Source organism: Onychostoma macrolepis, chromosome 18 (assembly GCF_012432095.1).
Source record: "Onychostoma macrolepis isolate SWU-2019 chromosome 18, ASM1243209v1, whole genome shotgun sequence".
In the NCBI taxonomy this organism is placed as follows: domain Eukaryota; kingdom Metazoa; phylum Chordata; class Actinopteri; order Cypriniformes; family Cyprinidae; genus Onychostoma; species Onychostoma macrolepis.
The window spans coordinates 32,144,231-32,432,588 of NC_081172.1; the positions used below are offsets into that span (position 1 = coordinate 32,144,231).

Consider the following 288,358-nt stretch of genomic DNA (forward strand, 5'->3'; position numbering starts at 1 on the left):
GTCAATTTATGTATTTTTATAGTGTGCACTTAGGATTTTGCATTACAGTGATTTTATCATGGAATAAACACAATGCAAGTCCTACAACTCCCTTAACCGTACATTCACTGTCATGCATGATTTTGAGTTGGATTTTGGTTTTATAACATGGTGACAAATTCAGTATGATAAACTAAACCTATGTTCAATATAAAAGCACTTATTAATAATAAGAATAAGCAGTTCTGGCAAGTAACGAAGTTCAAGTTCAAGGAATCGTACCTTAGCGCTTCACATCATAAATGTAATGTTGTACCGGGTGCGCTATCAAGCGAGTTTACTATTTCAGAAAAGCCAAACATATGGAGCTGCTGATGTGACGCAAACATCAAAACATATTCGTTTACATCTCATGCACTATAAGTGTTTTGAGCTCATAATACAGTATTCTGCAAAGAACCACACAAAAATAAGTTTTTATTAATTCATTAATTAATTTATTATTAATTTAATTATTTATTCATTTATGTGAAAAAGTCGTTGTTTTTTTACTGCCACTAGTGTCCATTTCATCTGGAAACTACAGTGAATTATTTGTATAGGTACATTTTTTGGCGTTTTAAAAATTTAGTTAGATGCATGGTTTACTAGTGTAAACAAAAGTGCCATTTTACAATAGCCTTAAACATGGAACTATCCATTTTATAAATATTTTGTAATTCAAACATGATTAAATGTCAAATTCATGTTATACTAACATAACAAGGACAGGTATAAGTATCATAAAAGAGTCCAAAATTAGTTTGATATTATCACTAGCTGGATTTAGCTAAGCCAAAGATCTGCTGTCACAGCGATTATTATAGTTTAATAATTCATTTGGCAAACTATTCCTTCATAAAATATGAATAATGTTTGTAATGAGAGCCAGTGTTGCTAATGCTATCATCACTATATTGACACACTAATGCAGACCAAACATTTAATATCACATTCCCACACTCTCAGGTGTACAGACGGCGTTAGGTCTGCTAGCGTTCCTCATCTCCATAAGCTTCACTGCATACACAGACTCTACACATTTTTTTATAATGTTCTGCCCTGCTATTCGCATACTGATGTTAATGTGGATTCTGTCCGAGCTTGTGCTTTTCTGAGCAATGCTGGATCTAGTTTGTGGTACTTCTCATATTACACCTTGTGAAAAACAAGTACACTTTAGCTTACTTTTAAAAAGACAAAAATTATATATTTTTAAAGAATATTGGTTACACTTTATTTCACGGTGTCCTTGTTACAGTATAATTTAAATATTGTGTAATACTAATTAACAACATGTACTTACAATAGGGTTAGGGTTTGGTTTAGTTGCATGTAATGTATGCATAATTCATTGTTATTGCTACAGTACAACTGTAACTGTAACAAGGAAACTGTAAAATAAGTGTAAACTGAATGTAATGTTTTCAGACACTTAATTGCATGCTATTACAATTTAATGCAAGTGTATTATATCTTAAATTTAAATTAAATGCAGTTTCAGTCTTAATCCACTTAAGTAGCTTCAATACGTCTTTATATTTAATTTCATTACTTCTATTGTCCTTGAAATATGATTAAAGTTACTGCTGAATGAAGTAAAATAAAGTAAAGTAAAATATACTTTAATGCCATTTCTGTTGAAACTTATGTATTTAAATATATTTGCAATTACACATTAGTTGCAATTTAGTTATTTCAGTAATAACTAAACTAATATATCACTTTTCAAAGTAACATCAGATAATACACTACAGTTAAAATTATAATCAAGTACTTTACATGTGCTTAAGTATAATAGTCAACAAATCAAAATAAGTGTACTTTACAAGATATTAAAACATGATTAAAATGGGCTTTTAATTTGACATTATTACAAAGTGCACTTTTAAAAGCCTACTTAAGCATGTTTAGAAAAGTGTCATGAAAGTGTCCCGCTTTAAGTCACATAAGTGGCCTTATTTCAACAATATTGTATTACTTGCTGTCACGCTGCACACAGCAGGGAGGAACGAGGAACACGGAGACGAGGATAAACTTCAAAATAATAGTCTTTAATCACGACATCAGGGCAAGACAAGGCAAGGTTGACACAGACAGGAACACCGGAAATAACGAGTAGACCAGACGAAAACTAACTAAACAGGCAAGAACTAAATACACATGACAATCACTGATAAATACACACCTGAACTGAATAAACCAATAATCACACTAAACAAGGACAGGAACATGACCAAATAAGGAAACAAGAGGCAGGATCACATGACACACACAACAGAGGACTGCAAGTGTTTCCCTTTTTTTAATATATTTTTTAAAACACAACTAAGCACACTTCTGCCTCAAAACTGCATGTAATCATTTTGATTTGATGTTTTCAGAATATTTCTCATCTATGTCATCTCTACTTTCCATGTTTTGCTGGATAGTTGTCTCTCCGTCCCTCATTCCGGATATGTGACCCTGGAGCACAAAACCAGTCTTAAGTCGCTGGGGTATATTTGTAGCAATAGCCAAAAATACACTGTATGGGTCAAAATTATCCATTTTTCTTTTATGCCAAAAATCATTAGGATATTAAACAAAGATCATGTTCCATGAAGATATTTTGTAAATTTCTTACCGTAAATATATCAAAAGTTAATTTTTGATTAGTAATATGCATTGCTAAGAACTTCATTTGAACAACTTTAAAGGTGATTTTCTCAATATTTAGATTTTTTGCACCCTCAGATTCCAGATTTTCAAATAGTTGTATCTCAGCCAAATATTGTCCGATCCTAACAAACCATACATCAATGGAAATTTTATTTATTCAGCTTTCAGATAATGTATAAATAATTTTGAAAAATTGACACTTAAGACTGGTTTTGTGGTCCAGGGTCACATATATGAGTGTGAGCTCAAGCCTGGCACACGGTCTCTCTGACCCGCTTCGAATGTGGAGCGGAGCATCAGGTTTTGGCCGGCATGTATCCCAGCATGTTCCTAGATGGCTGCACAATTCATTAAAATACTATTTCAGGACACAAAGCATGTGGCTGCGACTCAAAGAGCTTTCCTCACACAAAGCTGGAGAGACACACACACAAAAAAAAAAGCGATCAGTGTTTCATGAGCAGAGTCCTTCATTACTGCCGGTGCGTGTCACTCACAAGCGCTTTGGCACAAAGGAAAACGTTTAACTCGCTCACCTCTCAGTGCGTACGGGAACCAAAACAAAAATTCTCTTATGCTTCCCGCAGTGAGAGTTCATCTACATAATTACTAGGATTTTTCTATTTCTCAATCCTGAATGAAAAGGAAATTATTTATTTTCCCTGTGTCACTGTGTCAGCTTTATTCTAGATTATGTTTTAGATTGCAGGTAAGTTTTAATAAGGAGTCAATTGACGCTCAGTGGGGTTTGACAGATCGCAAACACCCGTAAATTCACCCAGATGGGCTTTTGCATACACACAAACACTTTCTTTGATTTCACACAGGCCGTTTGATCAGTATGGACAGTCTAGAGCCACTCGGGCTGTAGAGGCGGCTGAATGCGTTCGCTTGACGAACTGAAGGCTAGACAGCGCCTTTGACTCATTAAAGGGCCTCAGGATCTGCTCTTGTTAGCGGTCATTAGCCTGAGGAGTCCCTGGCAGCACATGCCCCCTAAAAATACTGCTGGTGTCAGAGCTGCTGCTCTATGGGGGAATAATGAACCACAGGAATTGTGAAGGAATAGATGACAGGACTGATTATGTTACTATACAGCCTGGCTACAAACAGACAATGTTCACATGCATATCAGTATTCTAATTCAAATTTGGCAGTATTCCAATTAGTATTGAGTCAGTGGCCAACAATATCCCCATAATCTGATTCCCACTCTTGGATTATGCCTGTTTTAACTGGAAATGTGTAAACACTTTATTCAGAAAATCCTCAGATTTTTTTTTTTCTTTTTGCACATAGTCCACAAAGAACTTGGCATTAAGATGTGCACAGCATCTCAATCAGTAAAACCATGGTGACAGAAACACACAAGTCTTGAGTTTGATTCCCAAGCAAAGCAAGCATTGATCAAATATGTACCTCAAATGCAATAGGAGTCACTTTTGATAAAGGTGTTTGCCAAATGCATCAAATGAAGCACTGAATTTAATTTAAAGGAGTATTCCAGCAAATACTGTTTCAAATCTATATGACATGTCTTCTGTGGAACATTAAAATGCATGATTGTCCTAAATAATATAAAACATATTATAATAGTGTATTTTTAAAAAGTGCACTTTGAAATAATGTCAAACTAAAAGTTGTACTTTTAAAAGTAAATTCTAATAATATATTTAATCATTCTAATAATAATTTTAACAATTCAGTCATTAAGTCATGCTTTATAGATGTACAATTATTTTGATGTTATCTAACATACTAAAACACATGTAAAATACTTGATTAGAATTTTAACTGTAGTGTTTTTTGATCATTTGTTAAAAGTTTTAATAGAAGTTAGGTTAAAGTATAGTTAATGCTTACCATTCAGCAGTAACTTTAACCATATTTCAAAGACAATAGAAGTAATTATGAAATGACATATAAAGATGTACTGAAGTCCTATTAACGCGGGTCAAAAGCACTCTTAAGCTCAACTAATTGCTTTAAATAAATATAATTTTAAACTATAATCATTTTTCATTTAATTGTAAACAACATGCATTTAAATGTCCGAAACATTACTTTTAATTCACACTGAAGTACATTCTTTAAAGTTTTGGTAAATTTTTTGGTTATGTAAAAGTATGGTTAGGTGTAATTATTTCTCACAAGGAGTAACGCACACACTGAGAACACCTCATGACACAATTACACACAATGCTTACAGTTTAGCATCTCAACATGCAGCAATTAGTATCTGCCTCAGGACCTCTTTTGCTGTCGCTTTAGTTTTTCCCACACAAACACACACAGTCGGCATGACAGTGTTTACAAAGAGCTATGTGTGTTTGTGCGAGTATCTTTCTCTTTCACATTCAACAGATGAAAAGAAAACACTACAAATGACAGCGCTTTTGATAAATACATCTGTATTTGGCTTCAAAGATATGTTCGGAGGCAATATAGAGCTCTCCCAGTTCATTACTAAACCTTTCTGACTTCTCGAGTACCTGTGCTGGATGTATGGATGATAATGATTTCAGTCAGGTTTCTTTACTGATTAATGTTGTGTTTGTGACACAGCATGAATTAGGGCTGGTATTAATCTATGCATGCAAGGTTCTGAAATGTGCACACTTTTGCAATTTGCACTCCCAAGATCCGGAAATACATGTTCAGCAACTTCCTCTGATACTGGTGGGTAAACTCTCACAAAATGCCATCCATAAAGATGTATTTTTGTTTGAAATGCATTTTAGGCTCTTTCACAAGGAAAATGTCCATCGTGTTTTAAACAAGTGTCTGAAATCTATTGGCAAAATAAAATACAATAAGGTAAAGTAAAATAATAATAATCTGTCAAGAAACATTGTGATTTTGTGGTTCATATTATCCCAGATAAAATGTTAAATTGTTCACTAAAGTAAAAGTTAGATGCTTGAGTTAAAAAAAAAAAAAATTGTAAATCATCGCAAATAACATAGCACATGTAAAGTTGATTATTTTATATTACCGTTTTGTCTTTTAATATTACACTATTAACAGTATATTTGTGAGCCTGGACCACAAAACCAGTCTTAAGTGTCAATTTTTCAAAATTGAGATTTATACATCATCTGAAACGGCAATAGGACAATATTTGGCTGAAATACAACTATTTGAAAATCTGGAATCTGAGGGTGCAAAAAAATCTAAATATTGAGAAAATCACCTTTAAAGTTGTCCAAATGAATTCTTAGCAATGCATATTACTAATCAACAATTAAGTTTTGATATTTTTACGGTAGGAAATTTACTAACTATCTTCATGGAACATGATCTTTACTTAATATTCTAATGATTTTGGCATAAAATAAAAATGGATAATTTTGACCCATACAATGTATTTTTGGCTATTGCTGCAAATATACCCCAGCGACTTAAGACGTGGTCCAGGGTCACATATCGTAAATGTTCTAACTTGCAACAACATCATTACAAATGTTTAATTGGAAAAGTTTTTAAATGCAGTGCATGTAAGTTTGAATAGAAATAGATTCAAATGACTATAAATGCTTTGGCAGTACAATTTAATCATATTTTGAAGACAATAGAAGTAATTATGAAATTATTTAAGTACATAAAGAAGTGGGTAAACAAACAAACAAACAAACAAAAAATATTAAATTGTGCACTAAAGCAAAACTTAGATTTTTGAGTTAATATTTGACATCTTATCATAATGTTGACATTTTTACTCACCAAAGCCAATTTTTAGCTGCATTTAGTGCTTGGTGATCCCCGTTACACTTTTTCATATAAAAGCTCATTCCCACAACAGTCATAATTGCAATTTTACCTCACAATTGCGGTTTTAATCTCATTGTGACCTTATACACCTCGCAGTGTGCCTTCATGTCTTACTTTGAACTTTAATACACACACATCTCTTTTTTTAGGAAGGCAGAGGCTTATAGTCTGACCTCAAGGACTATATGGGCGTTTTGTTGATTGTAATGAAGTGTGAGTCATTTCTCTTATTACTGAAGATCTGTTTGCGTGCAGCAGTCAGTCAGTCACCACACAGCATGAGAGACCCTTAAGCCTTCGGAGCGACAGAGGGGATTTAGACAGAGCCCAGATCAGAGAAGTCACCCGAACACACAGCAAAACACAATAGTGCTTCAAAGACAGCTCTAGATGTCTTGTTCACGCTCATACCAAATTAACACCATGCACCACGAATGAACTAAAAAACTAGGCCTTTTCTGCTTACTGACAGTGACTGAAGAGAAAAAGGTTCAGTTCACTGTGCGAGTCAGGTGCGTTCGGCAAGAAAAGATGAAAGCATAAATATTGGTTAAAATGATCAGGCTATACTGTAAAAAAAAAAAAAAAAAAATCCACCTACTTCAACTTAAGTTTAGTTGCTGCCTGAAACATTTAAGTATAATCAAGTCATTTCAACTTAAAATATATTAAAATGACTTTTTTAACTGAGACTGAGATTAATCTTGAGTTGAATCTTGTGTAACTTCAAAAAATGATAGTGAAATGATTTAAAGTAATACAAAACATGTATAACTGCAATTTCTTTCTTTCTTTTTTTTAATTTAATTTATTTATTTGTATTATTGTCATTTTATTTTATATTTATTTATTTATATATTATTATTAATTTTTAATTTATTTAATATATATATATATATATATATTTTTTTTTTACCTTGCCAAGCACAGTAGTTGTCAAAATGTTAGAAAATGTAAGAAAAGCAATGCTTTTATTTTTTCAGACTTATAGTTCTTGTTTCTGTTGAACAACTGTGTTGTCTGAATAATTCAATGACTCACTCGTGAAAGTCAAAAAGAGCCTCACTTGTCACCACCTATTGGTGTTACTTACGGAATCATTCTGTGAATGAATCGGTTCACTGGGAAAGATTCATTTCTCTGGGAGCACTGAATAAGAATCACTAATGCCATTTCAACATTTAACCTACATTACAGCTCTCCATAATACTCTTGTTCACTTCCACAGCGTAACATAAGAGACTATTGCCATTTCTGAGTGCAGAACATTAGTTTCAAGGACAGAACAATTGAACGGCTTAAAATACGCCAGCAGAAATGAATAAATAAAGCCGCCAGGTGGGATTGCTCCAGGCTCTGCTCAATTAGACAGCTCACCACCGGACCTGCACTCAGCCTGTAATGGCTTTGGCATTTTCTGATTGTAAAAGGCCTTCAGATTGGCACCTCTAAAAGAGCGCTGACTTTCACAATAACAGCCGCGCTGAACAGAACAGCAGCAGATGATGATGAGATGCAAACTTAAGTACTCGAAAATTATTGATGGGTTGCTGTTATTCCTTTTATTATTAGAGAAAAGATTCTGTTTTAGCGTGATTTCCTTTTAAAGCTCCTTGCGTAATTAATGTTTAATGATAGTGTTTTTGCTGTAGTTGCTAAATGTTGTTTTTGCCATATATTATCTGTAATCTGTAAGACTTTGGGAACTTCAGACGGCAAAATCAATTTAAGCTAAAGGCAAAATTAAACTAATTAACAATCAAATGAATATCTAATGCATCCCTTGCAGTGGCATTTATCTTCCTCCGGTTCTTGTATAAAGCATGCTCCTCAAGGTTTTAGAAGGTATTTGTTTTCATAAGAGGGTTTTAACATTTTAGACACCAGATTTATGAAATGTAAGGGTTCAGTGGTCAAAATATCATTGATGTCTCACTTTTTATTTTATATGCATGAAAAATGGGGACAATACATTATTTTAATGACAGGTTTTTTTTTGTTTTGTTTTTGTTTTTTTTAATGGTTTTGGATTCTATACTGTTATTATTATTATTATTATTATTATTTATTTATTTTGATGTTTGCGGGTCAAACTGAACCTAACTGCTTTTAATGCAACTCATCAAAAAGCTCACAATGAAAAATAGTAAACACTAATTTATTAGATCAAAACTGTATTTTCAACAAAATCATGACTTAAAATAAAATTACAATCAATCAATCGATCAATATGAATTGTGTAATTGTTAAAAATGTAATTACTGCAAATCCATTTGTACTGAGATGTGATGGCTGATCTTCTGGGGACATTTAACAGCTTTTTCATGGAAAGGTTAGACCTACATCAGCATGTGTGTGACTCTGAGTGCAGTGCATGATGGGTATCGGTCTAGATTTCTGTGCTGACAGTGAAGGGAAAGTCCCGGGCAGAAAGGGGAAACTCCACTCAATAGCCATCAGGCACGAGACAATCATGATAATGTTTTCCCTGAGGACTTTATCTGAGCCTGTGGTGACTCTGAGAGGCCTCGCAATGATCATCACTGCGTGGAAAACCAGTCAGAGAGAATGGCACGTCTGCAAAAAACAAACCAAAAACCAGACAAGAAATAAACATTGTGAATGCAAGTCGACTGAAAAAGACCACTTTACTGCACTTGTACCTGAGACTCCCTACATAGGCAGTATTTTAAGACGTTCTTGGTATTCTACTGATGTTAAGGCTGTTCCGCACAGTTAGGCAGTGAAATGCACTTGTAGTATATAAAAATTATATTTTTTAAAAAGTGTACTTGCAGATAATATAATATTAATGAAATAAAAGGACACTTATTTACTTAAAGACACTTTAACGACTGTTTCTTAAACTCAAGTGCACTTCTAAGAAAACATATAGCGTTTCATAGAAATTCAACTATAATACATTTTCATCTAATTGTAATTAACATGCAATCAAGTGTCCAAAAACATTACATTCAGTTCATGCTTCAGTATATTTTTTTTAAAGAATATAAAGAATATTAAATATGAAGAATATTTGTATTTTAGTATTTTTTGTTTGTGATGTTAGCTTAACAGCATGCTAGCACCTAACTTTGCTGAAATGAATTGAGAACTGAGTCTCTTGCGTGATTTGCGTGAGCATTGAATATTGTCAGTATGCATCTCTTTTGAGAGTTCACCAATTCTGCCTTAGTTAATGTTATATAAATGTTAGGACAAAAGGTTCTTAAAGTAATGATTATGGAACGTCATATTTGATATACGTTCTCATAATGTTGAGAGAAAACACTCATAGATCAGCATTCTTGGAATGTCCTTATGATGTTATTTGTACTTGATGAACGTTTAAGAAACATTTTTTTTGTAACATTTGAATAACGTTCTAATCATCACAGAAAAACTGAAACATTTTAACGTTCTTGGAATGTTCAAAATAAACACTCAATAATTGTTATATTTTGGGTAAAGGTCAAATTTATAGAATAGATAACATTCTAATCAGGACAAGAAACCTGGACTTTTTAATGTTCTTAGAATATTAAAAACAAAGTTATATTTTGGGAGAAAATAACGTTAATAAACGTTTTAGTCGCCTTTAAATAACATTCTAATCACAACAAGAGAACTGGACATTTCAGCGTTTTAGAAACATTTCAAAACTTGCGATGTTTTTATAAACTAAATAAATTTGTTACCTGGGAAGTTTCTAACGTCCGTTGACATAGACATGTTTCTGTATCAAAAAACAGCTAGACGGAGTGCACCTGAATAAAGAAGATCATAAGAGATGCGTTTAAAATGCTACAGGAAAAAATAAACAAATCAAATAAAATAACAAATCAAAACCAGCCCCTTTGCAGCTAAAAGTGAAGCCACTGCTTCAAAATCCATCCCTAGCTTCCCATCAATCATTGTGTTAAACTGAGAAGACACAACATGAAACGTGTTTCACTGAATATCTTTAGGCTCCTCAGAATTACAGTCTGGAGTTTAATTAACAGCAAGAGCAAACACTGCGCCAGCTGCTCAACAAAGCTTCACTAATCACGGCTTTATTAGAGACGTGACATGTACATGTGTGTGAAACATCACGCTGTCGTCATGTGACCTGAAGACATGTCTCTATGAAACGGCATCAGACACATTGATTTGTTCATGACGGTCAGAGAGGCTCATCCTCAGCTGTGCTGGAAAAACTCCTTCCTTCATCATCAGACTCGTTAGCCGCGGCTGTGTGTGGCAGTCATCGCAATTATGCAGAGATAATACAGAGAATTTAAACACAGTATACAGCCTTACAGCATTTAGCTCACGGAGGCTTATTAGAAGCGACTTTGGGGCTTGCCAACATATAAAATATGGCCAGTGACAGGTTTTCCAGATTACAGCCACATATTTGGGCTGCTTGTGCTTGGTGTGCCAAAATGAAATATGACCGACCACTAATAGTGTTGTTTGTTTCGATGTTCATCCAGTGTTTCTGCTTCTTCCAGTCCCTCCCGTACCAAAATTATCTGTAAAGGAATGTTTTTTTTTTGTTTGTTTTCTTTTCCATAGGTGACAGAATGAGAGAGAGGGAATAAAATAATACAATAAAACATTAATTTGTTCCTACATGTATTCCATAATTTAAATTATATTTCTAAAATAATATAATAAGAATAACAATACAAAAAGTAAAAGCATGAGAGGGGAAATTTTGCATTCAGGCATTTAAAATACATTTGTAAAACAATGTAATTATTAAAATGACTTTTGCCTTGCCTTGCCTTGCATTGCATATAATAAAATAATTTAAAAAAAAAAAAAAAAAAAATAAAATAAAATAAAATTAAATTAAATTAAAATAAAATAAAATAAAATTAAATTAAATTAAATTAAATTAAATTAAATTAAATTAAATTAAATTAAATTAAAATAAAATAAAATAAAATAAAACAAAATAATATTAAGTAGAATTAAATTAAATTAAATTAAGTGACAGCATAAGAGGAGGAATATTGCAGTCAGGCATTTAAAATACATCTGTGTACAGGGTGTAATTATTAAAAAAGATTTTTGCATAAAATAAAATAAAATAAAATATGAATTTGTTCATATGTGTATTCATGAATTTTAATTATATTTCTAAAAGAATATAATTTTGACAAGACATTTGTCTGAAATAATAAAATAAAATAAATAAATAACACAAAATAAAATATACTTTTCTAGAGAGATCAGGCAACACTGATTTTACTGTACATTAGAATTATGTGCTTCTGTGAACTTACCAACAGAGGACACAAAGTTTACGCACAAAGTCTCAGAGAAGTGACCGCGGTCTCTCAGAGCATCTGTCTCTGTGTTTGAAAGATTATTTGAGAAGCTGCTCTGCCCTGTAGCTGTACAGCATTTGTGTAATTTCAGCATTAGGAATCATTTGCATGTTTATCAGAAGGCATCATTCTCCTGTTTATGGCCTCTGGCATCTGCATTGCACATTTGCTCTGATAAACTGCCCTTTAACGACAAACTGAGGCATTGTGGGTAATAAGCAGCCATGCTATGCTGATTTCTAACCTCTCTGTTGTGTGTGTTAGTCTAAAGGAATCACAAACACTCTGTTTATTGATACTATTTTAGCGTCAGCGGGGGTTTCGCATGATTGTTGGCATCATCACAGAAACCAGAGCAGAATTTAAATATGAACGTGTGGCTTTCGTTCTGGGATTTTATCCACAGTAAAACAAATAACACCAAGAAACCCAGACAAGTCTAGTATTCTACTAATTCATCTATTAGTAAATAAATTAACATATTAATATTATTAAACTAATAATAATAAAAAATCCTATATATATATATATATATATATATATATATATATATATTTTTTTTTTTTTTTTTTTTTGTAAATATATACACATACAGTATATATTAATCAAACAAACATTATCGTATGTATGTTTTACAAAAAAAAAAAAACAATTTCACTCTTTTTTTACTTAAATTTCACATTTAACTTAATGTGTTACTTTGTAATTATTTGCAAAATTTATGAATTAGTATGAATTAACATATTATAATACATAAACATTTTACCCGCTACACTGTAAATTTTTATATTTTTTCCCCCAAAGTTTTAAACAAAGATTGGACAATGTTTTACAAGAAAATACAATTTCAGTCTGTCTAACTCAAAATGTCATGTTTAATTTAGTGTTATGTGCAGTTTCTTAGTAATTCGTTGTGAAATTTACAAGTTCTGAGTGAAAAAAATATATATATTCCAGTTTTTTTTTTTTTTTTTTTTAGTTATATAACCAATATCAATACAAGGAAGAGCCCTAATGTGTGTGTGTGTGTGTGTGTGTGTTTAGTCCAAAAGCACTGAAGAAAGTTTAAAACTACAATACATAAATAAATAAACAAATAAATAAATACAATACATAAATAATAAAATAAAATTATAAAATAATAATATATGATGGAACATCTAAATATTTTATGGAATTAAATTCCATAAACTTAAAATAAAATTAAAATGATTAGAAATATATTATGGAATTGATAAATATTTTGGAAGGCCTTTTTTATTTTATTTTTTTATTTTTTTTTTAAGTTAGTGCTGATAATAAGAGTGCTCGGCTGTATATAATGTCTGTGAAAATCCCATGATCATAGTTTAAAACTGCATGCCATCAGTAAAGACCTGCGTGAGCACTGACATCATGTGGCGACACGAGTCATTACGACTTCATTCGATTAGCATAAACGCCTCAGACTACAAATAATCAATGCATTTGTAAACATTTGACACAAGATAAACCTTCTCTCTGGAAAATTGAGATTATGAGTAATGCACAGGACTAAAAATCACTAGCATATGATTCAGAGTATGCTTGAGTTAACTTCCATTACATTACAGGCCCAAAGACCTCCTGGAGAAACCTTTCAATATATTTCATTATGAAAATAATCATAGCAGAAACAAATAAAATAAATAAATAATTAACAGTTCTGGGTTTATAAAAAGTCATTTCCACAAGCCTTGAAGAAAAATACTTTATTTCTTTATAAATCCACATAGAGTACCTATGAAAGCATAAAATTCCATCCCATATGTTTTTTTATTTTTTAAATTTTTTTATTATTATTTTCTCCTTGAAATCAAATGATTAAAATCAGAGATGGCTGAAGGTGTACTTCACATACAAATACGTCCACAGTCAATCGAGGGGAAAAAAGAACAGTATTTATTTCAGCGGGCCGACTGTCAAAGAGTATTTAGCGTGGCCTACGCTGCTTTCACACAGTCTGCTGTCAGATACAGAGTTCTCAAGAGTGTCTTACCCTCAATCCTTGTTGATACAGGCGATGGGGAAAGTTTTAGCGCGTTGTGATAATCAATGTTCTCTCCTGTTTGACCTAATCTCCAGATCCCAAGAACACACTCGCCATGTTTGTTAATCAGCTGAAGATCGATCCGTGCGTTCCTTTCCCAATGAAGTGAGAGAGAGCGAGCGAGTCATTAGCCGAGGCCATGCAGAGGAATCCATAATGAAGTGCTCCAGAAGGTCCACAAATGTTAACTTGATACCGACTCGTCAATGTTTGATCGAACTTTGATAAGTCTGTATCCACACAGGCCTTCGGGAGAGCGTTAAATCCACAGGGTTCAGTCCTTTGGCACTGCTTCATCTGTTTAACACTGATATTTTGTCATAGTATTTCCCACAAAAAAAACAACAACAAAAAAAAAACATCCAGAGAGCGTTTCCCTCTCTCTTCCCATTGAATGATTTGATGGTTCTCCTCTCTCGGGGAAATGACCTCTAGTTTAACATAGAAAACATTGCTCATATGCACTGAAGAGGCACATGATTTCCAGGGTCCGGGAGAGTTTTGCATAAAGAATTGAACACGGAGAGCCTGTTGTGTTTGCCTTCCGACCGCGGCTTGTCCTACTAATAGATTGGATCCACTCCCTTTTAATCTGGCGTTCTGCGTTTGGCTTCCAGATTGTGAGTTTGCCTTGAAAAACAACAGAGGCATGAGATCAGATTCAGCAGCGAACACATTTAAACATCAAATGCAAAGGACAAAAATCAAAAGGAAAGACGGTGAGCTACTGCAGAAGATGTTCCACCTCTGATAAAGTGACCTTTACACGTTTTTACGCTCATCCGTCTCGGTAATCTGCTCTAATGCACCGGCAGCACAGGCAGCAAATGACTTGTCAATCATCCATTCTGCTAAATTCAAGAGCTTTAAGCTTATACAAATATCAAAAAATGGAATGAAATGTAATTCAAAAGATTGAAATAATAAAAATAATAAATAATAAAAATCAATTAAATTTTATTTTATTAAAAAGGTTAAATAAATAAATACAGATTTTAAGTTTTCATTTTTTGGATTTATTGTGTTCACAAAACACTTCTGCTGCTGTTGTGGTGGAATATGGGTGAGGTTAGGGACTGGTTTGGTGGTATGGGTAGGTTTAAGGGTGGGTTAAGGTGTAAGGGATGGGTCAACAGAGTAATTATAAATGTAATTACATGAATTAATTACAGACGTAATTACATGCAAGTATTTTTTTAAATATAAGAACAATGTAAAAACATGTATGTACACAATAAGTGCATTGTACCAAATGATAAATTTAAATGTAAGTACATTGTAGTTAAGGCCACTTATATTCAACAATTTCGTTAACAATGATCAAAATTATAGACAAATTAAAATGTAAAATTCATGCATTTTTCATGTAAAAACAAAACAAAACTTTCATGAAACATTCATGAAGCTAAAAAGCATAACATGATGCAAGCAACACTAAGGTCATGGGATCGATTCCCAGGGAACACTGACACTGTAAGTGGCTCCTATTGAAATCTGATCACAAGTGGTCACAGAAGATGCACTTGAGATGAATAAACCGCGATCTGTCTCTCCTGACCACTTGAGATGTGATACCAGGCATTAACTGGGTCTAGGAGAATCATTGAGTGTGTTTATACACACTGTAAAAGTCAAACTAAAAAATTATTTAAAAAAAAGTAAAACACTAAAATAAATAAATAAATTAACTAACTAGATAGCTAGCTAAATAAATACATTCATGTATCACTAACACTAGATTATGGTGCTGGCAATGACAGGGTCACGAGTTTGATTCCCAGAGAATGCATGAACTGATCAAATGCATATCTTGGTCAAATGCAATGCAAGTCAGTTTAAGTAAGAATAAAATAAATAAAATAAACATCTGTCGAATGCATACATGTAAAGGTAAACTAATGTAAACAAATGCGTCATGTAAAATAAATGATGCAGCTTCATAATGCAGGTGTAGCTTGGCTTTGTCCAGCATGCATACAGGTAACCAGTGCCATCTCAGCACACATTATCACATCCGTATCAGAGCAAACAGCAGCCGAGGATACACAAACAACATCAGCTGAGTTTGCATAAACAGACAGCGTGGGTGACTATACATAGCGCATGCTAATTGGACATTTAACGACTTCATTAACTCCAACCATCATCAGTTTACTGAGACTTTCCTCCCAGATTTAATGCCGAAAAACAAAGCCTTCAGCAGCAGCAGCAAGGACAAGGCCTGAAATGTTATAGTGGCTAGTTATCTGCAGAGAGCCGCTAATGCTAGGCCTTCTTCAGATGGCTATTTTTAGCGCAGCGTGTCCTGCTGCAGTCTGGAGGGATTCTGGTTCCAAACGGCTGTCGAAGAGAGGTTGCGGCCCATTTCTATGGCGCACAACAAACAGTAATTACCTTCTACTGTGGCTGTGCTGGTATTCCACAACATCCCACCCCTCAGATTAGCCCATTTGTCTCAATATGTGAGATTCTAGGCCTTTACCCTTTTATCTCAATCTCTAAACCCCATCACAATACTCATATCTGCCCTCTTTTCTTCCATCAAAGCGCCTTTCCCTATCTCTGCAGCTCTTTGCCAGGCCTTGTATCTCTATTCCGCCGTCCTAATCTCTCCCATTTCACGCTGAGCTAAAGGAAATGTAAATCCATCTGGAGCTAATAGAAGAAATAATTGTGCACTAATTTTATATAGCTGAATCCATTGTGGTCCATTAAAACATTAGATCATGAATCAGCACTCGGTTGAGCTACAGGCAGGGTTTGAAATCAGCATCTGCAAACCTGGGGATCATTTCGGGTGGAAATTGACCATGGCAGGTAATGCATATAAACTCACTAATAGCAGTTTGGTGGGTTATGATTCATAAATGATATTCTCCAACCAAGAGCCACCAACATTAGCAAAACAAAGCAGAAATAAGTTTTGCATACTGGACGAAACATGCCACATTGTTTTTAAAAAAAGGAAATAAGTGAATGACTGAAATAAATGTCTTTTTTTTTCTTTCTTTCTTTTTTTTTTTTTTACTACATATGTCAGGACATATTAAGAGAAGATATAGACACACAATACCATTAAAAAAACAATACAATTAATTAATAACAATATAAATGTTGTTTTAAAAGTCAATGAGAATATATTTTATTATTATTATTGTATTCACAAACAATTATTGACATAAACGGAAAGCTTTGAATTCCATTATTTAAAAATTGTATATTAATAATAAATATATTAACATCTTAGCAGTGATTTCTGGTTTATAATCTGATTTATTTCTTATATATATATATTGTTTTGTTTTTGGCTAGTAGTTCTGAATGGCCGGCACAGAAATAATTCAGTGGCTTTGCAAATATCACAATAACAAAATAAATATGCTATCTTAATAACCTATGATTTCTTTGAACTGGGAATACTTAAATTAAACTACAACAGCTAACATTTTCTCCCCTTCACAAAAAAAGAGATTAGTATTAGACTAAAAAGTAGATCTTTTTTATATATATATATTAAAAAATAAATAAACAAATAAATAAATATGTATTTTTAATAAAATATTTTTATATATTTAATGTTGTTCTTAAATTTAAATGTAAATATTTGGCAATGGAGAAAATATACCGATCAGTTTCAAAAATCACAATTATTATTTAATTCAAATACATTTTATTCATCTTTAACAAAAACATTGGTAGGTAAGTTGGACACAACTAAAACAATTCCTGACAGTTCAACCAAATGCAAGTACATCTAATTGATTTCACAGTTTTAAAATTTACTCATTATTTTTAAGTGTAAAAATGTTTCATCAATCAATCAATCAATCAATCGGTAATAGCCAAATCATAAATAAATTGCAAAATAAATGATAAGTCATAGCCAAAAAAAAAAAAAAAAAAAAATCAAACTCTAGCCACAGGCAAATAAAGTGAAACATCAAACACCTCCACATTGTATGATCCAGAGGTGCTGACAGGAGCTTTGGGGCATTTCAAAATCAAATCGAGCTCTGGAATAAAAGATGGGTGTTTTTCCAGGTCAGAGAAGGTGATTTAACTCAAAAGTCTTCATCTTGGTCAGACGCTAACTCTTTGTTCACCTAATTGTACAGGCAGAACATGGTGTCTACAGAAGCCTTTTGAAGTGGTTCCTGACAGTGACCCTGACAGACACCTCTGCCCTTCATTCAGTCGTTCAGCTCCAGATTTCTGTCCGCTGGAGGTGCTGTTTCCCACCGAACAGAGAACAGCTTCAATCTGTGCTTTCATCCCGGCCCATTCAGGGCTCCTCTGAGGCTCCTCAATAGAAGGCAACCGTGACCAATTGACTGAGATGGCTCTCCCCTGGTTATGTTAAATGGCCTCCTCTCTCAGAGCTGAGAGCCAAGGTGGTCCACCGTTGGATATTATCCACACTGCTCTAAACGCCAGGAACCTGGCCAACGTTCGGGCTTTGACTGGAATATAAACCGACACCTCTAGCGCTGCCGGTGTGCTGCTGGATGGTTTAGCATGAAGGAAAATACACTCTTAAAAATAAAGGTGCTTCACGATGCCATAGAAGAAACTTTTTGTCTAAATGGTCCCATAAAGAACCTTTAACATCTGAAGAACCTCTCTGTTTCACAAAAGGTTCTTTGTGGTAAAAGAAGGTTCTTCAGATTATAAAAAGGTAAGAAAGAGATGGTTCTTTAAAGAACCTTTGACTGAATGGTTCTTTGTGGAACCAAAAATGGTTCTTCTATGGCATCGCTTGAAGAACCTTTTTTGAAGCACCTTTATTTTTAAGAGTGCAGCTGGAAGTTTGACTGAAAATGTTTTTTTTTCAGTCAATCAACATAGGGACGCATGATATATCAGCACAGTATCGGTTATCGGCCAGTACTAGAGATGTTTAATTTATCGGTATCAATTGATAATAGTTTTTTTTTAAATATTCATGCACATTTTCCAAATTGTTACATTTGGGTTTCCATCATGCACAGTTAAATGTAATCTTTAGCAAGTCTTCAAATGCAAATCCATTTTCTGTAGCTCATCATTTTTTTTTTCATCCAGCAATTTATAAAGTTGTGATGCATAAATTCACTTATAGCATAAATTATTTTTAATTTTTTTTTTGTATGTATACATTCCCACAAAATTGTAGAATTTAATATCCAACATTTATTGGTTATCAGCGGTAACTTTAAAATAATTAATGGCTTTTGTGCTTGCTGACAGTTAATGGAGATCACAAACAAAAGCCCAAGATCTGAGGCAAATTGGTGCTTGTTTACATGAGTAATGATCGCTACGTTTGAATGATCAAAGACTCGATCTGAGAGACGCAGCTTCACAGTGTTATTGATCTGAACTTAATCAACACTGAACTGACTTGAACTGAACTGAATATGACAGTGTTGTCTTTTAGAGCCGCTTTACAGCACTCTTCATAGTTGAGTTTCCATAACTGATAAATCTGTTATTTTCCTGTTTATCTCTGTGAAGCTGCTGTGACACAATCTGTATTGTTTAAAGCACTAGGGGTACGTGATATTGGCAAAAAATTATGTCTCGATATTGGGGTGTTGTCGATAACATCTCATGGATAAATAAACATGACACTAAAACCACCAGTCCTTGGTAATGCAAGTGACTAACTTTATGAATGGATCATTGAATCACTGGCTCAAATGATTCGTTTAAATTCAGATTTATTCAGAAATGAAACACTGCAGTGATGAAATGCACAAATGTTTGCCTCTGGCTTTGTTCACTTGTGTGATATTACTTAACTAGGCTGTATCATATCTTATAAATACAAAAAAAAAACACAAACCCATACAGTGATCATTTTTGCTTTCATGATGAATTATAGAGATGTTCTAATTGTTTTTGGTCTCTCCAGATGTGTTTTTTTTTTTTTTTTTTTTTTGCAAAGTGTGTGACATACTCAATAATGTCAGCTCGCTCATTGTTAAAACAACGATTATGATATTATCGTGGATGATAAATATCTCACACCACTAGTATATATATATATATAAATGTGACTCGACTATTTAGCAGGTTAAATATCTAGATGGTGTAGTGTGACACGCTATTTGACTGGAACTGACATTGACGATGACAGACAGTTGTTTAGCATGAAAAGAACAGCAAACCGGTGACAACTCTGGAAGTTTATGTGTACTTTGTGTAGTTTATGGGTGACATAACCAGCACTAACCAACATGAAAATTCATATAGGATCATTCTGATTCTTTTACTTGTCGACAAGCTGACAAAGAACACTAAAGTATGGAATAAACTACTTTGTACAGTCAAAGTCCGGATGGATCAGTGGTAGTTGCCAAAAGTCAGAGTCAGTCTGCAGATTTTGGGCAATCAGTGGTAACAGATTTCACAGAGAATCTCTTAGTTTTTGACGGGTACAGACTGAAACTTTGATTCCATCCTGTAGGAGGAGATCAAACATGTTTCATTTTAGAACACATTGTTTTATTTTTCAAACATCTCTTAGAAACAAGGTGCATGTTTCTGTGTGAATTAGTTGTTTTTGGAACAATTTGAAAGTTTGGAAGTGTCACATGATCCTTCAGAAATCATTCTAATATGCTGATTTGCTGCTCAAGAAACATTTATTTGAAACATTGTATCCGTGATACAATACTATTTACTTTGTATAAGTTTGAGGTAGATTTTTTTTTCCAAGAAATGAATATTCTCATTCAGCAATGACGCATTAAATGGATCAAAAGTAACAGTAAAGACGTTTATAATGTTACAAAAGATTCTATTTCAAATAAATGCTGTTCATTGAACTTTCTATTCATCAAAAAGTCCTGGGAAAAAAAATTATCATGTTTACTACAAAATATTAAGTAGCAAAAACTGTTTTCAACGGTTCTTCCTTGAGCAATAAATCAGCATATTAAATTGATTTCTGCGTGATCCTCAGTCATTTAGTGTGCGATGCCCAGTTTCTCCAAGTCGGCAAATGTATGATACCTAGAGTAAGTTGTGTATATAGTATTCCAGCATTAAAGTGATAGTTCACCTCAAAAATGAAACTTATGTCATCATCTCCTTACTGTCCACTTGTTCCAAACCTCTATGAATTGCTTTTTCTGTCGAACACACAAAAATATATATATTTTAAAGTATGGGGGTAAATGTACAGTTGACGGTAGCCATTGACTTCCATAGTATGGAGGGGGGGGGGGGATACTATGGTAGTCAATGGCTACCGTCAACTGTTCGGTTACCAACATTCTTCAAAATATCTTATTTTGTGTCCATCCGAGGAAAGAAACTCATACAGGTTTGGAATGACATGAGGGTGAGTAAATGACTAGAACTGAGTAGAATTTTCATTTTTGGGTGAACTATCCCTTTAAATCTCTCCTGGACTCATAATGCTGTGTTGAAGTGGTAATTTAAACACAACCCTGCAAAATACAAATATATAGAGGCATGACCTGCACCTCGCAAAGGACAACAGTAATATGTGCTATTCCATACTCAGCAGGGATATTCATAACATACACACGAGCCTAATGTACTAAAATGTGCAAACCGTAGGATTCATCTAATTTTCGTTGCAAAAACATCCAAACCAGGCATCATAGCGTTTCAATTTTACGCTTTTGTAATTCAAATGCATCCTATTGAACGAAACAACTGTCAGGCTATCAATTTAAATAGCGATCTCAAGTGCGCCATACCGTTGGGGAAATCTTTTTAGGCCTGTTACCCCGACACAGACAGACAGGAGAGCTGCTATGCCTGTAATTTATCCATTAAAGGAGGTCTAATTAACAGAACTGGAACATCTCTGCATCAACAGCACTGTAGCGTGGGGAGATTCTATCACGCTGGCAACCCGCTGCCTAGCAACAAACCTTAAAGGGATAGTTCACCCAAAAAATTCAAATTCTGTCATTAATTACTCGCCCTCATGTTGTTCCAAACCCGCAAGACCTTCGTTTGTCTTCGGAACACAAATTAAGATATTTTTGATGGAATCCGAGAGCTCTCAAACCCTGCATAGACAACAACACAACTGAAATGTTCCTAGGTCCAGAAACATAGCAAGGACATCGATGAAATAGTCCATGTGACATCAGTGGCTCAACTTCAGTTTTGTGAAGCTATGAGAATATATTTTGTACGCAAAGGAAACAAAAATTACGACTTTATTCAACAATTCTTCTGCATGTCGCTACAGACGGGATGAGGAGGAGAATAATTGTTGAATAAAGTCATTATTTTTGTTTCCTTTGCGCACGAAATATATTTCACAAAATATATATAAATACCTAGGAACATTTCAGTTTTGTTGCTGTCTATGCAGGGTTTGAGAGCTCTCGGATTCCATCAAAAGTATCTTTATTTGTGTTCCGAAGACAAACAAAGGTCTTGCGGGTTTGGAACGACATGAGGGCGAGTAATTAATGACAGAATTTTCATTTTTGGGTGAACTATCCCTTTAACAGATTAAAAGCATGCTCACCTCAGACAGGAGAAAACCCTTGGTAAGGCCGCAGGACGCTGGCAACAGAAAAGAAACAGAATGGGTTGAGGTGTGGAGAGAATGGGAAGGGAGGCGGGATCGAACCCTGTGTTATTGCGATATGGAGTCGTCCTCTTTGAACGATTTCCCGTATTCCGGGTTCAAGTCCACCACAGTGGTCCCTTTAAGCGCTCCGTAACCCCCCTCCAGGCCGTGGGACCCTTCTTGTCTGTCCAACCCGAGCGGTACGGAAGGCTTGCTGGAGGATCCCGAGGATGAGGACGAGCGCGGCGGAGGGCCCGATGCCGCCCCCTGCTGGCCACCGTTGGTCTGAGAACAAACGTTACTGACGCGAGCCGCCTTCTGCTTGTAGTGCTGGCTGTGAAGCTTGTACTTCATCAGCAGGATGAAGATGAAGACGAGGACCGACGCCACGATGATCCCGCCAATGACGATGATCATGGTGCCGCCGAGGAACTGGTCATGGATGGAGCGGCAGTGACGAAACTCACGCTCCGTGGAGAAGGAGACGCAGCCCACCAGCCGTGTCGCGGTCAGAGCCGTGATGCCGTCGTCGTAGACGGCCAGGACGCAGAGCTCGTAGTCTCGAGACGAGGCCAGATCGCTCAGTAAGAACAGCTTATGGGAGGCGGGAATCATTCTGAGAGAGAGAGAGAGAGAGAATCAGGCCTTGAGCATTTTTGAAAGAAGACTCTTGTGCTCACCAATGCTGCATTTATTTGATAAAAAATATGGTAAAACCAGCAATATTGTGAAAAAATTTTTCGATTTAAAAGAACTGTTTTCTATGTTACATTCTTAAAAATAAAGGTGCTTAAAAGGTTCTTCAGAGCGATGCCATAGAAGAAACATTCAGTCAAAGTTTCTATAAAGAACCATCTCTTTCTTACCCTTTTATAATCTGAAGAACCTTTTTTCACCACAAAGAACCTTTTGTTAAACAGAGAGGTTCTTCAGATGTTAAAGGTTCTTTATGGAACCATTTAGACAAAAAAGGTTCTTCTATGGCATCGAGAAGCAGCTTAATTTTTAAGAGTGTACCTTATGCTCACCAAGACTGCATTTATTTGATTAAAAATATGATAAAACCAGCAATATTGTGAAAAATGTATAATATTGTAAAATAACTGTTTTCTATGTGGATATATTGTACAATGTAGGCTATTTATAAATGTAATTTAGCATCTTCAGTGTCACGTGATCTTCAGAAATAATTTTAATATGCTGATTTGCCGCTCAACAAACGTTTCTGATTATTATCAACAGCTGTGCTGCTCTATTTTTATTTATTTATTTTTCTGGAAACCGTGATACACTACAATGTAAAACGTTTGGGGTAATATTTTTTGAAGGAAATTAACACATTCATTCATCAAGGACACAATAAATGGATCAAAGGTGAGAGTAAAGTTATTTATAATGTTACACAATATTTCTGTTTCAAATAAATGCTGGTCAGTGAACTCTATTCATCAAATAATCCTGAAAAAGAAGTATCATGGTTTCCACAAAGTATAATGTAGCAAAAAAATATTTTATAAGACTTCCATTATACAGCATTATTCTATTATACAGCTGAAAATGCAGCTTTGATCACAGCAAACAATTACATATTAACAGATATTCACATAGAAAACAGCTATTTTAAATTGTAATAATATTTATTAAATTATTAAATTGTCACAATATTTATGTTTTTATTGTATTTTTATCAAATAACTTAAGCATTGGTGAGCATCAAATATAAATTACATTTTAAAATATATTATTAAAGTAGAAAAAAGTTATTTAGATTGTAATAATATTTCACAATATTATTTACAATGACCTATCATACTGTATTTTTAATTAAATAAATGCAAAAAAAAAAACAATTTGTTTTTAAGGTAAGTGGTTGCAAACAATTTATTTTAGCTACATTTAATAAAAAAAAAAAAAAATATATATATATATATATATATATATGTTGAAAGTTACTCAACTAAATTTGTTTATTTAAATGTAACTGATTGAATAAAAAAGTAATCATTTTTGTTCAGTGTTGTTGAGCATAATAGACTTAAGGCATCATAGTTATTTAAACAGTTATTTGAATTGAAATAATATTTCACATTATTATTGTTTTTACTCTATAATTAAAGCATCAGAAACCAAGTCTATAAACAAAAGTAAAGTGAACACATGTTCTGCAAGCTTTAGTTTAAACTCCACAAAATTAAATTCAGGGCAGATGGTTGTCATGAACACACAGAGTTTACAATATTGCCCATGCTGTCCAAAGGGAGACGCGTGTCAGAGCAGATTTAAGCATAACATGTGCCCTGTGCCATCTGCAGCAGAGAGATTGTGTGCCCCGGGACGCCGCTCTCTTCTGGATTTACTCGTGACCTTTCTCTCTACAGGACACAGTAAAAAAGTGCTAGACTTTTGGGAGACTTCATCTGTCTTCATCAGGGGTCAGCGAGTTCGCAGAAGGTTGAACATTGGTACAAAAGAGGAATTTGTATATGATTGTAATTTTATTTTAGCTGTCAGAGTCCAAAGTTAACCCTCACCAAGCAGCATATGCAATGTAAATATAAAAATAGGCTGTAGTGAGTAAAAATGTTAAACTGCATGATTATTACCTTTGCTGATGTTTCATAATTCACGTCTAACTCCATACTAAAGAAAACTTTTTTCGTCAGTATAAAACTCATTCATGCATGCATGGCTTTTTGTTTGAACTTACTTTAAGTTTTGTGTACTATAAATATAGGCCTACTGTATTATACTGCATATAAATAAAAAATGACACTTCATGTTAAAAACATACCTGCATAGCCTATGGGAAAGTGACTGTACGGGTCACTGAGCGACTGTATGAAAACACAACCCAAGTGACCAGACTACAGATAGATTTTTTATTTTTTTTATTTTTAAATAATGCAGGTGTTTTAAATATTTTAAGATGGTCTGATGTTATTGAAATGCAGCAGTTTTTCTTTCTTTCTCAAAGCAAGCACCAGACGAAACTCTGTAACTTGTTCAAAGATTAAAATATTTGGAAAATATTTTATTTGAACACTGTATATTCAGTATAATGCATTATAAAGTATACTTAATGGATAAAAGGGTATGTTTGCAGATTTTCAACTAAATGATCTCTTTGTATTGTTACAGTGTTGGTGGTTTAAGTGCATTCTCTGGAAAAAAAAGGTACAAAAGCTTTCACTTGGACGGCACCCTTTCAAAAGGTACTAAATTGCACTAAATTACTGTTTTACGGATAGTCTGATCGAGCCCAGTGCATTATGGGTGTAAGTTTTCCTACAGTTTTTTTATTTTTGCCACAGCCCTGTTTCTTTGTTTTCTCTAGTCATGTACCACCAATTAAAAATAAATAAATAAATAATAATAATTGCATTTCTACTGCATACACAGCTAACTTTTATTAAAACCCAATCTTTGCAATGATGAATTACTCATTTAGTTATGTCTTATAATGCATTAAAAACACATGATGATGTAACAAGGAATCTGCAAATATTATGATGCCTTTAACTTTGTTTACAATTATTTATGAGATGCAATGCCTTTATGAATACGTTTGTAATGCATTATATGTGAAGGCATTAAGCAAAGTGTTCTGAAATATTATTCTTGCCGAATCCCTCTCTAAAGCCGTGAGCAGGAGTATCATGTTTTCTGCAGGTCTGCTGATGCGATGCATTATTGAGTGCTGCACTGAGGTGAGCAGATGAAGACCTGAGTCATGCCGCGCGGCTTGCCCTGGGTGACGCGGCGTGTTTGCGTGTTTGTGACTGTGAGCATGACCGCATATTTTTGCATTTGACCCCGTGGGTAATTGGCCGAGCTCCTCTGTCGAGCACGGGTTGACTGTGAGGGTAATGGTGTGTGAGTGTGTGAGTGTAAGTGTGCATACTTCTAACTGCTCAGACACTGTGGGAAGCACGCTGCTCTTTTTGATTGTTATTGACAAACAGCCACATATGAAATTACTTTACATTGTCAGCAGTGAATTGCTCCAGTGTTTTCTTTTTGATGGGCAGCACATTTATTCATTCATTTATTTATTTATTGATCATAATACATGCCAGTGCTAGCAAATACTGTGTATGACCATTTTTGAGTGTTATAATCCAGAACCAGAGCATGTCAAATCTTCAGTTCAATCAAAGGACATTTTAAATGAATGTAAAATAGTACATTAAAAAATTAAATTAATAATAGCTAATAATAATAATAATATAATAAATGATTTAAAATACATTTATTTTACGCAATTATTTAATATAAAACATATTAAATATATTTGAAAAAATAATCAAAACAAAAACAATCAGCATGTCAGTTCTTAAATTCAATATAAATATTAAAAGTAACAGCTTACTAAGGACATTTAAGCTATTGTAAAATGCAAAAATAATAATACAAATTATTTTTGTAAATAAAATATTTAAAATCCATTTATTTTATTACATTATTTAATTAAAATATATATATATATATATTGAAAACATTATAATTATAACAACTTACAAAGGACATTTTAATGTAATATTCTGAAAGTTTTTAAATATTAAAAAATGCATTTATTGTGTTCCATTATTTAATAAATAAATGAATGAATGAACGAAAGAACAAACAGATGATTAAATTAATACATACATAACCAGAGCATTATATCAAATTATGATAAGAAAAAAAAATAATAATAAAAAAATAAAAAATAAATATATATTAGTGGTGGGCATAGATTAATTTTTTAAATCTAGATTAATCTCACTGTAATCTTGGAATTAATCTAGATTAAAATGGCTCATTTGAATTCTGCCAAGTAGATCATAATAAGTTCACTACTAGTAGTAAACAACTAGCAGTCATCAAGAAGCAAACATAATATGGTGGTAATTCGTGGTGTCGTGGTAATTAATAGGTTAATTAATTAAATTAAATTATGTAATTTAAAATTACATAAGGTAGCCTACCTAAAGGCTTTTGCGTTTTTTCCCGACATAAAAATAAAGGGGATTTCATATTGATAATAACATTGAAGACATTGTATGATTATTCCTTAAAGATAAGGTTTTAATAGTTTTAGTAGTAGTAGTCTATTACGTTCTGCCCAATGTCTTCAAGTGAAACCGAACTTTTATTTTGACGGGTTGCCTTGAATACCTTTACATTTCTGTGTATATGATATGAGGATAGTTTTTCTCAAATGAAACGCTCGAGTGCTCATGAAGTGACTCTCAGAGCAGTTCTGGAGATGTTGTTCATGTATTTATGTCCTCATTTAGTGAGAAGACAGACTTTAATATCGCTGCAAGCGTCGCGCGCTTCTGTATGAGTAAACAAACCCGCGCGTCTGCGCCATACATTAACACAGAGACACACAGAAGTCATATTTAAATAGACGTTTTGCGGCTTAATATTTACAAATAGGAGTGGGAGTGTGTTCACTTGTGTGTGCGCTTACGTTTGTTTGTGTGTGTGTATATGTGTGCGCGCGAACCAGGGCGGAACTCCGCTGTGCGCGCGATACAGAGAGCGCTACCATGTAAAGTAGAGACATAAATGACACGCCGTCGTGTAAATAAGATAAATAACATAAGGCTATTTAGTTTGTTTAATAAAAGAACAAGGTATACACCTGTTCTATAGGGAAGGTAACATTGAATTACTTCTTTTGTGGTCTGGCGCTATAGAGAAAATAAAATTAAATAAAATCAACTTGACCTTCAAGGGGCGGGGTGCCGTTGGGGGCGGGCCGCCCCTAAAATAATGGTAGGGGAAACACTGAGATTTCCATTGGGAAGCTTCTTAAAAATAAATTTTCCCTGAAGCAAACCTGGCGGCTTCATAGCTACATCCATGTTAGCACGCATACACACAGGTTCGAAGACTCGTTCTCGCCCCCTACAGTGCAATTCGGCTAGGTATACATCCGCGCTAAAATATCAAAGTGAAAGTCATCATAGCTTGCGTAGTATAGACCCAGCTCCCAACCCAACTTTGAGAATAGATTAACGGCGATATTTTTTTTATCGCCCGATAAGAGTCTCACGTTAACGCCGATAACGGCCCACCACTAATATATATATATATATATATATATATATATATATTACTGTAACAGCATTACTGTAAATGTGTCTGTTTTTATGATTTTTATGTTTTTGTGATCACTGATCAGCTTCTTCTTATTTTAATTATATTTGCATGTTCTTCCACACACATTGTTTTATGTCTCATAAGCGTTAAACGCTGTTAACAGCGCTGTCAGTGAGTTTTAATAAGCGCTGGGTTTGCTAGCTGGTGCAGTGTCATGTGCTAATGAGCAGATACAGGAATCTCCCTTCAGTCTGCTCCTCCGGATCCTCTCACAGAGCATTTGATGGATATATATTGAGAAAATTCCTCTCACTTCTGGCTGCCATTTGTCCTTTTAAGCTGCCGAGGGTCAGGCTGGCTGAACCCGTGTCTCTGAGCTGTCACTGTAAATAGAGAAGGGGCTTCGAGCTCTTCTGAAGATGTGTCACTTGGCACAGAAACCCTGTCATCTCACTGTCTTCTGAAGGAGCTAGTACTGCTTAATTACCCACTTAAAAGCGGCTTAAATGAAAGATGAAAACATGCAAATAACGAGGGAGGGAGAGAGAGAGAGAGAGATGATAATGTGAAAAAGATGAGGTAAGATAATGACTGTGACATTCTTAAACAGAAACCCTCGGCACCTTGAGCTCTCTTAAAGAAACAGGTCACCAAAAACGATGGTGATTTAAACCCATTTGAACTAACTTCTGTAAAAGCTATATATATATATATATATATTCTCTTTCTCTCAAAAATGAATATACTGTAATCATTTTCTCACCCTCATGGTATTCTAATCATGAGTTTCGTTCCTCTGATGTTTGGAAGAATATGGCAAACCAAGTTGTTGTTGGTCCCCATTAACTTACAAACAAAAATGCTATAAAATCAATGGAGACGATAAACTGTTTGTTCTTCAAAACATCTTCTTTTCGTCTACAGCAGAAGAAAAACATTCTTACAGGTTTGGAACAAAATGAAGGTAAATAATCACTGAATTTTCAATTTTGGCTGAACGATTCCTGCAATTATAATTGCAGATAATAAGTGCACTTTGTAATAATATCAAATTAACTTACTCTTTAATTAATTTGTAATTAAAAAGCCTAATTCTAATTCAAATAATAATACAAATAATTATTTATTTCTCTTTTGTATTTGATATTACATTTGATTTTAATATATTTTGTAATATACTGCAGTTACAAATTTATTTAAATACATGACATACGTTTCAATAGAAACATTTTAGTTTACCATAAATGCCTTTCACTTTATTCAGCAGTAACTTTAACCATATTTCAAATACAATAGAATTATGAAATTACAAATAAATATGTACTGAAATCCCCAATTTAGTGGGTCAAAAAGCACTCAAAAATGAAAATTCTGCCATCATTTACTCACCCCTCATTTGTTATAAACCTGCTTGAGTTTTTTTTCATCTTTTGAACATAAAAGAAGACATTTCGAAGAATGTTGAGAAACAAAGAGTTGCCGGTAGCCATTGACTTCCATAGTATGGGGGGGGGGAGCAACTGTTACCTATACATTCTTCAAAATATCTTCTTTCATGCTTAGCAGAAGAAACAAACTCATACAGGTTTGAAACAACTTGAGGGTGAGTAAATGATGACAGAATTTTCATTTTTGAGTGAACTATTCCTTTAAGTTCAGCTAATTAAAAAACGGTGTAACTATACTATGGATGGCTGTCCATTTTTGAGAATATAAAATCTGGTAATAACGTTGTACTGTCGTTTCACTTCACAAGACCTCAATATATCATCAGGAGCCGCAGGGATTAATTCTGTGTTGCCTGTATGTGCTCTTTTGAGACTGAAAGTGACGGTAGCCATTGACTTGCATTTTATGAATCACCAAGGAGCACGGTTTCAGCTAAAAATCGTCTTTACTGTCCTACTGAAGAAAGAAAGTCGCCTACATTTTGCATGGCCTGAGGGTGAGCCAATTAACAGCCAATTTTCATTTTTGGGTGAACTATCCCTTTAAGAGAGTGTCTGCCAAGAGAATGCATGCTGATATAAATGTACTCCATCTGACACCACACCTTGCACTTCATTCAGGTCTTCATTTGGCACCACGCACACTGTGCCTCCAGCGCTCTTTCACCCAGACATCACTTCAAATTTAACCTGTCTTTTCGACTCAAAGTTTACACACTATATTCTCACACCGGTCTCAGTTGCTCAGCCACCATCTCCGAGTCATCCATACTCCAACCCGGGCCGCTGTCAAGCGGGAGTCTGGCGCATGCATTCTTAATTGATTCTGAAAGACTTTTAGATTACTCTGCAACTCTATAAACCAGAGAACTCCCCTTGCCTTTTCCATAATTAATAGCAAATTGCTTTCTGTATGTATCTTTTCTTCTCTCTTAATCTATCCAGAGGGATTATTGCAGAGTTAATTACATCCTTACAGATCCCTTCAATGAGAAATCATGGGTGGTGGGGCCACGTCTGAATGCTAAAAAGGAACATTAATGTAGTCGTTTCTGCGTAAGGGGCGTCGACAACAGTACGCATCCCAAAAATATAGGGCATCCGCACAAAAATTTGCTTGTCCTCTCAATATTTTACAAAGCAAAAGATTGGGTCTTGAATTCAAGACGTGTTTCAACATCAATGCAAATACGCCTTCATTGTAATCTGTCAGGAGCATCTGAAACGAGGGCAAGCACTCGACACGCAGCTTCTATTGTTATTCTGTTATTATTGTCTTCCTCATTGCACCTCGAGCTCTCTGATTTATTGAAGGGTGTCAATGTGTCGGCTCGTGATTCCTGCTTTGTGAAATTCAGTTCAAATTGCATCAGGCTGAAACTATTACCGTGGAAGCCAATCTGTCTGTGTGCTAATGAAAATCCTTCAAGAGCTTTTCAGTCATATATCCTAAAACAGCTGGTCCTTTTGGGAAGGATCCTTTCATTAGAACAGAAAACAAAAATACATGCTTGTATTTCATATAGTGCATTCATCATATTATTGTGTCTTTGTTGGCTGGCAATCATCGAGGTCCATTTGTATTCATCAGAGGAATTGCAATGTTTCATCCCCTATCTGAATAGGATTCCGCCATAAGCCATTAACACCCCCAGTCTCAGATGCCAGCCTTTGCCTTTGAACAAAGACAGAATCAATTTGTTTATCTAATGCAGAATTATCCAGATTCAAAACCCATTCGGGGGGATAGACCATCCGCAGTGCTCTCTCAAATAATGCATCAGGAAAGAAGACATTGCAGAGATTTTTACTACAAAGCGTTAAAAAATGTGAACGCATGTATGGTTTTGCATAGACAAACTTCATGATCATTTTGACACTCAAGCAGCCTGTACTTTGCTACTAAGTATGATTATAAGCAACCACTAGATGACATAATTAAACTAGTGTAATCTTCATGTCACATTGCAATGTTTCCATATGTTTTTGCTCATCAACCAGACATTTACAAACACAGAATCAGCTGTGAGCTCGATGCTTGACTTCAGAAACAGTACAATGGACGAATAACTATTTTTAGCTTTTAAATTATATGGATCTGATTAAAGAAAAAAATAAAATAAAGAAAAAAACACATTAATATTGGTAAAATAATTTTATTTTCAAAGGAAGGGGATAATAAAATGAATGGATAAGCTCATTAAAAAAAAAAAAAAAAACAGTGGGGCATCTGTCAACCTCCAGTGTAGACAGCTTCATTGATTAAAATAAAAGCAATTTAGCATTGATGCACTCTGACATGCCACTCATGTCTTTATAGATTTCTAGTATCAATAACAAATGTGATTACTGTCTACAGTCTAATCAAGAATAAAATCAGTGCAAACCAGGGTTCTTATAATTAACTAAAGCTAAAACAATTAAATAAATAAACAAACACATTTTTGCTAGTTGCCAATAAAACATTTTCTAAAATAAATAAATAATAAAAACCGCTAAAACTAACATGGAAAATGTAAAAACAAAACAAATTAAAACTATTAATAACAACTATAATAGTATCTTAGTTATACTAAAATAACACTGGTGCAAACCATAGATGACAGATAAACAGAAAGCAATTTCAGACAATGCCAACAATTGCAAAGACTTCAGACGATGCCAACTTTGGATTGACATACAAAACTGTCACATATTATCCTTATATTGTTATCATTACGAGCCTAATGCGTTCGTTGTGTCTGCTTAACTGAATGCATGATGATTACTAACCACATAACATGTAGCTGTATATTACTTCCGTATTGATATTACTTTACTACACTCACCACCTTTGACTGATAACAAAGTACAGAAACCTCGAAACATGCATTATCTGTAAAGATGCTTTGTAACAGTATGTACTGTGAAAGCAATATGTAACCCTGGAGCACAAAACCAGTCTTAAGTCACACATTTATATTTGTAGCAATAGACAACAATACATTGTATGGGTCAAAATGATAGATTTTTCCTTTAAGCCAAAAATCATTAGGACATTAAGTAAAGATCATGTTCCATGAAGATATTTTGTAAATTTCCTACTGTAAATATATCAAAATGAATTTTTGATTAGTAATATGCTAAGAACTTCATTTGGACAACTTTAAAGGCGATATTTTTAATATTTCGATTTTTTTGCACCCTCAGATTCCAGATTTTCAAATAGTTGTATCTCAATCTCTGTATTTATTCTCAATCTCAATTAAAAAAAAAATAACCCTTATGACTGATTTTGTGGTCCAGGGTAACATATGCAAACAAACCTGGATTTATCTCAAGATTCTGTGATGAAACTCACCTGTATATGAGGATGTCGTCGGTGGAGCTGTTGTACTGGATCTGGTACATGCGAACTCCGGGGATTTGGCTTTGCGGAGGCCAGCGGATCATCGCAGAGCTTGAGGTTATTTCTGATACGCTGACCCGCTGATCAGCTCGAGCCTGGCCGCCGCTACCGCTGCTGTTGGACTTTATAGAAGTCGGCATGTCTGAGGGTCCCGGCTCCGGCTCCAGTTTGGGGTCGTAATGCGGCGAAGGGTTAACGACTAATTCCACAGGAGCTGTGGCCTCGCCGGCCGCATTCGAGGCTATGCAGGTGAACACGCCTGAGTCCTTCACCGTGGCTGTTAAGATATCCAAAGAGCCGTTCTCGTAGCATATGGTGCGCGAGGTGTTTCCGATTAGCTTCCCGTCCGGACTGACCCAGTGGACGGTCGGCTCGGGGTCTCCGACAGAGCGGCATCGCAAACTAACCTCTTGACCCTCCATTACGAACATCTTTGAAGTGTGTCGGGTGATCATAGGCGGCTCGCAGACGAACTCTTCCTCGCGAATCGTCCAGAAGTACTTGCCGGCCAAGTCTCGCGGGGACGCGCACGTCTCCAGATCATCCTCCCGCGTCAGGCGGCGCAACCAAACCAGCTCGCAATTGCAATGCAACGGGTTCCCACCGAAACTAAGCACCAATGCGGTCAGCGGCGAGCCTTTCATTTTGGCGTAGACGGGGATTCGTAGGAATAGAGGATCTGGGGGGATCTTCTTTAACTTGTTCGACGTCATATCAAGTCTGGCCAGTTTATGAAGATTGGAAAATATCCCTTCGGGAACAAACTCGATGAGATTGTGGTCCAAACTGATGGTGTTGACGCTGGCTAGCATGGCTACAGTGTCCCATGGCAAGTCCACCAGGTTGTTGTAAGAAAGGTCGAGGTCCTCGAGAGTTTCTAGGAAGTCTTGGAAGGCTCCGTCGGAGATGCTGTGAAGCTGGTTGTTGGCGAGGATGAGGTGGCGCAGATTGACCAGCCCCTGCAGGTGTGTGTCATCCAGCACCGTGAGCCGGTTGCCGTCCAGATGCAGCGCGTGCAGATCCTGCAGGTCGGCGAAGGCGTACGGTCGGATCTGGCTGATGGTGTTGCGGGAGAGCGTGAGGTGTATGAGGCTGCTCATGTTAGCGAAGTCTTGGTGGCGCAGGGTGGTGATGAAGTTGTCCATCAGTCGCAGCTCGGCGGTCTGCCGATCGATATTCGGTGGCACGAAGAGCAGGCCGGTTTTGGCACACAGCACGGTGTACGAGGGCAGCAGGTTCTGGCAGGTGCAGCGTTTGGGGCACAGCATGGCGTAGGACGGCATGGAGAACAGAGCCAGGCACAGCAGCAGCAGCTCCATGGGTACGCTCCTACAGGAATCAGAGCACAGAGGAAAACGGGTTAGCTCTCATGCTGAGTCTCTTCACACTGTCTGCGAATCTCTCTTGACACACTATAACCTCCCCAAACACACACACACACACACACACACTAAGTATCTCACGCTCTCACATGCACGTTCGAGAGGGTGTATTTATTAAACATGCAAAGATTGTCAGACACATTAAGACAAATCAGTGAAAGGTAAAGCTGAGCAGACATCACAGCCAGTGGTGAGGTTATACCTACTAGCATGTATCAAAAAATTTGCAAATGCCCAGCTGGACTTGCATTTATCCTATGTACATTTCCCTAATCAAATTAGTACATTAACATTTTCTAACAACATGGTGTTTGCATTTCCCACATCTATGGTTGCAAACTGGCATATTATGCATGAAACTGTTCTTCTAGCTGGATTTTTTTAAAGGGACTCTGCCCCCAAAATCACATTTGTCCTCATGTATGGATGCATGAAAAAAATATTGACATGTCAAAAAACAAAACAAACCAATGCAAAACAATGCACTTTTGCATTCATTACATATATATATATATACACACACACACATACACACACACACACACACACACACACACACACACACACATTCATTCATTGTAAAAATGTGGCATCAATGCACTCAAACTGACAAACATAAAATAATTTTATGACCATTGATTGTCCCTGTATCTGGAAAGGTAGGAGAAGTAATATTTTATAATATATATATATATATATATATATATTTATAATACTAAATATTTTTAAGTGACTATTTCATATTTTAAACTTGATCTTATAATTACCCATTTATTATTATTATTATTTATTTATTTATTTATATGATAGATAGATAGATAGATAGATAGATAGATAGATAGATAGATAGATAGATAGAAAGAAAGAAGTTTCTTTTTCCCACATAATATAAGTGAATGGTGACCATGGCTGTCAGGCAAGATTCTCAATGAAGACTATTATCCAGTTTCGATTAAATTCCTCACACAAAGCTATGGCTTCAGTAGACTTGGAATACAGTGCACAAATCCTGTGAACAACTTTTATGGAGCTTTTTTTCCTCCGTTATTGAGCTTGACAGCCCCTGTTCTCCATCCATTCCCATTGAATGGAAGAAAAAAAAAATCATCTCAGACCTTCTGCTACACAACACCTTTTGTGAAATAATAAAGTCATATGGGTTTGTAATATCATTATGGTAAGTAAATGACGATACGATTTTCATTTTTGGATGAACTCTATCTTTAAAGCATGCAGGTACTTTTAACGCTTGGATGAAGATGATGTTTCTAGTGCATCGCCGCTGAGAAACTGCTTATTTAATTTCACCAAAGCTGATGTTGAACACAAGATTACTAGATATTATCGCACAGTGTGGATGTGTTAATGCAGGCGTCTATTCTGGGTTATATAAAACTGCTGCCTCTGCCTTCCATAACATATGCAGGATCTGCAACGGGAGTAAAAGAGAGGAGGGGCGGCTATAGTTTCACACCAAAACCAATGAGCAAGAACGTGAAAACGAGAGAAAGAGTTGGAGGACGTCTCCTTCGGATCCGGCTGGTGTTAATAGCCCTCCGCTGTGCAAAAGTCAGGATATTTGACACCCGCCTCTGCCCCCCGGAAATTCATATGTGGTGCGGCGAGGTGATAAAAAAGGCCGCGGGAATATGAATTATTATTCTATGCTGTTGCTTTCGCACGAATGCTAATATCTGATTTGTGGCTCTTTGTTTATTGCTTGTGCATACCATTCCATTTTAATAACTTTTATGTAAAAGCACCTAAATGCAATTATTTTTTTCACCGCTTGCAAAGCCACCCTGAATATCAAGAGGTTCAGGCCCAGTGCTTATCTGCGAGGGATCTTTGGCTGTCACAAGGATTGTTCTACTTCTTTCAGACGGTAGGGGGAAACATTGAGCTTCATTTTGGGCACAAAAGGGCCAACTGGCAGGAGTAAAACACAGAAGTGCTTGAGTGCGAGATGGTGTAGCGGCAGTGCGATGCATTCAAGCGAGCTTAAGCCCCCTCTCTCCATTACACACAGAAAACAGAGTCACGGAAACCCTCAAGAGAGAGCCATTATCCAGACAACTAACTAAGAAGAGCACTAAAGCAGTCTCTCACTTTAGTTTGCACTGGCTTTTTAGAGGCACGTATATGCACTCGCATATGCATTTGCTCCGATATAGAAATGTGAAACAGCCACGTATAAATGGAAAGGCTTGATAGACTTCCAGATATTGCACCAGGATAGTTTCTCCCAGTCAAACGCAGCGTGAGCAGGATTGCAGGAGAATCAGAGAATGATTACACGCAGACGCCTCCTTAGGATGCCCCATGGCCACGTTTAATTCCAGAAACACGCTGTCAACGTGATACTGTGCCGTGTTGTGTCATTATGACAATGTGAGAATAAATTAATTTATTCTGCATGGTTATCAATTGATTTCGTTGCAAAGCATAAATGAATTTCAGTGCAGAAATGTGGTTAAAATACAGTGGAAACACCTCAAGCGCTTCTAATTAGACCAAGATGAAATGTCAACGTGGTCAACATTTTACCCTGGCATCCATCTCCCTCTCTCTCTCTCTCTGCATATCGGTAGAATTCATTAATATTTCAGAGAGGACACAGGCTGCTGTGTGGGTATTTGACACAGTGTGTAAAAATTAACCCCTACTGCGCTGGAGCTCTTCTCTGGCAAAGGAAGAGCAAACACACATAATGCATTACCATCCGTATGAATACATTATAAAGACTTTAGAGTAGAATTATACAAGATAAGATATATAAAAGCCCACAAAGAGTAAAAAGGATGCAATAAATAGTCAGAATTAATCATTAATGTGAGCAACCAATACTGATGAACAGTGCTGGGTAGATTACTTACAAACTGTAGTCCATTGATTACAAATTACAGGACGAAAAATGTAGTCGGTAACGTAATCTAATTGGACTACTTTTGGATTACTTTTGACCTAACTCGTTTATCACATATATTTGATGAGTAGGATTATTTTGTACCACACTCACTATAAAAATACAAAGAGATAGTAAATATATCCATTCTTAGTTATCAACATCTTGAAATGCATTGAACGTTATATTAAACCACTGGGGTCTGTGAAAGACCTTCAGGGGTTTGTGAACTGAAAGAAGCTGATTCTTAATTAAATCACAATTTACAATGTAAAATATAATAATAATAATAAATAAAAACTGTAAAAAATACCTACTAAAAATATATCACTTTATTTAATGCCTTTATACATAATGCATTACAAGTTTAAATGCATTCATTATGCCTTGTAATGCAACTTATAATGCATTGTATGAGCTCATGAATAATAGTACCCACAGTTATAATACATTATAATACTTAGCTATTCACTGTTACAGCTGTAATGCATTATAAAGGCTTTAAACAAAGTGTTACCAAGATATTTTATGATTACATAATCCAGATTGCATGTAATAAGTAGCAGTACTGATAGATATGGCCTGTATCAATAGGAAATCATGAATGTAACTCCAGATATTCAGCAGTGGCATTTTTGTGACTATCAAGGCCAAATGACAATAGAGTCGAGGTGGGTTATACATAAGCAGAATAGTTGGTTTGCAAGATGCAAGACATCGTTGAATATTTATGGTGGCATAACGCATTACAAGCAACGTGAGTTATGTAATCAGATTACTTTTTTCAAGTAACTAGAGAAATAACGCATTACTTTTTAATCTGCAAGAAAATATCTGAGTTACTTTTTTAAATAAGTGATGCCAGTTACTTTGTTTTCCCATTTACTGACTGTCCAGCTCCATTTTATATTAAAAACAAGCAAGCAAGCCCAGCGCAGATTTGAAAAGTAATTAATAAAATAAAAATATGAATATAATATAAATATAATTTAAAAAAAGATATATATACTTTCCATAAAAAGTAACCAAGTAAAGTAATTAGTTACTTTTTAGGGAGTAATGCAATATTGTAATGCGTTACTTTTAAAAGGACACTGGTCATCAAATGGTGATTGATCAAGGTGGGTGGTTTAAAGGTCATAAGGTCAAATATAATGCACTGTGTATTAAGTGTAAGCCAGAACTGGTCAGCATTGCACCTTTAAGAAATCCATGAAAATGGAGACAGGACGATGTGACAGGACATTGCTATTACCGTAGTTTAATCTACTGTAAAATGCTACTGTAATGAGAAGCCATTCAAATGTAGCTGTGCAAGAAATTTCAAAATGTGTCCTTTTTTGGTTTCCTATGACAGTGGTTCAGCATATTTTGTTCGTTCCATCAGGGACTTATTATCATTGAGAAATAGCTGCAAGGTAGGATAGACACAGTTCCACTCTCTCTGTCCTTATTCAAAGAATTCAGGACAAAAATCGACTGAGAGATTAAAATACTGCTTGCTCTCAGTTGCAGGACTCTGAAGTAAGTAATTTACTGAAATAACAGGCCAATCCAATTCTGAGGGCCTCTAATAATCAGCTTAGCTGTAAACATATACTAATTACTCATCTGAACCACACAGATCTTCAATCAACCTGTAAGAAATAAATATCTATAATATCTCACTCTTTTCTCAGAAACAACAGAGAGATTTCAGACGTTTTGCTGGGTTTATATGATATTTATATTCCTTTATGTGGTGTGTATATACTACTACTACTACTACTAATAATAATAATTATTATTATCATTATTATTATTATTATTATTATTAATTATTGTTATTGTTATGTTATTATAGTCAACTAAAACCATTAAAAAAATACTTTCATTACTTGAAATAAAATAATCATGATCTCAAGTAAACTAAAATATAAAAAACAGTTTCCAGAGCAACATTTCTCATTTTTGTCTAAAATAACTAAAGCTAAATAAACCAAAAGTAATAAGTAAAAATGTATTAAAACTATATAGACATTTAAACAAAACACAAACAAAAATCATAAAAAATGAGAAAACACAACACAATTACTAAAACTTGGAGTAAAACAGAATGCATATAATATATTTATGTATAATAAAATAAAATAAAAGTATATACATATATAGTTTTTTTTTTGTAAATTTTATTTTATTTAATTTTTTGTAAATTGTTTGTGACATTATGCTATAGTATAAGTAGATTCTTTACCAAACGCTTTACTCCTTGCTGTCTGTCTCTTTTGTGATTCACAAGAGATTTGAGCAATGTCACAAACTGCGCTCAGATTTTACAGCACACCAAAAGTCAAGAGATTTCAATATCAAGTCAAATATGTCTCATCAAAATCCTCCAACACCAAATGATCTGCGCTGTGCTCCCCACATCATCTGTGAACCACACGTCTCTTTTATTTCTCCTGAGGATATGATGCAACACCACAGAGAAGTGAGCTATGAAAGAGTAATGAAATGTTCATCTGAAGTGTCTGTGGTATCCTTCAATGTTATGCAGATTACACAGAGGTCTCTAACCTGCCTAAAAAAGATGCATGATGATTGTGTCCGTGTGCTGCTGTTCCTCCCTCGATCCCTCTCGCAATCTCTCCCTCCTGCTCTGCCTTTCTTTGCTCATTTACAGCCGAGCAAACAGCAGAAGTAGGCTGTGATATTTAAACAAAGAGAGACCTCTTCACTTCTTCACCCTCGCTGACTCCGTGTCCCGCAGAGGACCGGCTCCTTTCACTCTGCTATCAAAAAATCACAGTCAGACTGTGCTAGCATGCTTGTTACCCAACCAACCTCAACACGACAATAACACACTGAAGATTAGATGCAATTACTGTATGAATGACGATTCACTCCTGATTGACTTTGTCAGCATAGTTCTCTAGCAGCCTATAATGCCCAACCATGTCTGATTTTAATGCACACAGAGGGGAGGTTTGGATCCAGTCGAGATGCGCTGTACTTTGACCGTTAGAGTGTTTAATAATTGCAGGCTGTTGTGGTTTTAAAGGAGAATGGGTCAAGTATTCGCAGGCCAGGTAATTAGCCTCTGCTGTGCATTAAACACAGGCCGTCCAGACCTGCACACATTAACACACATTAAAGCTCAGAGGTGAATGTTTCACAGATGAGGGTGTTACGACAAATGTTTTGACAGAGGTTTCACCGTAACAGACTGATAATCGATAAAACGCCTGCTACTGTTAGTAAACAGACATAAACTTCAGTGTCATGGATTGCAACATGTTTTATGAACTGAGCACATGTTGGTACTGAGTACACTGTGCTGTAATGTACAATATATATATATATATATATATATGTGTATATACATATGTGTGTGTGTGTGTGTCTGTGTGTGTGTGTGTGAATTACCATATAATATCATATATACCATATTCTAATTAGATAGAATAAGCCAGTCTTATTTTACTATCATTGAGACACTGTAATGTTTTATTAATATTTTGAATTTTTAAATATATTTTCTGTTTTCAGTTTCATTTTAGTTAAAGTTTTAGTAATTTCACTGTGTTTTTGTGATTTGTATTAGTTATTTCGGTAAAACTTTACTTAAAGCCTTTATGTATAATGCATAATACAAGTAGTTATAAAGCATTAATTAAGCCTTGTAATGTACCTCGTGAATAATTGTAAACACAGTTAATACATTATAACACTTGCCAGTTCATTGATACACTATGCATTTTAAATTTGGTTATAATTATTTACAACAAGATCTAATGTATTACAACATACATTATGAAAAATTATAGTGCATTATACCCTTTCATAACCCTTTATAATGCATTATTCATAAAAAGCTTCAAGTAAAGTGTTACCGTTGTTTTTATGTCTAAATAGTGTGTATTAATTTCTATTTCAGTTTAGTTTTTGTTGTCATGTTGAACTAAATGAAAATGAGAAATGTTAACAAGCTTTATACTTTTTTTTTTTTTTTTTTTTTTTAATCTCAGTTAATGTTTATTTTCTTTCAAGTAACAAAAAGGTGTTTTTATGGTTTTACTTTTAGTTATCTATAATAACCCTGGTATATACTGTATATATTACAGTCTTCATCATTTAAATAGTGAGCCTAGATTATGGTACTGTGAGTTTTTGTGATTATATGCTATGCTATAAAATATACAATGATTTATTCGTCCTGTAGCTGAATTTACATGACAGATTTCACATTTCACAGCGTGTTTATGCCTTTGCTGGATATTTCACTTGCAATGGAGATCCATAATGTTTATGAGATATCTAATAGCCTATAAAGTCACCCTCTCTCTGCGAAAGACACACACCATCACACCTCAAAAACACCCGTAACTCAACGCATCCATTTATACAGCCGCGAGAATGTCTTTCAGTTGACTTTTCATTCAGGAAGCAAGAAGATGTACTGAACTTCACATAAATATAAACTGAATTTATCTGATCTGACCTCAAGGAATGCATATAACTGCTATGAATTTAATATAAAATTAACATGAATTAATTTCCTACATTTGAATGATATATATATATATATACACTGTATAATTGTATAAATGTAAATATTTTCCAAATATATACTGTATGTGTGTGTATTTATATATATATATACATAATAAATATACACAGTACACATACATATATAATGTAAACAAAAACTTTTCTTTGTGATGTGTGTGTGCATGTGTGTGTGTGTGTGTGTGAATGATTCAATAAATCATAATTTATTTCAGTATTACATTTTTATCTACATTACACAAAAAGTATTTACTGACTTTTACGGACTAAAACGGAGTACATTTTACAAAAGTAAATTATGTTTTAATTTTTTTCTACTTGTTACTTGCTATTTCTTAATTATTACAAATTATTTGTGAAATTTACTAACAACTAAGTGAAAATTGTTTCTACACCATTTATTTTATTTTGTTTTGTTAAGTTTTGCCTGAAAATAATGTGGTGGACATTTTGTCATGTACGACAAAATTTAAATCTCTTTGTATGCTTGTTTTAAATATATAAAATTATAATATTTATTCTAACTCTCGCATGCTCTTTAAAACATTTTCCTTGCTTCTGTGTCCTCCTCCTCCTCCTCCTTCATCAACTCTAACAGCTGATGACTTTGCCACATTCTTCATTAATAAAATTAAAACCATCAGTGCACAATTTTCCTCACCACAATCTGTCAAGCACATCTTACCAGCAAACATGCACTCGTTCACATCTTTCTCTTCATTCTCTGAGGCAGAAATCTCCAAACTCATCCTTTCTAATCATCCTACTACTTGATCCTATTCCATCTCATCTCCTTCAAGCCATTTCTCCTGCAGTTATACCTCAGTGCCGATCCTAGACTTCTGGAGGCCTTATGCAAAACTGTGTCGCGGCGGGGTGGGGGGTTTGGGATGAAAGAATGGATGAACCGCATTTGTCCGTGTTTCACTCCGTCTTGAAGCGCGCTCACGGAAAGCGCTCGAGCAACAGTATCTCTTCCGCGGCTCGGTATGCTTTCAACTAGTTTTTTTTTTTTTTTAGCAAGAGACTGCACGACATTCACGTTACATGATTTGGCTGATTTTTACATAGAGAGCGTGACAAATTCAAAAAAATTCAAAAAAATTCAAATTCAAATGGACAAATTCAAAAAACAAAACTTATGACTGATGATCAGCTGACTTTCTCAGACCACATTGCTAAAACTACCCGGTCCTACAGATTTGCTTTATTCGACATCAAGAAGATCAGGCCCTTACTTTCGGAACATGCTTCACAACTCCTTGTTCAAGCTCTTGTTCTGTCCAGGCTGGACTATTGCAATGCTCTCTTGGCAGGTCTTCCAGCCAGTTCTATCAAACCTTTACAATTAATCCAGAACGTGGCAGCGAGATTAATTTTTAATGAGCCAAAAAGAATGCACGTCACACCTCTGTTTATCAATTTGCACTGGCTACCAATAGCTGCTTGCATACAATTCAAGGCATTAATGTTTGACTACAAAAACACCACTGGCTCTGCACCCCTTTACCTAAATTCATTACTTCAGACTTATGTGCCTCTAGAATCTTACATACATATTTTGACAATTAGTTCAGCAAAATATATCTAATCATTTGAGGAAAAAAAAAATATACTCATCAAGAAATAAATTCATTAGTCATGTTGGACTAATGAAATGCCTCTGTCGCATTCAATACTGTGAATGTGTTGAATTTGCTTGAATTGCACTTCAGTATCTTCCTGTTGCTCCAATCCAAATTCCATTTCAGTGTCCGATGCTGAGTGGCCATTCTCAAGGAAATGAAAGGAAGCCAAATCTTCACCAATGCCAGCTATACAGACGGCATTGACATTCACAGTCGTTCACTCTGTTTCTAGTGCACCTTATCACCCACAAAACTATTCCTCTTTCTCTAGCCAAACAAGCAGGCAGTGTGATGGGCAGAGGAGGGGCAGTGACAGATCCATCAGCGCTGCCTTCCCTCGCAGTCACCGCTACCATGGCTGCCAGGGCCTGTATGTCACTCCGATTACACAAACAGCAAACATCCTCTCTCCGTCCTTCGCTGTCTCCGGCCCGTGCCACCGACGACACGCGGCTCAGGCTGTCAAACACAGCACACGTCAGGAACGGGACTGAGGCGCAGTCATGCTAATCCTCTCACACTGCCCAACATTACATGCTATTAGCGCTGGTAATTACTCTATCATCATCTTCATCATCAGGCCCTCCAGGCACAACCTCTATCCAGCCAAGCAACTGCCATTAAGACCGGTGGAGATGCTAATGGATGCTTTCTCCAGCTATTATAGACCTCCTTGATTCAGACACAATAAGAAGGACTGACATGAAAACCAGTGGCATATAAGAATGATAAAGAAAAATAAAAGTCTTAAAAATGTAATGTACCAAATTCTTAGAAATGTCATCTTTCTATTTGTTGGTCTCACAATTTAATTTCAAATTGTTATCAATCAATCAATCAATCAGAATTAATTAATTAATTTATACAAAAAAGTAATAAAATATTTTCATTACACCCTGAATAAATAAAACAAATATTGCTGGAGTAGGTTTTACAAGAAAACACTATTTCAGTCATTATACTTCAAAATCTCTTGTTTAATTGCTGTTTCTTTGTAATAATTTGTGATAATATGCAAACTACTTATTAAGGTTTTCTTTAAATATATTTGAATGTTTTGATGAGTCTGTATTATTCATTTTGACATTAGGACAGTTTCTGTCTTTGTGCCCCCAGAAATACCAAAATTAATTTTAAATGTGTATTTAATTCACTGTATGCATGAAGTGCATCTTTGAATAAATTGTCATTGACCAAAACAACAACAAAACAACAACCTCCTGGTGTAAACTCAGTGTAATACCAAAAAAAAAAAAAAAAAAGGTAAAATAAGTACTTTCTTGTGGAGATATAACTCCATATATTTGTAAAACTAAAGTCAACATCAGATGCAGTCATATGAGCTCAGCTGAAGGAACGGAGGACTGATGTGTTTGTGACTTTTACGTCAATGCTGTTGTCGCAGTTGTTTAGCAGTGCTGGTTCGCCTGAGGATTTGAACCGTTCTGTAGGACGTGTGCTATTTCGCCAGAGGACGGAGGCAAGGAGGACACGGTGCAAATCATCAAGGCATAAAGCACACAACAGTTGCAGACGCTCTCATGTCTCCTATTTAAAAAATGCTGCAGAATGGAACAGTTCTGCCTCCGGACGAAAACACTCACCTCAACCGAACTCGCAGACCTCACGGCAAGTAAACACTTATTTTGATTGGTGATTTTAGCTACACTCAGCCACACTCAGGTGTGCATTAAAGAAAGATATACAGAGAGAAAATAAGGACACCTACACACCAGAGGAAACTTTGTGTGAAAACACCCTAGATATCTGCAATCTATACATGTTAAATTCATATATACCCCTCCATGAGACCTTGCATGTCTACAGTCACACTGAGGAAACGAATGCTATTGTACAACGTCTCAGTCTGACCTTGCCGATGTGAATAGCCTGGTTATATGAGCATCTCTTTCTCTTCTTTCTGAAGGCTTGTTCAGCCAAAGGCCCGATCTTTCCTCAAGAAGCGAGGAGGAAGAGAGAGAGTCATATCAAATTATCATCGCTCAGGAGGTCTTTGTTATTAAATTTCAGAAGTGCTAACTAGCATGGATGCATGCTGTTCTTGGGCAGAGAAAGAAAATGAGTAAAAACGAGCATCTCTTGGTTCCCTTGGCTGCCGGAGCCGGAGCTTAGTATGGACTGGAATTCTAATGCTCGGGTAAAGTTCGCCTCCGGTTATTCCGGCGTTCAGCTGAGGCGGAAGCATGTTAGCGGCCATGTTGGACACTGGCTCTTCTCTTCTTGGCAAACATCAAACAAACGCTTTTCTTCTCTTGTTTTTTGACGCTCTCTTTCTTAGCCCATGGCTAGAGGAAGGGTTTCCAGGGATAATGATTGGTGTCTGCTCCAGCAAGATTTGGACAAGATATAAAGGGGAAAAAAGGACAGCTAGTGGCCTAAAGAAATGTTAAAGGATTATTTTCAGAAAATGAAAATTCTGGCCTGTTTTTCTCACCCTTGTGTCTTTCGAAACACAAATAACCTTCTTTCTTCAATGGAACACAAAAGGAGATGTTTTGTAGAATGTCCAAGCTGCTGTTTTACATCTTGATGATTTTTGAGGGGCATAAAGCAATGCAACTGTCTTGACATGACAATAAAGAAAGAAACACCTTTAAAAATATAAATTTCTTCCTATTAAGCAGATATGTTTTTTTTTTTTTTTTTTATTATTATAATTTCATAGGATAAAAAAATAATAATAAATTGCAGAGTGATTTGACTTTGCTTCTTGCACGTTTTGTGATACTTTTAAAGTAAAACGTCCAGAGAGAGGCATTGAAAGCATGTTCAGTTTTATCCAAAACAGAGAAACGTGAATCTGACTATGTTTTATTAGGTAACATTATACATACGACAGTAGTTCGGGAATTAAATCGCATTTGAAAAATATGTACCACCTACACTAAAAAGCTGGAAACAGCAGTGAATTTTAAGTACAGGTATGTTTTGGAATGTTTTACAATTTTACAATTTATGACAAGCCATTGTTGGTTTTCTTTATTTTTTTCTTTATTTTTTTTGTTTGAATGACTAAATTGACTAACTTTTCCTGAAAACAGTATACAAACCACATCAAATCAACGTGAAAGTCATATAGACTGCTTTTAATATGGTTTTATATGTTGTTTTCCACACAGTATGGAAACAACATTTTGAACATTGTGCTAAATGTCTTTTGCATTTCACAGAAGAAAATCAGTCATTTGTCTTGAAACAGGAAGAAGGTCAGTTAATGATGACAAAATAATTTCAGGTGACCTTTTCTTTTAAGTAGTGGCACTGTAAGTACTTTAAGCAGCTAGATGATGATAATGGAAGATGACAAGTGAACGGAGAAGTAAAATAAATAATCATAACCCTAAGACTAATACTGGTACTTCACTAGCTGCTGAAGTCATGCAACAGTCAATGGTTTTCTTGAACAACAATGGCATTGTAGCGACTGACAGGTTAACTGCGTTGACTCAGAATTCACACCAAATCCACACACATCCATTCTACAACGACTCTAAAAGTGCATTATCTCTACCCACACAATCGCAACAAAACAGCACACCAGCCACCCACACGCTCACCTCGTCTCAAAGACATGCTCCCTCACCTCACACACCCACACACACACACACACACACATACTTGAGAAAGCAGACAGAGAGCACTTGGAGTAGACATGAACCTCAGGTGGTTAAGCTTGTGAAATCCCACGTATTGTGTATGAGAACAGGCCGGAACCGACTGCACACAGAGAGCCGCTGTGTTATAGACACAGTAGATTCACTGATCGTTCCTGCTCTCGTTGTCACTAGGGAAACATTTACGATTCTTCCTTCAAGGCAATATCATCTATTACACTATTTTTTTCTGTATGATCTATATTCAAGAAAATATTTCGTAATTACACTGCACTAGAACATTCCTATTAAGAAACCGATAACATTTTAAAAGCAATTAATTTCAATAGCTATGAGGGTTTGTTATACTACAGCCACACACTGATTTAGGCAATAAAGCTCAATGTGAGTGTGTTCAGCACAGTGGGTTCATTTTAGACACTGATAAAATAAAAGAAGAAATACACAAAATATCACATGCTAACCACACTAAAGCATGTATTTGTATGCATTTTAAATTGCAAAATCTACTTATTTACATTCACTTACTTTATAGTGCACGTTAAGCCATTTCAGCATGTTCTGCTGTTCTTTTAATAAAGATGAATAATACTTAATAAAGATAATGCAACTTATTATTATTATCTTATTATTATCAATGTTAAAACCTTTTTTTTTTCTTTTGGATAAATTACTATTCAAAACGTATGGGTAGGTAAGGAAAATCAGGAAATTAATACTCTTATTAAGCAATGATGCATTAGATTTATCAAATATAATATTACAAAATATTACTATTTCACATAAATATGAATGCTATTATGATAATTATGAGAACACTTATTAAATAATAGAGAACCAATAATAACTGATTGAGCACCAAATATGAGAATTAATGTAGAAACGGCAAAAAAGATGGTTTACTTTGTGTTTAATGGCATATATATTATTAATGAAGTATCATTGATGCCAATACTACTGATTCTCAGTTAAAATCTCCTCTCAGTTTTAGCAATGAACAGTATTACAGTATAATTGAAAGGCATTATTATAAACATTTGATAGGCTTTTAATTTAAGTGAAATGAAAACAATCTTAAACTTATTTAACATGTTAATATGTATATGTATAATAACTGTAATCGTACAATTCTTAATTTAAATAACTATTTCATACACTTAAAATTACTGCTATTACTTGTATTTATGTTGATATTAAATGCAATATCTGACTGAAGCAATTGATTTATATGTTACCACATGAAGCCCATTTTTATTTTACCTGACAAAACATGTTATTGCTGTAATTTATCATATTTATACTGATAAATATCATCACAGTGCACTTATAAATACTTTTTAACCAACAAACACAATTAGAGGAATTATAAGTACATGATCGTTTTTCTTCTTGAATTATCTCATGCTATTTCCATCAGAAGTGGATAAAGCGAATGTCGCGGTGTTATAACATGTACTTCAGACTATTTGACTTGCTAATCATATGGCTCAGAATAGCATGACAGTAATGATATACTGCACGTGTTAAGCGAGTAGCAGCTCACGCAGACTGTGTTCGAGAGACAGAGAGATAAATCACTCGTTCTACACGAGAGAGGCCACACAACGCCAGGTCAAGGAGAGCGGCTTTCCTCTAACGCTACCTCTCTTTCACTTTCCCCCTCATTCTGTCATCCAGCACAACAACAAGCTCATGATGCTACATTATAATAAACAATATAGAGTGCATTAGTGCTGCCCACTTTTTAGCATTTGTGTTTCCTATAGGGGAAAAAAAACAGCTTCAAGGAGAGTCATAACATTACAGAAGCAAAAAAACTGAATGAAAATCAGGTACAAGATACAATGAATTTAACAGCTTTAATGAGGGAAAGAACTACAAACCCACAAGGCTGCAATGTAATTAATTTAATTAAAAATAATGGAGGAATCTAAAATTAATTTGAAGTTTTGTATCTATAGAAACAATATATTATGAGTTCATTGCAAAATATGCATATTTTGCTCTCTGCAACTCTCTGATGCTCTGATCAGCATCATGGGTAATGTAGTTTTTTGACTATTAAACATTATTATTAAAAATAAGCTGAATTAATGCAAATAGGTTCAACAAAACCATATACAATCAATTAACAGCCTTGGAACTCACAACACATCTGTCTTTAAAGGTTAATCAGTTATTGATAAAAATGTTGAATATTTCCCAATTGAGAATATGAATAGAGTTTTTAATATCAACTAATTATTTTAATAGAGTTGAATGAATGACTGAATGAATGAATGGATTCATTCATTCAGAAATTAACACTTTTATTTAGCAAAGATGCATTACATTGATCAAAAGTGAAAGTAAAAACATTTGTAATGTAAGATTGCCATTTCATATCAAAGCTGTTCTTTTGAACTTTCTATTCATGAAAGAATCCTGAAAAATAAAATGTATTACGGTTTTCACAAAACAAATTTTCAATGTTCATTTCAATAGAGATAGAAATGTTTCTTGAGCAGCAAATCAGCATATCAGAATGATTTCTGAAGGATAAGTAATGAAGGTAAATTCAGATTTGTTCACAGCAATCGATTACATTTTAACATATATTCACATAGAAAATGGTTCTCTTAAATTGTAATATTATTTCACAATATTACATTTTTTAAGTATTAATTTTCCCCAATGGACACCATTATATATCAAAAAATTCAAGACATTCAGAGCCCATAAGCCCGTGTCAGTGCTTCTCAACTGAGAGAAACATGATTTCATCTATTATTTGTTCACAGAGCTCCATTGAGTTACTGTTACATCAGGTGCTTGTCCTCGCCTTCAGAACAAAATAGCAGTGGACAGCCAATCAGCCGTGGTCCCCGCCCTCGCAGACCTCCAGCAGCCCCGGGTGCAGTTTCCACGCTGGACTGTTTTAATAGATCACACCTCTGAGAAACAGGGACCATATTGCATTGGGTTGAGCAGCAGCAGGGACGGAGATGGCTGACCTTGGAGAAACAGGTTGGCTCTGCTGCAGGAGGTTGTCAGCGCTGACACTAAGCACACAGGTAGCAATGTGTTGTTGTTTTGTTGTTGCCCTGTTGTGCGTTATTGTCAGAAGCGGACGTCTTGTGAGATCTCAGAAGGGCTTTTATCCAGAGAGGCTTTGCCCGGCGTATCAACACTGTATCAAATCCATCAGATTTCTCAGAAGGATGTAATCCGCACTTCGCCGTAACGTCTTTAGGAACGTGGTTAAAAAGGACCGGAACTCTGCAAATTCACATTTCATTGCTAGATTAACTTCTGTGATTGTCTGTTCTCAGAAGAATAGTCTCTTCATTTTGTTTCACATTTCTGACTCAGCGTGATGCAGCCCAGTTCACCAGAAATCAAGTAAATGCATCAGTGCTGAAGTGAGTAAGTTCCAAGTAGATGGCAAAGTCGTTCCATAGGGATGCTGCCATTACCCAGTTCTGCTGAGAAATGAACCCTTGTCACAGATACATTATTTACATCTCCTGCTCCTTTTTTTTTCTTTCACCAGAGGGACTGCTTTATTTTATAACACATAAATAAGAGAGAACTGAATGGCATATTGATATCTCAGTCACTGGGATGGCTGCTTGAACTACATTATAGCCCACGGGGAAAAAAAGACTAAAAACTGAGACTACAGGCTTTTGTATTATTTTGCAGAGATCAAATGTTGATGTATTAGATTTACTTCCTGTGACTCTGTTTATTTGTTTTCTGACCGTAATTCTTGTTGCTCCATATTTCTGATCTTATATTGGGCTTTTTTGTTTGTTTGTTTTAGTTTGTTTAATACATTTATTTGTTTCTTTGTGTGTGTGTGTTCGTTCGTTCGTTCATTCATTAGAACATTTATTTAAATGATTATTTATGATGATTTTTTCTAATTTTAATAATATTTGATTATTATTATTAATAATAATATTATTATTGATACATTTTCTAATAAATGTGTAATAAATGTAGTTATTTATAATAAATACTACTACTACTACTACTATAATTATTATTTTTATTTATTTGAAAATTTATTGAAAATATTATAATTATTTTTTATTATTTTCATTATTCTATAATTAGATTGTTATTGATGTATTTTATAATGAATAAAAACAACTATAATAAACTTATTTATTTATAATGTATTATTATTATAATTACCATGAACATTAATTTAAATTAACAAAAATTATAACTACAATTCCTCAAGAGACACACAGAAGTTCATATTTCCATCAAGTTTGCATTGTAGCTAATATTTCACATAATATTTGAAGGATTCACCAATACAAATATTCTGCCTGGTATTGATAATTGACATCTATTTTAATGTTATGGCTGACAACCAAAAAATGGCCAGTATTTATGCTGCACTATGACATTTTGCCTAAAAACATAAAAAAATTAAATAAAACACTCAAATTTTAAATCAATCATTTTAAATGCTATATGAAAAAATGGGTATTCATTTGGAGACTTGCTAAAGATTACATGAGTGTTTTTTGTTATTAGTGTTTTTAAAGGAATCAAATGTAATCTAAATGTAAAAAAGTAAATAAGTAAATAAGCATGCATGAATAAATATATAATATCAACCTATATTCATAATACAAAACAACATCCAACATAACTGATATATAATGCATCCTTAGCACTAAGCATAACCTACAACTACATATATTTTGAACAAATATGCTATAAATCATATTCAGCTCACAGAAATCCCCCATGTCCCCATGACCTGAAGCTCTCTTAGATCGAATTCTTATTTTATTCAGTTTTCTGATTCTTCGTCAAGTGCTTTGTTAGTTTAAACAGATAAGTTCCTGCAGATGTAATTGCTTAAAACTGCTGAATATGCATAACACAACAGCAATAATGTTCCTATGCTCACTTAACTAGAATCGATACAGAACGTCTGGCATGACTTCCTTTACTCCCATGTTACACAGCAGCAGTCAATAAGGCAGAGAGTGGAAAAGGCTGCAATAAAAGGGGACGAGAAAGCCAAAGAGCAATGAGCAGCACAGAAAATGGAGGTGAGAGATAGGAAAGTGGGCTGGGAGAGAATGGAAGAGCTCAGCCGAGCATCACACTCGCGATAAGAGCGCCTCTTGTCTTGTCATCGGGTTCACAGCTTCGCCAAGGTATTGTCCTCGGGCTTATTCTTTTCCCATACACCCATTATTTAAATTAATCGCCAAGCTTCATTAATCTTAATGACTCCTTTTGGAAGGATCCGTGGAGGGAGGCGGCTCACGACAGGATGGTTTGAAATGGATTTTGTGTTGAAATGGAGCGTTTCTGCTTTTGTGCAGCGACAACTGACCGGTCCGAGATTTCCTCAGGTTTTGTGCATGAGGCATGCGCTCGAGCAGAGTTAAAGCAAATGAAAACCCTTTTAAACAACAGCTGCTGAGCCATTTAATCACTTAACATGCTATTGTTCTATGAGGTTATAATTAAAATATTTATAGGCACTGCCATTATTGTGTAATTGTAAGATACGGTTCATGCAGTTTGTACTGTGTTGCAATAACCATTTCATATTTAAAGGCGAAGTGTGTCATTTTTTAGATGGTAAATACTTTCTACAATCCCAGTATTATTTTATTAATATTTAGCCGTTTTTACTTTCATCTTGGTTAAAGTTTCAGTAATTGTGCCGTGTGTTTTTTGTCATTTTTTAAATATGCCTACATAGTTTTGATTATATTTGATTTCAGTTTTAGTTATTTTAGTACATCAAGATAAACTAAATGAAAATGAGAAATGCTGCAACTAGATGAAATTAAATAAAATTAAGTTTTATTATAGGCATGTTTATTTTATTTCAAAGGAATGAAATTCTACTTTTAGTTATTTTAATACTTTAAACTAAAATGAGAAATGTAAATATATACAGTATGACATTTTATTTCAGTTAAAGCTTATTTTATTTAAAGTAACAAAACTTGTTTTATGGTTTTAAATTTAGGAACTATAATAATCTTGCTCAGTAGCACTACCAGTTCAGATTTCACTCAAGCAATGGTATGTGCTAGGGGCGGGGCAATCTGTTTGATCGACCAATGGCAGATGAGGGGCGTGGTCAGGAAACCCGTGTTTACTTTTGCAACTCTGTTCGATGCTTGTGCTTCATAAATTACACACTTCACTTTAAATCTAGTCATACTAATGAAAACATTTTACCACATTATCAAGCTTCAAATGTGATCAGCATGATAACCTGCATGTAATTGCCATTTATTTTTCATTAAATGCCAAAGGAAGTGGGATGAAATCCTCATAAAGTCAACATAGCAGAAAATAAATCAATCAATATGGCTATAAAGACATGTCATTTCTAGAGTATAATCATGGAAATTGCTATAAACTGCAACACAAAGTCTACAGAAAACGCATGGGCTTCTATGTGTCTTCCCACTTTTGGCAATATGCGTGATTCTTCATTTCAGTCTGCCAGTGACAACTTCACGAGCACCTCGTTTCTGCCTCAGTTCAATATTTATCGAATAAAAGTGGAAAACTTGCCTAATTTCCCTTTGCTGAGGAATTATTGGCATTCTTGCTTGTGGTCGATTACTCTCTGTCGCTGTGGTCGGTTTATTTTTTCCCCATGCTTGTTGGCGTGTGTTGTGTGGGAGCGTCTGTAACGTCTGTGCAGGCCTTTAATTGAATGTTTGAGATAATACATGAGGAGGATACCATGCAAACACAGTGTGGAAAAACAGACACTGTGATACAACCACTAAACTGCTGGGCTGAAAAAACATAGAAAACAAAGACTAAATAATAGTGAGGAGAGCATTAAATCAGATGGATGCAAGCAGGTGGGACATCTAATAGAGTTATGTGTGCTGATACGCTTGGAAAAACACCATCAGCCGTTTTTCTGCAGTGGGAGAGTCTCATCACCATTCCACAGTTTGTTTATGCAGATATCACTTATTTCTGCCATGATGAAAATACATTTTCTCCAAATTATGCGATGAAATATTGAAATGTTCTTATAAACTGATCTTAAAGGGACAGTTTGCCTAAAATTTTTTTCATCATTTACTGTCCCTCTCCATACGCAAATGTAATGTACATTGAACAAAATTATGAACGCAACACTTTTGTTTTTGCCCCCATTTCTCAAATATTGTTCACAAATCTGTTTTTGCCCCCATTTCTCAAATATTGTTCACAAATCTGTCTAAATCTGTGTTAGTGAGCACTTCTCCTTTGCCGAGATACTCCATCCACCTCACAGGTGTGGCATATCAAGATGCTGATTAGACAGCATGATTATTTCACAGGTGTGCCTTAGGCTGGCCACAATAAAAGGCGACTCTAAAATGTGTAGTTTATGACACAGCACAATGCCACAGATGTCGTAAGTTTTGAGGGAGCGTGCAATTGGCATGCTGACTGCAGGAATGTCCACCAGAGCTGTTGCCTGTGAATTGAATGTTCATTTCTCTACATAAGCCGTCTCCAAAGGCGTTTCAGAGAATTTGGCAGTATATCCAACCGGCCTCACAACCGCAGACCATGTGTAACCACATCAGCCCAGGACCTCCACATCCAGCATTTTCACCTCCAAGATCGTCTGAGACCAGCCACCCGGACAGCTCGAACCACGAGTGGTTTGCTGATGTCAACGTTGTGCATCGAGTGGCCCATGGTGGCGGTGGGGTTATGGTATGGGCAGGCGCATGTTATGGACAATGAACACAGGTGCATTTTATTGATGGCATTTTGAATGCACAGAGATACCGTGACGAGATCCTGAGGCTCATTGTTATGCCATTCATCCACGACCATCACCTCATGTTGCAGCATGATAATCCATTAGATCATGTCTAAATATACATTCAAATGCAAAACCTACGAAACACATGTATGACCAGTAAAACTCTTTTGAGCAACTAGAGTAGAGCTAAATGGATAAACTATATTTATTAAACAGCCATACGGACCTCTAGTGGTTAAACCATAGCATTGCATATGAATATTATTATTGGCCAGCAAACTCCTCTAATTGACTTTTTTGCACATTGATTTAAAAATGGTTTCTTTATTTTAAACCCAAATAGTACACCAATTGTAATATAAATAATAAGCATATTAGAAAATTTTAAATGACCATTCATGGATCATAATTATTGCACATATTATTTAGTACCAAATATCTATAACTAAATAAAATGGAACTAAAATATAGTACAATTATTTTAATGATTAAAAGTTACACGTAAGGTATTTGGTCAAATCTGAAGGAATACGAGAACATATTAATGCTGTCTCTTTATCACTCCCCAGAATAAAATACTATTGTAAAGTGTAGTCTGTGCACAATATGTGTTAATAATTACTAGAAATTGCTGCAAATCAAGTGAAACTGCTATCTACTTAAACCCGTTCAAACATATTGACAGTGCAGAGTTGTTTGGAACTATTGAACCATGTGACCGCGTGGCGGCGAGATCAAAGCATGTTGCAAATCTGTTTCTCAATGGCTGTGGTTTACAGTAGCAAGTTGGCATGGCAACTGTTTTTTTGTTTTTTTTTGACGGCAACACTGTGGAGGAAGCATTCTGTGCTGCACTTTTTTAAAAACCATCCCTGAGTGCTGCACCTCGCATTTTTAGATACAAAGACGCGTTTTATGTGAACAGCCCCTTGTGGAACACAAAACCAGATATTCTGATTGTATTATATTGAATGTTTTGGCTATATAATGAAAGTTCAAAGGATATAAAATAACACTAAAATATATATATAAATATATATACATTTTTTTTTTTCTCAAAATTCTGTCTAAAGAAGAAACAAAGTCATATAGGAGAAAAAGTTAATTTCTGGATGTATCGCTTTAAAGACTTAAAACTTGCAGTCTGATACTGTATTTATCTGGAGGTTGTTTGTGATACTTTTGCTGCAGCGTCTAAACCATCAAAATAATCCATTTGAATCCACATGGATTATCCATTATAAATTCACACATTGTATTCTACACCATTAAAACTTTTTCAGATGAAAAGGTTGTGTATCCTAACGGCCAGTTTTGTTCTCAATCCTCCTCGGGTACATTTTTACAAATGGCGCGGTCCTGCCCTCAGATCAATAGCTTCTGGGAAGCGATCTCAAAAGCCCTGTCTGGGAACATTCCCTCTAAACCTAATATTATGTAACTGAATCATAGTTCAGTTTTGAATTTTATGTTTGGCCCGCTGGACTGACTGCAGCAAAACAATAATCAGATGTTTTCTCTCAGTGAGCCCGTATTTCCCTCACCACTAAACCACGCCACTCATGTACTCTGTTCCAGCACATTTATTTATTTCATTCATTTATTTGTTTGTTCATTCGGTTGGACAGTCAGTCAGTCAGTCTTTTGGCAAAATCCTTTTTGTCTGCTGACTAAAATATTACCATATATCATCTTTAATTATTTTAATCAATTTACTGAGTAAAAAGTCACTTTAGAGTGAAAAATAAACCAAAATATTCAAACATTATTTTTTACATTTATTTTTTGCTCTCGCTCTCCTTTTTTTTTAAATTATTTTTTGCATTTCAATCGTTTTAACATGTAAAAGCTGTCCTTGGTGTAAATCTCATTAAAACCTGTCTCCTGTCACGTGTGTTCCCGTTGTGTTCCTGTCTGCCCTTATTTGGTTTAGTTTCGGTTCTTATTATTAGTTTCCATGGTTTTTGATTAATTACTCTACCTGCTTCTGTTCTTCCTGATTATGTTCCCTGTCTTTATAAGTCCTGTGTTCTCCCTTGGTTTTTGTCTGGTGTTGAATGTCTTCCTTGCCCGTGCTCTGTGTTTCCCTGTTGGATATTAAAGACTCTTGTTTTGTGAATTCCTCTTCTCCTCATTTCCTCGCTCCTTCGTCCCCAGCGTGATCGTGACAGAACAGCAGACCAAAAAAAATAGTGAGCAGCGCTCCTTCTCCCAGTTTATTTTTTACGTTTTTGAAAAGTCTTTTGTATTTTTTTTTCTGTTTCTCCCTGCGTCTATGGAAACCACCGCATGGTTTTCCGCCCTGGCCCGCCGAAACCTCCCGCTTACCGCGTGGATGGGGCAGGACGACGCCACACTTAATTCTCTCTTCTGGATCGGGGCCAATTACCATCATCCCATGGACCTCCCAGACACCACAGGACTAAGCTGGAGGGAAGGGATCCTCCGGTGTCTGGAGAGTGTTCAGTCCCGATCCAGAACCAGCCCGCCGCTGAGCCCGCCACCCGATCCTCAGCCAAGCCTGCCGTCCGCAGGGAACTCAACGCCTCCGTCCGCAGCTCCCTCAAACCCGCCATCCGCGGGGAAGTCAAGAAGCCCGCCAGCCGCTGCTGACTCAAGCCTGCCGTCCGCGGCTCACTCAAGCCCGCCGTCCACCTCACATGTGCCCCTAGGAATGCTGGTGGAGTATGAGGGGATGTCGTGGGCTCCAGCCCCAGAGCTCGCTCCAGGATGCTCTCCTTCGTCCCCTGAGTCTCCTTTGCCTCCACTGGTCCCGTCCAGCTCCCCATCGTCTCCAGAGTCTCCTTCATCTCCTTCATCTCCGCTGGTCCCAGCCAGCTACGCTCCTCGCAAGCGCCCTCCAGAGCCCGCTCCTCCAGAGCGCCCTCCAGTGCCCGCTCCTCCAGAGAGCCCCCCTGAACTCCTTATTCTACCCAAGAAAATTGGGGGGGGGGGATATAGCCATGGCGATAGTGGCCGGGCCAAGGGCCAAGGCCACGGAGACGGATCCACCATGGCCGCCTGAAACTCCTTATCCGCCATGGCTCCCCGAGTCCCCTGATCCACCATGGCCGCCTGAGTCTCCTGATGTTCCATGGCTCCCGGGTCTGCCTGATCTGCCTCTATATCCCCGTCCTGCACCAGGGCGCCCACCCCCCCTCCCCGGTGGTACTGGTCCGGGAGGGGGGCGACCTGTCACATGTGTGTTCCCATTGTGTTCCTGTCTGCCCTTATTTGGTTTAGTTCCGGTTCTTATTATTAGTTTCCATGGTTTTTGATTAATTACTCCACCTGCTTCTGTTCTTCCTGATTACGTTTCCTGTCTTCATAAGTCCTGTGTTCTCCCTTGGTTTTTGTCTGGTGTTGAATGTCTTCCTTGCCCGTGCTCGGTGTTTCCCTGTTGGATATTAAAGACTCTCGTTTTGTGAATTCCTCGTGATCGTGACAACTCCACTATTTTAATGCAATATTGTGAATTTTGTTTTAGTTATTCATTCATGTAAAACATTTAAAATGGTTTTGAGTCAGTGTTATTTTAGTATCACTGATATACTATTATAGTTCCTCTTCAGAAACTCGAGCTGCGTCCGAAAACGCTAGGGGAACGCCTCCAGCGTGAGCGGCTCTGAATATCATGTGCAATCTGTCTAGTGGATGGGCGAGACGTCACGTACGGGGTGATGTAATGACCAGCTGGTATAAAAGCACGTGCGGTGAAACCGGCGTCAGCTTTTTGTCATTTAGCAAGCGCTCTGTGTGTGTATTGTCTGTTCAATCTGTTTTGAGTCTTATTTGGTGTTGTCTGTCCCATAAGCTCCATAAAATGTCTAAGAGACATTGTAAGGGCGAGAGCAGCCCGCAGTACAAGCTGTTCTGCTTGCGGAGCACGCACAGGCGGCACTCAAGGGCGCCGGCTGTCCGCATTGCGATCTCCTTCCAATGCACGTGCTTCGCTCCCGGAAGGCTCTCTTTAATGAGAGGGGAGCCTTCACCAGCATTCCCCGCGGTGCTGGTCCTGCTGCCGCCGAGGCGGAGCGGCGAAGGCAATTGTGGGGTTCGCAAGTGGATCTGTTGGAGGGAACAGAGACGGGCGAGTCCCTATCTCCTTCCCCACCCATCAGATTCAGTGGCCGTTCTCTGGGATTGGAAGCCCGCTCTGCGGTTACTTCTCCCAGGGGAATGAACCCGGTGCTTCTCTTATCTTCCTCTGTGGAGGATTAATGTGAGACTGCCGAAGCTGCCGAAGCCCCCTCAGTCGCCCCAGTATGAGGAGCTGTTGGAGGTGATGACTCGTGCTGTGACCATCGATTGGCCGGCCGAGGAGCAAGCTAAGCCACAGACAAGCAGACTGGATGAATGCTTTCTGCGAGTGAAGCGATCACCTCCAACACGGAGCCTGCCGTCCTTCCCTGATCTCCACACCGGATGCTGGACGGGAGCAGCCCCAGCCACGTACTAACTCCTCGTACAGGGAAGTGCAAAAGCCACTCTGGGCTGCGGACCTGCGGGTCGTACTTCAGGCTAAGTCGTCCTCGGCCAAAAAGCCCTGACGCCCATGGCCCAGGGCTTATGAGGGTAGCCCTCTCTGGGGAAGAGTGGCGTTCACCGCAGTGCACGGTGCCCATTCCTCCTCAATGCCCTCAGGAGATTGGGCTGCTAACCCTGCCACGTACGGTGTTCCAGGGCGCAGTGATCTCCAGCGAGCACTCATTTCTCTTCCACCCAGAAACGTAGTGGAGCTGAGATGCTCGCCTCCCCTTTGGGGGTCTCTAGAGCAGCTATGCTCTGATTACACCAGAGGCCATCTCGAGAGACTGGTTCCCTTAGTAGACTATTTGGCAGCGTGGAAACTACTGCCAAACGTGTCTCGGTGGGTCCTGCATACTGTAGAGAGAGGCTACAGAATCCAGTTCGGTTCTCCTCCGCCTCGATTCAACAGGGTGAGTCCCACTCTGGTGGGCCCCGAGCAGGCTCTGGTAATGGAACAAGAAGTAGATACTCTCTTGAGGAAGGAGGCCATTGAGGTGGTCCCTCCTTACGAAAGAAAGTCCAGGTTCTACAGCCGGTACTTCATAGCTCCAAAGAAGGATGGAGGGTTGCGTCCCAACCGCTCAGTCATGAGACTGAAGTTCAGAATGCTTACACTCAAACAGGTCGTGTCTCAGATCAGATCCGAGGACTGGTTTGTCACGATCGATCTAAAAGACGCATATTTCCATGTCTCCATCCTTCCCACTCACAGGAAGTTCCTGAGGTTTGCTTTCGGGGGCGAAGCTTACCAATATCGAGTTCTTCCCTTTGGCCTAGCACTCTCACCCCGCACCTTCACAAAGTGTGTGGATGCTGCGTTAGCTCCGTTGCGGCTGCAAGACATCCGCATAGTCAATTACATCGTCGATTGGTTGATTTTAGCTCAATCGGAGCAGATGGCGGTTCGACATCGAGATGTCGTTCTCGCTCATATGGAAGTGCTGGGGTTAAGACTGAACGCCAAGAAAAGTGTGCTTTCTCCGGCTCAGAGAACCACTTATATGGGCATGGTGTGGGATTCAACCACGATGCAGGCATGTATGTCACCTGCTTGGATCGAGTCGATCTTCACTGCAGTCGCGAGAGTGAGAGAAGGCCAGTCACTCACTGTAAAGCAGTTTCTGAGACTGCTGGGTCTGATGGCAGCTGCGGCGGTGCCTACATGCCTTAGACATGTGGAGACAACCCTGGTTCTTGTCTCAAGGCCCGGTGCTGGGAGCTCCTTGTCGCCGCGTAACCCTAGCGACGGACACGTCCCTCACGGGGTGGCGTGCAGTCATGAGTGGCCACGCTGCCCGCGGTCTGTGGAGTGGTCGCCATCTCACTTAGCATATCAATTGTCTGGAGATGCTGCCCGTGTTTCAAGCTCTGAAACACTTTCTCCCAGACCTGAGAGATCACCATGTGTTTGGTGCACACCGACAACACAGCGGTGGTCTCTTATATCAACCACCAAGCTGGTGCACCAGACCCTTGTGTGGGCCCAAGGGAAGTTCCGCTCGCTGAGGGCAGTTTTTATTCCTGGGCACCTCAATATGGGAGCAGACATCCTGTCGAGACGGGGGCTGAGGGAATGGATGCTTCTCTGGATGCAGATCTGGAGAGTGTTTGGCCAGGCTCAGGTGGACCGCTTTGCGACTCAAGAAACAGCGCAATGTCCCCTCTGGTACTGTCTGCCATGGTTCAGACGTGGCCAAGGCTTCGTCTGTACGCCTTTCCCCCGATCGCTCTGCTCCCGGGAGTTCTGGTGAGAGTGCCCCGAGACGAAGTCAGTCTACTACTGGTAGCGCCGTTCTGGCCGGACAGAGCTTGGTTCTCAAATCTGATTTCTCTCCTCGACGGCTCCCCATGGGAGATTCCCATCAGGAGGGATCTCCTCTCACAGGCAGGGTGCACCATCTTTCACCCCCGCCCGGAGCTATTGAAGTTGTGGGTGTGGCCCCTGAGGGGGCACAGCTCATAGCTTCTGGTCTCTCAACCGAGGTTGTTGAGACCATCCTGCAATCCAGAGCTCCCTCAACAAGGAAACTATATGCCTTGAAGTGGAAACTTTTTACTTCATGGTGCGGAGACTGCCAGCTTGACCCATTTAACTGCCCGATTGGTACAGTTCTGGAGTTCCTGCAGGTCCATCTCTCCGCAGAATTGACCAACTCCACCTTGAAGGTTTACGTGGCAGCAATTTCGGTCTACCACACCTCTCTTGGTGGGTAGTCTGTAGGCAGAAACCCCCTAGTTACACGTTTCTCCGTGGTGCGCTGAGGCTAAGGCCCCCAGTATGGTCTCGTATTCCTCCTTGGGACCTGGCTGTGGTGTTCCAAGCTCTCTGTACGCATCCCTTTGAGCCTATTGAAAAGATTTCTGATCGCCATCTCAATCTGAAGAGTAACTCAAGAGAGTTGGGGATCTTCAGGCCCTCTCAGTGGCCCCTACTCACTTGGACTTTGCGCCCGACATGGCCAAAGCCTTTCTATACCCTAGAACAGGGTATGTTCCAAAGGTCCCCTCCTCGGCACCACGGCCAGTCGTACTGCAGGCCTTCTGTCTTCCTCCCTTTCGGGAGCCTTACCAGCAAAAGCATAACTGTATGTGTCCAGTGCGAGCACTGGACGCAAAGGTCCACGGATCTGCCATGTACAGAAGGGCGAACTAATTGCCAGTATGCTATGGTCCCCCGAAGAGGGGTCTGCCTGCTACAAAGCAGACCCTCAGTCGGTGGATTGTGGATGCCATTAACATTGCCTATGAGTCCTCTCAGCTCCCCTCGCCGATGGGAGTCAGAGGTCATTCGACACAAAGTGTGGCGGCCTACAAGGCCTTTCTCGCTGGTGTCCCAATACAGGACATCTGCAACGCTGCGGGATGGTCTACGCCCCTGACCTTTGTCAGATTTTATGGCCTTGACATGCGGGCCACTCCAGGCTCTTCCGTACTCTCGCCCTAGATGTGCTCTGCAGATATACACACTGGGCAGGGACTTGAAAGTCTGGCAGCATGGGTATCTCGTTCCCCTAGCGTTTTCGGATGCAACTCGAGTTCCTGAAGAGGAATGCCTCAGGTTACGTATGTAACCCTGGTTCCTCGAGGGAACAAGACGCTGCATCTTGAGGCCATACTTCTGGCATCCCTGCCAGCACTTGCTTCATTCCTAGAAGCTGACGCCGGTTTCACTGCACGTGCTTTTATACCAGCTGGTCATTACGTCACCCCGTCCGTGATTTCTAGCCCATCCATTGGATAGATTGCACACGATATTCAGAGCCGCTCATGCTGGAGGCGTTCCCCTAGCATTTTTGGACGCAACGTCTCGTTCCCTCGAGGAACCAGGGTTGCATACGTAACCTGAGGCGTTTTTGATTTCTGAAGGAAAATTATTATAATTTTATTTTAAGTTTTAGCAATTTTGTTGTGTTTTTTGTCATTTTTTATTTGTTTAAAAATACAGATTTAAGAAGTAACATTTGTATTGTAAAACATTCAAAATACATTTGGATTTTTTTTAAAAGACAATGGAAATGAAAAAAAAAAAAGAACACATTGAGAGGCTAAGAAATTACATTATAAAATAACATTTCTTATTTCTTATCTATATTCATAGATTTCAACAGGGTTTCAGTTACATAAACAGATGGCAGGCATATGAGGCAAATATTTAATTTAAAAAATATATAAATTAGGCTTTTTTTTTGTTTTATTTCAGTTATTTAGTACTTCAATTTAAACTAAATGAAAATAAAACTTCTTATATTTTATTTCCGTTAATGTTTAATTCAAGTAATAACATTTTCTATGGTTTTAGTTTTAGTTAATCATAATAACCCAGTTCTGAATCAATTTGCATTGTGTATTGTTGATAATGTATTCTTAGGGCAAATTATATTCTTTTACTTGGAAGTCTGAAAAACTAAAAGTCAATCACAAAAAGAAGATTAATAACAATGCAATGATGTCATCATTAAGTTACTTGTTCGAACCTGGCGGGGTGTCCTTTAAAACGGCTAGGACTTTGTGAAACTCAGCGGAAGTCGTACTGCGGCTGATTGCTATTTGATTTGCCACACAGCTTGATTTGTTTTGTGCCACATCATGCTGCAGAAGTGAGAAGATGCCCCGAGGAGATGCTTTTGAGTGTCGGGATTTCATCCGTTAGAAGCTGAGAGTCGACTACACTGACAAAGAGATGAAAGTGTTTAAAATTCGGGCTGTGTCTTTGGGAGGTACTAAGAGGAGGAAGAATATTCCAGTGGGGCGAGCGAGGAGTTGTGTGCTCAACCTGTGAAATGAATTATTACCGAGAGCTAATTAAAACTCACGCTGACACGTGCAAAGGTATATATATATATATATACACATGCACACACAAAGCTCTTTGCCATTAGAGGGTTAGGTATGCGCCTTGGAGCCACCGGGAGACTTTAACACATTAATCTTGCGGTTTAAATTCCTCAAGGTGTCAGAACGTTACACACCACGATGCAGGAGGGAACACAGAAGGACAAATTAATTGAATTCTGGGACTACAATGCAATTTTTTTCCTGATGACCTCTGTGTGTATTAGTCTCAGGTTACTGAGCATATTTCTACCAATGGAGTGTGAAATGAATGCAGGCATTGATGTGACTGTCTAGAAATACAAAGGAGTCATAGATCTGATTGAATAAAATAAGAAAGCGAGTTTGGCCGCGTTTGCTAGAACATTCAGTAGTTTCACTTTTATGACCAATGGCAGATGAGTGGAACTGGGAAATCTGTTTGGAAACTACTAATTAGAGTACACCGTATGTATACAGTGCAAAGTATGAACATTTACTGTATGAATGAGTATTTGGATGACCTTCTACATTTGCAAACATGCAATATGCAACAAAGCACACTATATTTAATACTGTATCCCATAATGCAATTTGAACATTCATTACTATTACAATTTTTTTTATCTAAAGTACAGCAAAACAATACAATTTTTAATTATTTTTACTATTTAAAATAACTTTTCTATTTGAATATATTTTAAATAAAAACGTAATTTATTCCTGTGATTTCAAATCTAATTATTTAGCATCATTACTCCAGTCACATGATCCTTCAGAAATCATTCTAATATTTGGATTTGCTGCTCAAAAACATTTATTATTATTATTATTATTATTATTATTATTATTATTATTATTATTAAGTTGAAAACAGCTAAGTATAATTTTTTTAGGTTTCTTTGATGAATAGAAAATTCAGAAGAACAGGATTTATCTGAAATAGAAATATTTAGCAACATTACAAATGCCTTTATCATCACATCTGATCAATTTAAAGCATCCTTGCCAAATAAAACTATTAATTTCTATAATTTCTTTCCTAAATAAAAAATAATATACTATATATATATATATATATATATATATATATATATATATATATATATATATATATATATATATACACACACACTGGCTTCAAGCTTTTGAATAGTGTATAATGTTGTATAATATATATATATTTTTTTTTTTTTTGCTGTATTTTGGATCAAATAAATGCAGGCTTGGTGAGCAGAAGGGAATTCTTAAAAACAAACAAACAAACAAACAAAAAAACATTAAACATCTTATACTGTTCAAAAACTTTTGACTGGTTGTGTAATTGCCAAAAGTTAAAGTTTAATTCCAATATGATACCTAAATGACAATGTTATAGCATGCAATTTTTTAAAATGGTAAAAACAGTATTAAATCAAAACTGTAATATTAAACATTTCACTTTAAATTTACAGTTAAATTAACGTGTAGGACACTTTGCTTAATAATAAAATGCATTTTAGAGTAAAATTTCTTGCATATTTTTACATATAATGTCCTAGTACAGAAATAGCACCCATTTGGTGGAATGGCCCTAGTAAGTATATACTGTGTAGTATTCAGTAAGTAGTATGTTAGTATTCTGAACACGGTCAGTCAATATATTTGCAGTTTCCTGTAATGACACTATGGAACAGCTATGACACACTTCACCTCTGAAAACAGCAGATGCGCAGGGGACGTCATTGCCATGATACAAATATATGAGTGCGTGTGTGCATGCATGCATGCAAGGTGGGTTGGTTTACATAATAATTAACGCATGTATGTGTCCTGTGGGGATGGTGATGATGAGCTTTCCCCAGGCAGGCTGAAAGCATTGAAGTGTAATGGCACCCCACGACCGCTGTCCCCTACAAAGTGATGTTCATTAACACAACCCACAAAACCATGTGCTGCTGTTTAGATCATAATTTGCTGTTCATTAGTGCCAGAATGAACCTTTCCCTATTTGAATATATATGCTCAAAGTTTGAGGTCGACTTTTTACATCTTTGAAAGTATCGTGCAGTAAATGCAGTAATATTGTAAATAATATTACAATTTAAAATTAATGTTTTCTAACTCAATATTATATATGTATATATACAGGTGCATCACAATAAATTAAAAGTTCATTTATTTCAGTAATTCAACTAAAATTGTGAAACTTGTGTATTAAATAAATTCAGTGCACAAAGATTGAAGTAGTTTAAGTCTTTGGTTCTTTTAATTGTGATGATGTTGGCTCACATTTAACAAAAACCCACCAATTCTCAACAAATTAGAATACTTCATAAGGCCAATAAAAAAATAAATAAATAAATAAAAAACATTTTTAGTGAATTGTTGGCCTTCTGGAAAGTATGTTCATTTACTGTATATGTACTCATTACTTGGTAGGGGCTCCTTTTGCTTTAATTATTGCCTCAATTCGGCGTGGCATGGAGGTGATCAGTTTGTGGCACTGCTGAGGTGGTATGGAAGCCCAGGTTTCTTTGACAGTGGCCTTCAGCTCATCTGCATTTTTTGGTCTCATTTCTCATTTTCCTCTTGACAAATTCAGGTCTGGTGAGTTTCCTGGTCAGTCAAGCACAACGACACCATGGCCATTTAACCAACTTTTGGTGCTTTTGGCAGTGTGGGCAGGTGCCAAATCCTGATGGAAAATGAAATCATCATCTTTAAAAAGATGGTCAGCAGAAGGAAGCATGAAGTGCTCCAAAATTTCTTGGTAAACGGGTGCAGTGACTTTGGTTTTCAAAAAACACAATGGACCAACACCAGCAGATGACATTGCACCCCAAATCATCACAGACTTTGGAAACTTAACACTGGACTTCAAGCAACTTGGGCTATGTGCTTCTCCACCCTTCCTCCAGACTCTAGGACCTTGGTTTCCAAATGAAATACAAAACTTGCTCTCATCTGAAAAGAGGACTTTGGACCACTGGGCAACAGTCCAGTTCTTCTTCTCCTTAGCCCAGGTAAGACGCCTCTGACATTGTCTGTGGTTCAGGAGTGGCTTAACAAGAGGAATACGACAACTGTAGCCAAATTCCTCGACACGTCTGTGTGTGGTGGCTCTTGATGCCTCGACCCCAGCCTCAGTCCATTCCTTGTGAAGTTCACCCAAATTCTTGAATCGATTTTGCTTGACAATCCTCATAAGGCTGCGGTTCTCTCGGTTGGTTGTGCATCTTTTTCTTCCACACATTTTCCTTCCACTCAACTTTCTGTTAACATGCTTGGATACAGCACTCTGTGAACAGCCAGCTTCTTTGGCAATGAATGTTTGTGGCTTACCCTCCTTGTGAAGGGTGTCAATGATTGTCTTCTGGACAACTGTCAGATCAGCAGTCTTCCCCATGATTGTGTAGCCTAGTGAACCAAACTGAGAGACCGTTTTGAAGGCTCAGGAAACCTTTGCAGGTGTTTTGAGTTGATTAGCTGATTGGCATGTCACCATATTCTAATTTGTTGAGATCATGAATTTGTGGGGTTTTGTTAAATGTGTGCCAAAATCATCGCAATTAAAAGAACCAAAGACTTAAACTACTTCAGTCTGTGTGCATTGAATTTATTTAATACACAAGTTTCACAATTTTAGTTGAATTACTGAAATAAATTAACTTTTCCACGACATTCTAATTTATTGAGATGCACCTGTATATGCACCTGCATATACACATACACATACATTCTCTGCTGGCCCTATAAAAAAATAAAATTGTGTGAAAAATGTTTTTATTGATTATTTAGGTATCATTTTAATTTGTGTAATGTCCACAAAATTGCCTATGATCAGTTTAGTTGAGGTTGAACTGGAATATCCTACATCCAGCACTACAGATAGTACTACCCTTTTGTTGAAAGACGTCACATCTGATTTGTTACGAGCATTAGTGACAGAATCATCAGCCAATCAAATTATTACGTTCAGTGACAGCCCGCCCTCTGGGTCCAGCGACGTGCCCAGTGCTACCCCCAGCGTTAGACCGCTCCTTTAGTCAGGGATTTCCAAGGAACGAAAGTGAAATCCAACGAAAAGAAAATGACAGCTGCAGTCATCGGTGTCTACACCAGATCTTGTTGCCAATCTACTAAAAACACCTTTTGCAGACAAAAGAGAATAACTGAGAAAGGAAGACCTACACTGAATTCGCTAACAAAGGCCAGCAAAGGTTTTAAGCGCCATTTCAAAGACTGCAACTGTGAGTGCTATGAGCGGCTAACAGCTAGCACCGAGCACAAGTTATTTTGTTGACCGTGTTTACTTTTTAATCCGAGTAAAGGGACGGAATGACAGACCCATGGACTTTATTTACAAGTGACAGGTGAGTGCTTTATTATTTGATGAGTATTGTATCATGCATATTGTTATGGAGGTGTATGCAGTGCGTTGATAATACTGTGGTGCGGTGTGTGGATGTCCAGCATTTGTAGAGTTTTGCTGCTTTGGGCGCATCATCATTTTAGAGTGACGTGAATGTGCATAGTGACCCCTACTGTTGAAATTGTTGATCAGCCGTTATTGTTGTTGAGAGCCTGTGTGCGGCATAATATATGTGTAATATATGCATATGGCTGCATTAGCTGTAACAGAGATGTGTAAGATGTGTGCATGTAGTTTACAGTTGCTTACTGAAGGCCCTGACTAAAAAATATATTAGATATGTATTATTATTTTTATTTTTTTTTATAAAATCTGATAATTATATGGGGCATAGTTTGAAACATATTTCCCCTTTATGCATGTAGTTTCAATGTAGGCTAGTTAGCTACTATTAGCTTGCAGTATACAGTAGCTCACTATCTAGTTTTTCTAAGCAGTAACCTGACTAAGCTTGAACTGCTACATATTATAAACAGCTTTCAGCATGACAAACTATGTTTCAAAGCTTCTTCAGTTTCACTCCTGATGTTCACACACAGAAGCTGCTTCTGTATTCTGCTCATGTTCCATATTCCACCCATATTTACGTGATAATAATAATTATATGAGCCTTTAGATCCATTCGGAATCTTTCAAAAGCCTTGCGATGTGTATAGAAAACATTTACTGACTAAGAAGGGTACATTGGGATTTATGTTAAGAATTGGATACTAACATACAACTTACTGTGCAGTATACATACAGTACTTTATACTGCCTACTAATTGTGAAAAAAAAAAAAAAAAGGTAATTTTACTACAAAATAACGTAGTAGAAATGGAAAAAATTAGATATTATTTTATATCGAACATTTCATCATTGGCACAAGACCTCATGGCAATGCATGTTCAGTTTAGTGTCGTCCAGTTTTAATCTGAAAAAAAAAAAAACTTTGACAAATGCAGGTCAATTTGTATACATGGGAAATTTGTTTTTGTCCAGACTTTCACTATTAATAATTAGTGAAGATCACCGGATATGATGAAGACGTATATTTTGCAGCTATGCATCAGCAATGTTTCGTTTAGCTGCCTAATTATCAGTTTTACGTGGTAATTGAAATTAAAATAAAATAAAATAAATAAGTATTGTGTGCCATTGAGTGAATATGTAATCATGTAATCAATAAAAAAGTAACTGTAATCTGATTAAGAGCATTTTAAAATGTAATATAATCCAATTACAACTACTTACAGTACTTTTTCAAATGCGATTACCTAATCCAGATTACATGTAATCAGTTACTCTCCAGCGATACTTAGCAGATGTTAAGCCGACACTCAATCAAATGATTGCAAGTTGAAATGCAGTTGCAAAGTTACTTATAGTGAGTTAAACATCTAATGTGGACAATGAAAATAAAGTGTTACCTAGCAGTACGTTAGTGTGTGTTTGTGTAGAGAGATTGCACAAAGGCTTGCTCAGAGGTTTTTTCTTAAACACAGACAACTCCTTTCCCCCTAACACATCAATTCTGTTAAAGCAGAATGGATACATCCACCCGCCAGCGAGAGAGGCGGCGTGTGAGAATGTGTGCCCTTCTGTTTATCGTTTCCTTTCTGACCAGCCAAATTGCAGGAGTGATTTCCATGCCACGATTCATCTCCCCTCACCCTTCTGAATGTCGCTCTCAGAGCCCGACTCTGTTCTCCTCCTCGCTCTTTCATCTGCTTCTGATGGCTTTGAGAGAAATCTGCAGTGCCACTTCCCTCTGGATGTAGAGATGAAAATCACAGTGCTCTATCGGAAATGACAGGCGATTTTCCTAAAATGACGGCCTCATTCGGGTCAGAAACAGCGGCGAGCTGCATTTGCTGTCTGTTTGCCCTATATTGATCTTTGTTTCTTGTCGTCTTTATTCACGAGCGCCCTTGCTGTAGAGATCTGGTGCGATTACCTCCCACGGTAGCTCTCTACTCCGCCCCATCTGTATTTCTCCTTCTCGTTTTCTCCCGTTCCCTGCTGGTGGATCTTAATTAGGATCTGAGTAGGCCACGGGCCTGTGAGCATCAAAGAGCAGAAATCAATCTGAGATTGAGAGAGATACGCGTGGAGGACTTCTGACTGTCAGGAGCTGCCATCTGCAGACATGCTGAATCACGGTCCCTCTCGCTCCGGGAAAGTGTGATTGCTTTCCCCCTCCGTCATTCCTTCTCTACACTGCACTTCTTGCTCTGATCTCTCCCTTTGTTCTCAGAACACATCGACCACTTATCCATTCCCTTCTCTGAGTCTATGTTTTCATGTTTTTGTGCTCGCCATCAATCTTTGCTGCTTTCTGTTCATGTCTCATTTCATAGTTGGTGGTCCCACTATATGCGCAACATATCCCACATGCTGTCCTCAAACACAGGGTTTGAGATGTTCTTGCTGTCTCTCAATTTCTTTGTCCTTTTCTAATACTTGCCTTTCCAGTCCTGTCTATTCCTTGTTCTGTACATCTGTCCTTTTCATTTAATAGTGTGTCTAGTTCCTTTTCTATTATTTTCTTTTATCTTGTCTCCATTTCCTGTCCTGTTCATGTTCCTTTCTTTTGTCTCATTCCAGTCCCTAGTTCTTGTCCCTTTCTTTATTTAGTTTTATTTGTCCTCCATGTCCTTTATTTTATTTTCCTTTCCTTTCCTTTCCTTTCCTTTCCTTTCTCACTTTCCTTTCTCACTTTCCTTCCTCATTTGCTGCTCATTGGTGGTGTTGTTTTTGATGTGCCTGGCGACATGGAAAGACAGCCAGAAGGTATCTCTCTAGCCTGACTGTTCTGGTTAGCAGACATCCGCTCCCTGCCTTAGCACCCTCACACATGCGCACACACATGCAAAAATGCATATTTCATCCCAAAACACTGCGATAAAACAACAGCAGTCAGAAAGACGAGCCGGTCTCCTTACACAACATGCACGCATGCAAGCAAATATAGAAGCAGCTATGCAAATATACTCATTCGCACACACTCGAATATTTCCCATCCAGGAAGATGAAGTGGGTTAGGTTGTGTTGGCTCTTTGGCACAGTGCAGCGGGAACAGATGGCCAGGACTGGATCACGTCCCGGCTACAGTTCTTCTGGGAGTGGCACGCAGAAGGGCTGGGGATCTTCAGCCATCCGCCAGGCTGAAACCTCCCTCATTTCAGTTTAAGAGCTGACAAATATCACCCCATCTCTGTCTGCCTGTCTCTCTCTCATTTTTTTTTTTCCTCTTCTCTCTCTCCCACTGTCTCTCTCCAAGGGTGCTGCTTTCCCACCTGCTCTCTACAATTAATCTAATGTCCTCCTAAATCTTAATTTCAAACCCTCTTCCAAGAAGATGGATATGATTTTAACTAATTAATAGATCAAGGTATGCAGAATGTTCAATGCGCCTCTGATCACAGAAGGGAGGGGGCCTTCAGTCCCCTTCCAATGAATTTCCCATTTCATGCTCATTTGTTATGTTAACTATTATTCAACGTGGTGTGATGAATTGTTGCGATTGTTCAATTTAATCCTTGTAAAACGTCTTCAATCATCTTTGAGTAATCAGGTCTGACGTGCTCATTAATTATATTAAAAAAAAAGAGCTTTTTCATTCAAATGTTGCGTATGCTGTGCATAGAGAATAATTTGCAAGTTCCAAAAGCGAAATGCACTACATGACCAAGAGTATGTGGGCACCTGTATGTGCTTTTAAACATTTATAATTTCAAAACCATGAGCCTCAATAGGGATTCGGTCTTGCCTTACAGCCATAACAGCGTCTGCTCTTCTGGAAAGGATTTCTACTTGATGTTGGAACATTGTTCAAGTTGCGGCAGAGATTTACTCTCATTTAGGCACAATGACTCACAGTCAGCGTTCCAAGTCATCTCAAAGGTGTTCAATGGGCTTTGTCCATGCTGGACTCGGTAAACCATTTCTTCATGGACTCGGCTTTGTGCACAAGGGACATTATCACACTGAAACAGAACAGGTTCCACAAAATTATGTTTGACATTCTACAAAAACTTGTAGATTTCATGGCATTATGTTTGATTTTATGCACCTACTAGTAATGAGTATAGCTGAATTAGCCCAATCTGTTAATTAGAAGGGGAAGTTCACGTACTCTTGGCAATGTAGTCTAACTTGAAAAACATAAAAACAGTTTATTTTTCATATTACATATAAACAATTTATAGACATATTTTTGTCTCTAAGATGCACTAATCCTGTCAGCTTTTGAGCTGATTTGCTACACAACCTAGAATTAAACTGCTGGTCTCGTCTGGCCAGAGGATAACAGCACAATATTTCGACACGCTATTTGCCTTTTAATACTGTAAAGCTGCTTGTAAAAAGCGCTTTATAAATAACGGTGACTTGACTTGAACTGTTGTGTGTCTCAGAATGACACAAAGAGGTGTTTCTCTACTGAATGAATCCACAGTTTTGAGTAAAAAAAAATAAATAGTGAGCCACTGATTCAGTGATCATTGATAAAGACTAGCTTCATTTCTGAATGAATCGGCTGTTTGAACGAATCAGATGAATGAACGACTGAATGAATCACTCATTGAGACACTGAGAGATTAATATGGAATCAAACATATTTCTTTCTAAATTTTTTTTTTTTTTTTTTTTGTCTTTTCTCATGTAACAAAATAATGTAATTATAATATAATGTCATTATTTAGGCTGGAATCAATCTAAATTTGAGCATTCATTGGCTCAAATTATGGTTTCAAATTACAATTAAAATGTGACTATATCTGGCCAACTAAAGTGAACCGCAGGGACTCCTTTCCCATAAATGAGCCCTATAGAGTCTGCCAAGCACTAGCGCGCCTATAAAAACAACCCTGCCTTTACTTTGATGACCTACTGCTGTCAGGCTAAGTCTAAAAAAACAGCCTCATAACCCGTTATTGGACTGAATTCATCAAGCCACTCTGATGGATCGTAAGAAAGTCAGAAAGGTGTAGGGTAAAAACATTGCGATGTCTCTCCATGATCAATTCCAGGGCATGTACAGAGAAACGACGGTGGTGAGTGAAGTCATCATTACCTCTTAATAGACTCGGTGTAATGACCACTTTCACTCTCTTCTGCTCTTTCTTTCAGCCCCTTTCTCCCTGTCTGATGACAGTCATCTAATGGAGACTAAGCAGGATCATTCCCCAGCTCCTTAAAACACAGCCCGCCGCTCTCTTTAATTCAATAGCTCTTTCCCCCTATTCCATCTGGGGCAGTGCTGATGATGTTTACTCCCTTTGAAGCAGACGGCGACGGCAGAACAAAAGGAAAACACGCAATTGTCACCAGTCTCTTCAAAAAGCCATTTTGAGCATCAATCTTGTTTTCATTTTCTCTTTTTTCAGTCGACACGATCCGTGGTCAATAGAGCCGGTAGCGGTGTCAAACTCTCCGCGACAGCCGAGGTGTTTGGTTAAAGATAAATTGGCAAGGATGTGCTCGCCCTTGGCAGGTTATACATCACGCCGATGCATTTCCTCTTAAAGTTGGATGAATACAGCGGCAGAGAGACAGCTAAATACATCAGTAAATACAGCGGATAAAGATACGCCTTAAAACCTGGATTCACTGCGCAATAAAAGCTAAACTGAACCCCATTAATATATCTCTGAAATGTGATGAAGTTGTTTTGTTTTAGCTAATTGAACAAGAAGTTTATTGTAGATAAAACTGCAGTTTGCAAACAACGACACCAGCGAATTCTTCATTCATCCTGGATGAGAGCAGTTTCAGATTAGTGCGTCATTCAAATTGAGCTGAAAATCAGCAAAAAGTGCTGTGTGTGGGCATGGAAACAATTTCTAAAAGGGATCCACAAGGGGTGCATTAAAAAAAAGTCTTACAGAAATGCATTTTAGGGCTGTCAGTTATTATATTGATGAAATATGTTTTAATTAATTAATTTATATATTTATTCATTCATTCATTCATTCATTTATGCATGTATTTAATTAAATTTTTTAAATTTTATTTTTTTTGCATCTACATTCACTATTAGTACTATTATTAGTACATGACTATTTCAGTATTATTAATATATTACTTTTTCATTAGCAAGCAGCATGGAATTAAGGTTAAGATCACTTGTGACAGCACTAGTAAAAAGGGTACACATGTACGCACACAGGCATGCACACACACGTTCGTTTTTGTGAAAAGTGGGGACATCCCATAGGCGTAATTGTTTTTATACTGTACTTACTGTATGTGCTATTGTCCTACACCAACCCTACACCTTACAGGAAACTTTGTGCTATTTCAGTTATGTTTAATAAAAATGTCATTTTTTATGACATTTCTTCCAAATTTTAAAATTAAATTCGTTGTAATTTAAAGCATGAAACGACAATTGGGTATTGGGTTGCATGTGTTGGAGTTTGCTTCAATATAAATCAAATGCTAAAAAAAAGAAAGAAAAAAATTAAAAGAAAAAAAACAAAAACCTGTAGAGACACAGAAGAGATGAGAGACCATGTGCTCTTATGCCTAGACAAACAAAACAAATCCTTCAGCTACTCAATGAACCTGGAGAAACCTCGAGAACTGAAGTGAAGAGGAAACACAGTTCATCTCCTGTAAGTGTTATCAAACCACACTGTCAACACCTCAACATCATCACCTCCGCTCAAAAATAGCCCAAGTCGGCACATAACAAGGGTGCGACTGAATGGAAACTTCTTTCGCAAATACAAGACTGTAAGTGAGAGATAAAGAGTGAGAGGAGAGACTGAAGACAGCCTATTTAGATGAGATTTGATGAAGATCAGATGTTCTCTGCTGCCATACTGTTGGCTAACAGACCCGAGCATCATCCCATCTGATAAACCCGTTCCAGCTCCTCCAATCCCTCTCTCTCTCTGTATTTTCAGTCACCATTTCACCACTTGAAAAATGGTGCAACTGCAAAGGATCAATACTTTCCTTCATGTCCTTCCTCATGCTACACTTCCTAAAAAGGTCAGCAATGTATTTAATCTTCACTAGTGAGAACATGATTCTTTATCAGTGTGTTTAAGACACTGTTTAAAACCTTTTCATTCTCTTCATTGATTCACTCATATTGATTTTTTTTTTTAGATGTCTCAAACTTTTGACAGCTGGTAGTTTTACAGGCCTGAGGCTGCTTTAGGCAAAGCAAATGCTAGCAGACATTTTCATATGCCGACCTCATTTACAAACAAGTACAAACAAATTACTTTCAGACTGAGGAGTATGATGAGTTTTATATATTTACAGAGTGGTTGGGATGGTGTAGCCTAACTATTTTTGATATTTTGCATGTTAAACAGCATTAAATGTATCTGACCATGTCAAAATCACAATATATAAATATATGCACTACCAATCAAAGGTCTGATGTTATTTATTTTGTAATAAATTAATGAATATTTTATTCAATATTAATAAATAAAAAAGTCTGTAAAATGATGTGCATTTAATTTCTTGTATAGGCAAAGAAACTTCGAGGAAAGTTTCAGAAAATTGTGTTAACAAAAAATAAATCATGAGATTAAACGCTACTGACAGACATATTAAATACATTTAAATTGCTTTAATGCATCATTCAGAATAATAACAGAGATGATAGAGAGTACATTTGTTTTAATAAACTGATTATATATCAATTCTAAAAAGTCATTAAGGATGAAACAGTTCAACCTAAAGAGTTTTGCATTTGAAAACACAATGCAAAAAATATTATTATTATTATTATTATTTTTTTTTTTTCAGTTCTGTTGACTGTTGCCAAGCGCTGTGGGTGCAGATTACACATCTCACAGAGAACATATAATTTACGTTGCCTCTTTTTGGTGGCAGCTCTTTAAAATCATTAAGTCATAAAGTGTTTTATTTCCACAGTTGGAGCCAAATGGCCCAAACAGAACTCTTACCAAAATCATTTAATAAACATGTTATTTGCTTCCTTGGCCCATTTGACATGTGGAGCATTTAGCTTCCAGTTCAATTCAGTTCAGGTTTATTTGTATAGTGCGTTTCACAATGCCACATTCTTGCTTTTCACAATTTAATTTCAAAGCAGCTTTAAAGAAAAGGCATGTTTCAATGACACAATGTCATTTGGTACTAATGGACAAGGAATCTTGCATTAAATCATTACATTTCCCTGAATATTTTTGAGCAGCCACAGCTTGGAGAAAACCTTGAAAATAACCAGTCTCTTCTGGGATCCATCCTTATCTAGCAACAAAGTAATATCATAATAATATACAGCTCTAATATAGTACAAACTATGCGTTCAGTTAGACAGGCGCATTATTAAGGCAGTAAATACAGCTTGTGATTGGAGTGATTGCAATAAAAGGATAATATAATGGAAGAACATTAACACTACCTATGTTTCCATGCAAAGTTGAAAATAAAAATTGGAATATCACATTTAAATAAATCCAATGTGTTCAAGAGAACAAACTTTTCACTTCCTGGGAAACTAGTGCAAAATCAGTAATAAAATGATAAAAAGTTGCTTGTTTTTCCTACATAATAATTGTGGCAGACGAAGTGCACTGACAAACACTGTTATCTTGCATTCGAATGCCTGATGTTTAGGAACACAAGCGTGCGAGAGTGTTCTGGGAAGTGATTATATTGAATCATTTTGATTACAGACTTTTGCTCAGGCATTTCAAAATGACTAAAATGACATTTAAGATGCGATGAGATTGGGCAGCCAGTTAGTCCAATTATCCAATAACATGATATTTTGAGGTAAAGCCTTTTGTTGTGCATCCAGGAATTTATAAGGTAAATGGGTTGTCATAGTTTATGCATATGTTTTCTTACTGAATAAATTACAGTTTATGCATATGTTTTCTTAATGTTTATGCATATGAATTCTTACTCATCTGAGGTAAACAGATCATTTTTATGTGCATCTTAAGAATATTAAATATATTAAACAGTCAATAAATGTACTATTGATAATAATAATAATAATAATAATACATATTTATTGCATTTATAATGTTACAAAACATTTCTATCTTGGATAAATGCTGTTTGCTTTTATTTTGAACTTCCTATTAATAAAAGAATCCTGCCAAAAAATAAAAAAAAGAAGGAAAACAACCCTTGTTTTGTTTGTTTGTTCATCCATTTAATACAATGTTTCAATCTTAGTTTATGCATGTTTCCTTACAGAATAAATAAATATCCACCTCAATTGAAAAATATGTTTTTGTACATTTTAAGATTTTATGCATACTTGCCATTTCCATCCAGTGATTTTAAGCAGCATTTTATGCAATACTCCAAAATTTGCATAAATAATATGTGACAAAAATATAGCTATTGTCATTTTGTCTGTCTCTTTGCAATGTACAATGCATTTTACAAACATTCTTACTAAGATTTGAGCAAATTTAATTTCCACATGTAACAGTATTTGATTTGAGTGCAAGGGGGAATCCTTAGCCCCAGACAGACCATCATTTTTGCTACTGGGTTACTAATGCCTTTCCACAAAACAGGGTGCGAAAAAGCCACAAAAAAAGATTAACATGAGGTCCTCCAAGTCATGGGACCCCAAATTGGAAATCCATGGAAAGAGGCTGTTCAACACAGCTAATGTGGGTTGATACATTATCCTCAAACACTCAGCAGCAGCAGAGCTTTGAACCCACAGCAGGAGAGCGGTTCTCAACACTTAGCAGTAGATGAGTACTCATCCCTCCGTGGGACACCAGGACTAAACCCTCAGCAGCAGATGAATACTCAGGGTTCTGCCCTAAATTCAGCCCAGTTGGAGCCTCAGTGTGTCAAGAGTTTGAGTCCAGCTTTAACCATGTCAGAGACGGCGGAGTCATGACCCGCATCCATCTGCTGATGTGGGATGTTATCAGAGCCCCGGCGGAGAGGAAGGAGCCCAGGGATCCAACTGGGAGCAAGGTGTAAATTCACATCTGCGCAGGAAACCAGAGAAGGTGAGAATGAAGATGGTGTCTGGTGTTCTTGGTGTGTTCTCTGAATGGTAGCAGGAGTGGAGGGCTGTTAAGCAGCTAATGAGAACATCAATAGTCGCGGGTTAGCTTGTGGCTGTGCGAGTGGTTTGGGGTTTTTGGATGTCTTGAGGCAGAGTGAATGATGATTATGTATCACAGAACTTGTTTGAGTTTATAGAGAAAACTGAGAAGAATGGATGGCAAGAAACTCCTGTTTAAATTTTACAGTGTTATGATTGGCACACTTGCTTCTCCTGACACAATACTGGAAACTTAAAATCAAATAACCTGCAGACTAAAACCACCTTTCAAGACATTTCATGAAGTCCAAAGATTAGTCTTTATATTTAATTAAATATAATGTAAAATTCTGGTTAATGCGATAATCTGATTATTTTCACATTATGGTAACATTTTCACATTACAACTAACAAATTGCTGATATTAAAGTTCTACACTATTTTGTGTACATTTTCAAAAAACAAATGACTAAAATTGGTTGTTTTATATGCTACTAGATAAATTAGGAATCACACTATAATGCACAGTGTTAAAAATAGACATTCACATCAGAAGTGAGTGTAAAGTTTCTCAAGAGAAACTTGAGGGGCCCTTTAGGGATCTGTAATTATGTAATAGCTAAACATATAATTATCTAAAATAAAATCAGCCAATAACAGATATGGTACAGATATGAGCATCTTTAATAATAAAAAAATAAATAAATTAAAGACCAACTTTACCCTAAGTCAACATAATGAAGTTATGAGATTAAAAATATGATCTCCATCAGCTCTCATTATCAAATATCTAAACATCTAATTATCTTAAATTAAAATCAGCTGATAACCGACATGGTACCAATATATGTATCTTTAAAAACGACAAAATGACCAACTTAAACCTGAGTCAACTTAATGAAGTTATGAGATAGAATATTCTCTCCATTAATGCTAATTAATTAATATATAAACATCTAATTATCTCAAATAAATATCAGCCGATAACCGATATGTGCCTCTTTAAGAAAAGAGAAAATAATCAACTTAAACCTACGTCAACATAATGAAGTTATGAGAAAAACAAAAAAAAAATCTCTCCATCAGCTCTAATTATCTAAATATCTAAATCTCAAATTAATATCAGCTGATAACCGATATTTTACCAATATGTGCATCCCTAAACTTGAACCAAAGACAACATAATGAATTTATAAGATAAATATATTATCTCCATCAACTCATTATTAAATATTGACCATAAAAAAGGTCCATAACACATGTTCTTCTTATTGGACCTTTACAGTTTGTGTTTGACTTCACATATCCAATGACTTTTCAGGGCAGGTGCACTACAAAGGCAAATATGCATTTGTGACCCCATCCCACACAAGAATGTAGTGTGATTTTTTTTGAGGCAGCTGCAGGACTTCAGCGTCCAGAGACTTCTGCCGATCTTCACTGTTAGCTATGCTAAATAAAGCGCTAATTGTCGGAGATTTTAACATTCACACTGATAATACAAATGATGCATTAGGACTTGCGTTTACTGACCTAATAAACTCTTTTGGAGTCAAGCAAAACGTCACAGGGCCCACTCATCGTTTCAATCATACGCTAGATTTAATTATATCGCATGGAATTGATCTTACTGAATAGATATCGTACCTCAAAGTGATGATGTTACTGATCATTTCCTTGTATCGTGCATGCTGCGTATTACCGATATTAACTATATGGCTCCGTGTTATCGTCTGGGCAGAACTATTGTTCCAGCCACCAAAGACAGATTCACAAATAACCTGCCTGATTTATCTCAACTGCTCTGTGTACCCATAAATACACGTGAACTAGATGAAATGACTAGCAACATGGGCACTATCTTCTCTAATACATTAGAAGCTGTTGCCCCTCAATATGAAAAAGGTTAGAGAAAAACGTACTGTGCCATGGTACAACAGTTATACCCATTCTCTCAAGAAAGAAACTCGTAATCTTGAGTGCAAATGGAGAAAAACTAACTTGGAAGTTTTTAGAATTGCGTGGAAAAACAGTATGTCCAGCTATAGACAGGCTCTAAAAGCTGCCAGGGCAGAGCATATCCACAAACTCATAGATAATAACCAAAACAATCCAAGGTTTTTATTTAGCACAGTGGCTAGACTAACAAATAAACAGATGCCACCCGACCTAAATATTCCCTCACAGTTTAATAGTAATGACTTTATGAATTTCTTCACTGATAAAATGGATAACATTAGAAATACAATAACAAATGTAGGTTCTACACCGTCTGGTACTTCAGTTTCATTCACCGCTCCCAAAGAAAAACTGCAGTGCTTTACAACTATAGGACAGGAAGAACTAAATAAACTTATCACTGCATCTAAACCAACAACATGTTTATTAGATCCTGTACCCACTAAACTACTGAAAGAGTTGTTACCTGTAGCAGAAGAACCTCTTCTCAATATTATTAACTCATCGTTATCTTTAGGTCACGTCCCAAAACCATTCAAGCTGGCGGTTATTAAGCCTCTTATTAAGAAACCACAACTAGATTCTAGTGAACTGGCAAATTACAGACCCATTTCAAATCTGCCGTTTATGTCTAAAATTTTTGAAAAAGTTGTGTCTGCTCAATTGTGCTGCTTCTTGCAAAAAAATTATCTCTATGAAGAATTTCAGTCAGGTTTCAGGCCTCACCATAGCACAGAAACTGCACTTGTTAAAATTACAAATTACTTGCTTCTTGCGTCAGACCAAGGCTACACCTCATTGCTAGTTTTACTTGATCTTAGTGCTGCGTTCGACACTATAGACCATGGCATACTCATAGATCGATTACAAAACTATACGGGTATTCAAGGGCAGGCTTTAAGATAGGTAGGATCTAAACTATCCGATCGCTACCACTTTGTTTTTTTAAACGGGGAGTCATCTCAACTATCACCAGTAAAGTATGGAGTACCACAAGGATCTGTCCTAGGTCCTCTACTATTTTCAATATACATGTTGCCCCTTGGTGATATTATTAGAAAATACGGGATTAGTTATCATTGTTATGCTGATGATACTCAACTATATATCTCAACAAGAACAGATGAAACTTCTGAACTATCTAAGCTAATAGATTGTGTTAAAAATTTAAAAGATTGGATGACCAATAATTTCCTCCTATTAAATTCGGATAAGACCGAGATATTACTTATTGGTCCAAAAAACAGTACTCAGAATCTCTTGGATTACAATTTGCAACTAAACGGATGTACTGTTACGTCCTCTAAAGTCAAAAATCTGGGTGTTATATTAGACAGCAACTTGTCCTTTGAAAATCATATTTCCCATGTTACAAAAACAGCATTCTTCCATCTTAGAAACATTGCCAAGCTTCGGAACATGTTACCTGTTTCAGATGCAGAAAAGCTAGTTCATGCATTCATGACCTCTAGACTGGACTATTGTAATGCACTGCTAGGTGGTTGTCCTGCATCTTCAATAAACAAGCTACAGATAGTCCAAAATGCAGCGGCTAGAGTCCTTACCAGGTCAAGAAAATATGATCATATTACCCCAATTTTACAGTCTCTGCACTGGCTACCTATTAAGTTCCGGATCAATTACAAAATATTATTATTTGCCTATAAGGCACTAAATGGTTTATCTCCTGCGTACCTAACTAGTCTTCTACCATGCTACAATCCAACCCGCTCCCTAAGGTCGCAAAATTCTGGACTTTTGGTAGTACCTAGGATAGCAAAGTCCACTAAAGGAGGTAGAGCTTTTTCACATTTGGCACCCAAACTCTGGAAAAGCCTTCCTGATAAAGTTCGGGGTTCAGACACACTATCTCTGTTTAAATCTAGATTAAAGACACATCTCTTTAGCCAAGCATTCACATAATGCATCTTATAATCTTGTACTGCATTTATATCTGATCAAATGTACATTATAATTCTTTAGATTGGGTTGGGTTAACATCCCGTGGTAACTAGGAATTACTGAAGCATCAGTCTGGATCCAACCCTTAAAAAGATCCGAGATGACCAAACACCTGAGAAGAGATGATGGCAACACCTCAGAGGACCACGGAGGATGCCAACCCTCAGACAACATACACAATTACCAAGATAAGTCTGTCATAACTTAAATATATTGGGTTTCTTCTGTGTGTATGTGTATATGTATGTATATATATGTGCATGTGTGCGTATGTGTATGCGTATATATAGTAGAAACTTAATTTCCTGTAAAGCTGCTTTGCAACGATTGTATCATAAAAAGCGCTATACACATAAACTTGAATTGAATTGAATTGAATTAGCAACAAAGGACTACAGAGAGTCTGAACATCAGAGCTCTCAGCATAAGAAACATGAGCTGTATGAAGCAGCCGGAGAACCTCAGGCTTTAGGACTGAGGGCCTTTGTGGATGAGAACATCTGTCTATACATCCTCTTCCTCGTCCAGGCAGAGGGGATTGTGGGAGAAATTCTCACTAGCTCTCTGCAGTGTTTAAACAGATGGGCCCTCCAGCTCCAAGAGTTACACACTCTCTCTCGCTCTGTCTAACACAGATACACATGCACACACCACCTAGCCGTGGCAGGGAGGAGAGGAAAGGATGCCCTCAGAAATACATGAGACACACTGGCAGGAGAGATAAAGAAAGAGCGAGTCGGAGAGGAAGTGGATGGAGACCAGAACACTGGATCAGCTCCAGCTGCTTTCTGCAATAAGTTCAGTGTTGTTGGATAATGTAGTTGGGTAAACATGATGTCCCCTGGCTACCCTCACATGCTCTCTGAGAGCCAATAAACTTCAGACACTTCTGAGCTACTACAGCACTTAAAACAGAGCATGCATCATGCCAAACGTACTTAACACCTACATGCACATTTTTCCATTGTCTTTTAACTGTTTTCTCTGACTCAGCAGCTCATTGGATTCATAATAGCGCTACATGCACACATTTGTTCGTCGGGAATAATGTCAGAGAGGGAAAGGAGTGGAATAGCACACAGTCAGCGCTAGTGCTCAGATTAGGAGGAGGATCTGAAACTCTGTCGGCTTGACAGGCTGCTTGTAGAATTGCAGCTGTGCGCATTCGGCTCTCACCACACCTGAATGATTACGGTGAGGTTGCTTAAAACACACACAAACCCACACACACACACACACACACAGTGTTCTTTGAGAAGCTGTTTCTTTCTTCGCTCTCTCATCTAACAACACAACATGGCCAAAAAATAAAACGCATGCAGTTAGAAACTCGATGAACTGAGGCTATTAAAGGGAAGAAAAAAACCCTCATCAAATGCATAAAATATGTATTATATAATCAGATATATTAACTGATTTGTTTTCTTTTTTAAGTTTATTTTATTAATTTTTTTAGAATGATATAAACTACTATAGTATATTTTATTAATGTTTTATATACTAAGTTTTATACTTCCATTTTTAATTGTAATTTTTGTTACATGTTCAGTGATTTTCTTATGTGTTTCCTTTTGTATGTATCTTGTTTCATATGATTCATTATTTTTTTTTATTTCAGTTTTAGTTTTTGTTCAGTTTTAGCTTTGCATTTTATCTATTTATAGGTTTTGTTTTCAATTAGTATGTTCAGTGTTTTAACTTAAACTAAATGAAAATGTAAAATGTTGGAAATAGCAATGTCAACTAATTAAAATAATATTTATATAATCTAATATTTATAATTACACTTCAGATCCTAAATAAATAAATAAAGAGTTAGTTGACAATAACCACCCATATATATGTTATATATATATATATATATATATATATAAACCAAAATGTATTTAATATATATGTTGTACACACACACACACACACACATACACATACACATTAAATATTCTGCACACACACACACACACACAAACTTAGTGAATTTTTCCCACAGTGTTTGACTGCAAGTTCGCATAACCGATTATCAAGTTTGCTTTTCTGTTATAAAAGCAAAATGTTTGAAAGTGATGTGTAAATGTGGGCAAGTCGAGAACAAAGCTCTTTTCATTCAGAAAGTGTATTAGGTGAGTGGGTAGGTAAATATGTGGTATGTGTGTCAGACGGTACAGAAACTCAAATCACAATCAAACGAGTGTTTAAAGCGAGCTGTCTGTCAGACTGTACTGTCAGCGAGGAGTCCTCCTACTCAATCCAGTCACTTGTGATTTTTAGGGTTGTTGTCATGGCGAGGCTCAGCCACTCTCGTCACAAGATTCCATGACATCACGGCGTCATCCTGCAGCACTGGCCAATCAGAAGCCGGCGAGTGTGAATGCAGGCCGAGGAGGATCCACCAGCAGGACCATCGAGGAGCAGATGGCTGAGGCGTCTGGGAGCTGAGAGCAACCGCTTCTCTTTTTTCCTTTCTCAATCCACCTCTCTCTCCCGCTCTCTCTTTAGTCTTGTCTACTGCAGTGTAAGATTCAACTTCTTTCTAAACATATGGGCATGGTATTGTTATTCAAATGCAATATGTGTAACACAAGTTCTTCATTAAGGGGTTGAGCCCCGCCAGCCACACAAACCCTGTGCTTTCTGAGCATGTGATACCACAGATACAATAGTGTTTATAATGTGTTAGATTGAAAATAGATAATGAAATGTCTTCTCTGATGGAGATAAAGGACATTTGTAGACAGAAGTGTCACGCCTGCTCAAATGGAGCTGCTGTCCAGGTGGATTTTGAATGAAACTTCCAAACAAATTGCTCAAAACTCATTACTTTTCTCCATACAATGAAAATGCATTCATTGGCTGTCAAATTCTATTGTAATCTTGAACTAAATCACATTTAGATTTTTTTTTGCATTTAGATTTTTTTTATGTTCTGTAATTTGGAATTTTTATAAATCCTCAAACATTTTACTTTACATACACTATTCCTAAAATTTACAAGTGATTGTTTTTATTATTTCTTTACTACTTCTTTATTAATTTCCCATCCCATTCCACAATACACACTTCATATCTTAACAAAGAGGGGAAAAACACTCACAGTGGATAAAAAGACTTCAAAGATTTGAATGTCTTCCATCACATTGTAGAAGAAAATAGATGGGGGTGAAAACGAAAGAAAAGCAAGGGGAAGAGGATGTGAATGGTAGGAAAAAAGTCTGCACTTCTTTTAATAAGCCATCTGTGTTTAAGAATGGCTCAGCGCTTATAGAACCAAACAAACTGAATGATGTGTGTGTGTGTGTGTGTGTGTGTGAGAGAGAGAGAAAGCAGGCTACATGCAGAAGTGTGTTCACAGCAAATGACCAAATCAGTCAGCATATAACAACATCTCGAAATCAATATTCAACTGTTTCATCTGCAACTGCTCAAGATCGTTAATCATCATTAAAACACTGGTAAACAAGTACCTGGTCCACATAAACACACCTAATTAGTAAAATCACTTTAAAGGGGAAGGGAATTTACTCCACAAGAAGCATCAAAAAGAACTACAATAAACAAAAACCGACTGTTTTCCAACAGGTTTCCCAAACACTCGGCTATTGGTCGGCCAAATGAAAAGCCCCGCCCCAAACTCACGCCATTGGTTGAGCCAATGTTGTCAGGTTGGTTGAGATACAAACAGAATAAACTACAAGAGTCTTACTTATGGTTGTCTCTGCATGTTAAATTGGGATAGAAGTCATGCCTGTGGACATTTTCAAACCAAACTCTGGGGTAAATATCACATTATGTAAAGCCCAACACTATTAACGCTGTATGTTGAGATTTGGTAATTGTTCCCACTGGTTTGGTAGACTCTTAAAAACTCCCTAACAGCCGGAATAGAGTGAGCCTCCATTATTCCCCTGGCTGCAGTGATCTTTGATGGCACCCGGGAGGACACATGCGTGCCACCATTATCCAATGGAGGCACCCATTAGTGTTCGGGAGAGAGACGCAGACCAATAATATGCATTAAGAAACGAGAAACAAGGAATTGGATGGAGGGATATAAAGCATCCCTCTTGATATGGGGGAGGCTTAATATGCACACCCACACGTCCGGTCTCATTACACACATAAAGGTCAGAGAACAATAAAGAGAAACTGAACTGAACTGACAATCGTCTATAATGAATCTGCAGCCATGTTTGTGACAGATCAAAGCGTCGACTGCCATTGTTCCAATTCTCTCCATGTTGAATCTAGTTAATAAAGGCAGCGCTGCACATGCAAACCTACACACAAACGTAATATATGTACATATTTTACATTTCCATATCTGAGATATAGTGTAATATGAATAAAAATATATGAGAAACCTAGTAGAGATTGGAACAATTTCATATATTAACATGCACATCTAGTCTGTACAAATATGTATGTTTATGCATGTGGAAAACATTTTTGGACATATATGTCATGCACACACAGTATCCATCTTAAAACCAACAACACATTTTGATATAAAAAAAATAAACATTGAAAAAATATTACATAAACATAAGCATACAGATCTTTTGAATATGCTGTTTAAAAAAGTTGCCAATAAATAAAATATTGTTGAAATGGTTTTTACATAAAAATGACAAATAAAAAAAAAAAAAATCATATATATTATTAACATATGTATATATACATTTTTTACTATGGGGATAATATATAATATAGCGAAAATAATATATTGCCTTACAGGTAACATATATGGCAATATCACTACTATTGATATAGGGCAAAACATGTATATATTACATTTCTGTATGAAAAGTACTGAGAATAACATGGGAAATAAATTAATTAATTAAGCCCCTCTTTGTACAATATCAAATTCAGATTTATTTATTTATTTATTTAAATCCTCAAACCATTACTTTAAATACTTCCCAAAATCCTCCAAATTTTGAATTTCTTTCAATTTTAATTTATTATTATTAACAGTAGTGCGACTTTAACATTTCTTCATTACTTTCACATTTAATTCCACAAACACAACACTTCACATCTTAAAAATAGAGAGAGATGGGAAAGGAAAAATAAACTCACAATAGATAAAACGACTTCAAAGATTTGAATGTTGTTGCAATTCTCTCGATTTTGAATCTGTTCAATAAAGGCGGTGCTGAACACGAAAGTGCTGTGAGACAAACACATAACAGTCTACAGCTGCAAAACAACCTTTATTGTTATTTATGGGTTTTTTCCTCACTGAAAAAACCCAAGCGGTCACTGTAGCCAATGATGAAGCATCCATCATAAACCCAACAATGTGAAATCCCCATTCCTAGCATGCATCATTTTTATTATGCAATATGTAGAGCGGAGGAAAAAACAAAACAAGTGATTTTATGGAGGAATTATGAGGTCCATTTGCCACTGAGGCGAGACTACAGAAACTCTGTGAACACGTGCTTGGTTTTTAATCACCAAAGCTATAATTATAACACTCAACGAACCAAACTAGAGCCATTAGGTACAGTCTTCATGGTGCTGCATGCGTGAAAAGAATGACTGTGGTCTCTGTCTAGAAGCCCTGAAGACACACAGAGGCTATCTTGCTTTCCCAGACACTAACGGCTAATTCATTGAATTATCCTTCTTGCTCAGTAACTGAGGCTGCCCTGCCGGCTCGATCCCCAACTTTCCTCGCAACTGTATAAATGAATTTCAAAACAGGGTAAGAGAGAGAGCAATAGAGCGGGAGCTGGGGTGGAAGGTCGCTATAAGCCGATGTAAATGGAGTCTGTTGCCAATGGCGGAGGTAAAAGAGAGGATGGATGCCGCTAGAAGAGGCAAAGATGGAAACACATATGCACGGGCCATCACAATGAGAGCGCGACGGGATTTCATTAGGATCCAATCCGACTGCATTTATCTTTGTTTGTCCAATTCCTAATGACCGCTGCGCCTCGACGGTGCCTGTTCCCATCCTCGCTCTCCTGCACACAGCTGGCACCTCTGGATGCCTGAAGCACCTGCTGGTCGTCAATGAGGGCATCCAGCCACAGACAGAGCTGCCAAAATGCCATCTGCCCGACTGACCGAAGCTATAGCATCCTCCTGCCACCACGAGTCTCGTCCAGAACTGCCTCTTACAGCCCAGACACACGTCTCTCATGCAGCTGAACACAGTGTGTAAAAGCACAACATAAGAATGATATGGTACGATTTATATTAAAGTTTTTAAAGACTTACTATGCTGATTACATGTGACATGTTTCTCTGTTGTGTTATTTATTTATTTATTTTTTAATAGGGATGCATTAATCGATCATCAGTTAGATGTAATGTAACAACATATTTATATTTCAGGTAAATGCTGTTCTTTTGAACTTTCTATCCATCAAAGAATCCTGGAAAATAAAATATATCACAGTTTTCACAAAAAAAAAAAAAAAAAATATATATATATATATAAACCAGCACAGCTGTTTTCAACGTTGATGATAATCATTATGTTTCTTGAGCAGCATATCAGCATATTAGAATGATTTCTGAAGGATCATGTGACACTGAAGACTGAAGAGTAATGATGCTGAAAATACAGCTTTGATCACAGCAATATTTTTATTATTATTATTATTATTATTATATTCAAAAGGAAAATAGTTATTTTAAATTGCAATTATATTTCACATTAAAAAAAATATACAAATTAAATATAAAATAAAAATACAATATATTTTAGCACTACCATTATATATGCTGATTGTGACATCAATATTATTATTATTATTATTATTATTAGTTGTTGTTATTGTTATGTACACTTATTTGAAAAAAAAAACAACTAAAACGTAAAATTATATACAAAATAAAACTACAAAAAAGTAAAATTAGTTAAAAAAATGTAATTACTTAATAAATAAAAGTTAAATTACAAAAAATTAAAATGTAAAAAGGTAAATTATTTATGGATAGATGGATAAAGATTTTAGGTGTTTATCAATTAGAATACATACCGAATGTGTCTAAATCACAAACAGAATCACACATGTTGATCAGAAGAGTCCAGATGTTCTCTAAATGATGGTTTGGCGTAAAAAAAAAAAAAAAAAGAGAAATGAGGCTTTGAACTGGACATACTCAGCAGAACATCTGCCTGGATGTTTGCTTACAAAACACACACGCATTTGTCTCCCGGCAACAGAATGATTTTCCATTAATAATGAGATGGGGCGTCAGTCATAACCCCATCGTTTTGATTATGAGGCTGTGAATATGTTTATTCCACATCAGCAAAAACACACTCAATTTTCACTGATTCACTTTATAAATACTGAAAATGAGGCTGAATTCCGTCCACCGAACATCTGTTTCTCACTCCGAGCTGATCTACACCAAAGTCCAGATACATTTACACTTCTCACGAATCATCTCACTTCCAGGGTTCAAGATCAGTGTCCCTTTGTGAAGGAGGATCTCTAGGGAATCCAAATTCAGACGGCATGGGTTCTCTCGCTGTCACCGGCGAATCGATTCGAGCCACCGCAGATATGCCGGAGAGGCAAAGGGTCACGGGCTTCCCTGCGGTACGGCCATTTAGCGCTCTTAAAAACCTCCCCTCCCACCGAGACTAAACTCAGATACAAGAACAAGACCAGCGAAATGGCCAACAGAGACCAGACTTGTGCAATAATTTCAGACAATGACTGTGCAGAATACATCTGTGGATGTGTGAGAGATTCTAGGCTGCACTGCAGTTATTTCGTTTTCTAGCTCATTTTTAGCGGTATTGAATGCTTGGCTAAATGGCCAAAATTACGTGGACACCTTCTAATTAACAAGTTTGACTAACTCGGTTACACTGATTAAAAGCGGCTGCTTAAAATCAAATGAACAGCCATGAAACCTCAGCAGGCAAAGGATTTTTGTAGAATTGAGAGTCCGTTCTGTTACCAGCATGATAATGCACCGATGCACAAAGCAAGGAGCATAAAGAAATGGTTTGTTGAGTCTAGGTTAGAAGAGCTTGACTGGCCTGCATGAAGCCAGTCTGAAACCCCACTGAGAAGCTTCACGATGAATCTGAGCGCCGACTGTGAGTCAGAGCCCTACGCTCAACATCACGCCCGACCTCACGGACACTTTATATCTGAATTGAGAAAATCTCCACAGCCATGATCTAGTGGAAACTCTTTCCAGAAGAGTGGAAGCTGTTAAAGCAGAAGGTTTTGAATAGATAAGCTCAACAAGCTCATGTAGGTGTAGTGTTCAGTGTTCAGGTGTCCACATAGAATACTGTGCAAAAGGCTTTGGCCGTTAGTATTTTCATCAACAAAAAAATGCTTTTAAGACAGTAATTAATTTTGCTGTAGTGTGTCAGTAGGAAATATCAGCTTACATTTCCAAACATTCCTTTTGATTCCTTTAAATCCAGAATAACTTTGACAATGTCTCCAAGATACACTAGGAAACCTACCTGCAAATTAAACTGATATTTCCTACTGACACACTACTTTTATTTCCACTTACCCTTTTTTTGATGAAAATATTAATGGCCTAAAATTTTAACATAGTAGTGTATATTTGGTCATATAGTGTGTATTAGGGGTCAAAAGCACTCCTTTTATCCTTGTACACATTTTGGACAAATTTGCATACTGTTTTATGCTACTCCTCCTACAATATTTGTCCAATTTTAGTGCTGCTAAATAAGTGGGAAAAATCACAGCCTTTGTGGCTTGATAATCGGACTAAGACATTTCAATACTATTTTGATCAATCAGGTTCAATCGTCACTAATAGGTCATCTTCAGGCCAAACCTCACAAAATTAACTTGAATATTTGGCGTTTTTTTTTTTTTAAAAGAACAAAGTTCCTGAATTCGAAAGATGCCAATATTGATGTCAGTCATTTTCTTGCAACATCATCTGTGCATATTAAGACAAATCTTTGCCACAATGTCCTGATTGCCCCATGAATGATATCAAATGCTATAAAGATAGAAATACCGGTAAATCTACTAACATTCCTTGAACTAATTTATATTATGTAACCAAAGGGAGTCGTATGACCAGACAAATCTGCTCCAATGTACAACTGGCATGTGCCAGTGGGGCTTGGCTGCATAATTGCTGCCTGCAGCTAAATTTGCCATTGCTTTCCCTCTCGGGTAAAGCACAAACATCGAGAGGCCCGTCTGGTTTCAGACCTGTAAATAAGACTGAATGTCAGCGTGGCGTCACCACAGAAAGACAGGACTTCACTGACCTTCTGAGAGGCCGACCCAGCATTCTCAAGACATTCTGCCTGTCCATTTTCTCCTCTCTTCAGGGTGTGACGACTCCACGCTACTGAGCCAGATCCAGGAGCTCCACAGCAGTCATTGAGTCATTGGCTACGATACACCAATCTGTCTGTGGGAAAAATAGAGAGAGAGAGAACCAATATAGATGAAGACAAAATGACTGTCAAAGCACTTGAGCAGTGTATCGCGTTCTCTTATATTTACACAGCTAAGGGTAACTGATTATATTCAAGACAAAAACACTGACTGAGTGCACAGACACTCTGTCTTATTGCTGAATGGAGCCCAGTGTTGAGAAATGGTGATTGTTCTTCATTCATCAGCTCTCGAGAGTTGGAGAGACAAATGTGTGAGATAAATGACAGGCTTTCCTCCGCTTTAGAGTCATAGTGGTCCCGGATTACAGAGTGGTAATTTTTATGTTGGCCACTGTATGTTCTAGCTGTGTAATTGGCATACGTTGGTGCTAATGGTGGAGTTACCGTGTTCAGAAGAGACTAAATTACCATTCATTATGATGGAACAACACAAACAGAGAGTGAAGCTCCACGGTTTTCTACAATAAATAGATAAGTACTAGGCAAACTGGTAAAATTGGGTGTAATTACAAAGAACGTTGGAGAAAAATAAAATGTTAAAACTAAAGCTGCATGATCGTGACAAAAATCGTAATTGTCAATTAATTCCCTTGATACTGTAATCACTCTTACATTCACAAAACCGAATTTGCATATAAATTAGGGCTGCAAATTTAACATGTTAATTTAGAGTTATTAATTATGTATTAAAAATAAAGCATTGCAAAATTTATGTCATTAATCATGGCCCCCCTGACTCGTATGTAAATTCTTGGGATAAATGGAACAGAACGCAGGCGTGTTTCTAAAAATACAAGTGTTTTAAACTTGACACAATATCTCAAAAATGCAAAGACATTCATCAGCAGTTTTGGGGTTTTCAGATTTTATTTATTCATTCATTTATTGCTTTGAAAAAATATTATACTTTTATTCAGAAAGGATGCATTAAATTGTCAATAAACACATTTAGAATGTTACAAAATAAATGATTTCTGAAGGATCATGTGACACTGAAGACTGGAATAATGATGCTGAAAATTCAGCTTTGCATCACAATGAATAAATTATATTTTTAAGTATCTTCAAATAGAAAATAGCTATTTTAATTTGTAATAACATTTCACTAGTATAATGTTTTACTGCATTTTGATCAAATAAATGCAGCCTTGGAGAGTAATATAAGATGTCTTTCAAAAACATTAAAATAACTTAACCAACCCTAAACATTTGAATGGTAATATACATTACATTATCAATTGAATATAATTAAATATACAGCCACCAAATCTACCTGCTGCAGGTCAGTGATGGGCATAATTTCAATCACATAGAAATTAACACTGCATTTGCACTGTCTATGATTCTCTCATCTGCCTCAATAATGCAGACTAATGTCATTGAATTATCTTTAATTATGTGGGTTCAGCTGCAAATATTGAAATATGTGATTATTTGTAATTAATTTGATTAATTAATCGCCATATCTTGTATTAATCCGATTACAATTTTTAATCGTTTGATAGCTCTAATTAAACATAAGTAAGTCAAGGCAGCAGTTAAACAGTACCTTCACATTGGCCCTCTTAGCAACATAAAAACACTTTTCCAATTATGCCCAGAAAGTGAGCATCGTGACAATACTAGCGCGCTCCCAGCCATTAAAATCACTGAAGCTGTCACTGTAAGTTTACACAGTTTGAGCCCTGCAGTTCAGCGCAAGTTCACTGAGTTCTGGACTCGCAAACGCGCCCCTTAAAATCAACATAGCTGTCTCTACTGCAGGTAAATATCTCATTTGCACCTCGCTATATTGGCTGTTACACCGATTGCACTGCTAGCGAGCGGCACGACATGTAACAAATTCAAAAGAATTCCAAATTACCAACGGTTCATTTGGCTTTGGTTCTAAAGCATCTAAATGTCAGGTGATGTTTCGCCAGTGCTCAATTTCACGTGCCATCACGTACCAAAATAAAACATGGAACACAGATGTGTCGATCAGATTGCTTATAACTCACTCATTAAGGACCAGATGTTATTAATCATGGTAAATATAGATGGTTTTAAACGCCTCCGATTGGCCATTACATTCATGTGCATGACTGACGTGTCTGTGATTGGTTACAAAGCTCAACATAATCAAAAAAAAAAAAAAAACACAACCTTTCTGTAAAACTCCCAAAACTATATATACAACTGACTGCAGTTTTTGATTATTATTATTAATTATTAGTTAATAAAGGGTCATTTTTGTGTGGTTCCTTGCACAATACTATGTTATGAGCTCCAAACACTTTTTAACATATAGTGCACAATTTGTAAAGTAATACGTTTTGATGTTTGCATCACATAACCAGCTCCATATGGAAGGCTTTTCTAGCATAGTAAACTTGCTTGTTAGCACACCTGGTAAAGCATAACTCTTGCATTGCGAAGTGAGTCCTGTGAAACACGAGTCATGGTAAAACAGTTTAAAGACTTGTATAAGCAAGATAAAATGGCATGGTTGCTTTAGTAAATGTGTTTTTATCTCATGGTTGCTTTTGTTAACCCCATCAGTTAGTATATGCTACATCATTTTCAAACACGATTAACCTTTTAGTGCCATTTAATTTCCAAACTGCCTCAAAACATACAACAACCAATGTAATAAATTGCCATAGTCACATTTATTTGTTTTAGATAAAAAAAAAAATTAAAAAAAAGTTGCATGATTTTAGTGCTTTTTCACTTTGAAAGTGTCAGTAAACATGCAAGAAACATAATAATATTATTTTGCAGAAATGTTGCCACAGGCTCCAATGAGTCTGGTTTAAAGAAAAAAATCAAAACAAAAACGTAGAAGTAGAAAACGTCATCACTTTTCATGATTAGGTAATCATGGTTGCAAAAATTGTAATGCTTATTTCATTATTGTGCAGTCCTAACTGAAATCGTATACTGCATTACATCAAATTAGAAATAAATATATTTTCTGAGGTATTTAGAGTATGTTGCTGCAAATTTAAGGGTTAACAATGTCCTGTGCTCTACGCAACCAAATCAACAAGCATAACGCCTTCTACAATAAATACAGTCATGACACGGATAAGAACAACCGTTAGTCTTCAAGCATTAGTAAAAAACAATTTGAGGATAGACAGGTACAGTCTGTCCAAAGGCAGAGCAAACGTTTAGATGTTACATCAGAGAAATCTGTGACAAGCAGTGAAGGAAAATGTTGTGCATTTGAATATTCCCTACTGAGGTTTTATTAGTCTTTTTTTTCCCCAAGGAAATATGCTTTCATTAAAGCCAATGGGAACTGTTGGGTCACGTTGGCAAATCTGCACTGCTTGACTGCAATTGTGTAAGCCTTGAAATTCAAAAGCTGAAGCAAAATCCCCTTTGAGCACCTCAGGGATTGGAGCTGAGGAGAAGAAAAACCTTCAAAAAATCACTTCATTTGCCATTTCTATCAGCATCTGACTTCTTGACCTTTGAATACAAATGCAGAAATGCTCTCTTGTAGGCTTATATTCAATTGTCTAATGTGTACAGAGTTATTGAAATGCCGTCAAAGTATGGCATAAAAGTAATGACCAGAACATATAACTTCATTTCAAGGACACACTACAAGCTTAGACTGTTATATTGAGTTAATTAAACGAGATACTGTTCAAAAGTGAGTATTTAAAACAAAAGTAAAACACGAAAAGGTTCAGTTATGACTGGTTGCTTTTCTAGTCATTTGAACAAATCATCTTTTTCTTATTGCCTTCAAACATCCCTGGTTTTCTTTCCCATCATTAGATCTGCAGATTGCAAATGAATCACATCTAAGAAAATGCCAAACTTTCATCAGACGCAGCTACTGAGCTGAGAAGCGACACCGTACCGCAATAATTCCGCGTACACACTAGCATTTGCGCACATACACACTTGTTCACAACATTGCTTAACTTCTCAGGCATGACAGCAAGGAATCGCTTTGTATAAAATCTTTCCATTCCGATAAAAGTGAAACGCTCGTCCAAATAAGTCCAATCTGGCAACCTGAGCGAAGGAAGGCGAGTGTACGAGAGGCGCGATCGGCATCAGTGCACTCCTCCGTTCCAAACAGGCCTGCTGTCGACACTTTCACAACAAGCATGCGTCAGATCTCTATGTTGTTAGCGATCTAACTTCTCAAGCGTTCCTCTTGTGATTTATATAACATAACACGCAAGGACAGGATATTTAAATTTCTTTATGTCAGTGCTTTTACCCAAAGCGAATTACAAATGAGGAATGCTGATGCAGGTGCGTATCATCAAGAGCGAATGCCTTTGTGAAACAAACACACTAAACACCTCCACAAAGACAATCTGAGGAAAGAGGTTTTACAAGGCACCAGCTTAAAATAGAAATTTTTCCAGGAAGAGCTAATTACTGAACGATACAATAGTCTCTGTAGTTGTATTCGGATTCATTTGGATATATTTCAGTTGTAATGTTCATTGTGCTTGCATATAACAGAAATGACTTTTCTATTATCTTAGACCATCCTGTAAAAGAGCTTTCTAAATTGGTGCATTATACAATTTAAAAAAAAACAAACAAAAAAAAAAAAACACAACATCAAGGCTCAAACTCTGCTTTAACAGATACAATAATCAACACAAAGGCAGCTGCTGAGTTTGATTCACTAAAAGAATCAGCTCAAAAATGTTGTTAGTTTGTGAATCGAACAACACTGTTTTCACTGTATGTTTGCGGGGATTGTGATTTTAAGAAACAATATTGAAGTTAAAATAAAGATTGTGATAGATCTGAAAGATTAACATAATAGCGAGTAAAAATAGTTTTGTTTTCTGATTTAAATCAGTTGAATAATCAGTATTTTGGACAGAAATTCAGGTCACACAGTCTACACACATTTGCCCTATATAATACCATTCAAAAGTTTAAGATCTGTACTTTTGTAATACTTTTATTTAGGATGCTTTAAAATGATCAAAGGTGACAGTAAAGACGTTTACAATGTTACAAAATATTTATATTTCAAACAAATGTTGTTCTTTTGAACTTTCTATTTATCAAAGTAAAAATAAGAAAAATAAAATGCATTACGGTTTCCACAAAAATATGAAGCAACAATTATTTTCAAGAGTGATCATAATCAGAAATATTTCTCGAGCAGCAAATCAGCATATTAGAATGATTTCTGAAGATCATGTGACTCTGAAGACCGCAGTAATGATGCTGAAAATTCAGCTGCACATCACAGAAATAAATTACAGTTTAACAGATATTCACATAGAAAATAGCTATTTTAAATGCTAATAATATTTTACAATACTACTGTTTTTATTGTATGTTTGATCAAATAAATGAAGGTGAGCAGAAGAGACTTTCAAAAACATATAAATCATATCTTCGAATGGTAGTCTATGTTATCCAACCGTTCATGAAGACTTTTACTGTAGTATAATATATTATAGATAAACCTGGTTCTTGTGGTTAGACTGTATGCCGAGAGTCAGGAATCTGACTATACACTATTCTCAGCGGTCCAGTTCATACTATACCATCTGAATCCTCTGAACGTTCATCTGCTGCTAATGAGGTTATTATAATAATGGACGTGTAAATGTGCTGAAAAGACCCATTATCTATGATGCCAGCTATTTTCCTCTGCTTTTCTATCACTTGTAAGGGCAAATCCAAAATGAAATGAACGTTGGATTGGCAAAGCAACAGCACTCACAGCGATACGGTTCACATGCAAATAAGGCCAGAGTCAGGCAGGGGGTCGCAGGCTTTGTGACCCGAGACACTGAAGCAGCTGTCCGGTCAACAGCAGCAACCCCTGAGAGAGACAAATGAAGCAAGATGTGGAGGAGGAGAGAGTGATAGATGAGAGAAAGAAATCTGAGACTGAAGGACATAGAGAGCGACTGCTATTCCAAACTATATTAACAGTTTCAAAAGTACAAGTTACATTTAAAGATTTGCTTCCCCAACATTTCATCTGACCACAATCACAAACCCACATGACTGTGGGCAAAGCCCTGATTAAATCACAGCGCATTATAATAAACATGCAAACACTACAAACCTTTTTATACAACAACCGCCCCTCAGAGATCACTCTTTTAATGACTAATTAAGTCAACAAACACAAGGAGAGCTCTATAACAGACTCACTGGTTTGCTCTTTATCAGAGCTCTTTGGAAGTAAAATGACACTCTTGATCAGCGGCTCTCAGTGAAAGGACAGGAGGGGAAAAACAATACTAATACAGATAACAAAATGCAATTAACCAAATTATCACGTATTTAGGATAGTAAAATATATAAGCTTATAAAATAGAGTAGAATATACTTTCAATATATTGTTTTGAAGGGACAGTTCACCAAAGATCTTAATTTGGTCATCATTCAACCTGTGTGAATTCCTTACCTCTGTGGCACATAGAGAATATTTGGAGAAATTTGAATTTTATTTATTTATGTGTTTGTTTGTTTGATTCATTTGTCATCAAAAATGATTGGTTGCCAACATTTTTCAAAATATTTATTTTGTGTTGCAAAGAATAAAGAACGTCATTCAAGTTAGTAATGACATAAGGGTAAGTAAATCATGCCAGTTTTCATTTTCATTTCATTTCATTTAAAGCCTTAGTAAATATTTGTAGATTTATAAATATTTTCAAATTAGGTAAAAAAAAATTAATAATAATAATAATAATAAATATATATATATATATATATATATATATATATATATATATATATATATATATATATATCTTTAAAAAAACAGTACAATCAATACAGTATATCAGCACTATAGGGTCATTCCACATTATAATATACACACATAAAAAAAAAAAAATATAAGACAAGTAAACAGACCGTTTTTTATCTATAATTGAATGCACAAATAAACACAGAGTAATTTGCATTTGGGCTTAATGACACTCATTCACAATAACGGTTAACACACTCACAGTAAGAATGAACGCAACAACAATCTTAATTTTCAAAAACCTAGAAATTCTTAATAAATGTTTACTGCACACAAACATGACAAAGATGAAAACATCCCAAAAACAATCCCTTAACGGACAATTTTCCTCTTAGAAACAATGAAACATGAATGCTAACCTTGTTTTCCATCATGTGCAACACTGATAATGTCTTTTAATATTTCATTTTGCGCGGAAGCAAATATCAAGCCGCCTAATGCTTGTGCACAGCTGGCCGATTCTGATCTATTGTGCAACACACCAGGAATCTCAGACTTCCACGGATGAGATGTAAACAGAATCATTCAGCACTGAACTCAAGTATTAATGTTACACCTGTGGTTTGTTCAAACGAGAAAGAGATCTGCAGTTTGCTTTCTTTGTCAACTAAAGCTTGTATCGATTACAATGCAGTATATGTGGAGTGTTTCAGACTTTAGTTGGTATAAATATGAAACACTCTCAACTCCAAGAGAGGGTTTCCATTAGAGTCAGAGCTCTTCCACGCTTTTGCTCTCGCTCTTTCTGTACAGATGCTCTTTTGTACCATCTCCATGATACGAGCCTTCAGCAGGCCTTTCATTTTGCATTAAATTATAGAAAGACCTAGACAACAGAATAAAGAGAAGGAGAGGGGCGAGATAATATAATCAAGGAACAAAATGGAAAGCAACTCTGTGCTGAGGTTGAGTTTGGTTAGTATATTTTGACGTCTGAATTATGTACTGTTCATGTCAGGAATCCAGTGGCACTTTTGCATTTGCTGCTTGATTCCTGCAACTGATATCAGACGACTTCCAACGGAGAGATCAGATGAGTTCAGATGACTGCCAAATGAAACTCTACTGAGAGAGAGCAGTAATCAAATACAGCAGAACTCAATAAGTCCCACAGAAGAGGTGTGAATTTATTGAAACAGAATATAAATATTTTCTGTTAATAAGTTTGGGGTCAGTTTTTGTTTTGTTTTTTGTTTTGTTTTTTGGAAAGAAATTAATGCACTAATTACCTGCACCTGCACTCAATCACCAGAACACTATGGACCTGTTTACACCTGGTCACTTCACTTTCTCTGATCGGATATCTGATTTGTTCAAACGTTTTCATTTACACTTGGCCACATAACGGATATAAATCCCTTCTTCAATTCTCGCGCTATATGCAAATTTAACGTAGTTCACGTCAATGAAAGCAATAGATACAGTATGCTCTGCATTTTATTCCTCATCAGCTAATTTCAATATCAGAGACCGCAACAGGAGAGAGCGCAGCATCAGCACTGGGGAGATAGGTTAGTCTCACTACTTTTTAATGAAGATGATTGTGTGTTGAGCGTCTGCGACAACTACTTTCAGTTTCATTCGCGGCAGTTTGTGTGTCGGCTTGCTGAAGAGATACTCAGCTACTCATCCGCGGTGATGCTTTTTGCATTAGCGCTGTCATATCTGAATATAACATGCCATATAGCCTATAAAACGCTCTCACACGTTTATTATTTGAATATTTTGGGAGGAGTAATATTTGCATATGTGGTTTCAACAACCAGATGCATTTACACTTGAGCGATCGGATTTAAATGAGTCTCGAAAGCGTTTCGGAGAGCATTTACACCTGGTCTTTTCAGGATCGGATAGCTATCCGATCAGAAAAAATGCATGAAGTGTGTAAACAGCCCCTATAAGAGCACTCTCAGTGGTTCCTTCCTAGGCCCTGTGGACTGTTGACACTTACCTGTGCTCTTTCTACCTCGTTGATTCTCTTTGGATTAGTGGACTATGGACTGCTACCTGGAAGTGCAGATGAGACTGTCACCTTGCATTCTCTGAATTTGATCTCAGAGTCTTCACCGTTGCTAAAAGTTTATGCTTGCACTAATAAAGAGAAGTTAAGTTTGCCTGCATCCTCCTTGTTCTCATCCTTGGTGAACTGTGACAAAATCACGTGACACTGAAGACTGGAGTAATGATGCTGAAAATGTAGCTTTAAATCACAGAAATAAATTACATTTTAAAGTATATTAAAATAGAAAACTTTTATTTTTAATTGCAATAATATTTCACAATTTCCCAGTTTTTTGTTTGTTTACTTTTTTGTATGTATTGTTCATTAAATAAATGCAGCCTTGACGAGCATAAGAGACTACTTTAAAAACATTAAAAATCGTACTGATAAAGAAAAAAAAAAAGTATATGCAGTATATAAACAGTCAAAACCCAGACAACACTTAATATATTAAGCTACATGAAGAAATTGTTAGAAACTGAGTATAACTTTACTTTAAAAAAAAATTAAAAATAAAGAAACATTAAAAAATAATAATAATAACAAATAAATGTAATAAGTTATCAAGGAGATCCAGAACTCATTTGAGTTGTAAATGATTCAAAAATTGGCCTATATAGTGAAAAAACATAATAATCCAGGCAAAACATTAAAAGATCTAGGCCAGATCTTTCTTAATGGTCATGAAAAAAGCCCCCAAACATCCAAACAGCAGATAAAATATTAAAAAACGAAGCTGTGGAATGGACTCTGTGAGCATTTCAATGAAAAGAACCTGTAGTTTGCGATCCGTCTAACTGGGCGGTCATAGCGGTAGGTGTTTAGGAGAGATTTCATGACAGAGAGCAGGAGATAAACCAGCGTATTGACCTCCTGGAGTGATCCTGCCCGCTTGAAGAGTGTTTGCCAAAAGTTTATAATCTTCAAAAGAAGAGCTGAGGCCTCGAAAACTACACACCTTCACTTGCAAACATACCCTGAAGCTTTCTTTATATTATCAGTATCATAAATGAAAGAGCAGTACCCTGGGAAACTTTGATCTGAGTGTGAATGCACTAAAGTGGAACATCATCAAAGCAATTTGTGCCATTTAAAGTTATACCATAAAATAAACATCTTGTGTAAAGCCTGATGGATTTTTTTTTTTGACATTTCCTGCTCATGCTCTCCATGAAAAAAGCACCAGGATCTGTCAGTAGGACGGCATTAGACAGAAAAAACACCCGATGGGATCTCAGATACTACTGTAAAAGTTCAGAAAATCACAAACCGGCTCATGCGTTGCAAAATTAGGCCAATTCCCATTTTACAAATCTAGATGAGATCTTCATCTGGAGTGTGTTTTCAAATGCTGTGATGTTCGGAGCAATGAAGATCCAGCATATTCCCAAAATCAGTCTCCTGTGGCAGACCATCAGTGCGGATCCAATAGCAGAACATGTATGCGTGGTTTTAGCAATAATGAATCCTCATAAATAAAGAGTGAGGCAGACTCTTGAATGCTGGATGAGTAGACGACGTAAATCTCAAGTGGGACACTCCATCGGAAATGAATCTCAGTGCAGAGAGCTGCCACTGTCTCCTCCAGCATGACACTTTCACTTTAAGTGCTGGTGAAGCTCCACCACACGATATTGTTCCTGTCCCCTGATCCCTGCTATGTACTATGTGAAAATGTACATGCGAGGATTGATTTAAAAATATCTTCTGGTTGAATGGAAAGGACAGGGGAAGAAAAGTCACACTGAATGAGGCCATGACAAGGTGGACTAGGACACATGGATGGACAGAGAGAGAAAAAGGGGGAAGACTGGATTTTGAAGTCTTAGTAACAATGTTAGTAGGAAATGTAGAGATTATGATTCAGATTATTTACTTATTTGTGTATTAGCCATATACAGTCAATCAAGTCAATGGAGACCAATGCTGTTTTGGACTAGTTGCCAAATGACATCCCATAGGCGTAATGGTTTTTATACTGTACAAACTGTATATTTTATCGCCCTACACCTAACCCTACCCCTTACAGGAAACTTTCTGCATTTTTACTTTCTCAAAAAAAAAAAAAAAAACATTTTTGTATGATTTATAAGCCTTCTGAAATATGGGGACATGGGGAAATGTCCTCATAAATCGCCTTCTCCTTGTAATAGCTATGTCATACTCGTGTCATTATACAAATTTGTGTCCTCATATGTCACAAAAACGTACACACACACACATTACTAAAATTAGAAATAAATAATATTAACATTTATTGTATGGAATTACTAAAATAAAACAGATTTATTCCTTAGATAAATGTATTTTGCAAATACATGACAATGGCAATCAACCACTTTTATTTGACCCCCACTGCATCTTATTTCCTATGAAAGAATTTTTGAAAAAAAAAAAAAAAAAAAAAAAAAATATATATATATATATATATATATATATAGGTTTATATAGGTTTGAAAAAAGGTGAGGGTGAGTACATTTTCTGGAAAATAAAAATGCACACCAGGATATCAGGGCAGTCACGACTGATTCTGATACTGGGTCATGCTACTCGATGTCATGAAAATTGGTAAGTATTGTATGAACTGGTTATTTGTACGATCTGACTCATACAAAACCATTTAAATTGCAGGTAAAAGGTTCAACCTTAAATCTGATCCTCAGGTATAAAATTGGACAAATTCACCACCAATTCGCCAAATTGTAAAATAGTCATGAATTATGATCTGAACTGTGCTGGAGTCATTAGACTGAATAAAACAGCATCCATCCTGCACCAGCATAATCTATCATTTCTAAGTGATTCTTAAAAGCAATGTATTGAATTCACTTTAGTTCAGTTCAATATTAAATCATAAAAGGAGATGGCATTTATTAAAATCTTTACATCATTGCTAATTATAAAGGACAACTTGACTTTGGAAGAACCTTTGAACAACTTTGTTTTTAATGACGTAATTCAAAGTGACAAACATCTTTTTTTTATTTACTCATATCATTAATTAATTATTTTGTTTCGCTTTTCAGTAGACATTGCATTAATTCTGAGCCAGTGAAAACATGAGTAAAAAATAAATAAATAACTGTAAATGTCATAGAAGAGGTATATCGGATGAAGGTCACAGGAGATTTTTCAGGCACTTTGCAAATGCAAATAATTGACAAAAACATGTGCAAAACAATAGAGTCCAACCTTTTCATATTAACGAATAAATGTTAGGTTACAGCATACTGCCTTCTTTAAATTGTTGCATTATTGTCAAAGGACATGTACGTCTCCATATTTTCAGAATGACTCCTCAATGAAAAAATTATACATTTTAAGAGAAAAACACTGAGCTGCAGGCAGAAGAAGAGAGAGAGTGAACCGGTTCTTAGTTCAAAATGATTTCACCTCCACCACTTCAGAGCCTTTATGTTCACAGCACATTTTATCAGTGTCATAAAGATGATGGGCGAGGCCCGAGGACAAAGGATGGGCATCAAACGCCGAGGCGCCGCGGACACAGCGTTTCACAGTGTGACCTGAACTCTATAAAAGCAGCCCTCGCCGATCACACACTGAGTCCAGAGACTCCGGCCGAGAGAGTTAAGCAGATTGATGGACAGATAAATGGGAAATGGAAAAGGAAAAATATTCAAGGGGCAAAAGAATTGGTCTTTGGCACAGTAGGCAGAAACCACAGCAAAACACGGCAGAATCCTTTGGAGAGCAATATGACAAGTTCACATCGTCCCTCTGAAATCACTGCATTCGGACATCAATGCATGCGAGGGGTTTGCTGGAATGAAAGCGACCCAAAAACACCACCAACAACAACATCATTTATACAGTGTCTAATTACACATGAGGGGTTTAACTGAAACAGCCACATCTTTCCATCCTCGAGCACTGTTATTTGGTCCTGACTACACTGCCAGAGGCTTAATGTCTGTAATCATGTGGCTGTATCCATTCATGGCCTCTGTTGTTATGAATGACCTCCAAAACAGAGACTGAGAGAACGGTTTTGAACAGGAGTTCAATCAGTCTTTTATTGTCAGCCAAACACCATTGAGTTTTCAACCTGCTGGAAAGCTACAAGTCATTCTAGCTGCTCAGTGCTCGCCATTAGCTTCTCCGAGCTGGTTAAAGACAAAACGAGGGCAGTTTTCTTTGTTCTGTTGACATATTTGAAAACAGGATGTCAAGGACTTGTCCTTTTCCATAAAACAGCCATTATATTGCTAAATTGCAATCAATCAATCAATCAATCAATCAATCTTCTTAATCAGTATTTTTGTCCCATTTAAGAAAAAAAAAAAAAATCTAATCTCATTTATTAAGACATGTTTTTATAAAATAGTTAAGGTATTTTGATAAAATAAATAATAAGTTATTTTGTAAAGTTTATAACCAACATTTTGTGAACATTATTCACAGTTGGCCAATGGGGCTGAGAATTAAGTTAATAATAATAATAATAATAAGGATGATGAATAAGATATATTGATATATATTTTAGATATCTTCTTAATAATATCTTTAAAGGGGTGGTTTACTGCTTTTTTTCTTTGCTTGATTGTGTTTATGGGGTGCAATATAACATGTCTTCGTGTTTCGTTTGTTAAAAAACGCCTTATTTTTCATATATTTCACCTTTATTGTAAGCCGCTTTCTCCTGTCATTTGAACGACCGGTTGACTTCCTGATTCTATGAAACCACTCCCTCAGAAACAGGCGATGGGCTCAGATTGGTTAGTTGGGCCGGTGTGTTGTGATTGGCTAAACTGCGTACTGCACATCGTCCGGAAACTTCACGCCCATCACCTTTACTGGGCGACAGCTGCATGTGCTCCGGTCAAATGTAAATAATGTCGTCAATATTGCCGTATCAGTTTGAGCCAGAATCAGACCCAGAAAGCGGTAATGAAGAGAGTCGAGCAGAACTTCCGCAAGCACGGCTCTTACAAACGTTTCTGAATGGAAGTTTGCTGTTGTGATTACATATAATTTTTTGAAGTTTGTACACGTTTGTCTTATACACACAAAATAGCATCGAACTAACTGGCTACTAACCAAACAGCGTTGGCTTGTGTTTACGTTCTTGATCAAATCGAAAAATTACGTCATAAAGTACACATGGAAAATACATTTACAAAATTAGTACATAAAACATTACGTCTGAAATTATACATGCAAATACATTTAAAATTATTGGTAACACTTCATAATAACTGCACGCTATGAATCATTAGGTAAGCATTAGTAAATAGTCAGTTCATCCTTTATAAAGCATTGTTCCAACATTAATAGTCATTAGTAAGCAGTTTATAAATACAGCTATAAATGTTTTGTTCTTGATTTATAAGCATATCTATTACAAAGGAGATTTAAAGGCTCAGTTATCTTCCTAACAGAAAAAAAATAAACAAACACAGCACAGAGGGATACAGAACTCAGAAATATTTATTTCAAGATGAAAAAAAAAAAAATGAAACTGTCCAACTGTACACTTTAATTTTTCTTTTAGTTGTACAGTTGTACAGTTTCCTTTTGCATCATGAAAAATATTTCTGTGTTCTGTATCCCTCTGTGTTGTGTTTGTTTAACTTGTCTGTTTGGAAGATAAATGAGCCTTTAAATCTGCTTTGTAAATGCTTTACGAGGTATGAATAGTCCTCACTTTAGATGAGCTCACAAAAATAGATGGCTGGCAACTACTAAATGTTTTATAACTACCTGACTTAATCATGAATTACAGCAGGAATATGTGTTAATAAAGCATTTATTAACACACTGAGGAACTATTATCATGTGTCTAAATAATAAGATTCATAAATGTACATTTAAATAGTTTATTAATCATTTACTTACACTTTCTAAATGATTGTATGAACCACTGACAACTCCTAAATAACTGGTTTGTAAATAACGTAATAATTTAGAAATTATAAACTGATCATTAATAAAGTATGAAAAATACAATTATTAAACATTACAGATATGCTCAAGAACAAAACATTTACAGCTGTATTTATAAACTGCTTACTAATGCCTATTAATGTTGGAACAATGCTTTATAAATGATGAATTGACTATTTACTAATGATTAACTAATGATTCATAGTGTGCAGTTATTATAAAGTGTTACCAAATTATGAAATCTTACTTACAGGTTGTGGCCCAACAACTGCTGCCTCTGGTTTTAAAGTTGGAACTGCTCCATGTTTTAGTAATAGTTTCTGTGTGAATCCGGCATTGAACTCTGAACTCTCTTGATTCTGGAAGCTGTCTTCCGTAAAATGCGCAGCACAGAGAGCTAAATTAGGATTGTAATTGTCAGGAACATAATCAAACATAAATTTTAACCATTGTTGAGGAACTACAGCGTCCGTAGGAAGCCCGAACACAGAAGACCTGACAGCTGGGTGAAAATAACACCGTTTCGACGGCATGGCTACAACTCTCCACTATAACTCTTCCTCTTCGACACAGCCGCAGAACATGGCCTTGCCCCCTCTTTTGCATGTTCCGGAGGGAGGGGTTGATGCAAATTTATGGGTTTTTTACGTATGCAACCCAGGAAGTATCTCGTTGTAGTCCCATATGAGTCGTTTTTGTAGGCATTAAACTTCCTGATTTTTAAAAGACGATATCTCCGCTTACGTTGAACTTTCAGCGCAGCAACTTTGCAGATACTGTTCATGCACCAACAGCAACATTACACACTATTTAAAATGAAAAAAGTGAAATCGCAGTAAACCACCCCTTTAAGTAAACTGCCTTTGGATGTTTAGATAGATAGATAGATAGATAGATAGATAGATAGATAGATAGATAGATAGATAGATAGATAGATAGATAGATAGATAGATAGATAGATAGATAGATAGATAGATAGATAGATTTTATTTTATTTTATTATTGAAGGATTTATATATAAAATAGCTTATGGACTTTCTTTAATATTCTCCAAAGAAAATTTATTCTCCAAAAGCTCTTAGCAAAAACTAAACTGCAAACAAATAAACAAACAGATGGATAAACAGACAGACAGACAAATAAATAAATAAATAAGATTCTTGATTAGTATTTTTGTCTTGTTTTTTAACAAATCTATCTGAACATCCTTAATCCCAATTAGTAAGACTTGTTTCCAAAACATAGTTAAGCTTATTTAGTACAGATGGCATTTTCAATCATTTCAAAGTCAATCATTTTAAATGCTACAGAATAATTTTGGCATCACAATCATTTAATGTAGAATATTAAAGGGTAGGTATTCACTTTGAAATTTGAAGTTTATATATCATGTCGGTCAATCTAATTGGATGAGCGGATGGCTGTGGTTAACCTAGTAAAGGCCTGACTGCTCAAAAACACCTTGAACTCGCTGATCACTTTATTCCAGCAAGAAACCGAACAGTTTATATTGGAGCTTGTTAATTCTGCACTGGGCTGGAAGTTGTCCTTCATGCCGCACATAAAACCCTTATCGCTGACAGGCTGCTGACCCTTCTAGTATGTATTTTTTACGTGTATTGGACATGACACACTCACGCAATTACACTACAAATGTCCTTGTTTCAAAGGGCGGCGCAAATTCGAGCCTGGAGTCGTAGCTTTAATCAATTCTCATAACTGCTTTGACTGCAGCCAATTAAAGAGCCTTTACAGCGTCCAGGCCAGGGCAAGAACAGCGCTTTAATACAGAGAGAGAAGGAGAGAGGTGATGCACAGGAGATGGGATGTTGGCTGAATTGCGAAGGAGAGTTGCAGAGGAGAGAAAAAGCGAGTGTGAATGATGGCGGGAAAGGAATACGGCGTGAGAGAGAGTAAACAGAGGACGCTTTGGCTCACACTCCATCACATCCAGTGTGGTGCAGGCTAACGCTGAAAATCCTCACTGGAATGAGGCTTTGAGCTGCGGCGGCTGCTATTTTTAGCCAGGGGAAGTGTCTGTTTTTGAGTGTGGGTGCGTGTGCGTGTGTCAGAGGAGCGATGTCTGTTGTCTGCTATCCTGCTATGCCGGGGATATGTGTGAAAAGAGGGGTTATGGACCAATTACTCTGAGAGAGCAGGTAGAGAGAGAGAGAGACTGCGAGGAGACAGATGGGCTCTGATCTAACCCTATCACTGCTGGCCCACTGTTTGTGTTAATACTGCAACACAGCGCTGTCAAGCAACTGTGAAATATTCATCAAAGTATATCTCTGCTCAGGTGTGCAGATATGCAAAGTTCAGACGCTCGTGCTTAATCTTTACATTTGATCAAGTCAGCTAACAGTGGACAGGGCTTTAGCTTATTTACATGTGAGAGAAACTAAGTGCACTTGATATGCACTTCAAATCTTAAAAGTACATTTTAAACAAAAACTGTACTTGCAGATAATGTAATAATGCAATAAAAGGCCACTTAAGGGACTTTCACGACTGTCTCTTAATACACTTAAGTAGACTTTTAAAAAGCACATGAAATAATGTCAAAATTAAAGTTTACTTTGAACTGATTTTTAAATCATTATGTTTTAATGATCTTCTGTTGTGCTGTAAAGAAGTACACTTATTTTGATGTGTTTAGTAATGACATTTAGTGGTAATAATTTTAAATGTACTAAATTGCAACTTCATCATTACAAATACATTTAAATATATGACAAGTTTCAATAGAAATGACATTAAAGTAAACTATATTTTGGTTTACCATGATTGCTTGTCACCCATATTTAAAAGACAACAGAAGTAATTATGAAATTACATATAAAGATGTATTAAAGTCCTACTTCAGTAGGTCCAAAAAGTAATGTTCACTATTAAGAAAGTAACAAAATGTTAGATCAAAAGTATGCTGTAAGAAATCTGTGCAAATAAGGCACAACAAACTCATACATTTTTCATATTGATATTTTTACAGGTTTTTTACCTGTATTTTGGCCTGAAATTCATTGCATAGTGTTTAAGGGTTAACAAAAAATAATGCATAATGTCCTGGAAGAAAACTGATCGATTGTTTGTTTGTTCGTTCATTCATTCATTAGTGTTTTGTATATTTTAGGTTCTTCAAAATCTTTTCCTTACCCAATCTAACTCACATAAGTACAATTTATATTTCTCTACATGTATATAATACTTTTATGGAAGCCCGTTTCCACCACTGAATAAAAAATAATAAAAGGTTATTGCGACTTTTTATCTCACAATTTTGACTTTTTTCTCAGAATTGTGAGATATAAACTCATAATTGCGAGTTATAAAGTCCAATTTTGAGGGGGAAAAAAAGAGTGATATGTTCTCAGAATTGCGAGTTCACAATTAATATAATAATAATAATAAACTCGCAATTCTGAGAAAAAAAAAGTCAGAATTGTGAGATAAAAAGTCACAATTACCTTTTTAATTTTTTTACTCAGTGGCGGAAACAGGCTTCCATATACTTTAAAGCATAAACCAATAAATCAAAAGGTTTGAAAAAAAAAAGATCAAGAAAAAAAAAAAGATTAAAAATTCACTCATTTGTACAAACTTTTCTCAGAGCGAATTGTAGCCATATGCTATCCACATTGATTTTACCGTTATTTAAGACATTATTGAGACATTTTAGGAGAAACATTTGAGAGTTGATACTTAAATAATATGAAACTAAAATTAAGGAGATCTGAAATCTCAACATCTGAGCAATACAACTCTCCTCTAGCTATATAACCTCTGTCATCAATAATAATATGATAATTTTGTTTATCCTTGTTTTAAGAGCAGAGAATATGGCACTCTCATATTTGACAAACAGGCCCAAAATAAAAGTCTTATCACTGTAGATTTGACTTCCCACAAGTCTGTGGTCAATCAGATAAGTTTACCTTTAAAATCACACTGTTATGAAATAAACTCCAGATGACTTTGACTAGGCTCTGTTATAAACTAGGATCAGACCATCTCTAATGTAATACATATTTCAGACGACAGTAAATCTTGCTGACGTGATGCCATCAAACTCGCCTTTAAAGCCTTCTGCGCTCAATCTTGCTCTTTCTGTCTAGTTGAGACTCTCTTGTGCCAGCATTCAATGTCACAGGACCGATGCCGGGTAACTCATCAAATTACAGCCGCTCTGATGACAGAACGCTGGCTCCGCTTCAGCATCGGCCCACTGCAAAAGCACAGCTGATTAACGTAGGCTGACTCATCTAGGGAAGCCCACCACTGAATAAAACCAATTTAAACATGGTAATTGCAACTTTTTATCTCACAATTCTGGCTTTTTTTCTCACAATGGCAAGTTTACATCTAGCAATTCTGATTTTATTTTAAATTTTTTTAAGATTTACAAGATTTAAACTCACAATTGTGTTATAAAGTTGAATAAAAATTTCAAATTTCATTTGCAATTAATAAATTAAGAACTGCGGAATATAAACTTGCAATTCTGACTTCTTTTCTCGCAATTTTGACTTTTTTTTTTCTCTGAGTTGTGAGTTATAAAGTAAGAATTGTGCGAAATAAACTTGCAAATCTGCCTTTTTTTTCTCACAATTGCGAGTTTCTATCTCACAATTTTCTCGCAATTCTGACATTATTTCTTAGAATTGTAACATATAAACTCATAATTGTGAGTTATAGAGTAAGAACTGTGGGATATAAACTAGCAATTCTGACTTTTTTCTCACAATTCTGACTTTTTTTCTCAGAATTGTGTTTATATCTTGCAGTTCTGATTTTTTTTCTTACAATTGCAAGTTTGAGGAAAAAGTCAGAATCGCGAGAAAAAAGTCAGTTGCGATATATAAACATGCATTTCTGAGATATAAAGTCGCAGTTCTGAGAAAGAAGTCAGAATTTCAGAGTTTATTTCTTATTTCAACATTTTCTGAATTTATTTCGGTATTGAGAGATAAAAAGTCTCAATTATCTTGTTTTATTTTTTATTCCGTTGTGGAAACAGGCTTCCATACACTCATCTAATCTCACAGAGTAATATTCCTCCAGCTGAAACGAGATAGAATCAGCCTCAAAGTGTCCTAGTTAGAGTAATTGTTCTGCTTTGATGGAGCGAGAGTGTGCGGCGCAGTGAAGTTTCTCTGGAAAGTACTTTCACCTGCCGAGGCGAGGCCTGTCGGGGCGAGTGTTTTAGTGTAAGAGATCCGTGGGATGCGCATGGCTTCTCTGGGAGTGTCTGGCTGGTAATGATTTCAGCTGGCGCCGTTTGTTGAGCAGACACAGGCAAACATCATTTTCCCCATCTCGCTGGGATAGTCAACATCCCAATCGGAGGAGGACAGCGGACAAAGAGACGGAGCGAGTACAAGCCTTGGTTTCCCTTGAAAGCACACAATTTCTGTTTTGCTGTTCACTCTAACTATTGCTCTTCCAGTGCAGCTTAAATGTCAGCTCGCATTGAGAGTGATGCAGAAAACTGCACATATTGCATGGGCTCCACCTCTGCCTGCTACAACACGCGTGACACTTTTCTGTCACCTGCTATTTCGCTCTCGCTGAGCTTCTTTCTGCTTTCCTGCAAATGGCGCTGCAGGATTTTCAGATGTATTCAGTAGCAGCTGTTCTAAAAACGCACGGCAGGAAGCTCATCTGCTCCTCCTGTCAGTTTAGACTCTCACAGCTCTCACACACAGACAGATATCAAAAGAAAATAAGAGAGAAATAGAAAAGAAACATTTACGGTAACACTTTACCTTTTATATAGAATGCATTTTAAAAGTTTAAAACATTACTTATGCACTGTAATGCAACTCGTAATGCATTGTATGATGAATTCAGTTATAATACATTGCACTACATATCTATTCATTTCCACATCTTCAAAAAGTATAATGCATTAAAGCATGACAAACAAACCCTCAAATATTATAATACAGTTATTTTTGAAAATATATAATGCATCGCAACTATACGTTACGAATGCCTATATAAAGCATTTACAGAAACATCACAAAATGTTTAACATAAATCAAGTCGAAACAATGTCACACTTCACAGTTTTTGTAAACAATTGGTGGAGAAACTATGTGCAATAGGAAATTTCAGAAATAATTACCAAGAAACGGCAAGTAACACATTGAATTAAATGTAACATTTCGATGTAGAAAGACTGAAATTGTATATTCTTGTAAAACATATTTTAATAAGCTTTGTTTTATTTACAACTATATTTTTATTCTTACAATGTAGTTTTATATTATTATTATATACCCTAACTTTTCAAACAGCACATTCAGCTAAAATATGTTTCTTAGCATTGAACTGTAAAACACTGGTTGATTCTATGCTACTTAATTGGAAAATATGAGTAATAATCATTTTAATATTATGTAAGTGATATTTAACTTCATTTATTATTATTATTTTTTTTTTTTATTATCAGTCATAATTTACAATTTCTTCACTCTTATAATTATCATAGTTTTAAAGATATAACAATTCATGTTTCTATAATAGATTTTCTTAAAAATAAGCTGAAATATACTGAAGTCTGGGACCAGGGTAAAACAATCAAAAAGTGAACTGAAGTAGCACTTATAAATGGACATGGTAAGCATCTCACAAGACAGTTTTAGTGTGACCTTCATACATCAAAAAGAAGAAAAAAATAATAATTATAAATCAGTTACTTTTAATAAAAATCAACCCCTGGGACATAAAAGTGCTCAAATTTGAAGAAATATATTGTTGAAAATGAAATCAAAAGGTAATGTACCGCTGCTCGTCAAACGTTGGCTGAATGTTGATGAACCTCTGTGTGAATTTGAGGATAAATGACATCCACTAAAAACCATCAAAACATTGACTGATTAAAAGTCACTGCAAAAAAAACAAAAAAAAAACGTAAAAGCATCATTTGATGCAAATGACACTTTGGATATTTTGCATCTAATGCAATGATATTCAGGCAGTTTAAGTGTGCTTTTCTGTTTAGACGTGCCAATTGTTTATTTGGCAATACACGGCAAGTGACTGTACTTGACTGTACTCCACTGTGAACGAGAATCACTCACGTTAATGGGGTGCTGATGCAGTAATGCGAATATAATGTGTTGATGAAGAAATCTGACGGAAAGATAAAACGTGAAGAAAATGGCAGATTGCAGAGCAAAATGGCTGCCTCCTGAAATCCCAAGAAAACACGACAATCAGAGTTGCATTGTCCTCCGATCGACTGCTTTTGTCCTATGACATTCAAACGAAGCGAACGTATCAAATAATTCATCTTGAATCTCAAGAGCAGCCAATTAGCTAGCGAGGGCCCTTAACATGTTAAAGATCTGATAGCAGCAGTGTGCTTGCTCTGTCAAAGATACTGAGAAACGATAGAAATCTGCACTTAGATCTTTTTCAGCCTGATAACTGAACAAGATGACCCTCTTTCAGGGCTCCCCTCCTTATAATGGGCTCAAGAAACTCCCGAACACCCAAGAGAAGCACATCGCCTCGGGCTTTCGCTGCTCTCTCTGAGCTGCCTTCTTCACAATGCAATATATAGATACGAGTTTTATGAATCAGGCATACAAACGCACATAAACAAGAAGTTGTTAATATCTGATAGTCAGCGCTGCTTCAGAGTTGGGTGTGGTTTTCAAAGGTGGATGTGACTGTTTGATGCTAGAGGCTCTCCTGTTGTTCTTTCATTATTAATGCATTCTTTTCTTTATTTATTTATCAATTCCTCCCTCCACAGCCCAGGCTACATAGACCCCTTAACATACACATGGTGGCTGCCAGACCTTATTACAGGTGACATCTTTTAAGAATCTTTAAACCTCATTAGCGATTGCGAATGCAATCTGTTAAGCATAGGAAACGTCTGTTTTTATACTCTCTGACCTCTGTTAGCACGTCACTGTCATAATACTGTACTGCGATCCATGTTCTCTTTTCGGAGTGATGTTTAGTGATGGAATCCATTAACAGGCTTATAATTAAAGATTACGGATGGTGAAAGCTTTTTAATCATACGTTTGTCCTTCTTGCTATTTTTAGCGCTGTGGTTTGGTTGTTGATAATAGCGGTACAGATACTGATAGATTTCACAGCAAATTAGCTGACAGGAGATATAGCTTATGAAATCATTCTGAATAGAGAGATGCAATCGTGTTTATTTCTGGGCGTATTTAGATGTATTGCATAAACATCATAACATTAGGGCTGTCAATTTACATGCTAATTTAGAGTGATTACTTATTTATGATTATTTAAAAAGCATGTGAAAAAAAACTTAATTATTTATACATACAAAGGAATTTATCTATCATCTGAGCAAATCAAGCTTGAAGCCCCAGCTGCTGCTACCTGCAACACACCTCACCAAACCACACAAGTAATGAGCTAATGAGCCGCTCACTAACTCTGTCACGACAATTCGGGGTGGAAAAAAAGACATGAAATAACAAAACAAAATTGAATTTTGAATATCATAGTTACTGTAGGAGGTTTAGGTTTAGATCTAATTTATGTGACTTGACCTGCTTTCATCATCTTGCAAAAATCATTTTAACTTTTCAACAAACCAGTGTTGTTATTGTAAAAAACAAAAAACAAAAATTAAATAAAAAAAATAAATTACAATTATTTTTTAATTTAATAACGCTGAAATAAAATAAAACATTTTTGATGAAACAACACAAATTTGAAATGAATAAGTTCATAAATAATAAATAATTTAAACTAAGCTAAATAATAATAAAAAAAACATAAAAAAAACAAAAACACAGCAAAGTAAATAATACTTAAATTATAATTTAAATGAGTTACCTGAAATTACTAAAACTAAAAGCTAAATAATGCAAACAAAAATTAATAAAAATAATGAAAACAAAAAATAACTGATTTCTTTGTAAATGAAAAGAGCATTGGAATGTAAAAAAAATAAAAACAAATTCAAAATATTCATAAATACTATTACAGTATATGGTAACATTAAATTCAAACAGCTAGACAATTGCAATAGAATAGAACAAAATGCAGATAAATGTAATTTTAATTAAACTTGATTTAAAAATGTAGTGCTCATGGCGTAAGACACTGAAAAAAGCAAGCTGTGATGTAACAGCTAATGTTAAGTTAATATAAAAAGCCAAATATTATATGATAATATTGATATATTCAAGTGATTCATATGATTAATTTGTCAAAATAGAAAAAAAAATTAATTAATCAGCTGACAGCTATAATTAATTTGATATTTGGCATAGTCTCTATCATTGTAAAGAGCATAATGTATCTACGCCCATGAGTGCAGCATTTTATATTGCAATACACTGAGGTTTTTAATGCTTAATCCAGAGATTTCTGTGTCATATGCTCAATCATGATTTGTATGGCATGTATATGTGTTTGTATGTGACAGTGTGACTATAAATAATGGACATTGTGAGCAGCAAGAGTGAAAGCGTTGGTTCGGCGGAGCGAACCCGAACCTGTCTAAACATCTGCAGCACTAGAAGAACACTAGCACCAGGCACTTATCAATAATTACATTGATTTAATTCAATATATGCTCCATATTCAGTATTGATTAAATATTCATCAGGGAGAGCATTCAAAGGGATGCGGAGAGGAAAATTAAGGTCAAACAGAAAAGTATTACCCCATCATACAAACTCATCTCTATCCGTCTAATTCACACGCTCATGCATTACGAAGTGAGCACATGTGCATTAGAAAGCAGTGAGCATGTACTCTGGACGGCGCTGCGGCCGGCTGGCGAACGAGCTGTAAATTGGAGTGATTCTATAAACAGCAGTGTGGGAGGCGGTCGAGCCAGAGATCTCTCGGGAACATGCTACACCGCACAAATAAAACAACACAACATCACGACACCGCTGCAGACGATGCAACACGACTCCGCTCGACGTAGTAGCATCTTAGCATGATTAATGATGGAGCCGACACAGACCTCCACCAATACAACGCTCAAATCCTTCGGATACACAAGTGTATGTTACAAATTCAAAATTGCACTTAATTGGAAGCAATGCACTGACTGAATCTCGCCCGGCAACTGTAGTTTGTAAACTGAAAAATGAGCCAATTATATATCACAGGTCAGTTTCGATATTTCAGTTGCATAGCGTAGAAGCTATTTACTTTCTTAAGACACGTTGCTAGTCTTATTGGGAACGACTCATCTGTGTGCTGCAGTACAAAGAAAACAAATGTTTCTCACAGTGTCCTCTGAAACCACTTTTCTTTCGGCTGACATCATGAGACCCTCGTAATTCTTCAGCCCCTCGCCTCCAACCATCTGTCATACAGAAAGCACTTTTCATGAACCAATCAATTCCCAACGGGGGGAAAAAATCAAGCATCATCCTTCATTTTCTTTCCTCATTGAATATCCTGTTTGACTGGATGTCGAATTTCAGAAAGTAAAATGGGTTGCGAGCCAGGGTCTGAAATCGAGGGCTTCTTTGTAACATTCAATATATTTCATAATTTTGTGTTGTATGAAATATTTTGGCTCATATGATGCTTTCAACTACAGTATCGGAGTGTAGCACTTTCATCCATATATATTGTTACTCTAAGAAATAAGTTACTAAAACCAAAGCCTGTAGAAAAGAGTTGGTCCATTCATAAATAAATATTGAGTTACATAAATATTGAGTGACACCCTACAGTTAAAAGAGCCAATTTCATTTCAATCTTTACAGCAACTGAAAAAGAAGAGTTCCTCAAAACTGTCTAATTTACTTGATATACTGTATATTAATTCAATCCATTCAAAAAACAAATAATATACCAAAATATATAAAAGCAAAGCATATTATAACATTTGCTTTCCTTTTTATATATTTTGGTATATTATTTGTTACACCAAATTTTTACTTTCCAATGCATGCTGCTTGGATTTATTATGGCTGTGTTTAACAGTGATAATATTTGTGTGTTATTTGAAGAGATTTAATAAAAGTATACAAAAATATACATGGAATAGGCTGCTCAGTGGCGATATGAATATGACCGCCGAATGAACTGACATATATGCAGCTCAAGGCTGCAGGAATCTTTACCTCTTTTGTCTGGCTACTCACTACTCATTTCAGTAAATCACATTCTCCTTTAAGAAATCTGACTGCAGTGACTCATGAGGTTTTACTAAAGTCATTCTGCTGATTTCATTTCCCAACGCTCATTTTCAGAGCTGCAGATAGCAGAGTCATGTCATCCTCTTAAAACACAATGGTGCATTACCTGTTCGTCATTAGACACGCCTGATCTGAATCTTTCACCGAAGGCAATCACAGAGCTGAAGATACTTATTACACAGAGAGGGCCTGGCGGAGATTAGGATGTCATACTTCTGTGAACAATGCACACAAGCAGAGCGAGATACCACAGCCGGCGTAAACGTACTGTATATTCATGAACAACACAAGCTCTGTGTGGTTTCGTTGACAGCTCATTCCTAACACTCTAGTAATGACAATTTCACAGTCAGAAATGTTTTTCCAAAGATTATGAGGCAATGATTATGAGAAGTTAGTGTTTACCTGCTGTACTTCTGCTCATCTGTGCTCGTGATCCTGTTAATTCATCATTAACAAAACTACGTAGTTCCAAACAGCCAAAGCAGAATAAAACATGGCATCTTCATGCAACATGCAGTACTGTTATTTTGTTTGTGGCTGAATCAGTGTTTTTAAACAAATTGGTTAAATTGGAGTTAATAATGCAATGACTCATTCATAAACACAGCCATTCAATTTGTTTCTAAAACAATCTTTATTTTCGAACGAGAAAAACAAAACAAAAAAACATTTGAATGAATGCACAAATTAATCAATGAATGATTTTTCTGCTCTTCTGTAAATTGAGTGCTGCACAAAATCAACATTATCAGCTGTCCATTCAAATGTTGACATATGACTGATACCAAACTCATAAGGCTAATCTTAATAAACTTAAATGAAACTTAAATACCAAATAAAAAGCAATGTACACAACCACAATGTTGCTTTTTTTTTATCAAAATCATCATGATTATATCCTGAAATAAGAAATACCAGCCTATGGTTGAATGACATCCATGTTCAATTCACACCAATAACATGAATACATATATGATACTTTCATACAGCAGTTCAATAAACAAAAAAGTTAATATCGAGTAACCTATATTTTAATTTCTGCCAATTCCTGTTAATGCTCCATTTACAAAAATACTGCAGTTCCAATGACAGCCAAAGCAGAATCAATCATTGCATCTCTGTGCAACATGCAGTGCTGTTATTTAGTTCCTGAATGAATCAGTGTGTTTGAACAAATCGTTTGAGTGAAAAATTCAATGACTCATTCATAAAGACAGACATTCAGTTTATTTCTAAAATATTTTTTTGTTTTTAAAGGTGCCATAGAATGGAATACTATATTTACCTTGGCATAGTTGAATAATAACAGTTCTGTACATGGAAATGACATACCGTGAGCCTCAAACACCATTGTTTCCTCCTTCTTATGTAAATCTTGTGAATGCAAAAGACCACTGAAAAATAGGTGAATCAGAACATAACACTGACTGTGATGTTACAGTCGGCATCACTAATAGTTATGCCCCCAACATTTGCATATACCACACATTTCAATACATGTTCTAGGCCAGCCGCCAGCCGAACCATCAGAAGTTCTGCAGGTATTGTGAAGAAACAAGCGAGGAAAACAGTGAAAATGGCAGATCGTGGAAATAAATGTTATGTTCCAGGCTGTGCAGGGGATGTGATGTGCAGGGATGGGTTGGTGTCTGTATTCAGAAAGGCACAGAAAGCGTTCTAATAAAATAACGCGAGCCACTAAAGGGATATGGTAGCTGCTTGCCAGCAGTAGCCTGTTACATTACAGTACATAAGATTTCACTTACCACATAAACAGAGTAAGGAGAGATGACTGAGGATGAAGGCAAATTATTTTACAGATCCTGAGCACCACTGACAAGCATCTGATCTTGTAAAATGTGTGGTAAGTACTGCCGCTCCATAGTATAAGCAGTACTTGTCATCACAAATCTCGAAAGCGAAAGTGAAACTAAAAAGCGATCGTGCATTTGAAAGCACTTTCAATGCCCTGCATATTAATAGCAGCTCCCTGATGCCTGCATTTTATTTCCAGTATAATTACCCGACGATATAACTGCACGAGAAAGTATTGAAATATATAGTTTCCCTGTGTTACCTTCCTGCTGTGTGAGCTACTAAAATGAGCCGCACTGTGAAACAGCCAATCAGAGCACAGCTCAACACTGAGCCGCACTAAGGTAATAACAGACCATTTCATTTTAGGAACAAATCCTAGGGTTGTAAATGCACATGTAAAACCATTTCTGGAGATTTTTTGCCCTTACCTAAGCCACATACCTTCAATGTAGATATCAGAGAACCATTTAAAATATTGTATCAATGCGTTCTATGGCGCCTTTAAGTAAAAAAATAAAGAAAGAAAGAAAGAAAAACAATTGAATTAATGAACAATTGAAAAATGAATCACTCATAAAGACATTCACTTGTCGCCACCTACTGGCTTAACAATGTAACATGCAGAAAGAGTCACTGAAAATCCACTAATACACCAACAGTGAAACAATGTACAAAATTTCCATCTACTTCAACTTAAAATCTTCAGCTTAGTGGCTGCCTAACATTTTTAAGTATAATTACATTTTCGAGTCATTTCAAATATATATATTTTAGTTCATTTAAATTATATTAAACTGACTTAATTTTGTTTAATTTATGAAAATGAATTTGAAATTGGAACGACACTCGACAAATCCAAACTGTAATTCAACACAGCGCCCAGCCCTATTTACTGTACATCAATAAACTTTTATTTAACCTGGTTACACTGACTGCTGTACAATATTTGTATAATTTGCTGTATGTAACCAGAATCCCCAATGTGCCAAGCCTGCAGCACAATCAGCCGCGCTGAGAGAAACTGAGCTCTAATTCGCTCTCAAGTAAATGACTGCAGCACCAAAGTATGGAAATGAGACCCTCGGTGGATGTGCAGAAGAAAACACAAGAGCAGAGAATTAGGAAGAAAAGACATAAATAAAACACTCCGAATGCAAAGCAATCAAAACCACTTTGATCAAAACAATGTATTTTACCCACGCTCATCGGCTTTTAAAGACTTCATCAAATGATATAGTTCGATACAGCCTATTGTGAATTCCACAACCATAACGCAAAAAGGTTCAGCAATCCCACAGGAGATAACAAGACGTAATGGTATGCTAATGACTAGCAAATGCTAGGCATCTCTCCATTTAGACAGACTCCCCTCTGGTTGAAAAACTGTTGGACCGCAAGTCCTCCGTACCGTTTGTATCCCAAGTGTCTCAAAACAAAGTCAAAAAAGACAGGAGAAGTTGTGGCTAATGCTTCAGGAATACATGATAGATGCTCCGTCGTTTAATATCATCTTGTTGCTCATCAATCACCGGTGACATTTAGCAAGCACCTCCTCCCTTTTCCAGAGAGAAGCCTTTTAGGGTATTACAATGACAGACAGAGTTCTGTTAATGAGTTTCTAATGGTACTAGATTATATGGTGGATTCCAGGTAAGACTTATCCAAGCCTCTAATCATATAATATGAGTCTGATGAAGGTCTCCTGCACGACGACTCCTGGCGCGCATGCTAGCTGTGTCATTGTTCGGACAGGGTAATGTTCATCATTTCCTCGGAATATTCTAGGTCATGCAAATTAACTCTGAAGCAATAAGAGAGAATATATAATGACACTGCTTTTGGAGTGAAAGATCCTCTCATTTGTTCACCTGCCTTGCTGAATCCCTCAGCGTCTCAATGACAGACGGACGACAAGGCCCGAGCCACAGAGACCAAATTGGACAGATGGGAGTTGATTCATGGGCAATTATTCCGAATGTGTTGGCAAGGGCATCAAAATTCACGTCAGGAAGCACAATTGCTCGGCTAGCACGGCAAACATGTTGGGGAACTAATACCGTGAAGAGGCAAATCACAGCGAAAACTGGAAAAGGCAGGTTATGTAAGCTCTTTAGATATGTGTTCATTCAAATCAAAAGGCTTGGCTTGATGTGTTGTGTATTTTTAACTCTTGAACTGCTGACATTTGCTGTTTGCCATCACATCTTAGATGTAAAGCGTAGATTGAAAGCCTAATGGTGGCTGTGAGCTGTAACTCTGCTAATGAGGACAAACACAACGTGAGATATGTTGTGCTTGAGAATGATCGTTGTCCCTTGTACATTCACCACTGCTTATGCTATGCAATATGCTAAACAGCATGGCATGATATTTGTTTTTCTTACCGAAATAATTTAAACCCTCAAGTGACAAAAATATCTTAGAGGGCGCAAAAATACATTTTCAACTTTTAAAATAAAATTTGGTTAAATGCAAGATGTATTTTTGAATATATATATAAAATAAAAATATATTTAGATTGAAAATACATAAAATACAGTATAACTGTTAATTAAAAAAATATTTTAATGTAAATATGTTTTTGGCCATTTTGTTGTATATTCTGAAATATATTTAAAATGTATCCCAAATTTATGCTCAAAACAGAATATAACTAAAATTATTGGGTTAAAAAATATATATATATATATATATATATATATATATATATGTATGCATATACTGCAATAAATAAAAATACTTATGCAAAATGTATTTATAAAAACATTTGGAAAATAAAAATGTATCTACATTAACATGTTTAAAATGTAAAAACTGGCTCAAATTATATGAATAAATACAGTAGAGGTAACTCAAATAAAATACAAAAATTTGGTGCAACAAAATACAATAGAACCCATTACAATCAGTGATGCTGTCTACATTGCTGCAGCGTTACAGTACAGCATTAAAGTATGCTAGTATACTAAGGCTTTTATGACTAGGACATCTTTTAGGTTGACATGTACATGGACTATTCATGCTTCAGTGGGTTTGCGATGATGGTTACATGCCTAACAGATATACATTAGCTCATCACCACTGTAAAGCACTGTGTTAAAAGCTATAGTTAGATGACAGTAATTATTTCTGTGTTAATGGAGGTTGTGTGTTCTATATATAAAACAGCATACAGAACACAGTACCTGAGTAAATGGATTTGCAAGTATTTCAGCTCACTGAGAAACTTCCTTTACATTGCAAACTAAATATGCAAACCTTCACCTAATGACTCCCTTTTAGCCCTTGTAAAACAGGCGTATTAGCATACTTCTAAAAATAATACTTACTACAGAAATATACTTTTGAAGAATATACTCAAGTGTGAACTAAATGTAATGTGTTTAGTTTAGTGCAATTAAATGAGAATGCATTGTAGTTTAAATTGGTAGCACACAAAGAATGTGCCACTATTGCTTTGCAAAAGTACGTTTTATAAAACATGTTTCAAGCAAGTATGCATATTTATTTACACTTGCAAAAGTGCTGCCAGTTTCAGAACTCAACCAGCAGCGGCCATCTGCTCTGATCACCAAACGGACCCGTCTGGATGCGGAACAGCAAAAGAAAGTTCATGTATGGTTTCCAGCACAATTAAAGGTGCACGGTAAAAAGTAGCGGCCGCACGAGGAGCTCATATCTGCATCACGTCTAATAGGTTCACGGTGATCAGACACTGACAGGTGTCAGTTCCCATCGCTGGAACACACCTGAGCCAGATGTAGACTGAGTGTGTGCAGGTGCTTCACTGGCACAGGTTGAGCAGGTGTCAGACACACACTGACGGACAGATGCTTTCTCTTAAAACAGGAGATGACTGGAAATAAGATGAAATGGAATACATGCCTGTCCATCTGCATGTGGAAGTTTGCACATGCATGCATGCATGTTCATCTTTTTAAGGAGGTATTAGACTGATTTTAGTTTCCTTTACAAGGGATTGTTTTATTGTTGACTCTTATAGAATAATTTGTCTCTTACGTGAAGGTTGCCAAATCCTCCTCCTGCCAGACTCGCACACTGCTAATATTGGATTTGAGCCTAATCATTCAGACTTGATTTTATTAAACAGATGTTCCTCAGGACTCTGATGAGCTGATTCAGGTGTATTTGAGGAACAACCAGAGAAACTTTGGGGAAAACTTTTGGGGTTTGAGTAGTTAGAGAATAAAATGAGCAGGGAGGAATAACATCGAAATAATTTTCAGAATTAATTACGAAGAAATGGCAAGAAACACACTGAATTAAAAAAAAAAAAAAAGTAAGTACTGTAGAATGACTGATGATAATTTTCTTGTAAAATCTTTGTTTTATTTACAACTTCAAAAAATAATTTTCATTTTAAAGTTTGTAAAAATATGGCCCATAGAACTGTGTTAACATGATGGAATTTTCCGTGTTAATATTTTACACTTATTTTATTTATTTTTTTATTTTTTGAACGTGTAAAAAAAGTTGTGGGTTCTTGAAAAATATACACAAATAAATGTAATTAGGTAAAAATATGTTAATAAAAAATAAAAAATAAAAAAAAACTTATAAATACAGTATATAAGTTATTAAATAATAATAAACAAAAAAAATTATAAACAATTATATATAACAATATATAAACACTTGACATTGCTAGTAAATTTCACAAACAATTACAAAGAAACAGAAAGTAACACACTGATTTAAACATGACAAGTGGAAGTATACTTTTTAAAAGTGCACTAATTATCTTTATTATATACAATTTCAAATCATTTTTAGAGAGTACTGTATTAAATATTAATTATTAATCAGGATTATAAATGATCATAATTATTATGCATTATTGCTAGTTCACTAATCAGATTTAAGTTAATTTGTGGCTCCTTTCTTCTCAAAAAGCATTAATAAAATACAATAATACAAGATTTTAAATAAATAATAAACAATACCAGCAAATTGCACATTAACAGTAATATCTTAAACATATTAAATTAATTTGGGACTACTTTGTTCTTTCTCCCACTGAAGCACAAAATGCTTGTTTGGATCATTAAATAAAAACAGAGACAAAGCAAAAACTAAAATATAGTTTCAATTTTGCAGTTCTAAGAAATACGAAGAAATGCAAACTATTCTAAAACTTCTCAATTCAACTTTTTAGTGAAATTGGTATTAAAAAGAGTTTTTAGAGACTTTTGGCCTCCAAGATGATTTTCTGTACCGAGCTGCACATACAGATCTTTTACAACTCAAACAGCATCAACAAATGCAATTTCTCTCTTTTCCACAACAAAACCAGCAGGACATCTTGATGCCACCATCACCACAGACTGACGAGAAGCTGGTAACGAATGGGAGAGGAATCCATGTAAACCTCCCGCTAACTACTTCAAAAACTAGTCCAGCTCACAGATTGCGTCCGGGTTTAGCTGGAGCTCAATAATTCAAAGCTGCTGCTGTTTCATCGCTTAATTAAATAAGTTTTTGAGTCACGATGGAGAGAGATGCTCGTTATTTGTTTATCTGAAAGCATCAAGCCTGCTGAGCAGCTGTGGATGAAATATTCCTGTGTGAGTCCAGATTCTCAGTCTCCAGAGTTTCTGCAGGAGGACAGATCTCTACCAAATATTACTCTGCCTTCCAATGGCGTTAAGTGTCATGCCATTCAGCAAAATTATTTAAATTATTTTAATTGAAATGTATTTTTAATTGAAGTGTTTATTAAAGGAAAGGATGTGACGTGTGGCGACCCATACTCAGAATTTGTGCTCTGCATTTAACCCATCCAAGTGCGCACACACACAGCAGTGAACACACACACCGTGAACACACACCTGCAGCAGTGGGCAGCCAATGCTGCGGCACCAGGGGAGCAGTTGGGGGTTCGGTGCCTTGCTCAAGGGCCTTATTACAAGTCCGACACTCTATCCATTAGGCAACCTGGTCTCACGGCATAAATGTACCTGGGCGCACTTTTTAGCAAGACCATTTTTACGTACCTTACTGCATGTTTTGCCGCAGTTTCATAGAGGAATGTCCACTGAGTGGCATTAAAACACGGGTTCAATACGTGAACCCTGGCACGTTTGTATTACGTTGATATAAGTATGTATTGCTGTGTTTTTATTACGTTGCTTCAGGTACGTATTGCGGCGGTTCAGAATTCAAATATCCAGGGACCGTCGCTAAAAATGAATGCTCTATTGTGTTGGAAATATGCCCTACACCAAACCCAACCCTAAACCTGATAGTGTTGACAAATGCAAAACTGATATAAAAACACACTTGTTGATGCAACCGTGCCATTTGAACTTCATTATATGCAGATTTGAACTGTTTTGTAAAAATTGTAATTTCACGGAGCTCCTCGCCTCTCAAGTACGTCTCCGTACTACGTGAGCTACCGAACAAACCTGCCATCTATGAAAACCTATCGATATGAAGCTGAATATGTGTGATGCTAACGTTCAAAAGCATCAGTTTTCAAATCTCCCAACATATTAATATTTAAAAAGTGCACCCAGGAACGTTTATGCCATGAGACCAGGTAGCCATTAGGCCACGACTGCCCCCAAATTAGACAAGTTAAAGCCTTATTGGTAACACTTTACTATAAGGTTCATCAGTTAACATTAGTTTACTACTGTAGTTAACATGAACTAAGAATGATCAATACTTGTAGAGCATTTATTAATCTTCGTTCAAAAGTTGTGCTCGTTAACGTTAGTTAATGCACTGTGAATTAACATGAACTAACAATGAACAACTGTTTTTTTTGTGTGTTTTTTTTTCATGAACTAACAATAACAAAGATTAATAAATACTGTAATAAATGTATTGTTCATGTTAGTTAATATATCAGCTAACATTAACTAATGGATCCTTTTTGTAAAGTGTTACCATCTTATTTGTTTTAGAACAAACCACCACAGATGCTGACTTTTAGATACAAAATCAACAGCCTTTTCACAAAATAAATAAATAATAAATATTTTTTTTCTTAATAAATAAGAAATAAATAATGAAGAGGTGAGCAAAAACATGGATTTTTAAAATATAATTATATCTGCAGTGTATGGTTTGGCTTGATTAATTGAGCAAAAGGTAGTAAACAGGGTTATTGTTGTTAACTGAAACTATTCAAAAATTTTAATTGGAATAAAATATTAAATCAAATATTTATTTATTTTTCTTATTATTATTATTATTATTGGATAGACCCATTTTAGTTACTTGGGAAGGAAACATTTCTCATTTTTGTTTAGTTTAAGTTAATGCACTAAAATGAACTTGAAATAAAATGTTTTATTAGGTAAAATTCAAAATATATATCAAAACTATAATAAATAAAACTAAAATATATAAAGAGTACTAAAATAACACTGGTAGTAAACAAATACTGATATGAATATAATCAAGTACTAACAGGCACTTTCAACATATTTCAACAGGACTAAACATAATAAAAGCAACCTAATTAAACTGCCAAACAAGGACACAATCTCTGTTTAATCCTGCTTTAATGTTTGATTTCTTTCATCCAAACTGTATATGTTGAATAAAGACTACGTATTAATTTATAATTAACTTTCTAAGTAGCAAGCGGGGTTACAAATGTCATTATTATACTGTATTTCCACTCGATGCCAAGGTCATTGAACTTTGCCGGTTAAGGATTGCGTGACTAATTATTAAATATGTCCTGCTGCTTAAAATAATGAGGTTTAGAATTGACAGCAGCCTGAGCGTTTGGTGTGTGTCGCGCGGTTATGCACCAATGATTTTATCGTTATCTGGGTAATTAACTCCAGAGCAGGATGAGTAAAAATGACAGTATACAGTCTATACTGTTGAGTCATTATCGCTGGAATATATTGACTCAAAAAAGCAAGCATGTTAACACGCATAACCTCTTTAACGTGTTGATATACTTCTACTTTGCCTGCTTGTTCTGCTATTAACTGATTATCGGCTCTGGTTTGACAGCACACAATCTTTAAGCCCCACAGAGACTTATCAGATAAAAGGCTTATATTTAATTTGTAACTCTGTGTGATACTGAATATGGTCTATAAATAGACGTGTTAGCCATGCTATGCTCTCCCCTTCCCTTGGTTCGCCCACACTGAATCTCTCATGCGCTAAAAAGCACATAAACACAGCGTCCGTCGCTAGAGAAAACACATTAATGCACATGCATAAACAGTAAAAGCATGCATCTCACATCAATATGCATGACGTGTGCATACGTGAACGCATCCTCTCGCACACATGCGGGCCTAATGTGTATCTTTGACTGATGCTAATGTGTTGTAATTTAGTGTAATTGAGTGTGAGGCTGTCTAGAGTTCATCTTGGTTGCAGGCAGTGGCCCTCACACTCGGACTTATTTGGACACAAAGTAGAGAGCGAGTCAAACAGACAGCCTTCAAAGGTTAAACAAATGATTTGTGCTCTGGATCTAATTGCCTCCCCACAGCATGTAATCAAAAAGCCTGGACATAATTGCATTAGGATGAATTAAACGGGCACAAAACCTTCCTGTGACCCGTCTTGATCTGAACAGATTTTCTGACCTGCCCTGTTGTGAGAATAATGAGAAAAAGACTGCAGACTAACAGAGAGAAGAAAATGACTGCCGTTTCTTTTATTACTAGCATAGATTATTTATTTGAGTGGGCACAAGCATTATATATATATATATATATATATATTCAAATATTTGGGATTATTCAGCAAGGATACATTAAATAGATCAAAATTGAAAGTAAATACATTTATAATGTTGTAAAAATAAATACTGTACTTTTGAACTCTCTATTCATCTGTGAATCCTGAAAAGTAAAATGTGTCACAGTTTCCACAAAAATATTGGGAGGCACAACTTTTATCAATATTGATAATAATCACAAATCTTTCTTGAGCAGCAAATCAGCATATTAGAATGATTTCTGAAGATCATGTGACACTGAAGACTGGAGTAATATTTTACAGTATTTCTGTGTGTGTGTGTGTGTTTTAATCAAATAAATGTAGCCTGGGTGAGCAGAAGAGACTTTAAATAATCTTAACAACTCAATATACTAATATATATATATATATATATATATATATATATATATATATATTATTTTTTTTTCCCCTTCCAATTGATGTTTGTGTTTTGTTGTTTGGTGTTGTTTATGGATGTAATGTTAATTTGTGTTTTTTTTGTTACTATGTTGTGATTGTGATACATTGTGGGACCCCTTTCGTCTGGTCTGGCTGGGGGACCGATTTAAAAACAGCTAAATCCTGAAAGACAGATTAGCCTTAATTTGACGTCATAAAACCAGTATATAGTTGTGATCAAAATGATTGTGCTCCATTTCTCCATGTTGCTTGCGTGACGTGCTTGAAGTTAAACAACAGCAGCCATGTTTAATCACTCGCTCGTTGTGTGCAAGCATGTTTTGCAAAACGGAAATGCTCGCAGTGCGGCTATAGCAGTAAAACGTAAGTTAAAAAACTCTCAGCCGCGCTGAGCAACACAATCAAGCTGTCAAAGCATGTGGCATGAAACTACTGTATACACTCATGACCTTCTCTGAAGCATTTAGTTATGAAGTGTTTAGCACAAAGTGCTGCCCGGATGTGAACAACACATTTAGATTTTCTTTCAGCTGCAGCTCTCTGTAACCTTTTACTACTGTTTACTGCTCCTAAACCATTCCAAAGCAGCATCACTGACTGTTCTATAAGGAGGTTTCAACATTAAAAAAATAAATAAAATAAAATAATAAATGCAACATTTTATCTCACAATTTAGACTTTTTTCTTGCAATTCAGAATTGCGAGAAATAAACTCAAACTGACATAAACTCTGGGTTTCTGCAGGTTTTGTGAACATACATTTAAGACATTTTAAGACCTTATAAAGACCAAGGAAAGAAAATGTAATGAATAAATGTAAGAAATTCATCAAAGTGAAGTGAGTTTACTAATGGCATCAAAAAAAAATATATATATATATATAAATTAAATTAAATTCAAATTAAAAATTAAAAAACTTTTAAAAATAGTTTGAAAAAAATATTAATTTAATTTACTTTTTTTTAAGGTAAGTGGTTGCAATCATTTTATTTTAGCTATATTTAAATAAACAGATTTAATTGACTAACTTTCAACATTTTTATTATTATGTTTTATTATTATTTATATGTAGCTATAATAAATTGTTTGCAACCATTTACCTTAAAAAAGAAAGAAATTGAAAATTTGAAAAATATGAAAGTCATATTATATATATATATATATATATATATATATATATATATATATTCTGCAGTAAAAAAAAAAGAAAAGAAAAAAAAGACTGAATTGTGAGATATAAATTCTGTATTCTGACAAAGAAAATCAAAATTGCAAGATTTAAATGATTAAGTCATAATTAACTTTTCTATTCTTATTCTGTGCTGGAAGAGAGAAAAAAACAGAATTGCAAAATGTAAAGTCTGAATTGCAAGAAAAATAATCTTGAGTTTTTATCTTACAATTGATTTTTTTTTCTTCTCAGAATTGCAAGAAAAATGTTGTAATTAGTAAACTTTTCTTTTACTCCATAATTCTCTGTACAGAGTGCAGAGAAAATCAAATAACTGATAATGCAATGTTGTCAACTACGGTATTCTCATTACTGATAATCAGCTGTATTAACTAGCTGTCGGAGCCCTGCTTTCTTTCTTTGCTCTTTCTTTCAGAAGCATTTGCTGATTAATCCCATATCTGTTGATTTAATCGCATATGAAGCAGAACATTAGACATCAAGACTGAGAGAGAAACCGACAAGGCCGTTTTTTCATGTGTGGCCCGCAGCTGAAATGACAACAGCGGTCATTACCGCAGCGCTGAACCCGTGAGTCCAGAGGCTGCAGACAGTTTCTGCGTTCTTCATATTTGCACATTTGTGATCTTTGTTTCAAATATAATTTATAATAGAGCTGCGGTTTCACACACAACTAAAATCCGGCACATTCTGATGGTTTTAGAAATCCATTTGTAAAGGCGGTGTTTATGCATATTTCAGTTCTGCGACATGATTTGTGGATTTCCTGTGCTGAATGTTTTTGAGCACATAAACAGCATGTGCTTATCACCAGAAGAAAGGACGGTTTCGCCCACACGTTTGACTCGCTTAGTGGCTTTGATGCAGTTCCTATTGGTTGCTTTTCACTTGCAGTCCCGTTTTTTTTGTTCTTCTGAATCATTCACATAATGAATACAAGTGATTTGTGTCATATGTTGCTTTGTCTATGTATCTGTGTTCCCCACATCTGGTCCAGTTTAAATGGCAAAAACAACAACAAACAAACAAACGAAATTCCAGCACATGAACAGTGATTGCAAAAACTAGATCCAGCAGACTTGCAAAGCATGAGCCTGTTGCAGTATATTCTGAAGATCCAATCATTTCCCTCAATCAGCAGGTCAGATACACAATGAGCTTCAGTGGGACGCATTTTATATGCAGGTGAGCATAATTCTCACTCAAACATTTACCCACTGTTTTGAGTATGAATATTATCTGGGGTGGACCAACAATGAATAAATGAATAAAATAAATGATTTAGCAAAGAAAAATATTTTTCCAACTAAAATGTGCAAAACACTACCAATACAATATAGTTCACTTGAGCATGTTAACCGAAGCTTTGGTAATATGCACATTAACTACTTAAAAAAACACCTGCTACAAAGATAAAAGAATACGGATGGATGGATTGATACCAAAGCTGCATTTATTTGATCAAAAATGCAGTAAAATCAGTCAAATTGAATATATTGTTAAAATGTATTTTATTGCTGTGATCAAATCTGAATTTTCAGCATCATTACTCCAGTCTTCAGTGTCACATGATCTTCAGAAATCATTCTAATATGCTGATTTGCTGCTCAATAAACATTTCTGATTATTATCAGTGTTGAGAACAGTTGTGCTGCACAATATGTTTGTGGAAACTGTGATATACTAGCATTCAAAAGTTTGAGTAAGAGAGAGAAAGATAAATTAATACTTTTATTCATCAAGGACCCAATAAATTGATCAAAACATAATGATTATTATCAATGTTGAAAATGATTTTTTTTTTAGTTTAAACATTTTATTTTTCGGGATCACAGATGAATAGAAATCCAAAAGAACAGCATTTACTTGTACAATTATGCATGCCTTTACTGTCACTTTTGATCAATTTAACGCATATTTGCGAAATAAAAGTATTCATTTCTTAAAAAAAAAAAAAAAAAAAACTGACACCAAACTTACGAATGGTAGAATATTAATATATATATATATATATATATATATTGTTAGATATCTACAATTTGTTAGCATAATATTAAATGTATCTCAAACAAGAGAAAAAATAACTACATTTCCCATGAATCTTTGCAGCTGCATAGAGTGTGAATGAAGATGGCGAGGTGGAGGAGTAAAATGCGATGCTCCTGATCTCCGCTGGCCTGTAATTGTTGCGACTGAGAGAAACACAGAGCGATTATAAGTGACTGTGACGGGACTGAAGTCACTTTGTTCCTACTTCCTAGAGTTCATGAAAAAGTTGAACAGGAGATAAAGATGATATCACAGGTTCCCAGCTCCTCCACTGCTCAGGTGTACAGCAGAAATGTACCTTATACTTGTTTCTCTGCCCGTGTTTGTGACCTTGTCAGCGCTGAGGTTTTTTCTGCTCGTTTCTCGTCTGATGAAGAGCAATAAGGACCTGTCTCAGAGACACAGCTGGCGGAGCGAGGGAGTAAACACTTCCTGACTGCCTTTTTTTTTTTTTTTTTTGGCCAGCTCAGCATCTGATAAACGTGTTCTTGGAAAAATGTCAGTATTATTTCTTTCCTCCTGCCGGGTTGCTCCCACACCTCAACAAACGTGCCAACATGTTGTATTGCTTTTATTAGACTGCGGCTCCAAAGTTAATGATCAAAAACATTCTATAAATCTTGAGGTTAATTTCTTAAATTTCCCTAGTGAGTCATTTTTAAGGTGAAGTGTGTAATTTCTGCTCCGTGAGCATCATCAAAAGCATACAGGTTTCCAGAACACTCTGCCATTGGTCAAAGGAACAGAAAGCCCCACCCCAAACTCACACACTGGCCATTTCAAGCCATTTCTGTTTACACTTTTCAAACAGTTGTCACTGCATATTAATCTGGGACAGAAGACAGTATTTGAACAAAAAATACACAAATCACCTCCAAAGGTGCCAACTTTAGGCATGATTTACAGTGGAAGAGACTTTTTTTTTTTTAAATCTGTTTACAGATTGAAGAGTAAACAAGTTTTTTATGCAAATAAATGCATTATGTTAAACAAGATTTTGTTTGGAAGAAAATAATCACACTAAGTGTTGAGTTACTGTTGATGTTTTGAGAAAAGAATTGCATTAGCTTATTTGTCTTATTTTCCTTTAATATAAAGGATTAAGATGCATTATGGCCATTATGCTATACAAATCAAAATTGATTGATTGATTGATTGTTGTTATTATTATTATTATTATTAAAAATAGATACACTAAATCAATCTCTCTCAAACTAAATTATTTTATTCAGGAGCAAACCTAAGTGACAATTACTTTTATCATTGTCTTTTCAGAAAGGATTTAAGGATTTAAGTCAACTTTAGTACAAATATGAATTATTAAAAAAAAAAAGACTGTTTACTCATGCATGTGTGTATATATGTATGTGTATATAATTTTTTTGTTTGTTTTTTTAAATGCCATTTTATTTAGGAACAACCCTATTTTATACATTTTTTAATAATAAGTGGAAATTATTTTGTCTCAAAGGATTAAAAAGGCTTTAAGGATTTAAGTCAACTTTGGTACAAAGATGCATTATGGTTAGATAGATAGAAATATAAACATACTTTATTTATTTACTCATTTACATCATGGAATATTTTGCTATAATTACACTAAAATCAGTTTGTCTCAATCTGAGAATGATTTTATTCAGAAACAAACGTATATATGATAGTTTACACTGTTAAAAATTTTTATTCAAAATGTCACATTTAAGTCAATGTTACTTGCTATTTCCGTGTGATTATTTGTGAATTACTAGCAATTGTAGAGTAAACATTGTTTCTAAGCCATTTTTTTTTTTTTTTTTAGTGTATAAGTGAATATTTGGAAGTAGAGTTGAGTCATTCGTGATGGATATACGGCTGATTTAAATGAGCAGCAACCCTGCAGATGCCATATTAGCTCACCGTATTAGCTTACAGATAAAAGTTACATTTCCCCGTAGCACCTTTATTCTACGAAACAGAAAACTGACTTTGCGAACCTTGAATGCACCTCTCCACTGTTATTTTCTCTGATTATTCATCACAAGCCTTTGATGGTAGTCCACGGAGTCTGACGCGAGAGCATTGGGACCGAGGGATCTCGCTGTTCTCCGGCAAACTATAGCGTTCCTTATGCTCACGAGGAGAGCGGAGATTCAGAAACGGCTCTTTGAGGAACCAAGGGAAGGAGAAAAGGAGGTCAGATCAAAGCCTAGATAGAGAAAAAGCCATATGCTGAATAAAGCAATCATCAAAATGCACGCAGGATCCTTCAGGGACAATCAACACGAGAGGACAAAACCACAACGCCAGGCTGCAGTAAGCGCCAATGCCTCCTCCTTATCATTTTACCTCGTGTCGCTCTAAAAATGCCCAGCCTCGGGCTAGAAAGTGCTGTGATTCATTCTTTTCAGGGAGGAGAGTATGTTTGCCCGAAGGTTTGTTTGATGCAGTAACATAATCACAGTATGACAGCAATTTTGTTTGCAACACTTGTACAACAACAAAATTTGAGCAGAGTGCTGCCATGATGAAAGCGTTTAAAGTAGTTTTATTCTGAGGAATTACTCCGCAAACTGCTGATTTTGAAGTTTAAACTTTTTTTTTTTTTTTTTTTTTGAGAGTTGCAGACCAGCTGAAGCTGTAGAAACTTCTGGTGATGATTGTATAGGTGAGCTGAATCAGGGGTTTGCTGGTTGAAGGGAAACTTGGCCACCCAAACCCAAAGCAGAAAAGCTTCCCGTGAAATAATCCTTTTAGGTTTCTCCTGAGAACGGCCTACGCCTTCGAACCCAACAACTGCACCCTTTGAAGCCGCTCTCCCCTCGGAGAACTACAAAACTCATTTCTTGCCCTTTGTCTGCAGGCTGACCCGAGATTAGAAGAGAAAACACCTTCCCACCTCACTCAACGCTTTCAGACTGCAGTCCTGATCTAAAACGAGTATTTGAGATATCCATTGTGCTTTAAAATCAAATCACGTATTGCCAACCAAAATTTACAGAATTTAAAGTGAATAAAGTCTGGAGTTAGTAAAGCGCTCAAGGCGATCTCAAGAGGTGCTTCAAATGTGCTTTGCATTGAAACTCGCTCATAAAGTGCGATTTCACATTTGCGCATTTCCACACATTTTTGGACGTTGAAAGTTGCCATAAAAATCGAATTAAAATGGAACGACACCAAGGAGGAGATGAAAACACTTCTTTGGGATTTGGAAAGAGGAGCATATTAAACAAAACTCTCAATGACACACAGAAACTTAAAGGTCTCCCATTATGCAAAATAAAGACTCGAGGGTTTAACTGGACTGTCTTCAAATGCCACTTGAAAGTGAAGAAATTAGGACAGAAATATATTACCATTACATAATAATTCCTATTTTAACTACAACAATGAAAATGAATGTTGCATTATTATAATTTAATAGTTAGATTGACTGAACTGTGTGAATGGAAACTTAAAATCTAATATAACAGTCTAAAAAAGGTCAAATAATAATACAGTCAGTACAGTCTAATTATATTAGACTATAGTAGTTTATTATAATATAATATAATGTAATATAATACAATACTATAAGATATTGAATTCATGTTATTTCACGCTTTTTGCAATATTTGCATGACAATAAATAATACATTCATTTTTATTTATATTACAAGTTAAATGTGAATAAATTACTTACTTTTAAGGTATACAGTATGTGTATTTAAAAAAAATGCCACTTGAAAGTGAAGAAATGAGAAATGTATTACCATTACATCATTTTTACTTTCACTACAGCAATAAAAATGAATTATTCACATTATTCTAATTTAAAGTTTATATGGGCTGAACTGTGTAAATGGAAAGCAAGCTTGAAAGGGAACATAACATAACATAACATAACATAACATAACATAACATAACATAACATAACATAACATAACATAATATAATATAATATAACATTCATTGCCATTGCATCAATGCAAATAATACATTTATATTTTACTGTAAATGTTATTAAATTACTTATTTTAAGGTGTATGTGTTAAACTAACATTGTAATTGCAGTGTAAAAAGTGTCTATAAAAAGTGTTTTTTACCTATAAAAATGTGTTACATTAATGTATTTAGGTTGATTCATGATGTTAAATAATATGTTTAGCTTTAATTAGATGTTACCATTGTAGTATGTGGGACTCACGTCACCTAAGACATTGTGATTTTTTACCAGTCAAAGACTGGTAATTTGGCAATGCGGGTGTGTTTCCCACAAGCTGTTCAATAATTTGAATTGCACACATTGGAGGGAGCTGGTCAACTGATTTATCTGAAAGATTGGTGGTTTAGCTAGCTAGTAGAGCCTTGGATCATCAACACAAAGAAGACACAATTGTAATAAGATAAATTAAATTTATTAACAATAGATATGCAAGAGTAAATACAACAACTAGTGATGATACCAATAAGTGAATATGCACTGCTAATAGAGAATAATAGACAAATAAATATGAAGGAAGATACTGAGTAAATCGCAGAAACAAATAAATGGAATGAACACAGAACAGCTAAATGCAATGCTGTTGAGCTGAATGTAGCAATGGAAGAGATTTCTATGGAAATGTTGCTTATGGGAACCATTTAATGGCTCTGGTGGAATTAACGATAAATAACTGCTTATTTATCTCTGAACAAATAATATAGCTATTATTCGTAATGCTGACCCCAAGTAAATGTTATCTAAACAGGTTAGAGAAACATAGGCTGCAGGTATAAACTAAGCCAAGGTCTTTAGGAAAGAGGTTTGGTAAGTTTATAATTACGTTCCACAGGCGGGTGATCAGTCTGGTGGTAGAGACGTCTTCCACTGGTGATGCAGACTGCATGCAGTGGGGAGGGCACAGAGTTGCGTTTCAGTAGCCGTCAATGTGCTGGAGGATGCTGAACTTCTGTTGTGCCACAAAGGGTCCTTAGAGCATGGACCGGGCAGCTGGGTCAGATGGGTCTTCACGGGGTCCTTTGCAGCCTGGCTGCGTCGTTGAGGACCCGTTGGTTTCAGGCAGTGTCTGCCACTGCGGAGGTCCTGTGTGGACTGGGCTGTGCTGCTTTCGGAGAGGCAAGAGTCAGACGGGGTCCGTCACTGCTGGGTCCTTTGCAACTGAAGGGCAGCCAAATATGATAAGGAAGGTTTGCTCAGGAGCTGAGTTAAACCTTAGCTGTCTTGAAATCACTTTCCTCGTCAGGCCAGAGACTCAGAACGTCGTACTGTCTCTCTGGATGTATCAGAGACTCAGAACTTTGGTGTTTCTGTTAGTGTCTCTCTAGATGAAAGACTCAGAAACGGGGAGTGTTCCTGTTGCTGCCTTCCCGGTAACAGGACTCAGACTCAGAACAAGGAGTGTCTTTTGGGAAGGTACCTTTATCTCTTTTTGATGAGGAGGAGATTGTAATCTGGTGCCTCTCCGTTCCAGGAATATGACTGGCCACTTGTGTCCAAGGTGGCCATGATGTTGCCCGCCCTAGTGTGGAACTCATTTGCAGTGGAGTACAATGTTAAACATTGTCTTTAACATTTCACCCATGCACTACTTCTTTACCAAACCTCTTTCAAACTATTATCAGCATCATAAGGAGCAAAACGAGTCCAAACATGATAGGAAACTGTTGAACTATCATTTATTCATACCATAATATGTTAATAGGCCTGCTTCCGTGAACTGTTGTGTTAACAGTCAATGGCCATCAACATAAATTGTAAATCCCTTACAGTCTGCATCCATTTAAGGTCTCCAAACATGGGTATGAATGGATTTGGATAGATCTGTGTGGCCTTTCTTTGTTTCGGCCACTGCTGTTGCATCCAGAGATCTAGAGGAATTTTTATGGCAGTCATTTCCTAAACCTTAGGATTAGGTGTGATGGTGAGGGTCAACCCGTAGTCCAATGAGAAGTCCTCTCTTAGGTGGTCGTGGATGCAGAAGGTCTCCCTTCCTGTCCTGTTGGAGGTGTCTGGCAGTTGTCTTGGCATCTTATCTGATGGTTCTGAACAACTTTTTATCTTCCTCCACCAAGATCCAATCACAGTGGGGCACATCTCCCTCCACACCGGCAGTTAGAGAGGGGCCGTGCCATAAACTGGTCCTTGGAATGCCAGTTTGACTGTTGTTCACTACACCATTTTGTTACTATTTCAGTCTATCATGTACACAATAAACAAACTGTAATCCCAATTATTTTTATGACATCCTAATACCAGGCAAAATTGCATCATTGTGACAGTCCTAAATATAATAAATGAAAAATCACTTTTAAACAACAAGTTCTAGTCCAATTTTGCTGCACTTTCATAGTGGCTGAAACACTGTGCTGAGAACTGTATCTCATTCATCTTACTGTCAGTATACAGAAATACTGTGTTACATTATTGTATTGAACACCACTTGAGACAAATGTGTCTCACTTATGAGGCATCTTAGCCAAACCTTAGGCCTTTTAGTTTATGAAACGCATTTGTTTAAAAATTCATATCATCTCACTCCAAAAAAGACGAATGCTCTCGACTCTCGTCACGTGATTCTGATTTACACTTTAGTTTATGGTGTTACCTATGCACTTGCATCCAGATCTGAAGCTGAATGAGACGTTTAGAGGTCGACCGATAGTGGACTTTACCAATACCGATAACTGGTGTTAAATATTTGAAAAAGTAACTCTGATATTTTCTTGCAAATAAAAAAAAGTAATGTGTTACTTTACTAGTTACTTGAAAAAAAAAAATCTGATTACATACGGATTAATCTGATACATAACCCCAACAATGACTATTGGCATGTATTTTTGACAATAACCGACTGTTCCAGAAATCAACTATCGGTGCCGATTAATCGGCAAAACTGATCAATCTGTCGACCTCTAGAGATTTTACATTGAAACAGGAAGTGACATCAACCAGATCACCTTTGCTTTGGACATATTTGTATCATTGTGCATCCTGTGGCCTGGAAGAACTGGTGGTGTGTTTCTTATTCTAAGCAGAAGTGCCAATCTGACGGATGGTCCCACGGTTCGATTCTGTCAAACGGTGAGGTGAAAAGGGCATCTGTCACACACTGTCAGCTGAAGCTGTGTTTGCCTTCACATAAACACAACAACAGATCCTTCAGAGAAACCGCAGCAATGTAGGATAGGAATACTTTGAACTATTGCACGTGAAACATGTTAAGTTAAATCTGGTGAAGATCCTGAGAGGTACGACGTGCACCGGCACAAATAAACATGTTTGATATCGACATAAAAATCAATTTACGCCTCACCGAAGCCAATCTAAAGCTCACAGCACGGGATGCCCATCTTGATAAGGGTTGAGACATCGAATCCAGTGTAATATGTAAATCTTATGACAGATACGCAGATAAAGCTTTCAGTCACAGGTCTGAGCTTGTCTACATTTGTGCAATTCTAGTGTTCCCATAAGAATTGAAAAGACATGTCAGTACGTCTCTTTACTACATCTGAAACCCCGACGACATACTCAAGAGCTCCCGGAGTGAAGTCAATTCAGTGCCTGGTGCTTCTTGAAATGAAATCTTGAACTATGTAGTATATATATATATATATACCTTTGAGGAATTTTTGAGTCATGTGTGCTTTGAGCTTTAGGCTGCGTGTTAAGTGTGATCGTCAGTGATATCACTGGTTTATTAATGGAAATACTGTGAGATATTATAAAAAGAGTTAAAATGTAATTAATTTCTGTGATCAAAGCTGGATTTTCATTACTCCAGTTTTCAGTGTCGCATGATCTTCAGAAATCATTCTAATATGTTGATTTGCTGCTCAATAAACATTTCTGATTATTATCAGTGTTGAGAACAGTTGTGCTGCACAATATGTTTGTGATATACTAGCATTCAAAAGTAAGAGAGAGAAAGATAAATTAATACTTTTATTCATCAAGGACCCAATAAATTGATCAAAAGTGACAGCAAAGACATTGATAATGTTACAAAATATTTCCATTTTAAATAAATGCTGTTGAGCTTACTATTCATCAAAGAATTCTGAAAAAAAAATGAAAAAAAACAGTTTTTAACATTGCTAATAATCAGAAATGTTTCTTGCAAATCAGCATATTAGAATGATTTCTGAAGGATCATGTGACACTGAAGACTGGAGTAATGATGCTGAAAATACAGCTTTGATCATAAAAATAAAATATATTTTACAATATATTCACAAAGAAAACTGTATATTTAAATGGTAATAATATTTCACCATTTTTACTGTATTTTTGATATTTTGGTGAGCAAAAGAGACTTTAAAAATAATTTGTAAAATCTCAATTATTTTAAACGGTAGTGTACATGTGTGCAAATGTTTCACTTAAATACATGTGATTCAAGCACCAGGTTCAGAAATGTGAGCCAGCGTGCATGCAATCCTAAGCGTTCTTGTTCAACAGCATTACTCTGTTCAGTCTATTATATTGCCTTTGTGATTCAAGTTGGTTCTTGCCGACATGAATCTTCATTTTGTTGTGTTCCACTCCTTTTATTTTCCTTTTATTCCCTGTAGCTAACAATCAGACACTCATGACTGTCATTAGCCACCGTCGAGCAAAATAACTTACAAGCTCTTTTCTCTGATAGAGTAGCTTGTGTTTTGATGTTCCTTCTACAGACATTGCGGCTGACTTCAGGGTTCAGCTTAGGTGCTGTAAAAATAGAGCTGATAAATGTTGTTAATCAAATTAATTACATGTCAATTAGATAATCAAATTAGCTGCGTGCATATCTGGAGATGAATGAGAAAGATAAGGAGGATGAACAATAAAGAGAATTCAAAGACATTCTTTTGTCAGATAAAATCATTTAAGAGATGTTATAAGAAGTGGCTATGTTTTATTTTCATACAATTGAACATTCATTCATGCATTTACTATTATTATCATTGTTTTTATTATTATTTTATTTTTATTTTTTTACGAAACCTTATTTTATTTTCATTGAGATACTATTATACTTTTTATTAATATTTTGAATTAGTTTTTTCCCAATTTCAATTTAATTTTAGTTAGTTTTAGTCATTTTGTTGTTTTGACATTATTATTATTATTATTATTATTATTATTACTATTATATTATATTTATTTGTATATATTTTTTCAAGTTAAATTAAAATAAAAATTATATATATATATATATATATATATATATATATATATATATATATATATAATTTTTATTTATTTATTTTTAAATATGTTATTTTATTTGTTAACGTTTAGTTTTTATTTAAAGTGATTTTCTTTATGGGTTTAGTTCTAATTTAACTGAAACAAAATCTATGATATATATCATGGAAACATACAAGTACAACACGCAATCTCATAATCTCTGCATCTCTTTCATTAGTTATTAAAAACAGTCTCTCTGATGAACTACCGTCGTATAAACTGCAATGAAAATAAACACAGATTATTTGGATATCATGGTCGGTTTGACCTTCATCTGGAATTCTGCTCTAGCACTCAGAATACAGACAGTGCTGAAACCATCCAGCTGTGACAGGCACATCTACACATACAGTAGTAAGTTAAGTTAAGTTAAGTCGTGACGTATTGTCAAGTATGGTGACCGATACTCGAAATGGTGCTCTGCATTTAACCCATCCAAGTGCACACACACAGCAGTGAGTAGTGAACACACACACACAGTGAACACACACCCGGAGCAGTGGGCAGCCTTGCTCCAGCGCACCTTAGTCATGCTATCGAAGGTGGAGAGAGTGCTGTCCATTCACAATCCCCACCTTCAATTCCTGCGAGAATCGAACCAGCAACCTTCAGGTTACAAGCCTGACTCCCTAACCATTAGGCCACGACTACCCCTACAATGTACGTCGTCATCTATCGTTTTCTGAGAACTCAAGTAAAAAAAGAAAAACACAGAGGTCGAAGAGGCTCGTGAGATTGCGAGAAAGAATAATGAGCTCGTCTGCTTTTAACAATCCCCTTTTTTGCTCATTTCTGAAGCCTGCAGCAGATTTCCAGGTTTGTCGTTTGTCAGGCAACGGTCAGGCTGTCAAGCGACCTATCTATTTCTGTACGGCCTTTATCTTTTTACCATCCCTGCTTCACCGGCTGCGTAATCATTATTTCACACAAAAACAGCCACTAGTGAATATAATAAACGCTCTTATTAAATGCCCCATTACATTGAGCTATTGTGAGCATGTTTGGGGATCAGCAGAGCAAAATAAATGACATTTCTGACTCTGACTGTACCGTTAGTTCACAGACCCATTTAACCGGCAGGACTTCAAACCTCAAACATCACGCTAGCTCTCCGGCAGCTGTGTTTGGACGATCCTGTGCCGAGCAAAACCTGCTAAATCAATCAATGTGCACTAGAGTCAAGGATAAAGTCACTACTTCACTTCAGACCGCAATCACGCAGTCTTTCACTCCGATTTCATACATTACACTGGGGCAAAATGGAGAAAAACAGACATTACCTTGGCAGGAACGTGAAATCATATCCAACAATAATATCGGTTTCTCTTGTGAAACCAAATATCCTGTCCTCTGCTCTCGCATCCTTCATCCTCTTCTAAAACATTGTAAATATTTAAAATGGACCATTTTTATCAAGATACATTTTCTCTACACACCAGTGTTGTTTTAGTATAACTGAAATACTAGTTTTTAATAAATATTTCCAGTTCATCTTTTGTATTTTCTGTTTTAATTATATCTTTATTTTAAGTTTTAGTAGTTTTGCTATTTTCCTGACATTTTTTTTATTTTATAAATTTGTCTATGAAAATGTGCACTAAATTTAAGTAAAAAAAAAAAAAAATCACAGCAGGTAACAGGGAATTAAACATGAAATTTAAAAGTAGAAAGATTATAAAATAGTTGTTTTATTTACAACTTCAAAAATATTTTATAGCGTACATATTTGTAAAATATATTAAATATGTTATTTATTCATTTTATTTTATTATTTTATTTCAGTTTTTTTATATATTTATTTGTTTATATGTTTAATAAAATAAAATAAATTTAAACAAAGTAGTGCATTTTCTAGTTTTAGTTAGCTATGATAACCGTCGTCAGGACAAACAAACAAACTAAAACCATCTGAGATTTAGACTGATGTGCTCTTTCTTTCTCAAAATTCAGCTAAAGACAAATAAAACACAGGAATGCATTTTGTGGAGAGAATAAGAAGCAGGTTAGTCCATCTTAATGTTTATCGTTCCCAAAATTGATCAGGTTAATTATGTTTCGTCTTCAGCGATTCCTGGAAGAAAATCGAGAGGCTGGATTTACTTATTTTAGTCTGCAAGACATCAGCATGTAATAGCATTGATTTGTAACAAGAGTGAGGCATGAAGGGAAAGATTACACTCAATTATTTTGTTCTTTTACTGATTCTTGAGATATTCTTGGGATAAAACAAGCTACAGTTGAAATTTATGTAGACCATAGATGATTATTTTGGATGAATATTCATTTATGTTCTTTTGCAGCCTCCTGCTGTACTTCCATGTCTCACAAAATGTGTGTTTCCTCAATGTGAACAATGTCAGATACAAATATAGCTACCAATAAGATCTACAATTACAAACTTTTACAATTTGTGTGATAAAAGTGACACATCATGGTTGTCACCAGGATTAATATAATTATCAAAAAGTAAAGCCATGAATAAATAAATGAATGAATGAATGAAATACAAAAATACATTTTTACTGAAATAAAATAAAATACAAACAACTTAAACTTATTTTATTTCACCTAGTTATTTCAGCAGCATTTCTCATTTTCATGTATTTTAAGATGATGGACTAAAACTAAAACAAGTTAATAAAATCTATTGACATAATTAAAAAAAAAAAAAAAATGAATAAAAATGTCAACTTTAAAATAAAATGAAAACTGAATATACTTATACTTGTATATACAAATATTATAATATTTGAATATCAGTGCAACTTAAATGGTACTGCTTGTGACAGAATGTACATATATATAGGATATATATATATATATATATATATATATATATATATATATAAGCACAATTAGCAAAAATCCTGTAAAAGTATAAAGGCCCGTGTCACATTGGACTCAAAGCAGGTGAGATTTGAAAAGAGGACCTTCAACATGAAAACTGTATTTTCTATTGCTTGATTTCTTCATTTTTCATAAACCTCTGACGGTGAGTAAGGACACAGATGTGGAAGCTTATATTCATTTTAAAATCAAACCTTTCCTTTTTTTAATTTTTTTTTTATTTCTGCTTTTATTCCACATCATTTATATTTAAAGTACATGGCGAATTGATTTACGATCCGAGCGCAGATGTTTGGGACGTCTGCGCTCGGTTATATCATTCAATATAACATTCATACAATAAACAGTAAACAGGAGGACGTCTCTGATTGAGCCGCTTTTTTCCAAGTCGAATCGTGCAACGTTTTATCTCTCAAACCAGCGAACGAGTCTTTACACCAAACAAGACGTCTCCAACCCGAAGCGTATCATCATCTTCATTTTTCTTCCCAGAGACAACACTTTTATTTTTAGTTTAGGGCCCAGAAAAACAGCGAGCAATTGTCGTCAATGATTTAAAGTTTTAGTGACTGCACACGCAGCATCGGCTGACCTTTTAAAAACAAGTTGTGCGAACGCAGCGGTGACTAATGTTTGTGTGGTTGTGCTTTGACATCACACACTTCAGGTGAATGTCTATAAAGGTCAAACATGAAAGCACAGGTTAATATCATTCAGTCTGAAGGACTCTCTGCTTTTCAGTCACATTGTTTGTGTAGCTGTAGCACGAGTTGAGCGGCTAATGCAAAGGTAACAGAGGTGACGCCTCGGCAGGATGCTGGAAAGCAGCAAATCCAATTGGGCGACACATAATTAAGCTGGCAGAGAGCTTCCTGCGGCAAAGACTGTTACAAGAGAAACACCCCCAGCCTCTCTGCTGGAAGCACATAGAGAGAGCAAAAGCATTAAGTGATTCAAATATTCCCTTAAATAATATTAAGTAAAGCTAATTTGGTGCAAATCGGGGTGGATCGGTGGCCTAGTTTGAAATTCAGGCTCGTCGTTTTGGTCAATGCAGCAGAAAGGTTGTGAAAATTCATCTCCAGCAATGAATGAAATTAAAGCTCAAACGCTAACACAAGCACAAGTGCAGAATAACACGAGACTGCCGAGGTAAATCTCGCAACTGAATCCGTCTTGATCAGTGCTTCTGCCTCCATAAACGGAAAATTGGTATTGATTGAGGCGTCGCTCAAATTCAACTGTGAGAAGTTCAGATATTGATCGTAAGGAGAAAATCAGAAAACTGGTGTGTAGACTGTCACCGCTATTATAAGCTACATTATGTCCGGATCTTTCTGATTTTCATCGTTTAGCAGAGGAACCCTCAGGCCATCAAAAATGTTTGTTTCTTCATCAGATTTGGAGAAATGTAGTATTGCATCAGTGTCTCAGCAATGGATGCTCTGCAGTGAATGGGTGCCGTCAGAATGAGAGTCCAACAGCTGATAAAAACATCACAATAATCCACACCACTCCAGTCCATCAGTTAACATCTGGAGAAGACCAAAGCTGAAACACATCCATCATTAAGATGTTTTTAACTCTAAACCGTCACTTCCAGCTAAAATATGAGTCCATAATCCATAATAACGCTTCCTCCAGTAAAAAAGTCCACCTCCTGTTGTTTTCTCACATCAAAATCCAACCACATATTTGTTTAGAGCTCTTTTGGACTGTTTTGGCTTGTAAACGGTGCTTGATGTGTGCAGATTTATCTCCTGATTCACACCAGAACACTTTCACTAGTGGAAGTGTTATTATGGATTATGGACTCGTATTTTAGCAGGAAGCAATGGTTTGAAGTTAAAAAAAATCTTAATGCTGGATTTGTTTCAGCTTTTGTCTTCTCCGGATGTTAACTGATGGACTGGAGTGGTGTGGATTATTGTGATGTTTTTATCAGCTGTTTGGACTCTCATTCTGACGGCACCCATTCACTGCAGAGCATCCATTGCTGAGACACTGATGCAGAGACACATTTCTCCAAATCTGATGAAGAAACAAACTCATCTACATCTCGGATGGCCGGAGGATGAGCACATTTTCAGCACATTTTCAATTTTGAGTGAACTACTCCTTTAATAATTTGTGAAATTCAGTGAAAAAAATCGCTATTTTTTGTTCAGTTCATTAATAACAGATCTCATTACTGAAAGACATACATCAAAGGGAAAACATGGTTATTTGATGTGCATTACAATGGTTTATAGAAACAGGTTTGACTGAGAGCTGGATAAATAGTGTGCGATTCTCTCAGCGTGGCACCTATACAAAGCAAAAGACACTTTTCAATAAATCTAACATTTACTAGGAGCGCAGTGGTGGTTGTCTGCCCAACTTAGCCTGCTGGAATGAACACCTCCGAGCTACAGCGAGTCCAGCTCCACCAGCATCACAATCTGATTTGAGTCATTCTCTGGGGTGAGGAGTTCTCCAGCAATCTCGGTAAGGCCTCGGGCCTTCATGGCCAGCCAACAAAGACGGCCCAAAATAAGAGAAACAATGCATGCTTTCAAACCGATTTTCAAAAGGGACATTTGAGTGGGTAAAAACACAAATTTGAGAAAGGAGAGCATATTGTGCGCTTTTGCTACACCTACACCAGGTCAGAGTACTGACTACCCAGATCTCGGTTAAAATCTATCCAGATTTTAAATAAATAAAAAATGAAGCTTCTGTCTCCTTCCTCTTTTGAGAGAAATCCTAACACAAAATACAGCCAAATATAACACTCCATACACCCATCCATGCTCAAATTTCAAGGCAAAGCCAAACTTTACATGAAAAATAAGAAAACTGGAATACCTGTAATACAAATATATATATATATATATATATATATATATATATATATATATATATATATATATATATATATATAGTAAAATGGAAATTAAAAATACATTAATTATTAATAAAATAATAGTAATGAAATAATGTAAATATTACATGTAAAATGTTATTTATAAAAACTATTAGTTAATACCATATATGATTTTTTATATATATATATATATATATATGAATTAGTATTAAAAATCTATGAAAATTCTACAGAAACTCAATTATATGTACCGAATGTACCTAATTATACTTATTTTAAAGAAAAAATATAAATTAACATATAGTTTACTGATAAAATCTATATTATGAAACTTTTTTTTATTTTATTTTTTTTTACAGAATTTTATTATGGAATTTTGCATTTAAAATAATTAAATTTTACTATTAATAAATCGCATTATAAGTTTTTATGGGACAATGTTCCTACATAAAAAATAAAAATAAATAATAATTATATATATATATATATATATATATATATATATGAATTACCTTATTATTTAACAGTGAGGAACTATAGGTAATATTATTATTATTATTATTATTTATTTATTTATTATTATAATTTTTTTCCATAAAATAAATGTGCAGTGAAAGCAAAACTTAAATGGTTAGGTTTTCATTCACTCTAAGCCTCAACTTTACCCTGCAGCAAAACAAAATGAGTTTATTCTGCTGACCACCTGCAAATGGACAAACAGATACACTCAGGCAGTTATAAAAACTGTGATAAATTGACCAGCAATCACTGTCAGTGGCTAAAAACCTGACACAAATGTCTGTTTTGTTTCTGTTTTTGTGCTATCAAATCACTGAAGTGCCGGACCTCTCAAATATCCATCCAAACCGGCGCTGTCGTTTATAAATCCAACCACAGTTCATGGTTTGGACTGCTACGCTTCTATTCAGTAATATTGAGAGTTATTTTAAGAACAAAAATGACAAATCAGATGAAAGCAGCAGACAAGATTAAACAGATCCTCCAGCAAACGTGACGACACTGGAAAGCTTTCTGAAGCTCTTTAGTTCGATTTATCCTGATGATGGCCATTAAAGGAGCCGAGTCTGACTGACAGGATCTGGTGTGAACAACAGTGTGTGTGTGAGTGTGTGAGTCGCTCGTGCAGATGCTCTGGAAGCTTGTCTAATCTGAACTGACTCAGAGACGTTTGACCTCAACAGTAAACAATAAACTTCAGAAGAAGCTCAATTCGCCTACAGGTTCGCAGGAATGAGTCTGCATTCATCCTCAGTGAAGCAGAGAAAGACTGGGGCTGTCGATGTCAAAGACTGACCATACGTGTTATTGCATCTTCAAGATGAAGCGGGATAAAAACGACATCCATGCAGTTTTAGTTAGTTGCATTGGAGAGGCTGCTTGTAAATTTTATTAGATGAATCATATTATGTCAAATATTATATGTGTCACATGTATGACCTAGTTTCTTCTGTTCCCCTATTGGTTAATTAGATCCTCACCTGTTTCTGTTTTCCCCTTGATTATGTTTATTATTTAAAGCCTGTGTTCTCCCTCCATTCCTTGTCTGCTATTTCATTTGCCATAAGTGTTTTGCTACTCAATGCTCCTGGAATTCTACTGTGGATTATTAATAAAAGACTTTTGTTTTCTCTACTCCTTGTCGTGCGCCCCCTTAGCATACACGACCGTAACAGAATAGCAGACCGAAACAGTTAAGTACTTAAGCGGCATTTTTCTTTCTGTTTATTTTTATTTTTTGGGTTTTGTTTTGTCCTCTCCCGGAATGGATCTGCCCGACGTCCAACTCCTGTGCCTGAAGCAGTTGGACCGTTCGCTGGAGGACCATACAAGGGACTTTTTAGATCTGGCGTGCCTTACCCACTTCCCGGACCGCTCGCTCTGTGTCTTTTACATCATCAGCATGAGCGAGCAGTGTAAGGCACGCCTACCAGCGAACGGTCCCAAAGAGGATTTCACCGCTTGTGTGGAGTGGGTGCTGATACACAACGAGTCAGCTTTCACCATCGGCCCTGTGGAGGATGATATCACTACCGGCCCCACTCCACCACTGCCAGAGACCAGCCAGCCGTCACCCCGATCTACGGAGATATTGCCTGAGCCCACTGCGACTGAGTCACTACCATCCTCTGACCAAGTGCGTGAGCCGGCAACATTATCCGTCGCCGAGGGAGTTTTGGTGGAACTCGAGGGCTTGGAGGGAAGCCCCACCCACACTCCTACGACTGAGGGTGAGCTACAACTGGTTTCTGGGAAATATGAAGAGGAACTGAGATACATTTTCCAGATGGACCTAATTGACTGGTGGGGAGAAGTACAAACCTGTGTCCCTGAATCTCCTGTGTCTCCGCTGGTTCCGTCCAGCTCCGCGCTTCAAGAGCGCCCCCCTGTGCCTGCGCCACGAAGGCGCCCCCAAGAATCCGCGCTTCCAGAGTGCATCCAAGAGTCCGCGCTTCAAGAGCACCCTCAAGAGTCTCTGCTGGTTCCGTCCAGCTCAAGTCCTCCTTTGGTCCCTCCCTCTCCCGCCTCCTCTCAAGCCAGCCAGTTCTTCGCCTCCATCTCCGCTGATGCCTGTCAGTCCCTCAGCTCACCCTCAGTCAGCGCGTGCCATGCGCTCCACTTTGCCGCCTAGGGACTTCCAGTCTCCAGCTCCGCCCAGAGGTGTGGATCCCCTGTCTCCACTCCCAGCCTCCGAGTCCTCGACTACACCTCGGTCCTCCGACCCATCGGCTCCACCTCTGCTCCTAGCTCCCTCGTCTCCACCGTTGCCCGTCATCCCACCGGCTCCACCGGGCTCCCTCGTACCTCCGGCTCCGCCTTGGTCAGTCGTCGACCATCCGCCACCTCGGGACTCCACTCCTCTGGCTTTGCCTCGTCACTCCATCCCTCCGGCTCTGTCAGGCTCCTCCTTCCCTCCGGCTCCACCTGCGTCCCCAGTTGCACCGGCTCCACCGCGGTCTTCCGGATCCCCGCCTCCGCCTCAGTCGCCTGAGCCTTCAGCTCTGCCTTGGCCCTCCGGATCCTCAGTTCCGCCCCGGCTCTCCATCTGCCCCGTTCCACCTGGGTCTCCTTCTCCAGCAGCGCAGTCTCTGTCAGTCGGCCCCCTGGTGTCATCGGCCCATTCTCCACCATGGCTCCTCCCACCGTCGACTCCACCGTGGGCCGCCATCCTGGCTGGCCTCTGGATAACCACCTGGCTTCTCCTGCTTCAGGCTCCTCCCACCCTCCACTCCACCTTGGACTGACTTTTGGTTTTGCCCCTTTCCCATTGCCTGCCCTCCTCTTGCTCCACGCCCACCTCCAGAACCCCCACCCTCTCTCCTCTGTTGGACTGTTTTCGTTGACGCGCCGTTCCGGGAGGGGGCGTTCTGTCACATGTATGACCTAGTTTCTTCTGTTCCCCTATTGGTTAATTAGATCCTCACCTGTTTCTGTTTTCCCCTTGATTACGTTTATTTAAAGCCTGTGTTCTCCCTCCATTCCTTGTCTGCCATTTCATTTGCCATAAGTGTTTTGCTACTCAATGCTCCTGGAATTCTACTGTGGATTATTAATAAAATACTTTTGTTTTCTCTACTCCTCGTCGTGCGCCTCCTTGGCATACACGACCGTAACATGACAGAGCCTATTGTGCTGATTGCTGTTTTGCAGATTATGAGGTTCATTGAAGCTTGCCATTGCTGTGTAAAAGCCTCACCCGCAGCCAAATCCCATACGTTTGTTTGACTAAATATTACATGCCTGATATTATATTACTTTATTTAATACTCTGGATTTAAAATAAGTAAAGAAATAAAGTTAAATTCAACAATTGTGAATTTGTGGGAGAAATTAAAATATTTTCTTCTCAACTCAACTGAAAATACGTATTTAAAAAAAAAAAAATGGTATTAAAAATGTCTTGGAAAAATGAAATAAAAATCCAATTAAAAAAAAAAGAAAACGCTATGAAAATAATAATCAGGACTCAAACTGCAAATATAAATTGACTCAACCCTATTGAAAAAAAATAAATAAATAAAAATAATATTGACTCAAACTAAATTTAAATAAATATGTAATTCCAAAAGAAAATGAATGTAGATTTTTTTTTTTTTGGTTGGAAACACTTTACATTTTAGGGTTTTATGCTTTATGTCGTCATGTTAACGAAGTTGTAACACTGGATGGACTACAGAGGAAAAAAAGGTTAGTAACTTAAGTGATTGTTTTTTCACACTAAAACCAAGTTAATATGAATGTTGTTGTCTTGTGGATTTACTATTGCAATAGTATGTATTTAAACATTCACGGATCAGCTCCTTTCACTTCCAGTGCCTCAGTGCAATGCAGATTTTTTTTAAAAGAAAAAGAATCAATGAAAGAAAGAAAAGGACAAGATGAAATTAATTTTCGATGGTAATCAGCATTATGCCACAAATGTTGTGGACTGAACTTGTGCTAACCCCGTAATATTCCTCCATGAGTGATGCTCAGCAATGCAAAAGCAGCGTTCCTATAAAACTGATTCATTATGTAATTAAACAGCGCAGTATCCAGACTCATTAACTTATCAACAAGTAATCATTCTCACTCTGAAAGGCCCTAAATATTGTACCCTTCTCACACAGACATTAGGCAGGAGATTAATTACCTGCAAACAAACACCTGACCGGCTGAGCGTCTCCAGTGAAAGCACATCTCTCCCATCTCCTTGTTGCCTAATTATGCCCTCTGTCTTTCAATTAGCACAGCATTTGCACACTGTCACTCTTCATTGCAGTCGTACAGTCATTCTTACACACGTCAGGCTTATCTTTGACTGCATGATCCAAGAAGATGCCGTCACGCAAGATCATTTATATAGCTCTTTCAGTTTTCATCAGATCTAATGGAGTTCTCAGCTAGCTTTCATTTCAGTTTCTAATTTGTCACAGATGTTTCTGGTAGAAATCACAGGGAGTAAAAACAGAAACAAGACAAATGGGTCAACGATCTTTGGTCCGGGTCTTGAATTGAATTAATGTTAATATTTTTTGGGAGATATACAAAATACAAAAATGTCTGATTGAACTGCCCTGCTATTACAAGCAAGAAAGAAAGAAGTAGGCCCACAAAAAAAAAAAGAAAAAAAAAAAGCCTAATTCTAAATGATTATGAACAATTAAAACACCTAATTTTATAGAAAATCATTGTGAATTATTTTTTTCCCTAACTTATCTAATAGTTTACTGAGCAAATCTATTATTTAACAAAGTGTCATGGTTATATATGACCCTGGCTGTGAAAACCCAGCTAAAGTCATTTTTTGGTGAGTTAATGTTTTCTACATTAAATTATCCTTCATAAGGTAAAGAACGGTCTGTGAAAATGTGACCTTGATATCTTTAATATTGAATGAGTAAGGCCATGCCAAACATTGAAATCACAGTGAAATTAATGGTTGAAATTTTGAAACTTTGATGTTTGTTATTTTATAATCAGATTATGATTAAAATTAGCTCTTTGGGTGGGATGCACCAACAAGGATTAAATTAAGCAAAGTTTAGAGCTAATCAAGGATTTGTTGATCTGGGTTTTATTTTAAATCGAGTTGTGTTGCACCACTTAATTTTAAACTTAGATTAACAAATCTGGGATTAGAATTCTAACCTGCATTATAACCTCCATCTACATGAATTTTCTCTGCCATGATGGATTCGTCATGTAATTAAACAGCAACAATGTTAATATTCCTTATCCTCTGTCTCTGACAAGTTGCTTTTGTCGATAAAGGAAATAAACTTGTAAAAGGTCCGCCGTCTTTATAAACCGCTAACGATACGTAGAGACCGTTGATCAAACGACTGATCAAGCAAGCAATGAAAACTTTGAGGCAGTGCATACGGATTTCATAATCTTGGAAATATATTTAAAGTATCAATTAATGGAGAAGGCTATAGCTTATGACAAACAACCAAGATAAGAGAAAACAACTGCCATGATTTGCGGAGTACCTCCGCTCGTGACAGCGGCGCACTGTCCATTTGATCGCCGTCCAGCACGCGTATGGAGTGGCAGCGATCCTATCTTCTTCGCTTTGTCGCACGCCGAGATGCACCAAGATAAGCGATGGATTCACATTCCGGACTCGATAGCAGACGCAAGTTTACTACGGTCTGCCACGACCCTCACAATCTGCCGGCTCAGTGCGCTTTAATTTTCATTTTTATTTATAATAAACACCTCTCTGAGACCTGACGACACACCCACTGTTTCTGTCTTTGTTCATTCAGCCACATATTGTAACTGTAGGTCAACTTTATTTCATTTAAACCTCCTCACCTGTAAATTTAAAATTAATCCCTAATCGAGATTTAAATCTGAGTTTAAAGTTATGGAGCAACAGGATTAAAGTTAATCTATTTTAAATATAAAATAAATACAGGATCAAAATGACGGTTTAAATATAAACCTGCTTATATTTAAACAAGGTTTAAAGTTTGGTGCAACAGAATTATTAGATACACCTTGATTTAATCTAGATTTAAGCTTAATCCTTGTTGGTGCAACCCACCCTATAAATCTTAAATCGCCTCATAATTTATGGGAATATGGGCCTGCATGAAATGTTATGGGTCAAATAAAATAAGTAAATCAATCAATTAAATAATAACCAAGCAATAAATGCACAATTACAATAAATGAAACAGGAAATAATATTGTGAGCACCCACAAAAACTTATAATATCAGTCTTATAATATCAGATAATTCCATAGTTTCAAGGCAAGGTTAGTTCAGGTTGTAAAATGGTGTGGCTTACCAACTCAGTATTTATAAATAAATAATAAAAAAACCTTACTTTTTGCCATGACCAATATATTTAAAAACATCTTTGAAAATCATAATTAAGATGCATTATGCCAAATATATGTAATATGTCATTCTTAAGGGTCTACTGCACGAGCTGAAAGAAAACCCCAGCGATTATTCCTCGTCTTCCAGCAGATCTTCCAGCACTCTGCGCATTACCTCTCTTACAGACAAACACGTCTCCTGTCGCAGGGCCCTGGCAGTCATCAAATGTGATTTCCCCGCGTAAATATTTGTGTCAAACAAGCGATGCATTGCCCTGTCAGCGGCAAAGAAAAGCCACGCATTTCCCTGTTTGAATTACACCAATTTGTGGCTTCACGTCTGTAGTGCGTGCCGTGCTTTTTTAATCCCGCCACATCCGAGGCTTCCTCTAACGGTGCGTAATTTCTCTCAAAACCCGGCCTGCTGAAGAGAGGATATTTGAGATGATGGGCACGGGCAATAACAGAGCCGCTGGGCTGTGCAGGACCAATGGATCGGTCTGGGAGGAGAAGAGAAGTCAGTGAGCGGAGAAGGCAATTGTCAGGCTTTATCAGAGCCACTATCAGCAACACGGCTGGAGAAATGGGCCCTCATAAATTATGAAGGATGTATTATCACACAAATGGAATGGGTGACAGTGATGGAAATTAGAAATGGGATTCGGCTCTTCTGCCGTGGCCGGTAATTATACAGCAACAATATATTACAGCCCAGTGTCAGACGCTCGTACCTGAGCGCAGACGTGCACGAGTGAACGAATGTGCGCTAAAATCGCTCACGTTTCTGCACGCTGGAATCCAGCCATTTTGACGCCATATAATCGTTCTAGGCTGAATTGCTGCAAGAAATGGTTTCAGTTTATGAATTATAAATTACAATTATTTTTCAAATCCCCTGTAATGGAGAGGGATCGACTTTGGCATATTCAATTTCCAGACAGTATCAAGGTCATTTCTCTGCAAAGGAGTATGAATTGTGATTATTAATTAGCTTAAAGATAATCAGCGGTGTGCGTTTCACCTTGGAGAGCAGAAGAGCTGCAGATTGAGTTCTGCTCTCAGAGGTTCATCAGATGAAATCACTACATCGCAAGGTGCGAAGAGTGATTTCTTTGTTTTCTGCGCTTCTCGATTGAGATCTCCGGTTCGCTGTTTCCCAGCAGAGACCGACTGAGAGCGAGGCTCAGCACATGCAAAACTTCACTGCTGTTTCTCCTGAGTTCGGTAGCTGAAGGTCAGTTGTAAAGCTTCATTAGACTCTCAGCTAGACTGTGTCTCTCGCTTGGCTTTTATGGCTGGTTAGATGAGTGTGTGTTTGAAAAGACGCTACTTTTAGACTTTGTTATTAAGTGCTATTAAATGGTCTCTATAGAGCGCAACAGTCAGGTTCCGGAAGTGAAAACTCCATTCATTTTCTCCATAGAGAAATTGATTTATAACAATAACCGATAAACCGTTAAAGACACACCTGCTGTGAGTTCCAAGGTTGTTAATTGATTGTATATGCTTTTGTTGAACCCATCTGTTCGTAATAATTCAATTTCTTTTTGAAGTAATCATGTTTTACAGTGGAATTCGGTGCTGAAAACTACATTACCCATGATGCTGTAGAGAAAATTCCACCAATCAGAGAGTTTGTTATGGGTCAAACAAAACAAAACAAAGTAATTAAGTCAATAAATTAATATATATATATATTAAAGCTATGCTAAATTAAAAATAAAAAATCATAATAAATTAAACAATCGTACCTTTATCTTTTTGTCTGACTTTCATTTAGGTGTTTTTTTTTTTTCTTCAAATCAAATCAAAGATTGTGATGTTATGATTCTTCACATGATTGGTCTGGTTCATGGCGTATAACGTTTAAACAATTTATTTATTTATTTTTTAAATCCTTATGGGAACAGTATGTCTGAAACCAATGCTGCTGGAAAACAGCACAGGCACTAACACTCTCTATGTATTTCTATGTTCTTATAGAGTCTGGTCTTATGTGTTTCCTCGCGGCTGCACTGTTGTGAGAGACGCTCCGGCAGTTGTCTAAATAAAGCGTATCTCATCTGAGCTCTCCAGAAACATGACAGGAAGTAGAAGAGAGAGCTAGACCCTTCACCGAGGCCCAGCTGCTTTCTGGGAATGGAAACGGAGGCTGATTAACATGAAGAGAGATGCAATTGATCTGTTTTAAAACCTAGTGAGCTCATTTAGCCAAAATGTACGCCCAAGTCAGATGGGATCTTTACAGAAATAGTAACCTTTGAGAAAAATAAGTGCACTTAATTGTAGTGAATGTGCACTTGTAGTGTACTTCAAATCTTAAAGCTACTTATTTTACTTATTTGTTATTCATTCATTCATTCATTCATTCATTTGAAGAAAAAAAAAAAAAAACTGTTCTTGCAGATAATATATTAATGAAATAAAAGGCAACTTTAGTTTACTTAAAGAAACACTTAATAGTCTCCTTAATATACTTTATAATAATGTCAAATTTAAAAAAATATATAGTTTTACTTTAAAATACATTTAAACCATTATGTTTTTATAATTTCTGTTATGCTTTAAAAAACACACTGTAATAATGAAATTGTAATTCAAATTTATACAGTATATTTAATATTTAAAAGTACATTAAAATATATTTAAACATGACATTAATGCATATTTTAGTTTATCATAAATGCTTATCAATACATTCAGCAGTAACCATATTTCAAAGATGATAGAAGTTATTATGAAATTACATATAAAGATGAACTGAAGTCCTACTTAAGTGGGTCAAAAACACAATAAAGTTCAACTAATTGCATTCATTAATAATTTATTTGGGAATAACATGTGTTGAGAACATTACGTTAAGCTCACACTAGTGTATTCTTTTAAAATAAAATATTTCCATAATAAATAGCCTTTTTTAAAAGAGTGTGATAAATTGTGACTGCGATGAGTTGAATGGAAAAAGTAAATCCCAGATGGTGAAAGATTCAAGGAAAATGTTAATTATAAATGTGTTTCGTTGAATACCAAAAGTATCAATTCAATTATTTTAATCAAATTAAAAATGGGCTAATTTATGCATCAATTGGACATATTAGAGCTTAGCAACCAAAACGCTCACCAGGGTTTGGATCACAGCTATTGTGTTTCAGATGCAGACTCTCTTCATCATCTTGTTTTGAAGTCTCTCTTTCATATACCAAGGCTATGACTATTGTTCTTATTTTAATGTGTATTTTAATTGATATCAAAACATGTCAGATTCTCTTCTATGCCAGAAGACTAAAGAGATACCTGCTGTAGCTTTTGACCAAAGATAGTTTTTCTCTTCTCGCTTTCTCTTTTAACTTTCTTTCTCTTATTTGCAGTCAGAAACTGAAGGAGCAGTAGTGTGCAGGTATTTAAAAGCTTTTGATCTGTGGATTTTGTCACAGCAAACTGGCAGTCGCGTTTGGATATCATTCCTCAACACAACTACTGCTTTATTTTGATGCAGTTTTACTGAGCCACAGGATTTAATACTATAAATGCCCTCAGGAGCAGACAAACACTCAGATATGCATCGTTACAGCCATCATTTCATATCAAGCATATTCTGCAAAGGAAACCGAGCAATTTCACCCAAAACTATTGTCTGTCATGCTGTGTTTAGACTGAATGTTTCTCCACGGCTATTTTTCCCCTCTGTTTTTTTTCTTGTTTTACGCAACACTGAAAATGTTGATCGATTTAAGAGTTACAAAACTTATGGCCTGATGAAAATATATTCCTATTTAAACTTCAGGCTATAGAAGCGATGCACCATCATTTTTTTTTCTTCTTTTTTTTTTATTGATTGATTGATTTATCTCAACATAAAAAGTTTATTGTATTTTCAACTTTTGATATTTTCTCATGCAAGAAAGCTTTGCTCACTATTTCTTTGGTTGCAAACCATTTAATGGTTTTAAACTTAAGTATAAAACTAATAAAAACCAATTCACTCATACATGATACAGCAGTACATATATTGCACTTAGAAATGGCTTTTATTTCCTCCAAATTATCAAGATCCTTTGAAAACAAAGCAGAGTGGCTGTAATACTCAAGTGTTTGTTCCTTTTTATTGACTATAGTGAATTATTCAGCTTATACCACTGGTATTGGTATGAGTTTGTGCATTCCCTGAACATTGAAGCATTGACTGTTTGAGCCGTAGCATATTGTTTTGCTGAGGCAGGCTGTTCAGCTCTTTGAGGTTCTGATCATTTGTCTGAGTGGTTTTAACTGTAATGCAGTAAACAATGCAGTTTTTTTAGAAATTGTTAGAATGACATCTCATTATCCATAAGAGCACAATTACAAGAGAGAAAGAGACACAGACAGAACAAAAAAAAAAACTTTTTTTTTTCCCCTCAGATCAATACTGTTATTGCCTCTGTGTAAACTACAAAAATGTGAATTTGTGAAAACAGTGATGCCATGTGCATGCATATTACATGTTCAGTCTATAGGCAAGTGCACAGGCATAGGGTTTCTTTAAAAAAAAACAATTACATCACTAACTACTGGCCCGGCATGAATAATACAGCTCTTTTAGTCATTTCATAGATCGGTGTGAACAGGGATTGTTTTGATAACCTTGTTGTCTCTATGCAAAACCTTTTTTTTTTTTTTTTTTTTTTTACTGTGTTTAGTACATCATTGCCATGTAAATTTGCTTTAAACTGATACACTTTCTGTTCACTTAATCTTTCCAACCTGGCAACCATTTGTGCACACACTCTCAGAAAAAGTGCAGATGAGCTGAAAACACCAGGAAACATGTAAGCAGGGATTTGTCAATCTCTATTGAGATTCTCTGCTCAACTGAAAGTGTAAAACAGCCTGTCGTGGTCGTTTGCACTGTTAGCTGCAACTAAACAACATGCATATTTATGCAAAAAATACTAATTAAATGACACTAATTGTGATTTTATTATCATGCTTGACCATTAAATTGCAAGTAACAGTGTGAGGTTCATCGTGGATCAAAGCTTCTTGATGTTTACACAATATCACACTGGCAGTAGAGCTGTCAGCACTCTTGAACCACCCTGACCTAACAGCTGTATAACATTAAATAAACGCCTTAAAATAACATATATGCTGCTGGTATTGTATTGTTTGGATTATCACTCTCCTCCACACTCGCTCCTGCTTTCATCCGTGCTCTAACTGCCCATCCATCCAGCGCACCGATGTTTGATGTTTCCATTCTCATTGATCTTCATATTCTCTTTTTTTTTCAAAAGAGCCTGTATTTCCCATACCAAAAGTTAAAGAATCAAGCTTCCTTTGAAAAGTTTGTGCTGGCTATGTTTCTTTTGTCTCGCATGCCTTGGGATCACAAGGTCTTCTGAATTTAAATGCAAATTGCCAAAATAAATTATTGATTCCTTCAAAGCGGCGGCAATAAGAAAACATGTGGGCACAACAGTGGTCCTCGATCCCTCCGGACCCGATATATCTACTTCTGTAGACTGTTTTGTAGATCGTATAAGGGAGGCGGAAACCAATCTGCACACTGTTGTGTTTAAAGCAAAAACTCATATATATATATATATACAGAAAATCTAGGCCTGCATTATTCATTACGTAAGCCAATACTACAAAGGCATGTTAAATATTCATCAATACGCAGCGATGGCACCTCGGTTTGACATGCAAGAGGGAAATTGATCATTAAACAATGAAACTACAGTGGCTTGCTTTGGAAGACACATGCAACTGACTCCTCTGACAGGTCACGGGCCTCTGCTGTGTCCTCCTCATTACTATTTTCAGCCGTCATCTGGGGACGGCAGGTAGAAGGGATGCCCTAGTTAAAGGCAGAGCTCTATACATTCGTACCTTGAGAACAGACGGGAGGACGCATGAACACCGTTTCAGGAGAGAAACTCTGTCTTCAATTAATATTATTAATGGAGCTGTCAGTGGAAAACATTTAATGCTAAAGCGAAACATAATGTGCATGCGGAGGCATATGTACTCCGGTGAAATTAAATGACAGTCTTACCTTTGTGTCTCTGAGTGTGCGGTTTCTAAAGCAATGGGTTAAATAGAGTTTTAATGAAATCATTTTGTGATGTCAATTACAGAAAGGCCCAAAGCTGACTTTCAGTTTTGCACTGATGAAGGCCTGCAGGTCTAACTAGATGAACAACAACAACAGTAAAGAAATAAATAAATACGTACATTTATCATTTAATATTTTGGTTATTGAAAAATATATTTAAAAAGAAAAAATCCAATAAAGTAAGTATTCTAAACTTAATTTAGGATTTCTTAATATCTTGATTTTGTTTTTATTATTATTTTTTGCAGAGCAATGCAACACATATAATTTATTATAAATTACAATTAATAATCATAATAATAAAATTAATAATAATATTGACCAAAAAAAAAAAAAAAAGTGGGGGGATTTCAGTATTCAAGTGATTTTATCTGGTAACACTTTAATATATAGGGATCAATTTTCACTATAAACTAGCTTATTAGCATGCCTACTATTAACATACTGGCTGTTTATTAGTACTTTTAAAGCACATATTCTGCATGACCATATTCTACATCCCTAGTCCTACCCAATACCTAATCTTAACAACTACCTTGCTAAAATAAGCAGCAAATTAAGTGTGTATTGAACCAAAAGTCATAGTTAATGGTTTGTTAATGTCGAAAATTGAACCTTAAAATAAAGTGTGACCTTTTATGTATATTTCTACAGGATGAATTAATGAATTGTCTTGAGTATAGTGAAGAGAGGGAAGGGAATTATGAGAAGAGGTAGGAATGACATCAGATAAAGTTGCGAGCAGGATTTAAACTCACATCGATCACATGAACACCATGACTGCTAGGCCACAACTCCAACAATCATTTTTCCAGCTGAAACAAACTGTCCTCACACTCGACTTCTAAACCAATTTTCATGATGTTTTATCCTGAAAACACATCAAAACCACAGTTTCAGGAAGTCTCAAATGTCTGCTTTCCAAGGTCAGCCGATAATACTCTGCAGTGATCGGTCGAGAGCCGGAAATGTGATTTTACTGTTACCTTCAGTATTGATCCACAGCCTACATGTGTTCATCTCACTTCCAGTAAGTTCAAAGAGAGGGAACAGAAGAGTTCGTGACAGGAATCACACAGCATCTCAACTCAATTTATTCCACTATAACTTTGAGACACACACATTTCGAGATACTTAAGTTAAATCTGCAAACTAAGCCTTCAGAAGTCACGCTCGGAGTGTTCTCGCCCAAGGCGTGTGTGTGTGAGGAAATGCATGCCGCTCAGAATGACACGTGTCCCTTTTTCCCCGTTCAACGCAATCTCTGCCTCCAACAGAACAGAAGAGACACAGAAAATGCATTAAAGGAGAATCGCACCCGAGGGTCCAAGATCGCCTCGCGCCAAGCCAACCGAGCTCCGTCTGACAGGCCTTGCACCGATGCACAGCTGAATTTCTCTCCAAACCTGTCTGTTTCTCTCCAGACAAGCGCTCTACAGATTTCTGCATCGGGTCGCGCGACAGAAAATCCATCCGAAGTGATGACCCTCCATGTTATCTGCAGAGACAGAGCTCCATCTGATTGGTATAAAGGAGGCGCTTCAATTGGCTGAAGCTCAACGTCTAATACGAGCGATTTACTCAAAGCTCAGTCTAAGAGATGAGCGGGAGAAAAATGAGTGCGTGATATTTCTGAAAGGAAGATGAGGAAGTGTAACAAGATTATTTCGCATTACCACAGGCAGCATCCAGCCAGAGCCGTCCGTCCAAATCTCTCCTGAATCCAGTCCAGCGCTTATTCCCAAATATTAATTCTAATCCTAATCAAGCACGCTCCAGCGCTCGATAATTACCCAAAAGTGACGGGTAAAAATATTCATTGTACCTGGAGAAAATGTGATAAATGAGGCATAATGATATTTTAGGCCAGACGATATTTTGCATATCTACTCCAGAGCATATTTGTTGTCTGCATATGTGTTATATGAGTGTCATTTTAGTACCATTTATATATTATTACACTGGGGAAAAATGGTGTTGAAACAGTTTTCATTCAGAAATTGCTTATAATTTCACAAGTCACACACTGAATCAAACATTCAATTTGGAAATAGAAAGACTGAAATGGTATTTTCTTCTAAAACGTACTCCAATAATCTTTGCAATTTATATATATATATTATTTTATGGTTTCACATTAATTTCAGTTTTAGTAATTTTGTTGTGTTTTTTTTTTTGCATTTTTGTTTATTTATTTTAAATATGTCTATATTGTTTTATTATTGTTTTATTAAGTTAAACTAAATGAGAAAATGAGAAATGTTACCTGCATTATAGTCCTTTTCACTTCTGAAAGACATGCAAGTGTGAATTTCAGAGTGAACATGTCCTATATTTCAACGCTGACAATTTCCCAGTCCTTCCAGCGTGATTGTGTGAGTGTGTGCAAGCAGACAGGGTGAAGGATGCTGCATTCTGACACATCTGAGGCAGCTCTGTGAAACAAAACAAGTTTTTTTTCTTTTTTTTTTAAGCTAGAAATGTCTGTCAGGCTGCAATATCATGCAGTCACTCAATAATCACAGTGAACGGCTCATTTAAGATCTGACAGAAACAAAACTCAAGCTCTCAGACAAAGACACAAAGCAGACATAAGACGTCTTTCAAAGACAGAGGACGCCTTTGTTATGTATTTCAGTTAACTGAAATGGCCAGAATAAATGTTGTATGTCCAATAATACAAAACAAATAATAATAATGCAGAAGTTTGATGTCATACAATCTGACTGCAAAATTTCAAACCAGCAAAACTGAAAACTAGCTCGAATTTATGAGTGTAGACAAAATTACAATTTGCAATGAAATTTATTTAACTTTTGTGGAGCACATCAAATTCTTTTCTGCTTTACACCCAAATTACTGTCTTTCTCTGATGGAAGACCAGAGGAAAAGCTCTGAAGGCTTTTTACTAGTTTTTACATGCAATTTCGATGAATGGATACTAAAGCTTTTAGGCTCCAAAAAAGATGCAAAAAATACCATAAAAGCATCATAAAAGCCCACCATGGAACTTGTGCTATATTCCAAGTCTTTGAGCAAGAAAATGAATCTGAAGTGATTACTGATAAAAAGAAGAACTCAGCGTCCATTGTTCTCCTTGAGACTAGCAGTCAGGGTTTGTGAACAAATCCTTCTTTGAGTCACTTGTTTTCAATGAATTGACTGATCCGGCTCACAAACCGGTCTGAATGATTGATTCACAGAGCAGGTGGATCCGCTTCTGCAGTTCTGACGGTCAGCGGCCCACTGGACGATCATCTGTGAGCAATGACCTTCGCTCTGTTGTGTACGATTTTATGTCTTCAGAAGACTTGGAATACATCGATTTTGATACTCAATTAATCTAAAGACTCTTTGAACGATTAATCAGCTAATCATCGATTATTTCACCAGTTAATCAGTAGGCATCAATTATTCATCTTTTGCATTTAGTTACATATTGATACATATTCTAATAAATAAAACAGGGTATTCACCTCAGCTTTTGAAAAGTCAAACAATTATATTATTATTTAACAATTACATTTTTCTTTTCTTTTTTTTTTTTACAAATATAAATATATTTGACACAAAATAAGAGACATTCTCATTTATAACCATAATTAACCATCATTCTGCCTAACATCTGCTTTTTAAAGTCATATGAAACAAAATAAAGGTAAGTGATGAGACATTTCATTTTTGGATGAGCTATTTTATTTACAACATTATCTCTGTTGCCAAGTAAGTTCAAATTCAAATGTAGTACCTACTCATGCATTATGTGATTCTTCTGTTGCATTACAGTTTTGTGCTACAGCACCACACATTATTGCAGACCCTTACTTTAGGTCATATGAGATCATATGAAATCAATTATACTATGAAAACCTATATCGACTTTTTTTTTTTTTGTCAATGTTTTTTTTCAGAAGTAAGCAATAAGGTACTCGAGGCTGTGCTGTAGTGAGAATAAGTCACAGCTGAAGAGCGTTTGTTTGCTATGAGCCACTGTGACTTATTCAAGTACCTTATTGCTTTTATAAAACAGTTACCACACAATACAAATATTAAAACCAAGAAATTATGTATTGATGTGTTACTCTTTTGAATTAAATTAATTAAATGCTATCCTTCCGCTATAAAATAGTTTCTGACAGTGAGAGTAAACGGGAAGAAAATGTTACAATTTAACAAGCTTCATCTTATGGAGCTCAAATAAAAACTGAGAGCAGAAACCGTTCCCATCCACTGTGCCGTTTAATGCTTTAACACTACATATGATATTTTTTATGATAGTTTAAAACAGACTAATTTGCGGTGCAGTACGAGTCTATAAGCATCAGTGCAGTGTTAACTGATGAACATATGGGCATACAGAATCATATCTGAAACAGAAAACTAATAAATACAGTTAAATGTCATTCCTCACTTCAGAAACTGTAACGCATCCACACAGATGCACGCACATCAACCTTTCTCACGCAGGAGAAGAGTTTATTTGACAGAGGGAAGGGCATGGCCTCAAAATTAAAGATGAATGATGCAACACCAGCAGGGGTCACTCCTACTTCATTAAATAAAAAAACAAACAGTTAAATTAGCTGAAATACATAATACATAGAACGGTTTTGACACAATATTATTGATTGTTTATGTTTCTAAGGGTGTTGCGCAGTGATACACAGAACCTTGGGTGAAGCACACAGCTGTTGACCAATCAGAATCGAGGACTGAAAATAACCGTGTCCTTGTGTCACGAATCCGGTCTGTGGCCTTCCGCCCGATAGCCACCAGAGGTCGCCCTTCCATCGAATTTACTCTTGCAATACACTACTGTTGCACATCACCCACGGACTACAATACCCATCATCCATTGCACTGACGACACACACACACACACAGCTGATTGCACTGATCACACAGCTTACATAAACCATGAACTTCCTTGCACAGCTTGCCGAGTATTGTCTAGTGTTTAGCACTCTCCTAGTGTTAGCTGCTTACCAAGCCTTTCCGTGTTTGTTTTGTGTTTAGTCTTCTGTAAGGTTCTGCGTTTATCACTCACCTAGTGATAGCTGACTTACGGAGCCTAGTTTCCTATCTTAGTTCCAGTCTTAGTCTTAGTCTAGTTTTTTCGTATTGCCTTGTTATCTGTCTCTTGATCTTCTGCCTTAGTATCTTGGATTAACCCTTTGCCTGCTTTTTCGGACTCTGTTTGCACCTCGCCTGGATTATTGCTCACGTTATCGGATTACCCCTCTTGTCAAGCCCTCTGGATATTATTCGCCGATCGTCGACCCACACTTGTCCTAGGATTACTCTGTCTTGCCCATGCCATACCTGTTTGCCGTTGTTCGACCCTGCCTGTGTTTATGACCACGTCTCTGTCTAAATAAAGCTTTGCACATGGATCTGCACGTCTCGCATCTCGTTTGCCCCGTTACACCTTGCATCATTTGTTTAGAAAAATTATGATTTTTCTTTATTTTTGAAAAGTTAAAAATTGAAGGAGTTCTAAAGAAGATGTTACAATAACATAATGATGTAAACATTTCAGTCTGCCCTAATAAATATTGACCCCGCTGAAAGCATTACATCACTTCTGTCAGACTGATTTCAGACACCATCAGCTTTATGAGTATCTGCCTTTCAGAGCTTGGCTCACAGACTCAGGGGAGTTGAAGCCAAAACACAACTGTAGCAATGAAGGCTTGAATTGTTTTTCATTGCAACGCATGGTGAAATTGATTTCCAAGGTGTGAAAAATGTTCAGCTGAGCCTCGGCCAAAGGGACTTGTGATGGGGGTTTAGGTGTCTGCAAAGGTGTAGATCGAACACTGAATTGTCAAGGCGTTTGAAAACTGCCTCTTTCTGTAGGTGTGGATCGAATGGCAAGCTGTTGACTCTTTTGTTAATGGCCTATTGTTTCCTTTGAAAGCTCCACATTGCTTTAGCCCATAAAAACACAATAACCATAAAGTTTTATTTCTGGTTTTATTTATACATGATGCTAGAATCAATTCTGGATGCTTTATATGAATAAGGTTGGGGGGGATTATTTATTTACAATAAAATAAAGTTGATTTTTAAAACGCAATTTTGCCTTGAAATCATATTTGCCAAACTGCAATGAATATTTCATCAGTGAATCTGTGCCAGCTGTGCCAAAAGGATCTTCATGCATACAGTTCTGAAAACAGAGCACCGCTGGCCTTAGGAAACACTAAATGCAGATAAACACTAAGAGATAAGCACTTCAAATGTTGATCTTTCTGTCCAGGAACAGCAGGATCCCATGAGAGCCTGTTCAAGCTCCTTTTTATTGTTTTAATTGGGATAAACTGCAGTGGTTTTGCTGTGAGCTAAAGCACTTTCCATGAGCAGCGGACAAAACTATGCCAGACAACTCTTAAATATCAAGATTTTATTATACAGTACTTAGTGCTTAACCTATGGAAAACAGCAGTGTTGGGTAGGTACGTTAAAAAAAGTGATTACTTATAGTTACTAGTTACTTCTCACAAATAGTAACTGAGTTAGTAACTGAGTTACATCATTATAAAAGTAACTAATTACCAGGGAAAGTAACTATTCTGTTACTTTTTAAAAAATGTTCAAATGTCAAATAACTTTGGATGCCCCCAATATTAACTATGTTAAATTAATGAAATGGACACTAAAAAGAATAAATTATTATTATAAAACATTGTACATTAATCTACACTATTTATCTACTGACACTTAGAATCAGTCAGTCAAGCATTATAATATAATATTATATGATGATAGAACTTTAGTAATTAGAATAACCAAGTATAAATGCATATTTGTTATCAAATATAAAATGCACTAAGGATTAATGAGCTGCTGGGATCATGAATATTAATCACGCTGTCTGCTTTCGCTCGAATTGATTTGCTGAAATCAACAGGGACAATAATAGGTGAGCGCCAGCCAATGAGATTGTCGTTTGCGCATTAGCTCCGCCCACTACCAGAGAAACCGGCAGTTCTTAAAAGCTGAAGAATTCCAAAGGAACTCCGTTATTTTGACAGGAAAATACAACAAAGAATACCGTTAGTAACGCCGTTTATTTATAACGCCGTTATTCCCATCACTGGTAAAAAGTAATCATCAACATAAGGAGATCAAATTGAGAATTTTACATTCTTTTTCTACACTGTATCAGCATTTAAATGCAGTATAAAACCCTGTGTGATTTTGCAAATGTCCTAATAAACTTCAAAATTAAATGGAAAAAAGTGTGTATACTAGGGTGGCACAATATTCTGTGGTATGCAATAACTTGTTAAATGCGATGTGATACAATAATGTTTTTTTTATTGACAGCAGCTTATATATATATATATATATATATATATATATATATATATATATATATATATGTATATATTTCTGATGTTTTGTAACTTTTTGAATTATTAAAATCATTGCATTCGTGATTTGTACACTTACGATAATTGGCTATATCATGGAGCCCTAGTGTGTGTGTGTCAGGCTTGTGTTTGTTGTGTCTTGTGTTTGGTTCCCCACTTGTCCATATTTAGTCCTTCCTGTTTCCTGTCCTCGTTTAGTTTGATTATCAGTTGATTTGGTTCCAGGTGTGTCTAGTTATCCCCTCGTTATTTTCAGTATTTATAGTATGTTCTGCCCTGTGTTTCCTGTCTGGTATTGAAATGCCTTCACCCCGCTCTACATGTGTGTTCCTGGCTATTTTGTCAAATAAAGACTGTGAATGTGAATCTCCCACGTCTCAGCGCTCTTTCGTCTCCTCTTTCACGCACTGTAGCAGCCGAACCGTGACAGTGTGCGTGCGCGTACTGTATATATTTTAGTATTTATCTAATATTTAACATAAGTTAATGCATTAGCATGAACTAACAACAAACAATATATTTTGTAGTATTTATTTACCTTTGGTGGTGTTGTTAATATTAATGAAACATTTTCATGTTAGTTCATTAATTCTACCAGATACAACTTCTGATCCTAAAAATGTATTGGCAAATGCTGAGATTAACATGAAATAATATGTTAACTAATGTTAAGTTAAAAAAACAAACAAACAAACAAATAAAAAACACGTATTGTAAAGTGTTACTGTATATGCACCAATATATGCACAATATTAGAGCATCTTAATTACTTAATGTATAAAACTGTTTTTAAAGTTACGCCACTGTGTAAATGACTGTATTTCAACAACAAACTGGAGTAAAAATGTCATTTTATAATTAGATTTAAAGTTTAAAAAAAGTAGCAATTGAATTGAATAGTTTGAGCTCTGATTAATATTACAGTAAATCAATCAATCAACCAATCAATCAATCAATCAATCAATCAATCAATCAATTAAAATATTTAACGAATTTAAAATAAAATAGTTTGTAAATTATTATTATTATTATTATTATATTACATATTCTACATTTTAATAGTGTTTTGTGATATTTGATTTATTTTTTATAATTTGATTAATATGTGTATATATATATATATATATATGCCTTTTGGCGAACTTTTTTTCTCCCTTTTTAAATTTCAAATCACATCAGAAAAGCATTTATTTTTTAATAAAAATGAAGGAAATAATCAAAAAGTTGAACATAAAGTATCGGGTAGGGTTAGGGTAGGTGTAGAGAGGGCTTTTGTCCCAATAAGGTGGCATCCATTTAATAATTAGAAATAAAATTTAAAAATTACACTCAATAAGTTATTGCATACTATTTTATAATGTATTACAATGCAGAAGTGCAGATAATTACCACTATTTTTGCAATAAGTAATGTTTTTCTCTAATAATGTTTTTCGCCATGTTTTTATTTTATTTTAACATAGAATAAATAGAATCTAAAGCTATTTGCACTGTGTAAATAACATATCACTAAAGAATACTGCTATTTTCACTTTGTGGTTTAGTCTTGACTTCTGGTCGTGAGTGACAGTGCTGGGGGATGGGAAATCTGTTGATTGTCGAGTGCCAAATAAACACAGAGTGTTTATTATGTATATAGAGTATATTTATTACTGTTTTGTGCAGAATTGTGTTTTTCATGTTGAAGGATTTGTGCAATTGAGAAATATAAGCTTGTATTACACTTATATTGTTATAGTAAAACATGTTTGTGCAAAATTTTTTGCAAAAAAAACTACTATTGTTTTTTTTTTCTCGGATGAAGGTGGGGGGGGGGGGGGCGCTCAGAGGTGGTCACGCCCAGAGAGTAATTCAATGTAGAACCGCCACTGAGTATCTGGTGTGACCACCATTTGCCTCACGCAGTGCAACACATCTCCTTCACACAGAGTTGATCAGGTTGTTGATTGTGGCCTGTGTAATGTTGGTCCACTCTTCTTCAATGGCTGTGCGAAGTTGCTGGATATTGGCAGGAACTGGACACGCTGTCGTATACGCCGATCCAGAGCATCCCAAACATGCTCAATGGGTGACATGTCCGGTGAGTATGCTGGCCATATAAGAACTGGGATGTTTTCAGCTTCCAGGAATTGTGTACAGATCCTTGCAACATGGGGCCGTGCATTATCATGCTGCAACATGAGGTGATGGTCGTGGATGAATGGCACAACAATGGGCCTCAGGATCTCGTCACGGTATCTCTGTGCGTGCAAAATGCCATCAATAAAATTAACCTGTGTTCGTTGTCCATAACATACGCCTGCCCATACCATAACCCCACCGCCACCATGGGCCACTCGATGCACAACGCTGACATCAGCAAACCGCTCACCCACACGACGCCATACACGCTGTCTGCCATCTGCCCTGTACAGTGAAAACCGGGATTCATCCGTGAAGAGAACACCTCTCCAAAGTGTCAGACGCCATCGAATGTGAGCATTTGTCCACTCAAGTCGGTTACGACGACGAACTGCAGTCAGGTCGAGACCCCAATGAGGACGACGAGCATGCAGATGAGCTTCCCTGAGACGGTTTCTGACAGTTTGTGCAGAAATTGTTTGGTTATGCAAACCGATTGTTGCAGCAGCTGTCTGAGTGGCTGGTCTCAGACGATCTTGGAGGTGAAGATGCTGGATGTGGAGGTCCTGGGCTGATGTGGTTACACGTGTTCTGCGGTTGTGAGGCCGGTTGGATGTACTGCCAAATTCTCTGAAACGCCTTTGGAGATGGCTTATGTAGAGAAATGAACATTCAATTCACGGGCAACAGCTCTTGTGGACATTCCTGCAGTCAGCATGCCAATTGCACGCTCCCTCAAAACTTACGACATCTGTGGCATTGTGCTGTGTGATAAAACTGCACATTTTAGAGCGGCCTTTTATTGTGGCCAGCCTAAGACACACCTGTGCAATAATCATGCTGTCTAATCAGCATCTTGATATGCCACACCTGTGAGGTGGATGGAGTATCTCGGCAAAGGAGAAGTGCTCACTAACACAGATTTAGACAGATTTGTGAACAATATTTGAGAGAAATAGGCCTTTTGTGTACACAGAAAAAGTCTTAGAGCTTTGAGTTCAGTTCATGAAAAATGGGGGCAAAAACAAAAGTGTTGCGGTTACAATTTTGTTCAGTGTATATTGCCTAGAATATACAAGTCATGGCACCGCAGTGTACTGTACTGAAGTAATGTGCTGAATATTGAGTAGATCAGGGGGCCAGAGGTGCACGTGTCACTTCTCTGTGTGTGTGAACATGAGGCGGTCCGACAGCAATCTAATCACTGGAGCAAAGCTCCAATCTCACTTCCACAGGCCTGCGTCTGCTGCGGCACCGCTGATCGATCAGACCTCCGCCTGTGTGCGTCTCCTCCAAACGCCAAATGCTCACACGCAAATCAAACATTCACCAGGCCGCCGAGTTTGCTGATGCTTAGGCCTGCTATTTTTGAACGAGTAACACAGGACTGCGTGTGTGCGTGTGTGTGTGTGTGTGTGTGTGTGTGTGTGTGTGTGTGTGTGTGCCTCTGTATCAAGCACCAATTAGATGTAATATGCATTGAGGGCCTTGTATGGGAGCTCAGTTTGCTAATGTTATGATCTGAAGAAGTGCTGGAGAAAGGCCACATTAAGAGCCTTGAGCCTGGAGGACTCAGAAAATATAAGCAATAACGGATCAATGCTTTGATCAATCGTAGCAATTAGCGTTTAAAGGCGGTTTTGCCATGCCACGCTAGCACTCTGCCTAGCATCATCACCCAGCATGCCACGCTGCATCCTGAATGAAAAATTCATGAGCAGCCCTTTTATAGGGAATATATCAAGTGCCAAATTACAGAGGATAAAACACACAGTGCGCGCGCACACACACACACACGTTTGTTTTTGTGAAAAGTGGGGACATCCCATAGGCGTAATGGTTCTGTACAAACTGTATGTGCTATTGCCCTACACCAACCCTACACCTAAACCTACTCCTTACAGGAGACTTTTTGCATTTTTACTTTCTCAAAAAAACTAATTCTGTATGATTTATAAGATTTTTGAAAAATGGGGACATGGGGAAATGTCCTCATAAGTCACCTACTCCTTGTAATACCTGTCACACCCTTGTCATTATACAAATTTATGTCCTCAATTGTCACAAAACGCACACACACACACACACACACACACACACATTCTCTCTCATGAGCAGGTCCAGACACTTTTTATTCACATTTTCTGAATGTTTGGGCAAGAATATTCAGAATAGGCATGATACTGTATGAGTAACTTTATATTACAGTAATGATATATATATATATATATATATATATATATATATATATATATATATATATATATATATATATATATATATATACATATATACATATATCATATCAATAACATCATACAGTTATTTTTGTTGGAAATTCAATCTCCAATGCCTTTTATATAACAAAATCATGTCTATAAAGTGTTGTTTCGATTTTTCAATAGATATTGATACTAAAATATTTCAATACTCATTGTCCACAGTATTGATGCACAGATACCGGCTTTGTGAATTAATGTGCATTTGGGAACCCAACATGCACCAATTATGCTTTATTATCATAATTTGCATAACTTCTGTAATTTTTGTGGACTGATGATCACAGCACTTCACTAGATTTGTAATGTAAAGCATTTGTAAACCTGATGCCACCAAAACTTTCCGCCCAAATAAAAGCTTGAGAGTTTGCAAATGAAGATATTAAAACATTAATGTTGTAATTTTACTACTTTATGTACTTTATATGTAATTTTACTATTTGAATGCACTGTAAAATAATTCATATACTTATTAGGAAAAGTTTTGTGTTTGTTTTATAATACAGTTGTATAATAATAATAATACATTTATTTTTATTATTATTATTATTATTATTAGAGCCATTGGAACTGAGGAATCTCAGATAAAAGAGTTTCAGTTGAAAAGAAAATACTTTGAATATGGTCAAAAGTAAATTAAGATACTGTTCAAATTTTATGCCCTTAATGTTTTGGCAATTTTTCACTATGGTATCAAAAATTATATTGAATATTGTTATTTTTCAAGGTATATTTTTTAAGTCAGATAGTCTGATTGATTAACTGATTGACAGATTCATTAATGTGTGTGTGTGTGTGTGTAAGGAATAATTGACGACGGGCCGTATATTCCAAGGTATTCGTCCGTTATTTCTACTTAAATCGCTATTGTGAGTAGGATTATTTCTTTCGCATCTCATCCAACGCCTCCGTTGCTAATTCCAAAACATCATTTTTAACCTAGTAACGAGGCTTGAGCCGTTAATAACAGACTAATGCAGTTAATACAGTTAATAACTAAGTTATAAGAGAGAGAGAGAGAGAATTACCTCTGTGCGTCTCTCAATAGTGTTCGGCAGCAATGTCTCTAGTTTTAGTGAAACTTAGTTCCTTTTGTTCACGAACAGCGCCGTTGTTGTTACCTCACTTGTGAGAAATCATGTAGTTTTTAAGTTGTTTACTGATAAAATTGTCAGAGTAGCGCTAACAACATTAGCGCGATGTATGTTAGCGTGTGTGTAAACTGTAACTGTTATGTATGTGCGGTCTGTGAGGGAGAGAGAGCGGGAGAGATAGAGTATGTGCTTATAATAAAGCGTAATTTTGTGGCAAAAACATGGACATGATCTGTCGTTTTTATCCTTTTGTTTACTATATGTATTTGTTTGGGAAGTGTCGTTGTTGGTTTTACTGTGTATATATACTGTATATACTGTATATATAAACTAAAAATATAATTAATTATATACATAAACTTCACAACATTTAGTTTACAAGACAGATATAAAAATAAAAAAAAACAGTATAACCAATGCTTAAATTAGGTTACCACCTTTAATTCATACAGCAAATGTTCATTCGTGGTCTCTTTCTTCACCTTGTGTACTCATACACACATATTAATATCTGCATTTCTAACACTGCAGTCACACAGTGTGAGCGTTACAGGTCTGAGAGCGGGCGTTAGACATTTGATCAGACTAAAGAGGCCTTTAAAAGTCACAGTTAATTACTTGAGAATATCACTCAGGACGATCATTTTGAGGGGTATTAAAATTATTCACAGATATTAGCAGAATGCACAAATTGATATAGAAGATAATGAAAGCAGTAATAATTTACTACTGGGTGCATTCAAAGTTTAATAACTCTATAATGACTTGGCTTGATTAAAAGTGATTTTATGTGTTAGGGATACTGACTAAATGAACCGCATGTGCTTTAATAAGGATGGAGACGAGACAATGAAGTTCAAAGAAGTGAAAGTTCCTGTTCTAATCTGCTCTTTCCAGAATTTTGCGAGGACAGAGACGAGGAGATCAGTGATCACTGCATGTCTGCGCAGAGCGAAGCGCAAATGTGAGATTAAAGGAACGGTTCACCTGAAAAAAAAATTTAAATACCCTTATGTCGTTCCAATTCTGTGACACGAGAGAATTTATGTTCATTGCGACCATAGTTCACATGAATTACAGTATGTGCTATTCCTTATGAAAAAAGTACGCTTTAGCAGAAAGAGTATTACAGAAACAATGTACTTTGAAATAATATATTTAAATGAGAACTGAATGTAATGTTTTCAGACACATGAATGCATGTTATTTACGATCAAATGAAAATGTATTATAGTTCAAATTTATGTTAAATGCAACTGCTTGAACTTTTTTGACCAACTTAAGTAGGACTTCAGTACATCTTTACATGTATTATGTGTACTATATTTTATATTGCATAATTGCTTCTATTGTCTTTGAAATTTGGTTAAAGTTACTGCTCAATGCACTGACAAACATTTATGATCAACTAAAATATACTTTAATGTCATTTATATTGGACCTTGTAGTTGCAATTTAGTACATTTACAATATACTAATTCCAAATGCAATGTGCAACAACACAATACAGTAATGTACATGTGTTTTAGTATGTTAGTCAAACATCAAAATAAGTGTACTTCTGTAAAACATGACAAAATACTATTAAAACGTTTCATTTTATATTATTTGCAGAGTGCACTTTTTAAATATCTACTTCTTTCTTCTTTAATATATATATATATATATTTTTTTTTTTTTTTTTTTTTTTTGAAAGTACACAATAAGTGTGCATTCAGTACAATTAAGCACAATTCTTTTGAAGTGTGACTTTCCCTTCACTGCTTCTATCAAACCGTATGGCTACATAAGTCCTATAATATAGTGCACACGTAGTATGGACTACTTTTACAGTGGCTTTATGCTGTTTCTGGTCCTTTGAGCAGAAACTATATACATCTTGTTTATGGGTGAACTGTTCCTTTAAGAATGAAAGTCAGTCAGGCAGCAGTGTTATTGGCAGTGAGGGACCTGAAGTTCTCTGCCTGGAGTTAGAGTCATCTCAGAAGAGGAAAGAGAGCTCCATTAGTCTCTCCTGTCACCAGCTAAATAGTATATGAGTGTCTTTTTCTAGATTTGAGGGAACCTTTAGGGCTTTGAATTTTTTTAAGTGGTGGCTCAGCATAAGTAAAGCAATCCATACCAGAGCAGGAACTGCACTCCTTCAGTATTTTTATATATGCCGTAATGTCATAGTCAAGCATTTGAATCAGTTTTATTAAGTTAATATTCTGTCAGAGTAAAAAAAGATAATTATGTCAATAATTTTAGTCTGTTTTGCTGGTTACAAAGAATTTAGTTTAGAAAATGTTCAGAATAATAAAAACATGACCAAACTTGAACAAAATGTTATTATTATCATAATCATCATCATCATCATTATTATTATTATTATTATTATTATTATTATTATTATTATTATTTACAAAAATATATAAACATTTATTCATTCACATATATAAAACATAAAAAATTAATTAAAAATAGATTTTCAACATCAACATTTTTATTAAACAAATTTAATATTGAAATTAATATTAATATTAAAAAATATATTGAAATATATATCCTCTAGGAAAAAGCTCTACACTTTCCTTCTAAAACATTGCTTGTTTGTTTGTTTTTTTAATTGCTTAATTATTGAAATGAAGCTCATTTTTATTTTGGGCACTAAATAAATAAAAATAAAACCTTTGTCAATTAATATTTTCGTCAGTCATTTTGAGATTAATATGATTAGCAGCTAAAGGCAACAGGTGGGGAAGTTATAAACTAAACAAAAATCTCTCTATGTGAGACTCTATCTGTGTGTTCAGGTTGGTAATTCAGCTCGTCTAACTAAACTGAAAGGGACTTGGTTCGGTTGACCTTGATACTAATGTCTAAACAGAATTAGTTGTATTCCCTACAGCAGCGTCTGTCAGGATTTTTACTGATTTACTCTGTTGCCAGAGTTCATTAGGTCTGTAACAGAGAAGTCCATGGCAGACGCTAAACATTTGCCAAGACCAATCCGCTTACAAGAGATTTCAGCACTCGCTGACTCGTATGACTTATGAAATGTTGTGGGAAATCTTTCTTTTGTAAAGTCTGCAGTCATGTCAGGACATTGTATTAGCGATAAAAGAGTTCCTGCTTCTCTGAATGTGGATGATCTAATGCTAAAAGAAGAAATACAAAGTCTGAATCATAAATAATGACAATGATAGCTTGAAAGTGAAGCCCAATGTAACATTTAAACTGCCCAGCTGGGAACAATGAATCCTGCTAATACAATAGCTCAGAGAAGGAAGGCAGTCATGGATGAGCACCACCCTAAGCTATTGCATTTACTCTCCTTTAATAACCAAGAGCCGCTGCAATCTCTATAATGATTGTATGAATATGTTATTCATTTGCACAAACTAGAAATCATATTTCTTACAGTATCGTTCTTTCAAATAATAGCAATAACAATCTACTGAAAATGTGCAGAGTAAGGTTACGTCTAAACTCATCCAGATGCATTTGAAAACACATTTCTCTATGTTTTGACCTTCCTTTCACACCGAGACAGTGCATTTGATCAGCAGAGCCAAAAAGGAGTTAAATAATGGCGCAAATACCAGTAAACTGCCTACTGTAAATTTTAGTAAATCACATTTTTAACGCCAAAAATGAGGGTTTGAGCTGACCCTAAATCTTGTTTTCTAATTTATGAAATGTACCAAAATTAAATGAGTTTATGATTAAAACAAGAAAAAAAATGAATAAATAAATCCTGCTAATGGGGCAAGAAAAATAAATGGAAATCAGGATTATTTTGTTTTGCCCCACTGGCAGGTATTTATTCTCGTTAAAACAAACTAAGCAAAAGCTCATTTAATTGTATTTATTTTATTTATTTTTTTTTCAGAAAACAAGACCTAATATCTTATTTGACATAATATATTAAGTATTGTTTTCTGAAAAAAAAAAAAAAAATTCTAAATTAAGTGCTCAGTTTTTTTGAGCAGTTTACTCAAGCAGTTAAGTAAATGTATTTTGGCTTAAGAATGTTTATATATTTGTACTGGGAAAAAAAGCCAAATATACTAAGTAAATATTGTACCAACTGATATCTATGTGTGTATCTGTATATCCTATTATAGCACATTCACTTTCACAAGCTAAAGAAACAGGTTACTTTCTACAATCTTCATATTATGTTCCTGCAAAGATCTTGCAGACTCTGCAGCAAAACATGATGACAGTTGCATTTTATACATCTAATAGTTGTTTTGCTAATAAAATAGTCATGCCAGAATAACAGTGTGAGGATATTATTATATCTGGTCTCTCGGTATCATCTCAGTGAGCTTTTATTACATTTTATGCATGCACAGCAAGCCAATTGTAGCATTTTCTGATGTTTCAGTTTGAAATGAAAACACTGTTTCAAGAAACTGAAAATCACATTATGAACATGCTTCAGACCTTTTGCCCGAGGCTCTGTATTACAGGTAATGATGTTGTAAATAATGTTCAGTTTCTTGCACAGACTGATTGTTTCGCTTCATAAGACCTCAATATATCGACAGGAGCCACTGGTATTAATTCTGTGTTGCCTGTATGTGCTTTTTTGACTCTCAAAGTGCCAGTAACCATTGTTTTCTACTCAAGAAAAAAAAAAAAAAAAGTTACATCCACATCTCAGATGGCCTAAGGGTGTGAAAATCATCAGCAAACTTTCATTTTTGGGTGACTATACCTTTAACGCAGATGTAGCCTAAGCCTATAGCCAATTATTTACAATTATTTCATCAATTGCAGCATGAAGCATTGGGAGATGCTCTTGGAAAGCCTTAAACCAGTAACTCTACATGTGCACTGTGGGAATGTTGTCCTCTGTGCAGGACGCGGCTCAAACACGGCCAGGTTAAGTAGGTCCATTAACTCAACCCAGCAATGAAAAGACACTTTCACCTTGAGAGTCTCGAGGAGCAATGAAACCATGAGCAGCTCGCTATTAGCTGCTTGTAATGAGCCGAAACAATATCTGTCAGTCTATTTGACACACAAGCACACAAACAACGAGTAAGAAAGAAATCTGTAAATGAAAGCCCACATCGGTGCATTTTTAATTCATCTTTAAACATTAATACTTAACTGCACATGTCGACATACAAATGATCTTCTCACCTAACAGCCATCTGTGTTGCCTAATGGCTTTAATAATCAAATGGTTGCAAAGCAGCCAGACAAATCATCCAGCGTAACAGCGTCTCATTCTCATGCAAATCTGTTTTCAATACTTGGCGTACTTTTCAGGATCTCTCTTTATTTTACAACCGACTTCATGTTCAACACACAAAGCCAATTTCACATTTCCTTTCCTTTAAATAGATCGTTCAACCGAATGTAGGCACCCTCAAGTTGTACGAGTTTCTTTCGTCTGTAGAACGATGTTTTGAAGAATGTTGGAAATCAAACAGTTTCTGGTCCCCATTGATTTCTATAGTATTTTTGCCATATTATAGAAGTCTATGGGGACCAACATTCTTTAAAATATCTTATTTTATGTTCAACAGAAGAAGGAAACTCAGGGTTGGAACAAATAAATGATGGCAAATTAATGTATGGGTGTACTATCCCTTTAAGACTCATTAGTGACTTCTAATTAACCCATTTGTGCCCAAATTTAGTTCTGTTCTGCATTTATTTTCCCCATGTTTTAGTTTTTTTTCTTGAAAATCATATTTGAATGTGCGGCAACTATAGTTGCTGGTGGGCAAATATGTTGTACGCACCCCTTCAATGTCAAATTTGAATAGGAGGACAAAATTTGGCTTCTAACTCAAAATAATTGCTTTCAACAGATCAATCTTTATTCATGAACAAATTGATTATGTATAAAAGTCGAAGAACATTCGATGCAAACCCAAAAAAAGCTGCATCTAGCTTATAATCTCTTGAATATGAATGCACAACAAACAACAAATCCATTTGTCTTAAAGTGGTGGAACATAGTGCAGAACAAATTGCAACCATTAAGCTGCCCAAACAGGGCATTGTGTATCAAAATTTTAAATGAAAATAAATATATAAAAATACATAAATATGTACAGTGTCCTCCAATAATATTGGCACCCTTGGTAAATATAAGCAAAGGCAGCTGTGAAAATAAATCTGCATTGTTTATTCTTTTGATCTTTCGTTAAAAAAATTCACAAAATTCTAACCTCTCACTGAAGTAAAACAACTGAAAGTGTGTGTGTGTGTGTGTGTGTGGTGGATCTCATGGTGAAGTAAATGCTTTCTCTAGTTCATGTTGGCCACAATTATTGGCACCCAATTATTGCATTGTCCTTTTCCCACACTCTCAGAAATAAAGGTACAAAAGCTGTCACTGGGGCGGTACCTTTTCAAAAGGTACCATTTTGGTACCTTAAAGGTACATATTAGTACTTAAAATGTTTATATTTGAACCTAATAGGTACAAAATTGTACCTAAAAGGTACCGCCCCAGTGACAGCTTTTGTACCTTTATTTCTGAGAGTGCAAGATAACAGCTCTGAGTTTTCTCCTATAATGCCTGAAGAGTTTGGAGAACACCTGAGAAGAGATCAGAGACCATTCTCTCCAGATCCTTCAGATTCCCAGCTCCATGTTGGTGCTGCTTCTCTTCAGTTCACCCACTCATTTTCTATAGGGTTCAGGTCAGAGTACTGGGACGGCCATGGCAGAAGCTTCATTTTGTGCTCAGTGACACATTTTTGTGTTGATTTTGATGTTTGTTTTGGATTATTGTCCTGATGGAAGATCCAACCATGGCCCATTCTAAGATTTCTAACAGAGGCAGTCAGGTTTAGATTTTTTAATCAGTTTGCATTTATAATCCTGTGGAACAGGAAGTCATGGCTGGACAAGTTCATGCTCCCAGTCAGCCGGGTGTGCTAAAAAATGTAAATATGAATGGGAATATACTTGAATGGGAATGTAAATTTACCAAATGGTGCCAATATTAGTGGTGGGCACTGTACATTTTCTGAAGAAAATGTGAGTGGTGCTTGCCCTGGGAAAACTCGGCACTAGGCACTAATAGTAACTCTAATCATTTTAGCATCATGTTAACAACATGCTAACAACATGTTAATTGTGTTAGGATTATGCTAACAACATGTTGACACAAGAAAATGTTAAAACAAAATTAGCATGATTAACATTTTGCTATCATGATGTTAACATGTTTTAAACAAGTTGTTAATGTGATTAGCATGATGCTAGCATGATGCTAAAAAGCTGTTTTTAACAAGAAGGTAACATGAGTAGCATGATACTAGCAACAGAATACCCCCATTTCCCCATTATATATGTTATATGTACTTACAAGTCATTTGCCCATCGGCAACTATATACAACTATATACAAAAAACTATAGATCTCTTGTAAGAATTGTTTTGTTTGGATGATTATAGAGACCATTATGTAGATGTATATAAGTCAACAAAAAATACTTATTACTAACATGAAAATGACCTTTCCTTGGGAGGGTTTGCCTTTGCCATGCTTCCTGAAAATAGGATTAGGAAGTTGACAGCCTCATGTGACAGGAAGGAAGTGAATACTTTTTTTCCCCCCTTGAAATCCTTTATTTGGATGTTAGCTTGCATGTCATTGAGACATCAAACATGGGAAACATCTAGAAAATTACTTACAAACGGAAAATGACAACTATAAACTGCGGCAACTATAGTTGTCGGTGGGCTTGGTTTATTCTGTGATAGTATGGAGTATAAATTAGGAGCTTTTCTCTGGCTCCTTTTCAAAAAGACAACCCAACTAAACCTTTTCTGACTCATAATAGCACTACGGTAGTCTGTAGATAATCTAAATATCATCATTATGACCGCGGCTGTTGTCATAGTCACCACATCATCATCAATTATCATCGTACAAGCCATTTCATTGTATCTGGCATCATCAGTCATATAAAGCCCATGCTTTCTGCTCATTTCCCGACAGCCTTCCCTGCTGAATGATTATGAATTTGTAAATATGAGTCACATCTGACAGACGAGAGCAAATGCAGATGAAATAAACTGCCATATGCTCTATGGAGGAGAAAGAAATGCTAAAAGCAGAGAATGACAAGTGCAAGCAGCTGACAGAAGCTCTCTTGCAGTGTTTGGGTCACAGGTAAAGAAGGCCAAAGAAACGCAGCAGTTAAAATCCATTAGCCACTGGACATGTTCCCGCACTGACACAGGAAGTGAGGTAATCAAATGCTGAGAAGATGATTGACTGGCTATTTTGGGCAAACCTTCCTGTGGGAAGAGGCTGTTACGGCACGCCGTGTTTGTCGGAATCTGAGGCCATAACTATCAGCAATAAATGAGCTGCAGATTTAAGACTTTTTAAAGACTTTTTTGAGGCCAAGTGAAGAAAATTTAAAGGAATAAATTAAGGGAATATAATTCAGTATGTTCTCTAAATGTCAATTTTTAGGGGGCAGAAAATGTTTTGTATTGCCAACAGTTTGAAAATACATCTTTCAACAGAATCTTTCATTCATTTTACAAAAAAAAAAAAAAGAAAATGAAAATGACTTTTTATTTATTTATTTATTTATGTATGTGTGTATGTATGTATGCATGTATTAATTAATTTATTAATCTAAATTGATCAAAATGAAGCAAGTTTAAGATTCAGAAAAAAAATTAAATAAATAAATAAATAAAAGTAAAAAGAGAAAAGAAAAAAGGGAAAGTTACTGTCATTTCATCCCATAATGCCTTTACCATTGCAATCATTCAACATACATTTAAACTGTATTTGTTGTTGTTGTTGTTTTTGTTTACAGTGAACACATGATTGATGAAGATCCACAGCATTGCACAGAATTTTAAGTTCAATTTTAACTTATTTTTCCTCAAATACACTGTAAAAACATCATTAGTCAACACATTGGACAGTCGAATAAAGTTAATGCATGCAATTGATAAACTGAAGCAAGGTTTATTTTGAGTTCACTTTATGATTGTTAATTTGATACATTCTGTATTGTACACTGTAGCTATCGACATGCAACCGGATCCTAATTGTCTTTAATCCCACACTATAATGCTCATTTGGCATCTTCTGAATCAGCTTATAGCAAACCCTGTGTTGATGGACTATGAGATGATGGATTCACACTGTCTCTGCAAATAGAGCTGTCTATCACACAACCGCACTTACTGTAGCATGATGCATTAATAAACATCTCTATATCACCAACAATCAGGCCAAGTACATCACCATTATTTTTCAAGCATGATGCATGTCAGCAGGAGGTGCAGAAATCATGTACATATGCACTGAGCATAACCAGAAACAACCAATTCACTGATGCACCGGGTAAAATGAGATGTTCGGCGGTGAGAACAGATATATTCCATTAGGCCTGTGTCACTTTTGTTTTGCATTGCATGGAAAGTTTGACCTTTCATTTTCTTGTTTACTACTATCATCCCACAAATGCATTGTTTTGTGTAATAACTCAATGTGATGTATGAATAATACAGACATTATGAAAAATTCTCTATTAGATACATACGGAGCAAACTGTGGCGGCAAGTAAATATTTCTGCGGAAGAACCAATCACGTCCAGTCATGTAGTAACGCTCATAAAGATATTCATGCATTGTTGCTTGCTTCTCCTCTGTATTAAGATTTCAGAACATTAACTTCAAACAAGTCATTATATTTTAATAAACGAGCTAAATGAGGATATCTTGTTAGAGCTTGGGCAAATCTTTCATGCCTTTGCTTAATGTTTTCGGATCACAGAGGCAGACAGACAATGATAAACTCACTGAAAACTGCTAATACATGGAGGAGAGACACTGTCAAGCAAATAAATGCTCACTTTCTCAAACCTGCACTATAAATATGTCTTTGGAATGTTTTGCAATAAAAGAGCATAGTAATTGGTTGTCTTGCCATATGTTGGAAAAATTATTAATTCCAGAATAAATGTAATTTGACAGTAAAATATGGTTAAAAATTGTTTTATTAAAAAAATACATGCTCTTTTCTAAAATCCTTGCAAAATTATTTTATTGTGGGTTGGAATGGGTTCTAAATTTGCACGGTTGCATTTTGTTTTTTTACTACTGTTTCTAGAAGAAAATTTCATAAAAAGTTGTTTTTTATTAAATATAAATTTAGACTTTAAAAATTTGTAAGACTTTAATCTACCATTTTATCATCTGTAAAACTTTTTTGAACTTGTAAATACAACAATTACTACATTTTACATCTTTCATATGCTGTAAACATTGTTGTTGTTTTTTTGTTGTTGTTGTTGTTTTTAATCACTGCCAAAAAAGAAAAAAAAAAAAGGTCAAAATTCAGATATTAAGACTGGTATTCTGAAAAAAACTTTTGTTGGGGGGGGGGGGGGGGTTGGGACCACCAATGGGGCAAGAAAATAATCTTGTTTTGCCTTTGAATTAAGATCATTGCTCTTACTCCATTGGCAGATTTTTTTTTTTATTTTTGTTTGTTTGTTTTAAGCAAAACTAAGAACATTATGAAAGGCTACTTCTTTTTAGAAAACAAGACTTAATATCTTACATCATTTTGCTCTTCAAGTAAATGCATCTTGATTCAAAATACTAATTAACAAAGACTTAACAGGAGTTTTTACATTGTTTTCCTCACTGTTCTCATCTCCTTTACAGTTTAAATACTTGGTCAAATGCACATAAAGGCAGATGTTTCCAACACAAACCTGTTTACTCACACACTCAATGGTTACAAGTTTGAGACAGGACTATTTTTACCTCCTTGCCAACACTCAACCCTGTGTACTGTTCACACAACAGTGATTGAGATAATTGGTTGGTGTTTAGCTGAGTAGACATTCAAAGACAACCACCCTTCCTTCCCTCTGCCATGCCTCGTGATGCACTGACATTACACACAGTATGTGTTCCACCCACAGGCATTAGCTATTAGTGCTCACCATTCCCAGAGCCTCTTCCAGAGTGCTGAGTAAGAGAGCACTGTTTACACTGCAGATGCATGAACAAATGATCAGCAGAAGAAAGTGCGAGGACAGGAGGGAAGCCTCCCCCAGGCAGAATAAATGCAAGACGTATATTGTGGAATACGAACAAGATGTTAAAGCAGGAGAGGAGATAATGAATGGATGGATGGACTGTAAGTAGCACGTTTCACTGTATACCCAGAAACCTTTTATGTGATAGTAGGGATGCCAAAAGTACCACTATTACATCAGTGCTAAAATATGAAATGTAACAGTGGCATTCTTTCTGCAGCATCTGCATGCAGCTGCTTTCGAACGCTCACATGCATATTATGCACACTGCCTCTGCGATGCATGTCTTGCTCAAAAACTAAAAACTAAAAAATGTTTACACAACAAATGATAAAATAAAAGGGTTAAAATAAAAAATATATATTTTCCAGAATCTTCACTTTCTCTGCTCCTCTTGAAATGGGCTTCCAACTGTTGAGACCATCAAAACTTTCAAGAAGCAACTGAAAACACCTTTTCTGGCATAATTGAACCACTCCACATCCCTAAACTAATATTGTTGCCTCTATGACGAATTCAACCCAGGCTCATGGAAATATGTGCTTGTGGCGACATTTCTGCAACACCGTTATTACGTACCTTATTGCATGTTTCGCAGCAGTTCCAAAGTGAAATGTCCAGTGAACGGCACTAAAATGCACGCTCAATACGTGACCGTGGCATATTTTCATTATGCTGGTACAGGCACATATTGCTGTGTTTTTATTACCTACCAGACAGTGTTAATGAATGCAAAAGTAATATAAAAATGCATTCACTGATGCAACCATGCAATTTTATCATCCTTATAAGCGGGTTTGAGTTGTTTTGTTGAACAGTAGTTTCACGGGATTCACACTAGAGCACCACACAAGTGCAGTGTCATATTGGGTGAGCAACCGAGCAAACCTACTGCGTTAGAAAACCCATACATATGAAGCTGTATATGTGATGTACGTTTTTTTGAGTTTTGCAGAAATGTAAGTAAAAGCATGTATTTCCAATGAGCCTGGGTAGGACAAATTGCTTCTGATCGTCTAATTTAAGTTGCATGAATAATTGCATAAATGAAAATTTTATTTGTTAATAATTACACCATTAAATTAATATAAACCATATAATTTGTATTGTTATCATATTGATTTTTATAATGAAAAATATCATATCACTTTTAATAATAATAATAAAAAAGTAAAATAAATAAAAAAAATAAATAAAGGCAATTTCAAATATCAGCCGAATGAATCAACTGCAGCAATCAGCACTGCTCCAGCTGACATACAGCTGCTATTTGGTGGGAGGGGACAGAAATAACATCCAAATGATGCAAGATTAACAGAGAACTATGATCAAAGGATCATATAATGGCAAGTGTGGTCTGAACACCATGATTAACATCCTTGCACTTCAGGAAAAGTTAGAGATGAAAGAACCGAGAGAGATTTTTACTGACTACGAGAGCGGTGAGAATGAATAATAAAGCCCAACAGAGAGGAAGGCTGATATGCAATGACATCAGACTGTTGTATGTGTGGATAAACTCTCACGGTGCATTTGTTTGGAAGGACAAGGGAGGTTTAGACAAAATTTGGTAGCCAAGGAGAGCGATTCGTTTTGATTATTATTAACAACTTAGTTGTGTCATTGTGCATTATCAACACACTGTCTTTGACCCACATCCAAAGAACAAATCCACAGCCTTCATGATCCTGTAAGTTACCCAGCAGCACACACACACAAACAGGCCAAGAGTACGGGTGGTTGCGTAAACAGGATTGCAGGACGGCACCAGCCAGGACAGAGGCATGAAAGAGGGCTTGCTTTGCCTCAGGGTTGCCAGATTCAGAGTAATAGACTCCCACCCTCTAATTCCCAGAGAGCTGACAGAGTGGACATGTCATATTGCGGGAGCTGACTGACTGCAGACAGAAACACACAGAGAGAGAGAGAGAGAGAGAGCTCGTGTTCTCGAAACATGTCAACAACTACATTGAAAATGTGTAGAAAGCACGCATTCATTGGTGCCCCTTTTTCAAGCTCCAAATTTAACCAAGCTGCCAGAAGCAAGGCCGTCAATTGTAATATGTGCAAAGATTGACTGCAATGCTAGACATTTGATCAAAAGACTGACATGTTGGTACAAACTGATCTTGATGAGAATAAAGCATATTTTATCCAAAGACTCTTAGTCATAATCAAGTAGATGCCAGCAAATTTTTGTCCAACAAAGTATATAAAGTGCTGTGAAGCAGGGGTGTCTGTATAATATAGAATGAGCTGAGCTTCTTCTCTGATCTCAAATAATGCTAATGTATCTAAGATAAACATGTGGGTGGATGGTTTAATTGAAACCTTTTATGAATTTTAAGTAAAAACATTATAATTTAGCTCTTAAAAGTGAATATTGCTACATTAGAAGCTATTTGTACCTGACCTATAACTCTCAAAAGTACTTTTGTTGGTGTAGCAGAATACAGTCACAATGACTGAGAGTGTATAAATAAATTCAATAATATTTTTTTCACTTGAATATTGCAGTATGGATGGCCTTTTTAAGCTTATCTGACATTAATATATACAGTGTATATATATATATATATATATATATATATATAAGCAATATCACATGAGTATACGTGAGATATGGCTGTTTATCGGCACGACTGTGATTTGGCCGTAGGTAATCACAGCCATGCTGATATACAGCCATATCTCACGTCTACTCGTGTGATATTGCATTTATACAACAGTTTGACGGCACAAGAGTGTAAATACATAAACAACAAAACAATGGAGTGTCTTTAAAATCCCTCTTTTGTGCAGAACTACTTCCTTCTGCCATGGATTCAAATCAAAGTTTGACAGTTTAACAGCTGAGCCCAAGCCTCCGTTACTAATTCCAAAACACCACTTTAGAACTAGAAACGAAGGAATGTTTAGTTGCCTCAGTGAAAGCTTACTGTATTACTGTATTAAAAGCATTATATTATGTATAGTAGATATTGTGTGAGAGAGATGGACTAAGCGAGTGTGATTACCTGCATTCATTCTTCAGATCAATCTAATTTCACAATAAACACTAGTTTGAATATCTGCAGAGGAAAGCATTATATTTGACGTAACATAAATATCCTTTCATATGTTAAAGGTGATTTTGCTGCTCAGTGCATTTTTTCACTGTGTCAAGCTGTTGTTAAAACTAAAAATAACCTCCGTTTATAGCGTTTTTTAAAGTAAAAGTCTTTACTGCTGACTCGCTCATAAAAACCTTGTCTTCTTGGCGGAACAATGTAACTAAAATCACTATCACGAACATGCACCGTTTCTCAATACTAAACACTATTATTAAATACTATTATTTATATAAAATATTATTTATTTAATAATAATAATTAATAAGCAACAACAACAGCCATCAAAAAATTGCTAGGCAATTCAGTCAAAAGTACAAAGGCAGCGCTCTCATATATAGCATTGAGTTTACATAAACATGAGATTTTGCCAAAACTATCTTTTCTGGAACAAATAATAGATTAATGAGACCAGCGGTAAATTCCAGAAGATCTGGCCGAGGTGAGTCGCTATATCGGGCAGATTCATGACCGCAGACGATCTGGAGCTCACATGTCTGAAAACCTCAAAGCAAATTTTCAAATAGACCTTATCTTTATTAACAAATGGCATATTTGAACTATAAACAAGTACATTCTCGCCTGAAAACCTCTTAAAACTACATTCTGTGACGCAAAATCAGTACTATTTATAAAATGATACTGGATTTGAGTGTCCGCCATGACACTCACTGTAAGAAGTATCGCAAGCGGAGTGATACAATTACAAACAGTGAAACGGCTGTTGGAGTTCTGATATCACTCTAATATCGCACTCTTATCAGCCAATCAGATTCAAGGACCAGAAAGAACTGTTGTATATATATATAAAATGTCTAAAACTTTATTAATTTATTGATAAATGTATATATTATTTCTTATTTTATGTTTTTTTATTATTTTGAATATTATTTGACATTTTATTATTATTTTCAAAATAATATATTTTAGCCAGTGAACTTGAATATTTGAATATTTGCTTACACAGATAACTGTTTGGCTTTAGTTGCTCATATTGTTTTGTTCTCTGACAGAGATTAAAGGGAAAGTTCTCGTCTCACAATCTCGCACAGACACACAAACACACACTAAAAGGGCAGTAATTACAAACATTTCCACAGGATATCAGACATCCACTAGGTGTGGCACACAGTGGCATACCAATTACTGGACACAGAGAGACCAGTCTACCAATAATGGATTCTAATCAGTTCATTTTTGGAAATCACATTGTGATTCATATCTAATAATGGCAGTCACCACTGGTGATTCTCCACTTGCCAGCCAATCTATTTTTGGCTGAGAGGAATAGCAGTATTGGGATGCACAGCAGCAGCACTGCTGTCTGTCACATGGCAACAGAGCAAAGCAGTGCTAGTTCAGGGTCACAGTTCCTGAGAATGTAAGATTTCTGTCAAATATGACCTTCAGAATCATTTTACCCAGCGTTCTCTCTTTTCCTCACTCGCTCTTTGTGTGTTAGTCTAGGTGTGTGAGACAGAAAAAGAAAAGTACAGTGTGACAGACCGATTAATTAAACATTTCACAGCACCTCTTCATGCACAACACAAGTCGACCCAAGCGTTGACAAATGCCTGATTGGCATTCACACCTTAATTTGACTTCAAACCGACACAATCTCATCACACCCCCATGCACACTCTTAAAATACCTCAATTAAACTAAAAATGCATATGCATTTCACAGCCACAGGCTCGAGAAGACTTTCCCTCGCGTCTCTAACAGTATTGGGAGCTGTCCGTGGTCCTGAAACCGGCTCGATCCCTTCAAACTCTTCTCTTTTTCATTACACTACGAAAATTCACTCGGAAACTGAAGCGAAAACACTTCACAAACTAATCATCTGAGCGAAAATCGCATTTTAGAAAAGCATAAAGGCACAAGCGTTAATACCTCCACATAATTTTCCTCGCACGCACCAGATCGATGCTATCCATCGAACAACCTCTCATTTTTCTCGCATGCCTCCGTAAAAGACAGATCAAGCACATCTCTCATCCATTACCCGCTGAAAAGGTCACGGATACACTGAACCAAAGTCTTGCGTGTGACAATATGCCCCATTTAGACCGCGCACCCACATACAGCGCCCTTTATACAGTGGGTTTTGAAAAGCCTACCTTGTTTTCCGATCTCGGGCTTAACTTTGCTCTTCAGACGGGTCCGGCGGATCCTATAGCCGACGGAACTCTCAGACGAGTTGACAGCCGAAGATCATCGTCCACCGAGCGCGATCACAATAGCGCTACGAGAGTGTTTTCCAGAGCTCTGATGCATCGCCGTCGCTCTCCGGAACGGCTCATTTATTACGCACGATGTCCTTGACAAGTATCCACATCACAGTGAACCACTGAAACGGCGCTGGAAAGCGAGCCATACGCACGCAAACATAGTTGTTCTGCACAAATGGATCAAAGTCACCTAATCCACGCGATCACTGGAAGTCCTCGCCTGTGCTCCAGTATATCCAAACATTATCCCAAGTCATGCGCAACCGCCCACAGATGAATTATTCCCGTCCTCCGGGTGAGAGACTCTCCGATGAGAGAAGCGTTTCTTTCCTCTCCTCCAGACGTCTATTGAGCTGCGTGCGTTATAAATGAAGCGCTGTTTCTGCAGTTCAGCCGCCGGTAAATGGGAGTGGTGAGGAGAAACGCGCTGCAGACACGCCTCGCGCTGCCCACCTACCGACGCGCGGGAGAGACGCTATCTGGACATGCTGCACTAACTCAAATGTTCTTGAGATGCTTCTTTAGCTTTGTTGCGGGCATGAGATGACTTTCAGAGACGTCAAATGCGAAATGCGTGAGAGAGAGAGAGAGAGAGAGGGAGGAGAGAGAGAGAGAGAGAGAGTCAAATGTCCCCACGAGGATAGTAAAACCTGAAACCAGCTACACTGTGAGACCAGGCACCGTTTTCACGAGGAAACTGCTTAATAAACATACTAAATAATGTTTCAACAAAAGTTTGGGGTTGCTGTGAGGGTTAGATTAGCAACTATCATTAGATGTGTATGAAACAGCAGAAGCCAGTGGAAAGTCCCCGCGTGATGATGGTGTGTTTGTGTGTGTGTGTGTGTGTGTGTGTGGGGGGGGGGGGGTACAGGGAGGGTCTGTGAGCTCTGGAGGTGATCGTGCATTTAAATTACAGCAAATACAGTACGTGAACTGAATGGGTGTTTCATTTGCAAAACGTGATGAGAATTCTCATTCCTGGCTTTTGGTGAAGGGATTCTGAAAGTTTGGTGCTCAGGTATTAAATATGAAGAAATTCTCTGTACACATTCCTACTAGCGTTTTACTGGGATTGGTTCAACTGTAGTTTTTATAGTGTTTTAACTGTTGTAATTTTATTTTTGCTGGGGTCAAATTGATCCCCAGTAAGCAGTAAGATATAAGTAAATAACCCCACATTCTTAAAGCTGGAGGTACAACATTCAGATAGAATAAATAGATAAATAAATAGATGCTTAAACCCTTAAATACCAAACTCACATTCATCTAGTTTTAGGTACAACAGACAAGGTAAGTAAGCAAGTAAGTAGGTAGGTAGGTACGTATCTCACAGAAGTGAGTACACCCCTCACATTTTTGTAAATATTTTATTATGTCTTTTCATGTGACAACACTGAAGAAATGACACTTTGCTACAATGCAAAGTAGTGAGTGTACAGCTTGTATAACAGTGTAAATTTGCTGTCCCCTCAAAATAACTCAACACACAGCCATTAATGTCTAAACCGCTGGCCACAAAAGTGAGTACACCCCTAAGTGAAAATGTCCAAATTGGGCCCAAAGTGTCAATATTTTGTGTGGCCACCATTATTTTCCAGCACTGCCTTAACCCTCTTGGGCATGGAGTTCACCAGAGCTTCACAGGTTTCCACTGGAGTCCTCTTCCACTCCTCCATGACGACATTACGGAGCTGATGGATGTTAGAGACCTTGCACTCCTCCACCTTCCGTTTGAGGATGCCCCACAGATGCTCAATAGGGTTTATGTCTGGAGACATGCTTGGCCAGTCCATCACCTTTACCCTCAGCTTCTTTAGCAAGGCAGTGGTCGTCTTGGAGGTGTGTTTGGGGTCGTTATCATGTTGGATCTTAGATAACATCTTGGCAATCTTCTTATAGCCTACGCCATCTTTATGCAGAGCAACGATTCTTTTTTCAGATCCTCAGAGAGTTCTTTGCCATGAGGTACCGTGTTGAACTTCCAGTGACCAGTATGAGAGTGAGTGAGAGCGATAACATCAAATTTAACACACCTGCTCCCCATTCACAACTGAGACCTTGTAACACTAACAAGTCACATGACACCGGGGAAAGACAATGGCTAATTGGGCCCATTTTGGTCATTTTCACTTAGGGGTGTACTCACTTTTGTGGCCAGCAGTTTAGACATTAATGGCTGTTGTGTTTAGTTATTTTGAGGGGACAGCAAATTTACACTGTTATACAAGCTGTACACTCACTACTTTACATTGTAGCAAAGTGTCATTTCTTCAGTGTTGTCACATGAAAAGATATAATAAAATATTTACAAAAATGTGAGGGGTGTACTCACTTCTGTGAGATACTGTAAGTAGGTAGGTAGATAGATAGATAGATCTATCTATTTATTTTACTAATGCCTGTGCTAGTGTTACAGCACAGAATACAAATTGCAAGACACAAAAATTCTAATACAGAAAATTGATTAGACTGGTTAGAAGTCAATATTTAGAAAAAAAAAGTAACACTAATAAAAAAGGGGGAAAAATAAAAATTATCTGTTGATGAATTACCTGAGGAAAAAAAAGAAGGTGCAAAAAAATAATATTTACTTGCTTACTTATTCTTTTAAATTGCATGGTTTGAAACAGACTATCGCTAATTATTCATTGCTAAATTCAAATTATTATTTTTTAAATTTTTCCCTGGGGGGAAAAATAATAACAATAATGATTCTTGGTTATTTTAAGATCTTGTTTTCCTGAAGTCCCTGAACTGAAAGGAAAAATCAGAGCACAAAACAAACAAACAAATAAAATAATAAAAAAATCATTGACTGATGCCCAAGAGGTGCAGATACAGATGCTGACTTGGATATGAATATTACGCTCATGCCTCGATTTCCTCAGAAATGAAAGCATGCAGCTCACCTAATGTTACATGAAATGCCATTTCAGAGTACAGGCAAAGTGCAGGAGAGATAAAGAAAATATTACAGCGCAGGATGATGACGACGGTTAATTGCTCTGTCTATCAGGTAATCTGCTCATCTGTCCTGCTGCTGCCAGGGAGCGGAGCATTATCAGAGATTACAGAAGATCTGGTTATGGCTTCATACTTAGTCCAAGTTCCTGAAATCCAATATGCCAAAGAGAGAGAGGAAGACAGAGAATCCCAATCCTGAACTGCTGACACTAACTGAGCTAGTCAACTCCACAAAAGCATGCATATCAGGTTGTCTGAAGCCATCTGCTGACTTCCTTCCTGCATGTTACAGTTCTGCTTTACTGTTCTTTAAAAAAAAAAAAATGTAACAAATGGTAATGGCGGAGCAATTCATCTCTGCATGAATCGCTTGAGAGGAATACATCTCCATTGAAAACATCTTGGAGTTTTGGAAGGTTACAGAGCATTAAGAGAAACAGACAAAAGCTGCAAGAAATGCAGACTTTGAGGCCTGCTTTACAGAGATGAGACTTTCTGCAGGTTAAATGGAGGTTAGCAGAAAGATGAACTTGGGCTGGCTGAGCACGCCTGTCGCTGAGGTTTGTAATATTTGTGCCAAGTGACTTTGTGTGGTTTGACAGATGGGAGGAAAAGACTGGAGTTAATGGGGTCGCCAGGCTCACGCTCCCTCTAAATGAGATGGTCAGAGACTAGGCAATGCCACGGCAGCAGCTGATGTACATTCGGCCCTCAAATACAGTTTTTCCTGAAAGTTTATCTCCACCTGGAGAGACCCTCTGTCATGTTTTTCTTCCCCTCTGTCAGGGATTCTGCTGCACAGAGTTGCCCTAAGGCAAAACAACACATTCGGCCACAGCAATGACATGCAAACACGGACTATCGCTTTGTCTGGTCTCCTGAATTGCCATAAGTGTTTTTATCATTTGTAAGTACTTGTACAGAAGGCAAAAAAATAGCGGGTAAACAAATTGAAGATTGAAAAATAGAGAAACATTCACATACATTTACAAAAAGGTGAAAAACACCATAAAAGTAGTTTATACAACATACTGTATACACCATTCAAACACACATACATCTATATATTTATTCACGTATGTTGAAAGAAGTAATACTTTTATTAAGCAACGACTTAAAATGATTAATAAACTGATCAAAACTGACAGTAAAATTTTACGTTAGAAAATTTTATTTAAAATAAATGCTGTTCTTCCTTTTTTTTCAAATAAAATGGTTAAGTAGGCCTAAATCAGGGGTGGGCAACTTCAGTCCTGGAGGTTGATCTTGAAGACCTTGATTAGCTGGTTCAGGTGTGTTTGATTAGGGTTGGAGCTAAACTAGAGATTATCTTACTATAGGGAGATGAGAGGGTCTGTATTACTTACTATTGGAGAAAGCATATCGGTTAACTTGGATCACGTGTCCCTTAATTACCAATCACATTACAGCCTTGATGTCATTGAACTTCAATCAAGTCAGAGTTGTGCGACACTTAATCATCATTTACGGATACCATAGAAATGAATGAGAAGTGCCATGAGGTGAATCACACCTGTCACAAAAAGTCAGTGACATGGTAAACTATAAAAACAGTTAAATCCAAAAGTATTGTTTAGTTTAAAACATGTTGAATATTAGCAGACAGTCTGTCAGTTCATTAAATGATAAGCGGTTTCCTCTAAAAAGCTGTTTATTCAGCATAGTGAAGCCTCTCCTCAAATTGACATCTGCCTCTGGTCTCCTTTCCCATGTACTGCCAGACCGGAAGCGTTAGCTTTAGCTTTAGCAGTTACGCTTTTTCGGCTAATGGTTGCAGGCTTGCCTTCTAGTGGCTTTGGCTAAACTCTGCAGGACAGTGTCCCTCCAGGACCGAAGTTGCCCATTCCTGGCCTAAATAAAGCAAAGACTGTACATTTTACAAGAAAATATTACAGAGTGTCTATTTCCACTAAGTGCAAATGTTGGCAGAGGTTATTTACACTAACTCTACCCACCGATGTGTGATTGAGCTAGTCAATAGTATCAAATATGAGGCTAATAACAGCTCTAGTGGTGTAGATAGTAAAGCACATGATGTAGTTATTTTTACATGAGTTCAAACCCTCAACAATGTTATTATTGCATACTGTTTTATAATGTACTACAATACCGAGGTGCAGATAATTGCCACTTGCCACGTTTGCCCACTGTGGCGAAACAAAGAACAAGGAGACGTGGAATAAACTCAAACTAAAGTCTTTAATGATAATCCATGGGGTAACACAAGGCAGGCAGAGACATACAGGAACACAACATCAATGTATAATACCGGACATCGGACACTAGGAAACACAGGGCTTAAGAACACAGGACAGAACAAGATAATTAAATAAAACACAGGTGGAACTGAATTAACTAAATCGGGACAGGAACAGAACCAAATATGGGCATACACGAGGGAACACTATATCTTGGGGAGCAGATGAGACAGATAAACAAGACACAGGACTGACACCACTATTTGCAAGAAGTAGTATTAATTTCAGGAACCCCTGCTATTTTAACAGTGTAAATAGAATCTAGTTATTTGCACTTCGTGTAAATAGCATATTACTAAGAAAATACTGATAGTTTCAATTAGTGTAAATAGAATCCATTGCTATTTGCACTTATAGCATTTATCGCTATTTACACTTAGTGATGCCAAAATATTATTTACGTTTTTCTACAACAAAATCTCATGCTTATTTCAGTGTTCCTTGCTAGCAGTTTCTGAGAGAAAATTGCCTCTACACCAATCCAGAATCTTGCAGAAAAACAAAAATAAATAAAAGCATATCACAATTTCTACTAAAATATTGGGCAGCACAACTGTTTTCAACATTGATAATAATCTGAAATGTTTCTTGAGCAGAAAATAAGCATAAGAATAATGATTTCTGAAGGACCATATGACACGGAAGACTGTAGTAATGATGCTGAAAATTCAGCTTTGATCACAGCAATAAATTATATTTTACTAGGCCAATATATTCACACAGAAAACAGCTATTTTAACTTGTAATAATATTTCACAATATTTCTGCTGTTACTGTATTTTTGATCAAATAAATGCAGCCTTGGTGAGCAAAAGAGACTTCTTTCAAAAACTTTCAGACTTTTCAAGCAGTAGATTGCTCTGCTTTATTTTTGGGTCTGCATTTACTTTAAATTCATTCTTCTTCTTAGGTGTAGGAAAACTTGATAGAAAAACAGTTTGGTGAAATTGCTTCCTTTGCCTGCCAAGTCATCGACCATCTCTCTTTTTCTCAATTGCTCTCTCTCTCTCTCTCTCTCGTGTGCTCAGAGATGGGAACGAGAAGTCCAATTGCTCTACTCGCTGTAACGCCATTTTGATGATGCTTTAGATCAACATGGTTAATAACATATCTGTTGACAAATGTTGCACTCCCAAGGTGTGCTCTTCCTACACAGATTCTGTAAGGGGGAAAAACATATTTTGCAGTAGTTTGCTTGATATCGTCTCTTGGAAAAAGGGCTCTGACGACCCCTTCTCTGTGAATCTATCTGCCTATGCCCTCCTGCTCAATCTATCATCAATGCCAGGTCAACTTAAATAAACACCGTTTCACATCAGCGTCAAAAAAATGACCTTTTGATATAGCTTTTTTCCACTAAGTGAGGCAGAGATTCTATACTGTTTTTGATCGGTGGAAATTGTCGAGTAGAGCGTGTGCTTTCAGCGGCTCAGAGTAACAAACTCACAGTTCTCTTTCAGAAAGCTAAAAGCCTGACCAGTGTGATGATTGCTTTCATTTTTAAGAGAGAGTTGTTCTAAGGCTAAATAATTTTTGTATTGCGGGTTGAGGGTTTTCCGACCCATCAAGACTATACAGTCAAGAAAGTAACCGTTAATGCCGTAGAAATGGGTTCCATATATGTTGGAATAAGGTTGAAAGATGGTTTGGTTTTATTTCTTTAAGGGTGTCTGAGTATTTCAGAAAATCCTATCATTAGTGATACACCAAACATTTCAGCAACTGAAACATTTATATGCACACCAATAGGATGACAGCACTTAATGAAATAACCTGTTTTCCCAGTTTACGGTATATTCACACAGAAAAAAACTGGTTATTTCCTGGTAATGTTGTCAAAACATACATTTTCGTGTGTCTGACTCTGAGTACTTCGTTTGTTATGTGAACTTTGATGTTAAAGCATTAACAACCCCAGAGTACTGCAGTATGTCAGTGGAAAATTTGTACAGACTTACTTTCTCCGTGTGTGCAGTTACAGATGCAGCGTTTGGACTGTACCACTTCTTCCTCAGCTGCATAATATGAGAATACATTTTATTTTATTTATTTTTATTTTTTCCTCTACTGCAAAGCAGGTTTATGCATTTACATGACCACATGCATTGTTGGCTTATTAAACATAATTGTGCTAAGTCTCTGGTCATTGAGCAAAAGAGTTAGGGTTCCTCAGACACAATTAACTGTGATAAAAAGCAATTGAAATGGGTACTGCAGTCCGAATTCAATATAATGTTTCTCCTGCCCCTCCTCCTGCGACTCGACACTCATGTGGGTTGCCAGATTGAGCATGCAACAGTAACAAGCACAAGTGACAATGGATGTTTTATACTGGAAGCTAATGAGTTGATTTATCTGTGTTTTAGTGTTTTTCAGATGGATGCCAAGGCTTTTTAAGTTGGGTAGAATCACTGTGTTTTCCACAAACTGGCAACCCAGGCTGTTGAAATACTATTGGTTTAACTGGCAATAGGCGGAGTCACACAGACCACAACAAAAACAAACATTCCGACATGGAGTGCACATTTCAAAGCAGAATAACTGGCTGTGGCATTGTTTTTGGAGAAAGAAGTAAGTGAACTTAGCATGTTTCCTAAATATCTACAAATGTATCATGCTATTTTTATATTTCAGTACAGTCAAAATATTACATACAGCACCTAATAATGTCAGTATAGGCCTGAATTAGCTTGGTCCTATACCGCATTAGAAAGGTCTAGCTAAGAATGTGGCCACAGACTGTAGATGCATACATAAAGTACAGTATGAAGCTCACCTCACGTGCGGTGATGGTTTCGGTGTCGAGGCGGTGACACAGGAGTGAGATCTGTAATGAAGGCCACTCATGCTGAGGATATGACTGTCTGACGGGACCGACCGCCTCTTTGACCTCCCAAGATTCAGCGGGATTGGAAAGGCTCGTGAGGGACCCTGGAGCCGGTGGAGCGGAGAGAGAGATCGCAGAAGGGGATTACAGATGGATGAAGAACGAGAGCTGAAAGTGAAGGATGATCGCTCTTTCGCTCCCTCGCTCTGCCCTCTAGTAATCTGCTGGTCCTCTGTCATGTTATTAAGTTGTTAAAAGGTCAAACTTTTCATACTTTACATCATACTAACCCTTCCCATGGCCATTTCTCACAGTCACTCTCTCTATATTTATGTTTCTTTTATACACAGACTTACACACACATAGATAGATAGATAGATTGACAGAATGATGGATGGATAGATAGATCAATATATATGGACAGATGTATGAATAAACAGATAGATACATCAGAATGACAGACAGACAGACAGACAGACAGACAGATAGATAGATAGATAGATAGATAGATAGATAGATAGATAGATAGATAGATAGATAGATAGATAGATAGACAGACAGAATGATGCATGGATAGATAGATCAATATATATGGACAGATGGACGGAGAGACGGAGAGACAGATAGATGAAGTAGAACGACAGACAGACAGACAGACAGACAGACAGGCAGGCAGGCAGGCAGGCAGGCAGATAGATAGATAGATAGATAGATAGATAGATATAGAGAGAGAGAGATAGATAGATAGATAGATAGATAGATAGATAGATAGATAGATAGATAGATAGATAGATAGATAGATAGATATAGAGAGAGAGAGATAGATAGATAGATAGATAGATAGATAGATAGATAGATAGATAGATAGATGATAGATAGATAGATAGATAGATAGATAGATAGATAGATAGATAGATAGATAGATAGATATGTACATACATTTTCATACTTTCATACTTAGTTTCATACTACAGAATTGACAAGACACTTTTTTTTGTTTTACATATCCTTAGTTCTTAATATTGTTTGTGAGATAAATCATTATTAGAATAATGTACAGTGAGTGCATACACTATTTCACAGAAAAAAATAAATAAATAAATACATTAAAAAAAACACTGCAAGCAATGACCGCCATATACTTATGTTATGTGATATATTTGCATTATTCTGTCATGTTTTTGAAATACATTTGCATAAATTTGTAAGCACTACCACCTATTTGTGAATGCATAAACACGCTAATTGTTGGTTTAACAAATGTGTTTTGTGTTTTCTCTGGAATGATGGTTGCTCCAGGCTAAAGTTTGCATTTTAAGATAACGTCATGTGTTTCGACCTCCCTGTTGTTCCATACAGATGACTTAATTAAAGAGCAGCAGTGATGTTGTTTCTGCTTTAAACCTTCATTCGTCACTGAGAGGCGAAAAAAAAACGCTGCGCTCCAGTCGCATTTCTCATAAAACTGACGTTCTCTTAACATTAGCCATGAAAGCAGTCATTGGAGGGTCATGGTCCACAACTGATGGCTTCTCCTTCGGCTCGAGAGTCTCCTTCGGCTTCAAGGAGTTTTCATTGAGTAATTAACAATGGTATTTGAATTAGGAATTAAATCAAAAAGCCTCCATACCAAGTTCTTCTTCTGAATGTATAACAGCAGATCTGATGCACCAGGTTTAATTGCCGTTCTCTTAATAAATGCTTCGCTGCAGAACACGGCAGATGTCTCTGAAGCATCTGTGAAGCACTGCATGGCAAATGGCGTCCAGTGGGACATCGCCATCAAAGGTAGTCCCATCTTCCACACAGAGGGATACCCGAAATTAGGCTTCTCATTGCCTCAGTTTATTTGAAACTTTTCCACCTCACTTCTATGACAGGATTCGATGAGATCCAGAGAATGTTGTTTTTTTTTTTTTTTTGTACAGAATCTAATGACAGCTGAAGCTGAGAATTATTTTCAGATTTCTTTAAAATACATCTTTGAAGCCTTCAAGAACATTAAAAATGAAATAAAAGGAATACTCCAGGTTCAATAGGAGTTAATCTCAATTAACAATCATAATAATAAACATAATAATTCTGATGCATCGGAATTCTCAAATAAATAAATAAATGTTGAGTGAGGCACTGGAATGGAAGTAAATTGGGCAATTTTGAAGTATTTCAAAGCAGAAATGTTATAAATGCTGTATGCTATACTTTTATAAATGCACTCACATGAATTCTGCTAAAACGTCTATTATTTGAACTGAAAGTTCTCATTTTAGGTAGTTGTATGATGGATTTAAAAGCACAAATGTTATAATCATTGTATTTTATAATTTTATAAAAGCACTCACACAGATTCCACCAAAATGTCTATTATTTGAGCTGAAGGTTGTTCAATTTTTTATGATCATAAAATGTAACATAATTTAAAATATAAAAGGTTAGTAAGCTTTTGTCTACACATTAAAGTCCTTTTAAAACATTGTTTACTTGTGTCTGTACTATTGAAATAGTCGTTCAGTATTTACAGCTTCACTTACTTTGAAACTGTCCTATTATTCATTCATTCATTCGTTCAAAGAAAAGGACAGTGAAGTAGTAATCAATAAGTAATCAATAAGTGTTTAGCTTAATTTGTAATAAATCTATAATATTCCTTTAATCCATTATAAGAATGCCACAACTGTTTTTCCAGTTCAGTGTTCTTGCAATGATTCGCTAGTAGTAAATATTAGGTGATTAGGTACAAAAACCAATCAATGACACAGCAGAATTTTTCCTGTTGTAATATTTATCTGAAGGCTGTTAGGAAAGGAAAAAAAAAAAACAAACAAAAAAAACCTCATAGAAATCGATTTCCTGCAAAGGAAGAGCAAAGCATCTTTGAAACAGGGCATCATTTGTGGTAAAGCATAATAATTTCACCAATAATACAATTAGAACCCACAATTTTCTGTTTGGAAAGTGCTCTGAAATGTCGGCTGCATATGAGTTAATGGGAATGTCTTCTAGATAATGTTTGCCAGTTGCTTTGATTGATCAACATGACTTCACCCAGATGTTTACATGAAAACAAGTGAATAAAACTGTCCACTCAACAAAACTGGCACCTAAACAAATGATTTCCCTCTACAAGCCCTGTTTCCCAATGCAGCTGTCCAGCGAGTTTGCTCAGTTAGCCCTTGACGATTTGTTGCAGCTACACCAAGGCCTCCCTAGACGCTACTCACAAGCCTTCAGACCTGTGTTTTGTGAAGTCTTTAGAGACAGTCTCTTCCATTAAACGTGTTGGGATGTGCTGCATAAGCTCACCGCAGGCACTGAGGCAAAGACAAAGTTTCTGGGGAAATCCCAAGACATTTAACTTCCCCTAAGACAGTTTCACAAGTCTGTATTTTAGCCAATTGCATAATTAATCAGAGGTAAATTATTCAGTGGTGCAGCACTAACCTGAATATTGAAGAACAAAAAAACAGTGATTGAATGTGGAGCACAATCTATGTACATGTAAATCAGCAGCTTGGCCTTGATTATGAGGTTTAGAAGAAGATAACATTAAGATAAATAAATACATAAATAAAAATATAATATTTTCTGTCATTTCTTTGGCATGTAAAAGATAGTCAGTGTGGAGTTTCCATGTGGGATGCAACAGTTCAGTAAACTCAGTGTTGGGGGTAACATTACAATTAACGTGAGTTATGTAATCAGATTACTTTTACCAAGTAACTAGTAAAGTAACGCATTGCTTTTTAATTTACAAGAAAATATCTTAGTTACTTTTCCAAATATGTAAAGCCAGTTACTTTGTTTTCCATGCATTGACTGACAACTCTCCTGTCCAGCTTTAGGAGGGTTACTTTGGAAATGTAATAGGTTACAGATTACAAGTTACCCTACTTAAAATGTAATAAGTAGTGTACATTTTCAATTAATTTATTAAAGTAATGTAACTGATTATTTTTGATTACTTTTCTAAATTTCTGTTTTCAACTGTTAATCATGTAAAGCAGACAGGGTTAACCTTACAGTAGTGCTCGACACTGATTACTGTCAGACTTTCGAAATCCTTCATCACTTGAATTAAGATCATAATATTTTAATTTTAAGGGAGACATTGGATGCCAAATATCTTCATTTGCATATAAATGTGTCTTGGCAGTGTGTGGACACAACCACCCTACACCCACGTTTTTTTCACGACCACTGAGACCATTTCAAGAAGACTCTAAAGAATCATACCAACTTGTGGAAAATGGGCATCCGATGTCCCCTTTGAAGCACAGCCACCACAAAATCAGACTTACTTTAAAATCATTCTGAGGTTAACTACAGATTTAAAATCATAACAAGATATAGTTTAATAGCTATGATACTATTTTTGAAATCAAATATTTGCATAGCTATGACAGGAAACACTGGAATCTAACAATGCCTTAGAAAAAAAAAAAAAAAAAACAGTTAATCTTAAAAAAAATAAAGCATATACATAAACTCATACAGGAAATAAAAGAGTTATAGGATAAGCATGTGATAAACTTCTGATGTTTGGAGCAGTCACTGCAATTTATGAAAGAAATCAATTAAATCTGTATGTGGGAGTGTGTGTGAAAAAAATAAAAACAAAAACAAAAACAAAAAAACAGATGTAACCCCCTTTGTAATCCTTAACATTTTCATAAGTAACTGTAATTTAATTACACTTTTTTTTTTTCTTAGTAACTGTAACTAATTACAATTACTTTTATTTTGTAATTAAACTACGTAATTCTGTTACATGTAATACTGCTCCTGTCTACATGTTGAGAGGAGTGGGGAGTAATCCAAAGAACATGATGTTACTCGCTCGCACAAAGTATTATATTTGAGTATTCCTCAAAATGAACAAAAACAGTGAAATGCAAACAGAATGATGACGCAAACCTGAAATAAAGAAATATGTTAAATAACACATATCCTTTATGCAATTAATCCAATTTTATTAACCAATGTCTTTGCTGCTGACCTTCAATGATCCAATTCAACCATACTAATGAACAAAAATTTTTTTTTTTTTTTTTTTTTTGCTTGGCTTTGTTTTAATTGCTGAAGTGTGTTGAATTTTCTTCTCCTGCGTACTGTTCTTCATGCAAAGGTTATGCAAAACCTTCTGAAAAAAAACAAAAAAAAAACAAGCCTAGCTCAGATGAGAAAAAAGTAACACAAAAGTAATGTAACACATTACTTTCCATAAAAAGTAACTAAGTAACACAGTAGGGAGTAATGCAATATTGTAATGCATTACTTTTAAAAGTAACTTTCCCCAACACAGATTATAAGAGCATAAACACATATAAACTGTTGCAATTTACCCAAATAACACAGACACACACTTACACAAAGTGACTCAAAGAAGCAGAAGAACTGCCAGTTACCTGTTCATCTGGCTTCATGTTTATCACTTCAAACGTACAGCCGCTGACTGTCGTCCAATCAACAAGAATAGCTGTCACACAAACACAAACAGCAGGAAATGCTGAGCAGACAGCAGCTATTCTGCACCCGACAGCGGTTTCATTTAGCCCAAGCATTTCTGCTCAGTTTAAAACACTTTCACTATGTGGCTCGAGTATCACACAATAGTTCAGTTCCCAACATGTTACTTTCACAGAATTTAAAAAAAACAGTGTTGGGGAATCTTCTTTAAACCTCAAGTTTCTTACAGTTTAGGTATACTAAAGTCAAGGTACTGATTTGACAAACAGTTCAAAGTAGTTAAACTACCATTTTTTAAAAAGAAATTAATACATTTATTATGACACATTAAAGTAATCATAAGTGACAGTAAACACATGCAACAACAATTAATTAAAATAAATAAATTATGGTTTCCACAAAAATATGAAACAGCACAACTGTTTTCAGCATTGATAGTAATCAGAAATGTTTCTTGAGCAGCAAATCAGCATATTAGAATGATTTCTGAAGATCATGTGACACTGAAGACCGGAGGAATTGAATCAGGGGAATTAATTACATTTTAACATATATTCATATATAGAAAAACGTTATTTAAAATTGTAATAATGTTTACAGTTTATACTGTATTTTTGATCAAATGTTTATTTATTTAACTATCAGATTACCTTTTTTGGTTTACTTCTTTAATTTTGCAAACTAGAACCACATGAAAGTGAATTAAAAACAGTGATGAACAGTTATTTTTAGTAGAGTTAATAAATATTTAACTATGAACAAAATGAAACATAAAATGCTGGGCAGGGACTTCTGTGCAAGCATTCATATTAATCTGTGAATTGTTAATCAAACGATTTATTTGCTCACATGAACAACTTTCCACTCCTACGTGTTAGAGAAAGAGGACAGTTTAGGAGAGAGTGATTAAATATTGACTCCACTCAACTATAAAGCAGCATGTGAAATAAAATACTGCAATGTAGTGTTATTTTTCTCGTGGTACACTGAAACATTTTAGATAACAGTAAAGTCACTAGTTATTCCCCAAAACGGTTAAATAGAATTGCATGAGTAAAACCAAATCAAATGTCAGGCGGAAAGCAGAAAGAGTCAACACTGAGAAAATGTAAATAAGGTTTGTTTTGAACAGTAATCAAGACTGTCATGATTTCCCTTCTTGTTCATTTGCTTTTGCATTTAGACACTGTTTTGTTTGCTTGTTTGTTCAGTTTAATTTCATTCTGACATGAATTTGTTCAATCTTTATTGTTTAAAACACTTCCTATCAGAACAAAGGGCTTTTGAACAAACCTGAAAATCAAACAGCAGCTCACAAAACATGGCCATCAAAATCATTATGTTGTATAGTTTTCAGCAGTAGTAGTTCCTTTTTAAATAAACCTCTCTAATGCTTCATTTTAAATGATTTTAGCTCGTTAAATGTATTTTTATGACGGGTAAACATTGCAATATTCTTCATGAATGGTTCAGTTTTCACAATTATTCTTGCTATATAATACAGACCATATTAAAATACAAAAAGTCAATGCATGCCTGTCAGCTCTATTCCAGTTCACCAAACTTAGGAGAGAATACCAAAAAAAGTACATTTTTTAATTGAGTGCCATATTGAATGACCATTCAAGCATTTACACTTATAACTCCTATCATTTCATGCTCTCATATATGGGTGGTTTACATAAAAACTGAATGTTTTCTGTCCAAACAGTCATACTTGTGTGGGCGGTAAACATCCTTATAGATATTATGTGTCTGGGAAGCACACTTCCACTTCAGAAATGCACAGTGAAGCATTACTGAAAGCAAGCCTTGCCTTTCTCTGTGAAATGTGTGGTATGTACTGGCTCCTGCTTCAGACGCTCCTCAATCAATCAGCTGAGGTCCTCTGGAGCCTGTGGACATCTGGACATACAGATTAATAATGAATTGAAAAGAAAACATCAACTATGTAGCTTTCTGTAAGGAACATTACTTATGGAACTGAGTCCTTCACAGACCAACTATGCAACACTGACTATGCCATCGCACGTGTTACATGCCAAAATATGCCATTACATGTGTTAAAATGAAAGAACAGAAAGAAAGAAAGAAAGAAAGAAAACAGTATTAAAAAAGGAATAGTTCACTCAAAAATGAAAAAAAAAAAAAAAAAAAAAAATATATATATATATATATATATATTACCCATAAATATATATATTTCACCAGTTGTTAACTCGATAACCAATGTGACCGGCCGATGCATAAACTGCTTAGACTAGTCACAGAACAGATCGCTGAGCCCTTTACAATGATGCATTAACTAACATTAAGAAACAATGAGCAATACATTTGTTGCAGTGGTAACACTTTAGATTAGGGAACAACTATCAACTAGTTGCTTATTAGCATGCATATTACATGCATATTGGCTGTTCATTAGTACTTATAAAGCACATATTAATGCATGATCATATTCTAGTTCCCTTAACCCGACCCAATAGAAGCCTATTTCTGCCACTGAATAAAAAATAAAACGGTAATTGCAAATTTACTTTTTTTCTCAGAATTGCGAGTTATAAAGTCAGAATTGCATGATATAAACTCAAAATTGCAAGACATAAAGTCAGAATTGTGAGTTTATATTCTAGTTGCTTATTAGCATGCATATTACTAGCATATTGGCTGGTTATACTTATACAGCACATATTAATGCATGGTCTTATTCTAGAGTCCTTAAACCTACCTAATACCTAAAAATAACAACTTAGTTTACTGAGGTTTGAAGTTACTTATACTATCAATAAGCTGTAATCAGGAGTTTACTGAGGGAAAACGTCTTAGGTTACGTATGTAACCCCAGTTCCTCGAAGGAATGAGACGCTGCGTCCGAAGACGCTAGGGGAACGTCCTCAGCGTAACCGGCTCTGAATACAAATTAAATCTGTCCAAATGGATGGGCGAGACGTCACGGGCGAGGTGACGTAATGACCAGCTGGTATAAAAGCACGTGCGGTGCAAACCGCCATCAGCCTCTGGAACGAAGCTAGCGCTGGCAGGGATGCCAGAAGTGTGGCATCGGGACGCAGCGTCTCATTCCCTCGAGGAACTGGGGTTACATACGTAACCTAAGACGTTCCTCTTCAGGAACTCGAGCTGCGTCCGAAGACGCTAGGGGACCGAGATATCCATGCTGCCAGACTTTCCAATCCCTGCCCAGTGTGTATCCCCGCGGAGAACATCTAGGGCGAGAGGACGGAAGAGCCTGGAGTGGCCCGCATGTCCAGGCCATAAAACCTGACAAAGGTCAGGGGCGTAGACAATCCCGCAGCGTTACAGATGTCCTGAATTGGGACACCTGCCAGGAAGGCCTTGGAGGCCGCCACACTCCTAGTGGAATGAGCCCTGACTCCCATCGGCGAGGGGAGGTCAGAGGACTCATAGGCAATGTTAATGGCATCCACTATCCACCGACTGAGGGTCTGCTTGGAAGCAGGGAGACCTCTTTTAGGGGGACCATAGCAAACAAGCAACTGGTCCGCCCTTCTCCACAGGGCAGCTCTGTGGACGTATACAATTAAGCTTTTGCTGGTCTGGCTCCCGAAAGGGAGGAGGACTAAAGGCCTGCAGAACAACCGGCTGTGGTGTGACAGAGGGAACTTTGGGGATGTACCCTACACGAGGGTACAAAAAGGCTTTGGCCATGCCGGGCGCAAAGTCCAAGTGAGTAGGGGCCACAGAGAGGGCCTGCAAATCCCCAACTCTCCTCAGAGAAGAAATCGCCAGAAGAAATACAGTCTTCAGGGTGAGATGGCGATCAGATATCTCCTCTATAGGCTCAAAGGGAGGCCTGCAGAGAGCATCCAACACCACAGCCAAGTCCCCGGGAGGAATTCGGGACCATACTGGGGGCTTTAGCCTCAGCGCACCGCGGAGGAAACGTGTAACTAGGCGGTGTCTACCCACTGACTGTCCATCAAGAGAGGCATGGTAGGCCAAAATCGCCGCCACATAAACCTTCAAGGTGGAGTGGGTTAACCCTGCAGAGAATCGAGCCTGCAAGAACTCCAGCACTGTACCAAACGGGCAGTTAACTGGGTCGAGCTGGCGATCTCTGCACCATGAAGTGAAGAGTCTCCACTTCAGGGCGTACAGATTCCTCGTAGAGGGAGCTCTGGACTGGAGGATGGTCTCCACAACCTCAGTTGAGAGACCGGAAGCTATGAGCTGTGCCCCCTCAGGGGCCACACCCACAATTTCCATAACTCCGGGCGGGGGTGCACCAGGGTGCCTCCTGCCTGTGAGAGGAGATCCCTCCTGACGGGAATCTCCCATGGAGAGCCGTCGAGGAGAGAGATCAGGTCCGAGAACCATACTCGGCCCGGCCAGAGCGGGGCTACTAGCAAGAGCCGAACCCTGTCCCGGCGCACTCTCTCCAGAACTCCGGGGAGTAGAGCAATCGGGGGAAAAGCGTACAGACGAAGCCTCGGCCACGTCTGTACCATGGCATCCAGCCCCAGTGGGGCTGGATGAACTAGAGAGTACCAGAGGGGACATTGCGCTGTCTCCTGAGTAGCGAAGAGGTCCACCTGAGCCTGGCCAAACACTCTCCAGATCTGCTTCACCACCTCGGTGTGAAGCATCCATTCCCCGGGCCACAGCCCCTGTCTCGACATGATGTCTGCTCCCACATTGAGATGCCCAGGGATGTAAACTGCTCTCAGTGAGAGGAGTTTGCCCTGGGACCACACAAGGATCTGGTGCGCCAGCCTGTACAGGGGGCGCGACCGCAGACCTCCTTGGTGGTTGATATAAGAGACCACTGCTGTGTTGTTGGTGCGCACCAACACATGGTGACCTCTTAGGTCTAGGAGAAAGTGTTTCAGAGCCTGAAACACAGCCAGCATCTCCAGCCGGTTGATATGCCAGGCGAGAAGATGCCTGCTCCACAGACCGCGGGCAGGGTGGCCATCCATGACCGCTCCCCAACCGGTGAGGGACACATCCGTCGCTAGCGTTACGCTGCGACATGGAGCTCCCAGCACCGGGCCCTGAGACAAGAACCAAGGTTGTCTCCACATGACTAAGGCACGTAGGCACTGCCGCGTGACCTTGATCATGCGGCGGGTTTCCTCGGGAAAACCCCTTGGTCTTGAGCCACCACTGTAGGGGTCTCATGTACAGCAGGCCAAGAGGTATCACGTTGGACGCAGCTGCCATCAGACCCAGCAGTCTCTGAAACTGCTTGACAGTGAGTGACTGGCCTTCTTTCACTCCCCTGACTTCCGTGAGGATCGTCTCGATCCGAGCAGGGGACATATGTGCCTGCATCATGGTCGAATCCCACACCACACCAAGATAAATGGTTCTCTGTAATGGAGAAAGCACACTCTTCTTGGCGTTCAGTCTTAACCCCAACACTTTCATATGGGCGAGAACAACATCTCGATGTTGAGCCGCCCTTCGCTCTGAATGAGCGAGAATCAACCAATCGTCGATATAATTGAGTATGCGGATGCCTCGTAGCCGCAACGGAGCTAACGCGGCGTCCACACACTTGGTAAAAGTGAGAGTGCTAGGCCGAAGGGAAGAACCCGATACTGGTAAGCTTTGTCCCCGAAAGCAAACCTCAGGAACCTCCTGTGAGTAGGAAGGATGGAGACATGGAAGTATGCGTCCTTTAGATCGATCGTGACAAACCAGTCCTCGGACCTGATTTGTGACACGACCTGTCTGAGTGTGAGCATCTTGAACTTCAGTCTGCCGACTGAGCGGTTCAATTGACGCAGATCTAAAATGGGACGCAATCCTCCATCCTTCTTGGGAACTATGAAGTACCGGCTGTAGAACCCGGACTCTCTTTCTTGAGGAGGGACTACCTCGATGGCCTCCTTCATTAAGAGAGTATTTACTTCTCGTTCCATTACCAGAGCCTGCTCGGGATCCACCAGAGTGGAATTCACCCCGTTGAATCGAGACGGAGGAGAACCGAACTGGATTCTGTAGCCTCTTTCTACAGTACGCAGGACCCACTGAGACACATTTGGCAGTAGTTTCCACTCTGCTAAATAGTCTACTAAGGGAACCAGTCTCTCGAGACTGGCCTCTGGTGTAATCGGAGCGGCTAGTTCGGTGCCCTGGAACGGCACCTCGGCAGGGAACGACCGAACTAGCTGCTCCAGAGACCCCCGAAGGGGTGGCGAACATCTCAGCTCCGCTACGTCTCCGGGCGGAAAGAACTGAGACAAATGCTCGCTGGAGACCGCTGCGCCCTGGAACACCATACGTGGCAGGGTTGGCAGATCGATCTCCTGAGGGTACCGGGAGTACTGCGGTGATCGCCGTCCTTCCCCAGTGGGGGCTACCCTCATAAGCCCTGGGCCACTGACCTCAGGGCTTCTTGGCCGAAGACCTCTTCGCCTGCAGAACGGTCCGCAGATCCGGCTTAGGCTGCGAGGTCTTTGACCGAGAGCCCTTCTTAATATAGGGGCCAGGGCGGTTTCTTGGGGGAGCACGGGCGGCGACGCTCTCTTTCTGAGCCTCCATGTGCGAGGAGCCAGCACGCGGCCGGGGCTGCTCTCGCCCAGCAGCCCCTTGAGCTAGAGAGCAGCGAGGGAGAAACCGCTGGAACGCCGCCGCCTGCCTACTGGCCTCTCGGTGCCTGTCGACGACTGCGTCAACAGCATCACCAAAGAGGCCAGATGGCGCCAGCGGGGCGTCCAGGTGGAAGACACTGTCGTGATCTTTAATATCCGACAGGGTCAACCAGAGATGCCTCTCCGCCGCCACCAAAGCTGCCATAGACCGCCCGATGGCACGGGTGGTCTCCTTGGTGGCACGGAGAGACAAATCAGCGGTTTTGCGGAGTTCTGTGATATCCTCCGCACTAAATCCCTCACCCTCATCCAGCTCTTTGAGCAGGTCAGCCTGGTATGCCTGCAACACCGACATAGTGTGCAGACATGAACCAGCCTGACCTGCTGCCGCGTACCCCTTGCCCACCAGCGTCAATGAAGTGCGCAACGGCTTGGTGGGCAGGGTCGGAGCCTTCAGAGACGATGCCGCGCTAGAGGACAGATAGCTCGCAAGCGTCTGTTCTACACGCGGCATCGCTCTGTAACTGCACTCACTCGTCCCCATCACATTACCGTAGTAATCCGAAGAGGGGACGAAGAGGCGGACCAAGAAAGGTTTTCCCCACGACTTTGACACCTCAGTGTGAAGGTCGGGGAAAAAAGGCAGGCTCCGATGTGGAGATGGAGTCTTAAACCGCAGAAAGCGCTCATCTAACTTGCCTTTCTGCGGTTCGACATGTCGAACAAGATTTAACTTGGCCACGGCCCGAGTGACCACCTCCACAAGCTCCTCATACTGGGTCGAAAGAGAGGGCGCAACGTCTTCGACGTTTCCCGTGTCAACCTCCTCGGAGGAAGACAGGAGAAGCGCCGATGCCGCTGCCCGAGGGGAAGTATCCGCCTGGCGGGCATCCAATCTCAGGGAGCGGTCATGGGACATGACGGGCGAGGGCGAGGGCGGAGATAGAGACTCGCTCGTCTCCGATCCCTGCGCCAGATCCCACTGCGAACCCCACGAGCGCTGCTGCCGCTCCGCCTCGGCGAAAGCGGGGCCAGCGCCGCGGGGAACGCTGACGAAAGAACCCTCTTTAGAGAAGAGGGCCTTTCGGGAGCAAAGTACACGCAGAGGGAGGCTCTCGCAGTGCGGGCATTCAGCCCCCTCGAGAGCCGCCTCCGCATGTCTCGCTCCCAAGCAAACCACACACAAGCTCTGTGTATCACCTGCGCACAAATAACGTTCGCAGGGAGGAACACACAGCTTGTACTGTGATTTGCTTTCAGTAAATGATGGAATTAACATTCATTAAGATAAGATAAGATAAGATAAGATAAGATAAGATAAGATAAGATAAGATAAGTGCTTTAGAAGTAGTTCATGTCGTTAACTAATGTTAACAAATGGAATTCTCCACTGATACCCATTCTTTATAATCGCCAAGAATTTTGTAAGTTGGCATCGATAACATAACTGTTTTCTTTTTTGTTTGCCCTCACCCGTATGATGGGAAACTGCCTTTAAGCTTCCAGTTTCAGTAAATATTGTGGCACTAGAGGTTATGAGAAGTATACAAATTGTTGTTTCACACGAGTAAATATTCACTTGTGCCTCCTAAACAAACATCGAAGACGTTGAATGCATCTCCTTTGTGTGTGTGTGTGTGTGTGTGTGTGTTTCACTCTCTTCCCCTGATAATCATGTCAGAGAGAAGACGTGGTAATCGGATTTCTAACAGCTATGTTTATGCCACTGGAACAGATCGTTGAGCCTGTTACAATAATGCATTATTAACTTACAATCAGCAATACATTTGTTACAGTATTAATTCATGTTTGTTGACTTTAGTTAATACAAATCAAGTCATTTTTGTTCACCATTAGGGTGAGTAAATAATGACTGAATTTTCATTATTGGTTGAACTAGTTGTTTAAACTCCAAAAACCAAAATCTGTATTCACTGGCTGGATTGCCTTTAAAGTTTCCAACCATCCTGCAAGTCACACGACTGCTGTGCACAGCTGAGATGTTTCGCATGATTTCAGAAGAATAAAGATGTGTCTAGACAGAAGCCTAATTGAATTTCCAAGGAACCAATATTCTGTGAAGATCAAAGACCGCTGTAAACAGATTTGAGGTTCTTCAAACAATAGCCAGCAGGGCACGGTTATAGGGAAAATTTCAAGACACCAAATTCAATAAAACCAACAATATACGGCCATCATGAAAAAGGTGAGAATATTACTGTAAACAACTGATGCAATAAAGCCGGCTTTCTCAATCCACGATCCATTCATGTGTCAGATTAGTGAGACCTGTGACAGAGATCTGTACGAATGGATTGAGAAACTCTGCGATAAAACATGTACTTATGTGCATTTGTGCACATGATAGGGGAAAGTTAGATACATTGGGACACTTTTAGGAAAAAAAAAAAAGTCCAAAATTAAAATTCACCAATAAATATGACTTAAAAACCTATTATACTTTATACCTGAGAAAGTGCATGTCAGCACAGCTGTGACTTGTTCATCTATAGTACAATGCAACTGTTATAACAATTCAATGGACAAGTATGAAACTAACTAACAAGGAATGTCCCAAATACCTTTTTTTGTGTGTGGAATTATTTACTTATGCCATAGGTTCAGGATATATCGCTGTTCAAAAGTTGTATCCATGTCTCCAATATCTAGCAATGGTAGTTTGGGTTGTTCATTAGGTAACGCCAAGGTAGCAATAGTGTGATATTGCTCTTATAAAGCAGTTCAATACGATAATGCTAAGTAACTTACATTTTAAACACAGTAATTGCCAGTATATTTTATCTGTTTTTGTTCCACCAAGTTCCAAACAAACCAGCAGAACCACAGTGGTGATGTTTCACTGCTAAATGATTCAGTGTTTTTGAGTAAATTGGTAGAGTTAATGAATCAGCGTCTTTGAGTAAATCAATTAAATTAATGATTCAAGTACTTACTCATTAACTGTGGGTTCCATTTTGCTTCTAGATACACACTTTTAAACTTCCCAAAACACGTTTCCCCACCACCATTTCAAAGTGTGTTCCAGTTTGTCAACTGGACAGGAGAATTTCATGAAGACAAACCATCAAGCCCTCAATTTTGAGTCCACCTAAAGTATATGTACAATTCAGTCATCTCCTTATACCACATATTTTTCCCCATCACACACAGCTGTAGTGTGTAATATACATTTATTGATTATTTTCAGATTGAACTTCATAATACTTGTTTGTACTTTAACTGTTCTTTACTGGTAACTGTTTGTCACACGGTAATAGTTTATTGTATTGATATTTTATGTAATTTGACACACACACACACACACACACACACACATGTTCGTTTTTATGAAAAGTGGGGACATCCCATAGGCGTAATAGTTTTTATACTGTACTTACTGTATGTGCTATTGCCCTACACCAATCCAACACCTAAACCTACCCCTTACAGGAGACTGTGCATGTCAACTTTCCCCCAAAAAAACTCATTCTGTATGATTTATAAGCGTTTTGAAAAGTGGGGACATGGGTCAATGTCCTGAAAAGTCACCTTCACCTTGTAATACCTGTCATACCTTTGTCATTATACAAATCTATGTCCTGACTTTTCACAAAACGCACACACACACACACACACACACACACATATATATATATATATATATATATATATATATATATATAAGTGCTGTCAAATGATTAATCGTGGTTAATCACATCCAAAATAAAAGTTTTTGTTTCGATAATATATGTATGTGTACTGCGTTTATTTATTATGTATAAATACACACACATTTAGGATATATTTTGAAAATATTTACACATACATATATATATATATATATATATATATATATATATATATATATATATATATATATATATATATATATGAACATGTACAATATGAATGAATCAGCATTTTAAACAAACTGGTAGAATGAATGACTCAAGCTACTTGTTGCCACCTACTGGTGTAAAGAGTCACTGTTTATATTTGTTAAGACATTAACTCAAACTCTCCTGCCATCTAACTTTAAAATGAATCACAGTGACTTGCCACCCTGTCACAGATCGTCCAGGCTCATCCACCACCCAATCACAGCGCACACCGTTACCTGAGTGTTAACTGCATGCACCTGTTTGGAATCATCACTCTCATCAGGACTCCTTCTTAAGCACACACCTCACTTCACTCAGTGTCCGGTCTCATTTGGACTGACTCTTATGCCTTTCAAGTGCTATTCAGAAATACTTATCTTGTGTAATTTCCCTTTGTGTCTGCTCCAGTGTGTGTCTCTACTCCTCGTCCAACGTCAGTTCCAGGTGCCTTCTCCTTGTGGATCTTGTCACTGCTCATAGTCAGAGGTCTGTGCTATCTCCAGTCTCCATTCCACGATCTCCTGCGAAACAAGAAACAAGGTTATACTCCCCATCAATCCACGAACTGTTCCATTGCCCTTGATACTCACCTGCCATTACCATCTGCCTCAATTGCTGTAAATAAAGTTACATGTGTATATTCTAATACTCTGTCTGAGTCTCCTTCCATAACAGAATACCGGACCTTTAAAGGATTCAACAACATGAGTGCAGCCGATCCATTCCAGGAGATCGTGGATGCTCTCAAACGGATTCTCATTCCCGCACCAGTTCCACCACCACCACCAGACATCAACACTGCCACTCCTTCTTCTCCGACTATCATTACCAGTCCCATGGCCAAACCAGCACCTTCTCTGGCTCAGCAGAGGAGTGCAACGGGTTTTTACTTCAATGCCTGCTTTGGAAATGCAACCGCATCAGTATCCAAAGGAAAAAGCTAAGATTGCATTCCTGATCTCCCTGCTGATGGGGCAAGCGCTCCAGTGGGCCGAGACCATCTGGTCACAAACTGGTACTATAACCCTCTCTTTTAATAATTTTGTTGCCCATTTTCGTCAACTCCACTTCCATCGAGAGTCCCGTCGAGCAACAGTCAGTGGATATTACCACCTGTTATGGCCCCTTCAGTGATGTCTTCTGCCCGAAGAAAGCCTCCCAGTTACCTCCGCACCAGTCATGGGACTGTGCCATAGATCTGCTTCCGGGTGAGCCAGTGCCCCGTGGTAAGATTTATCCACTATAACTCTCAGAACAGAAGGAGTACATTGAGGAAGCTTTACATCAAGGCTATATCCGCCCTTCTGCGTCCCCTGCTGCTTCGAGCTTTTTCTTCGTGGCCAAGAAGGACTGAGGTTTGAGGCCTTGCATCGATTACCGGGCGCTGAACAAGTGAACAGTCAAATTCCGCTATCCACTTCCCCTCGTCCCAGCAGCATTGGAACATTTCGGCGGAGCCACAGTCTTCTCCAAGTTAGACCTCTGCAGTGCGTTCAACCTCATCCGGATACGTGAGGGGGACGAGTGGAAGACTGCCTTCATTACCCCTACTGGTCACTATGAGTACCTCGTCATGCCATATGGATTAGTAAACGCCCCCTCCGTATTCCAGGATTTCATGCACAAGGTTCTCCGGGAGTATTTCCATCGGTTCGTTCTCGTCTACATTGATGATATCTTTATCTACTCCCAGAGCATGGCCGAACATCGTCACCACGTTGCGGAGGTCCTGCAACGCCTGAGAGAATTCCACCTGTTCCTCAAAGCTGAAAAATGCTCCTTCCATTAGTCCTCAGTGCAGTTCCTTGACTACATCATAGACCACAGTGGTGTCCAGATGGACGAGGGGAAGGTAGAGGCCATCAGTAATTGGCCTGTTCTAACTACCATCAAGGAACTTCAGCGGGTTCCTGGGATTCTCAAACTTTTATAGAAGATTAATCCACAACTACAGCTCCATAACCAGTCCACTCATGAGTCTGTTAAGAGACAAGCCAAAATCTCTGTCCTGGTCACCAGCAGCCACTGAAGCCTTTGAAGCCCTCAAATCCTTCATATGCGCACCGCTCCTCATCCATCCAGACCCAAGCAAGCCCTTCATTGTAGAGGTGGATGCCTCCACCACTGGGGTAGGAGCGGTGCTTTCTCAGCAGCAGGGGACTCCAGCCAATCTCCATCCATGTGCCTTCTTCTCTCGCAAACTCAGCCCGGCGGAAAGAAATTACGACATCGGCAACAGGGAACTCCTGGCTATTAAGCTAGCCCTAGAGGAGTGGAGGCATTGGTTGGAGGGTGCACAACATTCCTTCATTGTTCTCACTGACCACAAAAATCTACAATATCTGCGAGATGCCAAGAGACTTAATCCTCGCCAGGCTCGATGGGCACTCTTTTTCACCAGATTCAATTTTACCATCTCCTATCGTCCAGGTTCCAAGAATGTTAATGCAGACGCTCTCTCTCACCTTCATGCTCCTGAAAAAGTCAGTGAGGAACCTGAACCCATCATCTCCAAGAAAATCTTCGTAAGCCCCACCCAATGGACCTCCAATCCAGCTACCTCCGCCAATGCTTCTACAGCCACTCCGCCGGGCTGTCCACAGGGGTTGCAGTATGTCACCAGAACACAATGCACTCCCCTGATTCACTCCGTTCACACTTCTCTGGGCACTGGACACCCTCTTGCTGCTGAAGGATCGCTTCTGGTGGCCTAATATGGCTAGGGATGTGAGAAGGTTCGTCCAAGGCTGTTCCGACTGCGCCATCGCCAAGAGTCCGCGCCACCTACCTTCTGGCAAACTCCTTCCGCTGCCCGTTCCCAATCGCCCCTGGTCACACCTAGGAGTTGACTTCATCACAGATCTGTCTTCCTCGAACGGTAACACATGCGTTCTAGAAGTCATTGATCGATTCTATAAGTCCTGCCGACTTTTCCCCCTCAAGGGTCTGCTCACAGCTATGGAAACCGCTGAGATCATGTTTAACAACATCTTCAGATATTACGGGATTCCAGAAGACATTGTTTCAGACCATGGCCCACAGTTTATCTCCAGAGTATGAAGGGCCTTTTTCTCACTCCTAGGCAGATGGAGCGGAAGATTCAGGAAATCGGACGTTTCCTGCGAACCTTCTGCCATGGCCACCATAACTCTTGGAACCAGTTCCTAGGCTGGGCCGAGTACGAACAGATCTCGCTTCGCCAACCATCTTCTGAACTCACTCCCTTCCAGTGAATTCTCGGTTACCAGCCTCCCCTATTTTCCTGGTCGGGGGAACCATCTGATATCCCATCTGTCGATTGGTTCCGACAGAGTGAGAGGGTCTGGGACGCAGCTCATCATCAGCTTCAGCGGGCAGTGCGCAGAACCCAGACGACAGCAGACCTTCGTAGGGCTGAAACTCCATCATACCAACCTGGTCAGAGGGTCTGGCTGTCCACCCGGGACATCAGGATGTGCCTGCCCTGCAAGAAGCTCAGTCCCAGATACGTTGGCCCCTTTACCATCATCAAGCAGATCAATCCAGTCATGTATCAACTTCAGCTTCCCTCACAGTACAAGATTCACTCTTCATTCTATGTCTCACTACTCAAACCTTATCATCCTCCCGTTTCTGTCTCCACAGAGCCTGGCCCGACAGAGGAACCCCCTCTCCCGTTAATCCAGGAGGACGGCGCCATCTATACAGTCAACGAGATTTTGGACTTCCGGCGCCGTGGTGGTCTCTTGGAATATCTTGTGGACTGGGAGGGCTATGGGCCAGAAGAACAGTCATGGGTCCCCAGAGATGACATCCTCGATCCCTCGTTGTTTGAAGCCTTTCACTCCACTCATCCAGATCGTCCTGGACCTCAAGGGAGAGGTAGACCACCACGACGAGTGGCTCAGGAGTGGGCCGTGGAGGAGGGGGTACTGTCACAGATTGGCCAGGCTCATCCACCACCCAATCACAGCGCACACTGTCACCTGAGTATTAACTGCACGCACCTGTTTGGAATCATCACTCTCATCAGGACTCTTTCTTAAGCACACACCTCACTTCACTCAGTGTCCGGTCTCATTTGGACTCACTCTTATGCCTTTCAAGCGCTATTCAGAAATACTTACCTTGTGTACTTTCCCTTTGTGTCTCCTCCAGTGTGTGTCTCTACTCCTTGCTCCAACGTCAGTTCCAGGTGCCTTCTCCTTGTGGATCTTGTCACTGCTCATTAGGAGTGTAACGATAAATCAATTAATCTAATGCATCGCAATTCTCTCTGAAATCAATTCTGAGCTTAGTTTTAACAGTAGTTGGCACTGCATGCTTTAGAAACAGCTTGCTTTCAGTTCCTTACACACACATCACTTGAACTTAAAATAATCATTCATAAAGTTCAAAAAGGTTGAAGCGAATTACAAGAGTGTTCACAGTGGGTTGTGTTTAGATGAATCTTGCGTCATAAAAGCATAAAAGCAGAGGTGCAAGTACATTTAACCACTCAATTGAACGCACAAGCGGTCTTCTTCGTGAGCATTTGAGTGTGCAGTTAAAAACTAGCCTAGAGCGCCATCTGCTGTTAAAAACTAAGTTCAGAATCGATTCAAGAGAGAATCACGATGCATTAGGAAAATCACAGAATCGATCCATTAATCGACTTATCGTTACTCCCCTACTGCTCATAGTCAGAGGTCTGTACTATCTCCTATCTCCAATCTCCATTCCACGATCTCCTGTGAAACAAGAAATAAGGTTATACTCCCCATCAATCCACGAACTGTTACATTGCCCTTGATAGTCACCTGCCATTACCATCTGCCTCAGTTGCTGTAAATAAAGTTACCTGTGTATCTTCTAATCCTCTATCTGAGTCTCCTTCCGTAACACACCCAGGGTCATACAGTATCATAAATTTGAATCATAAATGATAAAAATACTTCCCTGATGTGATCATCGCATGTACAGAATCGTGGAAGGGCCCTCTCAGCTAACAGGGAACATTCTCACAACTTTCACTAATGTTTTTAAACATTAAAGTGCACCTATTATGGGTTATGAAAGGTTCATATTTTGGTTTTGGGAGTCCTCAACAACAGGTTGACATGCATGCAAGGTCAAAAAACACTTTCATTGTCTTAAAATATGCATTTATTTTTTCCTTTTTTGCTCAAGACTCCCAAACGGATTCATTTTTCCAAACCCCTCCTATGCGTGATGCAAATCTGTGGTGATTGGTCCGATGACCCAGTCTGTTGTGATTGGTCTACTTACTTAGTCCACAACTCGGTGGTAAACAGCCAAGCAGCCATGGTATATATGCGATAGCCCAATGCAGAAACGTATTGATAAAGCACTGCAGTTTGCACTGCAATACCAACGTATTTATCTGTTCTTTATCAGAACTCTAGTAATAACGACAAAGTATCACTATTCATTGAAACATTTCTAGACAATTGCGAGCTAACAGATATTGCTGTTAGACGGAGACCTACAAGCTGCGCGGAGCAAACACAACACACACAACTAAATACTCATCTTGCATTGCATTGCGTCTCATCTCAACCACCACCAGTGTGCAGCATCCACTTGGATGATGCGACGGCAACCAGGACAACAGCGCCAGTGCGCTCACCACACACCAGCTACAGGTGGAGAGGAGAGAGAGATAGAGCCAATCAAGTGGATGGAGATTATTAGGAGGCCATGATAGACAGGGGCCAGTGGAGGCAATTGGGCCAGGACACCGGGGGTACACCCCTACTCTTTATGATGAGTGTCATGGGATTTTTAATGACCACAGAGAGTCAGGACTAAATATTTCAAATATTTTAATCTAAATATTTTAAAACAATTTTCATAAATTGCGTTTTCTTTTTTTTTTTTTCTTATCTGGGCTTTGTGAAGGGATTCAGGTGTTCACTTCTATGTGGTACGCCCCTATAAATTTCACCCCTTTCCTGAAGTGCCTCTTTAAGGGATCAAAAATAGATTTGGAAATGCACAAATAGATTAGATGATTTATACAAATAGTGAAGTCCCAGTGCTGCTGGATTGTAGAAATTTTGTTAAATAAATAAAACAAGCATGCTTTTGCTCAAAGACATGTGATGGATTAATTTGATTAAATGTTTTAGAGATGCAGCTGTAAGGCGAAATACATTTATTATTTCTGACTAAGTGCTATTTATTTATAACACCATATTCAGAGAAAATTGCACTGAGAACTCAGGCCTGAAGTGAAGCGCAGTGCTGGCAGAATCATGTTTTGTAGAAGGGATTTGGAGCAGGAGATGGGATGAAATGCACAGTGGAGGAAAGTACATTGCAACCAGAAAGGATAATGTCCTGGAGTGGCTTGTTCCCAACTTGATGGAGCTTGAACTATTTTTATGAAAAAGAATGGACAAAAATTCTGAAGTGAGCATGTACAATATGGATAGACACTCCAAACTCTAATTGCTGCCAAAGGCACTTCTACCCAGTATTAACTCCGAGAGGACTTATGCATTCAATTATTTTCTGCCATCTATAATGTATGATAAAATGTGATAAAGTCCAACAAGAATACTTCTTATAGGCATATTCACATATTGTAATAACTCACTTTGGATTTATCACTTTTCATGGTGTTACAGCACTGAGGCATGATGTGCTATAACTGAGAGTTAAATGTTTTAATTCCCATTAGACTTTATCGCATATTATATTGTTACACTATGAAACTATTACATTTTTAATGTGAATATGATCTTCATTGTGCGCCGACTTAAAGTACATTGAATTGATCCATTTATGGAACCTGTGTGAAGAAACCCTCAGAAACGGTGAGAGCGGAGAAGAGCGTGTGATGACTCATCCTCCTTCATCTGCATACACATCAACACCTCACTGTAATTTAAGGATTACACTGACAATCTGTCATCTGGGCCGAGGCCAGAAACATACGTCTTCCACCTTGGCTGGCGATGCAAGGATGGTGTGCAGCTTCATGTTTTACTATGATGCCTTCCTATGTCCTCTTCACCTCATTAACAATGCTGCGACGCATTGGCAATTATTATGATTCATTAGCAGGTTAGGAGAGCAGCTGTTGCTGACACAATGTTGCCATTGCTTGTAATTTCATAGAGGGGTTAAACTGGGATTTTGGAAATGGGGGAACTGTAAAATCTGGTGGTCATTCAGGTGCCATTTGCGAGATACAACACGCCCTCATCCCAAAAAAGTAGTATTAAAAACATTTATTTGCAAGAAAACAAAATAAATAAAGGATAAGTTCAAATGAAATACACTTATGGGAGTTGGGTATTTGGTTGTGTTCTAGTAAATTGGGTTTTTGGGATTTAACTAAGCCACAAAGTGTGATGATGGAGAAAGTATTTAACAGTGTCGCTCTAGATTATCAATTATGGATGAGAGACACATGGTGTTTAACAAAATTAACTTTAACCCTATAAATTCTATTGTGTGATTATGTAACCTCACGTGGCCTCATAATTATCAGTTATCAAAACAACTAATCTACTACATGTCTTCTGTCTCTAAATGATAGTTTATATTTTTTATCAAGTGAAATCTCTTTTAGTATAATCGTAAAAATGTCCATCTTCAGCTGGTGCTTCACGTGTCTTTTTGCTGCCAATGTTTTACAGATTTTTTATCAAGTAAACGTCAGAATAATTTAGGTAATATTTCCAGATAAACACTTACTGGACTGAAGCAGCTAGGCTTTATTTGATTCTCCATAAATATTTTTTTTAGAAAAATCTGTGCGTCTCAAATCTGATCATCAGGGTCTTTTGAGGAACATTTGTTTCCAGAAGCTGTTCCTCAGCGGAGGAATGATCTTCCCAAGCCTCCGTAACATCTCACATCTTTTGAGGAACGTTTATTTGTTAATCTCTCAAACATCATTGGATTACATTTCATTATATGTTTGGATTATTTCAATCTCATTTTACTAAAACAGATTATTGGAGATATAGAGCGATGACTGATATTTAGATCATTTTACATAAGTATCTGCTATACTGTTAATATCTCATTGATTTACATTACAAGGATCAGAATTCCATCATATAAATATAAGCATCTCCAGCAAATAGCATATGTTTGCTCAGTTTGAGTCTCTGGGAAAAAAAAAAAAAAAAACAGCAGTTTTTTTTCCTCCATATTCAATCTATATCAGACTATATGAGGCATAAAAGGCTGATGCATCAAATATGATATTCAACAAAAAGCACAAATGCAAACATTTATTTAGTTAGTTAGTTAGTTAGTCTAAAGGTTCAATAGACTGTTCCAATTGAAAGTTTTTTTGTTTTGTTTTTGGAATATTATTTTACATGCCAGGCTTTACAGGGTTAAAGATTTTTGAGAACTCACTAAATGGCGATACAATATATGCACATTATTTAAACAAAACCTGAAGCATTCAAGAAATGGAATGAACTGATAAACAAACTGCCAATAATTTTGCTTTTTTTTCAGAGTGAAGCTGCGAACATGGTATTTTGTACTATTCCAGCCCAATTCAATCCCTGATTAGATATATTGTTAAGGGGGAATAAAATGTCTCTCATACATACATCACATTGACCTTTAAACGCATCAGAGCTGACACTGCGGATGATGAACTCACTGTAAGGTTTATGCACAGTTGTATTAGCTTTTGCAAACAAATTGGCACCCAAACAGACATTAGTCACTCCATTAGTCAGTTACGTTCAGGGGATATTTGGCCGTTTATACGACAGTTAGTTCCAGTTATCTAATCTAATCGGTTGAGCAGCATTCCAAGTCAACCACGAGAGATTTAACCAATCAGCACTGGGACGTTTCATTAGCTGCATCCTAATTTACATTCTGTCATAGTAGGTACAACATCTGATGTAGAACTTACTTTACAATTTTGCATTTTGCAAGTGATATAGCGTCCATTGGAAATAGTCAGTTATCCGGTTATTTGACTGTGAATCACATGCCAATACATGACTGTGCTCTTGCTTGCGTGATATTGTTTAATTCCAATAAGTTTGGTAAGGAAACCTGTACATAAAAGAGCTATTAGCAATACTTGATGGACCTGTCATTCTGGATATCTGTTACTGTAGATATGAGTATCAAATCATGCTTTTTTTTTATGAATCAGACAGTCTAATTGCTTTTGTGAGAACACAGACCTGATTAAAAATGACTCGGTGTGCCATACTGGGACCAGGACGGTTATGTACGTTATATTAATGTATCCATCTTAGAGCAGAAATTTAATTACGCACATGTAAACTAATTTTCTCTCTCTCCCTTCCACTCTCTCTCTCTTTCTCTCTCTCTCCTCTCCCTCTCCCTCTCTCTCTCTCCCTCTCTCTCTCTCTCTCTCTCTCTCTCTCTCTCTCTCTCTCTCTCTCTCTCTCTCTCTCTCAAGTGTCATCATTGAAAGTAATGCCTATTGTCTCTACCGCCTCCTTGAGCACGGTTTGTTGTTTCTGTGTATGATAAGAGTGAACAGGCTCGGCTGTTTTGTTTAAAGTGCCTTCATTGTCTGACTCAGCAAATGACCACTGGACGGTCTGTACAGGGCTGATAGTGTCCCGTCCTAAATATTCCTCTTCTCTCCAGCCGTCAAACCCACAACACATCTCCCATCTGAGAGAATCCTGCTGCTGCAAAACAAAGACATCATGCCCTCTGTACAAAGACTGCTACACTTAACACGCCAAAGAAATGAGCAGTGGAAGGGGTAAGATTGCACATGGATGCACAACACAATGGCATTAACAAATCAAACAATGCCAGCTGACAACAGCATTGACAGTGTTTGGCCACTAGGGATGTAATGCAAGGGGGTCTATAATATCTATGATATTAATATTTCAGTTCATGCTTGTGCAGAATCCGCAGAAGTGCATGATTTAAATCTGCCATCTTTGCTCATTGGCATTCAGTCCCAGCTACTAGAATAGGGAAAAGATGTATCTTTTAGGACGGCATAATGAAATAATTATGATTTAAATGCTTTAGAATGGCTGTCAATGAAAAAAGATGAACTTTTTCTACGCACGATGCTTGCTACCATCTGGCTGCAAATATATATATATTATTTTACTACCTGTCTGTTCTGTCTAAATAAAATGGCATTCAAATGAAATGGCAACGCAAAAAGATTTCTTCAGGTGTTATACATCTTTGGATCATACTATCCAAACGAACATTAACTCCATGATGCAAAGAAATGTTGTTGTGGTTAACTGTTTGGCTAATCGCTTTGCTTATATGCTAATTGCTAATTGCGTTTACATGTCTGGCACACAAATATGGACACAAATATGGAGTGAAGGTGCATTCGAGTCCGCCTGGGAAGTTCATAATTATAAGTTGAGAAGCCGTAATTATGATGTCAGATGTGTTTAAATCAATTTGGTGGATGGTATGGCAATGTACCTTTTCTGCAAAAAAAATTTTTTTTTGACTCTGCTTCTACAAAAAATGAATAAATAAATAAAAAATAGAGAATGTGGATGAGGTGTGTTTTTGATTTTTATTCAATTTATGAAAGTGCTGTAATGTAAATATAATTGTTTTAGATTAAATTGTAAGTGTACAATATTACTGTATTTTGTACTTAATATGTTCAAGCATTACAACAAATTTACTTTCATTACAGCATCTGATGCTATGTTTTCTAACGGGATTTACCCATTTGTAATGACTTTGTGGTGACATTCATGTGTGTTTAACTCATAAATACAATCCTTCTAACATGACTTGAATGCAAAGACAAGGCAAATCCATCGGTGACCATCTTATGAATGTCTCCAAGTTGTTATTTTCTATTTAGTCAATATAGTTCTGCAGAGATTATGTATTTTTGTAGGCCAATCTGTAAATTAGCATCACCATGGTTCCTTCAACAAAAAGCCAATTGGATTATTGCAGAAAATAAGCTCTGTGACTGAGAAAAGTTAATGACTTTAACACATTTAGTTAATCAAGATAATCTTCACAAATGAAAACAAATTAATAAATCACACAATTTGTAGTTTTCTTTTCATTATTTTTTTTTTATATTGAATATATATATATTATTTTAAATGAAATAAATATTCTTACAATAGTATCATAAATGTTGCTTCATAAGCTTTTAAAAATAAATCATGCATGCTTATAGTCCAAACATGCTTTGTTTGACTCTTCAGAGGACAGAAAGAAAAATGATTAGCTATTTAGCAGCAGTGTTTAAAGCTGTATTTTATTTTAAGTTGACTTTTTAATGAAACTAAAATATAAAGAAACTAATGTCCATCTACATTTGAGGACCAGCATTATATACATTTTGAGAGACAACTACACTGCATAAGAGCTGACTGATTGGTAAACAGAAACAGCGTTACTTCAACCCATCAGCGATTTATTAAATCACCCGGTTCCTTCCCTTGCTTCTTGGTTGATGATGTGTTTTCTGATTGCTTGTTGTGTTCTCAGCATTCAACTCAATACGAGAAAGAATTGATTGGCACTATGTATACAGCCAAACCGGAGAGAGAATCAAATTAGTTTACTTTGTCTCCTGTTTTGCATGAGAGCGTTTCCATTCATTTTCCATCTGTGAAAAAAAAAAAACCCTCTGAATAAACATTCACACATTAAACAAGATAGCCTCCCGAAACTGAAGCGCTGGACTTAACCGAGTGATTAAACCTCAAATTCTGCCAATTGCAGATGTAATGGCATCTGGAGGGATATCAAGCCCCTCTTATGTTTAATTATAACACCTCGTTTTTTTCCTCACAACGTCTCTTAATCGCTGATGTGGGTGCCTGAAGTTTACCTCTTGGACTCATTATTCTTCGAATAAAGGGCTGCCTTGCATCATCTCAATTAATTTAGCTCTTGTTCCAGGTTTTATATATCACCTTTCTGGTAAGTTCTACATAATTTAGTCTCTCTTTCACTCTTAATCAGTGCATATGGCAGAGATTTCAGCAAAAATAGATGCTTTGAGATGACTAGTGAGTATATTATACAAACACTGGATTCCTAACCTCCGTAAAATGCCTGCAAAGGCGGTATATGTCTGCAAAGGAGTCTTCTCATCTTAAGAAACAGAAAACAAAAGGCGATGACAGAGAGAAGGAGGAATGAGAGAGAACAGATGAAAGGAGAGAGCAAGATGTGACCTCTGTGCTGTAGGGTCACTGCACAGCTGTAAATGTCAAAAAACCTTTAAATACCAGGAAAAGCATGACAGCAGTGTAATTCTTGCTTTGCTTCACAGTGTCAGTCAATTCCGGCCTCTATAAATATCATGGCATTTTTACACTCCGTTGCCGACTGGGATCTCAGATAATAAGAAACAAAGCACTGAGGCCAAAGCACTGAGTCCCTGAGATGCAGCATAGATGTGAGAAGCAATGCAAGGCAAATCAAAAGCTACATGTTTATTTAAATGGAAACGCTCACATGTTTGAGTTGAGATGGAGATGGGCACATCATTCACCTGAAGGGTCGACTTGATCATTCACAAACTGTCCATTCTGATGTCTATGGAGTAAAACAGACAATAAAAATCAACTGTTCTGTTGAGCTTCTCCAGAAGACGATCAGTCTTTCTCAACTTCACAGTCTTTCCACGTCAAGATTTTGGTCCGATGGGATTTTCATAGACAAAATGTAATATTACAGCCTGATCTCATAAGACTTTGTTTGAACATAGACATGTTTGTAGTGAATGTTTGAATATACACTGAAACAAGGACATATACACAACATCTAAAATGGAAATATATTTACATAAGCACAGCTTTAGATATGTAAAATTATAGGCTACTTCAGCCCATAACCTGACTCCTAAACAAAACAAAATCTACTTTGTAGAATCTCAATGTGTTTAGCCTCGATAAATTGCAGTAAACATATTTTGTAATCGATTAAAATGATTAAGTAATGATGAAATGGTGACAAAATATGTATGTATGTATGTATGTATGCATGTATGTATTGTTTGTTTGTGTTTATACACACACACACACATCTTGCAATTCTGACCCTTTTTTTTCTAAGAACTGAGTTTAAATCTCATAATTCAGACTTTTTGTGAATTCTGAGTTTGTCTTGCAAGTTTGTCTTTTTTTTTCTCCACCAAAGAATAAAAAAAAAAAAAAGCAATTGTACCTTTTTATATCACAATTCTGAATTTCTTCTCAAAATTGCTAATTTTATCTCACAATTCTCAGCTTGTATCTCAAAATTCTGAAATGTTCCTCTTAATTGTATTTTAATTGGAAGATATAAACTTAGAATTGCACGAAAAAATGAATTAATTAATTCATTCATTTGTATTTTTTCCACAGGTTTCCATACTAATAAGTGTTTACTTTTAAAATAAGAAAAATCATAATTAATGCACATTAGTAGATGTGACATGAACCATCGTACTGAGCCAGGGCTGGCAAATTGCATGGCTAAGAGTTGTAGTAGTAGTAGTAGTATTACAATGAGAACAATTTAACTGAACAATTTAATGCATTCAAATAAATTGCCTAATCAGTTGTGAGCTTCATTTTTGGCATGCAAAACATTTAGCGTTCTCAGATCTCAGCTCTGCAATTGTCTGCTTGGCAGGATCAACATCATGTCCAAAAGCACAAAGCAACAGAAACGCTCTGCTCATTTTTAATCAGCCACTGTTGGCTCGGAAATGACCTCTCCTATGCATTCAAATTGGAGTGCTGTTGAAAAACTGAATAAACTTCTGCAGCCTGCTTGACTTTCCTCTGAGTTCAAGGATACACTTGAGGACATGATTTAATCATTCAAAAGCAAGGGAAAGGTGGAGAGGAAGTAACAGACGGAGAGAGGAGGATGGTGTGAGAGGGAACGCATGTATACAGTATGTGTGTTTGTGAGACCGAGGGCAAACGTGTCTGTGTGAGTGAAGGAATGTGTGGCCGAGAGAGAGAGAGATGCTCCTGTCAGTTTGGACTTCTTCACACAATCAACTCGAAGCGAAAGGAGAGGCTCTCATGTGGAGCGGAGCCACACAGGTATTGCGCTCGGCATGTGAATGCAGTCATTAGCATATACACGCTGGCGCACGCGCGGTCCCGAATTACTGATGTTCTGCTCAGTGAAGGCGATGAGGTGAAGCGGAATGCCTGCAAAAACAGCAGCGCTTGTTAGAAGGGGAGAGTGAAATTCTAACTTAAACAACCAGACAGCTGGGGAACCTCAGGATGGACAAGGCCAAAGACCAAACATCTGTTTTAGTGCGAGAAAGTATGCAAGTACAAGTACAGTAATTAGGTACTGTGCAGTAATTAATGAAATGCAGTGCTAATTCTACGTCCACAGACAAGCCATGAAAGGGGTCACCGATGTGAAGTGACTGTGTTCCGGCTGGCAAAGTGTTCATGTCTGTTATTGTATAATTTAGTAAGCATCTCGTCTTATGAATTAACATGATACTAAGCACTCTCACAGCACATCATGTTCATTTTACTCTAAAAAACGAAATAATCAAACATAAATAAATAATAGGCACTAAGCCTAGGCTCTACAGTATGCCGTATTAATCAAAAACTATACAGTTATGTAAAAAAATTAATAAAAAAGAGACCACCTGAAAATGTATCTGGATTTACGATTTAGTTACGAGTTTATGTCACAACTCACACGGGGGAGCACGGGAACCAGGAACGAGGAGACGAGGAATTAGCAACACGGGAGTTTAATAAACACAATAGGGAAACAGATCACAGGCAGGGTTGACACTCAGGTTGACACTCACGTTGACGTTCAAAGACCGACAAACACTAACTGAAAGGACTGGGGTTTTAAAGACAGGACAATCAAGGAACTAAAGGAGACACAGCTGGGGGTTTCAAGTGGTCTCTTATTTATTTATTTATTTATTTTGTTTTTCATATCTGCATATATATTTAATCAAGCAATATCACACAAGTAGCATTGTAGCAGTGTGATAACTGTATATCGGCACGGCAGGAATTGTGTTTATACAGCAGTTCGACGCACAAGTGTGAACATAAATTAGGAATAGCAACGGAGTGTCTTTAAAAGCCCTCTTTTGTGCAGAACTACTTTCTTCCACCACAGATTCAAATCTCAGTTTGACAGTTTAACAGCTGAGTCCAAGGCTCCATTATTAATTAAAAAAAAAAGTCACATTAGAACTGGTAACAAATGAACGTTGAGTTGCTTCATTAAAAAAATTTCAAAAGCTGTATTAAAAGCAGTGTATTATGTGTAGTAGAGTATTATGAGAGACATAATGACTGAGCGATCATGATTACCTGTATCCGATACAGCATTCATTCTTCAGATCAATCTCATATTCACAATAACAAATTAGTTTGAATGACTGCTGAGGAAAGGGATAGCTTTGTCTTACTATCATTTCATCTGTAAAGGGTGATATCCGATGACAGCGCTGCCCACTGCATTTATTGGCTGCATCTTACAAGCTGATCATGAAAATAGAAATAACTTCCTTGTTTACAGCCACTTTCAATATAAAAATTCTTTACTGCTGACTCACTCATAAAAATGGTCTCTTGTCGCCATCTACAGGCAGAATAATGGAACTAAAATTGCCATAACGAACACACACACACACACCTTTTCTCAATACTAAATATTATTATTTATATAAAATATTATTTATTAAATAGTAATATTTAATAAACACCAACAGCCTTCATAAAAGTTGCTAGGCAAGTCAGTCAAAAGTGCAAAGGCAGCGCACTGATATACAGTATTAAAATCATATAAAATATAACTTTACAGTATTATTTATAAAATTATAGCCACCATGACACTCACTATGAGAAACACTGCAAGCAGAGTATTACAAACGGTGAAATGGTTGAAACTCTAGAATATCGCACTCCTCTCAGCCAATCAGATTCAAGGACCAGAAAGAACTGTTAAAGGGGTCACATGATGCGATTTCAAGTTTTCCTTTCTCTTTGGAGTGTTACAAGCTGATTGTGCATAGATAAGATCCCTGAAGTTGCAAAGACTAAAGTCTCAAAACTAAACAGATATTCTTTATCAAAGTTAAGACTCTGCCACACCCCCCTAAAATGGCTCATTCAAACACGCCCCCACATGTCTACGTTACGATGTGGAAATATTTGCGTAATACCGCCCAAAAGGCGTGGTTTCAGTAACCGCAGTGATGTTGATGCAGCCATGTCAGGGAGACGCTGTGTGCTTCTATGTAAAAGCAAAAGCACTTTATTTGGCCTTCCGAAAGTAGATGCATTTAGGAATCATTAAGATTACTTACAACAGAACAGTACAACCCAGATGCTATCACAACGCATTTTATGGACGACCGTTTTGTGAACCTAGGAGAGGAGGTAATTCTGACTTTGCTATGACAATCTGGCGCTTCTGAATCAGCGACTGCAAGTATGTTTTGTTATTAGTTGAAGAATTTGCTATTGACTGTTCAAATTGAGAGTTTTGTGCATTGTGTGTGTGTGTGTGTGTGTGCGCACGCATATGTGTGTGTGTGTGTGTGTGTGTGAGAGAGAGAGAAAGAGAAAGAGAGAAACAGGGTCACATCACAGTGGAGTCAGCTTTCTTAATCGCGGCTTGTGTGCAAACACATACGAGCTTCATCACTGTGTCTGTCATGCGACTCTGTTCCCCTCTCGGGCTTGAACTGATGGTAAAACTATGGACATTATTAACTGTCCTTACTTTTATTTTGAAAGCTGAATCTCGTGATTATGGAAAACATTTCCGAGGAGTGCTTGTGGTGTTCGGCCAATCACAACGCACTGTGCCAGTTGGCCAATCAGAGCAGACTGCGCTTGTCGGAAGGAGGGACTTTGTAGAAAATGAAGCATTTGAGAGAGGCGGGGCATAGAGGACCTACAATAATGTACAGTATTTGAAAAATAATGTGTTTTTTGAACATTAAAGCATGTCAACATATTCTGTTACACCAAATACACAAAATAATGATCTTTAAAAAAGCATCATATAACCCCTTTAAATTCATTGTGTTTAATTAATTTGATACAGATAAATGTAATGAATGAATGAATGAATGAATGACGCATTTATATAGCGCTCTGTGTATTGCTACACCCTTAACCACCACCAGTGTGCAGCATTCACTTGGATGATGCGACGGCAGCCACAGGACAATGGCGCCAGTGCACTCACCACACACCAGCTACAGGTGGAGAGGAGAGAGAGATAGAGCCAATCAAGTGAATGGTGATTATTAGGAGGCTATGATTGACAAGGGCCAGTGGAGGCAATTTGGCCAGGAGAATGGGGTTACACCCCTACTCTTTACGAGAAGTGCCATTGGATTTTTAATGACCCCATATCATAGAGCCATATCACCCTGTAGCCCAAGACCGGTTGCCCACTGGAGCTAAGTAGGGTTGAGCCTGGTCAGTACCTGGATGGGAGACCTCCTGGGAAAACTAGGTTGCTGTTGGAAGAGGTGTTAGTGAGGCCAGCAGGGGGTGCTCACCCTGTGGTCTGTGTGGGTCCTAATGCCCCAGTATAGTGACGGGGACACTACACTGGCAAAAAGCACCGTCTTTCGGATGAGACGTTAAACCGAGGTCCTGACTCTCTGTGGTCATTAAAAATCCAATGGCACTTCTCGTAAAGAGTAGGGGTATAACCCCAGTGTCCTGGCCAAATTGCCACCACTGGCCCTTGTCAGTCATGGCCTCCTAATAATCCCCATTCATTGAATTGGCTCCATCACTCTCTCTCCTCTCCACCTGTAGCTGGTGTGGCAATACACAATAAAGCGCTATATAAATGCCTCATTCATTTCTTAAAGGGATAGTTCAACCAAAAATGAAAATTTGATGTGTATCTGCTTACCCCCAGGGCATCCAAGGGTGACTTTGTTTCTTCAGTAGAACACAAACAAAGATTTTTAACCCCTTGGCTGTCACCCCCCATTTTCAGCATTTTACATACCCAAAATAAAAAAGGTTCCTGCTCATGAGTCTTTCTTACTAGATCAACATATGTTCACAAAGCTGAAACTTCAAAGTTTACTGTTCAAGAATCAGAATTACTCAGACTGTTATAATAATAAAGATATATAAGTTCAAACATGAAAACAAAAATAAAAATATTACAAACATATTTTTAAATGTATATAAAAAAAAAAAAAAATAATATATATATATATATATATATATATATATATATATATATATGTTGCTTGTAGGATATGATTTTAGAAACACAATGAAGCTAAAGCCACAAGTATACTAATGCTTCATTTTAAATTTCTAAAACTGTGAATTTTATGAAACATTTTCTAAGACCATGTCATGTGTGTTTTTAGAGAAGGCTAATAAAATTTATTTATGACCCCTGTAAGCTCTCCTGTAAGATGTCTCCTCGTGTTTGGCTCGGAAAACCACCCCATTCATGATTCTATTGTTATTACACTACAAGCCTTTCACACCTCCACCAGGTATGAGACATAATCCTCATTATTCCTTTATCATTATTCTTTAGTTTTTTTCAGCCATTATTAGCCTTTGTTCTGGCATTACAAGGTTTACCAAGCCACATCGCTTCAATCCCAGTATACATTTACCCAAACATTATCAGAAGTCTTTCTAAAAGATACAACAAAACATTTTTTTGCGACCTTACTTGAATTATTATGACAAAATGCATAATGAAGAACTGCACCTGTTCTGCAGCTGCATTAGAGCTAACATTAGCATCAAGCTACGTCAGTTTATGAGATTATTAGCACACTTTTACACAAAACTCACTTTTAAACCACCATCAGGTGTAATAACTTCTTTTTGCGATCACATGTGGAATTTGGTCGTTTACTGTTGTTAAAAAAAGCTATTTATAGCCTTTTATATCCTTGCACAAATTAGCATTTTATATGTACATATTCATTAGGGTTATCAAAATACCACAAATCTCAAGAAAATCACATACAAATCATATACTATCGTAATCGTGTGTTTATTATTTAGATATGTCGTGGGTACAGAGGTTTCTCTGTGTATGCTGTGGTCAGATATCAACACGGAAGAGTACAGGAAATGTGTGACAGGAATAGACGGGGCGGGATATGAAAAGCAGTTATGATTAATAAGTGGAAAATTAATAGAAATATATTTTATATATTTCTATATTTCTCTGTGTGTATTCATCTTTGGACTATAAGCCCTTATTGACGCTGTTCAGTGAATCTATGTGAACACAAATTAACCGCTGCAGCCTTGACTGAATATGAATGCGTCGTGGATTTCTATTAAAACAGTAATATCTCTCAAATTGACCACTGACACTCTTAATTGAGATTGTAGACAGAGTGTCAATGGTCCATTTCAGAGATAGGTGCACTGTTAAAAATGTACTGTAGAATTTACAGGATGTTACTGGCAAAAAAGTTGCCAATAAAATCTTGTAAAAATGATGTTAATTGCTGTAAAATGGATTACAGTATAATACTGCAAAGCAAATCACAGTTAATTGCTGTATGTGAAATACAGTAATTTGTAGTATTTTTTACAGTAACATTGAATTAAACTTGTAGTTTATATTACAGCAATATTTTGTAATCTCACGAAAGTACAGTATTTACCTGGCAACAAAAGTTGCCAATAAAATCCTGTAAATATATTTTACAGCAATATTTTGTAATCTCACTAAAGTACAGTATTTACCTGGCAACAAAAGTTGCCAATAAAATCCTGTAAATACCCCTAAATCCAAGATGATGTTGTAATAATTTAACAATGAAAATGCCGCAAAGAATAATTTTAACAGTAAACTGTAAAATACTGATTTAAATGAATTATCATGATAACTATCTTAATACATTTACAAATGAATAAAAACCAAGTCAAAGATGTTGCAAATAAATATTTATTAAAACTGGCAGAAAGACATTGCAAGGCTTTTACTGGTAAAAATAAAAATGTCAGTCTTTCAACAGTTAAAATCTTATCATAAAAATAACATAGCATCACAAAATAACTACAACTAACTGTTATATAAAAAAAAAAAAAAAAAGCCATATTCTGAGTAGAACATTTACTTTCTGTTTGAGCTTATGTTATATTAAATTTAGAATATTCCTGCAAAAGACAATTTAATAAATACATACTGAAAGTCCATCAACTTTCTGAGATGAGCACACATGAGGGTTGTCCCTCTTCTCTGAGACCTTTCCACTTGTTTTGCCTCTATGTATCCGTCTTGTATCCAGTAAGTGTTGTGTTTCCAACAAAACATCTGCACATAAAACAAGCAGAAGCTTTAGAATAAATTTCAGTATTGAACGAAACTAGCTCAATAAAATAAATGTAAAATGCCACTTATACAATACAATCAGCATTTACCAGTACTTAAACTAAATAAGTAACCTTTTTCACAAATGAAATTACTCAAGTAAAACATGTTACCTTTGAAATTAATTCAAGTGTGCAAAAGACGCCTGCTCCCGGGATGCCAGGCTGAAGTTGTAATAAGACTGAAAATCCAGCCGCAAAGTTGAGGTATGAATTCACAACCATGTGACCCTCGAATAGGCCTAGTCAAAAGCCACTGGGTGCACCTGAAATGAATAAATAGAAGCAATAATGTAACTTACAATACAGCATTTAAATATAAAATGTAATCTAAAATGCAAGTTTATCAAATTGCTTACAACAGAATTAATAAGAATTAATACATTACCTAATATAATCAGCTTCAGAGAGTCTTGAAGCATCAAACATTTCTCCACATCAGCTGCTATTCTTTGCACCTACAAGAAATAATGAAAATTATCTTGTGATTTAAAAAAAAAAACATGCATTTACATAAATGAGACCAAAATGAACACCCAAAAATGCATATATTTTAAAATAAACTTTTACATTTGATTAATAAATTCAATTATAACAATACATTGTAGAACTGTACCACCAATCAAATTAAATAATTTATAATGCAAAATTACAACTGTGTTATGACATTAATGTTTTACATTAATTTTTGAAATTACAAATAAGAAATGTTGTAAAAATGCAATGATACTTTTTAAACGTGAAACTAAACCACCATTAGGTGGCAGCAAATAACTTAATGAGTGAGTCAGTTGAGTCATTCATTGAACCGATTCGTTCAGAATGCTGATTCATTCAGCAAAAACACCGCTGAGTTTTGCTTTGATCTTTGTTTGGAACTATTTTCGATGGTGAAATAGAACAACAGTCAATATTGTGTATAAAAAGTAAGTAACTTAATGTTAACTAATTGTTTATTGAACTACGTAACATTTGCAATCGTGATAATCAGCAACAGATCACTTGTTATGCTACTTAATAATATTAACATAACATTAGATGTTATAAATAAACTCAACAGCTTGAACATTTACCTCATGTTTCTTCCGTGAGTTTATGTGTGCTGTTAAGGTTATTTTTTTTATGTTGAATGTAATAAAATCAGAATCAGTCTTGCATTTCGATGCTTCCATAGTTATTTTTTTTTTCAATCAAGCTTTAATCAGGCTATCTTGTCCAATCGGGCATGTAACGTTAAATATGTCTTTCACTACAAAATTGTCCCGGACAAGCTTTAATGTCGAGTACAACTACAGTGGCAATAGACACAATTTCTCATTTACATGTAGTTTCTAATTATAGTAAGATGTCATGTCAATATGGGACAGTTGAAAACATATAAACAAATCAAATCTCACATATTTTGCTTTTCGTCAGTTATTTCGACAGATAGTAGAACATTACTATGACAATCGTTCACACTGGGCATTAGGTTAAAAGTTGGGTAAACACTACTTTAAATGCTCTCAATAAGAAAATTAATCTACCAAAATGAGAAAAATGCAGCATTCAGCCTAATTATGCTATAATAGCAACTTCCAGTTTACTGCACATAAATTACCAAGGCCACTTGGTCTAAATGTCGTGATAGCAGGCTATTGCACATGATATCGCTTATACATTAACTTAAATAAATATAAAAGGATATATTTATTTTTTGTCATAGTTAAAAGGATATATTTCTTAAGTAAAATTAAGTGAATTTACCAGGAATTATGAATAAAGCCTCTAATCTTCAATCGTTCTGGCACTGCTCCAGTCGCTGGATTTCAGATTTGAATGATGCGCGCGCAATCCCATAATGCCACACTACAGTAAAGTAGTGTAAAAAGCAGGAGCTACAGTGACAACACCTGCTTCTTGTAAATTAATTACAGTTGACATGGAAATATACTGTTAACAACTGTAAAAACATATTTGACCCATAATGCATTGCGAATTACAGCTACATCTTGTAAAATGTTTAAACAGTAAAATTCTGTAAAATTTTGCTGTAGAAACTACAACAATTTTTTACAGTGTGGCGGTTATGCACTTATAAGTCTGCAATCCGCCGTAAAGCAAGAAGAAGAAGAAGACGCGTCACACGCCGGCTGTTGTCAGAACAGTTGGACATTGCGGTGAATCAGAGGTTAAAAAAATGATATAAATACTGTTCAGTTTCTTGCACAGACCAATCGTTTTGTGTCTAAAGACCTCAATGTATCGTCACGAGCCGCAGGGTTTAATTTGGTTTTGTCTGTATATGTTTTTTGACTCTCAAAGCCGTGGATCCCATTGACTGACATTATATGACTGACAGACTGCAAAGGTTTGAGTTAAAAAGCTCCGTTTGTGTTCTACTGAAGAAACAAAGTCACTTACATCTTGGATGCCCTGGGCGTAAGCAGATAAACATCAACATTTTTTGGGTGAACTATCCCTTTAAGTGAAATGGCCAGTGTTTAGCAATAAAAGCATGTTCAATTTGATCTAAAACAGATGTTTGTGAATATGGCAGCATACACTATTGTATGTTTGTATAGGAAATGTCTGACAGTGTTAACAAAAGCAAATATCAGATAAATCACATTTGCTGAAGCAACCGTGCCATTTTATCTTGCTTATACATGACTTTGAGCTTTTTTAGCGTGACTCGTGTTTCACAGAACTCGTACGCGAGTGCTTCACATCACAAGCACAATGCTGTAACGGGTGTGCCAACAAGCAAATTTACTACAACAACAACAACAAAAAACATATGGAGCTGGTTATGTGATGCAAACATCAAAATCTATTAGTTTACAAATCAGGCACTGTGGTAAAAGTGTTTTGAGCTCATAACATAGTATTGTGTGTGGAACTGTACAAAATAAGTGTGCAATCATAATTTGTGTGAAAAGGAGTTAAAGTTATTGGTGTTAATTTACATTTACATTTATTCATTTTGCAGACACTTTTATCCAAAGTGACTTACAATTGGGGAATACATCAAGCGATTCATCTTAAAGAGGTAAATAGATACAGGAAGTGCTCATAATACCAAATTGCAGGCATTGTTCAAAAAAGTACAGTGGGAAACTGCAGTGAATTGCCCTGTATAGTATGTTTTTTTTCCATTGAGCCTAAGTTGTCTTTTTTATGTAACATCTCACTGGTGCATTCAATCTGCAGTGCCATATCTCAACAAAATATGTGACAAAATCCTGACAATCAGCCAGCATTAAGATGTCTAAATGAGCTCTAACCATCATTTTTTTTAAAGCTGCTTAATATCAATCAGAGTTTGTTAGAATTTATGTTGAAATGACATGTTCAATTGAGCTTTTCAAACTTTCCCAAAATGCTTTCCAGGTGGTTGATTTTTTGAGCTATTGGGTGCCGTCCACATCACCAAGGACTGTCTATTGACTCAACACTTCAACGTTCTGACAGGCATGAAGGCCGCGGCTAAGTGATAGATGACGCTAACAGATTACCAGAGCTCCCAAAACAAGCTATCAGAGACAGCCAGGAGGCCGCACACCCAAATCTATCCCACGGTTTTGATCCAAAATTTCAGTCCAGCTTAAAATCCCATCAATGTCTGTGACTACAGAGGTTGCAGAAGTTAAATGGATTTGTTAAAGGGCAAGAAAGAGAGAAACACATAAGAGAAGCAATTCCGAAAGATGTTTCCAGATATAGATCCTTTCTCAACTCGCGAGGAGCAATCAATTAAGTTAACGTAAAAGCCTTAGATGGTACAGTATGTGTCTTGTTTGGAGTCCGGATATTGAACGAGGTGAGGCTGTATGGCTTTTAAGATATGCCATCCTTGATCAGAGGGTGAAACGGTGATGCAGGACAGATTCATTTGTTAAGTCGAGATTTTCGTTTCTTAGCTTTCCACCGAAGGACAGAGAGTCTACGTAATTCGTTTTGTAAGCCATTACAATTAGTTTTTCAAAGTAGTTTGACCAGCTGATGGATTTAAACCTGTCAGTATGTTATTTGTACCCATATAATAGTCACCTCATTAAATTATAGCCATCAATATCTGACAAATTGACATATTGAATCTATTTTCCACAATTTGATTTAGATTAAATAGGATTAAATGACTCTCTTCAATAATGGATAATGAAAACATGCCATTACTACTTTAGCCAAGAAGCTAATCCTTATTATCAAATATGAAAAAGGAAGCCAAAAGGGCTTTTCACACTACACTTAACTCAGGTTAAAGGCCTGTTTTGAACACCTGGGTTATAAAACCCTGCAGCAAAGTAAAGTTTAACAATTGAATTGCACTGTCAAACATATACAACATTAAACAGTGTGATGCCAGAATCTTATAGCCAGTTGTTTAGCAACAGAATACCAATCAAAAACTGTCCCAGCTCTAACCTCATTGAATATTCATGGACATCATACATTCACAAACACTTTCACACTATAAGATTAGTCTCAGCTTCTGAGCAAAAGAATTAAAAATGTCAGGCAGTGATGACATGAGGAGGATGAGGAGACCATGTTATTATTTCGGTATGTTTCAGAAGATTTAAGACTACCAGAGCAGATCTACGTGGCACCAGATGGACAAGCACTCAAACAGGTTGCATGATTGTTGCATGTTCATGAATATGCAAATAAGAATGATAATTCAGGGTTTACAATGTGAAATCTTGAAAATGAAATATGAACACTGTGAAATGTTAAATAAGGTAACTCACACTTGGTGTTAAGAATGGTTAAGGATTAAGTTGCCAGCCAGTGCCAGCATTTTTTATCATATTCACAAATATTTAATGACCCCCAGAATATTTTGTTGTACAACTACTCAAACAGTAAACAGAGTACATTTTAAACATGAAAAAAAAAATCTAGTTTCATTCATCTTTAAAAAAAATAAATAAAAAAATAAAAATAACATTGGATTCAGAAAGATACAATTATATAAAATAATATATATTATTAAATATTGTTTTTATTTCTTTTTTTGTGTGTGTGTGTGTGTGTGTGTGTGTTTTGAAGTGTCCAGTTTTCCTGTAGTGATTGTAATGTCATCTAAAGGTTACAAAATGTTTCTTACAACATTCCGCTAACTTTATTTTCACCATAAATATAATATTATTATTTTTTTTTTTTTTATTCATTTTATAGGAATGTTAAAATGTCTAGAACGCTATTTAAATGTTATTCTAACATTATTTAAAGGTTCTTAAAACGTTCATCAAACACAAATAACATCTTAAGGATATTACGAGAGTGTTGATCTCAGAACATTTTCTCTCAACATTAAGAGAATTTGTATCAAAAAATAATAAAGTTATGAGAACGTTCCATTACATATCTAAAAACATTACTGGAAGTTGTGTTTCCTGTTAGCTGTGTAATGCTCTAAGGACTGCTAGATGGCATGTAGTTGCATAGTTCTGTAGTCAGTAGAATGTGTAAAGTGGACAATCAAAACAAAACATTACCCCATTTTTTTCATGGTATGAAAAACTATAATATGCAGAACCATTTTCCCCTATAAAGGACCTTGTGCACAATGGAAATATTCCATGAATGTTAAAGGTTTTCCAAGGAACCATCAATGGCAAAACAAACAAACAAAAAAAAAAACTTTATTTTTAATAGTGTATGAAACATCGTTACTAAACTAAACTGTCTTTATGACCTATATCGAGAGAGCCACTAATGCTTATGATCATTCAGTCAGAGGACAAAGCACTTGAATTCAAGGGAAGAATATTCCCCTCTCCTAAAATTAGCATCTCTCTGTTCCTGCCCGCCTCTCTACTCCAACTGTTCTGCAGTGCTGTACGAGGCTCTCTGAAATCTGGTGCAATCAAATGAATTTTCCCATTAATCCATCTCCTGACGGCCCTAAGTCGTCGTATTCACCACTTTCAGAGGCTGTTTTTTTTATTTATTTTTTTTTACACAGTTCAGAAGCTATTGTTCCATGGCAAGCTCACAGAAAGTAGGGCAGCGCTCACAAACCAGAGGTTCCCATGGGGAGAATGAAACTTTGTAGAACTAAAAGACAGACATTTTCCAACCAAACAATCTCAATAATGCAAATGAAATACATCCAGTCACTGGCACTGTGGGAACGGCATCTGTCACGTCCGTACGCCAGACGCTGGCCCCTGCGCACCTTCGATAAGCCTTAAAGTAAATGAGAGATTAATTTTAAATGATCGCTACGAATAAAAATAGTACAAGAGGCTTAAGCGTGTTCCTGATATGCCCAGTAGAAGTGGTTACGTTTGATGTGCCTATCGACTGCCGCAGTGTCTGGTTATTCGGTTTTAGTTCTACAAAGCCTTCACTAAGTGCCCCTTTCAGTCTGAAAAATCAGGTCACATTTACATAGAACACTGTGTGAATGGCAAAACAGAAAACAGTTACAGCAGACAGAGCTCACAACATAGGAAACCATTGTTTATTCGTAGCAGCAACACAGGAGGAGCCGGTTGGGGGTCTCCATTAATTTATAATATTCCCAGTGCAACTAATTCAATAAAACAACATTATTGACAATTTAACAGATATACCAACTCGTACCCAATAAATCGCAAGTATTCATTGACTCATTCGACACAATAGAATGAAGGTCGTCATGCACTTTTAAAAATAAAGATTTTTACTGGGATTGATGGTTTAACATCCATGGAACCTTTCTATTGCATAAAAGGTTTGAAAAGTGGCTTTTCGCTGTAATGCCATAGAAGAACCATTTCTTGTTCCCTAATGAGCCTTTCAGTGAAAAAATAAACAAATTTAGTGTGAAGAACATTTTAATAATCTAAAAAGAACCTTTTTCCACAATAAAGAACCTTTTGTGCAGTGAAAAGGTCCCACACTCTTAAAAATGCATGTTGTTTATTGGCATTGATGGTTCCATGAAGAGCCTTTAAAGGGAAAGTTCACCCAAAAATGAAGATTCGCTGTTCATTTACTCACCCTCAGTCCATCCAAGATGTAGGTGATTTTTGTTTTCAGTAAAACAGTAAAGAAGATTTTTAGCTGAAACCATGCTCCTTGGTAATTCATAAAATGCATGTCAGCAGCTACCAGCACTTGAAAGCCAAAAAAGCATGTAAGGCAATACGTGTTTCTCCTGAGTCCTGATGATATATTGAGGTCTTATGAAGCGAAACGATTGGTCTGTGCAAGAAACTGAACATTATTTACAACATTATTACCTGTAATCCAGAGCCTCAGGCAAATCTGATTATTATCTGTGAACTGGTTCTTTCGGACAGTTTGATTCAGTGAACTGGTTTGTTTATGCAATCACACGTAACGTAATGTAACGTAACGTAATGTAACGTAACGTAACGTAACGTACATGCAATTATATTATTGAAGCACCCAATTATAATAGTAATATACAGGTGCATCTCAATAAATTAGAATGTCGTGGAAAAGTTCATTTATTTCAGTGATTCAACTCAACTTGTGAAACTCGTGTATTAAATAAATTCAATGCACACAGACTGAAGTAGTTTAAGTCTTTGGTTCTTTTAATTGTGTTGGTTTGGGCTCACATTTAACAAAAACCCACCAATTCACTCTCAACAAATTAGAATACTTCATAAGTGAATTGACTTCACATTTTTAATGAATTGTTGGCCTTCTGGAAAGTATGTTCATTCTCTGTATATGTACTCAATACTTGGTAGGGGCTCCTTTTGCTTTAATTACTGCCTCAATTCAGCATGGCATGGAGGTGATCAGTTTGTGGCACTGCTGAGGTGGTATGGAAGCCCAGGTTTCTTTGACAGTGGCCTTCAGCTCATCTGCATTGTTGGGTCTGGTGTCTCTCATCTTCCTCTTGACAATACCCCATAGATTCTCTATGGGATTCAGGTCAGGCTAGTTTGCTGGCCTGTCAAGCACACCAACACCATGCTCATTGAACCAGCTTTTGGTACCTTTGGCAGTGTGGGCAGGTGCCAAGTCCTGCTGGAAAATAAAATCAGCATCTCCATAAAGCTTGTCAGCAGAAGGAAGCATGAAGTGCTCAAAAATTTCCTGGTTAGCTGCGTTGACTGTGGACTTCAGAAAACACAGTGGACCAACACCAGCAGATGACATGGCAGCCCAAATCATCACAGACTGTGGAAACTTCACACTGGACTTCAAGCAACATGGATTCTGTGCCTCTCCACTCTTCCTTCAGACTCTGGGACCTTGATTTCCAAATGAACTGCAAAATTTACTTTCATCTGAAAAGAGGACTTTGGACCACTGAGCGACAGTCCAGTTCTTTTTCTCCATAGCCCAGGTAAGATGCTTCTGACGTTGTCTCTGGTTCAGAAGTGGCTTGGTAGCCCTTTTCCTGAAGACGTCTGAGCGTGGTGACTCTTGATGCACTGACTCCAGCTTCAGTTCTCTCCTTGTGAAGCTCTCACAAGTGTTTGAATAAGCTTTGCTTGACAGTATTCTCAAGCTTGCAGTCATCCCTGTTACTTGTGCACCTTTTCCTACCAAAATTATTCCTTCCAGTCAACTTTGCATTTAATATGCTTTGATACAGCACTCTGTAAACAGCCGCACCTTTCAGTAATGACCCTCTGTGACTTACCATCTTTGTGGAGGGCGTCAGTGTTCGTCTTCTGGATCATTGCCAAGTCAGCAGTCTTCCCCATTATTGTGGTTTCAAAGAACAAGAGATACCCAGAATTTATACTGTAGGGATGGCCATTAATTGAAACTCAAATGTAAATATTCTAATATTTTGAGATACTGATTTTTGACTTTCATGAGCTGTCAGCTCTAATCATCAAAATTAAAACTAAAAAACTTTTGAAATGTTTTACTTTACATGCAATGAATCTAAAATATATGAAAGTTTAACTTTTTGAAATAACTTACAAGAAAAAAATATTTTTTTCAGGACATTCTAATTTATTGAGTTGCACCTGTATGTAATAATAATAATAATAATAATAATAATAAATGTGGATGTTTTACATGTCTAAAGCATATCAAATGAATAAACTTGTTTTCATCAGCTCACCTTTTTACATAAGCAATGAGACACCATAAAAACTAATCAGCGGCTCATCAGCCTTTGAGTTGAACTGTTTCCTCAGTTCAGTTCCTCAGACTTGTATTTAATGAATCACCAAGGACCACAGTTTCAGCTAAAAAAAAAAAAAGTCATCCACATCTTGGATGGCCCGAGGGTGAGTAAATTAACAGCAAATTTTCATTTTTGGGTGAACTATCTCTTTAACAACTAAAGTGTTATGGAAGTGTTATTTTTTTAAAAGTAAATGGTTTTAATTTTTCATGGGACCATCAATGCCAATAAAGAAGCTTTATTTTTAAGTTTGCTTTTAAGCAACTTGAGCCTAAGTACCATGAAAAGCCATCGAAAGACATGAGGTGCATTCATATACAGTGAGGAAAATAAGTATTTGAACACCCTGCTATTTTGCAAGTTCTCCCACTTAGAAATCATGGAGGGGTCTGAAATTGTCATCGTAGGTGCATGTCCACTGTGAGAGACATAATCTAAAAAAAAAAATCCAGAAATCACAATGTATGATTTTTTAGCTATTTATTTGTATGATACAGCTGCAAATAAGTATTTGAAGACCTGTCTATCAGCTAGAATTCTGACCCTCAAAGACCTGTTAGTCTGCCTTTAAAATGTCCACCTCCACTCCATTTATTATCCTAAATTAGATGCACCTGTTTGAGGTCGTTAGCTGCATAAAGACACCTGTCCACCCCATACAATCAGTAAGAATCCAACTACTAACATGGCCAAGACCAAAGAGCTGTCCAACGACACTAGAGACAAAATTGTACACCTCCACAAGGCTGGAAAGGGCTACGGGAAATTGCCAAGCAGCTTGGTGAAAAAGGTCCACTGTTGGAGCAATCATTAGAAAATGGAAGAAGCTAAACATGACTGTCAATCTCCCTCGGACTGGGGCTCCATGCAAGATCTCACCTCGTGGTGTCTCAATGATCCTAAGAAAGGTGAGAAATCAGCCCAGAACTACACGGGAGGAGCTGGTCAATGACCTGAAAAGAGCTGGGACCACCGTTTCCAAGGTTACTGTTGGTAATACACTAAGACGTCATGGTTTGAAATCATGCATGGCACGGAAGGTTCCCCTGCTTAAACCAGCACATGTCCAGCCCGACTTAAGTTTGCCAATGACCATTTGGATGATCCAGAGGAGTCATGGGAGAAAGTCATGTGGTCAGATGAGACCAAAATAGAACTTTTGGTAATAATTCCACTAAACGTGTTTGGAGGAAGAAGAATGATGAGTACCATCCCAAGAACACCATCCCTACTGTGAAGCATGGGGTGGTAGCATCATGCTTTGGGGTGTTTTTCTGCACATGGGACAGGGCGACTGCACTGTATTAAGGAGAGGATGACCGGGGCCATGTATTGCGAGATTTTGGGGAACAACCTCCTTCCCTCAGTTAGAGCATTGAAGATGGGTCGAGGCTGGGTCTTCCAACATGACAATGACCAAGCACACAGCCAGGATAACCAAGGAGTGGCTCTGTAAGAAGCATATCAAGGTTCTGGCGTAGCCTAGCCAGTCTCCAGACCTAAACCCAATAGAGAATCTTTGGAGGAGCTCAAACTCCGTGTTTCTCAGCGACAGGCCAGAAACCTGACTGATCTAGAGAAGATCTGTGTGGAGGTGGGCCAAAATCCCTCCTGCAGTGTGTGCAAACCTGGTGAAAAACTACAGGAAACGTTTGACCTCTGTAATTGCAAACAAAGGCTACTGTACCAAATATTAACATTGATTTCCTCAGGTGTTCAAATACTTATTTGCAGCTGTATCATACAAATAAATAGTTAAAAAATCATACATTGTGATTTCTGGATTTTTTTTTTTAGATTATGTCTCTCACAGTGGACATGCACCTACGATGACAATTTCAGACCCCTCCATGATTTCTAAGTTGGAGAACTTGCAAAATAGCAGGGTGTTCAAATACTTATTTTCCTCACTGTATGTACATGCAATGCGCTGGAAATGATTGTGGCTACGTGCAATTCAATAACCTAATTTGGAGGGTTCCTTCTGAAAAGATAAATTATTTTTTTTAATGGATTTTTCATCCTGCCCATTTAAACTCTAATTTTAGAATATATATCATTTGCACTCCAAAGTGCCTTTGCAAGTCACTTACAGGGACTAAATGACAGTGTGACATTTTGTACATCTCACTTTTGCGGTGAACGGCTGCAATTATGAGTGGCAGTGTAATGGGTTTTAGCTGGATTCAGAGCTGTGTACCCTGGGATATTGAAATTCTCTCTGAGACTGAAGAATGAAAGAGACAAAGACAATGTGTAGGAGTTATGAATTAGATTAAAATGTAACTTTGGGGAAAAAGTAAAGAGAGAGGTTCTAATTTTGTCTTTCATGTGGTTACATAAAACCTGCAGATCGTGAAGAATGTGCTTTGCTGCATATACTTGACACCTTGATTTGTTTTTGGAGGCGAATGATCTTGTATCAGGCAAATCTGTAATAGCTGGAGAAAGCTGTAAGTTAGCATTACCATTCATCTCAATAAAAATCATCATGATGATGCCGATTAGCTGACGGCAACAACACGCTCAGTCAAAAAAAAAGAAAAAAATAGAAGCCAGTTTCATATTTTTAAGAGCCCACAAAAAGAAAATAAATTACTGGTAAAAAGCTTTACTATAATATCTTTAAAAAAAAAAGAAAAAAAAAAAAAGGAATTTATATTTTGAATTACAGAATGAGTAAATAAATATTATGTATTTATTTTTACATTTAATTTCATTCATAATAATACTACAACTAAATAAATACTACAAATGTATATTTATTTATTAATTATTCAAAAAAAAAAAAATTGTTCCAGTAAGATGTGTTAACTAACACTAAAACCATTATAAATGAATAAACAAATAAAACATGAACTGAATTACAAATAACTTAAAACTTCAAATCATTTTTAAAGGTTTTAAAATTATTTACAATTATTAAACTAAAAATGGCAAAAACAGTTTAACTAAAATAAAGTGACAACATAAAAGTGACCAGTGTTGGGCACGTTACTTTAACAAAGTAATTAGTTATAGTTACTAGTTACTTCTCACAAATAGTAACTGAGTAAGTAACTGAGTTACATCATTATAAAAGTAACTAATTACCAGGGAAAGTAACTATTGCGTTACTTTTTAAAAAATGTTCAAATGTCAAATAACTTTAGATGCCCCCAATATTAAATATGTTAAATTAATGAAATGGACACCAAAAATAATAAATTATTATTATAAAACATTGTACATTAATTTACACTATTTATCTACTGACACTTAGTATCAGACAGTCAAGCATTATAATATAATATTATGATAATTTAATATCATATGATGATATAACTTCAGTAATTAGAATAACCAAGTATGAATGAATATTTGTCATCAATATAAAATGCCCTAAGGATTAATGAGCTGCTGGGTTCATGAATATTAATCACGTTGTCTGCGTTCGCGCGAATTGATTTGCTGAAATTAAAACAGGGACGATAATAGGTGAGCGCCAGCCAATGAGATTGTCGCTTGCGCATAAGTCCCGCCCACTACCAGAGAAACCTGCAGTTCTCAAAAGCTGAAGAATTCCAAAGGAACTCCGTTATTTTTACAGGAAAATACAACAAAGAATATCGTTTACATGTAGCGCGTCAATTCTGCATGTTATGAAAGACTCTCTCGCTCTGCATCTCTCTTTGCCTGCGTGTCTGTGAGAGAAAGCGATGGCGAGTCGCGCGCTTCACACTAGAGTTTACGGTACGTCAAACACAGCTACACTCAGATGAACTGAAAAATAAAATTCTAATAATATAATTAGTGCTGGGCAACGATTAATCTAGATTAATCTCATCCAAAATAAAAGTTTTTGTTTATATAATATATCTGTGTGTACTGTGAATATTTATTATGTGTATATAAAGACACACACATACAGTATATATTTTGAAAATATTTACATGTATTTACATGTATATATTTATATTAATATAATTTATATGATAAATAAATATATTTAATATATAAACATAACACATTTTTCTTAAATATATACATACATGGGTGTGTATTCATATATACATAATAAATATACACAATACACACACATATATTATGTACACAAAAACTTTTAATCTAGATTAATCGTTGCCCAGCACTAAATATAATATAGTAACGCCACATTTTATTGTCAGTAACGGTAACGGCGTTGTAACGGGGGAAACAGTAATTCGTTTGATTACGCGTTACTGAAAAAAATAACGCCGTTAGTAATGCCGTTTATTTATAACGCCGTTATTCCCGTCACTGAAAGTGACAATATAAAAATGAAATCCAATTCAAAATATTAACAAACACTATAATAGCATATCACCAATACTAAAATAAAACACTGTTACTTGAAAAAAATAAATAAAAAATACATTAACTTTACAACTTTTCTCATTTTTGTTTAGTTTAATTTGAAGTATTAACATAACCAAACATACAGACATATCTAAAAGAAACTAATAAAATGATAAAATACAACTAAATTACTAAAAGTTTAACTAAAAATACAGTGAAAACAGAAAATTAAAACAACTTCAAATATTAACAAAACCTGTACTAAAAATAACACTGTATAGCCATTCTCCAATGCCTATCCCAGCATCTCAGGACGCTATAATATTGATTAAAATAGTAATTATTATTGACCTGATTATAGCCCTTGGTTTCTGTTTTTTGGCTTTGTTTAGTCCTAGTGTTTCTTCTTGAGTGGTCCAAGTGCTCAGCCAAGACATATTGTCACTTAGACTTGGCATTAAGGCGTCTCCACATACGGTTATATGGTCACTGAACCAGTGTCCTCTTCATTACTCTTTGTTTTTGTGCCAGAAGACCAAACTGAGCTCACACTAGTTATCCAGCCGCTCTCCAGGGCTTTGAGACATACAGCTGAAGCTGATAGTCCCTCCAGGGATTATGGAGATGAATGCAGGGACTGCAAATAAAGCTGGTCTCAGATCAGTGGCTGAGGACGAGCTCTTGCACCACAGCCATCACTAGAAACCCTCTCAGGTAATTAACAACGGGGAATACAGACATTGTAAAAATCAGTGTTGGCTCTTAACAAAAATGTTTTAGAACCAAATCACCTATACCCTTCCTTTCCCCGTCACGAGTAATTCATTACACTACTCATTATATAACTTTTCCATTACACTCCACAAAATTGGTAGCGTGTTGTTTCTCCTCACACGTGGACCTATTTGTGAATGCTAAGGTATTTACACGTTTATTTCATATTTCTTTAGACAGAATCATCATTTATATTAATTTCCCACTGAATAATGCGATCTGATGAGCTTCAGCTGTTTCCAGCTCTGTCTGCCTGTTTCTCTTCCTGTTATAACACTTATTTTCTGCTAATATGTCAATCATATTGCATATGTTAATCATACCCCACACCATTACAGCTTCTACACTTCCGCATTCGTTTCTGTACATAAACCCAGAGAAAGGTTTCTACACACGAAACATGAAGCTACTAAACAAACGATTACAACAGCATATGCTTCACATGTGCTATTCATGCCATTTGGATTTATAAGAATGCATGCAAAGGATGTTTCCATGAGAAATGCCAAACTGGGCATCACTTATTGAGTTCATAGACTGGAAAGAAGTCAAAACTTTTGGAATAGTTTATATCTTCTTATTGGTTATTATCATGATTATTCCAGATCCTTTTGGGTACAACGGGGCTAAAGGCACACCTTAAGAAAAAAATGTGCTATTCACTGCGCTTAAAATGTATAATTGCAGAAAAAAATATATACGTTGTATTGAACATTAATGGAGCAACAGATTTTGTGTGAAAATAAATCATTCAATTTTTTTATTTTGTTTAAAAATCTTATAAATGTATGAGGGGTAAAAGTCCCACGGTATTGATACAAATACTTCAGCTAAAATAATGTTGTTGTTTTTTTTTAAACAAGTTAATACTTGTTTAAAACAATCACTTTAGCAAAGTTTGTACTATTTTCTGCTTATTTTGAAAAAACAAAATAATAAATTTTTGTTCAATAAATATATAAATATGTTAATATAAAAAATATATTTTAAAATACAGAAACACAATTATTTTAATAAGTAAAGATTCTGAAAGCATTGAAGGAAATCCAATAATAATTGAATATATATTTACAGTAGTAACAACAAATTATATTTTATTATATGATATGATTAATATCATGTTTTTAAATATGATGGTTTCATTCTAAACATGGTGATTATCTCTAATATGGACACCCAGCATAATATATTATATTTACCATCTGAATCTAACCATGTCATGTCAACAAATGATAAAGTTAACAATCTATTAATTATCATGTTAATTACTGTGCGCCTTTAGCTCCAACAGCGGGGGCACTTTTTACCCCAAATACCATACTTTTACATATTATTTCCTTATTTAAAAACTGTTGCTTTAATTATCTTAAACAAAATTGAAAATTATAAAGACCACCTTTGTCTCAAAATCTATGCATTAATTTTAGTGATTCTCATTTGATACTTAAATCTACAACATTTAAAAAAAACATAAAATATTAGATCAAGTAAGCACAGAATCATCTTTGCGCTGCTGCGCGCGATCACGTCAAGGATCAGACAAATATACACGTGCATCTTGAAAAGCGGATGTTTTGGAAAATGCTACGCCATGTTTTTGTGCCATTTTTGTGATTTAGATGAAAATAATATCAAAGGCGACTTTAGCCCCGTCGTACCCTAATATATACTTATATATATATATATATATATATATATATATATATAATAAAATGTTATATATTATACATAATCATCCTTACTAAGGAAAGTAATATTATTACTGCAACGCGCTCCTAGTAACCCATTACTTCCCAAACACTGGTTCAGGTTTATGCAACCGTTCTGGAAGGCAGATCTTTATATCCACACTCCACGGCTGGAGGAAGTCAGATGTTAAACAGGAGCCTCTTATATTCATCCCCTCCAGTCAGCAGTGTTGTGCTCACTGGCTCAGAAGTGTCATCGAGTTGTGCGTCTTTGTTCCCGTGGTGAGGCTGTCGTCTGTGTCTGCTTCTGAGAAAACAACAGCATGAATAAATGACATTTATTTGCCTTGATTGGTACAGCATACTATTATTGCACTGATTTCTTGCAGCAGCAGCTGTACAAAGAACAGAGAGTGCAAGGGAACATGTGTATGGCATGATCCTACTACTTTATTTATAGCTTAGACTGTATTTATACCTCAGATAGATAGTAAAAAAGAGTAAAGTCAATATTACTACAATGCCATAACAGTATTCTTTTTTTTTTTTTTTTTTATCCTTTGGATTCCCGATGCCAGCGGGGGCTCTTTGTTGGTGAGAACCTGGTTGCACATGGTACGGATTTTTCTGATGCAACGAGGAGTAGTGGTGTGAAATGGAAAAGTATGGGAGGCACACTACATCACTGAGTGCCTTGGGCACTTCACCGAGCTGTCAAAATCTGTCATGATTTGTGGAAAGTGAGTGAATTTGGATGGATGGATGTTAAATTTCAAGTCTCGAATGATGTTTCTGTTGAAAATGTACTGTTAGTGGGCAAAAACAAGATATATTAAAAGGTCAATGATCATATGTTTACAGTAAAAAAAAAAAAAAAGTTTTCTAAACTGTGGTGTAAAAAAAAAAAGTAACAGAAAACTTTACAAGAGCATTACAGCCATTATGAGATGGTATTGTAGATTGCAATAAATAATACATATGCATTACTGTTCAAAAGTTTTGGGACAGTAAAAATGTATCCATTAAATTGATGCATTAAATTGATCAAAAGTGACAGTAAATATATTTATAATGTTACAAAAAGAGTCAAATAAATGCTGTTCTTTTGGACTTTCTATTCATCAAGGAATACTGAATAAATAAAATGCATGATGGTTTCCACAAAAACAGTAAGCAGCACAACTGTTTTCATCATTCATAATAATCAGAAATATTTCTTGAGCAGCAAATCAGCATATCATTATGATTTCTGAAGGATCATGTGACACTGAAGACTGGAGTAATGATGCTGAAAATTCAGCTGTGCATCACAGAAATAAATTACACTTTAACAGATATTCACATAGAAAACAGAACATTTTAATTTGTAATAATATTTAATAATACCATTTTTCAATACGTTTTCAAATAAATCAAAGCCTTGGTGAGCAGAAGAGCCTTCTTTCAAAAGCATTAAATACAATTCTACTTACACAAAAGTTTTCAATGCAAAAATCTATGTGAACTATTGTAAATACGTTTGTTACTATGAAGTGCAAAGAAGTGTATAATTTACCCAAAGGATACCTTTAATCCTTTTAAACAACATTGTAACATAAAGTAAACACATTGCCCTTTTTTACTAAATGTAAACTGTAACTAAAATTACAACATTGCACAGTAAAATAATATTTAAAAAAAAAAAAACAATAGCATTTTAGAAAGCTTAGCCAATTGTTAGATTTGTACTGTACAATTTTTGCAGGATTTTTTACAGTGTCAAATCTGTTTCTATGTATTCAAATTTCAAACTGCTACATAATCTCAGCCTATTATCTTAGACTCCTTGTGTACAAACTGTGTTCACAGAGCGTGATAATCGTACATGAGACGAGTGTTTAGACATTCATGCGATTTTTTTGTGAAAGCTTGAGATGGAGGGCTGTTGTGCAACACAAAACCAAAGAGTTCGTCTGTGTGACTAGATTTGTATAGCACAAGCTGACATGTATTCATGTGCTAATGCTCTGAGTCTTTGAAACCCTGTTCATTTAGCCAATTCCCTCATTTATTTGATGGCGCACAAAAAGTGCCCTCACTGCTTAACGTTAAATTTAACAAATTCAAATTAGTTCCGCTTCGATTAATCCCTGGCGGTGATGCTAATTTCATCATCTGTTGCTCCCGACGGGTCTCTGACCTCTTCAGCAATGTAAGGAACAAAATAAGTGAAGATCAGCAGAAATTCTTCACACCTGTAAAGGCTTGGCAGCGTCTGCACTTATCAGAGTTTCCCAACACTGAGGCCTACCTGAGTGACGAAGCACGTTGTTGCGATATCAAACAAGCATGCATTTCCATACAATCAGGCACACTGAGGGCCGAAGCCATGTCATGCATGCTCTGTAAATACCACAGACATGCTGCTCCTGCTGAGAAATGACACACAAAGCCTGGAGGACGCGGCGCTGCGAGGCTCGATGGAATCAAAGACGGCGATTAGCATTGTTGACAAGCATCAGATGTGAAGTACACTATTCAGAAATGCAGAAATGTCAATGCATATACAGTAGGAGATTCTCCCACACACTCAGACGACACTTCCCAGCAGGATTGTAGAAATGTCCTTTTCTTCAGCTGTCATTTTTGGGTTTTGTATCCATGGGAACAAAATGTGATTAAATGTTAATGTGTTCTTTTTTTTTTAATTTTTTCAACCGTAATAAATGATTCACCAAAGCCCACTATGCAGTTCAAATGTGGTCATTTATTTATAGGATAAAATATTTGTGCGTGTATTAACACTTGTAATTTCCGATTTATGGTTTTGGGTTTATTTATTTGTGTTTAAATACTGTATATAATTATCTTACCATACTTATGATTCACTGTCAAGCCACATTTATTATATAGCACTTTATAAAATACAGATTCATGTTAATAAAGACACAAATAACAGTTATTCAGTTATTAAACTGTAATTCAATCAGATACTAGAGTCATCATTCAGATCAATTCATTTCAATGTTGATTCAATTCAGTTCTAACAGTGCCAGTGTTGCAAAATTCATCAATTATGATTCAAATTCAATCTCAGCTCTAAAGTAACTGTACAGAAGACAGTAAATTCAACTAAATTCAGTTCAATAACGGTGTTGATGTTGCATAGTTAGTGTCATTATCCAGCACTATTGTTCTCTCCTGATAATGTCATTTAAATCAGTAACACTGCTGAATGATGGTTGTCTTTTAAACCCCAGAGTGTGAAATAAGGACAAATGGTTCTTCATAATGATGCAATAACAAATGATGCAATACCTGTGGAGAAGTGAAGGACACATAGAGGAAAGTAGGAGGAGAGGGAAAATTATGAATTAGTGAACAAAAGAAGCGTGGGGCACTGCAAAGGTATGAACCAGTATGTAAGGTTAGTTTGGTAGCACTTTAGATTAGGAAACACTATTAACTCATAGCTTATTAGCATGCATATTACTAGTATATTGACTGTTTATTAGTAGTTATTAATGCATGACCATATTCTAGATCCATTAACCCTACCGTATACCTAAACCTAACTACTACAGCAACTACCTTACTTACTATCAAAAAGCAGAACGATAGTTTACTAAGTGAAAACTGCATGACATTAACTGTGAAAAAACCTGCTTTAATTTTAAGCTCAATTTTGACACGAAACACAAAACAAACACAACACTGTGTCAGAAGTAGAAATAAAAACCCTGTTGTCTCAGTATTTCAAACACCATTTTTTTCTTTTTTATGAAAAAAGCAGTGCTTAATACAAGACATTACAGGCAAAAACTTTGTTTGTTTGATTTTCCATTTTGCACAAATTTTGCTTCATTATGCGGTGCACATGTGTTTATTTTATTAGACTTTATGTATGTGTCTGTAGATTTTTATATATATATATATATATAATTCAGTGGCACTTACATACACCAAACTTTGCAGTTTTAGTCCTATTTTTGTTTTTAAGTTTTTACAGAGGTTTGTTCATATTTCATATTATCCATTTTTTTTTTATTTAATGTTTTATATATATATATATATGCCATTATATTTTAATTTATGGAGGGATAAATCCAAAATCCCCCTTGTAAAAACCTTTAATATGTCAACAAAGTTAAACAAGCATTTTAAGCCTGGCTTTATCCAATGTTCAGATTTCCGTTCTGGAAATGTATGCAAATGAGTGCATATTTAACCCATGATCCAAAACAATTGTCTTGCTGTACTGTGATTAATCAGCTGGGGAAGAATGATGATATATATTAATTAAAACGTTTACCCTGTTCACCTACAAACACTATTTTTTGGGGAGTACAAATTCTGTTATTGTGATGCAGTGTTATTGAGTCTGGATGGGGGAGGCGGGTGTCCATTTCCCAGCATGCAACTGGAGAGAAATACTAATTTACAGTTAAGTGATATTTAATGTGTTTTTGTGCAAACTGAATGAGGAGGGATGTGTGTTAATGTTTAATGTTGGGGTTTTGAGCTTATTTGAGAAAACTGCTGAGGAATGGGAATGTTTCAGACACTTCCAGCACCACCATCAGCAATATTCCACAGTGTGTTTGCAATGTGAGAAACACATTTTCTCCTGGATTTGATATATTTTGAGGCAAACCATCCAGTTCCACACAACAGCCTCCTGAACATAAAAGTCCAGTATTATTATGGACGGGGAACAGAGGACGACTCTCCAAAAGCATTTGCACAGCATGTTTCCTAACACGGAGAAGGTGGTTGTTTTTGAGTCTTCTCAGGCGTGACGGGTGTGAGTAATTACTGCCATATTGTTGCTAATGTTGTCGTGGCAGTGATAAGGCCATGATGGATGTGACTGTCTCAGACGTACATGCTTTAGAGGATGCTGACAGCAGATAGCAGACACACATGAGATCCTCGTTCGCTCAGTTCTCCCGACTTATTTCCTCAACAGCATCAGGAAATTCTGGAAATGTTGATGTCTGCAAATTTTAATCTGTGAGAAAAAGGTGTTTCTGTCAGTTATGGTTCAGATCATTTCACTCGAGGGGGCAATTATGATTTAAAAAAGGCCAATTCAATTATACCTTAAATGTTGTATATACATGGCTGCAAAAAAACATAATACCATTTTTTTTTTTTTTAATTCCGCAACCAAACATTGGCTATCAACAATTAAAATCATTCATTATTAATCATAAATGCATACTCATAAGTATGGATGCTTTCTTATTCTGTCACAGAATATAATAATAATAATAATAATAATAATAATAATAATAAACAAATAAATACATAAATAAATACGGTAATTGCAACTTTATATCTCACAATTTTGACTTTAGAATTCTGAAAAATTCAGTTAAACAATTTGTTATGTATTTAGTATCCAAAATGTAGTCTAAGTTATGTGTGTTTTTTTTTTTTTTTTCCCACAGCCAGGGAATAAAAATAAAATTGTGACACTTTATCTTTTATCACAGTTCTGGCCTTTTTTCTTGCAATTCAGAGTTTATACCTAACAATTCTGACTTTTCTTCCCAGAATTACTATATCAAACACATATCTTGTACTTCTAAGTTCATATTTTGCAATTCTGAGTTTATACCTAGCAATTTCAAAAAAAAAAAAAAAAAGTTAGCTTTGTGAAAGAAAGAAATAAAGAAAGAAAGAAAGAAAGATGAATGAATGAAGGTATGTAAACTAAAATGTGGTCTGCAGCAATATGTAATGCAGTATAATATTAAATTAAAATAAAATAAATTACTAACATTACATATATAATCATGTACTAAAAAAACAATAAACACAGATACAGTACAAAAAAAAATATATAATATATAGATGCATTCAGAACTGATGTATTTGATAATAACATGGAAAAAAATTGCACGCTTAAGATCATGTTAACTAGTAGGCTTACTGTTTGTTATATAATGATGGAGCAACGCCTGTTTCCTAAAGCAGCGTGTAGATTGTCTATTATACGCAGAAATTCAGTGCATCATTAGAGCTCTTGGGTCCAAAAGTGTTCAACAAAAGCCGAAACATGTCTTCCCAAGACAAAAATATTTCTGTTCATAAAAGAAATGCTAATGCTGAACATCATAGACATCAGTGAATGCAGAGATGCCATGTAGATACAGTATGTGCCAAGGCAAATTTGTCATCTGATTACATGAGATGTGGATCATTATAAGGAGTCTGAAATGCCACTGGTGCTGGAAAAAGAAATGAAAGCACAAATGAAGGCAGAATAGCAACCGGCAGTCAGCCAACATCAACATTTATTGGTGTAAATATATAAATCAATATGCAATTTAGATTTTCCTTTTTTTTTTTTTTTTTTTTTTAAGAGACAATTGTTTAGATTATGTACTGTGAAATGTTCAAGGAATGGACTTCATCAACTCATGCAATATAAACAGGAATGTAAATAAGCTCATTTAAACAGCCTTACAAAAACAAGACTAATTATATTTGTTTGGTGATATACAACGCTGAATTTAGGGGGCCACTAGGGGTTAACAATGGCCCTGCGGTTAACAATGAAATCTCCAAACATAATGACCATGAAACTAGTTCCATTAATGACTTTCAAGAGTTTCAGCTCAATTATACACATGACGTCCATTTAATAATCAGCTACAACTATTTAAATCTTAACAGGAATGAAGTCTATAGAGATATGCATGCTTAGATGAATCTAAATCAGTCTCTAAATGTGCTCCCACTCAGACCATCCAAGATGTAGTTTGTTTCTTCACCAGATTTGGAGTCCAAACAGCTGATACAAACATCACAACAATCCACACCACTCCAAGTCCATCAGTTAACATCTTGAGAAGACTAAAGCTGAAACAAATCCAGCATTAAGATGCTTTTAACTTTAAACCCTTGCTTCTGGCCAAAATATGAGTCCATAATAGTGCTTCCTTCAGTGAAAAGACCATGTTGTCTCTCACATCGAAATCCAAACATATACTGTATATTACAGAGCTATTTTGGTTTGTTTTGGCTTGTAAATGGTGCTTGATCTGTGCAGATTTCTCTCCTGATTCAGACCAGACCACTTTATCATGGAGAAAGCATAATTATGGATAGAAGACTAAAAAAAATAAATAAATAAAAAAAAGTCTCATGGATTTGTTTTTTTTTACAAACACACAGCTTTTGTCTTCTCCAGATGTTAACTGATGGACTGGAGTGGTGTGGATTATTGTGATGTTTTTATCAGCTGTTTGCAGTCTCATTCTGACGGCACCCATTCACTGCAGAGCGTCTGTTGCTGAGAGATGTGATGAAATGCTACATTTCCCCAAACCTGATGAAGAAACAAACTCATCTACATCTCGGATGGCCTGAGGATGAGTAAATTTATGCACATTTTCTTTTTTTTTTTAAATGTAGCTCAGTTTTTGCTTGAAAGAATAAAGAGAGAGGTGCTAATATCATCTCAGCAGATCTAGTTTTCTCAGAATAAATTACTGAGACTGTCTGATCTAGATCCACAAGATTAAAATTCACAAAATTGAATGGAATTAATGATGTTTTTCATGTACATCATGCTGAGATTAGACGTGTGTTTCAGACAGAGGTTAAGTGTAAGATTATTTCACCGCCCTGGATACATAATAACAGCAGATTTTAATCCAGAGTGTGGAAAATGCACGCGACATAGGATTCTGCATTGTCTCTTATTCATATCGCTGGCTTAGTCTGCCAGCTGTAGACCCATCTTTAGTGCATTTGAGCCAACTGGGAGATCTGGTGATCTTAAGCAATGCCTTCGACATGTGACTGAAAGAATACAGAATCCAAACAAAGCTCTTCAGCCATGACATCAATGTGCACATCAACCTAAGGCTATTTCTGCATCCTCGATTTTAGAATAGCATAATAATAATTTACGTTTTTGACATTACTTGAAGAGACTTTCACATTTTGATTTGCAACAAAACTAACACTATATGTCTGTCTGTCAATCAATCGTTGATTATATTATATATATACATATATATACACAGGGCTTGACATTAACACCCGGGTGGATTTCAGCTGTGGCGGGTAACACTAGCCACTCTGGTGGGATGAAATTAATTTTATATACAGTAACAGAGCTCGACATTTATGCTTGTCTGGGACAAGTAGATTTTTTTGAAGGGGCAAGTGAAAGAAGAGAATTTTACTTGCCCATCCGGACAACTAACCTGATTAAAATATCTAGGGAAGCACCGAAATGAGAAATGAGAAATCAAAACAAATGAACGCAACTGCACACAGAAGAAACAAAAAAATGTAAATTAGCTTTTATATTTATAACATACAGCCTAGTGAGTGAAGATTTCCGTGAAAACCGTAATTGCAAATTTTACATTTTATACAAGTTAAAATGAGCAGTTAATGTACATTTTAGTTCAATACTTGAATTTGAATTTATTGAATGGATAAATTGTCAAAGCTGACTGTTTTGGTTAATTATTTTAGTTCCAAACAAAGGTCACAGCAGAACAGTCGCGCATCTCTGAGCCGTGTTTTGTTAATGAATGATTTGCTTTTTTGAATTTTGAATCATTTGAGTCAATGATTCAGTGATCCATTCATAAGGAGAGGCACTTGCTTCATTCTTGAATGAATCATCTGTCTGAAAGAATCGTTTGAAGGCATGCTTCAATGACTCATTAATTAAGATAGTCACTTGCTGCCACCTACTTTCATAGTTTACTTTCATAGTAGCCTATCTTTGCATTTTTTCCAACATTTCATATTTGTATATGTGTGTATATAAATATAAAATATAAATATAAAAATACCGAGCTCACAACATTATTTATGCTGATAATTATAATTCTGCATGCAGTGTAAATGCATTTGTGCTACACCGAACCGTCTGTGTAAAGCATCTGAATGCCGCTCCAGTCACTTCAGTTTCTTCTGCAGTGGAAAGATTGGTTTTGTAGATACTGATTTCATATGATTGGTAACAGCCCTATATTATCTTAAGTGAAATTATTATTAAAATGTAAGAATTTGATATGAAAGATGATGCATGCATTTAATACGGTTAGGGAAAATGCCCTTTAAATAGGTCAAAAATGACATGGAAATCAATTTAAGTTCATTTTTGTATGCAGTATTAAATCATATAAAACGTAATTTCCCAACAACAAAATTGTGGCCAGTGAAATTGCTGAGTGGCTAGTAAATTTGGAAAACCACTAGCCACAGTGGCCAGTGAGCAAAAAAGTTAATGTCAAGCCCTGTGTATATATATATATATATGGCTACACAGATTATTTAAACTTAAAATAAATTTTAAGTGATTTTATAAAATTGTCAATTTCAAATGTCTTAAATATGAAGCTGAAACTGGTTAAATTATTATTGACGAGTTAATGGAAAAGCATACATTGCCATGATTTATTGACCAGTTTTGCAAATGGCGATTTATTTGTTTGATTAATTTGTTTAGAATCTAGATTTCTGTGGTTTTGGTTGTGTTTTGATTTGTTACTGTAGATTTTACCGTGTTGTAAATGTGTATACTTACTCTTTCATGCATTAGTGTATTTTTAATGTGTTGTGGTAAAAGAAAGGCTGCATCTCATTAAAGAGGACACACAAGGACATGCGTGTACAGATGTGCAGGTGGGACGAACTCTCTCTGTTTAATGACTCTCATCGAGCGTGTCTTGGGAAGTGAACTTAAACTGATGCTCAAGAAGGATGGATGGGGAACTCTTAACAGCACAGACGTCATTTACAGTGGAGATATCATCACGTCCTCAGCGCTGTTTGCCACGGGCAGTTTTCTTCACACTACTTAATGAAAGAGCTCATGGCAGGAACATGCATCTAATTCAGAGGAAACATCTATCATTCTGGAGCAGAAGTTTAAATATTGCCCGACCTTGTTATAATTAGTATAATCTAATTCATATGACATAAGTCATTTTTTGATGTCAAAACCAGCATGTTGGTGAAATGTATACTCATTCAATTGCCAAATGATGATATAATTTAATTAATATTCATAAATATTTTCCTAATTTTTGCAAATGTGTATTTACAGGCACAGACTTTGTAGTATGTTTTGAAATATAAATGCAATCCAATAAATGACTTTGACTGTATTGTAAATGACAACAACACTAAAACTAAACAGAAAATGTGGCAACATTTCATTAATGTTTATAAAATATTAGTCAAAACTCATAATCTGTAACTTTAACTATGACTGCAGTGATATCGTTCTCACAGACTGAAAAAAAAAAAAGTCATAGACTGTTTTAACACAATGATTATTACATTTTACAAGAAAATACCATTTATTTTTTTCTACTTCAAAATGTCAATTAATTCAATGTTACTTTCCATTTATTGTAATTATTTGCCATTTATTGTGAGCAATTTCTGAGTGAAAATTCCTTTGGAGTATTTTTATTTATGTATTTTTTTAGTGTAGATGTAAACTGTATGTGTTTGATTCACAAAAATGACTCGATTGTTCTGTAACTGGACTACACTGGTTGCACTGCAAGTTTTTGATTCACTGAAATGAATCGCTCGAAGGAGTCATTTGCTTGAGAGTCAGTTGTCTCTTTCACGCTGTAGATTCAGTAGCATTATTGCAGCACGGTTCGATTCATATTGCAGGAAAAATGTGAATATTAATATGGTGTTCCATGAAAAATGCATTTAAGAGAACCATCAACTGAATCAAACAGCATTCGGCTCCATTAAAAAAAAAAATGAATCAATTGTCAGTGGGTTTCCAACTCTAATCTTTATTGCAGATTTTCATGCACTAATATTTTGTATACATAAACACACAGTCCAGGGTGTTTACTGTATTTTACAGGTCCTTTAGTGGTGCTGTTTGACTCAAAAACACAGCTATTTGCAGATGTCATATGGTAAAAGGTTGTGCATGCTTATTTTCCAGAATGCCTCTTTCAAAAGATTCGTTTGATGCCTTTTGTAAAATGTCTGCACTCATTATCCTGTCATCGTCAAATGTATCTTTCAACATAAGAACCAAGCTTTACTTTCACTCAAGAGCAAAACCTCAGGACGTGGTTTCTTCAAGGAAACTTATGCTCATTCCTTTTTAACAGACAAATAGAGAGATACTCATGGACCCATAGTCACAATCCATGATTCATATCCCAGAATGCTCTAGTGCTATAAATACTACAGAAGTGGTGCTGTGATGTCTGCAGGCAAAGAAGTAGCTCTGTACTGACCCGTATCAAACAACAGAGCCGAAGAGACGCAAACACACAGCCGTCCTCACAGACTCACACATATGCTCTCAGAGAACCAGAGAAGCTCTAAGCGGGTTTATTCCGGAACCTCGAGCCAGAAAGCCACAAATACTAAGCTCACAATGTTCTCGTGGACATAGACAAAAGCTCTTCCTACAATAGCCAATAAATCCACAAACTCAACAATAGCTGGTCTGTGTGGGCCGTAATTCCCTCAGAGTGCTCTGCTGTCAAATGTGAGGTTTGGAGAGGATTGAAATGGAGATCAGTTCACACAAACACGAACAACGCTAAACCATTTTCAGACACTTTTCAGATACTTCCTTTTTTTCTATTTATTTATTTATTATTTAGAAACATTGTGTGTTCATTCATCCATTCAATCATAAATTAATGTATTAGTTTTTTTTGTTTATTTATTTACTTGAGTTAATCAATGATCAATTATTTATCTTTGTTGCAAGTGAAATAAATAAACATTCATTGTGTGAGTGTGCTGTATATGTATATAATAATTTATTCATTCCTTTAATAATTAATTTTTTTGTTTGAAGTTTCAAGTTATTTATCTATGCTCTAAGTGGAATAAATAAATGCACACATAAACATAATTAAATAAAACAAGTATTAATATTATGAATTTCGTCATTTTGTTTACCATTAATTTTTAAAATATATTTTTTCCTGACCTAATAATAATAATAATAACAATCCAACAGGTAGATAGTATTGAGGTTTTAACTTTTTATCGCCAAAAAAAAAAAAAAAAAAAAGAAAGGGAGAGAGGTGACTTATCAAATATAATCATCTGTTTGAGGTCAATCTGACCCCGAAAAAAAATGCCATTGCAGAAAAATGCAATGAAGCAAATGGAAATGAAAGATTGTCAGAGTGTATCTCTATAGCTTGCACTTTAAATCTAAATCAAAACATGGGGTGAAAAGTCCTTGCGCTTAATCAAGCTTTTATATCCCAGCGTCAGACCAGAAAAGAAGATTTTCTTTTTTAATGGAGGACATAAAGCATGTTACCAAGTTGCAATGTGTTTATCATTTCTCATAAGATAGGAAAGGTAAACAACCCTAAACTTCAGTGTTAAGTGTTTTTAAGCTATCATTTTTTTTTTTTTTTGGAGATCTCAAAAAACAAACACGGGGCTTAAAAAGAGATTTGTATGTGTGCGCAAAGGTAAACAAACTCTTAAAACAGACGATTTCTGAGGATGTTCCCAGGAGACTGATGTGCTTCCCTGAGGACTGAGAGTTTGAGGACACGCTCATGCGTCCTTCTAGAGATCTGAACTCAAACTCCAGTGGGTTTTGAAGTTCAATCTCTGTGGAATAAAAGTTCCATCAGTGAGATTTGAGATGCTGAAATCAGGTGTGTGATTTCAATCATACAATACTTATGCTACCATATTGCAATAGAAAGCATCGACAGACTATTTCTTTTTTGTTTTTTCTCAGAATATCAAGTGTGTTTCTTACTATGCGACACAGCTGTTGATCAATGTAATTACTTGCCATGATGTCTGAAACTAACTCTTAAATGCACCCAATAGTATTCATATCACATATGGGCTGCCGTTCTTTTCATCCAGGCTTTTTCAGCACTCATCTGTCTGTTTAATCAATAATCTTTTTTAGAGATGTGTTGAGTAGGGTTACAGCCTCGCTGCTGCTTTAAAATTCAATGTAATGTAGCAGAATCTCTTTGGACATATCTGCAACGGTGCTCGATTTACAATTAAAATTGATTTAGCATATTCAGAGCTGCAGTAGGTGTTGTGAAAGAGACCTGTCTTGGTGGGATGCATGACTGAGGTCACACATGAAACAGTAAAGCGTGCGTGGGATGCTTACTTTCTGGTCACAGCCAGCAAGTTGCTATGGTTTTCACAATGTAATCAATGGCAGGATAGATTTTTTTTTTTTTTTTTTCTATCAGCACATAAAAGCTTCATTGCACACACAGGGCTGCAAAGATGAAATGTTGTTGAAAGAGACACAGTTCACCCAAGAATGACTATTATGTCCTTTTTTTCCTGTTGAAACCTGTATGCTCATATGTATGAACAGAAGTAAAATAATACATTGAAGCGTGAACTGAATGCAATGTAACTGCATGTTATAATCAAGTACTTTACATGTGCTTTATATATGTCAACACATCAAAATAAGTGTACTTTAAATCATGATATGTTAATAAAATATATTAACAAAATATAATAATAAAAATCAAAATGCCACTTAAGTGTACTTAAAGAGAGACACTTTAAAAAGTGCACTTTGTAATAATTGCAAATTAAAATTTGCTGTTAAAGTACATATTAAATATTTTTTTTAATATTTTTGTTGTGATTTAATTTACAAGTACAGCAGTTGTTTTTTTGTTTTTTGTTTTTTTTGTTTTTTTTAATATATAGGCCTACTATTATTATTTGAAGTACACCACAACTGCACATTTAATGCTATATATATATAGCATTTTGAGAACAAATTATTAAAATACCTAGATCCTACAAAAATCTGTGTTCCACAGAGGAAAATAGCTGCATATGAAAACATAATTTTCATTTATAGATGAACTATTTCTTGAAATATATTCATCTAGCTCGAGTTCATTTTGGTGACATATTGCAAGTATGCAGTGTGTTGTCAAACCGTAAAGATGCATCCATCATTTACATGCTGAGACGTTAAGCATTCTGCAGATGTTAGAGGAGGAATAAGCGGAAACATCATCTCAAGGAAAAACCAATGTACTGTATGCAGGAGCATCACTCATCCAGATACCATACGCAACTCACACATTCCCTCTACAACCAATATGCAGCATTTAGAAGCCACCCCTCTGATCATGAATGGTTTCAGCCAAAGTGCATTTGTTTACTTATTTCTCCTCTGCACTGAAATAAAAAAAAAAAACATTTTTTCAATCAGAAACTGTTGGTAAAGAATCGGCAAGTAACACATTGAATTAAACATGAAATCAGAAAGACATGTAAAACATTCTCCAATCTTTGTTTCAAGTAAAAAAAAAAAAATAAATAAATGAATGAATGAATGAATGAAATAAATAATAAAAACATTTATTTTTAAACAAATATTATTGGGGAATGTTTTGCAATAAAACTATTTCAGTCTTTCTGATTTCATGTTTAATTAAATTTTATTATTATATGTTTATGTATTACCTATATCAAAAAAAAAAAAATGAATAAAAATTAATTGTTGGAGTGCAGCTTACAAATGTTTTTTTTTCTACTTTAAAATGTCATATTTAATTTGTTACTTGCTGTTTCTTTGTAATTATGTATTACATTTACTAGCAACTACTGAGTGAAAATATTTTCCATTTTATTATACACTGCAAAAAAAAATCATATTTCATAGTTATAAATAAAACAATGGATATCAGAGTTTGTTTCACAAGAAAATACTATTTAATTATTTCAAAATATCATGTTTAATTTAATGTTATTTCATTTTTTTTTTTGTGTGTGAATGTTTGTGAAATCTACCAGCAATTTTTAAGTGAAAATAGCTTCTACAGTAAACACTTTTCAGTAGAATTCTCAAAAAAAAAAAAAAAAAAAGCTGACATTTTTATAGCTGACATTTGGTTAATTGTGCTAAAGCCTCCAAAACACTATTTATTTTGCATGAGATGACCCTCAACAGACTGTGGCATGAACATTTCCTGTAGAAATTAATTTTAAAAAGTCACTGTATAATTTGCTCATGGTCTAGTGGTCACAATGGAAAATTGTTTCAAAGTAAACCTTACAACATTTTTTTCAGTGTAATGAAGCCTTTCCTGTAAGGGCGCTACTGTATTTACCAAATGCGCCTCTAATCTAATGAAAACCTCTCTTCTTGTGTCCTCCAAAAGGCCAAAACCACAGGAGCACACTTATTCTCCAAAGACTCCCTCAACAGGTCGTGCAAAAGGATCGTGCGGTCTAAATGAGGCACATGTGCTGTTTTCTCCCAGCAGAGAGCAGCTGCGGCCCTGTCAACATACAGTGGCATCCATGATAAATTATAGCAACCCGCTGAAGCCCTCAGTGACAGGCCCACTCATGACTCACTGCGCTTTGTCTTGCCTGGATTCTGATGCTGATAGCTCAGGATTTAAGAGATGCTTGCCAGAAGGAACAGTCTTGTTTCCTCTCCCTCTCGCTCCATCTTTCTTCTTCCGAGTGCAGATGAAGCAGATAGGGAGGAGGATGACAGAAAGGATGAAAGTCTGCTCAAACGCAAACAAAACTTCTTGAAATGAATGTGGTCTGGAGAAATCGTGCCTTTGACCTAAGAGACTGAATCCAGTGTCTAGAATGTTGATTTTATGGCACTAGTTTATATATTTTTTATTTAAAATGTATATATAGTTTAAATTCATTTTAGATGCAGTTGCGCTTGCTAAGTAAATACTTTACATGTGCTTTAGTAGGTTAGATGGTAAGATGGTAACACTTTACAATGAGGGTACATGAATAATCATGTACTAATGCTAAACTAATTATGAACTATCCTGAACTACAACTGGAGTCATTCAGATTCATGCATACATAACGGCAGCCTTAACTACATGTTTGATAGTTAATGCTTTAATTAACATTCATGGGTAAACTAAATCAAACAGCCTCTTTAAGAAGGAATATGAAATATTCTGACTTTGAAATTAATTTAAATCATGTAATACTATCATAATTTGAGCATTTGACATCAGCTTTATCATAAACATTATCAGGTGGCAAAGGATTAGCTGATCCTCCTCAATTTATGATCTTCTCTTTCCCTTTAAACTCACCCTAGTGTGACTTATACACATACTGATAAAAAATAAAAACCCACAAAGAACATTTGTAGAACAATTCCTAAAGAAATGCTCAAAAACTGGAAAGAGTTCACTGTCCATCCAGACACAGCTGTGATGATCCTGTACCACCGCTCTCTGACTTCTTGAAAATCCACACAGCATCTCTTAACCGGGCTGAATACTCGCTAAGTGTGTGTTTGATAGAAAGAATAACATAAATCATGAGCTGAGTTTAGTAAGTAGTTAACAGTGAATTCATTATGACTGGGCTACCTCAAGTAAGGAGGGCCCAACATAACTAATTCATTATTAACTACCCACAAACAAACTAATGGCTTGTCACGCTAGGGTGAGTTTAAAGGGAAAGAGAAGATCATAAAACAGACAAGATCAGTCATTAGTGTATTTAGTATTTTCTACATTTGATGAGGAGGATCAGCTAATCCTTTGCCGCCCGATAATGTTTATGACAAAGCTGAAGATGTCAAATGCTCAAATTATGATAGTATTAAGTTATTTAAATTAATTTCAAAGTCAGAGTATTTATTATTCCTTCTTAAATAGGCTGTTTGATTTAGTGTATCCATAAATGTTAATTAACTATCAAACATGTACTAACATGTAGTTAAGGCTGCCGTTACCCAGTTGTAGTTAAATATCGTTCATATAGTTAACTCCCTTAGTAATCATTAGTATGTGTTGAATTAACTTAGGCATTAGTACATGATTATTCATGTACCCTTATTGTAGTGTTTTGATCCATTTAAGTATCACTTAAGTATATTTTATATGTAATTTCATAATTTTATTGTTTTTGCAATAGTTAACTGTTGAATTTTACATTTGCAATTGCACATTTGTAAGGAAGCTGCAATGTAGAACATTTAAAATATATATTTAAGTGTAATAAGTTAAGTTAAGTTAAGTTAGTGACATATTGTCAAGAATGGTGACCCATACTCAAAATTAGTGCTCTGCATTTAACCCATCCAAGTGCACACACACAGCAGTGAGTACTGAACAAGTGCACACACACAGCAGTGAGTAGTGAACAAGTGCACACACACAGTGAACACACACCCGGAGCAGTGGGCAGCTATTGCTCCAGCGCCCGGGGAGCAATTAGGGGTTCGGTGCCTTGCTCAAGGGCACCTTAGTCATGGTATCGAAGGTGGAGAGAGTGCTGTTCATTCACAATCCCCACCTTCAATTCCTGCCGGCGCAAGAATTGAACCTTCAGGTTACAAGCCCGACTCCCTAACCATTAGGCCACGACTACCCCTAATACCAAAACACATTACAGTTAAAGTTATAATCAAGTACTTTAATCACTGTAAAAATTATTTTCCAAACTTTAACATATTATTGGAGTATGTTTCACAAAAAAAGGAATAAATACTATTTGTATAGTTGTTCTACTTTATATCAGACAATATCATGTTTATTTCAATGTGTTACTTGCAGTTTATTTATAATTGGTAAGATTTAACTGAGTGAAAATTGTTTCTACACCCTTTTTTTTTTTTTTTTTTCAGTGCATGTGATTTAGTATGTTGGTCAACACATCAAAATAAGTGTACTTCTTTTAATAAATGACAAAAGAGTGTTAAAACAAAATTATTTAAAATGTGGAAGGTTGGTTTTATGGCGCTGGTTTGTTGATTTCTATTTAGTAGGAATAATGTTTTCCTGAATATGGAGTAGCTAAGGTTTAATAATGTAGAGATTTTAAAAATTAGACTGGGGGAACGAATCAGACCTTAGATTTAATAAGCACCCTGCAGCCGGATCTTCAAAGAAAGAGATTTTTTATTCATTTTCTTACATGGCTCAGTAAGAAATTTCCATAACTTTTAATCTTAACAGAAACAATAATGAATTGAAAAATGTCTTTCAATTAACTGTAAACTATTAATTACATGTAATTCTTTATTTATAATTATTAAGTCTTCTTAAGCTCAGTTTACTTACAAATATAATATAATGTGCATTTGAATCTGCTTCACTTGATGCATCCACAACTCTGAGATTCAAGGCTCAAAGAAAATCCAGAGCTTCCCACTGGTAGCTACAACATTATGGAGCTATTCATGTGCTCTCATCTTGTAAATACGATCACTTCGACATGACTTGAAGGCAGCACACCACACTTCTTTTTAGCATCACAGTAAGCCGACTAGCCAGATATAATCCCTGAACAACAGGAGAGAACTCTATAGAGCTCAGATGCTGCCATTCACTATAGCATAAGCACTAGCATGCCTGGGGAGAAGAAGAAATGTGGTAACCTACAACTCTTTTACTTCATGTTCATAGGATTCATGTTCAAGGCAGTCTATCACTCGACTTTAATGACTGCATGTGTCATCTGAATGGAATTTCACTCTGTTGTACACAAGTCTTTGCTAAAACCTCAACCTCCGGCTGCATTAGGTGGAAAACACTCACTCACATACATTGCTATTCCTATCATTATGGGGACATTCCATAGGTTCAATGGTATTTCTGCTGTACAAACTATATTTTCTATCTCTTTACCCTAAACTTACCTCTCACAGAAAACTTTATGCATTTTTAGATTTACAAAACATTCTGTATGATTTATAAGTTCAGTCATGACAACTCTGAAAAGTTTAGCATGGTGATGGATATGACAATGTTAATGTATTTGGTCTTGGCGGAATAGATCTGCTACACTGCTGCTGAATTGCTGCTGCTGTTGGTTATTGCTGTAGTTGTAGATTATTACTGCTGCTGCAAGCAAGTACAGGAACTTGCTACTGCCAATGCATATGGTGATACGGTGTTGTGAGTATTTAAGACATACTGCTGCTGCACAATAGCATGTAAAATAACCCCCCAACAGAGCTGGGAGAAGAAAACAAAGCAATTAATTATGTATGCTGCTGCTATACAATAATATGCTTAAATCATCCCTATAGGCAGAAGGAATATAAAATATAAAAACCCCCCAGAACAAGCAGATCTATTGCCAAGACATATGTACTGCTGCTGCTCCGGAGAGCCGTGAGACCGTGTGTTTGCTAATCTATGTGAGCCTGGGCCAGCTTTGCCGAATGGCTTAACGCTAGTGAACTATTGCTGTGTGTACCTGATCGGTTGACCAGATAGCTTAAACTAGTGACCTGAGTTAAATGTGTTTCTGGGCTAATGGAGCCCAGATAAATTAACTAGTGGCTTAACAATGTGAACCTGGGTGATGTACCCTTAGATTTATTTAACTAATGACCTAAATAACTATGCGTGTCTGAGCCAATAGCTCAAACTTACCTAGGTAAAAACGCACACTGTATGGGTCATTAACAAACAGGAATCACACTGTAGGCTGATAGATTAAGTACCCCCAGCAACCACCTGACTTGGGCTCGGTGGCCTGAGCAAATAGTTTTAAATTTGTCTTTTTTTTTTTTTTTTTACGTTCATCAACGTGACTGCAATGGAAATACTTACCTTTAACTTATTAATAGCTAACAAAATATTTAACAAAATAAAGAATCACTGTACACCCTGTAGTTGTGGTGTAATATGCCCAGGACTAATTCTGCCTCAAAGCAGCTGCTCATTTATTTTGATCATTTAAAATATTCATATTGCATATTGAGAACAATAAATGTTTGCATTGTATGAACACATCATTGCTAAATGCATGGCTCGTTCCAGAAAGGTCTTGAGCAAGATACTACAGTGACTATATTTAAATGCAGTTGTCTGCTTTTATATTATTGTGTCCAAATTAAAATTGCTACGTAGAAATGCTGTGCATGCTGCTGCTGAGAAATCTCGATGACTGAATGCCTATGCAAGCTGCTACTACTGCACAGAGACTGACTGCTGAGAGCTCCATTAATTAGGCATATAAGTAGCTAGGCAAATGCCTACTTTACTCTAACACGGTGTCCCGTGTGATGAAGTGATTAGTAATCCAGGAAGTGAGAAGTTGTTCTCCTAACTCCACTATTTGTTCATACAGATTTTGAATGTCTGAGTATGTCTGTAGTGCTTTCCAGATGTCATAATCTGTGATTGGCAGGGGCAGGTATTCGGTTTCCTCCAATTTGGACTTCAGGGATAAAGCCGTGGAGCAAGTTAGAACTCCTGGTTCCTTGATGTCCAAAGGAGCTCTAGACAGAGCATCAGGGACTGTATTGTACTTCCCCTTCTGATACTCCACAGTGAAATTGAATTCCTGGAGTTGAAGTGCCCACTGAATTAACCGAGTGTTAGGCTTCCGAGTTTTGAAGATCCACATCAAGGAAAAGTGGTCAGTAACGACAGTGAAGAACTTTCCTTCCAGGTAGTACCTCCATTTTTCAAGAGCCCATACAATGGCCAAACATTTCTGCTCAGTGGTGGTATAATTTATTTCTGCCTGATTCAAGGGTCGACTGGCATATGCAAGGACTTCCTCTGTGCCCAGCCCAGTTTGCTGCACCAGGACTGCTCCCAAGCCTACCTCGCTTGCATCGGTATAGACAACAAAAGGCAAATTCAGATTAGGATGTCCAAGCACAGGTGGAGACACCAGGAACTGTTTAAGGGTGTTGAAGGAAGCTTGACAATGTGAAGTCCTTAAGAATTTAGCACCTTTCTGTTTTAAGGCATTCAAAGGTTCAGCCACCTGAGAAAAATGGGGTACAAACCGATGATACCAGCCGGCCATGCCTAGAAATCGCTGGACTTCTTTGATGTTCTTTGGCACAGAAAATTCTTGAACAGCTCTGTTTTTTTCAGGATCTGCCAGGATTCCTTCAGCAGACACAATGTGGCCAAGAAACTTCAGAGATGTCCGGAAAAAATGTGTTTTCTTCATGTTAACAGTCAGGTAGGTGGGCCTCTTTCAATTTATCCAAAACAGCTTGGATGTCCAAAATGTGCTGTTCCACTGATGGAGAATAAATTATTTCATCCAGGTAAACAAAGCAGTTTCTTCATTGCAACCCTCCCAGGACTCTCTCCATCAACCTTTGAAAGGTTGCTGGTGTATTTTTAAGGCCAAAAGCCATGACCTTAAAATTAAATAGCCCCTGACTGCAGATTAAGTTTTCTTTGGAATCAGGACCACAGGAGAGGCCCATGCTGAAGAGGAAGGCTCAATAACATCAGCATCTATCATCTCATCAATGAGCTGCTTGGTAACCTTCTGTTTGGTTGGGGAGACACAATATGGCTTTTGTTTTATGGGTATGCCTTGAGTAACATAAATCTGGTGGGTCAAAACACTTGTTTTTCCAAGGACATCTCTGCAGACATCTGAATTCTGCTGAAGTTGTCTTAAAAAACATTCCTTTCCTCTTTCATCAAGCCAGGTGTTTTAACATGCCACATGCAGAAGGTATGATTCTTCCTTTATTATACCAGGGGGAAGAGCAGAAAAGAGAGCTAGAGGTGAGGAATTATGCCAATCAGGAACAAAAACATTTTTTCAGAAAGGAATATTTCTGATCAGGCTGAAACCAGTAGACATTATTCCTGATATTCATTTGCAGACCACTGAAGAAGAGATAATCTAAACTCAGCAAAACAGGAAAGGCCAGCATCTGGGAGGCCAGAACAACCACAGGTAAAGTTGCTGTTAAAGTTTGTACTGCAAGTTGAACATCACTCCATCCTAATGGCTGTCTGGCTCCTCCATCAGCCAAATAAATAGGACCCTCTGTCCAGGGTTTGAGTTGTTGAGTGTGATAACCCATGGCTAACCACGATTTCTTATTTAGAAAGGTATATGAATATCCTGTGTTGACCAAGGCATGGCCTTTCCAAGAGTCGATACTTATAGGTACAATCAACTGTTGAAGAAGAGATAATAAAAAGGAATGGGTAGGTGAGTACACAGACTCCATGTGAGTGACAGTGCTAACAGTAGGATGATCTCCAGAGTTACTTTTAACAGAATTTGAACTTTCCTTTATAGTTTTTATTCTTACCAGAACCATTCTGAGGACATGAAGCTGGAGAATGAGAGGCTTTACACCGCCAACAGAAGGGGTTTTTAGAAACATCTGGTGCTGGTGCTGGAGCTGGAGCTGAAGCTGACAATGGGGTACTCAGCTGAACAGAAGCAGGATGACTTACTCTGGGTTTCCAAGGTTTTTTTCCGTTGTTTCGTATTGTAGCTGGTTTTCCTTGTCTTTTTCCAGCTGTTGCCCCAGACGGACTAAACCATCTACAGTAGTAACCCCGTTACTGCGAAGTTGACTGGCCATCTGAGGATTAATGTTCTTCAGAATTAACTTTATGACTTCCTCCTCTGCAATTTGTGGCTTCCAGCGTTTGCACAGTTTGTACATGTAAGCAAAATCTCTTATGCTCTCACCTTCTTGCTGTACACGTGTTCTTACTCTCTCCGCTAACACATCCTCATAGTCTTCTGACAAGAAAGCAGAAAGAAACTTGGATTCAAACTCCTGCCAAGTGGTTGTTTCAAGTCGAGCAACATCCCACCAGTCTCTAGCGGTTCCATGGAGCACATTCCTGAGTGTTGCTATTAATTCTTCATCTGAAAGTGGATGTAGAGCCATGAAATCATAATATTTCTCCAGAAAAATCAGACAATCATCACAAACTTCTAGACCAGTGGTTTTCAAACCCTGAGACTTAACAAATGGGTTGCCAGGATAATTTAAGGAAAACGTATGTAACCAAGTTCAAGACTAAGGAAAGAAGCAACTAAATAACATAAACAACAAAACGAAAGTAACCGGCAGCCGCCTCAGGTCAGAATCAAATGTGTATTTGTGTTTCCGGTCTGTTTTTTCAGCGTTGTACATTGTACCAAATCAGAGACATATCTGTTGATTTCTATAATGCAATGGCCAATCAGAGGAGTTTTAGTGAGTCAGAATCCACTCACCGCTCAGAACGCGAGTGTTCTTGTTCAGTCCAGAGTTCTGGAAGCTCGCGGCGTGAATCCTCTGATTATAATGAACAAAGTGTAGGTGATGTAAATAAGAGAATAATTGTGCTGTGTTGACAGATTCATTGATTATAGTGGAATTAGAGATCGTAATAAACTGAAATGTGACAGCTTTTTAAGGAAGCACACTTTGCACGCTTTCTTTGCCATATATAGCCTATTCTCCATTCAGAATTTGAATAAAAGTTTCGTTTTTCATGCTGCTAAGAGGACATATTGCTATTTCATGCTGCTATGTGGCATACTTGCAACAAACTTTCGAAAGTAACATCAGCATATTCTCTCAAAATCACAATGACATTGTGATAATCATAACTATGGACTGGACAAAATATGATATGTCAGAATAGATGTGCATGAAGGCAAGCACCCTCACTAATTTCAGAAGCACCGACAGTGATTCGATTTTGGAACAGAGCATCCTTCCAGAGCTCTACGGTGGGACTCGAGATCGGTCTGTAGCGCAGTTGTCTTTCCCTCCTTCCAATTCTTTCTTATATATATATATGGGCCGCGTCAACTACTTTCTACAGTGGTGGTAGCAAATTCATTAGCCAGATTAAACTCAGAATCACCCGATCCATATTGTAGTGTAGAATGAAGTCGCTGCAACCTGGGATTCACCACTGGAATTTCCGCCACATTAGAAGATAGGGAGAGAATTGTTTGCATGGAAGTATTTGTTTTCATGGAATTCTGCTGCGGTGGTTTAAAAACGTCCATGTCCAGAGTTAATTGTTGAAGATTTTGCGTACACTAATGCAATTCAGTCTGTAAAGTTTTATTTGAAATTGACCCAGCAATAAAGATGTTAATTTTATGAGTGCATCGATCAGTTGCCTTTTGAATAAGATCCAACGTAGCAGCCATTGGTTCCATAACAGCATTGAAATCCTTCAGTACCTCTGAATGGTGATTTTTTTTAGTCGCCAATGCAACATGTTATTGAAGTCCTTCCTGAAGTGTTCAACCTGATTACTCATTAGCGGTTTCATTTCAGTTGTTTGTTTTTCAGATGCAGCATTCACATTCATAGTGAAAGTGTCTACAACCTGTTTTAACACTCCCATTTCTGTTAAAAATGTGTCCTTCAAACTCTGATATTGTGATTGGATTATTTCGCTCACTTGCTGAAGCGTCAGAGTGTCTCGGAATCCAGTATCTCCCAATGTAGGTTGCGAGATTGGTGATAATGGGGGTCTGACATCAAAGCTTCCTGTTAGATCCATATCCAGCAGAGTATCATGAGTTGAAAAAGCCTGGAATTAAAAAAAAACAACAACAACATTGAACACAATAAATCACCTTTTTCAGTTTTCAGATCTGTATATTCAAGGTTATAATAAAGACACAGAAAAGGAGAGCATCCTTGTTAATCATCAGCAAAAATGAACTCCCAATATTCAAAGTGGCCAAAAGAAAAAAGGATAATAATAATATTGTCAGTCAACAGTCAGCAGTATCCACAGCCGCTGTATTTTACTCACAACCTTGTTTTCCAGAAAGTCCGGTTCGATGAAGTGATAAGTAATCCAGAAAGTGAGAAGTTGTTGAACTTAACTTTTAACCCGGGTAAAACAACAGAAACGCCGTGTAAGTCTTCTGCTTGCCGCTTGGCCACTGCCATCTTGCCAAACGGACGTCATCACCTAATAAAGGTACATCCAAGGGCTGGACTCACACCGTAACCAACCAAATGACAGGAACTACATAAATATTTACTAATGCTGCATGCATTTAAAGTTATGATTGATTTGACATGAATGAATGATGATTAGTACTCACTGTTAACATATTACTGGTGATGAAAGACATTTCTAGTGTTTAAGTGTAATGGATTTAAAAGAACTGAATAGATGCTGATTTATTTATTTTTATGATGACATCGGCACAACACAAGCACACACTCAACTCACACACACATGCCCAAATTCACTCCTTCACACTCACACACTCAACCAATGTTCCCTGTAATTTTTTTTTTTTTTTTTCTTGCTGAGCAAAACTTTTCTCTATTGGGCAGACATTTTGGCCACCTGAGCAAAAACATTCTTTATACCATACCTGTACAGCACGCACACAAAAAAAGTGTGTAACTTAACTTCAATTTGCTATTTATATTTGATTTGACCCTTGACTAAATGATGTACATTTTAGGTTACCTGAGAAAACGGTTGTTTTCACAAATTCACTCACTCACACATGCACACATTCAGTCACACTCACTCACTCAACTCACAGTGAGTGCACTCACACACTCAACTCACTCACGCACACACACATGCACAAGTTCACACACGCACACACGCATTCACTCACACACTCGCTCATGCAAGCATGGACTCACACACTCACTCACTCACTCACTCACTAACTAACTAATACACTCACACACTCAACTCACTCCCGCACGCATACACAAATTCACACACTCATGCACACCTGCATTCACTCACTCATGCACACATTCACTCACTCACACACACTCATGCATACACACACACACAACTCACTCCCGCACGCATGCACAAATTCACTCACTCAAGCACACACTAATTCACTCTATATTTTTTTAAACTGTACTTGCAGATAGTACATTAATTAAATGAAAGGCAACTTAAGTGCACTTATAGAAAAACACTTTCATAACTTTTTCTTAAAACACTTCAATCCTTTTAACAAGTGAACTTTGTAATAATGTAAAATTATCAAGTTTCACCTTTAAGAGCATTTAAATCATTAAAGCATGATAAAATATTATTTTAAAAATAATGAATCACACTTTGAAGTGTCGAATAACACACCAAAGTTCATTAAAAGTACATGATTATAATTTTAACTGTAGTTTATTTACGGTTACATTTAAAGTTAAATCTTTTAAATGCGCTAAATTGCAACTTCATTACAAATTTGAAATTGTAAATATATGTAAATACATGACATACTTAAAACTTAAAAAGTGGGTCAAAAAGCACTCTGAAAGAGTCTTAAGAGTCTGAAAACATTACTTTAAGTTCACACCTATTGTATGTGTATTATTTGTTAAAGTATATTACAGTATTTCCATAATAAGCACCGGTTTCAAAAGTATACTAAAATGTGCTTATTTTACACAAGGGTATACACATTTCAACAAAGATTTCAAACAATTCAGTTACTATAAAAAGTTAAATTAGGCTTACGAATTAGTCACATTTAGTGCACATTTTCACTGGCTGGTTTATACGTAACCGTAACAACAGTGGGGCGCCACATTGACTAAACATAAATACTTTCATTATTAATAATTTTATTATTCACCACACAAAATAAAAACAAATAAAAAACTTAATAGCTGACATTTGGCCACCAAAAGATGATTTATTTTGCTGGAGATGAACCTCAACAGACTGTGACAAGAAAATTTCCTGTAGAAATGCATTTTAAAAAGTCAGCACCCTTAAAAGTCATTGTATAATTTGCACTTGGTTTATTGGTCACACGGGAGCTGTCTGTACACTTGCAGGAAAATAATAACTTCCATAGATATTTAATACTCTTTTGTAAGGTGCTTTGATGTGCATAGCCACTGAAATATTGATCACTGAGAATTTGCGGTTGTACTGGCTTAAAAGACTTTCCGTAAAGCAGCAAAAGAGAGTAAGCAAAAGAATACTACCGTCTTTCTGTACGTCTCCTCTTGTCGGGGAGTTGAAGGGAAGGCCGATCGCGGCTTTTATGGTGATGGGTGTGCAAATATATGAGCCACAACCTCTCTCCGCTGTCCTCGAGCAAGACATTATCCTTTTCAGTGCATTGATCGCTCTCTTCTTCTCTGTCCGTCCTTACATCATGCTCCCTTTACAAGATTTCACATGTGGAGAACAGAGGAACAATATTCATCCGAGACCAAACAATAAAACAAACTAAACATGAGCTTGAAATAATTCATTCACAGAGAAGTCAAAGCAAGCGGCATATCAAATCTGTGACAAACACAAACCCAATGGTACGGATTCTAATAAGACACTGAATCAAATTGCCACATAGTTCACATTTTTCACACCTGAAGAGTAACAGTTTAATTCTGTCATCTTCTGCCCAATCTGAATGAAATAATCCAATTTTATAGCCATGTTGAAAGCTAAAAGCAGCCATGCTGTGTATATCTCATCCAGTCAGGTTTAGGGGATAATTAGAGAACATGGGAACATGTTTCCTAAAGAAAAGAAATCAAAGATGAAAGAAGAGAGAGACTGTTAGCTTCCGTGTCAATTAAGCAAAAAATGACAGATAAGGCAAGCATGTAAATGCTAGTTTGGCATAAAAATAGACAAGGTACATATTAATGAGATCAAGAATCCAGCTGGAGTCAGCAGCTGAATCACGCAGACATTGATTACTCAAATGAACCCTCGGAGGGTGACAGATTTCTGATCTTGTCAAAGTGTAACGAGGAGAAGAACCGCGGCGGACAAAGTAGATGTCAGAATTACACGGAGGAATCAGGCCTACCTGACAAATCCCCCACACTGTTGCTTCATCAAGAGGATGTACGTCCATGTAAGCGGAGAAGATGAGAAGGCTTTTGAATTTCATGAGATGATGTTCAATCCTTGTTAAGCCTCGCTTTGTGAACGCAGACTAAAGAGCTTCGACAAAATAAACACTCTGAAGTCACTCCAGGTGTGGTTCTCGTTATTAGCCGACTAATCACTACATCGCATCACTACGGTAAAGTGCTGTAATGGATATCCTGACAACTGAACTGTTGTTGTACTCTAAGTGAATCTTGAATTTTTCCAATCAAGCTGTAAAACTTTTACATAAAACAACTTTAAAGCAAGGCCCTTTGCTCTACAGTACCATGCTTTCTAAGATTTCCAACCTTGTGAATAAGAAGTGTGTATAATTGTACTGAATGTGCACTTGTAGCGTACTTCAAATTTAAAATAAATAAATAACAGTACTTTCAGGTCATATAATATTAATAAAATAAAAGACCTAGTGCACCAAAAAGAGACAATTTCACGACTGTTTCTCAACACACTTAAGTAAAAGTGCAATTTGTAATAATGTCAAATTAAAAGCTTTACAGTATATTTTAATATTTTTGTCATGTTTTAATCAAGTGCACTCATTTTGATGTGCTGACTAACATACTGTCATTTAAACTGTAGTGTGTTATTGAATATTACATTTTAAAGTTAATATATTTTAAGAATAATTATTTGCAACTTTATTACAAACGTGTAATTAGAAAATATATTTAAATGCATGACATATAAATTGTAATATAAATACTATATTTTAATGTAACCCTAAAACAAACCCTAATCCTAACCCTAACCATATAGTAAGTGCATGTAGTTAATTAATATTACTCATTATTTAAATGTATAATTACACTGTAACAAGGACACCTCAAAATAGAGTGTGACCTATTTTAGTTTACCATAAATGCTTGTCAGTACATTCAGCAGTAACTTTAACCACAGTTCAATCGAAGTAATTATGAAATTACACAAAGATAAAGTTAAGCTAATTCCATTTAATATAAGCTATAATACGTTATTGATTTCAATTAACATGCATTTAAGTATCTGAAAACATTACATTCAGTTCACACTTAAGTATATTATTTTAGAGTATATTATTTACGCAATAAATACTCTTTTTAAAAGTATGATAGTATACTTTTTTCTTTCTTTTTATTTTACAAGGGAATAAACCTGTCATTGTATACTATGAATATTGCTCTTTCTATGATGAATGCTCTTCTGTAAGTCACTTTAGATGAAAGCATTTGCTAAATGCATAAATGTAAAACCAATGGCAGTAATGCTGTCATCACGAAGACTGCTTGTATATCACTTTTGAAAATGCAAATTGCAATGCAAGAGTGATTGTCTTTTATTGTAAGTCATCAAAATGAGGAACAGAATCTCAATAGGTCATTTTGTGATAAATAGGCTCCGTTCCAAAACTTGAGCGTAGGCAGCATTTAAAGGCATGATAGATGTGCTCCATATGTGAAAGTTGTTCCAGCATTCTAACGACACGTGTCCACTGGTGCAGAGTGAGCCGACTTCCTGACGTTCCTATGGGACGTTCCTATGGGAGTCCAGCTACACGCTGACAAAGGAAATTGTGGGATTGACAGGGGATCGGACGAAGATTTGCAACTTTATGCAGATGTCAAAAGACCAGGTAGTGACACTAAAATGCTGTCATGAGTATTTTCAAATCTGTTGGAGTTCTGCAATATTAAGTGCGCAAATTATATTAGTTGCTTCACAATTTTCACACTTATGCACTATTATATGCCATGTTGTATGCAAATACTGTGAATAATGTACAAAAAAAAAAAAAAAAAGACAGTGCACTTCAAATACCCGATGATGCACTAAAAATGCATGTTTTAGTAGACTGACAGCAGACAACTAGAAAAGAGCGGGGGTCTCCGTGATGGGCTTGCACTGTTTGTGCCAAAGGGTTTTGGGAGTGTTTTGCTTGCTCTGTATGAGCCAAAGGCCTTGGCACTCAGTTTCTCAGACCATCCCGCCTAAAGCTTTGGAGGCCTTTGACAGTCTGCTGACCCGGTCCATAATCCAGCCCTGCGTAACTGACACCACGACCCGTGCTGTGTGCCAGATAGAGAAAACCAGCTTTCCCTGTCATAGCAACAACAAAATAGCCAGCCATTTTAATGAGGTTATTGCTACTTAAGAATTATTAATGCCCTGCAAATGTTCATGACACCCACCACTGACACTAAAGAAATAATTTGGACTCTTTGTCAGTTACAAAGAAGCACAGTGAGAAATGCCAAAGCATATAATGGGAACATGAATAAACGAATGCTTTTATTTATATAAAGACGTGATAATTGTCTGTTAGGTAACACATACTTTAAAGCAGATGACAAATACTTTAAAGAAGATGACGAATGCTTTAAAGTAGCTTAATTTGTTCTGTCTGTCTCTACAGGCCCATGATGGAAATCTACAGGGCACTAATTGCAGTGAGACGGTGATGAGCAAATGCAGCTCGTGGTGTTCCTAGGCTTGTTTTCGTCTTACCGTGATGGATTGTGACACAGGAAGATTCTGCATTTCTCTTCGCATCTCTATCTGAAACCTCTTTGTCTACACCCACCCATCAATCAGCTGCAGCCGAGTCGTTTGCTCAGATGGCACTGATGGTGTATGATTGCGATGCTCTTGTCTTGTTCCACCTCCATTTCCTCACTCAAACCTGCGTCTATTTAAGCCCCCCATTCCTCCCTTTCCGGATCTAGTCACAACACAATGTTCTTTCGTCTTACATTTGTACATGTGACTCATTTGCAAGACGAATCACAAGGTAAACACAAATGCTAGCAACACGGATGGAGAAATACTTTCAGAGTGTAGCTAAATTCCTCTGAGCCCAGGTGAAAAACAATTGCACTTCCATAATGTACTTAAAGTGCTCTATTTCCGTGCACAAATTTTGTACTTAATATACTAAAAACGATCCTTTAGTACTTCTTAAGGTCAACTTAAGATCATTTAAGTGTACTGCACTGTGCTATTTTAAGTCACTAAAATGCACTTTTAACATACTATTTTTGTATTTAAAAAATATATTTAGTTACCACTTGTAGTACACTTGAACTCATCTTTCATAAACTAGTACACTCAAGTGTACTACAAGTGGTAGATAAATACATTTTTTAAATACAAAGATAGTATGTTAAAAGTGCATTTTAGTTCATATTAATGGTGTCTCAAAATAGCACAGTTGAGTACACTTAGATGATCTTAAGTTTATCTTAAGAAGTACTAAATAATATTTTTTAGTATATTAAGTACAAAATTAGTGTGCGAAAATAGAGCACTTTAAGTACATTATTGAAGTGTACTTATTTTTCACCTGGGAGATCCAGTAAAATTTTACCAAAAAATCCTTGTCATCCCTTGTCATAAAGTATACTTTAAAAAAAAGAGTACTTATTACTAAAATAATATATTTAAGTGCAAACCGAATGTAATATTTTCAGACACGTACTTATAAATTTAAACTACAATACATTTAAATGCATTAAATGCACTTAGTTGAGCTTAAGAGTGTTTTTGACCCACTTAAGTAAAACTTTAATTAAGTATGTATTTCATAATCCCTTTTATTGTCTTTGAAATATGGTGAATGTTCTCACAAGCATTTATGATAAACGAAAATATACTTCAATGGCATTTCTATCGAAACTTGTGTGTCATGATTTAAATATATTTGAAGCAAAATATAGTTGCAATCTAAAATATATGAACTTAAATATAATTAGTGCTGTCAAACAATGAATCGCATTCAAAATAAAAGTTTTTGTTTACATAATATGTATGTGTACTGTGTGTATGTATTATGTATATATAAATGCACACACATGCATGTATATATTTCAGAAAAATGTTTTATATATATATATATATATATATTTATTTATTTATAATATAAATTGTATGAATATAAATATAGACATGTAAATACATGTAAATATTTTCAAAATATATACTGTACATGTGTGTATTTATATATACATAATATAAACTTTTATTTTGGATGCGATTAATCGTGATTAATCGTTTGACAGCACTAAATATAATATTAACTTAAGTAAAAATTCCAATGTCCATGTGCTTTGGTATGTCAGTCAACACATCAAAATAAGTGTACTTCTTTAAAGCACAACAAAAGATTATTAAAACATAATTATTTAAAATGAACTTTAAAGCAAAATGTTAAATGTGACATTATTACAAAGTGCACTTTAAAAATGTCTAGTGTGTTAAGAAACATTCATGAAAGTGTCTCTCTTTAAGTATACTTAAGTGGCCTTATATTTCATTAACATTATATATTAATTGCAAGTACAGCTTTTAAACAGTTTTTAAGATTTGAAATGTAATGCAAGTGCACATGGAAAACAATTAAGCATACTTGATTTACACAATGGATATGAAGGAGAGAAAAAAATATAGTTTTCTTCTTCTTCTCCATCTATGTTCCATTTTCCCAGTTCTTGGTGCGGATTTAATACCTTGGTTTTCATTGTCTAGGATAAGAGTGCTTTTTAAACTTGCAAGAAGCAAGTCAACATCATATTAGTTATAGCTCTGGTTGTATCCATCACTAACAACAAGCTGAGTAAACATAATGTTTATATTGAAGTTTAGGAGGCCAAATAATGCTAAATACACAAATGTGTTACCCAGGCTCACTGAAATATGAGCCTCTACCTACATTTCTGCAAAACTCAGAAAATGTACCTGTACGCAGTGTTGGGAGTAACGCGTTACTAAGTACTAAGTTGTTGTAATTAAATTACTTACCCATTAAAAAAGTAAAGTAAGGGATTACTGTTCATTTTTAGGTAATGTAATAACAGTTACTTATAAAGTACTTGCGTTACATAAGTAAATAATTTCAACAGTTCTAAAATCAATATTGAATTTGAAATCTAATTTACCGTCTAAAGATGAAATTCAATGCAAAGTCCTTAACCCTCTGCGCGCCAGCGTGTTCACTCTCAGCGAAACCTAAATACTCAGATACAGATAAGACTAAAATCAATCGAATCTAAAAAGAGCCTACTTTTATTTGTGTACACTGACAATAACAACAAAACATTGTGCTTTTGCAAAATAAACAAAACAAACAAGGTGCAATTTCTGCCGTCTAGGTCTAAGTGAGCAACTTTCCTACGCATCACAAACTCAGCGAATATTTGACACAGAGACGTGAGAAATATGTCTATAGAAAGCTTGTGTGTCTACTTTTAAATTAACGAATTCAAATTGAAAACGATTATTCTCTGATTATGTAATCCTTATGAAACTAAAGCGAGGTACAGTCTTTTCCGTATCTGAGCTCATTATATACAGTCACCTGAGCGCAAACACCCTCATCTAGATTAAAAAAAAAAAAAAGAACAGATAAAAAAAAAAAAAAGAAAAAAATCAAGATTTGTCTCAAAAACGATGAAAATTAAAGAAGTCCTGCTATGAGGAATTAACCTCAGAAGAACAGTGCAATCTGACACGGTTTTATTCAGAGAAGATCATTTCTGTAATTTATTCTTATCTACATAGTTAACGTGTTATTTTTACATCAACCTGTACGGATTTTACTAGTTGGACTTTTCCTGAACATCTTGCCAAACTGAAATGTATTATTTAACTTTTCTTAAGCTTTTTTGTTATTCAGATATTTTGTTATTCAGAGTATTTCTATTTGTTAACCAAATAAGGTTACATTTTTTATGAAAATGTTTAAGTATTACAGTTGTTTTAAAGCTAAAAGGCTGAATTATTCTATGTTTGACTCAAATTGAAAGAATAAAGAGTTTAATTTCTATTAAGGTTTATAGAGATTTTAAGATGTAGCCTAATTAGCAATTTGAATAATTAAGTTACTTATTGAGTAACTAAGTTACTTTTCAGATAGTGTAATTAGTAAAGTAATTTAAATACAATATTGATGATGTAATTAGTAATAGTAATTAATAACTTTTTGAAAGTAACTTACCCAACACCGCCTATACGTACAAATCGCTGCAAGTTCCAGTTGAAGTGAACACTAGAGGCAGTAAAACTCTGACCACTTTTATTCCTTTTCACACAAATTATGATTTACAGGGCCAGAGTTTTGATTAAGAAAGCTGAATTTTTGCACAGTTACTTGCAGAATATTATGTTATGACTTCAAAACAATTTTAACATGCTGCAACATTTGAAAACTGATACTTTTAAATGTTAGCATCACATATATAGCTTCGTATGTATGGATTTTCTAATGCAGGAGGTTTGCTTGGTCGCTCACCCGATATGGCGTTGTGAGTTGAAGCGCTCCGGTACGAATCCTGTGAAACTACAGTTCGACAAAACAGCTCAACCCAGTGTATAAGGAAGTTAAAATAACATGGCTGCATCAACAGATGTTTTTTATTTTTTATTTATTTTTTATCACTTTTGCTTTCCTTGACAATATCGGGTAGGTTTAGGGTTGAGTTTGGTGTAAGAGGAATGTTATTTTCCAACACGATAGACCGTTAACCTTTTAGCAACACTCACCGGACATTTGAATTCTGAACCACCACAATGCATGCCTGAAACCACGTAATAAAAACATGGCCACCTTCACATACTGAACACACATTTTAGTGCCACTCACTGAACATTTCACTTTGAAACTGCCATGAAATGTGCAGTAAGGTACATACAGTAATATCAGTGTTGCAGAAGCGTTGCCACAAGCATGTATTTCCAATGAGCCTGTAGGAGGACTGACAAATCTCTAATGTGCGTCTGGACCCCCTACAAAATAAGTGGTGTTTACATGATACCATTTTTTACTTAAAACAGCTAACGTTTTGTGTTTTGACCGTTCATTTTACGTCTGCGTGTAAACTAAAAAAAAAAGATATATATATTTTGAAAATGGTGATGTCATGCACACGTGTATTAGGAAAGTCGATAGGAATGTATATGTATGAAGATCCATAGTGTTTCTTCACAAAGTGATATCACCAACTACTGGTCTGGCGTACAGCAATTTTAGTGGTTTTCGCAGATCTGTGTGAATGTTTTGACAACGTTGTAATCTGTACGTGAAACTTTTCCATTTTTAGTAAAATCATTGTTGTGTGAAACCCTCATGAAAGACTTTTCATTAGTAAGCAAGCTTTTGCTTTCAGGACTGTGAGTGTTTTGGAAATTTGTGATATTAGCTACAGCGGCATGAGCATATTTTTCTTGAGACCGACTGCGAGGTTACTTGGATGAATTTGTAGCAACCGCTCTTTTAAGATAATCTTTAGATTACAAACATAAAGCCTCCTCATGATAGTTGCTCTTATAAAGCACCATATTAAATTCCCCCTCAGAAGGGCAGTTTTATCATCATAGATAAGAAGTATTATCCTCCTCATCTGTAATTGATCATATTATCGGTAATCACTGCTCCTCTAAGAGACTTAACATGGATTCTGGCATTTTTTTTCTCCCCTGGATAGCCGCTAACAACATTATGGTTATTTATTATTTATTTTTGCACATCATTCAATTAAAAGCTTGTTAATGTTCTCTGACAAGTTGTGATTAAACTATTAATCAGCACCTGATGTGGACATGATTACAAACCTCCACCACCTTGACATGGTGCTCTTCAGGGACCTGTCTTCACACAAATAATGAGTGCTGACCTGAAATGTCGACAGCTGTTAATGCTGTGTTTGTTTGGAATGATACAGAGAAAACAAGCCATCAAGATTAAACTGCATTGTTAAATAATTATGAACTCTAATATATTCCTGGAACTAATTGCTGTGATAACAGATCTCATTTCATTGAGACATATCATAAGCTCTTCGAGTGCAAAACTATGCCAGGGAATAACTTTAAGGGATCAAGCATGGATTAATATATCCTTCTATGCAGGCATTTATTTTTCTAATTTGAAATTTATTTATTTATTTTAAATAAAATGTTAAAAAAAGGGGGTGGGGGGTGACATAAATTAAATTAATTAAATTAATATGTTTCAAAGTCTTGAATGTTCGTCCAGGTCTTTCTCTCTGGTTCTTGTATTCATCCTAACCATATCGCCCGTTATGGTGCCTCTGATAATAACACAGATTTTGTCATATCCCTCATCCGCCTGTTTACCCACTGGCCTGCAAGGATTTATAAAATGACAGAGTTGTTTGCTTAGACATGTCTGCTTCTTATTGCACTATTGTGTGCTTGCACATGCTGTAATGCTTCGACTATTGACGAATGACAAACACCTAATGAGAGCACATTACTGTAGCAAAAATAATGTGGCTAAAACACTTTATATGCAGAACCATAGACATATATTCATGGGCTCAGTTTTGTTATTTGAACATGGCCATAAACATTTTAATGAATCGAAAATCTATATTTGCCAGCTGGAGTAGCGTGAGCTCTGCATTACACTGAAAGCTCGTGACAGAGAGACATGCACCATGCAGATTTGATGGTTCAGTTGATGTCTGTAATACTGAGACAATAGCACAACCTTCTGACACACTGATGCAAAATACCACAAATGCTATTAGTATATTTCCTCTCCATCTCACAGTCCCTCTATACAAATAAACTCTTGAGATTCAGCTTGCGTCTGCATATGTCTGCATGCCTTTTTATGCCCATTGAGAAATACAATGCTCAAAAAAACAGTCTTAGCCCCATATGGACTCTACTCTTCTAATAATATTTGAATTGAGGGACCTAATATATTTTGTTCTGTTCTAAAACCTATTGAACAGCATTTTACTGAATTATAAGTGGCCACTGTGAAAACTGTTCAAAAAAAGATTTCATTATAGCCAAAATTCAGCATTACCTGTGTCCTTCATGGAGAAGGCAATCTCAGAATTCACTGTCACTAGTTTAGAGAGAGAGAGAGAGAGAGAGAGAGAATTCAGGCTCATTGGAAAAATGTGTTCTGTAAAATGATATTACATTGCTTCTTTACGCAAAACTTTCAAAGTGAAAAGTCCAATGAGTGCTGCTAAAAGCATGATCAGTTTTATCCAAAACAGTGAATGTGAATGTTTTATGATGGTTTATGATGGTTGTTGCATGTATCATTCAGAAACAAAATGAAAAAGTGCTTAAAGGTTAATGCTTTATCAGGTTTAAAAATAATGTAGCATCTACACTAAACCCTACATTAAAACTAACCGATAGTGTTAACAAAAGCAAATGTGAGATTAAAAACACATTTGCTGAAGCAACCATGTTATTTTATCTTGCTTTTACAAGTCTTTCAGCTCTTTTATAGTGACTCATGTTTCACAGACTCATACCTGAGAGCTTCACGTCACAAGTGCAATGCTGTACCGTGTGCGCTAATGAGCAAGTTTACTTTGTCAGAGAAGCCAAACATTTGGAGCCGATTATATGGTGCAAACATAAAAATTTAATCGTTTACAAGCCATGCACTATGGTAAAAGTGTTCCAAGGTCTTAATATAGTGTTATGCAAGAAACTGTGCAAAAAAAAAAAAAAAAGACTTTATTAATTAATAATCTGCCCCTGTAATTATAATTTAGGTGAAAAGGAATATAAGTTGTTGATATTTTACTGCCTGTAGTGTTCATTTCAGCTGGAAACTACAGTGAATTGTATGTATAAGTACATTTTTGGTCTTATTAAAATAACAATCTAATGCCAGAAATATAAATATTTCATTCAATACTAAAAATTATCAATGAAAACAGTTCATCGTAAATAAAAATGTACTATTGTACCAAACATTTGTGTGTGCTCTGCTTTGCAACATGTTAACGTCAAACTCTATTGCAATGCGCATACACTTTCAGAAAAAAATCTCAGGCAGTATGCTTTCAAAAGGTACTAATATGTATTGTTTTGATATTAAAATGTACACTTTACTGTATGTACTAATATGTACATTTAAGGTACTAATATACACCCTTTAGGGGTAAATAAGATACAAAAGTGCCCCAATGACACTTTTTGTGTTTTTTTTTTCCAGGAGTAGTTGCTGCCTATGTAGAGCGTGCCAAATCTAAGGCATTTAAGATGCAACCAATGTAGGAAGAATGGCGTGAGACAACACAATAGAATTTGGAATAGACTGACAGTAAACGTATTCTGCTTTACCGTTTCCAGCCAAAGACCATATGTACTTCCCCCGGGGCAAAAAGCACTTCCCTGTGTTTTGACCTTGGACATGTCCTCAGGCCTTTCATATCCTTTCCATGTTGAAATGAGTCATGTTACCACATGTCATCTTGACGTGCCGGTGAAAACAGCTCTGCGTGTGCTTTGTATTCTTACAGTCAAAACATAAAGGATTCTGAGCTCAGACGGCAGCCGGGGGGGGAAGACGGACGGCAACATAAGAGCGCCGAGGTACAGAAAGGACCAGCGCTATGACTAGCTACATGATTCAGGGATGGAGAGCTGACATGTGGGAAGTGGGAAAGATGGAGAAGTGGACGAATAAGGGAACGCCGGACGATTGCGGAGTCCCATCGGCTTGCAGCACGGAGATATCAAAGCAGAGGCATGGATCTGAATGCTAATGCTCAAGCCTGTCAGTTACTACAGCAATCTTTTGCTTTTGCCATCACCACTATTTCACACACACATCGAGCGGCACAGCTTGACAGGTTTGCTGCCAACCGACTGTGGGGCCACGCTTTGCGAAAAAAAGAAAAAATAAATAAATAAAATGTTCAAATCTGTCAGTCATCAGAAGCAAGAGAGGAGAAGAGCTAGGATGTTTTGCTCACGTCAAGCCCACAAAGCTTCCTCTAACAATGGGCATGATTAATATTTATACCTGTCCAGGTGCCTTCACATTCACAATGCTGCAAAAAGCTGCAGCGATGGGTCTGGAGGGCTTCAGACGCTCCTCTATGCGAGGAACCTCAGAAACGATAACTTCAGCCTTTCCCTGAAGTGGAACGCTAAAGAAGCGGTGATATTTGTTGGCAGGCTGACTGGCATATGTTAATGTCCTGTTTACTTGTTACAACCCTGATGCTTAGTAAAGAAGAACCATGTCAGACAGCATCTGTTCAGCACTGTGATTTTGCACAAACATTAAAATGTTTGACATAAAACATGCATAACTTTGGGGGAAAAAAGTATGTTTGGAATAATTTAAAATGAAAAATCAAACTCAGAATTAAAAATGCATTTAAAATTATGTAAGATAGCCTAAATACAGTTGATTTATTTTACATGGACGTAGGCGTATGAATATACTTTCATAGTTTTATAAAACTTTGAAGAGTACAGGTGCATCTCCATGAATTAGAATGTCGTGAAAAAGTTCAACTCAAATTGTGAAACTTGTGTATTAAATAAATTCAGTGCACACAGACTGAAGTAGTTTAAGTCTTTGGTTCTTTTAATTGTGATGATTTTGGCTCACATTTAACAAAAACCCACCAATTCACTATCTCAACAAATTAGAATACTTCATAAGACCAATAAAAAAAAAACATGTTTAGTGAATCGTTGGCCTTCTGGAAAGTATGTTCATTTACTGTATATGTACTCAATACTTGGTAGGGGCTCCTTTTGCTTGAATTACTGCCTCAATTCGGCGTGGCATGGAGGTGATCAGTTTGTGTCACTGCTGAGGTGGTATGGAAGCCCAGGTTTCTTTGACAGTGGCCTTCAGGTCATCTGCATTATTGGGTCTGGTGTCTCTCATCTTCCTCTTGATAATACCCCATAGATTCTCTCTGG

The 288,358-nt window shown here is 36.6% G+C and overlaps 1 protein-coding gene and 2 long non-coding RNA genes across 4 annotated transcripts; 1 reads left to right on the forward strand and 2 right to left on the reverse strand.

Annotated features, from left to right (window-relative positions):
* Positions 1 to 13,557: 13,557 nt before the first annotated feature.
* Positions 13,558 to 189,403, reverse strand: si:cabz01090165.1 (uncharacterized protein LOC100333421 homolog). 2 transcript variants are annotated; one of them, XM_058752334.1, is made up of 5 exons: positions 188,763 to 189,403; positions 91,600 to 91,745; positions 33,266 to 34,642; positions 22,340 to 23,000; positions 13,558 to 14,469 (listed from the first exon to the last, which is right to left on the reverse strand). In XM_058752334.1, exons 2-4 carry the CDS (start codon positions 91,644 to 91,646, stop codon positions 22,451 to 22,453), a joined length of 1,974 nt encoding a protein of 657 aa, XP_058608317.1. In that variant the 5' UTR covers positions 91,647 to 91,745; positions 188,763 to 189,403; the 3' UTR covers positions 13,558 to 14,469; positions 22,340 to 22,450. The 2 variants fall into 2 exon arrangements, with proteins under 2 accessions (XP_058608317.1, XP_058608318.1); XM_058752335.1 differs by lacking the exon at positions 13,558 to 14,469 and adding an exon at positions 19,466 to 20,281.
* Positions 189,404 to 233,318: 43,915 nt separating this feature from the next.
* LOC131524010 (uncharacterized) lies at positions 233,319 to 235,002 on the reverse strand. The gene is made up of 3 exons (XR_009266903.1): positions 234,930 to 235,002; positions 233,572 to 233,641; positions 233,319 to 233,449 (listed from the first exon to the last, which is right to left on the reverse strand). It is a non-coding gene; the product is annotated as an uncharacterized LOC131524010 (long non-coding RNA).
* Positions 235,003 to 247,143: 12,141 nt separating this feature from the next.
* On the forward strand, positions 247,144 to 249,877 carry LOC131523930 (uncharacterized). Its single transcript, XR_009266884.1, has 3 exons — positions 247,144 to 247,317; positions 249,187 to 249,347; positions 249,644 to 249,877. It is a non-coding gene; the product is annotated as an uncharacterized LOC131523930 (long non-coding RNA).
* Positions 249,878 to 288,358: the final 38,481 nt, after the last annotated feature.

Excerpts from the sequence above, each read along its gene's own strand:
- si:cabz01090165.1 (XM_058752334.1), bottom strand. The coding sequence starts at position 91,646 with ATGGACAGGCAGAATGTCTTGAGAATGCTGGGTCGGCCTCTCAGAAG. Across the intron at positions 34,643-91,599 it reads CTGGGTCGGCCTCTCAGAAG|GAGCGTACCCATGGAGCTGC; the intron begins GTCAGTGAAGTC and ends TGATTCCTGTAG. Across the intron at positions 23,001-33,265 it reads GACGACATCCTCATATACAG|AATGATTCCCGCCTCCCATA; the intron begins GTGAGTTTCATC and ends TCTCTCTCTCAG.